Below are 215,994 nucleotides of genomic sequence, written 5' to 3' on the forward strand. Positions count from 1 at the left end.
CGGTATAGCATAACATGGTTAAAAATGTTATATCATGGATGGTCAGTCCCTGCATCCATAGCTGTCTATTTATCTGAGAGTGGTTACATTTCTCCAGGCCCATCACTCAGCTTTTTACCAAAAGAGGCAGGGAAACCATTTTATGGTTTCATCTGTTGATTTGCCCTTTGATATCTTGATAATAGGCAGCTGTTTAAAGTGCCACCAACAAACAAGCCTTTAGCTAACGTAGCATATGACATTCACTTTTCAAACGTAAATAGCACTTTTCAGTAGTGCTCAAAGTATGCCATTCCATGAGCGCAGCATTTATTTTTCAACTGGAATCAATGAGCCCAATCAGTCCTCCATGACAACAAAATCATAAACAGAGTAGGCTGGCTAATAAGCCCTTAGTTTTGAGGTTATGCTCAGGTAAAACAATTTGGCTAATCTATACATCCATATTTCCAAGTCCTATTCTTTAAGATCAAGGGGTATAACATTTATTGGAATGCCAGAAATTCTGATAGATTTTGTCTTTTAATGTTAAGATGATTTATTATATGTAGTAGAAAGCGATGGGTTAGAAGAAGCCTACATAACCAACCCATAAAGAAAGATTTGACATCCATATATGGCCAACTATGTAAACTTGAACATTGATTGATGCTTCAATATATGTCATTCAATTGGTAGCATACATTTTTGTCTTCTTCTATTGCCTTTTAAGGGGAAAGTAATCTAAAAGTAACAGAAGGTAATCAATTACATTACTGATTACGATTTGGGACAGGAAACTAGTAACTAAGGGATTACATTTAGAAAGTAACCTACCCAACCCTGGGCGTACCATAATGATGTTTTATGTTTCCAATGTCTGTATACAAGGTCTGAGAAATAACAGAGAAAATGTTGTGGTCACTGAAATTTATTTGAACTCTACTTTAGCAACAACAGATAAAGGACAACCATTTTTTTTGTATTAATTTTCACTAACACAGAATAACATTGAGCATAGTAAAGTCAGTGAACAAATGAGTTTTTTTTTTTAAAAAGATCAACAATTCCAAGGTTATGTTCATGAGTATCTATATCCACATCTTCTTTTCTGGAGGGTGCTGTAAAGAGTGACAGATATTACATGGTGTAATTGTCAAAGAAAGCCATGTTCAGATATCTTTTGGTCCATGCTGCACTACCTTACCAAATTCTGTTTTCTTCTTAAACGTGAGTTCTTGTTCCTGTATTAAAATACCTTTCAATCATTTAAAGAGAAAATAACACATTTCTTAAGAGTCTGAAGGTGGATATACCAAAAACCATAGTAATCAATAAGCATGGTACAGTACATTACCTTTTAAGAAGTAAAGAAAGGTTTTGCTGAACGAAGAAGTAAAATTCTCAAGACAAAAGGCTTGCAGAACAAGCTTCTAAAGTTCTGAAGAATCATCACTTAATATGAAAGTCAAGTCTTTTAGTGGAAGTTTCACTCCATTCAAATTCGAGCTGCCTGCTACGGCCATCAAGTTAACAGGGCTTAGTTTCCGAATCAGCAGTATTTGTGTGGGTTACTACTTGTTCCCGTCTAATCCCATCAACTACCTAAAAACACAAATTCCCAACGGCCTGCTGTCTAGTGGAGTCTGTTACTCAAGATTAAAATCAAAGAGGTCTAAGCCCAGCACTTCTGTTGGGAGATCCAGGGTCTCTGTTGAGATACCCAGAGAATCTGATGGGTTATCCAGTTGTACGGGGGCATCCTCGGGAGTCTCTTCCTTGGGCTGCGGGTCAGACCCACTCTCAGTCTCCATTGACTCCTGAGTGTTGGTTTCAATGGTGTTACTGTTGTCAAGAGCTGTGAACTCTGGTTGGGTTTGCTCTGTTTGTGGGGCCGTAGCTTCCAAGGCTTCGCTGTTATTTGAGTCATTCGGTGCAGCTTTGGACTCTGCCACTGCTTTAGTGGCCTGTGGGTCAAACCCACTCTCAGTCTCCATTGACTCCTGAGTGTCGGTTTCAACAGCGTTACGGTTGTCAAGATCTGGGAGCTCGGGTTGGGCTTGCTCTGTTTGTGGGGCCGTACCCTCCAAGGCTTCGCTGTTATTTGAGTTATTCAGTGCAGCTTTGGACTCTACAACTGCTTTAGTGGCCTGCGGGTCAAACCCACTGTCAGTCTCTGACTCCTGAGTTTCAGTTTCATGGGTGTTACTGTTATCAAGAGCTGCTAGCTCGGGTTGGGTTTGCTCCATTTGTGAGGCAGTAGTCGCCAAGGCTTCGCTGTTCTTTGAGTCATTTGTTTCACCTTTGGAGTCTACAACTACTTTCGTGGCTGTGCTGGTGATGGATGTGGTACTGGCTGTGGTAATGCTGCTATAGAATATGTCAAATAAATCTTGGGCTTTTGCGGCAGCTAGATTAGACTTTGGTTTTTCTGATTTGTTCATCACCTCACTTGGGGGTCTCTGCATGAAAGGAGGGGGTGTGACCATCACAGGGACATTCTGCTCACTCTCAGGGACTCCTGGTGCAGATACATCAAACTTCATGGTCATCATGGTCAGGGGAGGCAGGGGAGTCTTGAACTCGGGCATCACTGCTGAAGGAGTAGATGTGGAGGCTTGACTAAAAGACTCTGCTGTGGAAGCTTTCTTTTCGTCTGGTGAAGTGGGACCTGGCTTCCCAGTGCCCTCTGCTGACTTCTTCAAATCCACTTCCTCACCACAGAAAGCTTTGGAAATTATGTCTGCTGCCAGTACTGGGTCATTTTTAGGCTGGTTCTGTATGACAGGAAGAGGGGTCACGTCACTGTCACCGGGTGGTCTGATAGAGAGAAAGGTGTTGAGAGGGGCCGGTTTAGCATATACCCAGGGCCCAAGTCCAGAGGGTTTTCTCAGGACCGTGGAAGGAGCAGGAAGGTTTGGGCGTATTTTCCCAGAGTTGAAGGGTACCCATGCGCTAGTTGGGGAGATGACCGTCTTCCCTGACAGTTTGATAGCAATGCTCTTGGCTGCGGCCAAAGACTTTGAAAATGCATCTGGGTCGTCATCCTCTTCAACCTCCTCATCTTCCTTCAGGAACTCAACAGCCACTCTCTCAGCCTCCTTCGCAAGCTCATTTTCTAGTTTCTTTTTCCAGCTGAACTTACCGAAGGCAGATGGAGGCTTCGGTTCCACTTTGGCAGTTTCCTCACTTTTCTTGCGCAGCTTTGCTCTCAATGCTGGATTAGGACCACAGAACACTTTGGGAGGGTCACTGGGTTTCTCAGGCTCAGACTGCTTTCTAGATCCTGACGTCTCCTCCCTTTGACACCCACCCTTCTCTTTTCTTGATTGTCTTTCCTCCTTTTCATTCTTAGGTTTCCCTTCCTCCCTCTCTGATCTATACCTCTCCTCCTCTTTCTTGCTACATTTGGGATTGGGCTCTTTCCACTTCCCATATCTGGACCGGTCTTCCTCTTCCTCCTGCTCATTATCCCTCCAATTAAACTTGGGTCTCTCCTCTACCCTGCTAAACCTAGGCCTGTCTTCATCCTCTCTACGGTTTTTGAGCCGCTCTTCCTCTTCCCTGCGATTTTTGAACCACTCCTCCTCTTCCCTGCGATTTTTGAACCGCTCCTCCTCATTGCCATGCTTGTATCTCTCGTCGTCCTCCTTCTTACTGTACTTGGGCCTCTCTCCTCCCTCCTTACCATGTTTGTACCGCTCCTCCTCCTCTCTCTTGCGGTACAAATACCTCTCTTCTTCCTCATTTTTGCTGTACTTGACCCTCTCCACATCATCCTCCCTTTTGTGTTTAGACTTCTCCTCCTCCTTTTTACTGCGTTTAGGTTTCCCTTCCTCCTTCTCTTTGCTCTTTTTGGACTCTTCCTCTTCGTGTTTACGTTTAAGCTCAGAGTGCTTTTTGTCACTAACTTCCAACGTGAGTCCAGCTTGACGATCCAGGTTCCTTCTCTGTTCGTAGAGCGGATACTCATACATTCGTTTCTGGCAGAAGGACCAAAGAAATATTCAAGTCATTAGAGTGAAATGTAAACAAGCTGTCCCAAAATTTGACTTCAAGGGAACAGTCTACCCAAATTACAAAAACATGTTTGTTTCCTTACCTTGTAAGCAGTTTATGGACAAAGAGACTGCAATATACAATTTGAGTTTGTTTACCTAGCCATTGACACCAAACACTAACATTAGCATTTTCTAACCAAAAACTATTGTGAGCCAATGTACCCAATATTAGCATGTTTTAAAGGTCATGTCCAAATTCTCTTATAACTTCAAACCAAGTCATTGACAACACAATCTGGAGACTTTGGGATGGCTTGGACATGATATTTAAACATGCTAATATCGTTTTTGCGGCGGGGGGGTTAGAAAATGCTTAAGTTAACGGTTTGTGACAGTGGCTAGGTGAACAAAAAACTTGGTTTGCAGATTTGAGGAAATATGTATATAATTTTGTAATTTATGGCTGTGTTTGAACACCTATAGTAACATACTGCATACTACATATTTAATGAGTATATACTACATGTTCATTTTAGTATACTGTAAACTAACAGTACCCTTACTAACGCTTCACCTGTCTACCGGAAGTTGATGCTGCTATGCAACATCTTGCTAGCTTGTTAGAATAACTAACAAATGACTAGCTAGACTTCTTATGACTTCATTAACAATGTCCATTGCAAACGCTGAACGACTATACCACTTAGCTAAGAATGACGTAAATAATCAAGTCAATAAACGTGGGTAGTTCTTTAGATAGTTAATGTACTGGCAAGTTCGATGTATTAGTAGCCAACTAACGTTAGTTAGCCAACATACCGGTATATACAAGCAACTGCTGTAATGATATGCTATGCGGTTTGTAAGGCTAAAGTCATATTTCCGATACCATTTGATCATAGTAAAGCAGAGAATAAAAGACTACTGTGCGCACAAATAAATAAATTCAGTAGTAGTGTTCGGCATGGCCTGGCCGATTAATTAGGGCCGAATTCAATATTTCATCTCAATCGGGAATTGGGATTACATTGCAATCCACGAGGAGACTGTTGCAGGCAGACCACCTGTTACGCGAGTGCAGCAAGGAGCCAAGCTAAGTTGCTAGCTAGCGTTTACACTTATCTTATAAAAAAACAAATCCATCATCAAAAAGCACAATCGTTGCACCAATGTACCTAACCATAAAAATCAATGCCTTTCTTAAAATCAATACACAGAAGTATATATTTTTTAAACCTGCATATTTAGTCAAAATAAATTAATGTTAGCAGGGAGTATTAACTAGGGAAATTGTGTCACTTCTCTTGCGTTCGGTGCAAGCAAAGTCAGGGTATATGCAGCAGTTTGGGTCGCTTGGCTCGTTGCAAACTGTGTGAAGACCATTTCTTCCTAACAAAGACCATAATTAATTTGCCAGAATTTTACATAATAACATTGAAGGTTGTGCAATGTAACAGCAATATGTAGACTTATGGCCCGGCCCGTTCTATAAAATATGCAACAGTTCCGTATTTCACTGAAAGAATGTTTTGTTTTCGAAATGATAGTTTCCGGATTTTACCATATTAATGACCTAAGGCTCATATTTCTGTGTGTTTATTATATTATAATTAGGTCTATGATTTGATATTTGATAGAGCAGTCTGACTGAGCGGTGGTAGGCAGCAGCAGGCTCGTAAGCATTCCTTCAAACAGCACTTTCCTGCGTTTGCCAGCAGCACTTCGCAATGCTTGAAGCACAGCGCTGTTTATGACTTCAAGCCTATCAACCCCGAGATGAGGCTGGCAATACTATAGTGCCTATAAGAACTTCCAAAAATCAAAGTTATATGAAATACAAATGGTATAGAATGAAATAGTTATATAATTCCTATAATAACTAAAACCTAAAACTTCTTAACTGGGAATATTGAACCACCAGTTTTCATATGTTCTCATGTTCTGAGCAAGGAACTTAAACACTTTTAAGTGTTAATTCAGTATTGTTGTAATTGTCATTATTACAAATACATATATAAAAAATAAAATGAAAAAAATATTTAAAAAATAGGCAGATTAATCGGTATCGGATTTTTTTGGTCCTCCAATAATCGGTATCGGCGTTGAAAAATCAAATCGGTCGACCTCTTACTGTTCAACACTTAACTTGAGGACATTGCATGACAAAAGCATTTCCCAAACAAAGCCTTAGGTCACTTTTGATCAGGATCCTGGAGCGTTTGGTACCCTGATCTGCGCTATAAAGTATGTTTGAAACGCAAAAGAACCTTGGCTGAAATTAATCCTGGACCTGAGTAGCAGGTCCAAGATTCAGGACCAGAGTACCAGGTAATGTGACGCAGCAGCACAAGTTGCGTGGAACTTTTTACCCATTGTAAACAAGCTAGCTTGCTAACATCATGTTAAACGTGAGTCTTGCAAATCGCACCCTGAAACAGTTATTTTCAAGAATTCTACAAAACATTTTGTAGAATACTCCCAAAAGCTCCAGGAGTCCAAACCAGAGTGCCGAATTTCAGATTAAATGTACCTCACGGTGAAATAATGCCCTACTCCCAACTAGAAATGGCCTACCTTGTATTTCTCATTGTGAGGTTGACTCGTGGCATGATCTTCAGCGCAAATTGCATCCCCGCAAAACTCCTCGCAAAGCTGGCAATAATATCCCCTCACTGGCACCAAAAACTCAGATCCTATGAGAGAAAAAAGAGACGTTTTTAAAAACACCTAATGGTCACAGGGAACAATCACAGATTTGTACCTTTACTATGCTCCCCATGGAAGAAAACCTATTGTAAAAGTAGATTACTACATTTAGGTCTGTTCCGTAAGCATACATATACACATAACATCAACATTTGTATACATAGTGGATATCATAAGTACTCAACCCCCATGGAATTTTTCAAAATAAATGACATTACAAAGTGGGAATGAAACAGATTTAATTGTGATTTTTTTTGTAATTGACCTAGACAAAATACTCCTTAACGTCAAAGTGGAAAGAAAATTCTACAAATATTTACAAATTATATATATACAAAAAAAAATCTAAGTTCCCTCAGTCAAGAATTTAATTTCAAGCACAGATTTAACTACAAAGACCAGGGAGCTTTTCGAAAGCCTCATAAAGGGCAGTGATTGGTAGATGGGTAATAATAACAAATCAGACTTTGAATATCTCTTTAATAATTATACTGTGGATGATGTACTAAACCACCCAGACACAACAAAGATAGTCATCATCCTGAATTGGGCTGCAGGACAGGAAGGAAACTGCTCAGGGATGTCACCAAGAAACCACGGGTGATTTTAAAACAGCTACAGAGAGTTCAATGGCTGTGATGGGAGAAAACAGAGGACGGATCAACAACATTGTAGTGACTCCACAATAATGACCTAAATGACAGAGTGAAAAGAACAATATAAATATACAGAATAAAAGTATCCCAAAACATGCATCAAGGCACTATATAGTTATAGTGCAAGAAAACACAGCAAAGGAATACACTTTTTGGCCTAAATGGACAACGTTATGTTTTGGCTAAATCCAACACGTCACTGAGTAACGGCCTGGTTATTTTCAAGAATGGTGATGGCTGCATCATGGTATGGGTATGCTTGACATCAGCAAAGACGGGGAGTTTTTCCAGATAAAAATAAATGGGATGGTGCTAAGCACAGGCAAAATCCTAGAGGAAAATCTGCTTCAGGCTGCTTTACACCAGACACTGGGGAGGAATCACCTTTCAACAGGACAATAACCTACAACAAAAGGCCAAATCTACACTGGAGTCACTTACTAAGAGGACAGTGAATGTTCCTGAGAGGCCAAGTTAGTTGACTTAAATATGCTTTAAAATGTATGGCAAGACTTAAATTGCGGTACAGCCATGATCCCCAACACTAACAGAGCTTGAAGAATTTTGAAAATAATAAATTGGCGAATAATGCACAATCCAGGTATGCAAAGCTTTTAATAAAGACGTACCCAAGAAGACTGACAGCTGTAATACCTGCTAAAGGTGTTTCTAACATGTATTGACTCAAGGCGAATACTTATCCAATCAAGGTATATTAGAGTTTAACTTTTCATACATTTAAAATATAATTATTTGACAAATGTTATTTTTTGAAGATCGTTCACAAAATGTTGACAAATCCATTTCAATTCCACTGTGTAGTACAAAATGTAAAGAAATCCAAGGAGGTGAATACTTATGATACCCACTGTCGACATTGGTACTTGACTAAAGGTTGCCCAAAATAGGATCGGCTTTACATTGCATTTAGAAATCAATGCTTATTTCTTATGCATATTTTGAATTCAGTGTCTGCAAACTGTGGCAGTAAAAGATTGCTAACAACATTTAACAGTACATAATAAATATTTAGAAGGGAAAAATAAAAGATTTAAGTTTGTACCTTTAGCAGGTTTAGTCATTTTCTCTCCTGAAGAGTGAATCTTATTCTTCTCATTGTTGGAGGAACTTGACGCCCACGGTCGATTGTAAGGATCCTGAGTCTGCAAAGTGGCAAACAAAAAAGCATAACCAATCTGCTGTAAAAATACAAGGGACTGAACAGTTCAAATGAAAAGGTAAAAATAAATCAGGCCAGTGATGGGGGACAAAAAACAGGAACAGGAGACAGCACTCGTGATAGTAAACAAAAGCTCTTCAATTCACTGAGTATGATCGAATATCCAAGAAGGGTACAGCTCCAGCCGATCAGCCCCTCAGCTCTGTGCTCAAGAGATCCTTGCCGAGAACAGCCAATAGGCTTTCAGCATCATAATCAGGAGTCTGCTGCATTTCTTTTCAAGGTAGCTAGCTAGCTAGCTGACTTCATAGTTAACAAGGCCTGTAAAGAGATGAGTCCATCTGAGTGTTTATCAGAAAGCAATTTAAATATAAAGTTAAAATGTAAACTCGACTAGCTATCTATCATACCATCACCAAACCAGTCACACAATGCTAGCTAATAATGTATTATAAAGCAGTAGTTCTGGCCATGCAATCTAATTGTTTATCTTGCAGTTACCAACATGGCTGGAGCGCAAGTACAGCACAGCTTCCTAACCACTTGCAAAATATATTAATAAGACTACATTCAGCAACACTGTAGCTAGCTCAGTGTTTGTTTACTGCGTGGCTTAGCAAGGATAGTTTGGCTGTTCTCTGTAGTCTGTATGATATGTGACTGGTTCCACAGCAGAACTCCTGAGCACGGAACTGCTGAAGCTGGAGTCTTACTGGGACATTCTACAAATAGTACACAAACCTTTCGGTGCGATTTGCTGTGCAAGTGCGTGAAAAAATCGAACATGGAACCACAGGTGACATTGCAGCTTTTGCACCAGTGGTTCCCAGCGTCATAGTGTTCAAACAGGTCTGCTGGAGTCTCAGGAGGCTGGGTACTGGCAGGGGCTTTCTTCTTCGTTTTTTCAGGAGAGGCTCTTGAGGACGACGATGCTGCCTAATGAAGAACAGAAGTTACACAAGTCAGCAAAAGAGCGAAATAGGCCTGGAGGAAGCAGACAAAAAAATACATTTGAGTGTTAAAAATTAAAACAGATGTTCGATAAAGAGAATTTTACGATGATCCCCAAACACTGAAGTTTTCAAAATCTCTTACCTTGGCAACATAGGCGATCTGTGTTCCAGCCTTGAGGGAGTTACTCGTGAGTTATCAGAGAATCCTGTTTAAGACTAATATAGGACTCATATCGTCGTATCCTTGTACGCTAATCTCCACCAATTAATGGTCAAAAATCAAATTAAGTACTGATTTGTGAGCAGAGCAAAGCAGTCGAGAGAAATGGACTCAATGAGTGCTGTTCACAGACCATGAGTGTAGAGTGGAAAAACATCAAGTATGATATTTAAAGAGATTCACTCCTCTCAACCAAACAGCTAAAATTCAGAGTCGAGTTTCCAATAGCAGAGGTCATAAAGATTGCGGCACCCACGCACTTACAACCAATGCCTTGTTTACCAAGTTTGCCGTATTGTACGTTGCTCTCCGTTACTCTTCTTTGTATCGTCATAAGCCCAGTATACATGATCCAAGTTAAACGCCATGACGCAGGCAATTTGAAAAATCGGGAAAAGTATATTGTGCTGATTTATTGGGGCACTGAACCATGTTGCGCGCCGTAGTTTAAAAAACTCCATGGAATTAGTGGTAAAACCATGACGTCATATTTGAATTCCTACAAGTGTATGCACCCTCACCATTAAAATCCATTTGACTTTTAAGATGCCAAGCCGCTCTACTGTAAAGATAAAATGTTACATTTTGGTGTATTCTTGTCTTCAAACAATACACAGTTTCCATATTTAATAACTTAAATGATTTAAATTGAATACCTTATGATTACGTTTTTTGAATGAGAAATTAGAGATGAGTGACCACCCTATTAACATTCTCTTTTTAAAACACAAATTTGAAAGAATTAGAGCCACTGAAAGGGATTAAAACAGGCCACATAATTAGGATCCCTCTCTGTATGCAAAGTATTCATCCCAACTAATCTCTTATCTTCTAGCTACACGTTGATAGCGAAAAATGCTTTCGATTAAATGAGAGTTAAATTACAAACTGGGGGAAAAGATGGCCGCCTTTCAATTTATGAATGTAAATACCCTATATCCAAGCTTCTAACGCAAACATCTTACTGAGTTTGGCATCTACAGAAACAATTTCAGAGAAAAAGTTTGTTATGGTTGTGGTCTTTCATAAACAAATACAGTGAGCTCCAAAAAATATTGTAAAATGTAGGAAGAGCTTAAGCTTAATCACAACTGTTGGCCATATGAAAGTGAACAGGTTCCACCTATGTTGCAGGTATAAAACACATTCATTTGTAAACATGCATGTATTTGCAGACCAGTTATGAGATCAGTTGGGTCAGACATAGGCATACAAAGAGGGAACTTTTCAATCAAGATCGTGATCCAACTCTGCCTCTTGGGCAACACCAACATATGAGCACACGGAATGTCCAGGTTAGACTGAGTAGTTGCACCAACATTGATTAACCCCATATCTGATGTATAAGCAGAAGGCTAAATGCCAGGTATTCAAAGTAAATACTGCTTACTGGTATTTAATGGATCAGACAAGGGCAAGTAGACATTTGCATCCAAACCAGCCCTTTTGAATAGTTATTCAAGAAGTCATTTAGACTGATATTCTAAAATAAAACGAAGGCTACATGTCAATTTCAGCATAAAAAATATGTTTCTGCAGCAATGAAGGTTTTAAGGTTCTACCAGTACTTCAGCTCTCTGGCTTGTGCCTGGAGCAGCTTACGGAATTCTACCTTAGCAGAGGCATGGGCCACAGGTGATCTCTCTCGGATGTGAGCACGCTCCTGTTTCTTCTCTTTCTCTGGAGGTGGTGGGTGTGTTGGCTGCTCAAGGTCCGCAGAACCCCTACCCTCTCGCCGGGGCTTGTCATTTGGTTGTAGACCGAGAATGAGAGCCACCTTGTCAAGCTCCGATCGTTTCTTCTCTGCTACCTCGTGCTCTTTGCGGAGCTCAGCAATCTGAGTCATGACCTCTTCCTGCAGCCGACTGATCTCAGACAGTAACGGGTCCTTATGGCCATCCTTTTCACGCCGCTTTTTGCGCAGAAGCTCCCCTACCAAGACAATACAATTTTTATCCAACTGTACAAAACCTAATGAACATGTATGACTTAAAATACAAAGAAATATAGGAAAGGAATGAGATGATTGAAGTACCTTGCTGTTTCCTCAATCTCTCTAGTTCCTTCATGAGATAATCTTTCTTTTTCATGCGGATCTCTCTGTCTCGTCTCAGTTTTTCCCGTTCTTCAAGAACCTACAGAATGGAGAATCATTAGAGAACGAGTGTATGGAAAGAAAACAAAACCAGCCAAAACAGTGTCAAATGGCATTTGAATTGAAGTGGATAGCTGAATACTCCACCTTTTGTTTTTGGCTTTCATTATTTCGCTCCTCTAAAACCCTCCTGTCCTTGCCATTATCTTGAGGGGCCATATTGGATGATGCTATACAGGAAAAATGTACAAAATTAGACAGGAGTTATGTGCTGCAGTTTCATTGATCAAAAAATATATATACTCTACCAGTCAAAGGTTTGGACATACCTACTCATTCCAGGGATTCTCTTAATTTTTACTATTTTCTACAATGTAGAATAATAGTGAAGACATCAAAACTATGAAATAACACATATGGAATCACGTAGTAACCAAGAAAGTGTTAAACAAATCCCAATATATTTTATATTTAAGATTCTTCAAAGTAGCCACCCATGGCCTTGATGACAGCTTTGCACACTCTTGGAAATCTCTCGACCAGCTTCATGAGGTCGTCACCTGGAATCCAGATCAATTAACATGTGTGCCTTGTTAAAAGTTAATTTGTGAAATTTCTTTCCTTCTTAATGCATTTGAGCCAATCAGTTGTATTGTGACACAGTAGGGGTGTTATACAGAAGATAGCCCTAATTGGTAAAAAAACCCAAGTCCATATTATGGCAAGAACAGCTCAAATAAGCAAAGAGAAACAACGGTCCATCATTACTTTAAGACATGAAAGTCAGTCAAACCGGAAAATTACAAGAACGTTGAAAGTTTCTTCAAATGCAGTTGCAAAAATCATCAAGAGCTATGATGAAACTGGCTCTCATGAGGACCGCCAGAGGAAAGGAAGACCCAGAGTTATGGCTGCTGCAGAGGATAAGTTCATTAGAGTAACAAGCCTCAGAAATTGCAGCCCAAATAAATGTTTCAGAGTTCAAGTAACAGACATCTCAACATCAACTGTACAGAAGAGACTGTGTGAATCAGGCCTTTATGGTCTTTTTGCTGCAAAGAAACCACTACTAAAAGGACAACAATAATAAGAAGAGACTTTCTTGGGCCAAGAAACACGAGCAACGGACATTAGACCGGTGGAAATCTATCCTTTGGTCTGATGAGTCCAAATTTGAGATGTTTGGTTCCAACCGCCATATCTTTGTGAGATACAGAGTAGGTCAACGGATGGTCACGCTCCACAAGTGTGGTTCCCACCGTGAAGCATGGAGGAGGTGTGGGGATGTTTGCTGGTGACACTGTCAGTGGCTTATTTAGAATTCAAGGCACACTAAACCAGCATGGCTATCACAGCATTCTGCAGCAATACACCATCCCATCTGATTTAGTGGGAGTATCATTTTGTTTTTCAACTGGACAATGACCAAACACACCTACAGGCTGTGTAAGGGCTATTTGACCAAGAAGGAGAGTGACGGAGTGCTGCATCATATGACCTGGCCTCCACAATCACCCAACCTCAACCCAATTGAGATGGTGTGGGATGAGTTAGACCGCAGAGTGAAGGAAAAGCAGCCAAAAAGTGCTCAGCATATGTTGGAACTCCTTCAAGACTGTTGGAAAAGCCTTCTCCATGAAAGTGGTTGAGAGAAAGCATTACACACTCTTGGCAATCATCAAGTGGCGCAGCGGACTAAGGCACTGCATCTCAGTGCTAGAGGCTTCACTACAGACACCCTGGTTCGAATCCAGGCTTTATCACAACCGGCCATGATTGGGAGTCCCATAGGGTGGCGCACAATTGGCCCAGCATCGTCCGGCTTTGGCCATTGTATGCCGTCATTGTAAATAAGAAAAATTTGAAGAATTGTTCTGAACTGACTTGCCTAGTTAAATAAAGGTTAAAGTCAAAGGGTGGCTACTCCTTCAAGAGCGTTGGAAAAGCATTCCAGGTGAAGCTGGTTGAGAGAATGCCAAGAGCGCAAAGCTGTCATCAAGGCAAAGGGTGGCTATCTAAAAATGTGTTTAACACTTTCTTGGTTACTACATGATTCCATATGTGTTAATTCATAGTTTTGATGTCTTCACTATTATTCTACAATGTAGAAATATAGTAAAAATTAAGAAAAACCCTGGAATGAATAGGTATGTCCAAACTTTTGTCTGGTACAGTATATATTGATAGGGAATGAACAAGTCATTAAACATCCACTTATTCAATGCCATCAGTTTATTCTCACCCTTTCTATCACCCCCCTGGTGCAACTCTGGCTGGATAACTTTAAGGTATGGTCTGTCAAAAGGCGGAGCATTCGGAAAATCTTCAATGGGAGATTGAGGTGGCATGCCCATAGATGGAGGTGGGTACATGGGCCACTGTTGGGGCATGTAAGGCCAGTTCCCATATTGCCCATAGCCAGGAGGTGGATAGTTGGGTGGTACCAGACCATGCGCCTGGGCTTGGGCATAGGCAGGCATGGAGAGAGATGGGTGGGTGGGTGGCACTGGAGTAGTTTCAGGGGCTTGTGAAGCCTTCTGCCCCCAGCTACTGTCCTCAGTCCTCACCTCTCTGCCGCCTCGAGTCTTCCCATGGTTGCTGTGCCTGTCAGATGGGGGTGACTTCTTCCGGTTCCTGCTGTTATCACGGCTGCTACTACGGCTCGGGCTGTGGCTGTCGCTACGACTGCTAGAGCTGCTCCCACTGCAGCTCCTACGCCTGCCCCTGCTCCTGTCTGAGCTTCCTGAAGAGTCACGGCGATCCCGCCTCTTGCCAGGTCGACGGGAGGGAGTTTTCGGAGGGGGCTTCTTTCCATGCAGACGCTCCTGAGTCCTGGCAGCCATCTTGCTGATCTCTGTCACCCCCAGGTCCAGCCCGATGGTTTTGAGGAGGTCCTGGATCTTCTCGTACTCTTCCACGTCTTGCTTCTCCTTCCCTTCCAGTGGCCCTGTTCCTGGTGGGTAGTCATTAGGCTCTTCAACCTTGATATTATGGTCAGGGATGGCAGAGGACCTGCTTTGATGCCGATACCTGATGTCCATTTGTTGCTGACGAGAGCTTCTCGGATCTACAATACCAGGATGGCCCTCTAGGTGCGGTGAGGTGCCATAGCGTGCCGGGTCACTCATAATATCACCATATAGCTCTGACAGACTGTGCTGACGGGGAGCTTCTGCTGGAGCCCTGCCCCGCTCTACATCATCTTCATCGCCATAAAGGAACTTCTCCTCATCGTCAATGTCTGGTACCCTCTTCCTTTTCTCCTCCTGCGGTACAGGTGCACCTCCCAACAGGTCAAGGATCCCTGCAATCCCACTGTGGTCCAGCCTACTCTGGGCCATGTGTGGGTCATCCCTCAGCTCCCCCAGCATGGTGGCCAACATGATAGGGTCCATGCCTTTCATAGCTGAGAGAAGACGCTCTGCCTCAGCCTCACCAGCAGGGTCAACTCTTGGAGAATCACTGTTCTGCAAAACAAAAACAAAATAATAATCTATGATAACCAAATTTATCATGAATAGTAATTTGGATGAAGAAAAAAACGCCTTGTGGGATGACAGGGTTAGAGTGAGTATAGAGATGGGTAACACAATACACAGCTATAGGCAACATAATTAATTTAACATAGTAAGAAAATGACATGTCCACTACCTGCACATATGACGGGGAGTCAGTCTCAGAGTCCATGCGCCTCTTCAGGATGGACTTTGTGGGAATATTCAGCATGTCTTCCATCTCTTTGCGGCGACGGGCCAACTCCAGCTCCTTGAACCCACTTGTCTTCTTTAAGTTATTATCACCTCCCCTGCTGCTCCTGCAACTGCTGCTAGTACTGACACTGCGGCTCCTGCGTGGACCAGCAGTCTTTGCTCTGCTCATACCGCGGGCCCGTCCATAGCTCTGGCCATGACTCCCACTCCTGCTTCGGGACCTGCTTGGCGGACGGCTCTTGCTCCTTCCACGACTCTTGCTCCGTCCCCCCATTTCAGGGCTTTTGCTTCGGGCCCGGCTTTTGCTTCGTCCCCCCATTTCAGGACTGCGGCTTCGGGCCCGGCTTTTGCTCCGTCCCTTCATTTCAGGGCTGCGACTTCTGACGCGGCTTTTGCTCCGTCCCCCCATTTCAGGACTGGGGCTTCGAGCGCGGCTTTTGCGCCGTACCCCCATTGCAGGGCTGCGACTTCGGACACAGCTTTTACTCCGTCCCCCGATTCCCGGGCTGCGGCTACGAGGACGGCTCTTGCTCCGTCCCCCGATTCCCGGGCTGCGGCTACGAGGACGGCTCTTGCTCCGCCCCCCGATTCCCGGGCTGCGGCTACGAGGACGGCTCTTGCTCCGTCCCCCGAATCCCGGGCTGCGGCTACGAGGACGACTCTTGCTCCGTCCCCCGAATCCCGGGCTGCGGCTACGAGGACGGCTCTTGCTCCGTCCCCCGAATCCCGGGCTGCGGCTACGAGGACGGCTTCTCCCCCTGCTTGGACTCTGCCTCCTGGGGCCACGGTCATCAGGGCCGTCATAACTGGACCTCTTTGGCAGGTAAGGAGGGTAGTCTCTTGAGGGTAGCCCTACCCCAGGTGGTCCAGTCAACTCATTGCCCACAGTGATGACCAGACTGTGGTCAGGGGGGATGCCACCACGGGGAGATGGAGATCTCTAATGACAGAAATAGATATGTAATCAGTTTCATAACACTGGGATTTTGAAATGATAAGACAGCATTTTGTGCAATTGATGCATTGCTCCAGTAAAAAAGGCAATATGAGCCCGTGCAAGGACTAACTTCCAGTTCTAGCTAACAATTTAACCAGTATCAGGGAAGAAGAGGAGACAATGAATGCCGAGTCTTCTCTCTAGCCCAGGTAGATACCATTCATTTTCCCATTAGACAGCTCTGCAAACATTGTCAAAATACATTCGGTACTCACAAAATATGGAGTTTGTGAGCAACCGATACATCGATACATACTTTCCTAAACATTTATAAGCAACCCCAAAAAATTGTCTGTAAATAATCTATATATTGTTTTTTTATCACGTGCCAAATCCACCTCTTCAGCACCAATAAAATCACTCATTACTGCCACGCACAGGTTGGTACAGTATCCCGAAAGGTTATTTATTTCATTACCTACAACCAGGGCCGCCGGAAAACGTGTGGCGAGGCAGCATTTGCCACAGCACGTTTTAATCAGGTGGCTGCGCCACACCACTTTATACTAAACAGAAATATAAACGCAACATGTAAAGTGTTGGTCCCATGTTTCATGAGCTGAAATAAAAGATCCCAGAAATGTTCCATATGCACAAAAAGCTAATTTCTCAAATGTTGTGCATAAATTTGTTTATCCCTGTTAACAAGCATTTCTCCTTTGCTATGATATTCCATACACCTGACAGGTATGGCATAGCAAGAAGCTGATTAAACGGCACAATCATTAAACATTGTGCTGGGAACATTAAAAGGACAATAAAAGGTGCAGTTGTGACAACACAATGCCACAGATGTTTAAAGTTGAGGGGCCATGCAATTGGCATGCTGGCTACAGGAGTGTCCACCAGAGCTGTTAACAGATAATTTCATGTTAATTTCTCTAACATAAGCTAACGTCGCTTTAACGGTGATGCACCGATATGACATTTTTGGCCGATACCCATATCTGATATTTCCCTTGACAAAAAAAAAACGGGACGGATATTTTCAATTTTAGCAGTCTTTTAAGCATTCCAGTACAGTTAAATAGTTCACACACATTCCCTGGTTCAAATCCAGGCTGTGGCCGTGATTGGGAGTCCCATAGTGCGGCTCACAATTGGCCCGGCGTCATCTGGGCCGTCATTGTAAATAATAATTTGTTCTTAACTGGCTTGCCTAGATGAAGGTTACACACACCAAAAAGTTGGTGTTGGCATTTATTTATGTCCCCATTACCAGTAAAACATAATCAAAACCTATTTCTTTCACTTGCTGTGCTGTTTCGTTGTTCATTTGTTCAGTCGTTTCATTCTCAACCAGGATCTCTATGAAAGCCATTTGGGTCTTTGCATGTCAAAAAAACACGTCAAATACCACTACCACCATCTGTTTCAATAGCTATAGTTAGCTAGCAAATTAACTACAGTTGAAGTTGGAAGTTTACATACACCTTAGCCAAATACATTTAAACTCAGTTATTCACAATTCCTGACATTTAATCCTAGTAAAAATTCAATCTAAGGTCAGTTAGGATCACCTCTTTATTTTTTAAGGATGTGAAATGTCAGAATAGAGAGAGATTTATTTCAGCTTTTATTTCTTTCATCACATTCCCAGTGGGTCATACGTTTACATGTACTTAATTAGTATTTGGTAGCATTGCCTTTAAATTGTTTAACTTGGGTCAAACATTTCAGGTAGCCTTGCACAAGCTTCCCACAATAAGTTGGGTGAATTTTAGCTCATTCCCCCTGACAGAGCTGGTGTAACCGAGTCAGGTTTGTAAGCCTCCTTGCTCGCACACGCCTTTTCAGTTCTGCCCACAAATGTTCTATAGGTGTGAGGTCCGGGCTTTGTGATGGCCACTCCAATACCTTGACTTTGTTGTCCTTGAGCCATTTTGCCACAACTTTGGAAGTATGCTTGGGTTCATTGTCCATTTGGAAGACCAATTTGTGACCAAGCTTTAACTTCCTGACTGATCTCTTGATGTTGCTTCAATATATCCACATAATTATCCTGCTTCATGATGCCTTCTAGTTTGTGAAGTGCACCAGTCCTGCAGCAAAGCACCCCCACAACATGATGCTGCCACCCCCATGCTTCACAGTTGGGATGGTGTTCTTCAGCTTGCAAACCACCCCCTTTTTCCTCCAAACATAACAATGGTCATTATGGCCAAACAGTTCTATTTTTGTTTCATCAGAACAGAGGACATTTCTCCAAAAAGTACAATCTTTGTCCCCATGTGCAGTTGCAAACTGTAGTCTGGCTTTTTTATGGCAGTTTTGGAGCAGTGGCTTCTTCCTTGCTGAGCGGCCTTTCAGGTTAGGTCGATATAGGACACGTTTTACTGTGGATATAGATACTTTTGTACCTGTTTCCTCCAGCATCTTCACAAGGTATTTTGCTGTTGTTCTGGGATTGATTTGCACTTTTCAAACCAAAGTAATTTCATCTCTAGGAGACAGAGCGCGTCTCCTTCCTGAGCGGTATGACGGCTGCGTGGTCCCATGGTGTTCATACTTGCGTACTATTGTTTGTCCAGATGAATGCCTTCAGGCGTTTGGAAATTGCTCCCAAGGATGAACCAGATTTGTGGAGGTCCACAATTTTTTTCCTGAGGTCTTGGAAGATTTCTTTGGATTTCCACATGATGTCAAGCAAAGAGGCACTGAGTTTGAAGGTAGGCCTTGAAATACATCCACAGGTACACCTCCAATTGACTCAAATTATGTCAATTAGCCTCTCAGAAGCTTCTAACGCCATGCCATCATTTTTGGGAATTTTCCAAGCTGTTTAAAGGCACAGTCAACTTAGTGTATGTAAACTTTTGACCCACTAGAATTGTGATACAGTAAATTATAAGTGAAATAATCTGTCTGTAAACAATTGTTGGAAAAATGACTTGTGTCATGCACAAAGTAATGTCCTAACCGACTTGCCACAACTATAGTTTGATAACAAGAAATTTGTGGAGTGGTTGAAAAAAAAAAAAAAAAAGAGTTTATGACTCCAACCTAAGTGTATGTAAACGTTTGACTTCAACTGTATATAGCTAGGTGTCATCATCTAAAATAACCCTAATTTATGAGACAGTTCTTATTTGATTTATGGTGTCGGACCCATCTATGTAAAGCTAGCCACAATAAGGATTTTCCACAATAGTGGACTTTGCGGTTAGCCTACAAAATAAAAGTAAGCCATAATTCTACTATTTGTATTACTGTCTATAACATACTTTTATTTTGAAGGCAAACTGCAAATTTCATTGTTGTGCCTAATACTTATTGTGGCTAGCTTCACGACATAACCCAGTGTGGTCAAGCCTCACTAGCCAGATGAAGCTAGCTGGCTGCTTATAACATTAGCTTTGGGCAACAGGGTTAAGTTGCTGACTAGCCATTTATTTTAATGAACTGAAGCTCAATTTCAACAACAAGTGGCAACCTAGCTAATACCCACTCACAAGGATTCCTAAATCATTGCTAAGAATAATAAATTACTGCAGGTTCTACTGGTCATTGTTTTCAGGCTGCTTGTATTGGTGCTAGCTCAGTACCAAGCTAAAGCTAGCTACCCCAGAATTTGCGGTCAAACAAATTATGCTTTATTACCAACGCGGTATAAACACATCGTTCGTGGCCGGTGTTTGCACAGCTTTAACAGTGCTACTGTATCTTTTTTGACACTCAAAGTCCCAATCGGCATTCCATAATATGCATGTCGTGAAGCTAATAGCAGTGACGCTATTACTGTAACTCCTGTAGCGCAACATCTGAAAAATAGCGCACTTGGTAGTGTGGACCGGTGCTCGACCAGTCGGCGAAAGCAAACATCACCCACGACAGAGAACGGTCGATTGTCAAGGGCAATGAATTCCATTATCTTGACTTTAATAGATTTCACCTTTGAGTTGTCTCGCTGAAATTTTGTTATGCTTTCAAATGACTGCTCGACTTGTTGACTGTCGATCCACACAGCAGACATTGTGGGCTAGTTTAGGAATGCTGTGTTGCACGTGTAGTGCAAAATTTAACGTGGCGTCTTATAGTCATGTACCTACGTTATATAGGTATGCACGTCAGCTTTGACATCGGTTTTGCACATTGGGTCATTGAAATAGACATGCACGATATATCTGTGAACATATCAGAATCGGCCGATATTAGCTAAAAATGCAAATATCGGTATCGGACGATTCTGATATGTTCACAGATATATCGTGCATCCTTATTTTAAAGAATTTGTCAGTACGCCCAAATCGGCCTCACAAGCGCAGACCATGTGTAACCACACCAGCAAGACCTCCACATCCAGCTTCTTAATCTGCGGGATCGTCAGAGACCAGCCACCCGGACAGTTGATGAAACTGAGGAGTATTTCTGTCTGTAATGAAGTCCTATGAAATGCTTAAAGAGTTGCATTCTGTCTTGGAATGGGTGGCCAGTAATAAACTGGTCCAGAACATCTCTAAAACTAAAAGCTTTGTATTTGGTACAAATAATTCCCTAAGTTCTAGACCTCATCTGAATCTGGTAATGAATGGTGTGGCTGAACAATTTGAAGAGACTAAATTACTCGACTTACCTTAGATTGTCAAAACATGTAGATTCAATGATTGTCCATAATAAACAGATGCTCTGCTTTTTGGACACCACACTCCAAAAAGCAAGTCCTGCAGGCTCTAGTTTTGTCTTATTGTGATTATTGTTCAGTCGTGTGGTCAAGTGCTGCAATGAAAGACCTAGTGAAGCTACAGCTGGCCAAGAACAGAGTGGCACGTCTTGCTCTTCATTGTAATCAGAGAGCTGATATAAATACTGTGTGCCAGTCTCTCTTGGCTAAGAGTTGAGGATAGAAAAATAAGTTGCGTAGTTAGGCTAAGAAACATTAATGTGTTGAAATTCCCAAATTGTTTGCATACACTACTTACACACAGCTCTGACACAGACTTACCCCATTTTGGGGAATTTTCAGAGGTGGAAACTTTGTGGGAATTAACAGGAATATGCTAATTAATATTAATACCATTTAAAAGTAGATTATTTTTGCATTGGATATATTTACCATATCATATGGAGACAGAAACATAAACCTGTTACCTTATTATTTACAATTGTCTACTTATGTTTAATTCCTTCTAATAGAAATAAAAACAACTATTTAGTTACAAATTGAACTTTAATTAAATGAGTTGACTCTTCACATAGGATGATTTCACTGAACAACAAAAGGGAATATTGAATGATCCATCTCCCAAAAACATTTTCAATATACATCTGTAAAATGAGTCTAGAAACTAAAGCTTTGGTTGTCTTCCTCCCAGGCTTTCATGTCTTCTCCCTGGACCTCCTCTTTAACACCAGGCTCTGAGGACTCATCTTCACTGTCACTCTCAAATCCTGTTGAGGATGGCTCATTGTCAGGCTCAAAAAGCCTCAAATTTGCTAGGACAGCCACCAATTTTTCAACCCTTGTATTGGTCAGCCTGTTGCGTGCTTTGGTGTGTGTTCCCAAACAAGGACCAGTGGCTGATGTTGGTGGAATTTGGAGGATGATGAGGCAACAGGGGAAAGAGCCTCAGATCCACAAAGTCCACTTCCAACAGGTGGCTGATGAGATATGTTGGCACGACTGCCAAATTGCATCTCCATCCCAAAGCCCTTGCTTGGAAGTGTACATCGCCAGACTGCCAAGAACCTTGCCCTCATCTAAGCCAAGGTGGCGAGAGACAGTAGATGACACCATAGGCCTTGTTGATCTCTGCACCAGACAGGATGCTCTTGCCAGCATACCTGGGGTCCAACATGTACGCTGCGGCATGTATGGGCTTCAGGCAATAGTCTTCATGCTTTTTGATGCATTTCAGAACTGCAGTTTCCTCTGCTTGGAACAACAGTGAAGTGGGCAGGGCAGTATGGATTTCTTCTCTTACATCTGCAAGCAGAGTCTGAACATCAGACAGGACGGCATTGTCTCCCTCAATCCATGCAATGGCTACTGCTATAGGTTTCAGGCTGCTTACCTCTCTCCCCAAATACATCATCAGCATAAACCCAACCAGTCATGTTTTCATTTGATTGTCAAACAATCACTTCAAAAGGGCTCTTTTACTAGGTTACCCACACATGTTCATCCACAAGCAACATATTTCCAACCTCCAAACAGTGGTGAATGGAAAAAGACATCTGTTACACAAAACACCAAAAATGTAATGACATTTGGTGATGGTCAGTAGTCCAGAATGAATGCCTCCACTGCTGTCTGTGCGCGTCTCGTGTCAGTCATTCATCTCTGCCTTGGTAAAATTTCTGTTTTCTTGTCGAACCACATTGCATTTTGGAGCGTAGGCTGTCCACCCGTTTCCATTTGCAAATTTGTCCTGCCTCTGACACTTATGGTAATTATAAATAATGGAGTAATAGCCTACAGTTTTCTTGACATTTGTTTTTATGTATTTTATTTAACCAGGTAAGTTGACTGAAAACACATTCTCATTTACAGCAACGACCTGGGGAATAGTTACAGAGGAGAGAAGGGGGGATGAATGAGCAATTGTTTTCATTATTGTGATAGGCTAAGGTTTTACAGGTATTGCGTACCCCCACTATTGATTTTGCCTGGACACTGTACCAGACCTCCTTACTTTCACCCCAGTATTTAAATAGATTAAGTAGACAATGTTTTTATAGTAATCTTTCTGAAGAGATTTGGTCAAAAACAATACTTTTTTTGGGGTGCTAGTAAATTTAATTTTTTTTGGAAGCACATACCAGGCATGATGTCAGTAAAAGATTAAAGTTGCTCAGCGAAACTCCATATTTGGGGAGTACCAAACGTACTTTGCCTTGCAGAACTGTCTAATGGAAAAATGAATGGTTGCTAACTGGGTTAGAGGAGACTTGTCATACTCATTGTCTCCTCCCCTGCACAGAAGTATATTCCTTATGTCGATTCAGTTGCAAAACGTTTCGCCTGTTGCTTGATTTATTTCAAACAGAAACCGTTTAATCCAAGCGGAAAATGTTTTGTGACGAAAATGAGTTTCTATTGGACAAATTAAGGTCGATCCCACACAGTTACCCACCGATTGGTTCTTAATTAATAAACGGTTTCCGTTGCAAAACGTAATGTATACACACCAGATAACGTTACTGATTCAGCAAACAATAAACAGTGATCAAATGGTTACGCTAATTAGCATAGTAAAGCAAAAAAAATGTATAGCTACGTTTACCAATGTAATTAACTAGTGGTAGGCTGGTCAGGTAGCAGCAGTAACATGCAAATAATGATTGTACTTACTTCTCTTTGGGGAGGGCCGCTGCCCCAGTATTCACCACCTGGTCCTCTGCGACTTCCTGAACCAGCTGAAGTATACCTCCTGCGCGGTGGAGAACGTCTGTACTGGTCTGGAGGTGGCCCGTCATGGTAACCCTCAAACGGCGGTCTGGGCCTGCCCCGTTCTTCTCTAAATGGAGGCCGAGGATACGGCCGGCCAGGCGTAAGACCACGGGGCGGTGGACCACGGCCCTCGTACGGCGGCGGATACCCTCGAGGTGGAGGCCGTCCACGATACATATTTTACTGTTAAATTTTACTTTTCCTATCAATTACAGCCACTTACTACCGAATAGATTTTATACACATTGCCGTTTTATATTACTTACTGTATGTCTGCAGCTAGTGATAATGACATTCTAACTACCATGCAGCTATTTCAGTTTGTTTGACGAACACAGCACTCACTGTGTTACGATTTCCGGCCTGATAAAACCGAAAAACCTTGTCTTCTTCTTTCATATATTAGCGGTCGGCCAACTAACGTGAACTGTGCATGCCGCCACCTACTGTGATGGAGTGTGTGGTCGATTACGGTTAGATTTAAACAAAATTCAACAAAAACCTAAATCGTCCGAGTCCTTCCCAATCCCATACTACTAAGAAAATAAAAGAGCCATGCTAATTCCGACCACAGCCCGTAAATTAACAGACCGTCCTCCCAATCCCCGAAATATATATATATATATATATACACACACACACACACACAGTTGAAGTCGGAAGTTTACATACGCCTTAGCCAAATACATTTAAACTCAGTTTCACAATTCCTGACATGTAAACCTAGTAAAAATTCCTTGTTTTAGGTCAGTTAGGATCACCACTGTATGTTAAGAATGTGAAATGTCAGAATAATAGTAGATATAATTATTTATTTCAGCATTTATTTATTTCATCACATTCTCAGTGAGTCAGAAGTTTACATACACTCAATTAATATTTGGTAGCATTTCAATACATTTTTTTTTAACTTGGGTCAAACGTTTTGGGTAGCCTTCCACAAGCCCCCCACAATAAGTTGGGTGAATTTTGGCCCATTCCTCCTGACAGAGCTGGTGTAACTGAGTCAGGTTTGTAGGCCTCCTTGCTCGCACACACTTTTTCAGTTCTGCATTTGGAAGACCCATTTGCGACCAAGCTTTAACTTCCTGACTGATGTCTTGAGATGTTGCTTCAATATATCCACATAATTTTCTTTCCTCATGATGCCATCTATTTTGTGAAGTGCACCAGTCCCTCCTGCAGCAAAGCACCCCCACAACATGATGCTGCTACCCCCATGTTTCACAGTTGGGATGTGTTCTTCGGCCTGAAAGTCTCCCCCTTTTTCCTCCAAACATAACGATGGTCATTATGGCAAAACAGTTCTATTTCTGTTTCATCAGACTAGAGGACATTTCTCAAAAAAGTATGATCTTTGTCCCCATGTGCAGTTGCAAACCGTAGCCTGGCTTTTTTATGGCTGTTTTGGAGCAGTGGCTTCTTCCTTGCTGAGCGGCCTTTCAGGTTATGTCAATATAGGACTCATTTTACTGTGGAAAAATATACTTTTGTACCGGTTTCCTCCAGCATCTTCACAAGGTCTTTTGCTGTTGTTTTGGGATTGATTTACACTTTTCGCACCAAAGTACGTTCATCTCTAGGAGACAGAACACGTCTCCTTCCTGAGCGGTATGACCGCTGCGTGGTTCCATGGTGTTTATACTTGCGTACTATTGTTAGTACAGATGAACGTGGTACCTTCAGGCATTTGGAAATTGCTCCCAAGGATAGAACAGACTTGTGGAAGTCTACAATTTTTTTTCTGAAATCTTGGCAGATTTCTTTGGAATATCCCATGATGTCAAGCAAAGAGGCACTGAGTTTGATGGTAGGCCTTGAAATACATCCACAGGTACACCTCCAATTGACTGAAATGATGTCAATTAGCCTATAAGAAAGTTCTAACGCCATGCCATCATTTTTGGGAATTTTCCAAGCTGTTTAAAGGCACAGTCAACTTAGTGTATGTAAACTTTTGACCCACTGGAATTGTGATACAGTAAATTATAAGTGAAATAATCTGTCTGTAAACAATTGTTGGAAAAATGACTTGTGTCATGCACAAAGTAGATGTCCTAACCAACTTGCCAAAACTATAGTTTGATAACAAGAAATTTGTGGAGTGGTTGAAAAATGAGTTTTAATGACTCCAACCAAAGTGTATGTAAACTATATATATATAAATACACACAGTACCAGTGTTAAGATATTTTATCTATGTTTAAGATAAATATTTAAATAATTCTACTCAGAAACTTAACCATTAGGGGATTAGAGGTTATGTAGCATGAACAAGGAGTAATTAAAAATAATAAACACAGCTCCAACTCGGTTGGAGGGGGGAAGAGAGGAATACATGTGTGTGTGTTTAACGAAAACAAAGAGGATCCTTAACCTATGTTTGAACCGACCCGGCTATAACTCTGTGGACATAAAATAAGACAGTGAGAGCCCCTCCAGGTTTTCCGTATCTGGGGGGGACTGGAACTGTCTGCTAAGTGGTAATACACTATGGTGGGACTTCAGGAGTTAAGCCAGATATAGTGTGTCATGTATGTGCGCTAGTGGGTTGGAATGAACTTTAGAAGTAGCTTTTTCCTTGTCGGAGAGTAGGAGGAGCCTTCAAGACGCTATGACGAAATGTGTGGTATATAAATCAATGTACATTGTATTATGACCAGCGCTCTCGAGAATAAATGCTATTGGCTAATTTTGGTAGATTGGTCTCTGTCCATTTTATGCAAATAAGAATCTTACAAATTCTTAGAAACAGACAGTGATTTAAATTGAATTGGTTAATGAACACATATAGGAATTGTTAAATTCCTTTAACAACCACTCAAAAGTTTACACACCTACTCATTCTTTATTTTTACTATTTTCTACATTGTAGAATAATAGTAAAGACAAAACTATGAAATAACACACAGGGAATCATGTAGTAACCAAGAAAGTGTTAAACCCTTCAAAGTAGCAACCCTTTGACTTTAACCTTTATCATACTCATTAACGAGGCAAGTCAGTTCAGAACAAATTCTTATTCACATTGATGACCCACACCGGCCAAACCCGGACGACGCTGCGCCAATTATTCGCCACCCTATGGGACTCCCAATCATGGCCGGTTGTGATACTGCCTGGATTCAAACCAGGGTGTCTGTAGTGAAGCCTCTAGCACTGAGATGCAGTGCCTTAGTCCGCTGCGCCACTTCATGATTGCCAAGGAGTTCTTGAAGGAGTTCCAACATATGCTGAGCACTTGTTGGCTGCTTTTCCTTCACTCTGTGGTCCAACTCATCCCAAACGATCTCAACTGGGTTGAGGTTGGGTGATTGTGGAGGCCAGGTCATATGATGCAGCACTCCATCACTCTCCTTCTTGGTCAAATAGTCCTTACACAGCCTGGAGGTGTGTTGGGTCATTGTCCTGTTGAAAAACAAATGATAGTCCCATTAAGTACAAACTAGATGGGATGGCGTATCACTGCAGAATGTGTGCCTTTAATTCTAAATAAATCACAGTGTCACCAGCAAAGCACCCCCACAACATCATCTCCTCATTGCTTCACAGTGAGAACCACATATGCGGAGATCATTCGTTCACCTACTCTGCGCCTCACAAAGACACAGTGGTTTAAGCAAAAATCTAAAATTTGGCCCAATCAAGTCTCTTATTATTATTGGTGTCCTTCAGTAGTTGTTTCTTTCACGCAGTCTCCTCTGAACAGTTGATGTTGAGATGTGTCTGTTACTGCATTTATTTGGGCTGCAATTTCTGAGGCTGGTTACTCTAATGAACTTATCCTCTGCAGCAGAGGTAACTCTGGGTATTTCTTTCCTGTGGCGGTCCTCATGACAGCCAGTTTCATCATAGCACTTGATGGTTTTTGCGACGACACTTGAAGAAACTTTCAAAGCTTGAAATTTTCCGGATTGACTGAACTTCATGTCTTAAAGTAATGATGGACTGTCGTTTCTCTTTGCTTATTTGAGCTGTTCTTGCCATATTATGGACATGTTTTTTTTTTAACCAAATAGGGATATCTTCTGTATACCACCCCTACCTTGTCACAACACAACTGATTGGCTCAAACGCATTAAGGAGGAAAGAAATTCCACAAATTAACTTTTAACAAGGCACACCTGTTAACTGAAATGGATTCCAGGTGACTACCCCTTGAAGCTGGTTGAGAGAATACCAAGTGTGCAAAGCTGTCATCAAAGCAAAGGGTGGCTACTTTGAAGAATCTCAAAAATAAAATATATTTGGCATCAAACTATGTGTTTGATACCATTCCACCGATTCCGCTACAGCCATTACCACAAGCCCGTCCTCCCCAATTAAGGTGCCACCAACCTCCTGTGATGTGAACGCAGCATAACATATGAGGCGAAGCAACGTAACAACCAATGGTTGCGTGCCACGTCATCGACTATCATCGACTGACAAATTGCTATATAACCCTGGTCCCCCAACAGTACACATCGTTATTGTAGCCCTGTACAAACACACCTCATTCAGCTCATCGAGGGCTTGATGATTAGTTGACCATTTTATATCAGGGGTCCTCGAGGTGTCTAGGGGTCCTCGAGGACCAAGATTAGGAAACACTGGTTTAGCTGGTACTTTAAATACCTATCCAGGTGTAGTAAGATGTGTCAGGCGTCAGCAACGTCTCAGCATAGGAACGCATCTCTGTGATTAGCTGATACAGAAAATACCCATCCAGGCTTTGTAATATCTGGCATGCTGCAGTAACAACTGGGTAGAGGAACGCGCCTCGAGTCTGTGAAGGCTTAACATTTCTGAAAGCACTGGTTTTGAGTTGTCTTTTGTGTAATCATCAGCTTACTTTTGTCTGCCTAGTTGAATTCAGACGAGCAGCTTTAGCCATGTCCATTTAAATTGCAATTCATTTGAGTTATGTTCAACAATTTATTAGCATGGCTATACTGAAAATGTGTGTTGCATCAAAAGCTTGGGTCTAAGTAGTGCATACCAATATGGTATACATTTTGGTAGCCTTTCAATCTAATGTAAAATTACCATAATAGGCTGGTGTTTGTCACAGCATAATGATATTTTAAGAGTGAAAAGATAGGAATACCAGTAAGTTTAGTAACAATCCTTATGGCAGCGGGGTACATTTATTTTTAAGAAACATTTCAAACAGAGACTATCCACAAAAAACACACCCCGGTCAAACTTTTTTTTTTTTACAGTTCTGAAAGACAAAGTGGATGCATTTTCATTATTCTTGATACTCTGTCCGCTACGTCTCTTTCCTCTCAACAAGCACACAATGTCATATGTCACAACATGCACACCCCAATGTCACCTATGGTACAGACTTTTATATTTTGATAAATTGAATACAAAAACACAATACACTAACAAAATAATGGTGACATAACTACAAAATATGATACTACAATATGGTACACTGTACATTAACACTTGATTTCACAGATCTTTTATTGATGATGCAGAATGCTGTATCATTTCCAAAGATGTCTCAAATGTAAAATGTACTTAATGTTTGCTCTTGTTGGATGTTCAAAACCTAGTCCTGAGGTCATCCTAGGAAAAGAGTAAAGCGACTCCTGGATAGATTGGAGGAAGAAGCATACCGCTGGTCAGCCACAGGCAACCTAACAGCTTGGAAGCAGTGGGGGGAAAAAACTCAAATGGACAAGTTAGAAATAAAAGGAATTCTAATACATAAGAGAACCTTGGAGTGGCCAATAATCTGCTAGCTAACTACTACACTAGAAAAGCTTTAGCAGGAGTGTACAAATAAACCTTGTTTACGTGTAGAATTTCTGTTGGACGTGTACACTTTGGACAATAACATTTTCTTCAGAAATGAACTTAGAAATCGAGTGAGTATATGTTTAGACAAGACAGAGACTATGTAAGAACTTCCACTAAACTGAAGACTTTTCGTTAGTTCTCTGGTATCCCTTTGGCACACTTTCACCACCATAATTTACAGGCACTACCTAGTAAGAGGCATTCAAGCAGCAGTTTCATATCTCAAAGGATTTGGAGCAGAATGAAAATGCCAGGAACACAATATTTCCCAATTGTCTAGTTTATTTTTTGGGGGGCCAACAAAATGTATACAATAAGTAAAAGCCTGACACTTAGTGGATAAACAGAACATGCTAATCATCAGTATGCTAAAACTAAAAAAAGTAAGATTACATACAGCATTTAATCAAACTGGATACACCGATAACAGAATGTATTATTTGCAATGAAGTTACATTACATCTAAATCAACCCTTAGGTTGGTATCCAGCACAGAGAGGAAACGATTACAATAGAGATATGAAAATACCCCCACCCTAAAAAAAAAACATTAATTGGTCATTTCTTAAGTAATTTCAGGAACATTGTTTGCCTCGGTCTCCCACTTCTCCAAAAAGTCCTGCAGGTTCAAGTTGAAAGTATCAATACCTTTACCAGACAGATGAACCCCATCTGGCCTGTACAGGCCTGCGTCTGAGCAACACGTGATGTTTTCATGGGTCAGAGCAGTGCCACCTAGCTCTGCGATGATGGCGTGAACTCTTCTGTTGATGACGGCCCTAAAATTGTCCACTGCTTCGCTGTCCTCCGTTTGCCTCCACGACATCCGGGGCAAGATGTCGGACCAGACCAACCGGCATTGTGGGAAAATGCTTCTCACGGAGGTCAGGTCCTTCTTCACAGATGACATAAGGGCCTCAGGGCTTTGGGTACCCAGATCGTTACCACCCAGGTGCAGGATGACCACGTCCGGTTTGGGCCACTTGATCTTCAGCTGGTCTAACTGGGGAAGCAGCTGGGCCCACGTCATGCCCTGTGTGCCCTTCCACCACACCCGCACACTGCTGGGGTCCATGCCCAACTGCATGCCAATCTCAGGCGACTTGGCCCTCATCTCTGCCCAATATACAAGCGAGTGTCCACAGATCCACACGTTCCTAGGCTCAGTGTTGGCATAGGTAACTTTGGGAACTTTTCCTGTAAAAATGCAATAATGAGACAGGGTAAATGTATGGGTTAGCTTCACAGGGGCTCTGCTAGGTTGACGTTACTGCGAGGATTGACCTGTGCTCCAGCTCTTGGGTCTCTGCAGGCTGGCTGTTTTTCTTCCACCTTTGGCCCAGAACTGACGGAGCTGACACTCAAGACTACGTCCTCCAGCAGTTAGTTAACTTAGTCTCGTGCTATAACAGAACTCTCCTAATGAACTGAGGTATGAGAAATATTTGACACTAAAGACACCTTACACACTAACTGACCTAGCTTGATCTTGTTTGTGTAGTACTACCAGACCACACCCTCATTGTGCAGGCCCTAGCTAGTCGTCAGATTGACAACGTTTATCCCTGTTTTGGAGTGAAAACAACACTAACAAGTCCCCTATTCAGGTAAAATTCTCCCTAGCAGTAGAGATTCCCTAATCAAGAAACTTACGGTAATTCTAAAAAAGTCCTAAAAGTATTGAAGTATTGTACTAAACAAACAAAAATACAATTCAACAGCTGAAGACCTATTGATGCAAAGTTTGCTAAAATACTTACCTTCAGCTGTTGGAGAAAACATTACATGTTAAAGCTAGCTAACATGAATATCTATATTGAGAGCAACTCCTGTCGAGATTAAAGGAACATGGGAGTCTATGTCAGTCTATTGTTTCTGTTATTATTAGTTTGTCTGTGCAAAAGCACTTGAAGACCACCATGTTCATAAATTGTATTGCACGCAGAGGGCAATACATGTTTTCATCAAAATATTGAATTGCATGCACAGTGGAAGATAAATATATATTTAAATGCTTCTATGTGAGCATAAACCAAGCATGGGCACTTTCTTACTAGGACATACTTGTCTTAAAATTGTGTAATGCAAGCACCAAACTGGTCAATTGTTACAAGGCCAGGGCTTTCAAAGCAAATAAACAGGCATTGATGTGGTCTTCCAAGACACAAGGCTATGCTTTGTGAAGCAACGTGGTAGACATTAAATAAAATGTTACCTAAACTTTCTGAGCGAGACCAAGCCCTAACACAATAATAAAAATGTCATATTTATGTTACAGAAAATATCATAGCTAAAGCAATCTAAGATATCACTTAAACCTGATTAACTATGGCTGTAATAAGTGCAAGTAAAACTGAAGTGAAGACTCAAACCTACCTATATTTCCTCCATATCAGTCTCTTGACACCTATGGTATCAACTCATCCTATACTTTAATTTGTGTTGAGTGCCAGGTATGTACAGCTCTTGACTTGTTCTGGCATCACCTAATCTTAACCTAAGCTACAATTTGTGGCTGGCCATATTGCTACGTTTCAACCTTACTCTAAGGGGTTATCTGGTACCTGTTGTGTTTATCCTAGTGTCACGAGTATCGTTCTTCCTCTCCTGATTCTTCTGTCTCATCCGCAGGTTAAACTGCTCCAGCTACAAAACAGTGACAAATTGAGACACACAAAGTCTATCCAATGTAAATACAGTCAACTCCTAAATTAAGCAGATTGGGACTGACTTGCCAGCGTGCACTAAAACCAGAACATATCAGAAGCAATTTAATAGATTTGGGACTACAAAAATTCTGTACACACTAAACTTTTCTCAAGAGTATTTATGTTGTGTGTAATGGTAAATTCCTGATAACTGCCCTATACTGTAGGCCTATACTGTAATTCAAATGTAAACAACACCAAGGACTGAAGGTGTGGCTTGTATATCATACACAAATGTAACACAATCAGACAGGTAAAATGTTTCCTAACTTCAACACACGGAATGAAAAAAAACACAACATACCCTTTTCTTCTGTTTGGCCTTGATATCGTCTTCTGTCACTGGTGGACCCCGAGTCTCTGGTGATTGAGGGGGAGGAGAGGGCTTTCCACCTATAGAATCAGGGCTTTGTGTTTTGATCTGGAGAGGTATGGTGATATTTTGTCTTGGTGAATCCTGCTGTGCACCAGACACACTTTTGACTGTTTCAATCACCTTGAGGCATCTAGACTGGTTGGTGACTTGGAGGATTTGACTCAAGACATCCCTTGTAGGATTTGATATAGTCACTTGATTCAATATATTTAATTGTTGTGTAAACTGAGTCTTTGCAAACGGTATCATGGGGGAACTAGGCTGCCCATAATAAGTGGAGGAGGGCAAGGCAGTGAGTAGGTCAAGGGATTGTCCCATAGGTGAAGTAAAAGTATACACCCCGGCTGCTTGTTGACCAACTGGAACATCAGGCGTGTTTGTCATGGATGACACTGGGGAAATCTGTTCGGGGGGACCTGAGGAACCGGGTGGCAGTGATGAGAGATAGTTGGTACTACAACCCTTGCTATGCCAACTCTTAGGCACGATGGGCTGGGTCTTCTCAGGACAGTTCCACAGTGTGGTGGAATAGGAGGTGCCAGGCTGTGAGGAGGGGGTGGGGGGCAAGACGCTCACTGTCCTGGTGAGGCTCTGCATCTGCCTGGCCCTCTCTAAGGCCGCCTCCTCTTCCGGGTCAAGGAAACCTCCATATTCCGAGGTGTCTTGGGGGCTGAGGTACACCTCCCGCTGGGAAGACCTGAATGGCGAGGCTGACCGGAAGTGTTTGGAATCAGAGTCGTCGGTGGTGCGGTGCCGATCTCCCCGCCTAGATGAGTGCTTCGTCTCTCTCTCTGAGGATGAGTGTTTGGATGACTTTGTCCCGTAGAGGCGCTCCTGGGTCCTGTCTGCCAGCTTGGTGACCTCTGAGGTGTCCAGATTCAAGCCGATGTCCTGGAGCAGGCTCCTGATCTTGCCGAAGTGCTGCTTCTTTTCCCGACTATCCTGCTCCCTGGTCTCCTCCACCGGGACTCTGGCTGAGCAGGACCTCTTGTTATCCCTGTACCTGTCTGACCGCCCAGGTATCTCACAGTGCTCTTTCTCAGTCGCTGCAGGGGCTTTACCCCCATAGAGGAAGTCCTCTTCTTCCACACGTTCAGATTCTCTCAATAGCTGGCTGTGGGACATCATTCCAAGAATTCCGGGAAAGCCACCACCTTCCTGGATTGCCCTCTCGTGAGGCAGCAGCCGGTCTTCATTTCTGGAGTTATCATAGTCGTCAGAGTTCTTCACTCGCTCCCCGATTATACCCCTGCGTGGGCACTCTGGCTCTTCCTCTGTACAGGGCTCATCTCTGTACTGATCTTCATCCCCACGGTCAAGCAACTCGCAATAAGGCTTTTGAAGTATGGAACTATCTTCCTGAATACCAGCAATCTCCTCTTGAGACTCCTTGACCATAGCTGACAGCAGACCGGCATCCACACCTTTGTTGAGGGTGTTGAGGAAACGGGCGAGCTGGGTGTTCAGGTTAGAGTTCTTTTCCTGAGACTCTCGAATGGGAGGTCGATTTGAAGAATAAGGGTCAAGAGGTGTTTGGCGAACTGGAGAAGGTTGCGACAGGTGCTCTCTAGAAGTCTGCTCATATGGATCATACTTGGCAGATAAGTCAGGAACAGGATGCCCAGCAAGTGAACGTTCATAATAGGACTTCTGACTGGATGTTTGGGTGTAGGGTGGTTGGGCAGAGTGTGGTTTATAGGGCGTCTCAACGTCATAACCGTATTGTTCCACAAGCCTTTGATCAAGAGGTTGAGCTTTAGGGAGTTCAGTCTGGAGAGAATAAACAAAACATTTATAATTGGACTCCCCCCCCCCCCCATTTCATAGAAATGATTTGATTTCACAAATTGCTCATCAGGCTGATGATTTAATGTTTCTTTTGCCAATATATGATAACTAAAAAAAGCACCGGCGCACAGTGGACTATTCTAATGAAATATAACCAGCTCTTAAAAATGATTGAGAGTGAACAAACGATTATCTACATGATTGAAACGTTTAAAAATGACAACTGACCTGCATTGGGAAAAGTGGACCTGCGACATGGTCTGAGCGTATCTTCAGAATGGACTTGGGTTTGATGTCAGTTGGTGGTTTAGGTTGTGTAGGAAGCTCTGCCATTCCATGATTGTAGTCAAAGCAGGTCTTCTCCATAGGCTTCACTTCTGAGAAGAAATTGGGAACTCCACCATGTTTCTCCATGGCAACTATGGCTCTCTTGCGGTATATCAACTCATTTAGCTCCTCTAGTTCCCTCTTCTTTCTTTCTAGCTCATCATTCATTCTATCTGGATATCTACTTACTGGGCTTGAACCATTCTTGGAGCTCCTCTGACTACTTCCATCTCGCTCCTTGCTGCAGCTCCTTTTCGAGGAAGTTCTCTTTTTGCTGCCGCTCCTTTGGTTGTAATCTTTTCTCTCCAGACTGTGGCTTCGTCTCCTGTTCCTCTCCCTGCCCCGGCTCCTGCTGCGACTGCGCCTGTACTTGCATCTACCACCCTGCTCTTTGCGCTCCCTGCTTGTGCTCCGCCTTTTCTTCACCCGGCCAAACTGGTCTAGGCTGGGGCTCCTGTGTCCGTATCTCCGCTGGCTGCTGTCGGAGTCTTTGCCACCAGATCCAGAGCCAGCAGGTTTTGACACCAGAATATTTATGACTGATTTCATCTTGATTGACTTCTCCGAGGCAGGTTTGTCGTTGCTGGTGCACAAAAGAATGAGGGAAATGACTTCGAGCACATCTCTTAACCCTCTGGAGTCTAAGCGGGTGGGGGTGTGGGAGGGGGTGTCCTACTATGCTAACATATGGAATTGTTTATTAAAGGTGGTCGAACCAAGGATAATTTAGCTATTTGATTTTGAGTTTTAGGACCCCTTAACGTATCAAAAAAATATATATTAAAAAAAATATGAAAAATTGAATTTGGCCTTACTTTATTAGCCCATGGAAAAACATTATAAGCATTATAAGCAAAGGAAGTTTGTTCTGAAGTGTCTATCCTATATCTGATATTGCTGATTCAAATAATTAAAGCTTAAAAAAAAAAGTGCACCCCACGGGGTCCTGAGGATTGAGTTTGGGAAACACTGATTTAACCCCTTATTTTAGGCACTAAACTAACTACATTTATACTTCTTAACTATATATATACTTCCATTATTTTTATAAAACTGGTACCTGGCTACCTTCAGACTAGTCTTGTGAGCATCCTAGAGCAAAACAAACGACATAAGTGTTCGTGAGAGACTCATCTTTCCACAGAGGGTTCATATTAGTGTGCAGCCCAAACGGTTCAGACAGAGTACCGTGACGCTTTTGGGGTCGTAGAGAAAAACAGAGAACACCATCGTGTTTGTGAGACCAAAAAGGAGTCATAATAGTTTGCGGGCCAAACTGTTCGGAACGCTACAGACGTTTGTGTGAGAAGACCGATTTTCGGGATGCCTCATGGTCTGACTATCATCGCTCCAGCACTGCCATCTTTCACTGCTGTTGCGGAAGGGCGACATCGGCGGATGCAGTGGATTGAGACGCATCCCATGCAAAAAACTTCAACTGTGTGGTGGAAACTTAAACTGACGGATTTTGATAGGGATTTTTTTAATTATTATGCTAATTCTATTTCCACAGTGGCGAGGACATCGACTCTAGGGGATACATTTTTAGATTTCAGGGTAGTTGTGGCTGTTCCAACAAATGACATCCAAAATCATCACACAATGATACTTTACCTTGACTTCATGTTGGAACCAATACTACTACTAATTACAATCAAACTCACGTGGGATCATCCTCTTTATTCTCTACTTTGACACCTGTGCCCTTGATGAGGTCATTTGGGTCTCTCATCAGTTTGATGGTCATCTTCTTCTGTAATAGACAATAATAGGAAATAGACAGTTAAAGACAACACAGACAGCCACATGTCTATCCCTTAAGTGAATATGACATCCCCCAAAGTCACTGGCCTTTGTTCCATCATAAACCAACCTTTTCCTTTGCCGCCACGCCCCTTAGCTTGGGCACAGCGGTAAGAACAGGGGTAAGAACACTGTCGGTAAGGCGTTTGATCCTAATCGCTTGGTTGCCTCCTTCAGCGGTTTCAAGCTAGGAGAAAATTGAAAGAGTTAAAAGAAAAACATAAAAATAACAAAAATATGAATAAAACAAAAATGTGAGCAAGACAAAGGAGCTGATCGTGGACTACAGGAAAAGGCAGGCCGAACAGGCCCCCATTAACATCAACGGGGCTGTAGTGGAGCAGGTCGAGAGTTTCAAGTTCATTGGTGTCAAAATCACCAACAGACTATCATGGTCCAAACACACCAAGACAGTCGTGAAGAGGGCAGGAGACTAAAAAGATTTGACATGGGTCCCCAGATCCTCAAAAAGTTCTACAGCTGCACCATCGAGAGCATCCTGACCGGTTGCATCACTGCCTGGTATGGCAACTGCTCGGCATTCGACTGTAAGGCGCTACACAGCAAGCGGTAGTGGAGTGCCAAGTCTAGGTCCAAAAGGCTCCTTAACAACTTCTACACCCAAACCATAAGACTGCTGAACAATTAATCAAATGGCCTCCCTGACTATTAACATTGACAACCCCCCCCCCCCCCCCCCACCCCCCTTTGTTTTTATACTGCTGCTACTCGCCGTTTATTATCTATGCATAGTCATCTTACCCGTACCTACATGTTCAAATTACATCGACTAACCTGTATCCTCCGTACATTGACTCGGTACCGGTACCCCCTGTATATAGCCTCGTTATTGTTATTTTGTGTTACTTTTATTTAGTAAATATTTTCTTAACTCTATTTCTTGAACTGCATTGTTGGTTAATGACTTGTAAGTAAGCATTTCACGGTAAGGTTGTATTCGGCACAAGTGACAAATAACATTTGATTTGAAATAGCTAGTTGGATGTACCATGCCTTCAGAAAGTATTCACACCCCTTGACATATTTCACATTTTGTTGTGCTACAAGGTGAGATTAAAATGGATTTTATTGTCTTATTTTTTTAATTTTTTTTTACAATCTACATAAAATACTCTAATGTCAGAATGGAAGAAAAAAATGTAACATTTGTATAAGACCAATGAAAATTAAAACACTAATATACATTATATATAAAAGTATGTGGAAACCCCTTCAAATTAGTGGATTCTGCTATTTCAGCCACGCCCATTGCTGACGGGTGTATAAAATTGAGCATTCAGCCATGCAATCTCCATAGACAAACACTGGCAGAAGAATGGCCTTACTGAAGAGCTCAGTGACTTTCAATGTGGCACTGTCATAAGATACCACCTTTCCAACAAGTCAGTTCGTCAAATGTATTCCCTGCTGGAGCTGCCCTGGTCAACTTTTAAGTTTTGTTATTGTGAATTGCAACACTCTCCACAGAGTTCCAAACTGCCTCTAGAAACAACGTCAGCACAACAACTGTTCGTCAGCGCTTCATGAAATGGGTTTCCATGGCCGAGGAGCCGCACACAAGCCTAAGCCGCACACAAGCGCAATGTCAAGCGTCGGCTGAAGTGGTGTAAAGCTCGCCACCATTGGACTCTGGAGCAGCCATTAAACTCTATAACTGTTTTAAAGTCACCATTGGCCTCATTGTGAAATCCCTGAGCGGTTTCCTTCCTCTCCATCAACTGAATTAGGAAGGACTCTGGACGCCTGTATCTTTGTAGTGACTGGGTGTATTGATACACCATCCAAAGTGTAATTAATAACTTCACCATGATCACCATCTACCAATAGGTGCCCTTCTCTGCAAGGTATTGGAAAACCTCCCTGGTCTTCGTGGTTGAATCGGTGTTTGAAATTCACTGCTTGACTGAAGGAACTTACAGATAATTTTATGTGTTTATTTTACCCTTATTTTACCAGGTAAGTTGACTGAGAACACGTTCTCATTTACAGAAACGACCTGGGGAGTAGTTACAGGGGAGAGGAGGGGGGTGAATCAGCCAATTGTAAGCTGGGGATGATTAGGTGGCCATGATGGTATAGTATGAAGACCAGATTGGGAATTTAGCCAGTACACCGGGGTTAACACCCCTACTCTTACGATAAGTGCCATGGGATCTTTAGTGACCACAGAGAGTCAGGACACCCGTTTAACTTCCCATCCGAAAGACAGCATCCTACACAGGGCAATGTCCCCAATCACTGCCCTGGGGCATTGGGATATTTTGTTTTTTTTAGACCAGAGGAAAGGGTGCCTCCTACTGGCCCTCCAACATCACTTTGAGCAGCATCTGGTCTCCCATCCAGCGGCTGACCAGGACCAACCCTGCTTAGCTTCAGAAGCAAGCCAGCAGTGGGATGCAGGGTGTTATGCAGGGTGGTATGCTGCTGGCAAATGGCACACAAATTAAATGTGTGGGGGACAGAGATGAGGTAGTAATTCAAAAATTATGTTAAACACTATTACTGCATACAGAATGAGTCCATGTAACTTATTATGAGCCTTTCTAAGCAAATGTTTACTCCTGAAATTATTTAGGCTTACCATAACAAAGGGGTTGAATACTTATTGACTCAAGACATTTCAGCTTTTCATTTATAATTCATTCGTAACATTTAAAAAAAAACATAATTCCACTTTGACATTATGGGGTATTGTGTGTAAGCCAGTGACAAAACATCTAAATTTAATCCATTTTAAATTCAGGCTTTAACACAACAAAATGTGGAATAAATCAAGGGGTGTGAACACTTACAGAGGGCACTGAATACCAATTGATATTAATTTTGACGTGCCAATCGGATCACAGCACCATGGAGACTCACCGAAATGACACTGAACTTCACCTTCTCCGAGATGTTCAATTTCTTCTCCTCCATGACCTCGGTCAAATGGAAGAACAGCAGCTGGGGGCTCTGATGGCACTTAATGGTCCCAGACAGATCCCCAGCTTGCACCACCTCACCCTAGAGGGGAAAACACTTCACTTAGACATGCTGTGCAAAGAATATTAGGCATTTTTTATAAAAATTCCATTACATGAAACATCCCACCTTTCTTCAGTGTGTAAAGTTGTCATACATCAAGTGGAAAAACCTAGCCAGACTCCGACTTAATGGCATCCTGTACCACATTCTAAAAGTGATCTTACGGTTCTGCGTTGCTCTGTTGACTCCTCAAACGTCTCTGAGAGAATCTCCACGTTGATGGCACGCTCCTCCTTAGTCTCACGGCTGGTGGAGATGTTAAAGTGAACCTTGTCTCCGTCACACATGGTGGCTTCAGTCAGAACGTCAGCTGCTCCAAACAATAGCTGCTTCTGTGTGCCACCCACCAATGCCTCCAAAAGGCCCTGCTCCTGGAAGGAAAATGAGAAAACACATTCTAAAATATATGATTTGACCACCCAAACTTTTCCCAACAAGAACACAACAATAATATTTGATTTGTACATTCTTTCAGTACCACACGTACCTGCTGCTTTTTGGAGACCTTAATGACCGTTCCTGCATGCTGCGCAGCGCTAATGTCCTCAAACACCACAGTCCTCTGGAGCAGCACCTCCTCCACTGGGGCCACTGGCTTCCACTGGAGACACAGTAATAAGGACATTACTGGGTATGTCACAGATGAGAGTACTCCACTCTGAATGACAGGAGATTTTTCACCAGTTGGCACCTATCATAATTTGCACTGAACTGTGCCCCACCTTCTCGTTTCCTGCAGGGTCTTCAACTATCTTCTCCATGGTTTCTTCCAGTGTCACTGAGCACTCTTTCAGTTTCCTTACTCTGATGGCCTTCTCCTTATTTTTGATCTAATGAAAACAAATGACATTATGTTAACGTCAAATGTATAAATCAATCAACAAATAATTTCAACAACATTGCTATACTTGGGACCAGAACCTGCACAGAGGGTCCTAACATCACTCCCAGGTACAAACTGATCATCATTCAGTGTCAACAAACTCAATTTGCCACTGAATTATGTGGATGGGAAAGACACTATACTCACTGTGACAACTGTAAAGTCCACCTCATCCATAATGGTGAACTCAGTTAGACTCATGTTCTCAGTGGTTTCAAAGGGCAGGTTGTTCTGGTTCGCTGCCATGATGGTACCAGAATCACACTTTACACTCTTTATAACACCCTGGTGGAGAGTACAAAAAATGTATCAACAACTAGCTACAGTGGGGATGGCCAACTCTGGTCCCATAGAGCCGCTATGTGTGCCGTATTTTGTTCCAGCCCAGCTCCAACACACTTGATTTAAAGGGATTCTCAGTTACTTTTGTATACTTTTCAGCCAGTAGCTCTGAAAGTAGCGTTTGAACCAAAAGTGGTCCCTGAAAATTGTCTACTACGTCACATATGTGCACCATGTCATTGCACTCGCGCTGCTGTGGGTGCATCACGTCCATCTTGCTAGCTGTCACTCATATGGTGAGAGGCTGAAGCTCATTAGTTGAACTCAAATTTCTAGGGGGCTGGCCCACGTGGGGGAAAATGGCACATAACAGCTTCCAACAAAACTGCTTCAAACTAGGGGTTTTGTGGCTAATTGAGGTGAGACAGTAATTCTGCTCATAGATTATGCATGTAAGAACTACACAATGACACATCCAACCCAATGTGGGAGGTTTAAAAATACTTAGTAGTCACCAAAGTACGGGAGCATGTCTTTAAAAAATGGTGGTCTCAATTGAAGATCTTGAATAGATTATTATTTGACTCAGGTGTGGTCATACTGAGCTGAATAAAATGGCGTAGAGCTCATCAGGACCAAAGTTTATGTCAGAATTTGTAACCAAAATGAAGATATGCCACTCAGACTTTAGACTCACCACCTCCCTCTTCTCTCCAGTGATCTTAAAAGTCTGTGGTGTCTTTGGCCGAATATTAGTGGCTCTAATTTTTTGGGTAACTATGTCGGTCAACAAGTTGAACATCACATGGTCCCCTTGAAACAGAGTGATGGTGTAGTCCTTCTCCGAGTAAAGCAGTGCTCTTGACATGCCGTCGATGTTGGCCTCAATTTGGCCAGGTTTCGGCTTTGCACCAGGCTGTGTGAGGGCACATAATTATGTTAATAGCAACAAGAACATATTTAAATGAGAAGCCAAATACTAGTCATAACAAGCCAAGCATATAATCAAGTTACCTTACAATAAACATCTAGTTATGGCAGTGATTAGAACTTTAATAAAGTTATGACTGAATACTTTTTCCCCCTGTGTGCTACAGAGTTCTATCACCTGCTGCTCCAGGATAACATTGCAGACAAAACCTTCAATAATGGTGGAATCAATCTCCTCAGTACCCCCTGGAGGTACAGACACACCAGTGGCATACTCCCCGGCCTGGGTTTATTATACAAAGAGGGGAAAAAAACAAGACGCATTATTTAAAATACAATGAAAACTAATGGTTCACAAACTCCTGAAAATGTCTGTATAACTATATATAGCAAAAAATGTCTAAAGTGACCCACCTTCTCCTTGTAAGCTGTAAAATGCACCCTGACCCCAGGTATCATGTTCTTGGGGACTCCGAGAAAAGCATCAAAAGTGAAGGAATATTTATTGAGATCGTCTCTTTCGATGTAGCCATAAGTTGGCTGTGGGGGGAGAGCAAAACTTGAGAATGCAATGTTTACTAGTGGAGATGAAGAACCTTCCCTTCAAGCAGGCTTCTCAGCTTTTGGACTTACCCCTATGAATGAGATGACCCCCTTGGATCTTCCAGGTGGAGGAGGCCTATGATTTATAAATGTTGAGAGGAAAAAACATATGCGTCATGTATAAGCAGAACTTATACATGAAAGCTAATCTCATGTATGGAAGAGCAAACTACTGTATGCAATCAAACACTAATCCAAAGTGATGATGACATCCAAATTGTTGACATAATGATCATTACTTGTCATTATAGCTCTTTTTCTGTCCTGCTTTTTTGTCCTTCTTTGAGTCTTTGGTCTTCTGTTCATCAGTCTGGGGTGGATCAAGCTGAAGAACCTCAGAGTCCCGGCAGTGTCCCCACACATAAGGAACTACAGTCGTCTCAGTCGGAGGGGAGGCGGTTGTCGGGACGGGCTGTTGTCGGGAAGAGAAACGGAGCCTGTGAGAAGTTGAGGCTCAGCAGAACATACATTTAATTAAAATTGTATCACAGAGATGACAGGACAGGACAGAACAGACACAGTGGCACTTACCCACAATGATGGAGGAACAGCGTAAGGGTTGGCCTAAAGGAGGCAGACTTGATGTTAGGAATTACTTTAAAACCATGTTAGGGCCATTTAAACCATGTCATGTTACTATAACACTAAATGAGTTTTTTACAAGTTTAAATTAAGAATTTACAATATGCACAAGGCACAACAAGTTGTCTTTATAAGATTACCTCGCTTTGCCAGGGTGAAGGAAAGACAGGGTTGTCCACCGGAGGCGGAACCATGGGCGGCATATCTAGGGGAGGAATACCAGGGGGCGGGATACCTGGGGGCATTGGTCTGGGTCCATTGCACATCATTGGATCATATGGTCCGGGCATACCTGGTCCATCCATCCGTGGCCCATCTAAACATCCATCCATGGGGCCACCTGGACCCATTGGTCCATAGCCTGGCTCATATCCGTGATAATCAGGTGGCATGGGGCCGTGCATCATTGGATCTCCCATAAAGTTAGGATGTGGACCTGGGCCACCGTGAAAAGGACCAAAAGATGCAGGCGGCCCACACCAACCTGGACCCATGTCAAATGGATCAGGCACCCTTGGGCCCATATCAAATGGAGGTCCATTGCCTTTTCCACGCTTCCGACCACCACCTCGTCCCATTTCGAAAAATTGAACGAAAGCTGCTCTCAAGCTTACGTTAGCAGTAACAACTCTTCAAATGGGGAAGCTAACGTTGAAATGCTGGCTAGATTACCATACTATATATATATATATATATATATATATATATATATGTGTGTGTGTGTGAAGGTACATGTATTCACTATTGCGTATTCACAGTTTGTGGTTTAATAAGTACGTCTGGTTATATCGCAACTATAACATAATACGTTAGCGAGCTAGCTAGCTTCATAACCTCATACTAGACATCAGCGAACTTGTTGCGGATATTATGACTATGGAGACGTGACATATATCCGGTGTAGATAGAGCCAAATCAGAGAGGCGAAAGTTTTCCACTAGATAACGCAGTCAAAATGGTTATATGGTAAACATTTATGAAAACAAAAACGTGCTTTTTGGTCTAAATGTTAGGTTAGGCATAAGGCTAACAGTATGGTTAAGGTTTGGTTTAAAATCAGATTATAATGAGGTAAATTGTAGAAATGGGCGTGGTGTATGGCTTTGTGAATTAGTGATGACCAAAGCGAAGCGAGATGATTTATACCATTGAGATCCTATTGAATTAATAGAGGGTGCTATGTCAAATAAAACCTCAAAGTTTCAAAATAGCGTGAAAATGGCAACCATAGTACGGAACAATATTCACGTAATAATAAGCAATTCAGCTTCAGTGTAAAAAAGCCAACTTCGTCAGATTCTTTGGAGTACAGAAATAACAAAAAATGCCGAAAAATTGCTGTGACATTCAATGAACGTGTAACCAGGTCAAAAGTTCCGACCTACGGTTCGCAATGCTCTCAAGTAGGGAAATTGAGCCTGCGAGAAGAGCCCCGTTGCTTCAGTCTATTCGGTGTGGGGCTCCCGGTGTCCAAGTACGCTACACGTAGCTGTTTGTGGAAAACATTTAATCACAACTAAGCTATTTACGTTATTTTGTATAGTTCGTTTGTAAACACCACTCACTATTGTAACCCATTAGTCTATTTTGTGTTGTTGGTCTTTTTTGGTTTACGTTGCGGTTGGGATGGTAGCTAGCTAGCATTCACTCATGTGGCTGCTAGCGCCATGAAAAGGTGCATGAGGGAAGCCCTATTACGTTTTTCTAAGTAGTGAGGACACGAGAGCAGGCAATGTTGACAAGTAATCTTTATACATGGTTTACTTTGCTTAAAATGTAATTTACTAAAATAAGCAGACAAAAATAATGTATTTGCTGTGAGCCAATGGGGTAACCTAGAAAACCACAGATTGCGTTACGCGGGCGGGGCCGCGACGTTCTATTTACGGAACGCCATTTGGGTGGGTGACTCACCTTGAGTGTCAAAAGCTACACGTCAAATAACATTATGGCCAATATTTGCAATCACAATCAAGGCGCGCGTGAAGCCAGCTATGGGTGCGTTCGTAAATTCGCTCTGGCTATCTACTCCGATTTCAGAGCACTTTAGCCTGAGTGTGCCAGAGCGCAGAATAACTGGATTCATTCACAACACCCGTTGAATATGGCCGGTGTCAGTAAAAAAAGCGTAATGAAATTGTTGTCAGCAGTACAATTAGTCACCAACGCTCTGGATAACATAAACAACCTAACTAGCAGTTAGGACGAGTAAAATGGTCAGAGTGAGGTGTTCTCTCATTTGTGTCTGGAAGAAACTGGCCAACCGTTAGCCAATTATATTGGGTAATTGACTGCTCGTTGTGAGGTCAGAACGCTCGGATTAACCCTACTATGGCAGGCCAAGAGTTTCAAATCGTCTTGATTTGGACGCGTTCATTACACCTGTTCAGTGTGCATTTACAGGTGATTAGAACGCCTGTGTAGTAACGGGCACATCCCATGTGTCTGAAAGTACCACATTGTAGCCCCTCCCACCATAATTTTTGTGAGTTTGACTTCCGGCCTGTTGCGATAAATCGCTTACTCAGGGAGGAGGAGAATATTCTAAATATAGCTCAAATTGTTATTACATTTACAGAATGTAAACGCTGCAGCAAGGCGTTGGTGAGAAAGAAATAGAAACGACTTTTTCCACATAACTACAAATCTGACGCTGGCTATCTATCTTATTTTCATTGAAATAGCATGGCGAGTTAGCTAGCTAGCAATAGTATTCTGTCAAGCCTGTAACTAACGTTAATGGTTGTTACGTTGTGGAACAGAGCAACATAGTTCTTTGTACTTGTCATTTGGTTGAGACACATTAGTTTAGAACATATAATTGTTTACTTTGTGTAGATTTGTGTAATTAGTTGGGTTTGCTAGTTAGCAAGCTGAGATGTATTTGCTCAAATTGGCTAATTTAGCTATTAGCTAATGTTTTAGGAGAACAGGTTAGCTCCCTGCATAATCTAGACCATAAAAGAATGGGGAATAAGGTCTGGCTGTTGCAGTGCCCAGACTAGGTGAGAGCAAACTGCTACAGAGATAAAGGTAAAATCTCTATCTTGACTAGCTATATTTCAAGGTTGAACCAATGCAATATGTATTTTATTGGCTTGCTACGTGAGCTGCTTTTTCTGAACATGTCTGATAAAGCTACACCCTTAGAAAAAAAGGTGCAATCTAGAATTTAAAGTTATTCAGCTGTCCCCATAGGATAACTTTTTGAAGAAAAAAACGACATTAAACAAGTAATATTGACTCAGTTGAATTGTCAACTGGTCTAAATTCGTGTTAGGGAGATGTTGCTGTTCAGAATAACATGTTTATGAATGTCGATGTTCACAGGAATCTACTAATTCTATGTTGAACCAGCAAGACAGATGGAGGGGGAGGAAAACAGACTGCTTCTTTCTACAACACCTTCACCAAATCATACAATGTTTGTTACATCTGAAATAAATACATAATTATTTTAGTTTATTCTGTTTAATGTTTTTTATGCAGGATGTAATTTAGCAGGTCTATAGTATAATGTATTGTTTTGAAACATTTTATTAAATATCTATTCATTCTACTCTATTTTATGTTTGCTAAAATAATGTATGTTTTGTACTGTTACTTTTTACATGCTGAAACAGTTCTGAGCTAGATTATGATTGGGGAAATGTCTACTACCCTTTTTAAAATGTTGATGAATGAAATTAGCACAGTTACTAATCGTTTGTTGCTACTGTCTGGTGAGGAAGTGGGCAATATGGAATACATTGGAGGAGGAAGGGAGAATTAATGAGATATCAGAACTTGGAGAATGTCAGGGAATAAGTAGATAAATGTACAGCCTATCAATGACAAACAGTGCAGAGGTAGCCTTAACATTAGATATGTGCATGTTATGTACTGGACAGACGGCTAGACAGCTTTTTTTCAAAACATTGGATTACCGACTTGAGTGGTGACATCTCAGTTTGCACCGCATTTTCACATGGATGTGTAAATATACACTGAACAAAAATATAAATGCAATATGTAAAGTGTCGGTTTCATGAGCTGAAATAAAAGATCCCAAACATTTTCCATAAGCACAAGAAGCTTATTTATTTCAAATGTTGTGCACCCTGGTCCTTCCTCTGCTGCCCCTGTAACAGTTTATAAATTCATTTTTAGAAAACATTTTAATTCAGCCTTTGTGGTTTGGAAAGTATAGTGACTATTATTGCTTTAATTTATTCATCAAACAAATGGGGTTTTGGGAAAATAGGTAATTTTTGAAAAACTATCCCATCTGGTGGATGGAAAGAGTCATAATTTATATATACACACACACACTTGATACTTGGCTTGATACATCAAACAAGCAAAAATTATGGATAGCTAATGAAATGAAGAAAAAAAAACCCTAATGAATTATGAAGCCTTTGTGCTTTTTTTCTTCAATACATAACAAATCAACGTGACGTCAGCTACCAAATAAGTTATTTTCGGCAATTATCCAAAAACTACAAATACGCCATTCCTTACCTGAACAGGTATAATGCACGCTTGTAAAAATGCCCATAAGCGTTCTAATCACCTGTAAATGCACTCTGAACAGGTGTAAAAATTCATATATATGTTCAAATCGCCTGTAAATAGACACTGGACAGATTTAAAAAATCACGCGTACAACAAAAAGAGACATTTCATACTTGAAAAAGGCAAGTGAAAAATGATAATTACGTGTTCCGGGTAAGACAATTTGAAACTTTTGGGCTTGCATATACTCCTGGGCCAGAGCGTCCAGTGTGCTCTCTGAATGCTCCGAGAGCCGAAACGCTCTGAATTTACAAACGCCCAGAGCGCACTCTGGCACTCCAGATTAAATTTACGAACACACCCATCATCACCAAGAAACTAATAAGTAATGTCAAAGTTTGAAAACATGAGACAGCGTTTTAAATTTTGCCAGCCTAAGTACAACCACCTTAGGAGGATCGGGTGGTTCAATGGTAGGATTCATTCTGGTAGGAGCCAGGTCCAGCCATTCAGAATGAGTTTTCCCCACAAAAGGGCTTTATTACAGACAGAATTACTCCTCAGTTTCATCAGCTGTTTATTATGTCATTAACACTTAGCTCTATAAGAGCTTGAGGTAGTCACCCCATACAAGTATTTGGGAGTATGGCTAGACGGTACACTTTCTTTCTCAGCACATATCTAAGCTGCAGGCTAAAGTTAAATGTAGACTTGGTTTCCTCTATCGTAATCTCTCCTCTTTCACCCCAGCTGCCAAACTAACCCTGATTCAGATGACCATCCTACCCATGCTAGATTACGGAGACGTATTTTATAGATCAGAAGGTAAGGGTGCTTTCGAGCGGCTAGATGTTCTTTACCATTCGGCCATCAGATTTGCCACCAATGCGCCTTATAGAAGAACACATCACTGCACTCTATACTCCTCTGTATATCTCTGTATATCCGTTTCAAGACCCACTGGTTGATGCTTATTTATAAAGCCCTCATAGGCCTCACTCCCCCCATCTGAGATATCTACTGCAGCCCTCATCCTCCACATTCAACACCCGTTCTGCCAGTCACATTCTGTTAAAGGTCCCCAAAGCACACACATCCCTGGGTCGCTCGTCTTTTCATGTTGCTGCTGCTAGCGACTGGAACAAGCTGCAACAAACACTCAAACTGGACAGTTTTCATCTCCATCACTTCATTCAAAGACTTAATCATGGACACTTACTGACAGTTGTGGCTGCTTCGTGTGATGTATTGTTGTCTACCGTGCTCATTGTGCTGTTGTCTGTGCCCAATAAAGTTTGTACTATGTTCGTGATGTGTGTTTTGTGCTATATTTTTTATATTATTATTATTTTTAAATCCCAGCCCCCATCCCCACAGGAGGAATTTTGGTAGGCCGTCATTGTAAATAAGAATTTGTTCTTAACTGACTTGCCTAGTTAAATAAAAGTATACAAAATAAGCAAACGAGATGCAACGGGCAGGGGCGATTTTATCATGTAAATCTTGGTGGGGCAAACTACAATTTTATTTTTTTAGATTCATCCCAGCAAACCCACAACACTAAACAATACACTAATTACGTTAACTAAATTCAGAACATCGCAGTTCTTACAGTATTCTCCCTGTACACCAAGTCAGAACGGTATGATAAATAAAAGGGGCATATAAGCAGACAATGAAAGCCCTGCTCTACCTGCCCTGAATGACGGGTCGTCACCAGGCACAACTATTATATCTCACACATTGAAAAGTACTGCTTTTATTTTTCTAATAAGTCCATTGTATAGTCAGTGCGTTAACTTTTCAACTGTGCTCCAAATCAGTTTGTAACCGGAGCATCTGTAATTTAACATCACGAGCGGAACCTCTATCATTGTCCAGTCTTGCCACATCATTGTGAACTGCGGCACATTGAACCATATGATTGGTGTAGTTATGTAAGGGATCAAGGGGATTGGATGCATGTTTAAAATAAACAGCCCTCAAGATTAGAGTGGAGCTGAATGCAGAGCGAGATTGTTCTCTGCTGAGTTTAGAAAACAGCATGGTAGCGCTAAAGTCTATTTAATCCACAGTTGTATTAGTCCCATCATTTGGTGATTGGGATTTAGGCAGTGACAACAAAAAGGCATCAGACAGACCTACAGTATGTTTTAGCAGAGAGGTTTGGTAGGGTGACCTTATTTGTAACTATGAAAATAATTTTGTCAAACAGATTGTGAACCTAAAAGTGTAAATTGGATTCAAGAGGGGAGACAATGAATATAACAATTAATTGGTTAGGGTGTAGGGGCAGTTTTATGTAATCTTGTCTAGAGTAGATTTCATCTATTCACTTTATTTAGTCTGATCAGTGGAACAATTGTCATTCTTAACAATGGGCTAAAACATAGGGTAATTGCTGTGCTTGTCAGCAAGAACACTACTGTTATTCCCCACACATATTTTACTATTCCACTTATTCCAAATTTTGCCAGTGTAATCATATATTTTAAATCTCATATTAGCCTACTTGTGTCTTTAAAAATGAATGATATGAGGCTATGTATTATTGCAGCCGTTACTGGACAGCATAGGATATTAAATGCTCCAGGAATCAAATATAATTTAACATTTTAGTATTGTGCACAAGCTAGGCAGAGATGGTAAGGGGACTCACAACTCATAAACACATATTTTGTCTATGTAGGCATAAGTAGTAAGTAGCCTTGGCTTATGCAAGCTGGAACGGCTCATAGGACATGAGCCAACCTCCTGTTTCCGTAGCGTGAGGCAGCTTGATGTAAAGTATACCCCCTAGACAGGACGCTAGTCTATCGCAGGACCTCACCCCCCAATCCATCTCTCTTTAGTAGACCTAAACTACCTGAATATTGATATTTATTAGATTTTTCACAAAGCTTGGGTGATTTTGAGAAATTATTGTTATAACAAGGACATTTTCAAACACCCAGCACTTGGGAAACATAAATCAGGGGTGGCTAACCCTTCTGGAGAGCAAGCAGAATTCTCTTCCAGCCCTATTTTGTCCGTGTCCCTATTTAACTTCATTACTGTCTGAATAAATTGTGAAACCACAATTTTTTTTTTGCATTCTTAACATTTCTTCCCCCCAAAGTAACAAAGTCGTCAACTTTTGAGTGTTCATTTAATATTCTAAGCATCATAAATATTGTAATGAAACAGCAGGGAGCAGGTCTCGAACCCTCGACCTTCGAGCCCGCGCGCGCTATCGACTGTGCCGCAAAAGCATGCTCATGCGGCAGGGTCGATTTCCGGGTTTATAAACACAGGGTCGTTAAAAATATGTAGAATTGCAGGAAATTAACTTTAAAACAGTAACATTTTCCTGGGAATCTAGAGGTTGTGCAAGGGGGCAATGAATTCACATAGCAAATCTCACTCCAAGCTTTCTTCAAAAGTTGGCAGCCCTGCATTGGATTTGACTGAACTTGCTAGCAACGATAGCAGCAGCCACGGTGGGGTGCGCGAGAATGGGCGGATTAGATTATGCGGAGTGTCATTATTGTAACTTTTATAACCTTTTGACCTGTCGGAAACATTCCCCCAGATGAATCCAAATGTAGAGGCATTTAAGACAGACAGGAGGAGGAGGTTGGTTCCCCTGCAGCTGGATGACATGTGTCCAGCTACACTCAAATCAGCTGAGCTAAGGAGGTCTGCCCTGTCTATATTTAAGATTTAAGGTATTTGATAGTTTGTGTGTTAGGGAGAGGGAGGTAGATTGAGCTTTATGTCATGTGATAAATGCCAGAGGTCATGAATGGATTGAAAAAGAAACAGGGTTTCCCTCTGTGTACAAAAGTAATGAAGTATTTCAGTAACTCGTGTTTTCTTGTATTTTTATGTTAAAGGAAAGTGTAAGGTAGGAGACAACCTCGGAGGCAGAGACTCTGCCCATGGATAGGCTTACCTGTTGCTTCACCACAAGCTTCAGTGATACTAGAGGTTTGGAATGTTAAATGACCTTTTCCACTTTTCTCATCAAATTGTAATCTGTCCACGAAAATAATTCCACCTTCACATGTCAGTTGAAACTCTGAAATTGCTGACCTGTAAACTGGTTGTAGTCAGACCATATCCTGTATTTAGAGAGTTGGGCCAACTTTTAGAATTTTGAATATTGTTCTAATTCTAGACATTAAATTACATAGCATTGTTTAAATATTTCCCATTTATATTCGTTCAAATAAGCCTCACGTACCACACATTGACCCCCCATATAAAAATTCCACACTTTCTACGGCAGCCATGTTAGTTCCTCTGCAACATTAAATGGGGAGTTAACATGGCTGTCGTAGAAAGTGTGGAATTTAGATTGTTATGAATGCACTGATATAAGTAGACGCACGTGGCATTTCCACAACTTTGAAAAAAATAACGACTTAAAGGTAGACTCAGCTAAAATACATTGCCACGAGCAGCGCCGCAGACATTGAGAAGGGGCACACATGCACATGGAATTTTAATGAGTTTTTATTTTCTGAGTTTGAATTAAACACGTTAATTATTTTGATAAAGGAATGTTCTGGGAACCTGGGATACAACATGTAGGAACTATTTGACTATTGTTTGCAATTTGTCTAATATAGTAAAAAAACACTTCTTTGAAGGGTTTTGTATGACCTATGACCTCAATGATGACCTTCCGTTGTGGCTTGATCAACCGCATTGGAAAGCCATTTGGATAATGAATTTATGGTCATTTGTAATATTGCTTTCAAGATAATTTGTGTAATTGATAAATATGTTTGAGTTTAGAGTTCTTAGCCATATTTGTAATTTGGACCACTGTGAAGAAGGAGAGGGCATTGCTTTTAACTAAGGGTTTGCTGCTTTAAGTCTATTTTCCTATGACTACATGGGTTGAATAATTTTTCTTTGTGGAGTTTTTTCAGTTTAGTGATTTTAATTTGATTAGGTTATTTGATTTTTTTTTTTCTTCCCAGTAGTAGTTTTGGTTTTTACATTACTCTCATGGAGAGATATGTGTAAAACATGGGGGAGGATTCAGTTTTTTGAGGTTTTGAATTGAAGTTTATACACCTTGAGTGATATGTGAAGGAGTGTATTGTATTGTTGTGTTTGTTTTGTTCTATTCCCGAGGGGTATAGGTCTAACGTCTTGATCCTTGGCTCTACGATGGAGTTGACAGTGAGATGGGGAGTATAAGCCAATTTGAAAGAATAGTTTCTTCAATACAATGTGTTGATATTTTCTTTAAAATATGCTTAGATATGTGTATTAAGAATAATTGGTAAAAATAATAATTTATCATGTAGTTAATGAACTGAACTAAACTGTTGTTCTGATCTGTTCTTTCAAGGTTACCATGAAACGTGACATCAGGCGGTATCTTAATAATGCATGGAAGAGATAATTGGACCGACTAGTGTGTGTACCTCAAAACCCCCTCTAACTGGCTGAAGAAGAGTGACAAAGGTGTTGAAGGCCTTCCGCACCACTTCTACCAAGAGAAAGGAACCAAGCCAGAAATCGGTGTACAGTATCCGATATAAGCTGTCAACTGGTTTTCTTTCATGTTTCTCTCGGGAGTGTGAGAGTCCACTTGGAGTGAGCATGGAGAGAGATCTGTTCTAACCTTTTCTTATGATGCTGGTATATTGGTTGACGAATGGACAACACATGAGTGGTAAAGATGAGACATTGAAATTGGGACATTATCATGGGCCATCCACTTTGAACTGTAAAGCTATCTGAAGAAGAACGAAAAAGACGCCAGAAGAATCAGTGCTTGAGAGGGGGGTCAACTGTGCCAATAAAATTGTTTAATACTTTTGTGGTATCAGGTTGATTGGAGAGGTCTACATCATGTAAAATTAGAGTAATTTAGATTACGAATGCATTGAGATACTGATCTGTATTATAATCATGATTAAAAAAGTTAATGGTAGAATTATGGGATAATTATACTGAATGAATGAAAAATCTGCTAATATTGATATTGAGGTTTTTACTTTGAGTGATAAGACCGATTTGAATCACTGAGGAATGTCATTCTAAATTTTGGTTGGATAAATAGTTGGGTTGTTAATTATGATTTGGAATATGAATGATTTCCCTGACCTATTCTCTATTCCTGACTACATCTCTGAGCATGAGGACTTAGAGGGATGTCTGTCCTATATGTTGTGATGAGGCCTGTGTTTAGATACTGGTTCTCATGTAACTTAGGGAGCATTTCTATGTTATGTTTTTATTTTCCTCAAATGGATTATTCTGTGTTATTAAACTTGTGCACGTTTGTCTTGTAGAATAAAGGTTGTAAACTTAGTTTCAGAAGGGAGAAAGCTTACATAAGTTAAGGTATTTGACATTGAGGGGATTTGATTTTTTAAATTTTCTTTTAAATATTGAGTATGTAATTAATGTTCTGATTCTTTAGAAGGGACAATGTCCCTGAGAGGGGAATGTGGTAGCAGAATCAGAATTCTTTAGGTAACATTGATAAGATGTTTTATTAATTTTTATAGTATGCTTATGTGGGAAAAGTTACTTGGGCCCAGAGAGGGGAGAGGTCGGGTTAGTCTAATCTGTGAATGTAACTATTCCTAAACCATGTGAAGGGATGGTGTGATTAATGGGGAACCAGTTAGGTGGCTCCACAATGTCTGTGTGCCAGTCACTTCTCTCTGTAAGCTTGTCCAGGAGGGGTTGTATTTTTTATGGGAGTATCTAGAAATGGACAATTGATATATACCATTGGATGAGGTAATGTCTTGGTACTATGTTGTACCAAGAACGAGACAAGAGCTTCGGTTTAGGAGACCAAACTGAACGATAATATATAGCTAATGCTATAAATTATGGGATACTCTTTTTTCTGGTAAAAGGTTATTTTAAAAATGTTCCTAAGATCTGTTATTCGTCATGTGAGTTTTGATGGGTGTGTCTTGGCTATAAATTATACTAAGGACTGTTTTGTAAGCACTCTCAGAGAATTCATTTAAAGACACTGAATTGATCTGAGAGTCACAGGGCTATGGTGAAGCTCATATAATTAAAGATGGACTTCATGATAACTCTGACTTGTGTGTGGTTTGCTCTCTCATGATTTGGTAATACAGGAAATTTCCACGACAGATGCCAGAAATGTCGCTCTCAGTCATCCACAGTATCGCTTCACGCTGTTCAAAGCGTGGTAGCCAGTGCACCAAAACTGTGGAGAAGTTAAGTCTCGGGCTTCAGTGCTCTAATTGGCCTACTCTGCTCTTTAGATCTACGTAATATCGCTGAGTCAACCTTTAATATTAGAGTTGTGCTTGTTGTTCACGTGTATCTGCAGGGGTGTAGTGCTGCCGGAGGAGAGGAGTGGCACCCCCTTAATTTTTTCAATTTGAGAATACACGGAGCTGGTAAAACTATTTCTGGAAAATTCATACTGATAAATTGTAAATAAATGATTTAATTACATGAATTAAATTTAAAAAACAATAGAATAACAAACCAAATAAACATGTATCGCAACCTAGAGGCCGGTAAATGGGGGTTTCTTCCCTGTCTTCTCTCTGGCGGTGGCGAGAATTATGAACTACAGGTTACGTGTGTGCGCTGCACAATAGTGCTCGTTTAATAAAGTTAGATAAAAGGTAAATAAATGTCTCGCAAGATCACAGTGATTCATTTGCATTTTACATAACATAACCGAATATAATACCATAGCAAAGTAGGCCAAAAACATCACACCAGAAATACCTCATTTCTAATTCGATTTTAGGATGGTTAGCTGAAGCGGAATAGTTTTAAAAAAGAAGCCCATGCGCCAAAAGTCAGAGCGTACCACTAGGCAGGACATATGCTTTGACTGAAACAAATTACAAGGCTAATAGCTTAACGCCATCTGATTTAATTTGCTCATGAAATAGTAATTCAGGAAGATTTAAATGCATATTCTCATGAAACTGGGATGGAGATGCAGTTTGGACATTTCACCAGTAAAACAAAGATTTATCATTCACGATTGATAGTGATTATGGCCTATTTTGAAATTGGGTTGCCTATGCCTAACTTGGTGTTTGAGGTTAAATAGATGTGTGTGGGCATAGGCAGATGTTGCAATTGGAGGATGCATTTTATACATATTCTATAAGGATAGGCTATTCAATTGGCTACATCTGTCGGTACACACAATTTTATTTAACCTTTATCTAACTAGGAAAGTCAGTTAAGAACAAATTCTTATTTACAATGACGGCCTACCAAAAGGCAAAAGGCCTTCTGCGGGGACAGGGCTGGGATTATTTTTTTTATAAAGACATAAATAGAGACCTAAGACGACAACATAGCAAGGCAGCAACACACGACAACACTCAGGAAATGTACTACGCCACTGGTATCTGCACTCTTATTGGCTAAAATGGCCCCACCTGTTCTCCTTCCACCTGCGTTCCATCTTTAAGGACATGTATTTCCATTGTCAATATAATCGATATTCTTTGGGAAAAGCCAGGGAATAACAATCTATTTCCCCCCTCACTACACAGAAGTATTCTCTAGCAGCCTATGATGATATTTATGACGTTAATAATGTCTTGTTTAAATCAGGTAATGTAGTTATGAAATAATACATATACAGTGAAATCACTCCAGCATGATAGCAGAAAGCGCATTTATTTAGTCTGCTGACATTGCACAAGTTCAACATTGAGATCAGAAATATACATTTTTTGAAGATGCACATGGTGAATATTAGTATCTCTCAACAGCAAAGTGGCATGTTGAGATATCAAATACCCCAACCCATATACAGATAAACATTGACAAAATTTCAACAACAATTTTTTTATTTATTTCAAAAGCATGATGTAGCCAAGGCTAGATTAAGCAAGTAGAGTAATGAGTAGGATTATGTTTTTATATGCAAAAGTTATTGCTTTTGATAAAAACGCTTTCTGTGACTTCCCAATGAAAACTAGTTTGAAAATTAAAACATTTAATGGAAAAGAGATGTAGGTTTTAGACTATGCACCATGCTGCCTTGTTGACATGAAAGCGGCGCAGATTACTGTTCCATTTGTGAGGGCGCTCCTCCCTCACCGCTTTTGCCAGTTCACATCGTGGACAATAGAACGGTGCACCACAGCTCAGGTTAATAGAACTCCCTCATTGCCTGACTACCCAGACTCCTTGCTCCGGCCAAATGCTACGCCCACGGACGTTAGTTTAATCTCCGCAATGAGTGGCTCTGTGCTTCTACATCTGCATTGCTTGCACATAGTTTTTTTTAGGATGGGTATCTGTGTAAGCATTTTGTGACAACTGCTGATGTAAAAAGGGATTTATAAAATACATTTGATTGACTGATTGGAGTACCTCCCTGACCCTTCACCGACTTGCGAACACATTCAAGGCCGTCTGATTGGTCCAGAAACCGATGGGTAAAGCAGCGGTTTGAAAATGTGTCACTGGTTTTGACACTGATTGGTCAGAGACGATCCAATCGCTGAATAAGTATGTAGCGAACTACAATGCAGCGCAAGAATGTTGCGAGTTGTCAGCTACTGTTGCCAGGCACACCCAATACCTTACATCCTTTTCCTCACAATCTTCTCCCCCTTGCAGCCCTTTAATAACCCATGAAAAGGTCGCACAAACATTGTATTAACCGCAGTCTTGAGCTTTTAATAGCCTTCTAAAATTAACATACAATATTTCAGTGTTTTAAGTTTCATTATGGAAATATACATTTTCTGAATGAGTACTTTATCGTTATGAATGAAGGCATATATCCATGTATTACAAAAATATATCAAGGCAAGCCATTCGGCAATGAACAACATTCTGCCAATTTAACAGCCTTCCTAGCGCTGGATTATAAAATCCCTTTTCAGTCACGCTGGTAAATGAAAAAGTAGCATTTGTATTACACAAAGTATGGGATTTTTCTCAAGTATATCGTCACACCTCAAATATTTTCTTTACAGGGATCCTTCATTATGTCTGACAGTCATGGTACCCTCATCGGCTTCAAAACAGCGTCATGTGAAAAAGAATGAGGCTCTAGGAATTCAAACCTATGTGATGAACAATAAGTGGAACATGTAAGTGTGCCCATCCAACAATTGCAGTTGTGGCATGGGACTGAAATTGTGAAGGCTAAGCGCAAAGAGGCTGACTGGAAAAATGAAGGATCACACCCAGCCTCACTTCAAACCAGACCATGGCTTTTCTCTGTCCCCATCGCTCTCTCTGATGGATTTTTGTTTGTTTATTAAGTACTGCTTTTTTCCAAAATATATTTTTATGGTGCTTGCAGTGCCTGCACAGATTGAGACTGACATTTTTTTCTTCCTATTTTCAGATGTTTAGTCAAAAGGACTGAAATCCCTCTCTAGGTTTTCGGACTCGTCATCATCAGAAAAGAAGTCATCCTCGTCATCTTCATGCCATTCGGGAACGTACTCATCGTCATACCATTCATCCTCCTCTGCCTCATCTCCACCCTCGTTGTTATGGTTGTCAGACTCAGAGCCCCCAGCCCTGTAGAGAGAGAAGACCCGTGAGCACAGCAAATCAGGAGGAACATTTTCTCAGTAATAAGCTACTAGATCCAGGAACCAATGTAGAGATCCACTTCCCAAATCTCCTGTACTCACACTTTGTTGGCGTCTGTGTTCTTAGAAAGATTTGAAGCTTGAGCAGATTCCAGTTCCTGTCCTGTTTTGGAGTTGTATCCCACTCGGAAGTCCTGTGTTTGGAGAGACCAGACAGGAGGAAACCCTCATGACTTGCTGTTGATTGGACCACAAAGCACCCAATAAGTATTACCGCCACACTTTGTGCTGTGGTCTTCAGTGTGTAAATCCCTCCCTAGTCCCTACCTGGGTCGAGTGTTGTAGAATGGCCACCAGACGCTCCTGAATGCGGCGGATGAGTTCCAGGCCAGTGTTGAGGTGCTCAGGCTTCAGTAGACGGATGCAGGACGCTAGATCCGTACACTGCAACAGGGTCTCCTCTGGAGGGGAAAGACGCAGACAATGAGAACTCATCCATGGTGTATGACACATCCTCAAAAAGTAGGGATGTTCGAATATCCAAAACAGACGTTAGTATTCGATTACTTGGGAGAGTATTTGAGGAATAAAAACATTTTTTTAAGGCTGTGTCTAAAATGACCCTATGTGACATTGCTACATAGCCTACAAGAATAGACCATTGCATACAAAGTTTTAATAAAACAAGAGTTTGAGTTATGAGTGTGCCCCATAAAAGACACACCGGTAGCCAAAACGCATTACACACGTGTAGCTTATTGTCGGTCAATCAAAGTGGCGCAACAGTTATTTTTTACAGAAACTTCCTGTTTCCATCATATCTGTCATTATTTTATATGGTTTGAATTTAGACCTATAAGAACTCTTCTACCCTTCTACTTAAACAAGCAGAGTGCATCGCACTGGCTATCCCTCGAGTCACGCGAGCAAGTCTCCATTGAAGTAAAAACCTCTCTCTAATAGTGAAATCCTTTCAAATGCCAATCTGTACGTAATAGAAATTTGCCTTGACAATCTTACAATGATCCTTTTATTCATACCCCTTGACTCATTCCAAATTTTGTTGTGTTACAGCCTGAATTCAAAATGGATTAAATAAAATAAAAAATCCTCACCCATCGACACACAATTCCCCATAATGACAAAGTGAAAATGTGTTTCACATGTAATGAAATACAGAAATCAAATGTACATAAATGTTAGAATCACCTTCGGCAGCCATTACAGCAGTCTTTCTGGGTGGGTCTAAGAGTTTTGCACAACTGGATTGTACAATATTTGCACATTATTCTTTTCTAAATTCTTCAAGCTCTGTCAAGTTGGTTGTTGATCATTGCTAGACAGCCAATTTCAAGACTATTTAAGTCAAAACTAACTAGGCCACTCAGGAACATTGTGGTAGCCTACAGGGAGGAGGTGAGAGCTCTCGGGATATGGTGTCAGGAAAATAACCTCTTACTCAATGTCAACAAAAACGAGATGATAGTGGACCTCAGGAAACAGCAGAGGGAGCACCCCCCCATCCACCGACAGAACAGCAGTGTAGATGGTGGAAAGTTAAGTACCTCAGCGTACACATCACTGACAAACTGAAATGGTTTGTCACCTAAAACCCTCACAAATTTGTACAGATGCACAATTGAGAGCATCCTGTCGAGCTGTATCATCGCCTGGTACGGCAACTGCACCGCCCACAATCGCAGGGCTCTCCAGAGGGTGTTGTGGTCTGCACATCACATCACTGGGGGCAAACTACCTGCCCTCTAGGACACCTACAGCACCTGATGTCACAGGAAGGTCAAAAAGATCAAGGACAACAACCACCCGAGCCACTGCCTTTTCAACCCGCTACCATCCAGAAGGCGAGATCAGTCTACAGATGCATCAAAGCTGGGACAGAGAGTCTGAAAAACAGCTTCTATCTCAAGACCAGACGACTGTTAAACAAACATCACTAGCACAGAGAGGTTGCTGCCTACATACAGACGTGAAATCATTGGCCACTTTAATAAATGGAACACTAGTCACAAATGCCACTTTAATAATGTTTACATATTTTTCATTACTCATCTCATATGTATATACTACATTCTATATTGCATCTTAGCCTATGCTGCTCTGTCATTGCTCATCCATATTCTTGTTACATTCCTTTACTTAGATGGTTGTGTAATAGGTATTTGTTGTGAAATTGTTAGATATTACTTGTTAGATATTGCTGCACTGTCGGGAACTAGAAGCACAAGCATTTTGCTACACTCACACATGGTTAGCAGATGTTATTGCATGTGACCAATACAAATTGATTTGGTAAGCATATTTGGCCTTGTGTTTTAAGTTATTGTCCTACTGAAAGGTGAATTTGTGTCTGTTGGAAAGTAGACAACCAAGTTTTCCTGTAGGATTATTTTTTATTCTAAACTACCTAGTCCTTGCCAATGACAAGCATTCCCATAACATGATGTAGCCACCACCATGCTTGAAAATATGAAGCGTGGTACTCAGTGATGTGTTGTGTTTGCCCCAAACATAACGCTTTGTATTTAGGTCATACATTTCTTTCCCACATTTTTTGCAGTTTTACTTTAATGCCTTATTGCAAACAAGATGCATGTTTTGTACAGGATTCCTACTTTTCACTGTCAATTAGGTTAGTATTGTGGAGTAACTAAAATGTTGTTTTCATCAAGGACCTCTGTTCTTTGCTCCATTCATCTTTCCCTCTATTCGGACTAGTCTTCCAGTCCCTGCTGCTGAAAAACACCCCACAGCATGATGCTGCCACCACCATGCTTCACCTTTGGGATGGTGCCAGGTTTCCTCCAGACGTGACGCTTGGCATTCAGGCCAAAGACTTCAATCTTGGTTTCATCAGAACAGAGAATCTTGTTTCTCATTATCTGAGAGTCCATAGGTGCCTTTTGGCAAATTCCAAGCGGGCTTGTCATCTGCCCTGAGGAGTGGCTTCCATCTGGCCACTACCTTAATAAAGGCCTGATTGGTAGAGTGCTGCAGAGATGTCCAATCAATTGAATTTACCATAGGTGGACTCCAATCAAGTTGTAGAAACATCTCAAGGATGATCAATGGAAACAGGATGCACCTGAGCATAATGTCTAGTCTAATAGAAAAAGGTCTGAATACTTAAGGTATCCGTTTTAGATTTTTGATACATTTGCAAAAAATATATATTAAAAACAGTTTTTGTTTTGTTATTATGGGGTACTGTGTGTAGATTGAAGATATTTATTTTTGTAATCAATTTTAGAATAACGCTATGACGTAACAAAAATAAAATGGAAGGGGTCTGAATACTTTCCGAATGCACTGTATTTAGGCTCGTCATAACAAAGGGGTTAAATACTTATTGACTTGAGACATCTCAGCTTTTCATTTTGTATTCATTTGTAAAAACATCATTCCACTTGGACATTATGGGGTATTGTGTGTAGGCCAGTGACACAAAATCTAAATTTAATCCATTTTAAATTCAGGCTGTAACAACAAAATGTGGATAGGTTAAGAAGGGGTGTGAATACTTTCTCTAGGCACTGTAATTCCTGCAGGTCTTACCCAGCAGGATCTGTAGAGTATTGGTGTGAAGCTCCAGGGCTTCCATTTGCTGCTCCATCACATCCATCTTCTCTGTGTCCTGGTTGTAGTAGCTGTACACACACGAGTAGGCCAGCACCTACATGGCAGAGTCAGGCAAGGGATCCATATTAGTCATATCTTTTAAATGCTGAAAAGGTAACATCATGAATAGGGCTCTTGAGGTGACCGTATTACCGCCACACTGGCAGTCATGACCGCAGTAAAACGCCATGTGACCGTTGAGTCAAATAATCTCTTATGCACTCTGGACATGCATCGGTAGTACCCAACAAACTAACAACCATAAGGTCACTAATGGCCTGGTACTCAGTGCTCAATTGTCCCTCTAACATCAATAAAAATGCCATCAAACACTCATCAAAACATTATTGTACTTTCTTTAAAAAAAAATTTTTTACACTTGGCTGATTGGCTGAAGCAGTGGAAAACATGGTCGTTGTGGATGTTGTTTCAAAGACTAACAACGAAATGGACAGCGCTTTCTAATGTGATGATTCATAAAAACAATTAAAACATATGCATACTCAAGCTTATCCATACACAGGCCTTTAATATGTGCACAAGCCTGAAAAAACATTGAATTAAAATAATGATTGTTCCATTACAATATATAGCGTACCGCATATTACACACGGCAGAAAAAGATTTTAAACTGACTTAAGATGTTTTTGGTTCAAAATTGGTCTGGCCTATACGCCAAAATTAAAATTCTAGCAATTGCCTTTGAGTATGGACTGTATTATTTTGCATACTGGATGGACTGGTTACCTTATTCTACACTCCAAACTTTCTATCCATGAGTCTGGGAGAGAACGTATAGGCCTAGGAGATGCTATTGATTCATCAATTGTGCAGGGCGACTTAAGAGTTAGCCCACAATTATAGTGAATTTGTATTTGAATAGCCTAGTAATAGGCTTTAGCTACAGAATCTCACCACCATCCATTTCCATCTCTCTGTATCATTCATTCCTTTCTCGAACATGCAGAGAGAGGGGCTGGCAACAGTTCAATGAAATAGCCTGTTTTTCGTTGTGATTTATTTCTTTTTTACTATCAATGTTCATGAAAAGATTTGACTTGGTTTCCCAAATGAAGCACTGGGAAGCTGCAAGAACAGGGTTTTAGAGCCCATGGTATACAGAGTTTGGGCAGAACATCACCTGTCGTGCAAGAGGCTGCATGCTCCACAAAAACAGTAGTTGATGCATGGAGTGTAATAACCCGTCATGATTGAAAAACGAACCGGTGGGAAAGCGGCCTCCATTCGCTATTCGAGTGCATACAGACTACATCTTACTTCCCCTGTCCATTAATGGGCCATTCTAAATCTAAACACATTTAGCATATTGGTAAAGATGGGATTAAATTGAGAACCACATGTGCAGCCTGAGGCAAGGAACAGAGCGCAAGCTTTTTTTGTGACTTTCCCAAAACATCAATAGCCTATAGTGTCACCATGCAGCCCATATACATTTTGATTTCTAAGACAGTCTAAGATTTATTCTCAACAAAAATATACATGCAACTTGTAAAGTGTTGGTCCCATGTTTCATGAGCTGAAATAAACAATCCCAGAAATGTTCCATATGCACAAAAATATTATTTATGTAAAATGTACACATATTTGTTTACATTCCCTGTTAGTGAGCATTTCTCCTTTGCCAAGATAATCCATCCATCTGACAGGTGTGGCATATCAAGAAGCTGATTCTCATCACAAAATTGTCCAAGTTCAACTTTTCCCCTGATGCCTTGAGATGGATGAAATCATACCTTGAAGGCAGAACTCAGTGTGTCAGAGTGAGCAATGAGCTGTCGCCCACTCGTAGCTATGATGTGGGCGTGCCCCAAGGGTCAATACTGGGGCCCCTCCTGTTCAGCCTGTACATTAATGATCTGCCTTCTGTCTGTACTGGGTCTGAAGTTCAAATGTATGCAGATGATACAGTGATATATGTGCATGCAAAGAGCAAACAACAAGCTGCACAAGAACTCACTACTGTAATGGTCCAGGTTACAAAGTGGCTCAGTGACTCGTGTTTGCATCTCAATGTGAAAAAAACTGTTTGCATGTTCTTCACAAAGAGGGCAACAGATGCTACTGAGCCAGATGTCTATGTGTCAGGGGAGAAGCTCCAGGTGGTATCCGATTTTAAGTACCTTGGCATCATACTTGATTCCAACCTCTCTTTTAAAAAGCATGTGAAAAAAGTAATTCAAATAACCAAATTCAACCTAGCTAATTTCCGATTTATACAAAATTGTTTGACTACAGAGGTAGCAAAACTGTACTTCGAAACTATGATACTCCCCCACTTAACATACTGCTTGACTAGTTGGGCCCAAGCTTGCTGTACAACATTAAAACCTATTCAGTCTGTCTACAAACAGGCTCAAAGTGCTTGATAGGAAGCCCAATAGCCATCATCATTGTCACATTCTTAGAAAGCATGAGCTCTTGAGTTGGGAAAATCTTGTGCAATACACCGACGCATGTCTTATATTCAAGATCCTTAATGGCCTGGCTCCCCCTCCACTCAATATTTTTGTTAAACAGAAAACCCAGACATATGGCAGCAGATCCACAAGGTCTGCCATGAGAGGTGACTGTATAGTTCCCCTAAGGAAAAGCACCTTTAGTAAATCTGCATTCTCTGTGAGAGCTTCCCATGTCTGGAATACACTGCCATCAGACACACATAACTGCACCACATATCACACTTTCACAAAATGCTTGAAGACATGGCTAAAGGTCAATCAGATTTGTGAACATGGTCCCTAGCTGTGTGTTGCCGCTTTCCATGTTGTCTGTTGTCTGTAGCTTGTGAGGTGTGGAAACACTTTGTTGCTTTTATGAATTTTGTCTTGCTGCTTTTTGTTTTATGTTACTCTGTCTGTATGCTATGTCTTGCTTGTTCTATGCTGCTATTGTCTATATTGTAATTTTTTTTAATAACCTGCCCAGGGACTGCGGTTGAAAATTAGCCGGCTGGCTAAAACCGGCACTTTTACTGAAACGTTGATTAATGTGCACTGTCCCTGTAAAAATAAAAATAAACTCAAACTCAAACAAGCATGATCATTACACAGTACGCACCTTGTGCTGGGGACAATAAAAGGCCACTCTAAAATGTACAGTTTTGTCACCCAACACAATGCCACAGATGTGTCAAGCTGAGGGAGCGTGCAATTGGCATGCTGACTACAGGAATATCCACCAGAGCTGTTGCCAGACAATTGAACGTTGATTTCTCTTCCATAATCCGACTCCAATGGTATTTTAGAAAATTTGGCAGTATGTCTAACCGGCATCACAACTGCAGACCACGTGTAACCACACCAGCCCAGGACCTCCACATCCGGCTTCATCACCTGCAGGGTCGTCTGAGACCGGCCACCCGGACAGCTGATGAAACTGTGGGTTTGCACAACCAAAGAATTTCCACACAACTGTCAGAAATCGTCTCATGGAAGCTCATCTGCGTGCTCATCGATCTTACCAGGGTCTTAACCTGACTGTAGTTTGGCGTCATAACCGACTTCAGTGGGCAAATGCTCACTGTCGATGGCCACTAGCACGCTGGAGAAGTGTGCTCTTCACAGATTAATCCCGGTTTCAACTGTACCAGGCAGATGGTAGACAGCACGCTTTGCTATCAACGAGTGCCCCATGGTGGCCAGCGGGTTTATGGTATGGGCAGGCATAAGCTACGGACAACAAACAATTGCATTTTATCGATGGCAATTTGAATTCACAGAGATACTGTGACAAGATCATGCTATTCATCCGCCGCCATCACCTCATGTTTCAGCATGATAATGCACAGCCCAATGTCGCAAGCATCTGTACACAATTGCTGGAAGCTGAAAATGTCCCAATTCTTCCATGGCCTGCATACTCACCACATGTCATCCATTGAGCCTGTTTGGGATGCTCTGGATCAACGTTTACGACAGCATGTGCTAGTTCCCGCCAATATCCAGCAACTTCACACAGCCATTGAAGAGGAGTGGGACAACATTCCACAGGCCACAATCAACAGCCTGAGCGAAGGAGATGTGTCGCACTGAATGAGGCAAATGGTGGTCATACCAGATACTGACTGGTTCTCTGATCCATGCACCTACATTTTTTGAAGTATCTGTGACCAACAGATGCATATCTATATTCCCAGTCATGTGAAATCCATAGATTAGGGCCTAATGAATTATCTAAATGACCTAATTATCTAAATCGACTGATTTCTTTGTATGAACTGTAACTCAGTAAAATCTTTGAAATTGTTGCATTTATATGTTTGTTCAGCAACTAAAGTGGCAAACTCAATCTAGTGTATAGGACCGGTTTCAAATGATCACTTTTATGCTCATATGTGCACTCACACCAGAATGGGACAAATACTGTTTATATTTTATTCAGATAAGTTCAATTATATCCTTCTTACTATAAAATCATAGAATATAAAACAACAGCATCCGACTTAAGCATATCTTGTCTGCTTAATGAACAAGCCTACATACAGCCTATGGCATGGTGCATAGATAACATATACTAGGCCAACTCCTATTCTGTTATTCTAAAATACATGTTCTTCATATCATAATGTTTCTTTACACCTGCCTAAAATAAAGGATATATTGTGATGGTGTATATTAAATTGATTTATTAGACTTTTTTAAATGTCAATGTTCCAAAAGCGTGCATGGTGATTGGTGATTGCGTGGTGATTGCTTAAATGTCTCTACCGATTGGACAGTTATTTTCAAATGAGTTTACTACCTCTTACCTTGCGCGCTTGAGCGAGGACTTTGCAGGCATCAATAACAAACGTCAACGTCTTCATTTGCAAGGCTTCATTGATGGAGGAGACTTTGCTCTCTAGACTGATGGCAAAGTCCTTGGCTTGGTTGTGGAAAGTGCATCTCTCGTTGTAGTCTTGGAACTTCTTTTCCTGCCTTGCTGCTTTACTCACCTGCAGTCAGAAAAAAAGTGGATCACTGCATTGGATCACCCCCCCCCCCCATGATTATCCACATAAATGTAGAAGTGTTGAGAAACATTCTATTCTTAGTCACAATAAAAGTGACTCCAAAATGAGAAAATACATTATTCACCATTCAGTTCCCATTGGGCAAAATATAATCAAAACGCAACCAAAAACTGCAAATGCATCCAACAAGTTTGTACAAGCTTGATGTAGTCATTGAGTGAAAAGACAAAATACTAAACCGTTGACTCCTTTAATACAGTAAGCAAATTTGTCCAAATACTTGACTTCCTCAAATGGGGGGACTAGATAGTGCCTTCGAAAAGTATTCAGTCCCCTTTTCCTCAATCTACACACAATACCCCATTATGACAAAGCAAAAACAGGTTGTTAGAAATGTTTGCTCATTTATAATAAAAAATGAAACACCACATTTACATAAGTATTCAGACCCTTTACTCAGTACTTTGTTGAAGCACATTGGCAGCGATTACAGCATCGAGTCTTCTTGGGTATGATGCTACAAGCTTGACACACCTGTATTTGGGGAGTTTCTCCCATTCTTCTCTGCAGATCCTCTCAAGCTCTGTCAGGTTGGATGGGGAGCGTCACTGCACAGCTATTTTCAGGTTTCTCCAGAGATGTTAGATCGGTTAAACTTCCGGGTCTGGCTGGGCCACTCAAGGACATTGAGACTTGTCCCGAAGCCACTCCTGCGCTGTCTTGGCTGTGTGCTTAGGGTCGCTGTCCTGTTGGAAGGTGAACGTTCGCCCCAGTCTGAGGCCCTGAGCACACTGGAGCAGGTTTTCATCAAGGATCTCTGTACTTTGCTCTGTTCATCTTTGCCTCGATCCTGACTAGTCTCCCAGTCCCTGCTGCTAAAAAACATCCCCACAGCATGATGCTTCCACCATCATGCTTCACTGTAGGGATGGTGCCAGATTTCCTCCAAACCTGACGCTTGGCATTCAGGCCAAAGATTCCAATCTTGGTTTCAACAGACCAGAGAATCTTTAGGGCTGTTGTGCCTTTTACTGATGAGTGGCTTACGTCAGGCCACTCTACCATAGAGGCCTGTTAGGTGGAGTACTGCAGAGATGGTTGTCCTTCTGGAAGTTTCTCTCATCTCCACAAAGGAACTCTAGAGCTCTGTCAAAGTGACCATTGGGTTCTTGGTCACTTCCCTGACCAAGGCCCTTCCCCCCTCATTGCTCAATTTGGCCGTGTGGCCAGCTCTAGGAAGAGTCTTGGTTGTTCCAAACGTATTCCATTTAAGAAGGATGGAGGCCACTGTGTTCTTGGGGACCTTCAATGCAGCAGAATTGTTTTTGTATCCTTCCCCTGATCTGTGCCTCAACACAATCCTGTCTTGGCGCTCTACGGACAATTCCTTCGACCTCAAGGCCTTGTTTTTGCTTTGACATGCACAGTCAACTGTGGGACCTTATATAGACAGGTGTGTGCCTTTCCAAATCATGTCCAATCAATTGAATTTACCACCAGGTGGACTCCAATCAAGTTGAAGAAACATCTCAAGGATGATCAATGGAAACAGGATGCCTCTGAGCTCCATTTTGAGTCTCATAGCAATGGGTCTGAATTCTTATGTAAATAAGGTATCTGTTTATTATTTTGTTTTACATTTCTAAAAACTAGTCGTGTCTATTGTGTATAGACTGCGAAGGATGTTTTATTTATTTAATCAATTTCAGAAAAAGGCTGTAACGTAACAAAATGTGGAAAAAGTCAAGGGGTCTGAATACTTTCCGAAGGCACTGTACATAAAGTGCTTTCATTTCTAAACGGTAAAACAGATATGTATGAAAATACCGTCAAATAAAAGGTGACATTCTGTAAAGTGGCCTCATGAAACATTTGCCCAAATCCAAAATGGTGGGGTACAGAGCCAAATAAAAAATTCACTGTCCAAATACATATGGAGGGGAAACCCAAATTCGTATGAAGCACAAACTTAACTTAATCAAGTCAATTGGAATTACCATAGCTGAGCAGTTGAAGTAATCTTTGTGGGTTGGTTTCCATGGCTTGAGACACCTCCAGCAAAATCCATGGTTACATTTGGCACAAGTCATACTGAAAAAAATGTTTTGACACTGAGTGGCAGTAACAGTGATGCCTAGAAATCCCTACAACATACTTCTGGTAAACCATGAAATGTTTTGATGGAAATCGACAGAGAACAAACTGGGCTGAGGATTGAAACGGGTCCAGTGGCTTTATACTTACTGTAGGCACCCTTCGTTCTTCTCTATCTGGGCCTGGCAGCTGGGGCAGCGTTTGGAGATGAGTTTGGCAAGGTGCTTACTCTGAGCTTCCATGGTCATACCCTCGTAGTAGCCACCATCGTCTATCCACTGGGACATGTGACTGCAGCTGGCTGGGTAGTGAGCCTGGGGAGATAGTGGAGGTTAAGAAATCAGCATAAATCTATACTCTATGCTTACTTGTCTCTATGAACAAAATACTGTATGTACTAGATAGATTTACACTACACCAAGTCTGATGGGTATCCGTACAAATATGGATTTCTAATTCAATGCCATTGAAGTAAAAAAAAAAGACAAATAAACCACATGAATGAGGACAGGAGACGTGTATAACAGCTCAGTGCTAACCTCTGGGAAGTTGCAGCTGAAGCAGGAGGACCAGCAGCACTTTGAGCAGGTTCCCATGCTGCCGATGTTCTCCCTGCACAGGATCTGGTCACAGCCCAAGGGGTTGGTGCACCAGGTCAGGTTGGAGCAGCACTCCACATAGCCCCGGAGGAGAGCGTTCTCATACTGGGGAGAAACAGAGGACAGGAGCCTTAGAGGATGGATAGGCGCTACTGTTTTAAACTCACGATCAGTAAACATGTACAACTGGACAGACATAACTTTATGGGTTTATATACAGTACATGAAGTATTTTTTGTTACGTTAGAGCCTTATTCTAAAATGGATTATATAAGTAAAAATGCTCAATCTACACACAATACCCCATAATGACAAAACAAAAACAGGTTTAGAAATGTTTGCAAATGTATAAAAATCAAAAACAGAAATACCTTATTTACATAAGTATTCAGACCTTCTGCTATGATACTCGAAATTGAGCTAAGCTGCATCCTGTTTCCATGGATCATCCAGTGCATGTCAGAGCAAAAACCAAGCCCTGAGGTCAAAGGAACTGTCCGCAGAGCTCCGAGACAGGATTGTGTCGAGACACAGATCTGGGGAAGGGTACCAAAAAAATTCTGCAGCATTGACGGTCCTCCGTCATTCTTAAATGGAAGTTTGCAACCACCAAGACTCTTCCTAGAGCTGGCCGCCCGGCCAAACTGAGCAATCGGGGATAAGGGCCTTGGTCAGGGAAGTGACCAAGAACCCAATGGTCACTCTGACAGCGCTCCAGAGTTCCTCTGTGGAGATGGAAGAACCTTCCAGAAGGACCAACATCTCTACAGCACTCCACCAATCAGGCCTTTATGGTAGAGTAGCCAGGCAAAAGCCACTCCTCAGTAAAGGCACGACAGCCGACTTGGAGTTTTCCAAAAGGCACCTAAAGACTTTCAGAACATGAGAAACAAGATTCTCTGGTCTGATGAAACCAATATGCAACTCTTTGGCCTGAACGCCAAGTGTCACATTTGGAAGAAACCTGGCACCATCCTTACGGTGAAGCATGGTGGTGGCAGCATCATGTTGTAGGGATGTTTTTCAGCGACAGGAAGACTTCTTAGGATCAAGGGAAAGATGAACAGAGTTAAGTATAGCAAGATCCTTGATGAAAACATGCTCCAGAGCGCTTAGGAAATCAGACTGTGGAAAAGGTTCACCTTCCAACAGGACAACGACCCTAAGCAAACAGCCAAGACAACACAGGAGTGACTTCGGGACAAGCCTCAATGTCCTTGAGTGGCCCAGCCAGGGCCCGAACCCAATCAAATATCTCTGGAGAAACCTGAAAATAGCTGTGCAAGATGCTCCCCATCCAACCTGACAGATCTTAAGAGGATTTGCAGATAAGAATGGGAGAAACTCCCTGAATACTTTCCAAATTCACTTTAAGTGTGATGCTCTCGTGTGTGTGTGTGTGTGTGTGGGGGGGGGGTGCAGACCTTGGCGATGGTGTCCTTGTTGGTCAGGATGTTGAAGAAGAACTGAGAAGTAGGTTGTGCTCGGCAGTCTGTTATTGGACAGTTGCAGTTCATCACCAGGTTCTGCTCAATTCTGGCCGTGAGGTACTCCTGCCAGCAAGACTAGGAAGAAAAAATAAATCATCATGAAATGGGAGTCCTGTGACAAACTGTTCACACATAAATTAGGAGCAGATGTTCAGACTCAACATGAACAGTCTAATTCATCCTTAAAGCAGCAATCAGCAGTTGAAATAATAACAAAGCTCCCTCAACCCGGTTTCAGGTAAAAAGCTGAGGGCTGGGGTTGGAGAAATCTAACCGCTCAAATTTATAGACCGAGCTATCCATGAAGGGACTGACCATCCATGATATCAAATTTGTAGTTTAAACCATGCTTTAAGGCTGTAGTGTTTGCTTACAAACATTGTAAAACAATCTTATACACTGCTCAAAAAATAAAGGGAACACTAAAATAACACATCCTAGATCTGAATGAATGAAATATTCTTATTAAATACTTTTTTCTTTACATAGTTGAATGTGCTGACAACAAAATCACACAAAAATGATCAATGGAAATCAAATTTATCAACCCATGGAGGTCTGGATTTGGAGTCACACTCAAAATTAAAGTGGAAAACCACACTACAGGCTGATCCAACTTTGATGTAATGTCCTTAAAACTAGTCAAAATGAGGCTCAGTAGTGTGTGTGGTCTCCACGTGCCTGTATGACCTCTCTACAACGCCTGGGCATGCTCCTGATGAGGTGGCGGATGGTCTCCTGAGGGATCTCCTCCCAGACCTGGACTAAAGCATCCGCCAACTCCTGGACAGTCTGTGGTGCAACGTGGCGTTGGTGGATGGAGCGAGACATGATGTCACAGACGTGCTCAATTGGATTCAGGTCTGGGGAACGGGTGTGCCAGTCCATAGCATCAATGCCTTCCTCTTGCAGGAACTGCTGACACACTCCAGCCACATGAGGTCTAGCATTGTCTTGCATTAGGAGGAACCCAGGGCCAACAGCACCAGCATATGGTCTCACAAGGGGTCTGAGGATCTCATCTCGGTAGCTAATGGCAGTCAGGCTACCTCTGGCGAGCACATGGAGGGCTGTGCGGTCCCCCAAAGAAATACCACCCCACACCATGACTGACCCACCGCCAATCCGGTCATGCTGGAGGATGTTTCAGGCAGCAGAACGTTCTCCACGGCGTCTCCAGACTATGTCACGTCTGTCACATGTGCTCAGTGTGAACCTGCTTTCATCTGAAGAGCACAGGGCGCCAGTGGCGAATTTGCCAATCTTGGTGTTCTCTGGCAAATGCCAAACGTCCTGCACGGTGTTGGGCTGTAAGCACAAACCCCACCTGTGGACGTCGGGCCCTCATACCACCCTCATGGAGTCTGTTTCTGACCGTTTGAGCAGACACATGCACATTTGTGGCCTGCTGGAGGTTATTTTGCAGGGCTTTGGCAGTGCTCCTCCTGATCCTCCTTGCACAAAGGCGGAGGTAGCGGTCCTGCTGCTGGGTTGTTGCCCTCCTACGGCCTCCTCCACGTCTCCTGATGTACTGGCCTGTCTCCTGGTAGCGTCTCCATGCTCTGGACACTACGCTGACAGACACAGCAAACCTTCTTGCCACAGCTCGCATTGATGTGCCATCCTGGATGAGCTGCACTACCTGAGCCACTTGTGTGGGTTGTAGACTCCGTCTCATGCTACCACTAGAGTGAAAGCACCGCCAGCATTCAAAAGTGACCAAAACATCAGCCAGGAAGCATAGGAACTGAGAAGTGGTCTGTGGTCACCACCTGCAGAACCACTCCTTTATCGGGGGTGTCTTGCTAATTGCCTATAATTTCCACCTGTTGTCTATTCCATTTGCACAACAGCATGTGAAATTTATTGTCAATCAGTGTTGCTTCCTAAGTGGACAGTTTGATTTCACAGAAGTGTGATTGACTTGGAGTTACATTGTGTTGTTTAAGTGTTCCCTTTATTTTTTTGAGCAGTGTATTTTGGGTTCTGATGGGGTAAAGACAGTTGAACTAAGCTCATGGGGCATTTAGAAAAGTTCCAGTGCCTTCAGAAAATATTCACATCCATTTACTTTTTCCACATTGTGTTGTGTTACAGCCTGAATTCAAAATGGATTACATTTAGATTGTTGTGTCATTGGCCTACACCCAGTAAATACCCCATAATGTCAAAATGGAATTATGTTTTTAAGAAATGTTTACAATGTAATAAAAAATGAAAAGCTGAAATGTCTTGAATCAATAACTATTTAACCCCTTTGTTATGGCAAGCCTAAATGCATTCAGGAGTAAAAATGTGCTTAACAAAGTCACATAAGTTGCATGGACAACATGATTTTTGAATGACTACCTCATCTCTGTACCCCACACATACAGATGTGGTCTCTCAGTTGAGCAGTGAATTTTAAACTAACCTAAATGAGTGAAAAGGAAACCTATTCCAAAACATGCAACGTTTGCAATAAGGCACTAAAGGAAAACGGCAAACAATGTAGCAAACAAATGTACTTCATTTCCTGAATACAAAGTGTTATGTTTGGAGCAAATCCAAAACACATCACCGAGTACCAATCTTCATATGGTGGTGGCTGCATCATGTTATGGATCATTTTTTTTAGGATAAAACTAAATGGAAGAGCGCGCTAAGCACAGACAAAATCCTAGAGGAAAATCTGGTTCAGTCTGCTTTCCAACAGACGGAGACAAATGTACCTTTCAGCAGGACAATAACCTTAAACACAAGGCCAAATATACACTGGAGTTGTTTACCAAGAAGACAGCGAATGTTCCTGAGCAGAGTTACAGTTTTAACCTAAATCGGCATGAAAATGATTATCTAGCAATGATCAATAACCATCTTGACAGAGCTTGAAGAATTTTTGAAAGAATAATGTGCAAACACTGTACAATAGCCAAATCCACTAATTTGAAGGGGTGTCTGTGGACACTCCCTCAAATGAGTGGATTCGGCTATTTCAGTCATACCCGTTGCTGACAGGTGTATCTAATCGAGCACACAGCCATGCAATCTCCATAGACAAACATAGGCAGTAGAATGGGCCGTACTGAATAGCTCAGTGACTTTCAACGTGGCACCTTCATGGGATGCCACCTTTCCAACAAGTCAGCTCGTCAAATTTCTGCCCTGCTAGAGCTGCCTCAGTCAACTGTAAGTGCCGTTATTGTGAAGTGGAAACGCCTAGGAGCAACAATGGCTCAGCCGCGAAGTGGTAGGCTACACAAGCTCACAGAACGGGAACTCCAAATGCTGAAGCATATAAACATTGTCTGTTCTCGGTTGCAACACTCCCTACCAAGTTCCAAACTGCCTCTGGAAGCAACGTCAGCACAATAACGGTTTGTCGGGAGTTTCATGAAATGGCTTTCCATGGCCGAGCAGCCACACACGCCTAAGATCAACATGCGCAATTCCAAGTGTTGGTTGGCGTGGTGTAACAATCGCCACCATTGGACTCTGGAGCAGTGGAAAGGCGTTCTCTGGAGTGATGAATCAAGCTTCACCATCTGTAGTCCGACCGACGCCAGGAGAACGCTACCTACCCCAATGCATAGTGCCAACTAAGTTTGGTGGAGGAGGAATAATGGTCTGGGGCTGTTTTTCATGGTTCGGGCTAGGCCTCTTAGTTCCAGTGAAAGTAGATCTTAATCCGACAGCATACAATGACATTCTATACGATTCAGTGCTTCCAACTTTGTGGCAACAGTTTGGGAAGGCCCTTTGCTGTTTCAGCATGACAATTGCCCCGTGCACATAGCGATGTCCATACAGAAATGGGTTTTCGAGATCAGTGTGGAAGAATTTGACTGGCCTGCACAGAGCCCTGACCTCAACCCCATTGAACACCTTTGGGATGAATTGGAACGCAGACTGCGAGCTAATATCGCCCAATATCAGTGCCCGACCTCACTAATGCTCTTGTGGCTGAATGGAAGCAAGTCCCCGCATCAATGTTCCAACATCTAGTGGAAATCCTTCCCAGAAGAGTGGAGGCTGATTTAGCAGCAAAAGGGGGAGAACAACTCCATATTAATAATCAGAATGAGATGTTTGACAATCAGGTGGCCACATACTTTGTTGTGTATTTCTCTATCTCACTTCAAATAACTTTGTCATTATGGGGTATTGTGTATAGATGGGATGGGAAAATATATACTAAATCCATTTTGATTTCAGGTTGTAACAAAATACATGAATACTTTGTGAAGGCAATAATCAATGGGTACATATCATTCATTTCTAAATAAATAAAAATATATGTTCCTTTAAAGCATCTATACAAGATTCAACTAGTTTAAAGTTAGAAAAGGATTAGAGAAATCGGTAAAGTGACAGACCCGGCAGCAGTAGTGCATGCAGCAGAGGGTAGGAACGGGCTCTGCCTCCCCTGTTTGAGAGATGAGGCACACAGGGCAGCTGGACACAGGGCTGTGGGGTGGCTGGGGGTTCCAGCCCCTCAGCCCAGCAGCCATGACCAGGGAGTCTGGGTCGTCTGTGTAGCGCTGGATTAGCACGTCCATGTTCCACTTGCAGTGGACCAGCAGGTGCTCAGCCCGGTCCAGGTCCAGAGTCAGGGTGCCAGAGACCTGCTGCACTGTGCGCTGCATCAGCTGCCGGACCTCCTCCTGGTTCATAGTCCGGCCCATGGACAACAGGACAGCCTCCAGGACCCCGTCTTCCACACTCTGAGGGGCTGCAAAGATGCCTTCCAGGCTGGAGGAGAAGACACAGCGGGTCACAAGAGGTAAGTTACATCTATGGAAATCTTAACCTCTAAACGTGAGGAGGGTCACAGTTTAGTATAATTACGTTGGAAATACTCTCATTTCAGAGAACAAGCATGTGTCATTAAAAACAGTGCGGCAGAATAACATCCTTATGGAAAGCAGAGCTTGTAATTATCAGGTTAGTAGTTCGTGTGATTTTAACTGCAAAAAGTTGTAGAGACAAATTGTGGTATCTTTATTAAAAAAAGATCACCCCACACAGCATTTCTAGACTACTGTATTATACCCACACAAAATAAGAAAGCAACACCTCCCGGGTGGCGCAGTGGTTAAGGGCGCTGTACTGCAGCGCCAGCTGCGCCACCAGAGACTCTGGGTTCGCGCCCAGGCTCTGTCGTAACCGGCCGTGACCGGGAGGTCCGTGGGGCGACGCCTAGCGTCATCCGGGTTAGGGAGGGTTTGGCCGGTAGGGAAATCCTTGTCATCGCGCACCAGCGACTCCTGTGGCGGGCCGGGCGCAGTGCGGGCTAACCAAGGTTGCCAGATGCACAGTGTTTCCTCCGACACATTGGTGCGGCTGGCTTCCGGGCTGTGTTAAGAAGCAGTACAGCTTGGTTGGGTTGTGTATTGGAGGACGCATGACTTTCAACCTTCGTCTCTCCCGAGCCCGTACGGGAGTTGTAGCGATGAGACAAGATAGTAGCCACTAAACAATTGGATACCACGAAATTGGGGAGAAAAAGGGGTACAAAAATAAAATAAATAAAAAAGATTTAAAAAATATAAAAAATAAGAAAGCAACAAACATGGTTCAAAGTTCAAATGTTCTTTATTATTTATATTAATAGAACATTCACTAGCATCTTTTGACTGTTTCTCAACATATGGCATAACAGCCTAGATATTTTTTGTGTTGAATGTATTAGACTATTAGAGCCATGGGTTTCTTTGAAGGTTATGGCTTAGATAAACAGCATCAGTAGTCAATGGTCATCCTGTATGTGAAATGACTGACATTGCCATGCAGCCACAGTTTAGGTCAATGTGTATTTAAAAGCTCAACTAGGACAGAGAACAAGTACATATGGCACAAATAAGTGCTGTAACGTCAGGGCTGAAGACCTCAACCCAATTGGTTAGCTATTAAAGCATTTATGCAATGGCTATAGCAGAAAGACATATACATGGAAAATAAGGCCTGTTAGTAATTATTATACTCTCCTTCCCTACAATTCAAAAACAAAGAACTTGCCCTGAGATACAGAATCAACTGAGAGGCCACACCAGCAATTTACATTAAAAACCCTTCCCCCACTAGGTCAAGGGTCATCCGCACACCTGATGTCAGCGTTGCTGCTGCTGGGGTTATTCTTCAGCTCTGCCTTGCTGAAGGAGAAATGCGCCTGGCCCTTCTGGGGAGTGGAGGGGTCTTCAGGCAGGAACTCCACGATGTGGGGGCTGTCCTCGTTGCGCCTGATGTAGCCCTTGCTGATGACGTGCATGACACAGGACAGCACGTCTGTAGTGCTGCAGCTGAAACGCACCGAGCCTGGGGAACGAGTCACCTCCCGCTTCTGACACGTCTCCAACACCTGAGGGAGGACAAGGGATAAAATAAGGGACATAAGACACCCACTGCTAGCTGTCGTTCTCCCCTGAACAAGAATTTGTTCTTAACTGACTTTCCTAGTTAAATAAAAGTTAAATAAAATAAAACATAGGATCAGTTGATCATCTCCATTGGTCACACATGAGGGAACAAGGCCTTACTCTGAACACCAGGTTGTCTATGTTCATCTCTTTCTCAGCCTTCATGATCTGGATGACGAGGCAGTAGATGAAGTTCCTCTTCCTCTCCAGCGAGCAGGCAGCGTCCTCGTCCACATTCAGGTAGGTCTGCTTGGGCAGCAGGTAGCAGTAACTGTGGTTTTCCAAACTCTGAGACAGAGCTTTTATGTTCAACCTCAGGACTCCTATGTGTAGAGCAGGACAAAACCTTACATTCAGTCCAACTCCACAAACGCCAACAGTAAATTCAAAGCTGTCATGAAAATAACATCTAACTGGGGAACAATTCAGGGGATGGAATCTTTTTTTTGTAAAAAATTGCTGGATTGGAAGGATCCACAGTAGCTCCATAGAATGCATTTGTGAAAGGCTCAGAGAAAGAGCTAGCCAGGGAAAGACAGAGCGGGAGCTCACCATTCACAAGATTGTTGTCAGGGCTGTCTGTGGTGAGAATGCCCTTCTCTGCAGTGAGGGGAGACAGTGCATGGGCCAGCACTGTCGGAGAAAGGCCTGTAGCCTGCTGAAGAGCCTCCACAGATACATCCTGAAAATAACAACAGGAGGTAGTTTAGTGTCAATTTAAAACATTTAATTATTAAACTAAATTTCCCCCATCTAGTTACCGGTTGGTGGTTGAACTGTAGGAGGATGTACATCTGCAGGGTGGAGACATAGAGAGTGCAGGAGCCATAGTGCAGCTCTGCATGGCCCAGCCAGGTCCACTGTAGACGCCGGGGCTTACTGTGGGTCAGATTGTACATGCACTGGCCTGCAGACAAAACACACACCACACACCAATCAGCCAATAGCACTTCGTTCTCATAGATGACATTATAACGGACTGGCTCTGATGGAACTTTGCGAGATTTTGGCTTATGAGAAAGATCTAAAATATACTAAAACAAATATTAAAACACAACATGCAATACTTTCAAAGATTTTACAGTTCATATAAGTAAATCAGTAAATAGAAATAAATTAATTAGGCCTTAATCTATGAATTTCACATGACTGGGCAGGGTGGGCAGGCTCAGCCAATCAAATAGATTTCCCCACAAAGGGCTTACATACAGAAATACTCAGTTTCATCAGCTGTTTGGGTGGCTGGTCTCAGACAATCCCGCAGGTGAAGAAGCCAGATGAGGTCTTGGGCTGGTGTGGTTACACGTGGTCTGCAGTTGTGAGGCCGGTTGCACATATTGCCAAATTCCCTAAAACGATGTTCGAGGCGGCTTATGGTATGAGAAATGAACATTCAATTCTCTGGCAACAGCTCTGGTGGATATTCCTGCAGTCAGCATGTCAATTGCACGCTCCTTCAAAACATCTGTGGCATTGTGTTGTGTGACAAAACTACACATTTTAGAGTGGCCTTTTGTTGACCCCAGCACAAGGTGGACCTGTATAATGATCATGCTGTTTAATCAGCTTATTGGAATGCCACACCTGTCAGATGGATGATTTTGACAAAGAAGAAATGCTCACCAACAGGGATGTACACATCAGGTTTTTTTGTGCATATGGAACATTTCTGGGAATATCTATTTCAGCTAAAGAAACATGGGACCAACACTTGACATGTTGCGTTTATATATTTGTTCAGTGTATAATCAATATGAGGAGAGAAACACACAGCCTAAACTTTGTGAAAAGACAGATGACAGAATGGGACTGACTGTTAGAGTAGAAATCTGTGAACTCGGCCAGGTAGGTGGAGAGCTGCTTGGGGAAGTATCTGCTGGAGTTGTCCAGGTAGCAGGGTGAGGAGACTGCCCAGCAGCGAGGAGACAGGACCAGCACCTTCACTTCACTCTCCTCATCAGGCTCGGACGACTGATCATCCATCATCTGCAGCACAGAAAAATACAACATTTTTGGGAGGTTATGGGTTGGATTCCCAATAGGACATATAACATAGTAATGTGTTGTCATGACTCTCCTGTGAGGATCCAAATGATCAGATTACAGTGGATCAGCTCTACAGCGCTCCGGGGAGAGGAATGATGTGGGGGTTTTATGACATGTCACGTAGATCGTTAACAATAGGCAGCAGACAATTCCTTTTGGGGCCTAATTTGGACAAATGGAATGCATCTGTGTTACAGAAGAGTTTGCCACCCAAGAACTTCAACATTAAACCATGGACAATATATTTCAATATCCGAATATTGGGAATGATGAGAGATGGAATATGGAAAATTACTGTCTATGTTGCGATGTCATTAAAAGTTGCATGAAGACGTTATAACGAAAACATTGTAACTTGAAGAGCTTTCATATGTGTATGTCATGTTTACAAACTTTACATTGTGTGGAAAATATCCAGGATAAAGAATGTTTTTATGACGATAAGATTGTGATTTTAGTTCTCTAACGAGATCATATTGTGATACCTTGACTCGTAACTAGCCACGCCCCAGGGAACCCAGAGAGCGTGCCAGCCTGATGTAAACACCTCAATTTTACAAAAAGGTATAAAGCATTTGAGTTAAGAATTAACATATCAGACTAGAAGGGCCACAAGCTGCAGCTGAGGTCTACGATTAGTCACGACCCCGAAACGCAACATTAGGTTGAAGACAAAGGAACCTCTTAATCATTGCTATGGTTAAGTACTGTATCTAAGAAAGTGAATTTAAGCAGGACCATCCGGTTATTCTCTTCAAATCATTGTTTGTCTACATTGCTCTTATCCCCACTCTGGGATCATCTACACGGCTCAGAAGACCCCTCTTCCAGAACGAGTACAAGTAAACAGACAACTAAGAGAAAGGACATTGTGACATCTCGTGGACAATCAGAGACTTACACCGAGGAACAGACCCCTTCTCACCGAGCAGAACTCTGCCCACAGAGGCCTGGGCCCAACAGAGACACCCGACGAAGACCTTCAACACGTAAATACATGCATTACTTCTTACCCATAAGAGCGGCAGTTCGGGGCAAGATATTAGGGCTATTATAAGTATAGTTTCCAAATGTATCCAAGTGTTGCTTCTCTTTGTCGCTTTCTCGCTCTTTAAATTTAAATCTCCATCTTGTGTAGCCAGTGTCATATTGTATTAGTCCGCGAGGGACTTGTCATCGCGTTAAGTTTCTTATCAATAACCTACACCGCGTCTATCATATCTTATCATTTAGCTTCTTAGTAAATAATCAAATCAATATATTGTATAGTACAGAATGATTAGTAAGACTCAGGTTTACGAAGTCAACAACGTTCAGAATGAAACTGATGAGGAAATTATTAATTGGTGACTGGTACGATGTCTATATACTCTGGAGTTAATTCGGGAGATTAAACATACATTTCCCGTGGTGCCCCAAATTCCTAATGAGTTACATACAATTTAAATTGAGAAATAACTATTTGATAAATAGCAGTCATCACAATGATAGTCACGTCACGACAATGTGTATGCAGCTTTGGAGTCGATCATATGTTATATACAGTGAGCTCCAAAAGTATTGTGACAGTGGCAGAGTACATTCTGTACTCCAACACTTTGAAATGATACAATGACCGTGAGGTTAAAGTTCAGACTGTCAGCTTTAAGTTGAAGGTATTTTCATCCATATTGGGTGAACCATTAAGAAATTGGTTTTTGTACATAGTCCACCCATTTTAAACAGATCGAAAGTATTGGGACAAAATCACTTACAGTTGAAGTCAGAAGTTTACATACACTTATGTTGGAGTCATTAAAACTTGTTTTTCAACCACTCCACAAATTTATTGTTAACAAACTGTAGTTTTGGCAAGTCAGTTAGGACATCTACTTTGTGCATGACAAGTAATTTTTCCAACAATTATTTACAGACAGATTATTTCACTAATTCCAGTGGGTTAGAAGATTATACACTATGTTGACTGTGCCTTTAAACAGCTTGGAAAATTCTAGAAAATTATGTCATGGCTTTAGAAGCTTATGATAGGCTAATTGACATCATTTGAGTCAATTGGAGGTGTACCTGTGGATGTATTTCAAGGCCTACCTTCAAACTCAGTGCCTCATTGCTTGACATCATGGGAAAATCAAAAGAAATCAGCCAAGACCTCAGAAGGAAAATTGTAGACCTCCACAAGTCTGGTTCTTCCTTGGGAGCAATTTCCAAACGCCTGAAGGTACCACGTTCATCTGTACAAACAATAGCACGCAAGTATAAATACCATGGGACCACGCAGTCGTACCGTACCGCTCAGGAAGGAGACGTGTTCGGTCTCCTAGAGATTGTCGTACCTTGGTGCAAAGAGTGCAATCAATCCCAGAACAACAGCAAAGGACCTTGTGAAGATGCTGGAGGAAACAGGTACAAAAGTATCTAAATCCACAGTAAAATGAGTCCTATATCGACATAACTTGAAAGGCCGTTCAGCAAGGAAGAAGCCACTGCTCCAAAACCGCCATAAAAAAGCAACTGCACATGGGGACAAAGATCATACTTTTTGGAGAAATGTCCTCTGGTCTGATGAAACAAAAATAGAACTGTTTGGCCATAATGACCATTATGTTTGGAGGAAAAAGGGGTATGCTTGCAAGCCGAAGAACACCATCCCAACCGTGAAGCACGGGGGTGGCAGCAGCATGTTGTACGTGTGCTTTGCTGCAGGAGGGACTGGTGCACTTCAAAAAATAGATGGCATCATGAGAAAGTAAAATGATGTGGATATATTGTGCAACATCTCAAGACATCAGTCAGGAAGTTAAAGCTTGGTTGCAAATGGGTCTTCCAAATGGACAGTGACCCCAAGCATACTTCCAAAGTTGTGGCAAAATGGCTTAAGGACAACAAAGTCAAGGTATTGGAGTGGCCATCACAAAGCCCTGACCTCAATCCTATAGAGGAATGTGTGGGCAGAACTGAAAAAGTGTGTGCGAAGCTTGTGGAAGGCTACCCAAAACGTTTGACCCAAGTTAAACAATTTAAAGGCAATGCTACCAAATACTAATTGAGTGTATGTAAACTTGTGACCCACTGGGAATGCGATGAAAGAAATAAAAGCTGAAATAAATAATTCTCTCCTATTATTCTGACATTTCACATTCTTAAAATAAAGTAGTGATCCTAACTGACCTAAAACAGGGCATTTTAATTAGGATTAAAATGTCAGGAATTGTGAAAAACTGAGTTTAAATGTATTTGGCTAAGGTGTATGTAAACTTCCAACTTCAACTGTATGTCTATTAAAGTAGTCAAATGTTTTTAGTATTAGTTCCCATATTCCTAGCAATCAATGACTACATCACGCTTGTGACTCTACAAAGTTGGAGTCATTTGCTGTTCGTTTTGGTTGTTTCAGATTATTTTGTGCCCAATAGAAATACATGGTAAACAATGTAGTATCGTTTGGAATTGCTTTTATTGTAAATAAGATTAGAAAATGGTTTCTAAACACTTCTATATTCATTTGAAAACTATCATGATTACAGATAATCCTGAATGAATCGTGAATAAGAATGAGTGAGAAAGTTAGACGCACAAATATCATACCCCCAAGACATGCTAACCTCTCACCATTACAATAGAAGGGGAGGTTAGCATTTTCTGAGGGGTATGATATTAATGTTGTCCTCCAGACATGACGTTTGGCATTCAGGCCAAAGAGTTCAATCTTGGTTTCATCGGACAGACTAAAGCCACTCCTCAGTAAAAGGCTAATTAAAGATCATCTGTCCGATGAAACCAAGATTGAACTCTTTGGCCTGAATGCCAAACGTCACGTCTGGAGGAAACCTGGCACCATCCCTACTGCCGTGACTCAGAGTATCATAACTCTGATGACTGCTATTTTACCAACTAACTCAGTATTTTACCAACTAACTAACTTAATTATTACTCAATTAAATGAATCGTGTAACAATTAACTCATTAGGAATTTGGGGAACCACGGGAAAAGTAGTTTAACGAATTACTTTCTCCCGACTTAAACTCTAAAGAAAGATATATATATATATATATATATAAATCTCTGTCATCAATAACAGTCAATTAATCATTACCTCCGTTTCATTCTGAACGTCGCATAATCCTTAGATCCGCAAGAACCCTAGACCTTCTGAATATTCAGTACAACACAAATTGATTTAATTTATTTACTAACTAAATAATAACACAGAATACTCATACATACTTACATGATATAAAAGTCCCTAGTGGACTGGCAAGATATGACGGCTTGTTACACATATGGAGAGGGAAGAGTGGTGCAGCGATCTAAGGCAATGCATCTCAGTGCTTGAGAGGTCACTCCAGACACCCTGGTTCGAATCCAGGTTGTATCACAACCGGCTGTGATTGTGCGCCACCCTATGGGACTCCCAATCGACCCAGCGTTGTCCGGGTTTGGCCAGTGTAGGCCATCATTGTAAATAAGAATTTGTTCTTAACTGACTTGTCTAGTTAAATAAAGATTAAAATAAAATAAAAAAATTAGAGAGAGAACACTTGGAAACATTTGGAATCTACGCTCATGGAAATATTAATACTTAGCACCCTAACCTCTCAAACGGATTAGAAATGCAATATATATTTGTGACCCGATTCAGGAAACTAGACGTATGTCGCAAGTCACAACTTCACAGGAGAGCCGATTGATCATAAAAAATATTTTTATCAAAATGCGTTTTTTGGCAGAAATGCCTTGAACTTGTATGCCATCTGTAAATACGAATAAAATGGTTTAATTACGAGCCTTGTTGGTTAAACCACAGAAAAAGCTGGAAACCTTCCCACAAGCCATGATCAGCTGAGATAATGAGTGGGCTGGACATGCAGAGAGGAGTTCAGATTTTTCTGCCATAGTCAAGGCTTCTGTCTATTTGAGCTCGTCAGTCTGTTGGTAATCCTGTGCGAAAGCGGCTTTTTGAAAAATGTATTGTGTAGTGGAGCTGCATAAGTGTTGCTCTCCACTTTCTGGAGGATCACTTTTTGAAACCAGTGGAATTAGTTTATATGAAACGCAATTACCTCATTTAGAAGGCTAAAATCACATTTCTATCTTCACCAAAGTATTTTCCTATTTATTAATATATTTTATACAACATTTAGATGTAAACTTGATACATAGAATGCGTACACTTTAAGAATTACATTTATTATACCATCCTTAATGACATCACAAAATAATAAAACCATATGACAGGATTATTCTTTAGATCCCCACACACCAACCTTTTTTTTTTTTAAATCTTTTTTTTGTTGTTGAATTTTTACCCCTTTTTCTCCCCAATTTCGTGGTATCCAATTGTTGTAGTAGCTACTATCTTGTCTTATCGCTACAACTCCTGTACGGGCTCGGGAGAGACGAAGGTTGAAAGCCATGCGTCCTCCGATACACAACCCAACCAAGCCGCACTGCGCACTGCTTCTTAACACAGCACGCATCCAACCCGGAAGCCAGCCGCACCAATGCGCCGGAGGAACACCGTGCACCTGGCCACCTTGGTTAGTGCACACTGCGCCCAGCCCGCCACGGGAGTCGCTGGTGCGCGATGAGACAAGGACACCCCTACCGACCAAGCCCTCCCTAACCTGGGCGACGCTAGGCCAATTGTGCGTCGCCCCACGGACCTCCCGGTCGCGGCCGGTTACGACAGAGCCTGGGCGCGAACCCAGGAACTCTGATGGCACAGCTGGCGCTGCAGTACAGCGCCCTTAACCACTGCGCCACCCGGGAGGCCCCGGAGTCGGGAGAGTCATGACACTATGGTGAAGCATGGTGGTGGCAGCATCCTGTTATTGGGATGTTTTTGAACACGGCAAGGACTGGGAGACTAGTCAGGATCAAGGGAAAGATAAACGGATACAGAGATTCTTGATGAAAACCTGCTCCAGAGAGTGCTCAGGACCTCAGACTGGGGCGAAGGTTCACCTTTCAACAGGACAATGACCCTAAGCACACAGCTAAGACAACCCAGGAGTGGCTTCGGGACAAGTCTCAATGTTCTTGAGTGGCCCAGCCAGAGCCCAGACTTGAACCCGATCTAACATCTCTGGAGATACCTGAAAATAGCTGTGCAGCGATGCTCCCCATCCAACCTGACAGAGCTTGAGAGGATGTGCAGAGAAGAATGGGAGAAACTCCCCAAATACAGGTGTGCCAAGCTTGTAGCGTCATACCCAAGAAGACTCGAGGTTGTAATCACTGCTAAAGGTGCCTCAACAAAGTACTGAGTAAATGGTAGGAATACTTACGTAAATGTGACATTTCAGATATTATTTTTGGTATTTTCTGCAAAAATGTCTAAAAACCTGTTTTTGCTTTGTCATTACAGGGTATATTGTGTGTAGCTTGATGAGGGTCTTTAAAATATTTTTTTTTTAGAATAATCCTGTAATGTAACAAAATGTGGAAAAATGTATGTATGCATGCATGTATGTATAGTATGTATTTATATAAAAACATTGCAGTGGTGGTTTTTATTCTCTGCTCACCTCTTCGTTGACATCCTGCAGGGTCTTGTCCAGCTGCTGGAGGCGGTAGAGGTGGAACTCCTGCTGCAGCTCCTCAGACTCACTGAGATTCTTCAGCATCTGCTGGGGGAAGCGGTTTGGGAAGCAGGTGCCTATCTGCATTATGACAGCAGTCTCCAGCCACACCTTGCTTTGGCCCAGCAGCCTGTCACCGAGGTAGTACCTGTGGAGGAGGGGGATGGGGAAAATAGATGGATTGAGACTCTAGACAATGCTATAATATGGTCCTTTTATGAATGATAAATGGTCTTAGGGTCGACTCACGGTACAGAACAATTATATTGCAGGTCGGTAACGTTTTAAATCGAGATAATATTATTTGAACAAATGAGCTTGTTATGTTGAATTGTGTTGCAAATTCTATTATGTGAGCAGTGAGACAGACATAGCCTAGGCTACTAACCACACAGGGAGAGAGTGGAGCAGGGAACTGTCCATTATGTGTGTGGTGTTGAAACATTCCTAAATTGTCCACGTGTAGAGCTTATGTTCCCTTCCACCTCTTGACAATACATTTCCAAGTTTATTTTCCCTGACTCCTTGCTCACATGAACATGGCTAACGTAACAGGAGAAATAAAAAGGTTATGATGGTGGAATACACCATCGTGGAAACAGGTGCTGCACAAATCATTTTTCCAGTCATTGTGGACGAGAACAACAACCCGGTAGATGGATACACAACTGGCAAAATTGCAAGTAGTTATTAGTTTACGATATTTTGGTTAATTATTACATGAATTCAAGTTTTTGTTCATTTAGACCAATACGCAGCCCATATAAAGTTTAAACCTATGAGGCTGGTAAAAGTTTGAGTAGCCAATAATCTACAGCATATTCAATTCTGGGAATTGTTTATTTAAATTAAACAGATTATTAAAAAAATACTAAATGTAAGGGTATTGTTATGTCGGCTATAAGCTTCAGCAGGGACGGAGGCGGCTAATAAGAAGGCTATTTTTTAAAAGCAATTTGAGTTGTGCAGCATTACATTGTGAAAATAACAAGACGGGCATTCCTTCTTAATTCATGACATGGTTTCCTTTTATCCAAATATTGAATAGACATGTAGACTAATTATAATAGTGTACTACTCTGGAGTCATAAAAATAATGAAATAAATGTATGTTATTTGGCGGGTCACAGATCAGCTCCAGGAACAATTCTAGGTAGATATCGGGTAGGGCTTGGAATTTATTTGGCCGGCAGGGGGCAGGTGCGGTTCCAAAAAACTGACCCGTGCAGGAATCTGCTAGAGATAAATAAATGTGGCCTTACCTGTAACAGTGCTCAAAGGTGTTGGCAAGCTCCAGGCCGGAGAGGAAGAGCATAGGTTCTAGAAACTGCTGCAACTGGTTAAGAGTCTCCACGTTTCCAGAGTCCACTCCACTCTCCTGGATCATCATGTCGATGTACTGGGCAAACCGCTCACTCATCTGCAAACACAGAGATAGCGAATGTAACCCACACAGACATGTTACAGGTACACTGTCAGGTCACGTTCATTTGGACTATTGCCGTATTCCGTTGCTTGCCCTAATGAACATGACCCAGGTAGTATTGAGTACAGGTCATTCAGTATAACTCACATGCATGGCGGTGAGGATGGAGAGCTGTAGGAGAGCAGCAGAGAAACCGTGGCGGAGAGCCAGCACAAATGCTGTCTGTTGGCCAAACAGCTCCTCCATGGAATTCTTCAGATGGAGGTACATGTTCCTGTAACGCTCCACAAAGTCTGGCAGACTGCACGTCGAGTCCAAGAACTTCTTCACCTGTTAAACATGGGTTGAGTAATCACTCTCAAGTAAAAAAAGTTTTTTTTAAGAAACTTAAATCCGGCCTGAGATTAATTTACTGATGCCATCTTGACTTAAACTTGAGATCCGAATGAATACGCCTACTTACTTCAAGGACATTAGAATGGAGTAGGTTAATAATGGGCCTCAATGTTTTTAGAGAAGTAAGAGTGGCTAACCTGTCTCTGTACCACGCCCTGCCAACATAGTGCTATCCCTGCAATACTGCTGATGTTCTTCCCCTTCGGCTTGACAAAGTTGGAGGACGAAGAGGACACAGCAGCTGCATCTTTGTTCTTTCCCTCTTTGCCATCTGAAAGAAAATGACAAAATCAGTTATCTTCTAAGCAAAAGGTTTGAGAAATTCAAGGTAAAAATAAATACACTGCATATATTAAAGTATGTGGACAAATGACTGGATTCATCTATTTCAGCCACACCCGTTGCTGTCAAGTATATTAAATTGAGCACACAGCCATGCAACCTCCATAGACAAACATAGGCAGTATAATGGCCTTACTGAGGAGCTCAGTGACTTTCAACATGGCACCATCATAGGATGCCACCTTTCCAACAAGTCAGATTGTAAAATTTCTGCCCTGTTAGAGCTGCCCCGGTCAACTGTAAGTGCTGTTATTATGAAGTGAAAACATCTAGGAGCAACAACGGCTCAGCCGCAAAGTAGTAGGCCACACAAGCTCACAAAATGGGAACGCCGAGTGCTGAAGCACGTAGGGCGTAAAAATGGTCTGTTCTCGGTTGCAACACTCATTACAAAGTTCCAAACTGCTACTGGAAGAAGGAGCTTCAATGAAATGGGTTTCCATGGCCGAGCAGCTGCACAAAAGCCTAAGATCACCATACGCAATGCCAAACGTCAGCTTGAGTGGTGTAAAGCTCACCGCCATTGGACTCTGGAGCAGCGGAAATGCATTCTCTGGAGTGATGAATCACGCTTCACCATCTGGCAGTCTGACGGACAAATCTGGGTTTAGAGGATGCCAGGAGAACGCCACCTGACCCAATGCATAGTGCCAACTGTAAAGTTTGGTGGAGGAGGAATAATAATCTCAGGCTGCTTTTCATGGTTCGGGCTAGGCCTCTTAGTTCCAGTGAAGGTAAATCTTAACGCCACAGCATACAATGACATTCTAGACAATTCTGTATTTCCAACTTTGTGGAAACAATTTGGGGAAGGGCCTTTCCTGTTCCACCATGACAATGCCCTGTGCACAAAGTGAGGTCCATACAAAAATTGCTTGTCGACATGGGCGACAAGTCTTCCACACCTAACATCAGTGCCCAACCTCACTAATGCTTGTGGCTGAATGGAAGCAAGTCCCCGCAGCAAAGTCCCTACATCTAGTGGAAAGCCTTCCCAGAAGAGTGGAGGCTGTTATAGCAGCAAAGGGGGGACCAACTCCATATTAATTCTCATGATTTTGGAATTAGATGTTTGACAAGCAGGAGTCCACATACTTTTGGTCATGTAGCGGATGAAACTGCAGCCAAAAACAACTGAAAGAAACAAAGGAGTAACACATCGTCCCGATCATTTTCAATTCAAACTGGAGGGTTGCGTGAGGGGGGAAAGTGGAACGTCTCAGTGATTAGTAATATAAAAATGGAGATGCTGGAAGAATAACTAAATGCAGTACATTAGCCTCTAAGCTCTTACTTACTCTTTAAAACTTTGCTTCGGTTGATACCTTCTGAAAACAAAAGAAATACGGAGGACGTGATGGGTTGTCGACCAAATATTATGAATAAAGTATCAATACCTTCGCATTTCCAAATATTATACTACCATGCAAAATCTAGTCTTTAGTCTACTGAGATTTATTTGCAGCTCATTTTGATTAGCAATTCCTGTAGGATTTCTGCACCCAATTTTAGGGGCAATAATTGCCAAAATACTATTCAAACAGGTTGAGAGGCCCACATTTTGTCCCACTATGCCTAATGAAATATCAGTCACAGCTGGACAGAGAAAAGACTTCAGTGTTTATCAGAAGTAAAGAAGTGGTAGGGTATAGGGTTACAGGATTACTCACTGCATTTGATGGGCGGCTTGAGCTCCTCTGTGTTCACTCGGCTGGTATCCACGTGGACCAGTAGGTGGGTGAGGCGACGGACGCGGGAGTTGAAGATGGCGGCCCGACTCTTGCAGCGCCTGGCTGACTCTGCGTTGTCCAGGTACTCAGTGAGTAACCAGGAGAGGGGACTGAGGACTTGGGTCTCTGTTAGGAGTGGAGGAGAAAAGCAAGGTTGGCATACTACAACTCTGACAGAAAATCATCTTAGTTGATGACAATGTATGGCTGACAGAACGTAGCTGAATTGCAGGAAGTGAGAGAGTGTGTTTCTCAAAATGCATACTAACGTGCTCTGAGCACGCAAATTGGTACATGGGATGGTCGGAGTATGATTCTAAATCAAAGTATGCGAAACGGAGCACGGAGGGCACTTGTCGAATGCTTACTCCATTTGCTTACTCCATTTGTTGCATAGCAACATCTCATACGTTGCCTGACTACAATATTGTATCTTAATACGTTAATAAATAGATGCTGTGTTAATTTTGGCATGTTTACCTGCCCACAAAACCCACTGTAGTGTGCGTAGATCTTAAGCCCATAAACAGTCAATGGGGCTAACTGGCAATCTACTACTGTTAGCTAGCTAGCCAGATCGCCATGAAGAATTGGTAGCTCGCTACCCACGAAAAGTGTACATCTACCTTGCATAACATTAGATTTAGGTCATTTTTGCCTGTTTGGCTAGCTAGCTAGATTATTATGATTTCCATACAGCTAGCTGATAATTATGAAGTAAAACGTTTGCTTTGTGTATATCTGGTTTCATCTCCATTGTTGCATTGTCCTGGCTGGAAGAAGGTTCAGTGAATGAGGAGGTGCAGTGTGAAGTAATACAGTAGCGGGAGTGCTTCTCAAATGTAATGTTTTATGCGTTCTCCACACTCTCATCCTCACAAAAACGTACTCAGGATAACGTCCTCGGAGAATAAACTTGGCGCATGAGTGTGGCGTACGGTAGTATGCATATTGAGAAACATCCAGAGACTCCGGAAGTTACCAGAGATGGTGATGCTCTGTACGATGGGGGTGATGAGGGCCTCCCAGCAAGTGCGTCCCAGAGCCTCCGCTGCCTCGGCATCGGGCAGGAAGCGGTCAGCAAACATCTGCTCGTGTCGCAGAGCGCTGTTCAGTCTGCAGACACAGACACCAGGCCAGGTTAGAGCAGTCTGGGGGTGAGTGCAGTTAGCACTAGTGTGTAGTAGAGAAAGGTTTACTTGTTGAAGAGCTGCAGCAGTTGGGCCTTGTCCTCAAGGATCTCCTGGCACCAGGTGTGGGCTTTGGTGGTATAGAAGAGGTAGGTGCGGCAGCAGAGCTGCTCCTTGAAAACAGGCCAGAAGGTGGGCTTGGGCCCCAACACCTCAAAACCGTGGACCCTCGTGTCGATGCCACCCTGGTGTGGAGAAAATGATGTTAATGCAGGTTCAACATTTTAAAGTAGACTCCCTGCTGACCAGGGTTGTGATCAATACCATTTCAATTCAGAACTCAATTGAAATTCCAATTTTCATGATGCCACAGCCCACCTGCTGACACCTCTTGATCCTGATCTGCACAATGGACCAGAAGCGGGTCATGTTCTCCAGTAACACAATGCGATTGGCTGACGGAGGCACATTGACCTGTAAATCACAGAGTTGGGGGAGAGGCTTAAACCTTAAAAAGACAAGATCATACATATAACCTACTTCCAAAGATTTTCCTACTCCTGCCTGCATATACAGCTACTTACTGTGTTCAGCTCTGTGTTGATATTTGTGGGGTCGTCTCCTCCAAGTACTACAATGCGGGCAGGCATATAGCTGGAGTCTTCACTGGCCACAAGAACTGACAATTGCCTTGGTTTAACAAGAAAATTAGAAAATGTGCTTACAGTAAGTGCCCAATTGTTACAGTAAGAAATAGAACAACTATGGATGCCATTGAAGTAAACGCAGCAGTTGTTTAAGATACAGCATGCAGTCTAGCATAATAATCCATAGCTGCAAGAACAAGGCAATAACACAAACATTTCGGTATCCAGGCAAGGGAACAGTGAGCAACACAGGTGTGCTTCAATTTCAATTGTCTTTACATATTGTGCATAGATATCAAGAGTAAACATTCCAACATTATAAACCCTCAGTATGGCCAAAGTGATGTGTGGACATACCTAATAGCCACCCCCTTGTGCATGTAGATGTTGATAAAATGGGAACCTGTGCAGCCATTGGACTCCCAGTAGGTTTTAGGGTTCTTGTCAGTGAGCTTGTTCGCTCGATGGTGATTAGAGGAAACCTCCACTTTCTCCCAGCACTTGTCCTCATTGAGTTCCAAACTAGATCCTGTTGTTAACGGTCACAAGATGAACAGGACAGTTTAAGACAAATTGTACTTTAACTTTCAGAAGCTAAATAAAATCTTACGGGCTGATTAGGTCAAGTAAATACTCTACCAGTACTAGTAATGTATTTCTTGATTTTATGAAAACAGAATATAAAAAAAAGGAATTATGATACATGATAATTTGATACATTTTGCAGGGCTCCAGACTGCAACCATTTTGTCACAACTGTATGGTCTGAATCAGACGGGCTATTCTAAAATGTTTCTCTAAATGTAATAGTGTACATAAAGATGAAGGCAACTTCATATCTATTGAACAAAAACAAAATCAGGATTCTGGAGCTCTATTTTGAAAGTAAAATAACAAATAGCCATATTGTCAACCTATGACTTCCATCTCCAGGCCATTAGACTGCTATGCAGTCACCACTAGCCGGCCCGCACAGTACCCTGCCCTGAACTTAGTCACTGTTACTAGCCGGCTACCACCCGGTAATGTACCCTGCACCTTAGACACTGCTGGCCTATGTACATAATATATTGAACACTGGTCACTTTAATAATCGTCACATACTGTATTATATAGTCTAGGATGATAATATCACTACTGCTGTACACATCTTTTCTATTTGGCATTTTATTAGGATCCCCATTAGATGTTGCAAAAGCAGCAGCTACCCTTCCTGGGTCCACACAAAACATGACATAATACAGAACATTAATAGACAAGAACAGCTCAAGGATAGAACTACATAACAAAAACATATTTTAAAAAAAGGCACATGTAGCCTACATATCAATACATACACAATCTATTTAGGTCAAATAGGGGAGAGGCGTTGTGCCGTGAGGTGTTCCTTTATCTGTTTTTTGAAACCAGGTTTGCTGTTTAATTGAGCAATATGAGATGGAACTTAGTTACACGCAATAACGGCTCTAAATAATACTGTATGCTTTCTTGAATTTGTTCTGGATTTGCGAAATGTGAAAAGACCCCTGGTGGCATGTCTGGTGGGGTTAGTGTGTGTGTCAGAGCTGTGTGTAAGTTGACTATGTAAACAATTTTGGCTTTTCAACACATTAAATGTTTCAACTATCAGATGCAGCTTAACTAGGTCTTTCCTTGCAGCACTCGACTTATCAAGATAAGACAAAACTAGAGCCTACAGGATTTACTGTTTGGTATGTGGTGTCAAAAAAGCAGAGCATCTCTTTATTACAGACCGACCTCTCCCAATCTTTACAATCATTGAATCTATGTGTTGACCATGACAGTTCACAATCTAAAACATAACACCAAGTAATTTAGTCTCCTCAACTTGTTCAGCCACACCATTCATTGCCAGATTCAGCTGAGGTCTAGAACTTAGGGAATGATTCGTACCAAATACAATGCTCTTCGCTTTAGAGATGTTTAGGATCAGTTTATTACTGGCCACCCATTCCAAAACAGACTGCAACTCTTCGTTAAGGGTTTCAGTGACTTCATTAGCTGTGGTTGCTGATCCGTACATGGTTGAATCATCAGCATACATGGACACACATGTTTTGTTTAATGCCAGTGGCAGGTGATCGGTAAAAATAGAAAAGGGTAGAGGGCCTAGAGAGCTGCCGCGATACACCACACGTTTCATGTTTGACATTAGAGAAGCATCCATTAAAGAAAATCCTTTGAGTTCTATTAGATAGATTATTCTGAATCCATGATATGGCAGAGGTTGAAAAGCCATGACAAGTTTTTTTCAACAGGTTATGGTCAATAATATCAAACGTCTGCACTGAAATCTAACAGTACAGCTCTTTCTTTCAACAAATCAGTCAATTGTGTCAGTGCAGTACATGTTGAGTGCCCTTCTCTATAAGCATGCTGAGTGTCTGTTGTTAATATGTTTACAGAGAAATAGCATTGTATTTGGTCAAACTAATTTTTTCCAACAGTTTGCTAAGAGCTGGCAGCAAGCTTATAGGTCTGCTGTTAGAATCACTAGGTATGAGGACAAATATTTTCCTCAAGGCTCAGATTAAAGATATAGGAGTGGCTATAGAGTCAGCTACCATCCTCAGTAGCTTTCCATCTAAGTTGTCAATGCCAGGTTTGTCATTATTGATCGATACATTTTTCCACTTTACAAAATTCAAACTTGCACCGCTTTTCTTTCATTATAGTTTTTTTTATGCATAAATAACTGTTCGTTGTTGGCATTTCCTGCCTAAGTTTGGCCACTTTGTCAATTAAGTAATCATAAAAATAATTGGCAAGATCAAATGGTTTTGTGATCGGATTCGATAAAAGATGGAGTTGAATTTGTCTTTCTGCCCATAACTTAATTTAAAGTACTTTTATCTCAATCATTCTTTATATCATTGATCTTGGCTTCATTAAAAAAAAAAAAAAAAAGATTGGAGTTTAGTCACATCATTTCTCAATTTTCAGAAAGCCAGACTTATTAGCCACACCTTCTGTTCCACGATCTCTTTCAACCATACAGTTTTTCAATTCCTCAATCATGGAGCCTTAACAGTTAACAGTCATAAAATAAACAGGTGCATGTTTATCAATAATTGAAAGATGCAATTTCATAAATTCATCAAATTCTTGATTCTCCTTATTAATCAAATTAGACCAACAAATATGTTTTACATCACCCACATAAAATATTAAGCCTTAGAAATGTTAATATGGGCTACTTTCTTTTAATATTTTATTACCCCTTTTTCGTGGTATCCAATTGTTTAGTAGCTACTATCTTGTCTCATCGCTTCAACTCCCGTACGGGCTCGGGTAGGAGACGAAGGTTGAAAGTCATGCGATACACAACCCAACCAAGCCGCACTGCTTCTTAACACAGCACGCATCCAACCCGGAAGCCAGCCGCACCAATGTGTCGGAGGAAACACCGTGCACCCGGCAACCTTGGTTAATGCGCACTGCGCCCGGCCCGCCACAGGAGTCGCCGGTGCGCGATGAGACAAGGATATCCCCTACCGGCCAAACCCTCCCTAACTCGGACGACGCTAGGCCAATTGTGCGTCGCCCCAGGGACCTCCCGGTCGCGGCCGGTTCCGACAGAGCCTGGGCGCGAACCCAGAATCTCTGGTGGCACAGCAGTACAGCGCCCTTAACCACTGCACCACCCGGGAGGCCAATATGGGCTATTTTCAGCCCTTTCCTGGGTAGCTTACCAGAGATCGACATAATATGGAAAAGAGCAAACAAAGCAAGAGAAAAAAGTATATACATTCAGCGCTCCATTAAATCAATTGGTGTGTGTGTTGCGGGGTTGAAGCCAAGCCTGTTGGTTTGTAGCTATCTCGTCCTTTCCAGGCTGGAGGAATGGGCCAAAATACCAGCAACTGTGTGTGAAAATCTTGTGAAGACTTAAAGAAAACATTTGACCTCTGTCATTGCCAACAAAGGGTATATAACAAAGTATTGAGAAACTTTTGTTATTAACCAAATACTTATTTTCCACCATAATTTGCAAATAAAATTCATAAAAAATCCTACAATGTGATTTTCTGGATTTTTTTCTTCTCATTTTGTCTGTCATAGTTGAAGTGTACCTATGATGAAAATTACAGGCCTCTCTCATCTTTTTAAGTGGGAGAACTTGCACAATTGGTGGCTGACTAAATACTTTTTTGCCCCACTGTATATTTATTTTAATATTATTAACCTTTATTTAACAAATTGTGCGCCCCCCTATGGGACTCCCAATCACGGCTGGATGTGATACAACCTGGTTTCGAACAAGGGAATGTAATGACGCCTCTTGCACTGAGATGCAGTGCCTTAGACCGCTGCGCGACTCAGGAGCCCGAATTTGTTTGAATTGTTCTGTCTTAGTAGCTAGAATCTTTGAAATTTTGATTTAATCTTTATTTAACTAGGCAAGTCAGTTAAGAATACATTCTTATTTACAATGACAGCTTAGGAACAGTGGGTTAGCTGACTTGTTCAGGGGCAGAATGACAGATTTTTACCTTGTCAACTCTGGGATTCAATCTAGCAACCTTTCAGTTACTGGCCCAACGCTCTAACCACTAGGCTAACTGCCGCCCCAAACATAAATAGAAACATAAGCATATTGCTGCACCTGCAATAACATCTGCAAAATGTGTAAGCAACCAATAAAATGATTCGATTTTGATTTGATAATCACTGGATTAACTTATTTATTGAATATCATCTCAGTGGTCTATTAATCAAATCAAATGTATTTATATAGCCCTTCTTACATCAGCTGATATATCAAAGTGCTGTACAGAAACCCAGCCTAAAACCCTAAACAGCAAGCAATGCAGGTGTATTACACTTCTTAATAAAGCATTGTGGATTACGTTAGAATTACTTTAAAATATAACTACTTTTTTTGTGGCACTGAAATTATACTATTTTTTGGGGGTGCAATCAAATCATGGGATGGTGCCACCAACTGAAAAAGTTAGGGGAAATGTTAGTTTGGAGCCCTGATTTTGGCACCATTTCTTTGCGTGTCTGGTATTAGCTGTGCTTTGAGTCAGCTAAAAGTAAATATACCTTGGCACAGATTGTGCAGAAAGACGTCAAAGAAGGGGATGTTGATTGGCTGGTGGCTTCGCCGATGCTCCTCTATTTGGCCCAACACCATCTGTATTTGGTTAGAAAGGACAGCACGGGTTACAAATGAGCTATTAGCAACAGAGTGGCATGACACTTGCAAGCCAAAATGTGACATCCCTATTGAAGTCACACTTCTAAAAACAACAAGTAAAAATATAGCAGCGAGCAGCAATGAACTGGGTTCACAGGATGACAAAGGACACAAGATAATTTGGATAACAAAGCAAGCACTATCATGTACGAACTAATATCCTTTATGTTCATTCATGAGTCTAAATACAACATCTGGAGTGAATCTGATATGGTTCATGAAGATGTTTGCAGATGATTGAGCATTAGTGTTACATACGCAAAGAATTAGTTAATAGTTTTCTTCCAGATTTAGTGTGGTTAATCTTAGAGATGTCCATGATAGCGATTGAAGTAAATCCACCGTGAAGTGGATTTACAGTGATTTAAATGTACAAGTAAAACCAGATTTTTGATTTGTCTATAATCTGCCAGCCATATTTTGACCAATCCATTAGCTTTTCTCAAACTAAGTTAAAACATACAGTTGAAGTCAGAAGGTTACATACACCTTAGTCAAATACATTTAAGCTCAGTTTTTCACAACTCGACATAGAGAGAATGATTTATTTCAGCGTTTATTTCTTTCATCACATTCCCAGTACACTCAATTAGTATTTGGTAGCATTGCCTTTAAAATTGTTTAACTTGGGTCAAACGTTTTGGGTAGCCTTCCACAAGCTTTCCACAATAAGTTGGGTGAATTTTAGCCCATTCCTCCTGACAGAACGTGTGTAACTGAGTCAGGTTTGTAGGCCTCCTTGCTCGCACACGCTTTTTCAGTTCTGCCCACAAATGTTCTATAGAATTGAGGTCAGAGCTTTGTGATGGCCACTCCAATACCTTGACTTTGTTGTCCTTAAGCCATTTTGCCACAACTTTGGAAGTATGCTTGGGGTCATTGTCCATTTGGAACACCCATTTGCGACTGAGCTTTAACTTCCTGACTGATGTCTTGAGATGTTGCTTCAATATATCCACATAATTTTACTTTCTCATTTTGCCATCTATTTTGTGAAGTGCACCAGTCCCTCTTGCAGCAAAGCACCCCACAACATGATGCTGCCACCCCCTTGCTTCAAGGTTGGGATGGCGTTCTTCGGCTTGCAAGCATCCCCCTTTTTACTCCAAACATAACGATGGTCATTATGGCCAAACAGTTCTATTTTTGTTTCATCAGACCAGAGGACATTTCTCCAAAAAGTACAATCTTTGTCCTCATGTGCAGTTGCAAACCCTAGTCTGGCTTTTTATGGCGGTTTTGGAGCAGTGGCTTCTTCCTTCTTCCTGCTCCGATCCCGGAGCAAACATCAATTATTCCGGAGCTAACCAGCTGAAGAGTTCCATCAGCCACTCCTGGACTACAATCACCTATCCGGACCGGTTTTACTGCCGATGCGGAGCCCCACCAGGCCTTCCCGACTGGACTACCGACGTTATCTGCCCGAGGGAGTTATCCAACTGGCCCCAACGTTACCTGAAAGCCCATCTGCGGCCCACTAATCGTTAGCCGTCTTATCGGCTGCTATCTGAATAGGTCTATCGGACAATTTTTCTTGGGTCACTATAACTATTTTGCCAATTGGATTGATCCCCTCTACCACACGGAACCCCACTAATCTACCGATGGAAACGCACAAGGTGGCTAAAAACAGACCTCCATCCTATGCCATCTTGCTACCGATGGCCTGGCTAGTTGTGTGAATCGCCGTTACCCTAACCAACCTCACTACTCACTGGACCCTTATGATCACTCGACTAAGTATGCCTCTCCTTAATGTTAATATGCCTTGTCCATTGCTGTTCTGGATAGTGTTTAGTGGCATATTTCACTGTAGAGCCACTATCCCTGCTCATTATACCTTATCCAACCTTTCAGTTCCACCACCCACACATGCGATGACATCACCTGGTTTCAATTATGTTTCTAGAGACAATATCTCTCTCATCACTCAATACCTAGGTTGACCTGCAGTGTATTCACCTCCTACCATACCTTTGTCTGTACATTATACCTTGAAGCTATTTTATCGCCCCCAGAATCTTCCTTTTACTCTCGGTTCCAGACGTTCTAGACGAACAATTCTCGTAGCTTTTAGCCGTACCCTTATCCTACTCTGTTCCTCTGGTGATGTAGAGGCCCTGCAATGCCTAGCTCCACTCCTATTCCCGCTCTCTTTTGATGACATCTGGAACCGTAATAGCCTTGGTTTCATGCATGTTAATATTAGAAGCCTCCTCCCTAAGTTTGTTTTATTCACTGCTTTAGCACACTGCCAACCCGGATGTTCTAGCAGTGTCTGAATCCTGGCTTAGGAAGACCACCAAAAACCCTGGAAGAGTTCTGTCCTACTATCCAGGTCTGTACCCAAACAATTTGAACTTCTACTTTTAAAAATCACCACTCTAAAAACAAGTCTCTCACCGTTGCCGCCTGCTATAGACCACTCTCTGCCCCCAGCTGTGCTCTGGACACCATATGTGAACTGATTGCCCCCCCATCAATCTTCAGAGCTCGTGCTGCTAGGTGACCTAAACTGGAACATGCTTAATTAACCTGTTAAGCCTATAGGGGCGCTATTTCATTATTGGATAAAAAAACGTGCCCGTTTTAAGCGCAATATTTTGTCACGAAAAGATGCTCGACTATGCATAGAATTGACAGCTTTGGAAAGAACACAGTCTAACGTTTCCAAAACTGCAAATATTTTATCTGTGAGTGCCACAGAACTCATTCTACAGGCGAAACCAAGATGAAACGTCTAACAGGAAATGAGCAGAATCTCTGAAGCTCTGTTTTCAAATGTCTCCTTATATGGCTGTGAATGCAGCAGGAACGACCATGTGCTTTCTGTGGTTTCTTCAAGATGTCTGCAGCATTGTGACGTATTTGTAGGCATATCATTGGAAGATTGGCCATAAGAGACTACATTTTCCAGGGGTCCGCCCGGTGGCCTTTATCTAAATTCGTGCGTAATCTCCAGTTGCGGTCATTTTGTCCTGGGATTCAGAACGAAACGCACACTTCCACGAAGGATATATCATCGAAGAGATATGTGAAAAACACCTTGAGGATTGGTTCTAAACAACGTTTGCCATGTTTCAGTCGATATTATGGAGTTAATTTGGAAAAAAGTTCGGCGTAATTGATGACTGGATTTTCTGTTTTTTTTGGTAGCCAAACGTGACGCACCAAACGGAGCGATTTCTCCTAAACAAATAATCTTTCAGGAAAAACTGAACATTTGCTATCTAACAGAGTCTCCTCATTGAAAACATCTGAAGTTCTTCAAAGGTAAATGATTATTTGAATGCTTTTCTGGTTTTTGTGAAAGTGTTGCCTGCTAAATGCTAACGATAATGCTAACGCTAAATGCTACGCTAGCTAGCTACTGTTACACAAATGATTGTGTTCCTATGGTTGAGAAGCATATTTTGAAAATCTGAGATGACAGTGTTGTTAACAAAAGGCTAAGCTTGAGACCTAGCATATTTATTTCATTTCATTTGCGATTTTCATGAATAGTTAACGTTGCGTTATGCTAATGAGCTTGCCGGGATAAATACACTCCTGGATACAGGTTTTTTTGGTAGCCAAACGTGACGCACCAAATGGAGCGATTTCTCCTAAACAAGTAATCTTTCAGGAAAAACTGAACATTTGCTATCTAACAGAGTCTCCTCATTGAAAACATCTGAAGTTCTTCAAAGGTAAATGATTTTATTTGAATGCTTTTCTGGTTTTTGTGAAAGTGTTGCCTGCTAAATGCTAACGCTAAATGCTACGCTAGCTAGCTACTGTTACACAAATTATTGTTTTCCTATGGTTGAGAAGCATATTTTGAAAATCTGAGATGACAGTGTTGTTAACAAAAGGCTAAGCTTGAGAGCTAGCATATTTATTTCATTTCATTTGCGATTTTCATGAATAGTTAACGTTGCGTAATGGTAATGAGCTTGAGTCTGTATTCACGATACCGGATCCGGGATGGGTAGATCAGAGAGGTTAACAACCCAGCCATCCTACAATCTAAGCTTGATGCCCTCAATCTCAAACAAATTATCAATGAACCTTCCAGGTACCACCCCAAAGCCGTAAACACTGGCACCCTCATAGATATCATCCTAACCAACTTGCCCTCTAAATACACCTCTGATGTTTTCAACCAAGATCTCAGCGTTCACTGCATCATTGCCTGCATCCGTAATGGGTCAGCGGCCAAAAGACCTCCACTCATCACTGTCAAATGCTCCCTGAAACACTTCAGCAAGCAGGCCTTTCTAATCGACCTGGCCGGGGTATCCTGGAAGGATATTGACCTCATCCCGTCAGTAGAGGATGCCTGTTTTTTGTTTTTTTAATGCCTTCCTCACCATCTTAAATAAGCATGCCCCATTCAAGAAATTTAGAACCAGGAACAGATATAGCCCTTGGTTCTCTCCAGACCTGAATGCCCTTAACCAACACAAAAACATCCTATGGCATTCTGCATTAGCATCAAACAGCCCCTATGATATGCAACTTTTCATGGAAGCTAGAAACCAATATACACAGGCAGTTAGAAAAGCCAAGACTAACTTTTTTAAGCAGAAATTTGCTTCCTGCAACACAAACTCAAAAAGGGAACTGGAACACTAAAGTCTATGGAGAATAAATACACCTCCTCCCAGCTGCCCACTGCACTGAGGATAGGAAACACTGTCACCAATGATAAATCCACTATATAATTGAGAATTTCAATAAGCATTTTTCTACAGCTGGCCATGCTTTCCACCTGGCTACCCCTACCCCGGTCAAAAGCACTGCACACCCCACAACAACTCGCACAAGCCTTCCCCATTTCTCCTTCTCCCAAATCCAGTCAGCTGATGTTCTGAAAGAGCTGCAAAATCTGGACCCCTACAAATCAGCCGGGCTAGACAATCTGGACCCTTTCTTTCTAAAAAATTATCTGCAGAAATTGTTGCCACCCCTATTACTAGCCTGTTCAACCTCTCGTGTCATCTGAGGTCCCAAAGATTGGAAAGCAGTTGCGGTCATACCCCTCTTCAAAGGGGGGGGGGGCACTCTACCTATATCTATCCTACCCTGCCCTTCTAAGGACCTCGAAAGCCAAGTCAACAAACAGATTAACGACCATTTCGAATCCCACCATACCTTCTCCGCTATGCAATCTGGTTTCAGAGCTGGTCATGGGTGCACCTCAGCCACGCTCAAGGTCCTAAATGATATCTTAACCGCCATCGATAAGAAACATTACTGTGCAGCCGTATTCATTGATCTGGCCAAGGCTTTCAACTCTGTCAATCTCCACATCGGCAGACTTGACAGCCTTGGTTTCTTAAATGATTGCCTCGCCTGGTTCACCAACTACTTCTCTGATTGATTTCAGTGTGTCAAATCGGAGGGCCTGTTGTCCGGGCCTCTGGCAGTCTCTATGGGGGTGCCACAGGGTTCAATTCTTGGACCGACTCTCTTCTCTGTATACATCAATGAAGTCGCTCTTGCTGCTGGTGAGTCTCTGATCCACCTCTACGCAGACGACACCATTTTGTATACTTCTGGCCCTTCTTTGGACACTTAACAACCCTCCAGACGAGCTTCAATGCCATACAACTCTCTTTCCGTGGCCTCCAATTGCTCTTAAATACAAGTAAAACTAAATGTATGCTCGTCAACCGATCGCTGCCTGCACCTGCCCGCCCGTCCAACATCACTACTCTGGACGGTTCTGACTTAGAATATGTAGACAACTACAAATACCTAGGTGTCTGGTTAGACTGTGAACTCTCCTTCCAGACTCATATCAAACATCTCCAATCCAAAGATAAATCTAGAATTGGCTTCCTATTTCGCAACAAAGCATCCTTCACTCATGCTGCCAAACATACCCTCGTAAAACTAACCATCCTACTGATCCTCGACTTCGGCGGTCATTTACAAAATAGCCTCCAATACCCTACTCAATAAATTGGATGCAATCTATCACAGTGCCATCCGTTTTGTCACCAAAGCCCCATATACTACCCACCACTGTGACCTGTATGCTCTCGTTGGCTGGCCCTCGCTTCATACTCGTCGCCAAACCCACTGGCTCCAGGTCATCTACAAGACCCTACTAGGTAAAGTCCCCCCTTATCTCAGCTCGCTGGTCACCATAACAGCACCCACCTGTAGCACGCGCTCCAGCAAGTATATCTCTCTGGTCACCCCCAAAACCAATTCTTCCTTTGGCCGCCTCTCCTTCCAGTTCTCTGCTGCCAATGACTGGAACGAACTACAAAAAATCTCAAACTGGAAACACTTATCCTCCTCACTAGCTTTAAGCACCAGCTGTCAGAGCAGCTCACAGATTACTGCACCGGTACATAGCACATCTATAATTTAAACCAAACAACTACCTCTCCCCCTACTGTATTTATTTATTTATTTTTCTCCTTTGCACCCCATTATTTCTATTTCTACTTTGCACATTCTTCTACTGCAAATCTACCATTCCAGTGTTTTACTAGCTATATTGCATTTACTTCGCCACCATGGTCTTTTTTTACCTCACCTCATTTGCTCACATTGTATATAGACTTATTTTTCTACTGTATTATTGACTGTTTGTTTTACTCCATGTGTAACTCTGTGTTGTTGTATGTGTCGAACTGCTTTGCTTTATCTTGGCCAGGTCGCAATTGTAAATGAGAACTTGTTCTCAACTTGCCTACCTGGTTAAATAAAGGTGAAATAAATAAAAATTAATTCCTTGCTGAGCGGCCTTTCAGGTTATGTCGATTTAGGACTCGTTTTACTGTGGATATAGATACTTTTGTACCTGTTTCCTCCAACATCTTCACACGGTCCTTTGCTGTTGTTCTGGGATTTTCGCACCAAAGTACATTCATCTCTAGGAGACAGAACACCTCTCCTTCCTGAGCGGTATGACAGCTACGTGGTCCCATTTTTTGTACAGATGAACGTGGTACCTTCAGGCGAAAGGAAACTACTCCCAAAGATGAAATTGACTTGCGGAGGTCTACAATTGTTTTTCTGAGGTCTTGGCTGATTTCTTTTGATTTTCCCATGATGTCAAGCAAAGAGGTGGTGAGTTTGAAGGTAGGCCTTGAAATACATCCACAGGTACACATCTAATTGACTCAAATTATGTCAGTTAGCCTATCAGAAGCTTCTAAAGCCATGACAATTTTATGACATTTTCCAAGCTGTTTAAAAAGGCACAGTCAATTAAGTGTATGTAAACTTCTGACCCACTGAAATTGTGATACAGTGAGTTATAAGTGAAATAACCTGTCTGTAAACAATTGTTGGAAAAATTACTTGTCATGCACAAAGTAAATGTCCTAACGACTTGCCAAAACTATAGTTTGTTAACAAGAAATTTGTGGAGTGGTTGAAAAACAAGTTTAATGACTCCAACCTAAGTGTATGTAAACTTCCGACATCAACTGTACCATGGGCCTACATCCCAAATTGTGTTTTTTGGTTATATGGTTCATAAGATTTTTAAAGTATTTTTTTGCACATTTTAGCATGCTATCACGTCTTGCAAATGTCAAAGATGGAGGGAAATCTATACTAATGGACCTTATGGGTCCTTGAGGCAAATTTGACAACTAAACACACCGTTTCAAGTTACTAGGTCAAACGGGGTGGCGGATATGATGATTTAAGTGAATGATCATGACAGCACCACCTATAGTGAATCGATGCCATTCTTTTTAACAAAGTTACTCAAAAGTTACCAATCTATGCTTGAGTTATTTGACCATGTCAAGGTAATTATTATTTTATTTTTAATTAAAGAACAATAGGTTTAGCTGTGGGGGAAAAAAAACTATGTGGAGTTAAAATATAACTGCTGAATAGTTAGATAGTAGCACTTGTACTAAACCTGTATGCAACCAGCCAGAACACTGGTGGTCATTTTCTTGTAGAGATTGGCGTACTTATCACAGTCTGTGATTAAGTCCCGCAGCTCTGTGACCATAAGCAGGTTGACACTGTGCTTGTCCAGCGCCTTGACCAGGGCTTCCTTTGTACCCAGACGACACATCACCACGGCATAGTCTTTGTTCAGAGAGGCCAGGCGATACAGGAAGCGGATGAGCTGCTGGACAACCTAGGGGAAAAAAAGAGAGAAAAAAACTTGTGTCATGACCATTAGCTAAAATAGAAACACAGGATTATAGCTATGCGTTTATAATCATGGAGGATCCACAGGAGGCTGGTGAGGGCAGGTCAAAATAATGGCTGGAATGGATTGAAATCAAACACATTGAAACCATATGTTTGATACCATTCCATTTGAGTCATTACCATGAGCCAGTCCTCCCCAATTAAGGTGCCATCAGCCACATGTGGGAAGATCTTTCTTACCTCACGGTCATTGATGAATGTGGTCATAGAAGACAAGCATGGTTCTATGCTCTCATGCCATGGAAGCAGATCCTCCTGGTAATTGTCCAAGACCTTGTTCAATATTCTACAGGAGATAATATAAAAACAGTCACAACTGTAACCACCTGACACAATACATGCATTGCATATATACAGTGCCATTCGGAAAGTATTTAGACCCCTTGAGTTTTTCCACATTTTGTTATGTTACAGCATTATTCTAAATTTGATTAAATAAAATAATTTCCTCAGCAATCTACACACAATAACAAAGCAAAAACAGGTTGACATTTTTGCAAATGTAATTTTTTGCTTATTTACATAAGTATTCAGCCCCTTTGCTATGAGACTTGAAATTGAGCTCAGGTGTATCCTGTTTCCATTGATCATCCTTCAGATGTTTCTACAACTAGATTGGAGTCCACCTGTGGTAAATTCAATTGACTTGACATGATTTGGAAAAGCACACACCGGTCTATAAAAATGTCCCACAGTTGACAGTGCATATTAGAGCAAAAACCAAGCCATGAGGTCGAAGGAATTGTCCATAGAGCTCCAAGACAGGATTTTGTCAGGGCACAGATCTGGGGAAGGGTACCAAAAACATGTCTACAGCATTGAAGGTCCCTAAAAAAAACAGTGGCCTCCATCATTCTTAAAATGGAAGTAGTTTGGAACCACCAAGCCACTTCCTAGAGCTAGATGCCCAGTCAAACTGAGCAATCGGGGGTTTAGGGCCTTTGGTCAGGGAGGTGACAAAAAAAACCTGATGGTCACTCTGACAGAGCTCTAGAATTCCTCTGTGGAGAGTGGATAACCTTCCTGAAGGACAACCATCTCTGCAGCACACCACCAATCAGGACTTTATGGTAGAGTGGCCAGCCAGAAGTGACTCCTCAGTGACATGACAACCCGCTTAGAGTTAAAGACTCGCAGACAATGACAAACAAGATTCTCTGGTCTGACGAAATCAAGATTGAACTCTTTGGCCTGAATGCCAAAGTCACGTCTGGAGGAAACCTGCCACCATCCTTACGGTGAAGCGTGGCGGCGGCAGCATCATGCTGTGGGGATGTTTTCAGAGGCAGGGACTAGGAGACTAGTCAGGATTGTGGCAAAGATGAACAGAGCAAAGTACAGAGAGATCCTTTATGAAAACCTGCTCCAGAGCCCTCAGGACCTCAGACTGAGGCGAAGGTTCACCTTTCAACAGGAAGACAACCCTAAGCACACAGCCAACAACGCAGGAATGGTTTCGGGACAAGCGTCCGAATGTCCTTGAGTGGCCCTGCCAGAGCCCGGACTTGAACCCGATCTAACATCTATGGAAAGACCGAGAAATAGCTGTGCAGTAATGCTCCCAATTCAACCTGACAGAGCTTGAGGATCTGCAGAGAAGAATTGGAGAAACTACCCAAATACAGGTGTGCCAAGCTTGTAGTGTCTTACCTAAGACTCGAGGCTGTAATCACTGCGTCAACAAAGTACTGAGTAAAGGGTCTGAATAGATTTTTGATTTACATTTGCAAACATTTCTGAAAACCTGTTTTTGCTTTGTCAGTGTGTGTAGATTGAGGATTCATTTTTTAAAATCCATTTTCGAATAAGGCTGTAAGGTAACAAAATGTGGAAAAGGGGTCTGAATACTTTCCATAGGCACTGTACATAACCTACGGCCCTTTGAGGTTCATTACACAGTATTGATGACAGGATCTAGGCACTGACATGGCATTCCAACAAGTAAACCCTGTAGTTAGTGTTGTCACGATACCAGATATTTTACATCGATACTCGATACCGAAACTATACTATGGAGAGAAAAAAAATAAGAAAGCGTTGTAGTTAGTCACAGAATAACCACTGGGCTTTAGTTTTTTTAAACATTGAACAATAGTTTGATTACTGGTAGAGCAAATAAAATATAATTTTTTATTCTATACTGAACAAAAATAAAACGCTACATGCAACAATTTCAAAGATTTGACTAAATTACAGTACATAAGTAAATCAGTAAATTGAAATAAATTCATTAGGCACTAATCTATGGATTTTACATGACTAGGCAGGGGCACAGCCAAGGGTAGGGATCCAGGCACAGCCAAGGGTAGGGATCCAGGCCCAGCCAATAAGAATGAGTTTGCCACAAAAGGGCTTTATTACAGACATTAATACTCCTCAGAACTCCGCCCCATCAGACAATCCCACAGGTGTAGAAGTTGGATGTCAAGGTCCTGGGCTGGCATGGGTACACGTGGTCTGTGGGTGAGAGGCCGGTTGGACGTACTGCCAAATTCTCTAAAGCAACGTTACGGTAGAGAAATCAATGTTCAATTCTCTGTCATCAGCTCTGGTGGACATTCCTGCAGTCTGCATGCCAATTGCACGCTTCCTCAAAACTTCTGTGACAAAACTGCACATTTTAAAGTGGCCTTTTATTGTCCCCAGTCATTATGTTCTGTGACAAAACTGCACATTTTAAAGTGGCCTTTTATTGTCCCCAGGACAAGGTGCACCTGTGTAATGATCATGCTTGTTTAATCAGCTTCTTGATATGCCACACCTGTAAAGTAGATGGATTATCTTAGCAAAGGGGAAATGATCACTAACAGGGAAATAAACACATTTGTGCTGGAAATTTGAAAGAAATAAGCTTTCTGTGCATAATAAAATGTACAGGACTTTTTTTCACCTCATGAAACCAACACTTTACAAGTTGCGATTATACTTTTGTCCCGTGTATACTCAATTTCTTTCAAAAATAAAACATCATATTAAAGAACAGAAGAATACCTTCAATTTCCTTACGCAAAACCATAGAGACTCAGAGCAGACAATACACAATTTTACAATTTCATCTAAACTTTTAAAAATGTAATTTGATACATGTGGACAAGAGGAATACCTATGTGAGAATGCTGTTCATCGACTACAGCTCGGCATTCAACACCATAGTACCCTCCAAGCTCGTCATCAAGCTCGAGACCCTGGGTCTCGACCCCGCCCTGTGCAACTGGGTACTGGACTTCCTGACGGGCCGCACCCAGGTGGTGAGGGTAGGCAACAACATCTCCACCCCGCTGATCCTCAACACTGGGGCCCCACAAGGGTGCGTTCTGAGCCCTCTCCTGTACTCCCTGTTCACCCACGACTGCGTGGCCACGCACGCCTCCAACTCAATCATCAAGTTTGCGGACGACACAACGGTGGTAGGCTTGATTACCAACAACGACGAGACGGTCTACAGGGAGGAGGTGAGGGCCCTCGGAGTGTGGTGTCAGGAAAATAACCTCACACTCAACGTCAACAAAACTAAGGAGATGATTGTGGACTTCAGGAAACAGCAGAGGGAACACCCCCCTATCCACATTGATGGAACAGTAGTGGAGAGGGTAGCAAGTTTTAAGTTCCTCGGCATACACATCACAGACAAACTGAATTGGTCCACTCACACAGACAGCATCGTGAAGAAGGCGCAGCAGCGCCTCTTCAACCTCAGGAGGCTGAAGAAATTCGGTTTGTCACCAAAAGCACTCACAAACTTCTACAGATGCACAATCGAGAGCATCCTGGCGGGCTGTATCACCGCGGGCTGTATCAACTCCAGCCACTTTAATAATGGGAATTGATGGGAAATGATGTAAATATATCACTAGCCACTTTAAACAATGCTACCTTATATAATGTTACTTACCCTACATTATTCATCTCATATGCATACGTATATACTGTACTCTATATCATCGACTGCATCCTTATGTAATACATGTATCACTAGCCACTAACTATGCCACTTTGTTTACTCCCCTCATGTATATACTGTACTCGATACCATCTACTGTATCCTGCCTATGCTGCTCTGTACCATCACTCATTCATATATCCTTATGTACATACTCTTTATCCCCTTACACTGTGTATAAGACAGTAGTTTTGGAATTGTTAGTTAGATTACTTGTTGGTTATTACTGCATTGTCGGAACTAGAAGCACAAGCATTTCGCTACACTCGCATTAACATCTGCTAACCATGTGTATGTGACAAATAAAATTTGATTTGATGTCAGGGTTAATTTTCTATCTATGGCCATAATATTGGGTCAAATGACAGACCTATGATTCATTATAGCTAAATAATTTAATAGTTAAGTTCCAAAATGACAAAAACACAAGCTAACTTCTGAAGCTTGTATATTGCAAGTCTATAGAAATACAATAGATTTCACACAGCATACTACAGTTCCCAGATTGCATTTCACTTCCCAGGGTGCAATGCACCCCCCAGGGCTGTTAGCTGGCTAGTGGCTAGTGGCTACTGCTAGTAACAAGCCCAGAAACTCTAAATAGTGTAAATATATTGCTGTCAAGCTATGAGCACATTTCACATTACTTTTGGGTTGTGTGATCATATTATAATGTTAACATGAATGCCTTGTTGAATACATGTTCATGTCATTGTCACTCCAAAAAAATCTAATTTTGTAGAATAAGGACAACATTACAATGCAAATGTTATCTGTAAAATAGTTTTTTTATGTCGTTTTGGAAATAAAGCTCCCTTGTACTGCACTGATTTGTAACACCTTTTGCTTAGGTGTTTTGGTGGGCTGTCTCATCTGCTCTGTAATCAAAGCATTTGAATAGTTACGTGCTGCAGCCAATTTTGTCAACAAGCTACAGGTGTGGAGGTACTATGTTTTCGTTTGAAGAAGCCATGCTGTCGGCATTCTCTCTCTCTCCTCGAAAGTCTCTCGCACCGAGTCTTCTGCATGCGCAAGCATCCTGGCTAGCTTATTCTGCTCCCTTAAGAAGATCCAGACAAATTACTAGATAGACTCAATCCGTATATGATGTGAGACACACTTTACAGAAGTACCGAAAGTAACAAATTCTAGTACCGAACCATTTTTCATGTTACAGTTCCGAAAAAGCGCCGTCTCACCTGAGGATGGAGAGCTGTGTGGCCCGGTCAGCCCGGTGCTGGTCCATGAGGCGCACCAGGTCCTGGTAGGTCTCTCGGCTACGGGTCACCTGGTTGCACTCCTCCTCTAGCTGGGAGGAGTTGTCACAGAGCAGCTGCTCCAGGGTCAGGATCACCTCCTTGTTGGCTGTCATCTCTTTCAGGCTCACCACCAGCATCTTTAGCTCCGCATCCTTGAAGTCCAACTCCTCCATCAACTCTGAGGGGACATATTCGGAACAGAACTTACTTAATCCTCTTTGTCCAGGGTTGTGCATAGAAAAGTACTGGGCGGCCCACCTAGGTGTTTTTATGGGCCACAAATAACTTTTGACAATTGAAAATAATGGAAAAACATTAATTGTAAACTTAAAGTAAGAATGACACAAATATTAATTTCCACAAAGTCTGCTGCCTCAGTTTGTATGATGGCAATTTGCATATATTCCAGAATGTTATGAAGAGTGATCAGATTAATTGAAATTAATTGCAAAGTCCCTCTTTGCCATGCAAATGAACTGAATCCCCAAAAAACAGTTCCACTGAATTTCAGCCCTGCCACAAAAGGACTAGCTGACATCATGTCAGTGATTCTCTCGTTAACACAGGTGTGAGTGTTGACGAGGACAAGGCTGGAGATCACTCTGTCACGCTGATTGAGTTTGAATAACAGACTGGAAGCTTCAAAAGTAGGGTGGTGCCTTTGGTCATTAATATGATCGAATCCGGAAACTATCATTTCGAAAACAAAACGTTTATTATTTCAGTGAAATATGGAACCGTTCGGTATTTTATCTAACGGGTGGCATCCCTAAGTCTAAATATTCTTGTTACATTGCACAACCTTCAATGTATGTCATAATTACGTAAAATTCTGGCAAATTAGTTCGCAATGAGCCAGGCAGCCCAAACTGTTGCATATACCCTGCCTCTGCGTGCAATGAACACAAGAGAAATGACACAATTTCACCTGGTTAATATTGCCTACTAAACTGGATTAGTAGTTATAACTAGGTATTATGATTTATTGTTTTTTATAATATAAGTTTAATGCTAGCTAGCTATTTACCTTGGCTTCTACTGCATTCGCGTAACAGGCAGGCTACTCGTGGAGTGCAATGGTTGGACTAGTTAACTGTGCGGTTGCAAGATTGGACCCCTGAGCTAACAAGGTGAAAATCTGTCGTTCTGCCCCTGAACAAGGCAGTTAACCCACAGTTCCTAGGCCGTCATTGAAAATAAGAATGTGTTCTTAACTGACTTGCCTAGTCAAATAAAAAGGTATACAAAAAAATCATAATCGGAGCCCAAAAATACCGATTTCCGATTCTCATGAGAACTTGAAATCGGCCCTAATTAATCGGCCATTCCGATTAATCGGTCGACCTCTAATCTGCACGCACAGTGAGGCAAAGACTTTTGGAGGATGGTCTGGTGTCAAGAAGGGAAGCAAAGAAGCCACTTCTCTCCAGGAAAATCACCAAAATAAAAGCAAGACAGTCAGGGAGAATCCCAAATTGTAGTATTTTTGTCATGGCATGGGGCCCCTTTGATTTTGCTTTAATGTTTGAGTCACTCTGATAGCCATGGCAAAAGGTGTAGAATTGCAGGAAATTTGCTTTAAAACTGCACATTTTCCTCTCAGCCTCATGGCAAGGTGTAGAATTGCATGAAATTGGCTTTAAAACAGCAAAATTGTATTACTGTGGCCAACAGGAGAGCCTCTAAAATGGCCATGCCCCCACCACAACCAACACCTAAACCCAATTTTGATCCCGAAAAAACCCTGTTGTCCACATTGGGACATAAGCCCATAAGAAAGGGATGTCATATTTTCTTTGTTATTTATTGTTAGAAGGAACTATCATAGTAATACAAGAGGCGTGGCAGAAAATGCTCATGTGCAACTAGCCAGCTAGGAACGCTGACTCAGCACTTATTGCTGAGTGTGTTCAGATGAGCAGTGAAATCGCACCTTTTTTCTCCAGCTTGTGGTCCATGGAGATGTGGTTGAGGGCGATGATGGCCAGCCATTTCTCTGGCCGCGACGCCGCGAGGCACTTCTTGAGCACGGTGCTGACATCACAGGCCACCAGCTGCTCCGCCAGGCTCTTACTACTAGAGATCAGCATGATGATCACCAACAGACCGTTCCTTACCGACAACATACACCTGGTAGGAGAGAGAGAGCAGATATCCCTTAGCCTCTACTGTAACAAAAGCAGTCTCATTATAGGAGTTGGGCATGTTAACATTCCCTTTGAGAGCCGGTCGAGGTGCAAATTACATACCCAGGTGTGTTGAGCATCAGTTCAATGGCAGCAGGGATGGCAGCCAGCAGTCCCTTGGAGCCCTCGGGGGTGGCAGAGCCAATACTGGCAAAGACTCCGAGCATCATGGGTGTGGCAGACTCAGAAAGAGGAAGACAGCAGCTGCTCATGCTGCTAAGGTTATACTTACTGGCGCCTGTGACGACCATCAGAGTCTAGAGCGGAGGGAAGAAATCAATCGTGGACAGAAACATGATAGAAAGCTTCTCCTTTACAGCTATATAGTTCTCATTACTTGTCATCCCCTAAAACTGCGTAAGAAATCTAGCTAGATTACATAACTGGCGGGAGTAAAAACAACTCACAACAAAGTGATTGGGAACTCACCGCCAGGGCAACTTGCTGGATCTGTGGAACAGTGGGGTATTCCTGCATACAAGAGAGGATGGCTTTGACGCCCCCCTCCGTGGCAAAGGAGACCCTCCACTCGTACTTGACCATGAGGGTGCGGGTGAGACGCAGGGTGCTGACCACATTCTCCTTGGGCTGCCCAGACAGCATGTCGACCACAAGCTTCAGGACTTTATCCCTGTGGGGAGGGAGGGGGGGCAGAGAAAAGTCAAAGATTGTGTTGGGAGGACACAAATGTCAAATGTGACCCTATAAGAGAGGAGGTGTGCAGGCAGCAGCCTTACCGGATGGTCTGGACAGCGTCTGTCCTGAGGGTGCTCCTTTCCTGAGGCCCCTCGTCCTCTAGGACCTTGGTGATAAACTTGATCCCAGCCAGCTGCTGGACTGGATCTGAGCCACTCTTCTTCATGATGTCCACCACCTCCCCAAGCTTCTCCAGGGCCGTCTTCTTGCCCTGCACCTTGGAGTTGTTGAACACTGGTGGGAAAAACACAAGGCAAAGCATGTTAGAGTAAGAATGGCTGTCATGAAGTAAATCATCCTGTATCCTGGGGTGTATTCACTAGGAACCAAACGGAAGCAAATGGACTGAAATTGGGAGGGATCTACCTGAATTTGTCAAATAAACACTTGTTTTCATTTTCATTTTCATTTGCTACAACAACAAAAATGGTTTCACTTGTCTTTCAATGGAAAAAAGGTGTTGGCTACAGCTAGAGGTAGTTTTCCAACTGAAAAAACAAACAAAGCTCAAACACACTGACTGCCACACCTTTCATCTTCTCCTCCAGGTCTTCTGAGTAGTTAGACTCTTCCATGGGCAATTCAGACTCGGTGTCAGAGATATAGTCTGTAGGACTCTCCTTCTTAGGCTTCTTAGAAAATGAGCCCATGACAGAGGAGGAGGAAGCAGTGCCAGCAGATGAAGAGGTGCCCTGTCCTCCTCCCAGGCCAGAAGAGCCCGGGCAGCCGTCGGGCAGCAGCTCGTCATCCTCCAGGCCTCCCCCACCGCGCCGCATGTAGTGTTTAGAGAAGGAGTGGGAGCAGAGCAGGTCCCACAGACTCGAGTTCTGCAGGGTCTGCTTCAGGTAGTGGAGCAACTTACGGGCCACCTCGCCTGGCACCGACAGCCGGATAAGAGTGGCCTCATCTGCGTCTGACATCTGACAAAGTAGAGAGAAGCAAGTCAAAAAACATTACATCTACGGTCAACTTGCATGGGGGCTGAGAGTCATGAAAAGAACAGGAAGAATGATTAGATTAGAGGGTGAGGGATTTGAAGCCAGAGGGGAGGATGGAGTGATGGACACTTGCCTGTTCATCGAGGCTCTGACGTAGGATGTTGTTGATCTCCTGCTGTTGCTTTGGTTCCAGCTTCTTGATGAAGAAGAGCACTTCCCACCACTCAGCCCGGCTCAGGGTGGCGCCATCAGCATGCAGCCCCTCAGCCAGGTAAGGCAACGAGTACAGCCCACCAGGAGGCTTGGAGAAGAATGTCTGACTCACTACATACAAGGGAGCACAACACCAACAATATTAGACAGTTACTAATAAAACAATATTTGGGCATTTTGTTGAGTTTACAGAATAACCTGCAAGTGCATTAGGGCTCAAAGTTCATGCACCTTGATGCTTTCGGAGCCACGCTATTGTTGAAAGTCACTTACTTAAGTGCGAGTCTGTGGGTGCAGGTGACCCCCTCTTACCAGCCGTTAGCTTGATGGTCTCAGTCAGGGAGGAGGCCTTCTCCTGGACGTCTTTCTCACCCTGTCCACTGGTGCCCGCGGCCATGATCTCAACCATGTGCCAGTGCACCCAGTAGGTCCGAGATAGGGAGTTCCAGTACACCTGTGCCCACAAAAAGAAGCAGACCGCAATAAGCCAATCACATTGAAGCAAATGTGAGCTTCTATTGTTAATAAAAGTTTTTGTAACTCCGTCATCACTCTAAACCCTTAATCAGATCTCAGGAGCCAGCTGTGTGCTGATACCAGGTGTGATGTTTTGTACCTGCACTGGTGGCGAGCCGTCGTTACTGTAGCGGAAGTCCCCCTCATCACCAGCGCTGACTTCCTCATAGTCCTCCAGCATACGGACCAACATGCCGCTCTTCAGGTTGTCCTGCACGTATTCCACGTAAGCAGAGCGGCTGGCAAAGTCTGTGCGTGTCCTGAAGCCGCTGCCGGTCTTCTTCTTGGGTGGTGTTGTGGCTGCCATGCTTGAGGTGGTAAAGACAGGAAAGGCAGAGGCAGAGAAGCGGGGCTGGAATATGGAGCGCAGCATGCGGCGGGGCGGCACGTCCTCCTGGTCCTCCCCGCAGGCCCTGCTCTGGGCCAGGCTGCTGGACTGTGGCGGTTGCCGGTTGTGGTCCCAGCCCATGACGTGAACCAGCTCAGAGATGAGGTTAGCCATGGCCATGGTGAACTCAAACTCTCGCTGGACACGTAGGTTCTCTGGCTGGTGGCCTGCCCCTGAGGAGGAGCCTGGTGCGTCTTGCCGCTCAGAGCTTGACTCCACCCCTGCCGTGTTGAGCTTGTCCATCAAGGACGTCACACACAGGTACCGCTTCACCAGGGAGAACAGTAGCTTCCCTGGGATCTGGAGCACACGGAAAAAGTCACATTCCATCTTAGCAATAGGTAATTTACTGGTTTGATCTAGGACAGGGTTCTCCAACCCAGTTCCTGGACAGCTACCCTCCAGTTGGTTTTCGCTCCAACTCCAGTTGTAAATAAGCTGATTCAGCTTATCAACCAGCTAATTATTCAAATCAAGTGTGTTAGATTCAGGTTGGAGCGAAAACCTACAGGGCAGTAGCTCTCCAGGAACATGGTTGGAGTGAAAACCTACAGGGCAGTAGCTCTCCAGGAACAGGGTTGGAGTGAAAACCTACAGGGCAGTAGCTCTCCAGGAACAGGGTTGGCGTGCCCTGATCTAGAGGTACATGTAGGAACACATTGGTGAGTAAAAGTACTGTACATAGACATAGAATGTGATTTGGTAGCTACCTGAGGGAGGTGGATTCCCTCAAAAGAGATGCCATGCTCCTCAGAGGAGGTGGTCTCTGCAAACAGCTCCAGGAGGGTGTAGCGATTGTCAAAGTCCATGTGCTGCTCAATACCGTCCTGCTGGCTGAGTGACAGGAGCACATAGGCACGGCTCCCTGGGGGAAGACAGAAGCACCATTGTTATTTTATGTGGACACACTCTCCCTCGTGCTCTCTCCCCCTCTGAGCTTTCACTGGTTGGTCTGTCATGACACCTAGTATTAGGGGTGCGAATGTTTAAATAAAATTGGGATCCTTAACGTTAAGAAAACATCACCCCCCCCCACACAATTTAAAATCACAGTGCAGCTGGCTCGCCTGCACTTTTTCGACGCTAATGATGCGAGATGTAGAATGTTGCATGTAGAATATCCTAGCCTATTCAATGATGATTGGCCCTGCTTTACTGAAGTTGTGTGACGGCCCTCCCACTTGGTCTGCCGTATTCTTTCTCTTTGCTCGTTTCCCTTATTAGGATGTTCGGCGGTTTGTTTGCTTTGGCACCTTTCAACACATTTATGCACGCAACCACTCACGTACACTACTGATTACACATACCATTGCTAATTGTATTTACATTACCTCAGTTAATAAATATATTTTTGTTATTCCTAATCTCCACGTTGTCTCCCTTTTTGTTACAGACTTCGAGCCGGTTTGGGACAGTTGCGAGACATTGCAAGCCAATTAATTGCAAAATACAGCATTCCATTGCGAGATACAGCGTTTGATTGCCGATAGACAGCCCTAGTGCACGGTTCTAACTGTCTGCCTGGTGGCCGGCCTGCTTCTACTGTGCCCCTCCCCTCTCCCTCAGTCCTTTGCTAACTTGCTATGAAAGATATGAGTGTTTGTGTTCTCAGAAGTACAGAACTAAATCAGTCTCCTCCATTCCAAAAATAGGGAATCGTAGGAGCCAGTTCCTAACAGAAGATGTGTTTTCTTTCAACTAAATATTATCTCACGACCTTCAAAGTACTTTTTTAGGTCTGGTCTGCAGGCAGGCGTAGGTAGCTCAAGATTATTTGATTGACAGTTCTGGCCACCTAGTGATGGACGTCGGCCCCGCTTCAGAAGCGGCCTTATTTTACAAACAAGTAAAATGCCCATTCAGTGGCGCTTCAAAACCATCTCCAGAGAAGGTTCCGTGTCGGCATTTAAAAAGCTGTAGTTTCCCCTAGACATAAAAAAACATGCCGTACCCGAGGCACTTTCAAGGGTATATGACTGCAGTAGATAAAACTTATTCACCCAGTTCTAGCGGTCATACATATGTCATAGAACCATTATTCTGCATTATTAATTGAAGTGGAATTTTATGATTTTTTTTATTTAAAAAAATGTGTGTTTAAACATTAAGCAAAATTGTCATCTAGTATCTAATGAGGTGGTTACCACTGTCCCAGGAGAGTTGAGATATACCAGAGCTTAATCATCTTAATCACCTGATTAACAATACATTTCAGTGTCACTCAATTTGCACTTACAAGACAACCTAAAATCCTGGCATGGTAATAGTACTTAAAATGATGTGCTTTGTTTTTGCACTCGCACCAAGAAATCCATGTGAACAAATATATTTAAGTGCAGACGTGTGTGACTAGGATTACAGGCAGCCCAATTATGTTTTCCACTAATTGGTATTTTACCCAATCACATCAGATCTTTTCACATCAAATATTTTTCAGAGCTGACCTTATTGGTCAAAAGACCAATTAGTGAAAACGCAACCTTTGTGACAAAGCAAAGGCCTTTACAACCATATCAGCTCCCATTCACCTCAGAATATGTCAAAAGTATAAACACAGACACAGGGTTCAAGAGATCTCCTGTGTACTCACGCATTTCCTCAACAGGGCTCAGCAATGAAAACAAACATCAGTCAGTGACAGACACTGACGGGAATGCAGAGCTGCCCTTAGCGTCATGTCAAAGGTCTCAGCCCTTCCTGATAGGAGTTACATCGAATAAAATTCCACAAGATTGTGAGCCTCATAGCCTAAGGAGAGGGAATTAAACATGTACAGAAACCAAGAGGCAATTCTATACAAGACAGCAGAGCACACACATTCAGATCTTCATATTTTTTTTATATTTTGGCCTCCCTAGTGGCACAGCGGTCTAAAGGCACTGCATCGCAGTGCTATAGTCGTTACTACAGACCTGGGTTCATTCCCAGGTTGTTCCACAACCTGCCATGGCCCCAAAGGATTGCGCACAATTGGCCCAGCATCGTCCGTGTTAGGGGAGGGTTTGGCAGATGGGGCTTTATTTAGCTAATTGCACTCTAGCGACTCCTTGTGGCGGGCCGGTGCCTGCAGCCTGCCTACGGCGCCAGTTGGACGGTGTTTCCTCCAACACATTGGTGCGGCTGGCTTCCGGGTTAAGCTAGCGAGTGTTAAGGAGCGCGGTTAGGCAGGTCATGTTTTGGAGGACGAATGGCTCCACCTTCTCCTCTCCCGAGCTCGTTGGGGAGTTGCAGCGATGAGTCAAGATCAAAAATTGCAGAGAAAAAAGGGGTTCAAATTGTTTTTTTTAAATAAAAACATTGTGAGTGGCTTAATAAAGAAAAAGTAGCCTACAATAGCCAAATTCAATGAATGTTCTACTGTTTTCATAAAGCATGTTAGAAAATATACATTTCAGGCCTCCGGAGTGCGCAGTGGTCTAAGGCACTGCATCGCAGTGCTAGCTGTGCCACTAGAGATTCTGGGTTCGAGTCCAGGCTCTATCGCAGCCGGCCGCGACCGGGAGACCTAAGGGACGGCATACAATTGGCCCAGCATCGTCCAGGTTAGGGGAGGGTTTGGTCAGCAGGGATGTCCTTGTCCCATCACGCACTAGCGATGCCTGTGGCATGCCAGGCGCAGTGCACGCTGACACGGTCGTAGGTGTACGGTGTTTCCTCTGACACATTGGTGGGCCTGGCTTCCGGGTTAAGTGGGCATTGTGTCAAGAAGCAGGGCGGCTTGGTTGGGTTTTGGAGGACGTACGGCTCTCGACCTTCACCTCTCCCGAGTCCGTATGGGAGTTGCAGCGATGAGACAAGACTAACTACCAAATGGATATATTTCTACATTTCCTCCCCAGCAGAAAGTTGCTAAGAAAGCTTAAAAGGTGGCAGTACAGTTAAAAAGATTATTTCTCTTTGTCAATATAATTCATCCACCTGACAGGTGTGGCATATCAAGAAGCTGATGAAACAGCATGATCATTACACAGGTGCACCTTGTGCTAGGGACAATAAAAGGACACTAAAATGTGCAGTTTTGTCACAACATAATGCCACAGATGTCTCAAGTTGAGGTAGTGTGCAATTGGCATGCTGACGTCAGGAATGTCCACCAGAGCTGTTGCCAGATAAATTAACATTAAAATTACCATAAGCCGCCTCCAACGTGTAACCACGCCAGCACACAACCTCCACATCCGGCTTCTTCACCTGCGGGATCGACTGAGAACAACCACCCAGACAACTGATGAAACTGAGGAGTATTTATCTATGTAATAAAGCCCTTGTGGGGAAAAACTCATTCCGGTCACAACTTGCAGACTTGTTTATGTGCTGCTGTGCGTTTTGTTGCTAACCTTACTTTGCTACCTGACGGTTTTTACTTTTTAATTATCGTTTATAATTTTTTGTTTTTCCCTTGCTCTACTTTTTTTCATTGAACTTCTTCACTCCAGACACTTTATCTGGACATGGTTTGACAGCATAGCAAAGGATTTTGTTGACCACATAGGAAATAGGATGATGTATGTTTAAATTAATGCTTCTTTTTTTGCAAAAATAAATATTTTTTTTGCTTAAATTCTTTCCATTTTTTTGTTAGCCAGCCTGCCAGCTTAGTTGCATCTGCCACTAGCAGTCAGTGTAGTCAGTTCAGCTATCCCTGACTATCCCCATTGAGACCGTGTCTGTGCCTCGACCTAGGATGGGCAAAACTAAACATGTCGGTGTTCGCCTTAGCAATCTCACTGGAATAAAGACTTCCTGCCATTATTGAAAGAGATTGTGATACCTTACATCTCAAAATAGGGCTACTTAATGCTAGATCCCTCACCTCCAAGGCAGTTATAGTCAATGAACTAATCACTGATCATAATCTTGATGTGATTGGCCTGACTGAAACATGGCTTAAGCCTGATGAATTTACTGTGTTAAATGAGGCCTCACCTCCTGGTTACACTAGTGACCATATCCGTTGCGTATCCCGCAAAGGCGGAGGTGTTGCTAACATTTATGATAGCAAATTTCAATTTACAAAAAAAAAACATTTTCGTATTTTGTTACTGTTACATAGGCACTTTAGTATTGCCAGTGTAACAGTATTGCTTCCGTCCCTCTCCTCGCCCCAACCTGGGCTCGAACCAGGAACACATCGACAACAGCCACCCTCGAAGCATCGTTACCCATCGCTCCACAAAATCCACAGCCCTCTGCAAGGGGAACAACTACTCCAAGTCTCAGAGCGAGAGACGTTTGAAACGCTATTAGCACGCACCCCGCTAACTAGCTAGCCATTTCACGTCGGTTTCACCAGCCTAATCTCGGGAGTTGATAAGCTTGAAGTCATAAACAGCTCAATGCTTGAAGCACAGTGAATAGCTGCTGGCAAAACGCACAAAAGTGCTGTTTGAATGAATACGTACGAGCCTGCTGCTGCATACCACCGCTCAGTCAGACTGCTCGATCAAATTTCAAATCATAGACTTAATTATAACATAATAACACAGAAATACGAGACTTAGGTCATTAATATGGTCGAATGCGGAAACTATCATTTCGAAAACAAAACGTTTATTCTTCCAGTAAAATACGGAACCTTTCCGTATTTTATCTAACGGGTGGCATCCCTAAGTCTAAATATTGCTGTTACATTGTACAACCTTCAATGTTATGTCATAATTAAGTCAAATTCTCGCGAATGCGCACCGCATCGATTATATGCAAAGCAGGACACGCTAGATAAACTAGTAATATCATCAGCCATGTGTAGTTAACTAGTGATTATGATTGATTGTTTTTTTTATAACTTACCTTGGCTTCTTACTGCATTCGCGTAACAGGCAGGCTTCTCGTGGAGTGCAATGAAAGGCAGGTGGTTCGAGCGTTGGACAAGTTAACTGTAAGGTTGCAAGATTGAATCCCCGAGCTGACAAGGTACAAATCTGTCATTCTGCCCCTGAACAAGGCAGTTAACCCACTGTTCCTAGGCTGTCATTGACAATAAGAATGTGTTCTTAACTGACTTGCCTAGTTAAATAAAAGTGTAAAAGAATATATATGCATGCTTTTTTTAAATTATTATTATTATTAATTTTTTTAATCGGCATCCAAAAATACAGATTTCCGATTGTTATGAAATTGGCCCTAATTAAGCCTCCCGGGTGGCGCAGTGGTTAAGGGCGCTGTACTGCAGCGTCAGCTGTGCCATCAGAGTCCTGAGTTCGCGCCCAGGCTCTGTCGTAACCGGCCGCGACCGGGAGGTCCGTGGGGCGACGCACAATTGGCCTAGCGTCGCCCGGGTTAGGGAGGGCTTGGTCGGTAGGGGTTTCCTTGTCTCATCGCGCACCAGCGACTCCTGTGGCGGGCTGGGCGCAGTGTACGCTAGCCAAGGTGGCCAGGTGCACGGTGTTTCCTCCGGCGCATTGGTGCGGCTGGCTTCCGGGTTGGATGTGCGCTGTGTTAAAGAAGCAGCGGCTTGGTTGGTTGTGTATCGGAGGACGCATGACTTTCAACCTTCGTCTCTCCCGAGCCCGTACGGGAGTTGTAGCGATGAGACAAGATAGTAGCTACTACAACAATTGGATACTACGAAATTGGGGAGAAAAAGGGGTAAAATTATAAAAAAATAAAATAAAATTTTTAAAAAAAGAAATTGGCCCTAATTAAATCGGTCATTCCGATTAATTGGTCAACTTCTACTCACTACACAGGTTCCCATTGTTAGGTGCAGGATGATGTGTGTTGTCATAAATCTTGCCCTTGGAGGCAGAACTGAGCAATTTCCGCTAGATGGGCAAGCTGCAGAGTCAAATTTGGCTATATTGTAAAAATTCAGGAAAACCAAACCAAGCTTTTTGGTCTGAATTTAAGGTTAGGCATTAGGGTTAGCAGTGTGGTTAGGGTTAAGTTAAAATAAGATTTTATGACATAGTGGCTGTGCCAGCTAGTGACTATCCTGCAGAGCTGCATCCAGGGCAAGATTCATGACAATAAATGCCAACCTGCTAATTAGGCTTACCATTGCCCACAGACTCTCAATTTCAAAATTAAAATGGGAAGTATTGTCAGTCAATGACAATAGAAAATGCTAGGGAAACTAAAGCTAAAGGAGAGATTAATCAGTGGCTAAATCAAGAATTTAAGCCTTTTTTGGGCAAATAAAGCTACGAGTCATGCAGAAATACCATTATTCAGGTCAATGATGCTTACAGACGAATATTACACATACGTAGTGACTGATTTACCTAATAGGGGTCTGTGTTTTACATTGCAGCACATGCTCAGTCATTCAATAAACAACCACACTCAACAAACTGCGTAACCGAAAACAAACTGTGTCCTGCACTATAAACGTGTTTTGTATAGTAAGGGGAGTGGAACTCCAGGCAGATGGGTCATGTTTCACACCAACACACCAAAAACATCAGGTATCATTGCCTAACTAATAAACAGACTACAGGACCAGTGTGCAGATGTAAAACAGACAGGGGCCAAGTCCTCACATATTAAGTAGACTACACAAAACATTTCCCCTTACTTTTCACAACTCATCAGTGATAAAGAAATATTAATAGTGGTAAAGGACAGTCTAGGTGAAAGCAAAAGGGCAGAAACACTGCCTAGCCTACTAGTAAGCCTGCTTGTCTTGTCAGTTAAGATCAGTGGTCTACATAGAAAGGAAGGTGATAAGTATAGAATGTATTACCACCATGCCTCAGTCTCTCTACTCTCATTTCCAATATGGCTGACACTGGGACAGTGTAAGAATGAAATTATCAAAGCCCCACCATACCTGCGTCATGAGAGGCCAGAGCCCGGAGCATCTTCCCAGCACTTCTGCGGGTTTGTTGCTCCTTGTTGCAGAGCAGCTCCATGAGCAGGTCCAGGGCACCCGTCTCCTTGAAGACACCCACCAGTGAGCCGATGCTGGCGTAGGCACTCAGCACATGGATGGTGTGTGTGATGCTGATGGCAAAGTCGCTCTTCTTGGTCATCTGCTTGCGGGCCCTCCTGACCAAGTTCTTGACATCGTCCTTCATGTCAGAGAGCTCCACCTCATCAAAGGTGACATCATTAGGGAAATCTCCACCGGGCCTCTCCTCTGCCTCCTGGAGGGGCCGCTGGGCATCTGCCTTGCGCTTGCCCAGCAGCGTGGGGCAGTTGGCGTAGACGTCCTCCATTGACATCCACATCAGGATGTTCTCCGTTTTGCTCTCGCCTGAGTTTGAACCGCCCACCCCTGAACTGCTTCCCACTTCTCCTCCTGTCTCATTGCTCCCTCCACCTGAGCCACTACCGTCGTCTATGGCCAGCAGGCACCAGCGGATCAGGTACTCTGTCTGGCCATCATGAGTCCGCCGCTGCCGGATCAACTCCTCTGGGTAGGCCTGTAGCTTCGGGCCCAGCTGGACAAGCAGGTTTCCATTGCGGCGTTCGCCTAACATGATCGCTGTAAGGAACAAAATTAAGAATGAATGACTAATATCAATACTTGTGGTGATACTTTGACCATAATAAGATCAAATTAAAATAACACTGTTGGACAACTTGTAGCCAGGCTGTATCTTGTTAGCTGTGCACCTCTATGGAAATTAAAGTGAGATACTGGATCAGTGAGGTATAACAAAAACTACTGGATGGGCAAATCAGCCAATGAATGAAGACTTGGCTGTTGACATATAATAAAGCTATTGGTGAATGGCAAATATAGCTAACGTTCGCTAGTTTGCAATACATATCCAGAAACTTTAGTTTCCTTTTCATTATGACCGATTTGAATATACATTTTTCGAGAAAAAAAAGGTACCTTATCAACACATATGTAGCTAGCTACTATAGTTAACTAAATAACGGCAGTCATTTGCATAAGAGATTGAGTAGCAGTTAGCTAAGCTATTATACAGCAGTTGCAAATTCTAACGACGGTCGGTAAACGCTGGCTGCTGCTATAGCGTTTGTTAGCTAGTAACGTTAACTTAATTACATTTTATCCATTTTGACTATCAAAGCCCTCTTCAAACATCTGATTGTATCAGCTGGGACGTTAACGTTAGTCAGCTCCACTTTTTAACACTAGCGAACGTTATCGTCCTATTTACTATGAAAAAGGTGTGGCTGCCAATGTCGCTGAATAACTCCAACAAGTTTACACTACAGACTGCCTCATCAGCAGGGGCCCTTTTTGACAAGGCAACACTGCCTCAAATTATTAAAGCTACATTACCTAGCTAGCTTGCTAACGCCTGACTCTGTTTCTAACGTTAGCAAGAAGATTTTACTAGCTACCAGTAACTAACATTAGCTACACTTTTTTGTATATGTAATTTGCGGGTAATAACTGAACTAGAGCGGCCTAATAACACCAACATAGCAGGGGATCGATAACTCGTTTACCTCCAGTGTTACAGGGTTTCCCCTTCACTTCTTCCCCGTTCTTCTGTCGATGGAGCTTTCTTCTCCGTTTTAATGTATCGTTTCCCAGCCTGGAAAAAGTTTGTAGGCAGCGTTTGATACTACGGGGCACACCTCACGGTGACAGCAACGTATGGTTTAGAAACTGAGGTGACGGGTAGGAATTTCCCTGTGAAACGAACGGGTGTTACTAGTTACCACAGCCACAAAGTAAAAATTGGCTATATCGTGAAAGAAAAAAAAAACTAAAAATAGCCTTTTGGTCTTAATTTAAGGTTATGGTTAGGCATAAGGTTAGTAGTGTGGTTAGGTTTAAAACCAGACTTTATTAAGACACATTTTAGAAATGGGCGGGGTTTATAACTTTGTGGCTGTAATAACTAGTGACGACCGAATGAAACCGCTTCACTTCCGCTTAACTTTCATATCATGTCCCCTAATGTCAAAGAGGAAGCGGCGAAGCGAGAGGTTTTACTCCAATCAAAATATGTCCACCAAAATAAGCCCACGAAGTGAGTCATTTTTATATGGAGGCCAATGAGAGAGTGTCGAATTTGGTCAACAAAAATGTAGTTGGTAATTTTCTATTATTTAATTGAATATAAATGTCGTAATGGCTAGGTTGTTACCAATACACTGATATAGTGGCCTGTCGGGTCATTTTGGTAACATTGAAAAAAAACGACTTTATATCAGAGTTTTGACTCTTTTCATAAACATAGAGGATTCATCATGGATATGACCCGTTTTAGCATGCCCATTGCCAGTGAGGGCTTCCACCATTTTTAAGTAGGCAACTGGGTGGGGATTCCTATGAGTTGGGAGCAATCAGAAAATTAATAAGAAGATAATTTACTAGTTTAGAATTGAGATAGCCTCAATGATGTTGTCCATGCGGTTACAGACGCTATAGTGGCACAGATACAAAGATGAGCCCTCTATCCATCTCTATGGACTATTGTTCAAACGTGTATGTGCCCTCTCATTGGCTAGATTCACAGATAGAACAATGAGACAGATATTTCACTGGATGTATAAATGTGAAGTATCCGGTTGGCGTTCCCACTCACTACTAAATATCATAGTGAGAGGAACCCCAGTGACCGGCAGTGGGAGAAGATGAAACGAGATGGATTCTGTTAATTTACTCATCAATGAGACATTTGATCTCAATACAGTTCTGTTCCAAACAGAGTGAACTAAGTTTTGTAGACTTGACCCTTTGCCAAAGTTTTAAGAAATTGTGTTGTTGGGCCTCCCGAGTGGCGCTGCGGACTAAGGTACTACATTGCAGTGCTAGAGGCGTCACTACAGACCCGGGCTCGATCCCAGGCTGTATCACAACCGGCCGTGATCGGGACTCCCATAAGGTGGCGCACAATTGGTCCAGTGTCGTCCGGGTTAGGGGAGGGTTTGGTGGGGGGGTTTACTTGGCTCATCGCGCTCTAGTGACTCCTTGTGGCGGGCCGAGTGCCTGGAGGCTGACCTCGGCAGTCAGGTGAGGGGTGTTTCCTCTGACACATTGGTGCCGGCTAGCTTCCAAGTTAAGCGGGCAGGTGTTAAAAAGCATGGTTTGGCGGGTCATGTTTTGGAGGATGCATGACTCGACCGGTTGGGGAGTTGCAGCGATGAGATGAGATCAAAATTGGGGAGGAAAAAGGGGGTTTACAATCAGATCACTGTCAGTTTGGTATTTTATTAGGATCCCCATTAGCTGTTGCAAAGGCACACGTAGCATATATATCAATAGATACACACAAACTTTCTAGGTCAAATAGGGGAGAGGCGTTGTGCCGTGAGGTGTTGCTTTATTTTTTTTTTTAAACCAGGTTTTCTGTTTATTTGAGCAATATGAGATGGAACGGCGTTCCATGCAATAATGGCTCTATATGAAACTGTACGCTTTCTTGAATTTGGGGACTGTGAAAAGACCCCTAGTGGCATGTCTGGTGGGGTAAGTGTGTGTGTCAGAGCTGTGTGTTCTTATAAAAAATAAGTGATGCAGTCAGTCTTTCCTCAACTCTTAGCCAAGAGAGAGACTGGCATGCATAGTATTTATATCATCCATCTGATTACAATGAACAGCAAGATCTGTTCTGGGCCAGCTGCAGCTTAACTAGGTCTTTCCTTGCAGCACTCGACCACACGATTGGACAATAATCAAGATTAGACCAAACTAGAGCCTGCAGAACTTTCTTTTTGGAGTGTGGTGTCTAAAAAGCAGACCATCTCTTTATATCAGACAGACCTCTCCCCATCTTTACAACCATTGAATCTATATGTGTTAACCATGACACCACTGCCCAGCTCCAGGTGTCCCTCACCTCTATGAACTGGGATGCACTCGTGTCTGGTTCCAACAACAATATTGATCAAATGGTTACCACAATAACGGACTATATCAAGTTCTGTATACACTGTGTGATCCCCACGAGAACAACCATGGATAAATGGCGAGATCAAAAACGCATTACGTATGAAGATTGCATTCTTCCATTGAGATATGCAGTCCCTACACCAACTGAACATGCCATTCAACAAGCCAAACTAAGGTACAAGGACAAGATGGAGGAGGAATTCAGTAACATGAATGCTAAGCATGCCTTTCAAAAAGTCAGGAAGTGTGCAGGCTACTCCGATAAACCATCTCCACAAGCTCATGATGACACAAAGCTAAGTGCAAGGCAGCGGGGCCACACGGGACACCGGGTCGAGTCCTAAAAGCCTGCACTGCTGAGCTCAGCCCCATCCTACACAGACTGTTTGACCTATCACTATCCATTAGCACAAAAACATCTACCATTGTCCCCATTCCCAAAAAGTCTCCTCAGACTGAGTTCAACCATTACCGACCTGTTGTCCTCGCTTCACTGATCATGAAATGCTTGGAAAGACTGGTTCTTAACATCCTACTGCCCACCATTCACTCCTCCCTTGATCCCTACCAGTTTGCTTACAAAGCAGGGGGAGGAACAGATGACGTGGTGGTCTGCATGCTGCACAGGCTCCTGGAACACTTGGAGGGAACAGGGAATTGCGCACACATCTTGTTCGTGGATTTCAGCTCTGTCTTCATCACCATCCAACGCCACACTATAATCCAGAAGCTCAATAACCTGGACATATCTCCCACCATCGACCTCAGGCCGTGAGGATAGATGACACCCTGTCCTCTGTGCGCATCACCAACACCGGCGAGCCACAGGGTTGGGTTCTTAGTCCGTTAATCTACACCCTGAATACCAATGACTGCCAAAGCATGGGCCACAATACACTCCTTTTCAAGTACCCTGATGACACAGACATCCTGTCCCTCCTAAACGTCACCCCCTCTCCTTCCAGCAATATCAATAATCCGTTACCCAATTCAGTGAATGGTGATGCAATAACTACCTGGATCTCAACATCTCCAAAACAAAAAATAAATACCAACCAACTTCCGCAAAAAAAACATGACAACCCTTTCCTCATCACCTGAGAGGCCATTGAAATGGTTCCTTCATTCAAATATCTCGGAATAACAATAGACCACAAACTCACCTTTGAATAACACACCACTGAAATAACTAAGAAATCACAGCAATGTCTGTCTGTCATCAGACGTATGTGCAACCTGTCCGTCAAACTCAAACTCCTTCTGCTACTAATACCGGAGCATAATTGAACCACTACTCAACTACGGCAGCATCTGTTATCACAATACGCTCATAGTCTTACAATCCAACAAACTGAAGAATTTAAACTGATTGGCCTCCCCAAGTCCTCAACTCTCCCTTCTGAATAATCGCCCTTTCCATCGCAAAAGCCCGCCACATAATCTCCAGCCCGGACCACCCACATCACCTTTGCTTTGATCATCACCTTTGCTTTGATCTCTTCCCCATTAGGTCAAAGAAACCGGTTGATTCTGTGGTGCACTGAACATTTCAGGAGGAGTTTAATTCCGGGGGCTATCACCATAGTGAACAATTCCATGTAATTTCTCCCAAGAAAGGGGGGGCACAATTTACGCCTGACTGTTTATTTTGTGTTATTACATGCCACCAGGTGGGTAGGGCTGCCACACTGCGTCCGAATCAGGTCACCTGAATATAACGAAAACTACCAAAACACAGCACACCCATTGCCACACAATAACATTAACCCTGGAGCAGTACTCATAGTTTTTAGTTCAATTTGCACTTAATGTCCAATAACTACTCACTATGTCATGTTGAAATGTTATGTTGCAGCTGTGACAGTCACACCAGGATCCATACAGTAAGCAGTCCTGCAGAAGGGAGAGGGACTGGGCTAAAGGGTAGAGCTGCCGCTTTCAAGGAGCGGGACGCTAACCCGGAATCTTATAAGAAATCCCGCTATGCCCTCCAACGAACCATCAAACAGGCAAAGCGTCAATATCATACTAAGATCAAATCGTATTACACCGGCTCCGACGCTCGTCGGATGTCGCAGGGTTTTCAAACTATTACAGACTACAAAGGGAGGCACAGCCGAGAGCTTCCCAGTGACACAAGCCTACCAGACAAGCTAAATTACTTATATGGTGGCTTCGAGGCAAGTAACACTGAAACATGCATGAGAGCATCAGCTGTTCCGGACAACTGTGTGATCACGCTTTCCACAGCCGATGTGAGTAAGTCCTTTAAACAGGTCAACATTCACAAGGCTGCAGGGCCAGACGGATTACCAGGACGTGTACTCCGAGCATGCGCTGACCAACTGGCAAGTGTCTTCACTGACATTTTCAACCTCTCCCTGTCTGAGTTTGGAATACCATCATGTTTCAAGCATACCACCATAGTCCCTGTGCCCAAGAACACTAAGGTAACCTGCCTAAATGACTATCGACCCGTAGCACGTAGTCTGTAGCCATGAAGTGTTTGAAAGGCTGGTCATGGCTCACATCAACACCATTATCCCCGAAACCCTATACACACTCCAATTTGCATACCGCCTCAACAGATCCACAGATGATGCAATCTCTATTGCACTCCACACTGACCTTTCACACATGGACAAAAGGAACACCTATGTGAGAGTACTATTCATTGACTACAGCTCAGCGTTCAACACCATAGTGTCCTCAAAGCTCATCACTAAGCTTTGGACCCTGGGACTAAACACCTCCCTCTGCAACTGGATCCTGGACTTCCTGACGGGCCGCCCCAGGTGGTACACGGGGGACCCTCAGGGGTGGGTGCTCAGTCCCCTCCTGTACTCCCTGTTCACTCCTGATTGCACAGCCAGGCATGACTCCAACACCATCATTAAGGTTGCCAATGACACAACAGTGGTAGGCCTGATCACCGATAATGACGAGACAGTCTATAGGGAGGGGGTCAAAGACCTGACCGTGTGGTGCAAGGAAAACAACCTCTCCCTCAACGTGATCAAGACAAAGGAGATGATTGTGGACTACAGGAAAAGGAGGACCGAGCCTGCCCCAATCTTATCGACGAGGCTGTAGTGGAGCAGGTTGAGCGCTTCAAGTTCCTTGGCGTCCACATCACCAACAAACTAACATGGTCCAAGCACAACAAGACAGTAGTGAAGAGGGCATGACAAAACCTATTCCCCCTCAGGAGACTGAAAAGATTTGGCATGGGCCTCAGATCCTCTAAAGCAGGGGTGTCAAAGTCAAATGGACGGAGGGCCAAATAAAAAAATCAGCTACAAGACGAGGGCCGGACTGTTCGAATGTTCATTGAAAATTTTTTAAATGACGCATATAGTCTAGTGAACCTAATTGAACCTACTGAAAACCTAACAAATATATTACAATATGATCAGATAAATAAAGCAATATTTTCTTATGGCTCTGTCAGTAATCTTTAATTTTCAACAGACACAAAAGACAAATTTCCTTTATATAAATATCCCCATAACATGAACATTAAATGAAAGAAACCGGTATTCAAGGCACCATCAGTAGACTATATTTTCTATTTTAGCAAAAGTGGGCTAAATTTACTTCAAAGAAAAAACAATAATAGCAATTTTCTATCATCCACTCAACTGAAATATTTGTAAAATATAATTGGATTGAAATACAAAAAAATAAAGTGCAAAAATCTATTAATCAAAAACAACACTTTGTTTAAGGAGAAGTAACATGCAGTGAAAACAAATATTAAATTTTAACTTTTAAACTTGAACTGAGTAAAAACTCTAAATATGTGATTGCACAGTAATGTTCACTTGTTTGAGGTTGAGGGTGATACTTGGTGGTGTCCCATCTTTTCCACAAGTTCATCAATGTTCGGGGTAAGGCTCTGAGCTGAAGAAATCCTCAGAATTGAGTGGAGGTGTTCAGCAGTAAGTCGACTTCTGTGTGATGTTTTGTTCAGGTTCATCAAAGAAAACAGTTGTTCACACAGGTATGTGCTGCCAAACATAGACAACGTTTGAGCAGCCTGGATGCGCAGCTGGGGCATTGTGCCGGGGAGGAAACGGGCGAACTCCGCAGCACCCACTGCCGCATATTTTGCCCTCAGTGCATCATTGCATTGGAGGTCAATCAACTCCATTTGGAGGTTTGGTGGTGAGCTTTCCACGTCAACAGCAAATGGGTTACCGAGCAGTTCCAACCTGCTTTTTTGTGCTTCAAAGTCAGCAAATCGGCGTCGAAAGTCAGCGGCAAGCATACCTATTTTATCAGCCAACTGTGTGCTCGGGAACGCACTGGTAGAGAGCTTCTCTTTCATGGTCTGGCAGCTGGGAAAGTGGCTCAAATTTTCTTTCCGCATCTGCGTCTCCCACAGAGTCAGTTTGGTTTTAAATGCCTTCACTGTACTGTACATATCAGAGATGACACGATCCCGACCCTGCAGCTGCAAGTTTATTGCATTCAGATGACTCGTAATGTCACACAGAAAAGCCATTTCACACAGAAACATTTCGTCTCGGAGTTGTGTTGTGTCTTTCCCTTTGCTGTCCAAGAACAGACAAATCTCCTCACGAAGCTCGAAACATCTTTGAAGCACCTTTCCCTGGCTTAGCCATCGCACCTCTGTGTGATAAGGCAAATCACCATGCTCCGTTTCTAACTCCGTCAGAAATGCCTTGAACTGGCGGTGATTCAAACCTTTGGCTCTGATAAAGTTAACTGTGCGCGTGATGATGCTCATTACATGCTCCATTTTCAAGGCTTTACCGCACAACGCTTCCTGGTGTATGATACAATGATAAGCTGTCAGCTCACCTGTCGCGTTTTCCTCTTGCATCTTTTCCCGTATCTTCGCCACCAGTCCGCTCCTGTGTCCACACATCGCAGGTGCTCCGTCGGTTGTCAAACCCACGAGTTTTTCCCAAGGCAGCTCCATCTCATTTACACATCTTGACACCTCTTCATACAAATCATGCCCCGTAGTTGTGCCATGCATAGGACGTAAAGCCAAAAACTCCTCTGTCACGCTTAGGTTGGAGTCCACTCCGCGGATGAAAATTGACAACTGGGCAATGTCAGAAATGTCGGTGCTCTCATCCACAGCCAAGGAATATGCAATAAAATCTTTTCCCTTTTTCACAAGCTGCTCTTTTAGATTGATGGACAACTGGTCTACTCTCTCGGCAATGGTGTTTCTGCTCAGACTCACATTTAAAAAGAGTTGCCTTTTTTCTGGGCAAACTTCGTCACAAACTTTAATCATGCAGTTTTTGATGAAATCCCCCTCCGTAAATGGCCGGGCTGATTTAGCGATCTCTTCTGCCAAAATAAAACTGGCCTTGACAGCAGCCTGGCCTTGTGATTTGGCTTTTTTGAACAGAGCCTGTCGAGATTTGAGGCCTCGTTTTAATTCCTCTGCCTTTTGTAGCCTTTGTTCCATGTCCATATTCTTGTTTTTGTCCGCGTGTTTCGTTTCATAATGTCGTCTCAGATTATACTCTTTCAGTACCGCCACACTTTCTCCACACAGAAGACACACAGGTTTTCCAGCTACCTTCGTGAACATATACTCCGACTCCCACCTTGTTTGAAACCCCCGGTTCTCAGTATCCACCTTCCGTTTTGCCATTTTTGATGGGTATCTGAAAGTTAATTTTACTGTGATGCTGACGACTGCTGTGCCAATAAATATTGAAATGAAGCAGCCTACTGCTCGGTGCGTCACCTTTGCATTGTGGGAAATGTAGTATTGGTGCGTGTAAAAGATCTGCGGGCTGCCGGCTTGCTGCGGGCCGGTTCTAATAATAAATCAAGATCATCCCAGGGGCCGTAAAAAACCTTCTTGCGGGCCGGATGTGGCCCGCGGGCCTTGACTCTGACATATGTGCTCTAAAGGGTCTACAGCTGCACAATCGAGAGCATCCTGATGGGTTGCATCACTGCCTGGTATAGCAACTGCTCGGCCTCTGACCGCAAGGCACTACAGAGGGTAGTGCGTACGGCCCAGTACATCAATGGGGTCAAGCTTCCTGCCATCCAGGACCTCTATACCAGGCAGTGTCAGAGGAAGGCCCCAAAAATTGTCAAAGGCTACAGCCACCCTAGTCATAGACTGTTCTCTCTGCTGCCTCACAGCAAACAGTACCGGAGTGCCAAGTCTAGGTCCAAGAGGCTTCTAAACAGCTTCTACCCCCAAGCCATAAGACTCCTGAACACCTAATCAAATGGCTACCCAGACTATTTGCATTGCTTCCCCCCCCCCCCCCCTTTTACGCTGCTGCTACTCTGTTATCTATGCATAGTCACTTTAATAACTCTATCTACATGTACATACAGCGCCTTGCAAAAGTATTCGGCCCCCTTGAACTTTGCGACCTTTTGCCACATTTCAGGCTTCAAACATAAAGATATAAAACTGTATTTTTTTGTGAAGAATCAACAACAAGTGGGACACAATCATGAAGTGGAACAACATTTATTGGATATTTCAAACTTTTTTAACAAATCAAAAACTGAAAAATTGGGCGTGCAAAATTATTCAGCCCCCTTAAGTTAATACTTTGTAGCGCCACCTTTTGCTGCGATTACAATTGTAAGTCGCTTGGGGTATGTCTCTATCAGTTTTGCACATCGAGAGACTGACATTTTTTCCCATTCCTCCTTGCAAAACAGCTCGAGCTCAGTGAGGTTGGATGGAGAGCATTTGTGAACAGCAGTTTTCAGTTCTTTCCACAGATTCTCGATTGGATTCAGGTCTGGACTTTGACTTGGCCATTCTAACACCTGGATATGTTTATTTTTGAACCATTCCATTGTAGATTTTGCTTTATGTTTTGGATCATTGTCTTGTTGGAAGACAAATCTCCGTCCCAGTCTCAGGTCTTTTGCAGACTCCATCAGGTTTTCTTCCAGAATGGTCCTGTATTTGGCTCCATCCATCTTCCCATCAATTTTAACCATTTTCCCTGTCCCTACTGAAGAAAAGCAGGCCCAAACCATGATGCTGCCACCACCATGTTTGACAGTGGGGATGGTGTGTTCAGCTGTGTTGCTTTTACGCCAAACATAACGTTTTGCATTGTTGCCAAAAAGTTCAATTTTGGTTTCATCTGACCAGAGCTCCTTCTTCCACATGTTTGGTGTGTCTCCCAGGTGGCTTGCGGCAAACTTTAAACAACACTTTTTATGGATATCTTTAAGAAATGGCTTTCTTCTTGCCACTCTTCCATAAAGGCCAGATTTGTGCAATATACGACTGATTGTTGTCCTATGGACAGTCTCCCACCTCAGCTGTAGATCTCTGCAGTTCATTCAGAGTGATCATGGGCCTCTTGGCTGCATCTCTGATCAGTCTTCTCCTTGTATGAGCTGAAAGTTTAGAGGGACGGCCAGGTCTTGGTAGATTTACAGTGGTCTGATACTCCTTCCATTTCAATATTATCGCTTGCACAGTGCTCCTTGGGATGTTTAAAGCTTGGGAAATCTTTTTGTATCCAAATCCGGCTTTAAACTTCGTCACAACAGTATCTCGGACCTGCCTGGTGTGTTCCTTGTTCTTCATGATGCTCTCTGCGCTTTTAACGGACCTCTGAGACTATCACAGTGCAGGTGCATTTATACGGAGACTTGATTACACACAGGTGGATTGTATTTATCATCATTAGTCATTTAGGTCAACATTGGATCATTCAGAGATCCTCACTGAACTTCTGGAGAGAGTTTGCTGCACTGAAAGTAAAGGGGCTGAATAATTTTGCACGCCCAATTTTTCAGTTTTTGATATGTTAAAAAAGTTTGAAATATCCAATAAATGTCGTTCCACTTCATGATTGTGTCCCACTTGTTGTTGATTCTTCACAAAAAAATACAGTTTTATATCTTTATGTTTGAAGCCTGAAATGTGGCAAAAGGTCGCAAAGTTCAAGTTGTATTTTTCTTAAAACTGCTTTGTTGGTTAAGGGCTTGTAAGTAAGCATTAAGGCTGGTAACTCTGGGAACAATTTACAGATTTCATTTATAAAAAAATACATACAGTATAAGTAGAAGCAGATCAGCCTATAGTTAACAGCAACATGAACATGACCATATCCCCAGCCAACTGCAGTAGGTCAGACAGCTACATCCCAACGCCGATGTCCATGTACCCCAGAACTCCCTCATCCCCATATCACTCCTCCTCCTGTATGAGAAGTCGCCCATCAGTAGGGCCCCCTAAAGCCCCCTTGTCTTCTCCTGCATCACCCCAGGGTGCCAGTGGAGGGCTGGAAGGCCAACCAAAATAGACAAAGCAAGGACATTTCTAAACAATGTGCTAAGAACATTTGGTTATGGGTTGGTGAAGGTACTGGGTAAGCCATCCTCACATAAAACATAATAGCCATGGCCTAATTCTGCGTGGCATTGTTTATTTCACCCCTTTGGGCAATTATATATTTTTTAGATGTCATCCTCCATAACCTTCAAGTTAATATATATAGAGAAGCACATCATAGACCAGGGCTATACACAGAGTATACAAAACATTAAGAACAACTGCTCTTTCAATGACAGACTGACCAGGTGAATCCAGGTGAACGCTATGATCCCTTATTAATGTAACTTGCTAAATCCACTTCAAATCTAATTTTATTGGTCACCTACACATGGTTAGCAGATGTTATTGCAAGTTTAGCTAAATGATTGTGCTTCTAGTTCCGAAAGTGCATCAATATCTAACAAGCAATGTCTAACAATTCCACAACAAGTACATCATATACACAAATCTAAGTAAAGTAATGAAATAAGAATATATAAATATAAATATATGGATGAGCAATGTCAGAGCGGCATAGGCTAAGATGCAATAGATAGTATAGAAGACAGCATATACATATGAGATGAGTAATGCAAGATATGTAAACATTATTGAAGTGGAATTATTAAAGTAACTAGCGTTAAATTTATTTCAAGTCTGTATGTAGGCTGCAGCCTCTCTGTGCTAGTGATGGTTGTTTAACAGTCTGATGGCCTTGAGATAGAAGCTGTTTTTCAGTCTCTCGGTCCCAGCTGCACCTGTACTGACCTCTCCTCCTGGATGGTAGCGGGGTGAACAGGCAGTGGCTCGGGTGGTTGTTGTCCTTGATTTTTCGGCCTTCCTGTGACATTGGATGCTGTAGGTGTCCCGGAGGGCAGGTAGTTTACCCCCGGTGATGCGTTGTGCAGACCGCACCACCCTCTGGAGAGCCCTGCGGGGGGGGGGGGGGGGGGGGGCAGTCGCCGTACCAGGCGGTGATATAGTCGGACAGGATGCTCTCAATTGTGCATCTGTACAAATATGTGAGGGTTTTAGGTGACAAGCCTTCTTCAACACACTGTCTGTGTGGGTGGACAATTTCAGTTTGAAAGTGATATGTATGACGAGGAACCTAACTTTCTACCTTCTCCACTGCTGTCCCGTCGATGTGGATAGGGGGGTGCTCCCTCTGCTATTTCCTGAAGTCCACGATCATCTCCTTTATTTTTATGAGTGAGAGGTTATTCTCCAGAGACCACACTCCGAGAGCCCTCACAGTCTACTACTGTCTGAAAACTTGATGATTGAGTTGGAGGCGTGCATGGCCACGCAGTCATGGGTGAACAGCGAGTACAGGAGGGGGCTGAGCACGCACCCTTGTGGGGTCCCAGGCTTGAGGATCAGCAAAGTGAAGATGTTGTTTCCTACCTTCATCACCTGGGGGCGGCCCGTCAGGAAGTCCAGGACCCAATTGCACAGGGCAGGTTTGAGACCCAGGGCCTCAAGCTTAATGATGAGCTTGGAGGGTACTATGGTGTTGAACGCTTAGCTATAGTCAATGAATAGCATTCTTACATAGGTATTCCTGTTGTCCAGATGGGATAGGGCAGTCTGCAGTGTGATGGAGAACGCATCGTCTGTGGACCTATTGGGGCGGTAAGCAAATTGAAGTGGGTTTAGGGTGACAGGTAAGGTGGAGGTGATAGGATCCATGACTAGTCTCTCAAAGCACTTCATGATGACAGCAGTGAATGCTACGGAGCGATAGTCATTTAGTTCAGTTACCTTTGCATTATTGGGTACAGGATCAATGGTGGCCATCTTGAAGCATGTGGGGACAGCAGACTGGGATAGGGAGAGATTGACTATGTCCGTCAACACACCAGCCAGCTGGTCTGCGCATGCTCTACAATCAGTGTAGATGAAGGGAGGAGACAGGTTAAAGAATGATTTTTAAGCCATGAGACAATTGAGACATGGATTGTGTATGTGCGCCATTCAGAGGGTGAGTGGGACAGACAAAAAAATGTAAGGGCCTTTGAACTGGGCATGGTAGTAAAAAATAAAAAATAATTCCTAATGTTTGGTATCCTCAGTGTATGTGTAGATTTTTTTTCTCTCCATTTAATAACATTTCTTGCTCTTCGTTATGTAAATATTATTTGAACCATTCTTACTTTGATTAAGCAATTGTGGGTTGTTTTGAATAGCAGGACATAAAGTACCTAACGCTGTACTTATGTTGAAGAGACAGGTTGAAGAGATCTGGCTGGGGTTATAGAGAATTGTCCCCATGTAGTCACAGAAAACCATACATCAGACATCGCTTCTATTATTGGTTTGACATCACACAAAATGTAAGTGGCTATACATGATTTTGTTGGTAGCGTCTTATAGAATCCTTGTGTCATTGATAAACTAATAGTACAAAACTTTTATCAAATACTGTCTATGTCTATTTTTTGGCTAATTTTGTTATACAAGGTGACTGTACTGATAGCTCGACTGATTAATTGGGACACAGCTCGAATTATAAGCTTGCTTTGTTAATAGGTATATCATAACTGCATACGTTTTTAGTAACATTTTCAACATTTTCATGTCTCTGTGTCCAGTATGAAGGAAGTTAGATGTAGTTTTTCGAGCCAATGCTAACTAGAGTTAGCACAATGACTGGAAGTCTATGGGTATCTACTAGCATGATCACAATGACTGGAAGTCTATGGGTATCTACTAGCATGCTAGCAGATAACCATAGACTTCCAGTCATTGTGCTAATGCTAGTTAGCATTGGCTCAAAAAACTACCTCTAACTTCCTTCATACAAGACAGAGAGATATGCCATCAAAATTAACATAAAATCGACATACCAATTAGGATCTGGCTGAAAATACTTTAATCAGTTGTAGAGCTCATTGTCCTTCATGGTTGTGAGGTCTGGGGTCCGCTCACCAAACAAGAATTCACAAAATAGAACAAACGGCAAATTGAGACTCTGCATGCAGAATTCTGCAAAAATATATTCTGTGTACAACGTAGAACACCAAATAATGCATGCAGAGCAGAATTAGGCCAATACCTGCTAATTATGAAAATCCAGAAAAGAGCCGTTAAATTCTACAACCACCTAAAAGGAAGTGATTCCCAAACCTTCCACAACAAAGCCATCACCTACAGAGAGATGGATATGGAGAAGAGTCCCCTAAGCAAGCTGGTCCTGGGGCTCTGTTCACAAACAAACACACCCCACAGAGCACCAGGACAGCAACACAATTAGACCCAACCAAATCATGAGAAAACAAAAAGATAATTACTTGACACATTGGAAAGAATTAACAAAAAAAACTGAACAAACTAGAATGCTATTTGGCCAGAATGGAATACCTGACCACTGTGACTGACCCAAACCGGAGGAAAGCTTTGACTATGTACAGACTCAGTGAGCATAGCCTTGCTATTGAGAAAGGCCGCCGTAGGCAGACCTGGCTCTCAAGAGAAGACAGGCTATGTGCACACTGCCCACAAGATGAGGTGGAAACTGAGCTGCACTTCCTAACCTCCTGCCCAATGTCTGACCATATTAGAGACACATATTTCCTTCAGATTACACAGATCCACAAAGAATTCAAAGACAAACCCGATTTTGATAAACTCCCATATCTACTGGGTAAAATGCCACAGTGTGCCATCACAGCAGCAAGATTTGTGACCTGTTGCCACAAGGTCAACCAGTGAAGAACAAACACCATTGTAAATACAACCCATATTTATGCTTATTTTATCTTCCCTTTTGTACTTTACCCATTTGTACATCGTTACAACACTGTATATATACATAATATGACATTTGTAATGTCTTTATTCTTTTGGAACTTCGGTGACTGTAATGTTTACTGCTCATTTTTATTGTTTGTTTCACTTTTGTATATTATCTACTTCACTTGCTTTGGCAATGTTAACATACAGTGGGGCAAAAAGTATTTAGTCAGCCACCAATTGTGCAAGTTCTCCCACTTAAAAAGATGAGAGAGGCCTGTAATTTACATCATAGGTACACTTCAACTATGACAGACAAAATGAGGAAAAAAATCCAGAAGAATCACATTGTAGGAATTTTAATGAATGTATTTGCAAATTATGGTGGAAAATAAGTATTTGGTCAATTTTAAATTTAAATTTTACCTTTATTTAACTAGGCAAGTCAGTTAAGAACAAATTCTCATTTTCCATGACGGCCTAGGAACAGTGGGTTAACTGCCTGTTCAGGGGCAGAACGACAGATTTGTACCTTGTCAGCTCGGGGATTTGAACTTGCAACCCACCGGTTACTAGTCCAACGCTCTAACCACTAGGCTACAGAAGTTTATCTCAATACTTTGTTATATACCCTTTGTTGGCAATGACAGAGGTCAAACGTTTTCTGTAAGTCTTCACAAGGTTTTCACACACTGTTGCTGGTATTTTGGCCCATTCCTCCATGCAGATCTCCTCTAGAGCAGTGATGTTTTGGGGTTGTTGCTGGGCAACACAGACTTTCAACTCCCTCCAAAGATTTTCTATGGGGTTGAGATCTGGAGACCGGCAAGGCCACTCCAGGACCTTGAAATGCTTCTTACGAAGCCACTCCTTCGTTGCCCGGGCGGTGTGTTTGGGATCATTGTCATGCTGAAAGATCCAGCCACGTTTCATCTTCAATGCCCTTGCTGATGGAAGGAGGTTTTCACTCAAAATCTCACAATACATGGCCCCATTCATTCTTTCCTTTACACGGATCAGTCGTCCTGGTCCCTTTGCAGAAAAACAGCCCCAAAGCATGATGTTTCCACCCCCATGCTTCACAGTAGGTATGGTGTTCTTTGGATGCAACTCAGCATTCTTTGTCCTCCAAACACGACGAGTTGAGTTTTTCCCAAAAAGTTATATCTTGGTTTCATCTGACCATATGACATTCTCCCAATCTTCTTCTGGATCATCCAAATTCTCTCTAGCAAACTTCAGACGGGCCAGGACATGTACTGGCTTAAGCAGGGGGACACGTCTGGCACTGCAGGATTTGAGTCCCTGGCGGCGTAGTGTGTTACTGATTGTAGGCTTTGTTACTTTGGTCCCAGCTCTCTGCAGGTCATTCACTAGGTCCCCCCGTGTGGTTCTGGGATTTTTTGCTCACCGTTCTTGTGATCATTTTGGTGAGCAAAAATCCCAGAACCACACGGGGGGACCTAGTGAATGACCTGCAGAGAGCTGGGACCAAAGTAACAAAGCCTACCAGATCGAGGGAGATTATCAGTGGTCTTGTATGTCTTCCATTTCCTAATAATTGCTCCCACAGTTGATTTCTTCAAACCAAGCTGCTTACCTATTGCAGATTCAGTCTTCCCAGCCTGGTGCAGGTCTACAATTTTGTTTCTGGTGTCCTTTGACAGGTCTTTGGTCTTGGCCATAGTGGAGTTTGGAGTGTGACAGTTTGAGGTTGTGGACAGGTGTCTTTTATACTGATAACAAGTTCAGGTGCCATTAATACAGGTAACGAGTGGAGGACAGAGGAGCCTCTTAAAGAAGAAGTTACAGGTCTGTGAAAGCCAGAAATCTTGCTTGTTTGTAGGTGACCAAATACTTATTTTCCACCATAATTTGCAAATGCATTCATTAAAAATCCTACAATGTGATTTTCTGGATTTTTATTCTAATTTTGTCTGTCATAGTTGAAGTGTACCTATGATGAAAATTACAGGCCTCTCTCATATTTTTAAGTGGGAGAACTTGCACAATTGGTGGCTGACTGAATACTGTTTTGCCCCACTGTATGTTCCCCATGCCAATAAAGCCACTTGAATTGAATTGACATACAAATGGTATCCACGATTTCATCTGACTCTGGGGAACTAGATAAAGGGCCTCATTGCCAAAATCCCAAAGTGTCCCTTTAAACAGAAAATATAATACAACTGTCTCCCATTCTTTTATTTTTAGATTTGTGTGTATTGTTGTGAATTGTTAGATACTACTGCATTGTTGGAGCAAGGAAATCAAGCATTTCGCTACACCCGTAATAACATCGGCTAAATATGTGTATGTGACCAATAAAATTTGATTTGATGTGCACAAATAGAGCAAGCGAAAGCACTGTCCTCATACACAAAATGTTCTTCATGTTTTCAGTGGTTATGTGGTGGTACTTCGTGCCTACAGACTTCTTCTCCCTCACTATGCTGCTGCACACACTGGGCTCCAGGCTGTGCTCCAGTGCTAGTGCACATGTATTAATGGGCTCCTGAAACCGGAAATAGCAAGATGTCAGCCCCCACAAATTGGTGTATGCAACCATGAGTAGATTAAATTGAAAACAATGGTCGGCCATCTTGGAGGCTGTCTCTAGTTCTCATTAAAGCTCAATGTTCCAAACCTGGGACCTGCAGTACATCAACCCTTATTATTTGTCGGAAGTGTAGCCTACACCTGGGGGCAGCATTGGATTATTTGATAGGACAAACAACAGCGAGGTAGAGACCGAGGTCAATCACTCTTCAACATTCACGACATTAAATTGTCATATTTGTGAGTCGATATACAATTCAGTATAGGATTTACCTATAGTACCAGATGGGTTACTAAACCATAGTTTATTGTAAACCTTTGATATTATAATCCCCTTGAAATATGGCATAAAATCCCTATTTCAGCACAAAAATATGTTGAAATAACAGGGATTCTTTAGGACCATGGGGTGAACTGTTCCATTTGATTGGTACCTTCACACTCACCCAGCACTAGATTGATAGCCGGTAAGGTCTGAAATGCTGCTATTTGACACTTTTACATACAAAGCACAGTGCAGCTGCCTTCACTTCACAAGTAAGAACTGTGGTAGCTATAGCCGGTGGTGTGTGTCTGTCTGTATGCTGCACGTGGTCCCCGCTGTATTTTTTCCCATCTGAGCAGAAGACAAAATGCAACTCCCCCATTGCAGGCACACAAAATACAAATGTCATTGATGTTTTTCTTCAGGTTGGACATCAGACTATTGAGGCTTTGGTTTAACACTTTTTGTTAGATTAGGTGGAGACTGAGTCCTGGATAGATTTATATGGGATAGCCTGTAGAGAATTCCTACTGAAAGGGAAGGATCGCTGACGGATTGTTAAACCCTCGGTCCACTTATGTTTCCGACCGGATCTAGTCTACTCGCCGCAGAACGCGCTTTCACGTTGGAAGGTAAGTTTGTGTGATTGCCTTGCCAGTCAGATCACGAACTTGCAGGTTACAGCAACAATAGAAGAGACTGCGGAGAACACAAGCAAGCTAATAAATGTTATTTTCATTGATTCGTTTTGGGTGATTCTGGTGAATTATAAAACGATAAAGGATATGCATGTAGACTACTAGTTTAAAAAAAAAATGTATATATGTGTCAATGTTTCACTTACAAACATAGCCGTTTCTCCGCGTGGGCCATTGGGCCATAGCCTATAAGGCTATTTTTTTTAAAATTATTTTTGGAGTGAGCTGTTTGGGAACCGTTCAGTGCTCATTACAAACACGGCAAATAAAGGACCTTGAATGACAGCTCCATGGACAACTCCTCCGTTCACCCGTAGACTTATTGCAACTATTTTGATCCGCCGCTGACCACGTTTTAGCCCACTTCTCTGTTTACATTGTGTGATAGCCTACACTTGGGCTCTTCGACCCTGTTCCCGGAGAGCTAGGTTTTGGCTCCAACCCGAATCTAGCACACTTGAATCAGGTTAGTTCAGCGTTTGTCCAAACTCTGTGCTGGAGACCCCAAGGGGGGCACGTTTGGGGTTTTGCCCAAGTACTACTCAGTTGATTCAAATAAAAGCTTGATTATTTGAATTAGCTTAGTAGTGCTACGGCAAAACAAAGTGCGCACCGAGTTTGGCAAACGTTGGGTTAGTTTAGTCTGGGGTTGGATTGAAAACCTACAGGTGGGTAACTCTTCAGGGACAGGGATGGAGAGCCCTGCCCTACACTGTAATTCATTCAACTGGATTCCTTTACTTTACCAGCATTGCAATCCAGTGCTTGCACGATTTTTGGAATTAAAATTCTAGGAAATTGGGCAACCCGTAGGCGTATTATGTTACCCATTGCACACAACCCACAAAGTTAGAGTGCATTCGGGAAGTGTTCAGACCGCATTCCTTTTATTTTTGTTTAACGTTACAGCCTTATTCTAAATCGATTCAATGATTTTCTTCCCTCAATCTCAAATCAAATCAATCTACACACAATACCCCATAACGACAGTGAATACAGTTTTTTTTGTTGTTGAAATTTTAGCAAATGTATTTGTTTTTATTTTGAATACCTTATTTACGTGAGTATTCAGACCATTGCAATGAGACTGGAAATTGAGCTCAGGTGCATCCTTTTTACACTGATAATCCTTTAAACGTGTCTACAACTTGATTGGAGTCCACCTGTGGCAATTTCAATTGATTGGACATGATTTGGAAAGGCACACACCTGTCTATATAAGGTCCCACTGTTGACAGTGCATGTCAGAGCAAAAACCAAGCCATGAGGTTGAATGAATTGTCCGTAGAGCTCCAAGACAGGATTGTGTCGAGGCACAGATCATGGGAAGGGTACCATTGAAAGTCCCCAAGAACACAGTATCCCCCATAATTCTTAAATGGAAGAAGTTTGGAACCACCAAGACTCTTCCTAGAGCTGGCCGCCGGGCCAAGCTGAGCAATCGAGGGAGAAGGGCCTTGGTCAGGGAGGTTACCAAGAATCCAATGGTGACTCATACAGAGCTCCAGAGTTCCTCTGTGGAGATGAGAACTTTCCAGACGGACAACCATCTCTGCAGCACTCCCAACAATCAGGCCTTTATGGTAGAGTGGCCAGCCAGCTTGGTGTTTGCCAAAAGGCATCTAATTCTCTGGTCTGATGAAACCAAGATGAAGCTATTAGGCCTGAATGTCAGGTGTCACGTCTGGAGGAAACCTGGCACGGATTTGAACCCAATCAAACATCTCTAGAGAGACCTGAAAATAGCTGTGCAGCGACGCTCCCCATCCAACCTGACAGAGCTTGAGTGGATCTGCAGAGTAGAATGGGAGAAACTTCCCTAATATGGGTGTGCAAAGCTTGTAGTGTCATACCCAAGAAGACTCAAGGCTGTAATCATTGCAAAAGGTGCTTCAATAAAGTTCTGAGTAAAGGGTCTGAATACTTACACTACCGTTCAAAAGTTTGGGGTCACTTAGATATTTCCTTGTTTTTGAAAGAAAACACACTTTTTTTTTGTCCATTATAATAACATCAAATTGATAAATACAGTGTAGACATTATTAATAATGTAAATGATTATTGTGGCTGGACACTGCAGATTTTTTTATGGAATATCTACATAGGTGTACAGAGGCCCATTATCAGCAACCATCACTCCTGTGTTCCAATGGCACGTTGTGTTAGCTGATCCCAAGTTTATAATTTTAAAAGGCTAAATGATCATTAGAAAACCCTTTTGCAATTATGTTAGCACAACTGAAAACTGTTGTGCTCATTAAAGAAGAAATAATACTGGCCTTAAAACTAGTTGAGTATCTGGAGCATCAGCGTTTGTGGGTTCGATTACAGGCCCAAAATGTCCAGAAACAAAGATCTTTCTTCTGAAACTCATCAGTCTATTCTTGTTCTGAAAAATTAAGGCTTTTCCATGTGAGAAATTGCTAAGAAACTGAAGGTCTCGTACAACTCTGTGTACTACTCCCTTCACAGTACAGCACAAACTGTCTCTAACCAGAATAGAAAAAGGAGTGGGAGGCCCCGGTGCACAACTGAGCAAGTGGACAACAAGTACATTGAAGTGTCTAGTTTGAGAAACAGAAGCCTCAAGTCCTCAACTGGCAGCTTCATTATATCATGCCTGCAATTCCCATCCAACCTGACAGCTTGAGAGGATCAGCAGATACAGGTGTGCCAAGCTTGTAGCGTCGTACCCAAGAAGACTCGATGCTGTAATCGCTGCAAAAGGGGCTTCAACAAAGTACTGAGTAAAGGGTCTGAATAATTATGTAAATGTAATTTCATTTTTGTGTTTTATAATTTAGCAAACATTTCTAAACCTGTTATTGTGTGTCGATTTATTGTGGGGACAATTTAATACATTTTAGAATAAGGCTGTAACTTAACAAAATGTGGAAAAAGTCCAGGGGTCTGAATACTTTCCCGAATGCACTGTATATTGCTTTCATGGGAAGTTAGGATAGCCTACCAGTCGATAACTTAACACTAATTTTAAAATGTAAACGTTATATGGCCTGATTGATTACTTCCTTCCCATTGTCATCGCTTGTAACCAATATGTGATACCGTTGTGTAAGGTGACGTTGTAATTGTTCAGATTTATAGGCTATAGTCCCCAGTTCCCATTGCATTTTTTTCCCATTGTTCCCCTTTAATCAAGGACTGAAAAGTGCAGTAAGCGCTGGCAGACACAACACCTGTGAAAAAGCCATGTGAAAATGTGATTAGCATTACATGGCAGGACTATAGCCTAACAACTGACAATAATGATTTCTATCAAACCTACTGAAATTCATATTTTACAACTTCATCTTCTTTACATGGAATCCGACCTCCAACAAAACTGTCATTGGACTTTAGGGGAAAATAATCTTTTAAAAAAATAACCGTTTACATTGTATTTTAGTGTTGAGAGGTGGGACATCACATTGTAGGATTTTTAATGAATTTATTTGCAAATTATGGTGGAAAATAAGTATTTGGTCACCTACAAACAAGCAAGATTTCTGGCTCTCACAGACCTGTAACTTCTTCTTTAAGAGGCTCCTCTGTCCTCCACTCGTTACCTGTATTAATGGCACCTATTTGAACTTGTTATCAGTATAAAAGACACCTGTCCACAACCTCAAACAGTCACACTCCAAACTCCACTATGGCCAAGACCAAAGAGCTGTCAAAGGACACCAGAAACAAAATTGTAGACCTGCACCAGGCTGGGAAGACTGAATCTGCAATAGGTAAGCAGCTTGGTTTGAAGAAATCAACTGTGGGAGCAATTATTAGGAAATGGAAGACATACAAGACCACTGATAATCTCCCTCGATCTGGGGCTCCCCGCAAGATCTCACCCCATGGGGTCAAAATGATCACAAACACACCGCCCGGGCAACGAAGGAGTGGCTTCGTAAGAAGCATTTCAAGGTCCTGGAGTGGCCTAGCCAGTCTCCAGATCTCAACCCCATAGAAAATCTTTGGAGGGAGTTGAAAATCCGTGTTGCCCAGCAACAGCCCCAAAACATTACTGCTCTATAGGAGATCTGCATGGAGGAATGGGCCAAAATACCAGCAACAGTGTGTGAAAACCTTGTGAAGACTTACAGAAAACGTTTGACCCTGTCATTGCCAACAAAGGGTATATAACAAAGTATTGAGATAAACTTTTGTTATTGACCAAATACTTATTTTCCACAATAATTTGCAAATAAATTCATTAAAAATCCTACAATGTGATTTTCTGGATTTTTTTTCTTCTCATTTTGTCTGTCATAGTTGAAGTGTACCTATGATGACAATTACAGGCCTCTCATCTTTTTAACTGGGAGAACTTGCACAATTGGTGGCTGACTAAATACTTTTTTGCCCCACTGTATATGCATATGTTGGTCACAGATGCCTTTAAAAAACAGAAAGGTGTGGATCAGAAAACCAGTCAGTATCTGGTATGATATGACCACCATTTGCCTCATGCAGCGCGATACATCTCCATTGCATAGAGTTGATTGTGGAATGTTGTCCCACTCTTCTTCAATGGCTGTGTGAAGTTGCTGGATATTGGCGGAAACTGGAACACACTGTCGTACACGTCAGTCAAGAGCATCCCATACATGCTCAATGGGTGACATGTCTGGTGAGTATGCAGGCCAGAAGAACTGCGACATTTTCAGCTTCCAGGAAATGTGTACAGATCCTTTCGGGAATGAGGGGCCGTGCATTATCATGCCGTAACATGAGGTGATGAGGTCTTGTAACATGAGGTCTTGTCACGGTATCTCCGTGCGTTCAAATTGTGACGACCCTCCCACTCTGTCTGCTGTATTCTTTCTCTTTGCTCTTGTTTTACTTATTAGCATGTTCGGCAGGAGTTGCTGGGTGGGTCGTCAGCGACATGGGGACACACCTGGTCCCGTGATAAATACACCTCTTCCCCATTCATTGAGGAGACTCTCTCCATGCAGACACACTGTTAGATTTTGGTTATGGCATTTTTGTGGCTGTTTTGTTTGTTTACTTTGGCACCTTTCAACACCCATCATAATCACATTTTTATATACACAACCACTCACTTACACTACTGATTACAGACTACACACACCGTTGTTAATTGTATTTACGTTACCGCTGATAATAAATATATTTTTGTTATTCCTAATCTCCACGTTGTCTCCCTTTTTTTGTTACGGACTTCGAGCCTGTTCGTGACAAGTGGGGGCTCATCCGGGATCTTGAAGGTATTGTGTTTGGGAGAAAACGTGGCGTTAATGTTTGAGAACTCTGTAGGTGCTTTGTTTGCATCTTTTGTTACAGCTTGTTTGAGTTGTAATGTTTGATGCCCAGTATTGGTTGCCTTTGTTTGTTTGGTAAACTTGCCATTGTGGTGGATAGTTGGTTGTGTGCTGCATTGAAGAGAGTACACTGGTTAGTTTCCAGGCCCCTGCCCAGGCTGGAGACTCTTGCTTTACTCACTGTTGGGACAGCGGTCTGAGGAAGTTAGTACAATTGGCTGTGTACCTCAGTGGGAGATTTGAGTAGGGTAGTGACACTTGCTACCTGGAGCTTTAGCTTTTCTTTTTCTCCTGTTAGGCTTAGCGACGTGTTTCACTTTGGAATATGTTGGGCGTGGTTATTTTTGTGTGGTGTCCGTGGACTGAGCAGTTGTCTCGGGGGCACATCTGTGGCTTGGAGGGAATCAGCCAGCATGCTGTGTGTTTTTTTTATTTTTTAAATATATTTTTTTACCTTGCCAGCGGGCTACAGTGCATAATTACCCACCGCAAATCCGCACGAAGACTAGGGTTGAGTTATTGTGGGGTTTGGGGAATCTCCATATATATTTCATCTCTCTTCTGTGGTGCCCAGTGTGATTGTCATTTCTCTTGTTGTGGTCTGGTCTGGTGTGCTCAGCAGAGGGGAAGAGCGAGATGTTTTTTGTTGTTGTATTTACCTGTGACTGGCGTCTAATGTAGACGAGTTCATTCGCTTTCCATCAGAGGAACTGTTCGAATTATGTACTAAAGAACAGCTGTTGAAGATCGCTGAACACTACAAGATTGAATTTAGTGATAAATGTTGTTTTTTAAATTCTGTTATGTTGATATTGAAAGCCAATCTGATTGAGAGTGGTATTCTTGAAGTTTAACACTGGGGAAGCCTCTGCCGAGGACTCGCCGTCTCCCCGTTTCGCTACAATGGCCTAGTGGTCTGCCTTTTGAACAACAGAAGGAACTGCTGGTTGGTTGCTACAGTTGGTTAGGGAAGTAAAGCTCTCAGGGGAGAGTTTCCTCTGGGAAGGTGACCCAGATTTACCTAGGGGTCGCTCCTCTCTCGGTCATGCCCCTGACTCATTTGATATTGTTGGAAACCTAACGTTGTTGCCAAAATTTAATGAGAAGGACCCTGAGACGTTCTTTTCGTTGGAGCTTATTGCTTGTGCGCCCTCTTTCTGAACGTCTACGTGACTGACCATTGTTTATTTTGTTTGGTATTGTCCTGTTCTGTCGCTCCGCTCCTTCTGGTCTCATTTTCTTCTTTCCTCTTAAAGGTTGCTTCCTGTGCGCAAAGGTTGCTGAGGTCTGGGGAGGACGAGGTTGGCTGGGGCAAGTGGAAGTGTGAACACATGGCTTTGGGATGCTGGTTTGGTCAATTTGGGATGCAGGCTGGGTCTTCTGCTAGTATCCAGGGCAGTATTTTGTTTGTGTGACGGCCCTCCCACTCTGTCTGCCGTATTCTTTCTTTGCTCTTGTTTCCCTTATTAGGATGTTCGGCGGGAGGAGCTGGGAGGGTCGTCAACGACATGGGACACACCTCGCCCCGGGTGTGTCCCGGGATAAATACACCTCTTCCCCATTCATTGAGGAGACTCTCCATGCATGGCATTTTTGTGGCCATTTTGTTTGTTTGCTTTTGCACCTTTTCAACACCCATCATTATCATATTTGTGCACGCAACCACTCACTTACACCTACAGATTACTGACTACACACACCATTGTTAATTCTATTTACGTTACCTCAGGTAATAAATATATTTTTGTTAATCCTAATCTCCACGTTGTCTCCCTTTTTGTTACGGACTTTGAGCCGGTTTGTGACAAAATGGCCATATGTAAAATGCAATTGTGCTCGTTCTCCATAGCTGATGCCTGCCCACACCATAACCCCACCGCCACCATGGGGCACTCTGTTCTCAATGTTAACATCAGTAAACCGCTCGCCCGACACAATGCCATACACGCTGTCTACCAGCTGCCCGGTGAAGTCAACCGGGATTCATCTGTGAAGAGCACTTATCCAGTGTGCCAGTGGCCATCGAAGTTGAGCATTTGTCCACTGAAGTCGGCTATGACGCCAAACTGCAGTCAGGTCAAGACCCTGGTGAGGACGACGAGCACGCAGATGAGCTTTCCTGAGACTGTTTCTGACAGTTTGTGTTAATTCCTTTGTTGTGCAAACCCAGTTTCATCAACTGTCCAGATGGCTGGTCTCAGACAATCCCGCAGGTGAAGAAGACTGATGTGGAGGTCCTAGGCTGGCGTGGATAGGGCTGGGCGATATGATGATATACAGTTGGAGTCATTAAAATTATTTGTTTTTCAACACCTCCACAAATTTCTTGTTAACAAACTATAGTTTTGGCAAGTCTGTTAGGACATCTACTTTGCATGACACAAGTAATTTTTCCAACAATTGTTTAGACAGATTATTTTACTTATAATTCACTGTATCACAATTCCAGTGGGTCAGACGTTTACATACTGTTGACTGTGCCTTTTAAACAGCTTGGAAAATTCCCCAAAATGATGTCATGGCTTCAGAAGTTTCTGTTAGGCTAATTGACATAATTTGAGTCAATTGGAGGTGTACCTGTGGATGTATTTTAAGGCCTACCTTCCAACTCAGTGCCTCTTTGCTTAACATCATGGGAAAATCCAAAGAAATCAGCAAAGACACAATTGTAGACATCCATAAGTCTGGTCCATCCTTGGGAGCAATTTCCAAATGCCTGAAGGTACCACGTTCATCTGTACAAACAATAGTACGCAAGTATAACACCATGGGACCGCGCAGCCGTCATACCGCTCAGGAAGGAGATGCATTCTGTATCCTAGAGATGAATGCACTTTGGTGCGAAAAGTGCAAATCAATCTCAGAACAACAGCAAAGGACCTTGTGAGGATGCTGGAGGAAACGGGTACAAAAGTATCTATGTCCACAGTAAAACAAGTCCTATGTCGACATAACCTGAAAGGCCGCTCAGCAAGGAAGACGCCACTGCTCCAAAACCGCCATAAAAAGCCAGACTATGGTTTGCAACTGCACATGGGGAGGAAGATTGTACTTTTTGGAGATATGTCCTCTGGTCTGATGAAAAAACTGTTTGGCCATAATGACCATTGTTATGTTTGGAGGAAAAGGGGAGATGCTTGCAAGCTGAAGAATACCATCCCAACCATGAAGCACGGGGGTGGTAGCATCATGTTGTGGGGGTGCATTGCTGCAGGAGGGACTGGTGCACTTCACAAAATAGATGGCATCATGAGCATTTACATGTGGTCATTTAATATAAATTATTTTTTCATTGAAGTTACTGAAAATGTGCTATATCGGGATATGAGATTTTGTCCATATCGCCCAGCCCTACTTGTGGTCTGTGGTTGTTAGGCCGGTTGGACGTACTGACGAGTTCTCTAAAATGACTTAGGAGGTAGCTTGTGGTATGAGAAATTAACATTCAGTTCTCTAGCAACAGCTCTGGTGGACATTCCGGCGCCAGCATACCAATTGCTACTTCCGGCGCCGACAGAGATGGCCGCCTCGCTTCGCGTTCCTAGGAAACTATGCAGTTTTTTGTTTTTTTACGTGTTATTTCTTACATTAGTACCCCAGATCATCTTAGGTTTCATTACATACAGTCGAGAAGAACTACTGAATATAAGATCAGCGTCAACTCACCATCAGTACGACCAAGAATATGTTTTTTGCGACGCGGATCCTGTGTTCTGCCTTACAAACAGGACAACGGAATGGACTCCATGCAGCGACCCAAAAAAACGACTCCAAAAAAGAGGGAAACGAGGCGGTCTTCTGGTCAGACTCCGGAGACGGGCACACCGTGCACCACTCCCTAGCATTCTTCTTGCCAATGTCCAGTCTCTTGACAACAAGGTTGATGAAATCCGAGCAAGGGTAGCATTCCAGAGGGACATCAGAGACTGTAACGTTCTTTGCTTCACGGAAACATGGCTCACTGGAGAGACGCTATCCGAGGCGGTGCAGCCAACGGGTTTCTCCACGCATTGCGCCGACAGAAACAAACATCTTTCTGGTAAGAAGAGTGGCGGGGGCGTATGCCTCATGACTAACGAGACATGGTGTGATGAAAGAAACATACAGGAACTCAAATCCTTCTGTTCACCTGATTTAGAATTCCTCACAATCAAATGTAGACCGCATTATCTACCAAGAGAATTCTCTTCCATTATAATCACAGCCGTATATATCCCCCCCCAAGCAGACACATCGATGGCTCTGAACGAACTTTATTTAACTCTTTGCAAACTGGAAACAATTTATCCGGAGGCTGCATTCATTGTAGCTGGGGATTTTAACAAGGCTAATCTGAAAACAAGACTCCCTAAATTTTATCAGCATATCGATTGCGCAACCAGGGGTGGTAAAACCTTGGATCATTGTTACTCTAACTTCCGCGACGCATATAAGGCCCTGCCCCGCCCCCCTTTCGGAAAAGCTGACCACGACTCCATTTTGTTGATCCATGCCTACAGACAGAAACTAAAACAAGAGGCTCCCACGCTGAGGTCTGTCCAACGCTGGTCCGACCAAGCTGACTCCACACTCCAAGACTGCTTCCATCACGTGGACTGGGATATGTTTCGTATTGCGTCAGATAAAAATATTAACGAATACGCTGATTCGGTGTGCGAGTTCATTAGAACGTGCGTTGAAGATGTCGTTCCCATAGCAATGATTAAAACATTCCCTAACCAGAAACCGTGGATTGATGGCAGCATTCGCATGAAACTGAAAGCGCGAACCACTGCTTTTAATCAGGGCAAGGTGTCTGGTAACATGACCGAATACAAACAGTGCAGCTATTCCCTCCGCAAGGCTATCAAACAAGCTAAGCGTCAGTACAGAGACAAAGTAGAATCTCAATTCAACGGCTCAGACACAAGAGGCATGTGGCAGGGTCTACAGTCAATCACGGACTACAAGAAGAAATCCAGCCCAGTCACGGACCAGAATGTCTTGCTCCCAGGCAGACTAAATAACTTTTTTGCCCGCTTTGAGGACAATACAGTGCCACTGACACGGCCTGCAACGAAAACATGCGGTCTCTCCTTCACTGCAGTCGAGGTGAGTAAGACATTTAAACGTGTTAATCCTCGCAAGGCTGCACGCCCAGACGGCATCCCCAGCCGCGCCCTCAGAGCATGCGCAGACCAGCTGGCCGGTGTGTTTACGGACATATTCAATCAATCCCTATACCAGTCTGCTGTTCCCACATGCTTCAAGAGGGCCACCATTGTTCCTGTTCCCAAGAAAGCTAAGGTAACTGAGCTAAACGACTACCGCCCCGTAGCACTCACTTCCGTCATCATGAAGTGCTTTGAGAGACTAGTCAAGGACCATATCACCTCCACCCTACCTGACACCCTAGACCCACTCCAATTTGCTTACTGCCCAAATAGGTCCACAGACGATGCAATCTCAACCACACTGCACACTGCCCTAACCAATCTGGACAAGAGGAATACCTATGTGAGAATGCTGTTCATCGACTACAGCTCGGCATTCAACACCATAGTACCCTCCAAGCTCGTCATCAAGCTCGAGACCCTGGGTCTCGACCCCGCCCTGTGCAACTGGGTACTGGACTTCCTGACGGGCCGCCCCCAGGTGGTGAGGGTAGGCAACAACATCTCCTCCCCGCTGATCCTCAACACTGGGGCCCCACAAGGGTGCGTTCTGAGCCCTCTACTGTACTCCCTGTTCACCCACGACTGCGTGGCCACGCACGCCTCCAACTCAATCATCAAGTTTGCGGACGACACAACAGTGGTAGGCTTGATTACCAACAACGACGAGACGGCCAACAGGGAGGAGGTGAGGGCCCTCGGAGTGTGGTGTCAGGAAAATAACCTCACACTCAACGTCAACAAAACTAAGGAGATGATTGTGGACTTCAGGAAACAGCAGAGGGAACACCCCCCTATCCACATCGATGGAACAGTAGTGGAGAGGGTAGCAAGTTTTAAGTTCCTCGGCATACACATCACAGACAAACTGAATTGGTCCACTCACACAGACAGCATCGTGAAGAAGGCGCAGCAGCGCCTCTTCAACCTCAGGAGGCTGAAGAAATTTGGCTTGTCACCAAAAGCACTCACAAACTTCTACAGATGCACAATCGAGAGCATCCTGGCGGGCTGTATCACCGCCTGGTACGGCAACTGCTCCGCCCTCAACCGTAAGGCTCTCCAGAGGGTAGTGAGGTCTGCACAACGCATCACCGGGGGCAAACTACCTGCCCTCCAGGACACCTACACCACCCGATGTTACAGGAAGGCCATAAAGATCATCAAGGACATCAACCACCCGAGCCACTGCCTGTTCACCCCGCTATCATCCAGAAGGCGAGGTCAGTACAGGTGCATCAAAGCTGGGACCGAGAGACTGAAAAACAGCTTCTATCTCAAGGCCATCAGACTGTTAAACAGCCACCACTAACATTGAGTGGCTGCTGCCAACACATTGACACTGACTCAACTCCAGCCACTTTAATAATGGGAATTGATGGGAAATTATGTAAATATATCACTAGCCACTTTAAACAATGCTACCTTATATAATGTTACTTACCCTACATTATTCATCTCATATGCATACGTATATACTGTACTCTATATCATCGACTGCATCCTTATGTAATACATTTATCACTAGCCACTTTAACTATGCCACTTTGTTTGCATACTCATCTCATATGTATATACTGTACTCGATACCATCTACTGTATCTTGCCTATGCTGCCCTGTACCATCACTCATTCATATATCCTTATGTACATATTCTTTATCCCCTTACACTGTGTATAAGACAGTAGTTTTGGAATTGTTAGTTAGATTACTTGTTGGTTATTACTGCATTGTCGGAACTAGAAGCACAAGCATTTCGCTACACTCGCATTAACATCTGCTAACCATGTGTATGTGACAAATAAAATTTGATTTGATTTGAATTGCACGCTCAACTTGAGACATCTGTGGCATTGTGTTGAGTGACAAGCATTCTAGTGGCCTTCTACTGTCCCCAGCACAAGGTGCACCTGTAATGATCATGTTGTTTAATTAGCTTGTTGCTATGCCACACCTGTAAGGTGGATTGATTATCTTGGGAACTGAGAAATGCTCACTAGCAGGGATGTAAACAAATTTGTGCACTAAATTTGAGAGAAGTTTTTTGTGCGTATGGGACATTTCTGGGATCTTTTATTTCGGCTCATTAATAACATGTGACCAACAGTTTACATGTTGCATTTTATATTTTTGTTCAGTGTAATATATCTTCAGGAAAAGGACTGTGCCATTATTGTCCTTATTGCAATTAGGCTCCGTTAATCCTGTAAAAGCTTGTTCTTGTAATGGCCACTTATGTTCATATGCTCAGAAATAGCACTATGTCATTGAGCCAAAATGTGACCAGCTAGATATTCTCATAATGTAAATAGAGATTTTGTCATGTTGAACAGTTGTCCCTTCTATAGGCTTTAGCTTTGACCTTAGCTTTGATTTTTGAAGGGGATAGAAATGGAATAGTGGCAGTCCATTTTAATTCCACTGGAGCCTTAATTTGCTAATGAACCATTCATTTACTAATGTTTTGATATGTGCTTAAAGGCTGTTGGTTTACTGTCCCTGAGGCATTGAATACAAAGCAGCACGTTGAACTCTTTTGCAAAATACATAAAAAGCAAACAAATAAAGGATTGAACTCGAGCCAAGGGAGTCCCAATACCTCCCACATTCAGCGAGGTGTCTAATTAGTCACAGGATGCTGCACAAGAAGCTGCTCTCACACACTGTGGCAATACAGTTAAAAGCTGACTTGGACATGGCATCCATTAAAGCCTCATCCTGCACACACAGTTTACTGCTGAACCTAGCAAAAATAGTATTACTGTTCCAGGCCTTGGCAAGGTATAGCATGCAGATAGATAATGCAATGGTGGAAACTATGGCTCTGACATGCAACGTTACTGCTTACGCAGGGACTATTTTGGCATGGTTGAGGACCAAAAGCTTGCAGGGCTGAGAGGGAATGAGGGGGGTGAGGTGTGTGCATGTGCACATGCAGTCATGTATGTGTTTGCCAACAAAATGCATTTGTTGGTACACACCCCACCAGATGAAATGCAAAGTGATGTAGGCCTGGGAGTTAAAGTGCCTTAGGCAGCACCAAACCTCTCAGGATTTAATGCTTGGCAGGGTTGATGTTTTGTAACTGGCAGCTGTGCAATTAAATCTTCATAGAGATGGTGGATGTTAATTGATAAAACACTCTTCACTTTTTGATAACCCCTTTACCTGAACATGTTTCTGACTGAGCTGGATTTACCAAAATAACTCTGCACAATTAAATACATTTACAACTGAGTGCAAGATTACACGAAAATAGGCAGAAAGCCAATCACTGATTAAACCCCCTCAAAAAACTCTGTTTTTCTCATCTGAATTACCAATTCAGTAACATGAATAGAGGAAGCATGTACAGGCTTTAAGCTCTGTCTGTGTTTTATACTGCTTTTGATGGAGGAAAAAACAACAATGTAAATCGAATACAAAAGCCCTTTTTTATCTGATAAGCCATTTTAATCTGACCTCCCACAGGAGAGTGCAGCCTACCATCCCATGCCTTCCCCAACCCAAGGCCCCTATGAGAGAGGCCTTTAAAGAGGAGGGGATTTGACCAAACAATCCAGCTCTGTAAGTCGGGATGGAGGGTGGACAGGGAGCAGGGTCGTGCTCCAGCCAGGCTGTGGAGGCTGAGTACCCCGCCCAGGGGACAACTTCTCCAGCCAGGGGAGGAGGGGATGCAGGGCTAGGCTCTTGCAAACACAATGGACTGATCAATACCCACAGCTTGGTGGTGGAGACTAAGGAAGGGCTGGTGTCAGTGTACTCGGGGTCACAATACCAGGGTCACATGGTGGTCAACCTATCCCCCCAGCAGGAGCAGAATGGCCAGGGAGTGGGCGGAGGAGGGGGACACCCACAGCTGCTCAACCCCAGCGCTCTGCCCCAGGGCATGGACCCATGCTTCAGGCCCGACCTGATCCTGTACTCTGAGAACACGCTGCGGGCCTGGGGGGATGGAGGAGTCGGGGATTGCTGTGAGACCACCTTCATAGAGGACTTGGCATCCGGTTCCTCTGCCGCCTCCAAGGATACGCTGATGTTTGCCGATGGCAAGTTCCTGGACATGTCTGTGGAGGATGCAAAGATCCAGACCCTGTCCTATGACGATGATGAGTTCCAGGACCTAGAGGTAAGGCTTGGAGCTCTGTCTTTTATCATAACACATTACGCTGTAAGAAATGTAAGAAACGCATGAATATATTGCTGTATGGTTAGACGTTTGTGTTATTGCATTCAGGGACAAATAATAATGGACCAGATGGATTTCTGAGGTTTTTGTTTGAAGGAGAAGGATCTCTTGGGTTCTTTAAGATGTTTCACCACCTCTGATTCAGCAGGCATTTCCCTGCTCAATAGGCCTCAGGACAGACCAGGCAGGAAAAAACATGTACATTATGTGGGCTCAGGTGGCTGTCTTGGGGATATATTGTTTCCCTATCCCTGGGTCTATGTGACCTTCAAAGACTAGTTATTTTAATACTAAATGTTTGCAGGAAACATTTGAGTCCACACTAAATTGTTGGTTTCTGGTGTTGCCATGGTTTCTGGTGGTTGTCACTGGAGCAGTCAAGGTATGCAACATTTCTATAGCTCATTCTTAATTAATATGATCTTTGTTACAGTATGTTGTAAAATTCTAGAGAAAGCAAAAAATACCTCCCCTGCTTTATTTGTTCTTTTATTCACTACAAAAGTAGCTCGTTGGATTCTCAACGTGGGTTGTTTGAAATACACAGAAATTTAATCATATGTGAGGTTCCCACAGAATATTTGTAGATGACGACCATCCTTAAAATGTATTGCACATACTGTACCTCATACTTAGAGATTCTCTGGTAGTTTTCTATACTTAGCCAGTAGCCGGCCTTCACAAGCCAAAAGTGGTCCTCGAAAATGGCATACTACGTCACGTGTAGATATGTGCACACCGTTATTGCTCTGTCTTTCACTCTGCTGTGTGTGCATCTTGCTAGCTGTGCGCTCAAATAGCAAGGGGCTAAAGCTCATTGGCTGGAACTCAAATTGCTTGGGGGCTGGCCCACTTGGGGGAAATTTTTGGGAAAATGGTGCTGCACAGCCTCCAGTAAACAGTCACTTTCCAACTAGGGATTTTGTGGCTAATTGAGGTAAGACAGGAATTCTGCTTATAGATTATGTTCTTACAGTACTTTCGGAGTAAAACATGTCTAAACCTTCCAACTTTACATAGGCTGTCTAGGTTACTATTTAAGTCCTTTCAATATCTTATAATTTACTGTGCCCTCTGACCTTTTTATTAGCGTCAGATTTAGGCACTGTGTGTGGAATGAGATTAGTGAATTATACATTTTTGGCGTCTTGTTCAGTACCCATCTGAAGTTAATCAGCAAGTCTGAGGAGGTGCAATGATTTGTAGTGTCTTACTAATCCACCCTCCAGGGCAAGAATGACCTCATAATTAGGGCCAAGCTTTTTTGGGGGCATTTTGCTTTTACAGGCATTTCAAGCATGATCCACTAGGTTTGCTCAAGCTGATTGTAGCTAAAAAAAATAGGTCAATTTAGGAGCAATTTGGGAGAGTCAATGAAACCAACCATGGAAGTATAATGTTGTGAATTCGGGGGTAGCCCAGACCGGTTTGAGATACCCTGTATTGGCTTGGCAGTCGTTGGACCCGGGTTTGAGTTTTCCCATCATTGTCCAATTGGCATGACTGGTCGTGCCCCAGTCTGGTTGAACATACGTACAGTGCCCTCTCGGTGCAAATCGACTGCTAGAGAGCACAGCGGTGCAAGCTCAGTGCCTGAACAAATGTGTTGAGGTGAGGAAAACCAGAGCCATCTGAAGTAAAAGAGAATGAACATTTATTTCAACAACACATCAGCAAGACCACCATATGCTGCGATATAGTGCAGTCTTCTGTAAACCTCTAACCTTTTCTTGACCTGCATCTAAAGTAGTCACTCTTTGTGCTTTCACAGAGCGAGTACTCGAGCGACTCAGAGAGTGAAGACAACTTTCTCATGATGCCACCGAGGGACCACTTGGGCCTGAGCGTCTTCTCCATGCTGTGTTGCTTCTGGCCCTTGGGGATCGCTGCCTTCTACTTGTCCCATGAGGTAAGGACTACTACACTGTCAATGACACTACACACACCACGGTTGCGTCACCACTAGTAGTTACAGTAAATATCAAGGCAGTCTTAGGAGAATGTGCATACTCTCACACAATAAATAACCTAAAGACGTAAATCATTTATAGATTTAGGTCATCATTGTATTAGGTGCAAGGCTCAAAAGTACAGTGCCTAGTGAAAGTCTACACAACCTTGGCACACATCTTCATATTTTGCTGCCTTAAAATTTAATCTAAAAAGGATTACATTTTTATTTTATTTTTTATCTACACATTTTCAAAGTGTCGTGATTAATTAATGTCTTGATTGTGTATGTCCTCACACCCCTGACTTAATACTTGGTGGAAGCACCTTTTGGCAGCCATTACAACAGACAGTGCCTGCAGAAAGTTTTCATACATTTAGTTGTTACAGCCTGAATATATATATATATTTTGTTTGCAGATTTATTGAAAATAAAATCAAAGAAATATCTAATTTATATCTAATTTAACACAACTGAGTTATTACTTTGTAGAAGCACGGTGATTACAGCTTTGACTCATCTTGGGTATGTCTATATCAGCTTTGCACCTTTAGATTTGGGGATTTTCTCCCATTCTTCCTTGCAGATTTTCTCAACTCATAATTATCAGCTTCCATTCAGTCAGCGCATAAAACCGCCTCGCCAGGCCAAATGTATACAATATTAACAGCCTTTATATCTATTATAGACATAGGCTTTCAGTGTGTGACAGGTTGGTGATTCTGAAAGGACAGCAACCGTAATACCAGCCGACTCATGTAGGAGAGTGCACTTTCTGTTAAACACCAAGGGCCAGTGGAGGGTATACGCAGGTATAAGCCGTATACCCACTTTTTCAGTGGGCATTGCTTATACTCACTCCGTATTCCCTACTGATGCATATCAAAATAGTGAAGTGGAGGTATACGATTTATCAATTATGTAGAACAACAGGGAAATCATGCACAAAGTAACCTACACAATCGCAAAGCATGTGAAATATATTCACATAGCCTAGTTTCAGCGGAATATCATCTGCAGGCAGCAAGAGTGTGCATCTCTCAACTGGTTTTGGCATAGAGCAGCTCACCGAAGAATGACATCGGTAGCTGGTACGGTAGCAAAGATGTTTGAACTCATATCTACCAGTAAATGCTAACTAAGGCAACAATGGGAATGCAAACCAGGTATGGAAAAAGTTAAGTCCGAAGTGTTGGTTAGTAGGCTATTTGTGATGTGTAACTGTCATGTGCTGTTTGCGTCAGGGGCCTAGTTATGGATCGGGCCTAGGTGGCTTGGGGAGCCAGGCCCTGACAGCCCCCCCCCAATCAGATTGATGTGGTTTAAGGGGGGGACGGGGGACTTTTGGGCAAAATTAGAGTATACCCACTTCTCCAGGCACCACTGCATAGGGCCGATGGAAAGACAGCAGTCACACACATAATAAGCCAGTAGGTCCCAATTAAAAGAATACAAAAACACAACTTAACCAGCTCGGCTACAGCGGGTGAAAAGGTCAGACTGAGATGTTCTCTCATTTGTGTCTGTAAGTAACTAGCTAGCCAACTTTAGCCAGTCAGCTTGAGTGATTTGGTTGGGACAAGCATGCTTTGGCTGAAAAGCTGCAGAAGGACGAGTAGGCTATAATTCCCCATCGTTTATCAGTGCAATTGTGATGGCCAATTAGCTGAAATTTCAGAGTGTTTGTTCCTTTGTTAGATTTGAGCTCATCTTGCTCTGGCTAGCATTAGTAGTTGATCTTGTTGATATGCATAACTGAGGGAGAGCGAGAGTCTACCTTTTCATGGTTGTTTGTTCAATAGGACTGTAAAGTTCCCAAATTTAAGAGGACTCCCGTGGTGTTTACATTTTTGTAGAAATCCATTCAGGTGTATTTTGTTGCTTTTGGCAAATGCGTTCTAATGATCTAATGTCGTGCTGTTGCAACTGCCTGTAAACGCAGTCTAGTTCAAAGTGAATGATGGCAGGCCCATGTTGCAAATGACTTATTTGTATAAAGGTCTATTGTAGATCTGATTGGCTATAGGACTCTGTGTAGACTCCGGTACTGGACGAGACATATGTTTTTATTTGATTTCTGAGGTTGTATATGAACATATTTCAATAAGATTTTATGTTGATAAAATGCTGTCAGGTCCACTTTAAATGCAACAGTGTTTCACACACACAAGTTATTTTCAAAGAAATGGCTAACAGCAAGGGCGTTGCAATAAAACAAAGTTCCACTCACCAGGTGATGATCATTTGAAACTTAACTTCTTGTTGAAAGTTCTTCTTGAAAAGAGAGAAGATAACAAATTAGCAACAACATCCTCTTTGATAACACCTGCTACAGCCGCTGCAAACTAGCCGACAACAAAAGCTAGCTAGCTGGACCGTGGGAAAACTACTGCTCGCTATTGCACAGTGACTTGTTGGCCTTTAAGAAGGCAGAAGTTTCCATAGGTTTTAGTAAAAACTTGAGATTAAATCAGAACAGCATTGAAAATAATATAATTATCATTATTATAATCCTTATTTTATAAATCCTTCGCCCTTCTCTGAAGGCGTAGAAAGCCCATTGTTCCCCACTGTGTTTGGGGTTAGCAATAATTTGTAGAGTGGCTCTTTTCCCTCAGCATGCATTTTTTTCACTCTTCCGAATTTCTAAAGAATACATATGTTCTGAAATATGAATATAGAAATCCTGGACATTTTGAACTTGATTTGACACAATTACAATCATGGTCTTGAATTGGGCTCGCATTCTTCTGGTCTCAGTCTCGCCCCTCCTCCGGTCTTGGTCTTGACTTGGATTCGATTTGCCCCGGCCTTGGTCTTGAATCTGTCTCACTTTAGGTGGTCTCGAACACAACACTGTTTCATGGTAGTGATGGTGTTGGACGGTTGATGAACTGTGATTGGTTTTCTCCAGACATAGCGCTTTGCATTCAAGCAAAATAATCATATTTTCGTCTCATCAGACCACAGAATCTTTTTCCTTATTAGCTCAGTCTTTCACAATCCTTTTTTGCAAACTTCAAGTTTGCTGTCGTGCTTTTTTCTCAGGTGTGGCTTCCGTCTGGCCACTCTCCCATAAAGTTCAAATTGGTGAAGTGCTGTAGTGACTGTTGTCCTTCTGGCAGGTTCTACCATCTCAAACAAGGAACTCTATAGTTCTGTCAGAGTGGTCATTGGGTTCTTAGTCACCTCCTTGACCAAGGTCCTTCCTGCCCTGTTGCTCAGTTTGGGCGGATGGCCAGCTCTAGGCAGTCTGGGTAGTTCCGTATTCTTTTCAGTTTCCCCTTTGATGGAGACCACTGTGCTCTTGGAAACTTTCAACACTTTTAGAAATTGTTTTATACCTTGTATGCCTCATCACAATTCAATCTCCGAGATCTACAGACAGTTCCTTGGACATTATGGTATAGGTTCTGCTTTGACATGTACTGTCAACTATGGGACTTTATATAGGCAGTGTTTCCAAACTATCATGTACAAACAATTAAATTGGCCACAGGTGGACTCCAATCAAGTTGTAGTGACGGATGATCAAAGGAAATTGGATGCACCTGAGCTCAATTTAAAGTGTAATAGCAAATTACATATTTCTGTATTTAATATTCAATAAATGTGCAAATATTTCTAAAAATATTTTTTCACTTTGTCATTATGGGGTATTGTGTGTGTAGATGGGTGATAAATTAATAATATTTTTAAAATAAATAATTTGGCCATAACACAACAAAATGTAGAATAAGTCAAGGGGTATGAATACTTTCTGAAGGCACAGTGCCTTGCTCAAGCTCAGTAAATTTGGTTGCGAAGCAATGATGGACAGCAATGTTCAAACATCTCAGATTTTATAGGACATTTTAGTCAGGACTGAAACTGAACACTCAACCCCTTGTAGAAAGCCATGCTGGTGTGTCTTTGGCATGAACATTTGTGTCATTTTCACAATGAAAAATTAAACTATCTGGGGGTAGAGTGAGGAGGGTTTTCCTCTAACCTTTTACCTGGGCTTTGCTCCCTATTTCTTTTGATCCTGACAAACTCCCCAGTCCTTGCCGGTTACAAGCATACCCTTAACATGATGCTGCTAACACAATATTTGAAAATACAGAGTTTTTTAAAAGTGTTTTATTTATTTCACCTTTATTTAGCCAGGTAGGCAAGTTGAGAACAAGTTCTCATTTACAACTGCGACCTGGCCAAGAATAAAGCAAAGCAGTTCGGCACATACAACACAGAGTTACACATGGAATAAACAAAAACATACAGTCAATAATACAGTTGAAGAAAATCTATATACAGTGTGTGCAAATGAGGTAAGAACAGGGAGGTAAGGCAGTAAATAGGCCATGGTGACGAAGTAATTACAATTTACCAATTAGACACTAGAGTGATTGATGTGCAGAAAATGAATGTGCAATTAGAGATACAGGGTTGCAAAGGAGCAAGATAAATAAATAAATACAGTATGGAGATGAGGTAGTTGGATGGGCTATTTACAGATGTGCTATGTTTAGGTGCAGTGATCTGTGAGCTGCTCAGAAAGCTGGTGCTTAAAGCTAGTGAGGGAGGTAAGAGTCTCCAGCTTCAGTGATTTTTGCAATTCATTCCAGTCATTGGCAGCAGAGAACTGGAAGGAAAGGCGGCCAAGGAGGAATTGGCTTTGGGGGTGGCTAGAGAGATATACCTGCTGGAGCACGTGCTACGGGTGGGTGCCGCTATGGTGACCAGTGAGCTGAGATCAAATCAAATGTATTTATATAGCCCTTCGTACTTCAGCTGATATCTCAAAGTGCTGTACAGAAACCCAGCCTAAAACCCCAAACAGCAAGCAATGCAGGTGTAGAAGCACGGTGGCTAGGAAAAACTCCCTAGAAAGGCCAAAACCTAGGAAGAAACCTAGAGAGGAACCAGGCTATGTGGGGTGGCCAGTCCTCTTCTGGCTGTGCCGGGTGGAGATTATAACAGAACATGGCCAAGATGTTCAAATGTTCATAAATGACCAGCATGGTCGAATAATAATAAGGCAGAACAGTTGAAACTGGAGCAGCAGCACGGCCAGGTGGACTGGGGACAGCAAGGAGTCATCATGTCAGGTAGTCCTGGGGCATGGTCCTGGGGCTCAGGTCCTCCGAGAGAGAGAAAGAAAGAGAGAAAGAGAGAATTAGAGAAAGCACACTTAAATTCACACAGGACACCGAATAGGACAGGAGAAGTACTCCAGATATAACAAACTGACCCTAGCCCCCCGACACATAAACTACTGCAGCATAAATACTGGAGGCTGAGACAGGAGGGGTCAGGAGACACTGTGGTCCCATCCGAGGACACCCCCGGACAGGGCCAAACAGGAAGGATATAACCCCACCCACTTTGCCAAAGCACAGGCCCCACACCACTAGAGGGATATCTTCAACCACCAACTTACCATCCTGAGACAAGGCTGAGTATAGCCCACAAAGATCTCCGCCATGGCACAACCCAAGAGGGGGCTCGAACCCAGACAGGATGACCACATTAGTGAATCAACCCACTCAGGTGACGCACCCCTTCCAGGGACGGCATGAGAGAGCACCAGTAACCAGTGACTCAGCCCCTGTAATAGGGTTAGAGGCAGAGAATCCCAGTGGAAAAAGGGGAACCGGCCAGGCAGAGACAGCAAGGGCGGTTCGTTGCTCCAGAGCCTTTCCGTTCACCTTCCCACTCCTGGGCCAGACTACACTCAATCATATGACCCACTGAAGAGATAAGTCTTCAGTAAAGACTTAAAGGTTGAGACCGAGTTTGCGTCTCTGACATGGGTAGGCAGACCGTTCCATAAAAATGGAGCTCTATAGGAGAAAGCCCTGCCTCCAGCTGTTTGCTTAGAAATTCTAGGGACAATTAGGAGGCCTGCATCTTGTGACCGTAGCGTACGTGTAGGTATGTACGGCAGGACCAAATCAGAGAGATAGGTAGGAGCAAGCCCATGTAATGCTTTGTAGGTTAGCAGTAAAACCTTGAAATCAGCCCTTACTTTGACAGGAAGCCAGTGTAGGGAGGCTAGCACTGGAGTAATATGATACATTTTTTTGGTTCTAGTCAGGATTCTAGCAGCCGTATTTAGCACTAACTGAAGTTTATTTAGTGCTTTATCCGGGTAGCCGGAAAGTAGAGCATTGCAGTAGTCTAACCTAGAAGTGACAAAAGCATGGATTAATTTTTCTGCATCATTTTTGGACAGAAAGTTTCTGATTTTTGCAATGTTACGTAGATGGAAAAAAGCTGTCCTTGAAATGGTCTTGATATGTTCTTCAAAAGAGAGATCAGGGTCCAGAGTAACGCCGAGGTCCTTCACAGTTTTATTTGATACGACTGTACAACCATTAAGATTAATTGTCAGATTCAACAGAAGATCTCTTTGTTTCTTGGGACCTAGAACAAGCATCTCTGTTTTGTCCGAATTTAAAAGTAGAAAGTTTGAAGCCATCCACTTCCTTATGTCTGAAACACATGCTTCTAGCAAGGGCAATTTTGGGGCTTCACCATGTTTCATTGAAATGTACAGCTGTGTGTCATCCGCATAGCAAGGCGGGGCCTTACCTATCAGAGACTTGTAGATGACCTGAAGCCAGTGGGTTTGGCGACAAGTATGAAGTGAGGGCCAGCCAATGAGGCTGTACAGGTCGCAGTGGTGGGTAGTATATGGGGCTTTGGTGACAAAACGAATGGCACTGTGATAGACTGCATCCAATTTGTTGAGTGTTGGGGGCTATTTTGTAAATGACATCACCAAAGTTGAGGATCTGTTTCAATCTGTGTTGTATTAGATTTGACCCAAACGTGTGTGTGTGTTTGAATTTAGGCCAAAAAGTACATTTCTTTGCCATATTGTAGGGCTGGGCAGTATACTGTATTTTACGAAATACTGGTATTGAGGCACGGACCAGTTTTGGTTTTTATGTTACCTTCTATAACAGTGTTTGAATGTTTGGTTTGTTAAACGTGATACACCATGTGTAACATCCATTTTTTCCCCCAAGCGTTCTATAATTACACTTAGTTTGTGTTTCTTACATCTGCAAACAGCTAGTTTGTCTTTTCTTAGCAAGTTGGGCCTAAATCGTGTTAGCCGCTAATGCTAATCGCTAGTTAACCTGCTAGCTTGCTAATTAATGTACTGAGACAGAACAAGCGTAACTGGCTATACAGCCTGATAATACCAATGATGGAATAGACCTAAATCAGTATGTTGTTTGTGCGACAGTATCTTCTAAATCGAAGAGGAATATGCGAAGCATGAATATGTTAGCTACATGAAGTATTATAGCCAAATATTATAGGGTCCCTTAGGAAACACTTATTAACACTTTTCTTCCTACCCTGTCACAATAACTCCTCCTGACATTTTCATTCGTTGTCATGTCAAACAACACTGTATTCAAAGTGCCCACTATTATATTCTAACTATAGAATTGGAACAATCATTCTATTTTCATGATTCCAACAGTTCACCAAATTGTTTTGCTCTAAATTGCAAGTCAAATCGCAATTTCAACATTTGGTTAAAAATAAGGCCTAGATTGTTTACCATTGTGCAGACCTATGTGGCAGTGTGGACATTACCTCAAATGAGTGTAGTAAATGCTGAAAATTATTTTTGGTTAAATTGAACAGTAAAAAAACAATCAGAATGGAGAAGAACACATTCTAAGTGATTTCAATGGATGTGTTGCCACCCTAGGGTCACTCACTACTCATAAAGCAAATGTAGAACTTTTATTATTCAAAAATATAAAATACAGTCAGTCATAACGTGATATAATCTCAGCAAAAAAAGAAACGTCCCTTTTTCAGGACCCTGTCTTTCAAAGATAATTCGTAAAAATCCAAATAATTTCACAGATCTTCATTGTAAAGGGTTTAAACACTGTTTCACATGCTTGTTCAATGAACCATATACAATTAATGAACATGCACCTGTGGAACGGTCGTTAAGACACTAACAGCTTACAGACGGTAGGCAATTTTTTTTATTTGACCTTTTTATTTAACTAGGCAAGTCAGTTGAGAACAAATTCTTATTTACAATGACGGCCTAGGAAGAGTGGGTTAACGGCCTTGTTCAGGGGCAGAACGACCTTGTCAGCTCGGGGGTTCGATCTAGCAACCTTTCAGTTACTTGTCCAATGCTCTAACCACTAGGCTACCTGCCGCAATTAAGGTCACAGTTATAAAAACTTAGGACACTAAAAAGGCCTTTCTACTGACGCTGAAAAACACCAAAAGAAAGATGCCCAGGGTCCCTGCTCATCTGCGTGAACGTGCCTTAGGCATGCTGCAAGGAGGCAGATGTGACCAGGGAAATAAATTGCAATGTCCGTACTGTGAGACACCTAAGACAGTGCTACAGGGAGACAGGAAGGACAGCTGATTGTCCTTGCAGTGGCAGACCATGTGTAACAACACCTGCACAGGATCGGTACATCTGAGCATCAGACCTGCGGGACAGGTACAGGATGGCAACAAAAACTGCCCGAGTTACACCAGGAATGCACAATCCCTCCATCAGTGCTCAGACTGTCCGCAATAGGCTGAGAGAGGCTGGACTGGGGTCTTCTAGGCCTGTTGTAAGGCAGGTCCTCACCAGACATCACCGGCAACAACGTCGCCTATGGGCACAAACCCACCGTCGCGGGACCAGACAGGACTGGCAAAAAGTGCTCTTCACTGACGAGTCGCGGTTTTGTCTCACCAGAGGTGATGGTTGGATTCGCGATTATCGTTGAAGGAATTAGCATTACACCGAGGCTTGTACTCTGGAGTAGAGATCGACCGATTAATCAGCAAGACCTATTAATTAGGGCCGATTTCAAGTTTTCATAACAATCGTAATCTGCCTTTTTGGATGCCGATTATGGCCAATTACATTGCAATCCACTAGGAAACTGCATGTCAGGCTGACCACCTGTTACGCGAGTGCAGCGTCAAAAGGACCCTGTGGCTGCAAGGAGCCAAGGTAAGTTGCTAGCTAGCATTTAAACTTATCTTTATAAAAATAAATAAATCGTCACATAATCACTAGTTAACTACACATGGTTGATGAGATTACTAGGTTAACTAGCTTGTCCTGCGTTGCATATAGTCAATGCAGTGCCTGTTAATTTATCATTGAATCACAGCCTACTTAAACTTCGCCAAACGGGTGATGATTTAACAAAAGCGCATTCGTGAAAAAAGCACAATCTTTGCACAAATGTACCAAACCATAAACATCAATGCCTTTCTTAAAATCAATACACAGAAGTATATATATTTTTAAACATGCATATTTAGTTAAAAGAAATTCATGTTTGCAGGCAATATTAACTAGGGAAATTGTGTCACTTCTCTTGCGTTCAGTGCAAGCAGAGTCAGGGTATATGCAACAGTTTGGGACGCCTGGCTCGTTGTGAACTGTGAACTAATTTGCCAGAATTTTACATAATTATGACAACATTTAAGGTTGTGCAATGTAACAGCAATATTTAGACTTAGGGTTGCCACCCGTTTGATAAAATACGGAACGGTTCCGTATTTCACTGAAAGAATAAAAGTTTTGTTTTTGAAATGATAGTTTCCGTATTGAACCATATGAATTACCAAAGGCTCCTATTTCTGTGTTTATTATATTATAGTTAAGTCTATGATTTGATAGAGCAGTCTGACTGAGCGGTGGTAGGCAGCAGAAGGGTCGTAAGCATTTATTCAAATAGCACTTTACTGCTTTTTCCAGCAGCTCTTAGGAATGGTTGATGCCCAGCGCTGTTTGAGTTACAGCCTTTCACCTCCCGAAATTAGACTGGCAATACTAAAGTGCCTATAAGAACATCCAATAGTCAAAGGTATATGAAATACAAATGGTATAGAGAGAAATAGTCGACGCGTCATAATTCCTATAATAACTACAACCTAAAACGTCTTAACTGGGAATATTGAAGAACTGGGAATATTGAACCACCAGCTTTCATATGTTCTCATGTTCTGAGCAAGGAACTTAAACATTAGCTTTTCTACATGGCACATATTGCACTTTTACTTTCTTCTCCAACACTGTGTTTTTGCATTATTTAAACCAAACTGAACATGTTTCATTATTTATTTGAGACTAAATAGATTTGATGTATTATATTAATTTAAAAGTGTTCATTGTTCATTTAGTATTGTTGTAATTGTCATTATTACAAACATATAAAAATCGGCCGATTAATCTGTATTGGCTTTTTTTGGTCCTCCAATAATCGGTATCGGCGTTGACAAATCATAATCGGTCGACCTCTACTCTGGAGCGGGATCGATTTGGAGGTGGAGGGTCTGTCATGGTCTGGGGTGGTGTGTCACAGCATCATCGGACTGAGCTTGTTGTCCTTGCAGGCAATCTCAATGCTGTGCGTTACAGGGAAGACATCCTCCTCCCTCATGTGGTACCCTTTCTGCAGGCTCATCCTGACATGACCCTCCAGCATGACAATGCCACCTGCCATACTGCTCGTTATGTGCATGATTTCCTGCAAGACAGGAATGTCAGCGTTCTGCCATGGCCAGCAAAGAGCCCGGATCTCAATCCCATTGAACACGTCTGGGACCTGTTGGATCGGATGGGTGAGGGCTAGGGCCATTCCCCCCAGAAATGTCTGAGAACTTGCAGGTGTCTTGATGGAAGAGTGGGGTAACATCTCACAGCAAGAACTGGTAAATCTGGTGCAGTCCATGAGGAGGAGATGCACTGCAGCACTTAATGCAGCTGGTGGCCACACCAGATACTGATTGTTACTTTTGATTTTGACCCCCCCCCCCTTTGTTCAGGGTCACATTATTCAATTTCTATTAGTAACATGTCTGTGGAACTTGTTCAGTTTATGTCTCAGTTGTTGAATCTTGTTATGTTCATACAAATATTTACACATGCTAAGTTTGCTGAAAATAAACGCAGTTGACAGTGAGAGGACATTTTCTTTTTTTGCTGAGTTTATTTGGCCATATTCCCCTACCATGTTTGTTGCCCTAAGAGTAGTGTAAAGTTGATAGACTCTTAATTCAAAAATTTTCACAGCTGTAATGGCTGCCAAATGTGCTTCCACCAAGTATTAACCCAGGGGTGTGAAGACGTACACAATCAAGAAATCTTTTTTTTTTATGTATTTGAAGGTGCAATATGCAGAAAACGCTCCGCCATTTCCTGGTTACTAGAATTCAAATAGTTTTCCTAATTTCAGTTTGTGACAAAACAAGCAATGCGTAGTGTAGAGAATCATTGTACAATTTTAAACAGCGGTGAAGTTCCTTTTCAATAACCACAAATATAATATTTTCAGCTGTTTGAAGCTAGTGTACAAAACTGAAAGTAAAAGATGCAAAAATAGAACTGAAAAACGCAAGCATAGAAATAGTGCACATAGAACAGATCTACCGCTTCTTGGACTTGCTTTCAATAAAACTGATAAAAACTCTACATTTTATGTGAATTTGGTTGGGTTGCCCAAAAAGTGACATATTGCTGCTTTGATTTGGAACATTCAAAAAATATTTCACTTTGAAAATGTGGAGTATGATGTGAATATCAGTAGGGGGGGAAAAACACATTTTCATAAATGTTTAGATTTTTTTTTTTAAAGCAGCAGAATGTGACGACTGCAGGGGGTGTGTGGACATTCACTAGGCACTTTTTTGTCAAGATCTACTGGCAGGAAGGTTCATTGTTAAAATGGAAATAAAGTAGCTCAATATGATTTATTCCTTTCCAATGTGCCAGACAGTGGATCTGCTGCCTGTGTGCCTGTTTTTTAGTTGGATGCATCATGTATTCAATATCAGTATTCAATATTCCTGTGTGTTTCAGTATAACATTTTGTAATATAGGACAGCAGAGCTACGGTCCCAGGAGGCTGCCTAGTAGGTAGAGAGCGTGATGAAATCTCTGCATTAGCTGTTGCTTTTTTTCAACTCACAGGTCACCAATGGCAGTTAGAAGAACAGATGAAGATGCTTTGTTTTCATATAAAATAAATCAGGGACCTGATTTTAAGCTTTTTTTCAGTCCATCTAATGTTGGAAAAATAGGACAATTTGTTTACAGCCAAAGCATGCGCCTAGACAATGTTATTTTCTCTGTAATGTAAACCATGGGTTTGTTATGGCACCATGGGGACCACTAAGGACACCATGAGATTGAATCCTTGCTATTTGCAGGAAGGGCTTAGCTGTAATAACAGTATAACACAAAAAAACATGCCTTTAGTGAAAAGTCCCTGTTGTTTCAGACCATGTACAACATAAATCCTCTATAAAAACATGTAACCTTGTACTTTGTATAGTGTCACCATCTTGATTGCGTCTTAGAACCAGGAAAATGAGCAAAAGGACATTGATTCAGTTGATAGATGAGAGTGGGCTTGATGAAGATGTTAGACAGTTGTTTTCCGTATGTGTGTAATGATCTCATATCTCTGTGAGCTGCTCGAAGCCTCTGGCAGCAGCCTGCAACCCACACTGAATCACTCTGGTCTGACTGCACGTCACGACTCAAACACCTACATCTCTCTCTTATGCTCCAGGTTTTTATAAAATCTGCTCGGTTGGCATGGGCAACACAGCCCACGCTAAAATCAATTTCCTAAAATTCAACTACAAAGCCTTGTAGGCACAGGATACAAAATGTTGCAGGCTGAAATTAAAACAGAAAGCCACATCGCCATGGTGGTAGGTTTTAAAGAGCTTTAGGGCACGTTTCAAACTCAATCCACGGAGGGATTGTCTGCTGGCTTTTGCTCCTCACTTGTACTTGATTGATTAATTAAGGTCACTAATTAGTAAAGAACTCTCCCCATCTGGTTGTCTTAGTTGACAGGAAAACCCCACAGACACTAGGCCTTCCATGGAATGAAATTGACACCCCTGGTTTAGGGTATCATCAAAGATAAGCTATTCAAAGCAACCATTATAAGTTCCTGAAAGGAACAGGAAAACGTTTTGAGTCTCAGTGAATTGAAAACCCATCCACAAGCATGTTAGACATGCTCCAGAACTTTGGCAACTAGTAAGTATTTTTTGAAACCTCCCACTTTGGGCTGGATGTGTCGATTCTATAGTTCATATTTTATTTATTTAACTTGTATTTAACTAGGCAAGTCAGTTAAGAACAATTTCTTATTTACAATGACTGCCTAGGAACAGCCTTGTTCAGGGGCAGAAAGACCATTTTTTTACCTTGTCAGCTCAGGGATTCGATCTAGCAACCTTTCAGTTACTGGCCCAATGCTCTAACCACTAGGCTACCTGCCGCCCCGTATCTGCATAATCAATGAGTAGAATGACTGTCTTTCCTCAATTAGCCACGAAGTGACTGTTTTCTGGAAGCGGTGCAGCGCCATTTTCCCAAAATTTTCCCACACTTGGGCCCGCCCCCCCTAGCAATTCGAGTTTCAGCCAATGAGTTTCAGCCCCTCGCCATTTGAGTTCCAGTTAGCAAGATGCACACAGAGCAGAGGGAAAGAGAGCGCAATGCACATACGTAGTACGTCATTTTCTGGGTCCACTTTTGGCTCGTGATCGACTACTTTCAGAACTATTGTCTAAAAGGTATACAAAATGACCGGAGGAATCTCATGAATTAAATATCTGCGGATCATCTTCTTCCTATGAGTTGTCCACGTTGGCGTTTTAGGAAAATCGAAGGTGGTCTGCAAAACATAATGAAATCAAGGAAAATGCAGTCTTGAGAAAGCCACCTACCTACACACAAAAGCTGTTGAAATCATCTCTTCAAAAAATGTATAGACCCAACTTCCTGTTTGTGCAGAATGGATCGGCACTGACATGTTTTTATTGGATCAAGAGGTAGAAGCCAGAACATAATTAAGAACATTATTTGTATTTACATTTATATAAATTGGGTAATGTGACAATGTGATAATTGGATGGAAAACCATGCATAGATTGACAAAGGAACTGCTTCAGTAAGGCTCAACAATTTTCTTCTCCAGCCTGTATTTGTGTAATATAAAGATAATCCATGTTGTCTACAGCCCACACATACAGAGTGTGAGCCATAGCATAGATTTCCTTTCAACACCTCCCTCGGGAGTTTGTTTCAAATATCAATCACCTTGAGTGCACTTTAATCAAGATCAGGTTATTGCTTATGGGCTCTCTCTGTGAAGATGTGCCTCAGTCTCACGCTCAAAGCAGAGCGGAAAGCAGCTTCTGTGTCGATTGGTAGAACGTTAATAAGAGCTGTGTTTTGAGTGGTGCACTTGGTTTCTGCATCTCAAGAGCAACTAAAGGCCGTTGCCCCATTTTAATTGGTTCCCGTTACCTTTTGTTCAGCTCAACACTCCAATTAATTTCCTCCTTTTGAGGAGGAACGAAGCAATCAATACACAGCTCTTTGGGGCGACGTGGTGTAGGGGGAAAAAAGCTTTAATCACAACCAATCTAGATTTCATGGGTGAGATTGCAGGGGACCCACCCCCCTCCCCCACCCCCTCCCCCACCCTCTCTATTAGATAGGTAACTGTATAGCTACTGGGTTGTTTGTTAAAAGGTACATTAATCTGTCAGAATGACTTGGATTTCTGCACAGTATTAGCTGCAGTTTTTGCTCATTAGTATTTTTCTTCCTCCTATTCTGTTGTGACGACGTATCAATGTGATAAACTGACTGGCTTTCCAAAAAGTAATCAATGTAAGAGAATTTTGTCTTTTGTTCACCCAACTTTGAACATAAATCCAATGCCATAGTGACATTTTTTTTTTTATTTCATGTTAGTTGACAAGTCAACCAAATGTCATTAAAAAAAATAGACGTTTAACTGACGTCTGTGCCCAGGGGATCCTTACTCTCTACTGTTACTGTCTCAAACTCAAAGGAGAAGCATGAATTGGCTTTCATCAACGCGAAACTCCCAGACTGACTCTGACAGAATTGATGGCAATTAGGCTGAAACTTAAGCCTGTTTTGTATAATAATAATACATTTGAATTTGTATAGCGCTTTATATTAGTTATCTCAAAGCTCTACTGAGGAGTTTTATATATATATAACATCATACATTTAGAATGAAAGCAGGTAAAATGGCAATAGTATGCTAGGTGCTAAATACATTTTAGATTGTGACTAGGACTCAGAAATATATTGTCTGTGGTAGTGGATTTTAAGGCCAGTTTTAAAAGTTCAGAGTGATGGAGTGGCTCTCAGATGGTCAGGGAGACCATTCCATGGGCAAGGGAGCAGAAGGCTCGGTCCCCCATAGACGTGTCTTGGGGACATGAAGCAGTAGGGAGTGGCTGGAGCGGAGAATGCGAGGTGGCTTGCTGATTGAGATGAGGTCGCTGATGTAGGTGGGACTCCGTCCATTCAATGCTTTAAATACAAGCATGAGACTTTTGAAGTTGATCCGGTGGTTGACCTGTAGCCAGTGGATTTGGGCCAGGATTGGGGTGATGCGGTCTGACTTCTTGGTCCTGGTCAGGACACTGACAGCACTGTTCTGGATTGGTTGGAGCCTCTGGGGGTCTCCCAGCCAAATCACTACAAACAGTGCTTTGTCGTAGTCGATCCGAGAAAAGATGAAGGCGTGGATGAGTTTCTCTGCGTATGTCCTGTCAATAAATACTCAGATCATTGCAGACACAGTTTCTGTTTTTCTTTTCCTGGAAGTTTCCTGGGGTAAGGAATGTTTTGGGGATTTTCAAGTCCCTCAGTTGCCTGATTCTCTTTTTTTTTTGTTCAAGCTGGACTGAAAAGTGTTTGGGTCCAGTTTCTTTCCAGTTTCATTACTGTTACCTGCAGTGAAACAGTTGAGGATGACTATGTCCCTCTGACTCATCTGGCAGAGTGGAGAGCTCCGTTGATCATGCATATTGCAACCACCACCACACTACTTCCCATCTCTTCTGGGACTTAGAGGGAACTATCAGAGCGAGTAAATTGTGAAATACATATTCAAGCAGGGGTTGATCTCATCTCTAGTTAGGCACCAACCCAAGGGAAACCTGGAGGAGAACGGGCCGGTTTGGAATGAAATCCTTCCATTTATCTCTGGGGATGCTATTTGGGGAACATGCATAACTCTTTCGACATTTTAAAGTGCATTTCTATGGGGGTATTTCCCTGGTTTGAATATGCCATTTAGTATTTCATTTTAGTGCTGGGCTATATATCGAATTAATTAGAGTTTATGTTTTAGGCCGATATTCCAAATGCCTGTATTGTAAGAATCAAGTTTATTTATGTTATCTTTTAGTTTTTATGAACCCTTGTGTCTGCTTGTTCTCATGTTGTCTTTTTGGTCTTGTCTCCTTCGCTCCTTCTGCTGTGACTGTGCACCTATGCTGTGCACCTTCCCATTTACACACACACACACACACACACACACACACACACACACACACACACACACACACACCAAGCCCCTCCCCCTGCCACTCATAACAACAAAGATGAAAGATCACCTCTTCCTCTCTTAACAACAAGCGGATTCCACTCGCTATTTGCATTTGGGTTGGTCCAACAGAATTGGTTATATGGACACCGAAACACATTGAGCCAATATTTTACTGTAGTAGACGACAACGTAACCTTTCTAACAAATACTCTTTTTCTGTTTCAACTCCTTAAATGTTGCAAAGAGCACACCCTACTAAAACGGTAGTATCAATGAACATTGATTCTGGAAATGAATGAATACACAGTTTATATCTGCACGTGTGTACTGCTGGTAGCATTTTAGCCACATACTATTATACTGTCTAGTTAGTTTTTTATAAACGTGCATAAGCATAAAATACTATTATATAAGGAATTGGGAACTTGTTCTCATTCTGAAAAACAAGGTAGGCCACATGATTTCAACATCCTGAACAAAGTAGACAGGCTAGCATGCTGTTCAAACAGTTGGAGACGGACAGAAGGATGTGTTCAGGGTTGCCGGGTCTAGCTAAAATTGAGCCCAAGGACCACTCAACCTGGCCAAAAGGCCTGAAAACTAGCCCCATTCTTTTTCACAGCAAGAGAGGAGTTGATGTGTTTATATAATAAATCATTTTTTCCCCATAACGTTATCGAGCCAATTAAGAAGGAATATCGTAGTAACTTGTAATGTAATTAAGAGTAAAAAGTATTATTTTTCAGAACTGTGATATATGGTCTGATATACCAGGGCTTCCAACCAATTAGCATTCAGGGCTCGATCCAGTTTTATAATTGTAAATAAATCCCCTCTGCGGATGTGCATAACTATAGAGAAATCGGACAGGAGAGTTTGAGTGATGAAAGTTGGACAGACGATCTGAAAATCTCTGATCAAGAAACAGAGGAAGAACATAAAAAATCTGTTTGGCTATTTTCTGACAATTGGGATGTTATTATGTGCCAGATGTTAAGACTTTACATCGTTATAAATGGCCTATTTGTGAGATTGACATTTCAATAGGCATAGGCTACAAACTAAAATCTGGCTTTAGGATTGTAATTGAATTTTGACATGGGTTTGCTAAGATAAAGGCAGGTAGTTTATAGCCCCTGATAGGCCTACATCTTTATCCAATGTTTATTTTTTAGATTTATTTTACCTGTAGTCTAATCTGTTACCATCAATCTAATTCTTTCTAACAACTGATCTGCAATTGCGATAGAGTTTGATAACTTCCAATTGAATGAACGAAACATGTCCATTAATAATTGCATAACAGTAATTGCATAACATAAGGCTACAACAACAATAAACGGAAGTTATAGGCGATTTATTCAATTGGTTTGCCTGCTCCAGGTAGGCTACACAAGTGGCCCAAATTTATTTGAAATGACTCCAGTGATATCGCCATGTCAACATTTATCGTATCAAATGGTAGCCTACAATGGCATATACATTAATAGGCTACTTGATGGCCAACAGAGGCAAATGTAACATTCTCCACATGTAATGTCAGTTTCATTGAGGACCCCCACCCATAAAAAGAACCACGCAAGGGTGTTCCATAAATTCAATTTCAAATTTCCACTCGGGCAGCCTAGAGATCCAAGAACTGAGCATGCATTAAACACTTTGCTAGATACAGTTTTCCTTATCCTCTAATGATATATGACATTCCTGGGAGTGTGTAAATGTGCTTTTTTTTATCATAGCATTTTTGTATGCTCCCTATAGTTATGTACTTGAATATGTATAAATTGTGCACATTATTTAGGCAGACTGTTGTCTAGTAATGTAATTCTTCACAGGAACTTTGCACACACACTGCTGCCATCTTGTGAACAACATCTAAATTACACCTAGAATCCTATCTAATGTATAGCTTTTCGCTTACATTTCAAAGATGATTAAAAAAAACGTGTTTAATTCTTATTTTTTTTGTATTATCTTTTACCAGATCTAATGTGTTATATTCTCCTTCATTCATTTCACGTTTCCTTTCAAATGGTATCAAGAATATGCATATCTTTGCTTCAGGTCCTGAGCTACAGGCAGTTAGATGGGTTGGGTATGTAATTTTAGGTGGAAATTGAAAAAAAGGGTCCGATCTTTAGGAGGTTTTGGAATGCAGTTTAGACTCCCTCCGAGCGAATGTATGTAATGCGCTCTAGTGTGCCCGAAGTCATTATTTCCATTATTTTATGATGCGCATCAGTTCTTGTTAATTAATATGTTTTACTGAAAAGGTATTGGAAATAGGTGCCTACGTAATAACAATCTAAATACCACGTTTGCGCATGCTGTTCCCTCTCCTCTCACTCACGTGACTCAATAGCTGTAGTGCTCTCTCAACACACACACACCCCCCTCCGGCCCTCCCCACCACTCACTCAGCAACAGCCTGACTCACTGCCTAACAGTCAGCAGCAGATCACAGTGAAATATGTGTTTTTAAGAGAGATGCCATAGCGGCCGCGGTGCAACTTAGAAATAGCCCAAAAACCCGCCACGTGCGACAAATACATTTTCACCCGCGACATAGTTTTCAAAGTAGCCCAAATGTGGGAAAACAGCGAACATGGCAACACTGGGTGTGTTCATAACAATTCAACTGTTCTATCTTGTTAGCTGGCAAATAGATCCAAGTTAGCTAGACTTGAAATATAAACAATTGTTGGCTACTCACTAGCAGGTGGGCTTGTGCTTGAGTGATTGTTTATGAGACCTATAATACCTGCTACAGGAAGTTTGTTATTATTAGTGAATGTGCATTATGCATGGTTCTGGCTAAATCTGTAACAAAATGGGCATTTTCATAGACGGACAGTGATTATTGCAACAACAACAAAAAGCAGTTTCAACTATTGGTAGTACACACGTTGTACAAGATCTTCAGTTTCTTGGCAATTTCTCGCATGAAATAGCCTTCATTTCTCAGAACAAGAATAAACTGACAAGTTTCAGAAGAAAGGTCTTTGTTTCTGGGCATTTTGAGCCTGTAATCAACCCCACAAATGTCCCGATACTCAACTAGTCTAAGAAGGCCAGTTTTATTGCTTCTTTAATCAAAACAACAGTTTTCAGCTGTGCTAACATAATTGCAAAAGGGTTTTCTAATGATCAATTAGCCTTTTGAAATGACAAACTTGGATTAGCTAACACAACGTGCCATTGGAACACAGTGATGGTTGCTGATAATGGTCCTCTGTACACTATGTAGATATTCCATTAAATATCAGCAGTTTAGAGCTACAATAGTCATTTTCCACATTAACCATGTCTACACTGTATTTCTGATCAATTTGATGTTATTTTAATGGACAAAAAATTGGTTTTTCTTTCAAAAACAAGGACATTTCTAAGTGACCCCAAACTTTTGAACGGTAGTGTATATGTGAACAGTTTAGAAATTACAGCACTTTTTGTATGTAGTTCCCCTATTTAGGGGGGATATGTGTGTCTAAATTTCAAAAGCATTATTCACGATTCATTCAGGATTATCCGTAATCATGGTAGCATCCACATGTAATGTAGAAGTGCAGAAGTGCATGGGTCCATTTACTGGCCCAAAGATTGATTAAACTGGGAGCGCACCGTCCAAACAAATTGAACAGCCTAAACACGGGATCTGCTGGAGATTAAACTGGTCATTTAACTGCTGTGTAAGAATACTGTAGGTAACACCTCATTTAGTTTAGGTCGAGACTAGTGTAGTGTGTCTCCACAGGATTTCCATTATCAAAGCCACAGATGCATGGATAAACAAGAATAGTCATCTAGGATTCCGTTTCAGTATTTAATAGTCACATGTACAGGGTTGCAGGTGTGATTGCAGGGTACAGTGAACATCTTAGGCTTTGAGCTCCAACATGCAGGACCAGGCTAAATAAAGAACATGGTAATAAAAAACAACAATGGAAATATAACTATATACACAATAACAACTGTGGCAGTGATGAATAAATAAATGTCCATTGAGGTAGAGGCAGAGTAAAGACTGTTTAGGGGGTGTGGGAGAATGACCGTAAGGGGAGAAGCCTGACCATTGAGGGGGTGTGGGGATCAAGTGAAAAAAAATCAATAACTATTTTAAATTAAAAAAGTTATAATATACATATTAACAACCGCAACAGTGACTGTCGTTGGGGTGGGGGCAAAAGTCTGTGGGGTTGGACTGTCCATCGGGAGAGACATATGTAGCAGGGGGAAGAGCTGCATGAGAAAGACTGTTCATAGGTGGAGCAGCAGGTAAGGTAAGTGACCGTTGAGGGTGTGAGGGGAAATGTCCATAGGGGGAGTAACAGGAGCAGGTGGTGCTCCTGTAGAACACTGTGCGGGCCCTCTGGGACAGGCCAAATTTCTTCAGCCTCCTGAGGTTGGAGAGTCGCTGTCGTGACATCACTACGTTGTCCGTGTGGTTAGACCATTTCATCTTCTCTGAGATGTGTATGGCGGCCCTGTTGATGGGGGCGTGTCCAGCCGTGTTCCTCCTGAAGTCCACAATCGGCTCCTTTGTTTTGCTGTTAATGTTGAGGGAGAGGTTGTTTACCTGGCATGTTTACTATCACCTGTAACACTCAACCGTTTCTTCTGTCATTGGCTGATTTTGTGGATTCATTGGTGTCGTCAAGGAGGATTGTATTGGGATTTTTATAACTACTCTCCTGAGCATAATTTTTTGCCATGTAGTTGTTATTCTTTAAATAAGGTGGTGGTGTATACAGATGGTGAGATGGAAAAACACAGGATTATATGTGCAGCTTAATAATGACCTTTTTTTTGTCACAAGATGATTATTATTACTGTAGATCTTACTTAAATCAATCTCCGTCATCTCACATGGGCAAAGTTGCATAGGTCCCGACACCCTAAAGAGAGGTCTCAATGTTACGTTACCAAACTGCAACAATCTGTTTTTGCTACGCCAGTGTGTATAATCTGATTCAATGCTTTTAGAACATGCCCCACACAAATTGGCTAAGCTTTTTACATAATATTTTGGCACGATTGTGTGAGAGTGGGCCTTGTATGGAATAAGCCAGGAACGAAAATCCTCCTTGAGCGATGGCGGACATATTCCACAAAGCAAAGGTTTTTTTACCATGTATAAAAATGTTTCACTCATAGATACAGTGGCAAGAAAAAGTATGTGAAGCCTTCTGCATAAATTGGTCATCAAATTTGATCTGATCTTCATCTAAGTCACAACAATAGACAAACACAGCGTGCTTAAACTAATAACACACAACTTGTTGTATTTTTCTTGTCTATATTGAGTACATAATTTAAACATTCACAGTGTAGGTTGGAAAAAGTATGTGAACCCCTAATGCCTAAGGCTAATGACTTCTCCAAAAGCCAATTGGAGTCAGGAGTCAACTAACCTGGAGTCCAATCAATGAGACAAGATTGGAGATGTTGGTTAGAGCTGCCTTGCCCTATAAAAAACACTCACAAAAATTGAGTTTGCTATTCACAAGAAGCATTGCCTGATGTGAACCATGCCTCGGACAAAAGAGATCTCAGAAGACCTAAGATTAAGAATTGTTGACTTACATAAAGCTAGAAAGGGTTACAAAAGTATCTCTTAAAGCCTTGATGTTCATCAGTCCACTGTAAGACAAATTGTCTTTTAATGGAGAAAGTTCGGCACTGTTGCTACTCTCCCTAGGAGTGGCTGTCCTGCAAAGATGTCTGCAAGAGCACAGTGCAGAATGCTCAATGAGGTTAAGAAGAATCCTAGAGTGTCAGCTAAAGACATACAGAAATCTCTGGAACATGCTAACATCTCTGTTGACGAGTCTACAATACGTAAAACACTAAACAAGAATGGTGTTCATGGGAGGACACCACGGAAGAAGCCACTGCTGTCCAAAAAAAAAACATTTCTGCACATCTGAAGTTTGCAAAGGTGCACCTGGATATTCCACAGCGCTACTGTCAAAATATTCTGTAGACAGATGAAACTACAGTTGAGTTGTTTGGAAGGAACAGACAACACTGTGTGGAGAAAAAAAGGCACAGCACACCAACATCAAAACCTCATCCCAACTGTAAAGTGTGGTGGAGGGACCAACATGGTTCTAGGCTGCTTTGCTTCCTCAGGGCCTGGACAGCTTGCTATCATCAACGGAAAAATGAATTCCCAAGTTTATCAAGACATTTTGCAAGAGAATGTTAGGCCATCTGTCCGCCAATTGAAGCTCAACAGAAGGTGGGTGATGCAACAGGACAACGACCCAAAACATAGAAGTAAATCAACAACCGAATGGCTTCAACAGAAGAAAAAACGCCTTCTGGAGTGGCCCAGTCAGAGTTCTGACCTCAACCTGATTGGGATGCTGTGGCATAGACCTCTGCGCCACCCAGGAGGCCCTAAGGCGCTGCATCGCAGTGCTAGCTGTGCCACCAGAGACTCTGGGTTAGGGAGGGCTTGACCGGCAGGGATATCCTTGTCTCATCGCGCACTAGCCGACTCCTGTGGCGGGCCCGGGCGCAGTGCACGCTGACCAGGTCCCCAGGTGTACGGTGTTTCCTCCGACACATTGGTGCGGCTGGCTTCCGGGTTGGATGAGCGTTGTGTCAAGAAGCATTGCGGCCTCGGAGGACGCATGGCTCTCGACCTTCACCTCTCCCGAGTCCGTACGGGAGTTGCAGAGATGAGACAAGACCGTAACTACTACCAATTGGAAACCACGAAATTGGGGAGAAAAAAGGGGGTAAAAAAAAAGAGATGCTGTGGCATGACCTCGACAGCAGTTCACACCAGACATCCCAAGAATATTGCTGAACTGAAACAGTTTTGTAAAAGGGAATGGCCCAAAATTCCTCCTGACCGTGGTGCATGTCTGATCCGCAACTACAGAACATTTTTGGTTGTTATTGCTGCCAAAGGAGGGTCAACCAGTTATTAAATCCAAGCGTTCACATACTTTTTCCATCCTGCACGGTGAATGTTTACACGGTGTGTTCAATAAAGACATGAAAACCTATAATCGTTTGAGTTATTAGTTTAAGCAGACTGTGTTTGTCTATTGTTGTGACTTAGATGAAGATCAGATCACATTTTATGGTATTTCCAAAGGGTTCACATACATACTTTTTCTTGTCACTGTATATCCACAATGACCTATACTTTCATGTAGTGTATACAGTACATGTATGTCCCTGTGGATGATAGTGTAGGAGCACTAAGTGTTTTGTTGAAATGTGAAAGATTATTTTCAGTCAACGCCCCCAGATCTCAAGGGTAGAAGATAATTGTCTAATGTGTTTGTAAAACACGTTTTTCATTCTGAAAATGGTTGTTTTCTCTTTCTCCTTACTGCATCTGAGGAACTGCGGTTGCTCCGTGGTTAATTCGTTTTGGTTTTGATTTGAGTGTAATTTCATTAAGCCAACTTAAATTGAACCAGTAATTACAAAGAACTGTTTCTCGCCTGTGCAGAACAATAGGGTTGTTAATCATATTTACATACTTAGTATGCTCATTAACTGCTGGGGAGGGCTAGGTGGAAAATGGTAGTGTCTGTAAGACTCAACAACACCCTATGTGGCATCCTGTAGTTAAAACTGAGATAGTTAGAATAACGAGACACAGACTGGGAGCAATGTGGCATTTTGTTACATTTGTCCGTCATCTGAAACAAACAGTCTGTATTTTTGAAGGGCTCATGAGAGTTACTAATACATCTTGATCTCAGTATGTTATCCTCCTCTTATCCTTTACATAATAACATCGAAGCCATTCTATAGAGATATCTCTCATACACTGAGTGCACAAAACATTAGGAACACCTGCTCTTTCCATGACACAGACTGACCAGGTGAAAGCTATGATCCTTTTTGATGTCACAATCAGTGTAGATGAGGGGAGGAGACAGGTTAAAGAAGGATTTTTAAGCATTGAGACAATTGAGGCATGGATTGTGTTTACCATTCAGAGGCTGAATAGGCAAGACAATAGATTTAAGGGTTCCCAAGTGGCGCAGCAGTCTAAGGCACTGCACCTCAGTACAAGAGGCGTCACTACAGTCCCTGGTTCGAATCCGGCTGTGATTGGGAGTCACACAGGCCCGGTGCACAATTGGCCCAGCGTCGTCCGGGAATGGCCGGGGTAGACCGTCATTGTAAATTAGAATTTGTTCTTAACTGACTTAAATAAAGGTTAAATAAAAACGAAGTACCTTTTTGAATGGGGTATGGTAGTAGATGCCAGGCGCACCAGTTTGAGTGTGTCAAGAACTGCAACACTGCTGGGTTTTTCACACTCAACAGTTTCCTGTGTGTGTCAAGAATGGGCCACCACCCAAAGGACATCCAGCCAACTTGACACAACTGTGGGAAGCAGTGGAGTCAACAGGGGCCAGCATTCCTGTGGAATGCTTTCGACAACTTGTAGAGTCCATGCCCCAAGAAATTGAGGCTGTTTTGAGGACAAAATATTAGGAAGGTGTTCCTAATGTTTTGTACACATTCATCAACAGTCATTTTCATATCCACCTGCATGTTTCATTGTCGTCATTTACAATTCTGCTGGCAGCCTAAACAACCATGTCCGCTGACCTTTTCAAGTATGCAGAAATTACTCATATACTGTTTTGTACACTGTATGTAATGTGATAGACAACACAGATCTATTATGGTTCATTGTCATGTTAACAAAGGCCTATATTACCTTCGCATAACTCTGTGAATGATTATACTGTGCATGTGTACTTACAACTTGGAGATAGTGAAGGTCATTGTTTGTGCCATGCCCGACTCCCCCTACTCCCTGCGTAAATGTGTGTTACATCAAACACAGAGACTAGAGTAATAAAAAAAGCTTCAGATTTGAGTTCTTTAGTTCAGTTTTCTGCGTTCGACAGCGTTCAACAACAGCAAACATACGTTGTGCTCCGGTGACGTAGTGAAATCTTTCTCAGACTTCCACTATAACTATGTTGTTTTTCGGGTTTGGTTTATTTTTTGGTTTATTAGAATCCCCATGAGCTTTTTCCGAAGCAGCAGCTATTCTTCCTGGGGACCACAAAAAAACACTAAACATGGCAAGCAACAAAACTCTGATACAGTGACAGACAAGGAAAGTCACACAGATGTAAAATACAACGATATACAAAAATGATGGTACAAACGATACAACTAAAATGTGTGTTTGTGTGTCCCCACAGTCCCAGCCGTTCCATAAAATTTTGTTTTGTCTTTTTTTCAAAGGTAATTTTGCTGTTTGCTTGAGTAATTGGAGATGGGAGTTCCGTGCAGTCATGGCTCTGTATGTTGGAGGCAGTGGGTGGGAGTTTGATCTCTTCAAATGAAATAATACAATCAAGCCCAGATTAACCATGGATCAGGGATCCCCACGCAGGGGATGATAATCAGCCTTTGGTCCTCATGGTAGCATTGTTTGGAGTTGGGCAGTGTGTGCAGATTTGTGTGTGTGTGTTAGGGGTGGGTTGTAAAGATGATTACCTTGTTTTGTATATATCCTTATCTCTTATCTCTAATGAGTACTAGGTTTAAGTGTATATTACCAATTTTCAAGTAGGAGGATTTTTAGTCGATCTGAAAATGAAGAGATTATTGCGTAATATATTATTGGCCTTCTTCTCTCTTGTAAATACGTCTTTAGTATATTTGTCATTGAGGGACGTAGGCAAGAGGGTGAAATCACATCTTCAATAAAAAACTTTTTACAGTTTGGAGTACCATTAAGTTCTTCAGAGCTAGGGTTAGTCTTGTTGACATAGTAAGTCATTAGGTAATGTCCTCATTGATTCAAGCACATTTTATCCGCGGTGAGTCAAATGAAAAACAAGATAATAGCCTTCCATGAAAGCTTCTAACTGAGGCTGCAGACAGGACTGAATCCAAAAACCGAATTCTCTGTTCCTCAGGCCTAGACATACGCCAGTAATATAAATAGAGCACAGAACTCCCTGTGCTCAAGGACTGAAATGTATGTCCTGACAGGAACCATTACATACATCTATTTGACTTGAGTTTGCATTGCAGGGCCACAGGGGTAAGTGTACAGAGGAACCTTATGTAGACTAAGGAGGCATCAGCACACACCGTGGACGTGTTTGCTTTGTTAACAATGGCACTCCACGATCATGTGTCAGTGGAAAGATATTCGATCACATTGACTGAATTCGATTTTTCTGTATTACAGAAAGCAGTGGACTGAATGACAGCTGTGTCTCTCCTCCAGACTACATTAAAACTGCTATTGTATTGATCATTGTAAAGGAAAACATTTGTCCTCGTGACAATATTTATGTTTTGGCATGGCGTGTGCATATTTAATCATTCTAGGCATCATGAGAACTATGAGAGAAAATGCATGTTCACTTAACCTATTAGGTTTATCTAGTTTATATGATGGAGCAAGAGAAGAATCCTGGTTCTTTTAAACATAAAAGCCTGGAATTTATGAACGATCTCACAACTTGGGTCACAAGTTACACAGATCCTAACACAAAGGTGGTGTTATCCCTCCCTGTGATTCCACATGATTGGTTATGGTCTTTTCACACACTGGTAACACATTTGAATTGAACTATGTGTCAATTATTCCAACACCTCTGTTCTTTGGCACTGTTTGGTGTGAAAATGAAATTGTCATGACAGGACGGACCGGTTCCACTGAATGACATCTCCGCTGCCAGCCTGGTGTTCACAATGATCAATTAGCCCCAACTCTGTAACCTTGAACAGCATAGGCTGTTACACAGGCAGCCCAATTCTGATCTTTTTACCAATTATTGACAAAAGAGCTGATATGATATGAAAAAATAGCAATTAGTGAAAAAAATATCAGAATTGGGCTGACTTGAAAAACACAGCCTTAAATCAAATCAAATTGTATTTGTCACATGCGCCGAATACAACATGAAATGCTTACTTACAAGCCCTTAACCAACAACGCAATTCAAGAAAGAGTTAAGAAAATATTTACTAAATAAAATAAAAAGTAACACAATAAAATAACAATACCGAAGCTATATACAGGGGGTACCAAAACCGAGTCAATGTGCGGGGGTACAGGTTAGTTGAGGTAATGTGTACATGTAGTTAGAGGTAAAGTGACTATGCATAGATAATAAACAGTGAGTAGCAGCAGTGTAAAAACAAAGGGGGGGGGGGGTTGTCAATGTAAATAGTCAGGGTGGCCTTTGATTAATTGTTCAGCAATCTTATGGCTTCGGGGTAGAATCTGTTACCTCTTAAGTATTTGCCCCTTTTTTTCAATTTTCCCCTAAAATGACATACCCCAATCTAACTGCATGTAGTTCAGGCCCTGAAGCAAGGGTATGCATATTCTTGGTACCATTTGAAAGGAAACACTTTGAAGTTTGTGGAAATATGAAAGGAATGTAGTAGACTATAACACAATAGATCTGGTAAAAGATGATACAACAAAAAAAACTGTACTTTTGTGTTTTTGTACCATCTTTGAAATGCAAGAGAAAGGCCAGCCCAGGTGCAATTTAGATTCTGGCCACTAGATGGCATCGGTGCATGTGCAAAGTTTTAGACTTGAACCATTGCATTTCCAATGAACCATTGCATTTCTGTTCAAAATTTTGTATCAAGACTGCCCAAGTGTGCCTAATTTGTTTATTAATAACTTTTCATGTTCAAAATTATGCACTCTCCTCAAACAATAGCATGGTATTATTTCACTGTAATAGCTACTGTAAATTGGACAGTGCAGTTAGATTAACAAGAATTTAAGCTTTCTGCCATATCAGATATGTTCTGGGAAATGTTCTTGTTACTTACAACCTCATGCTAATCGCATTAGCCCACGTTAGCTCAACCGACCCGTGGAAGGGACACCGATCCCAAAGAAGTTTTTTAAGGAGCCTTTTGGCGCTCCGGTACCGCTTGCCTTATGGTAGTAGAGAGGACAGTCTATGACTTGAATGACTAGAGTCTTTGACAATTTTTTGGGGCCTTCGTCTGACACCGCCTAGTTTATAGGTTCTGGATGGCAGGAAGCTTGGCGCCAGTGATGTACTGGGCTGTTCTCACTACCCTCTGTAGCGCCTTATGGTCGGATGCCGAGCAGTTGCCATACCAGGCGGTGATGCAACCGGTCAGGATACTCTCGATGTTGCAGCTTTAGAACTTTTTGAGGATCTGGGGACCCATACCAAATCTTTTCAGTCTCCTGAGGAGGGAAAGGTGTTGTCTTGCCCTCTTCATGGTGTGTTTTGGACCATGTTAGTTTGTTGGTGATGTGGACACCAAGAAACTTGAAATTCTCGACCCGCTCCACTACAGCCTCGTCCATATGAATGGGGGTTGTTTGGCCCTTTTTTTCCTGTAGTCCACGATCAGCTCCTTTGTCTTGCTCACATTGAGAGAGAGGTTGTTGTCCTGGCACCACACTGCCAGGTCTCTGACCTCCTCCCTATAGGCTGTCTAATCATTGTCGCTGATCAAGCCTACCACTGTTGTGTCGTCAGCAAACTTAATGATGGTGTTGGAGTCATGGTTGGCCATGCAGTTGTGGGTAAACAAGGAATACAAGAAGGGCCTAAGCATGCACCCCTGTGGGCCCCCCATGTTGAGGATCATCGTGACAGATATGGTGTTGCAGAGGGAGGTGGGTGGGGGTGGGGGGTGGGGGGGTGGGGGGGGTGTAGAACGCTGAGATGTTTGCACATGTGACATGCTGGTAGAAATTAGGTAAAATTGATTTACGTTTGCCTGCATTAAAGTCCCCAGCCACTAGGAGCCCTGCTTCTGGATGAGCATTTTCTTGTTTACTTATGGCTTTATACAGATCATTGAGTGCGGTCTTAGTGCCAGCGTTGATTAGTGTTGGTAAATAGATGGCCACGAAAAATATATAGATGAAAACTCTTGGTAGATAGTGTGGTCTACAGCTTATCATGAGGTACTCTACCTCAGGCGAGCAATACCTCGAGACTTCCTTAATATTAGACATTGCGCACCAGCTGTTATTGACAAATGGACACACAGCACCACCCCTCGTCTTACCATACATAGCTGTTCTGTCCTGCCGAAGCACGGAAAACCCCAGCCAACTGTATATTATCCGTGTCTTCATTCAAAAGTAATCATCCCCCTTGGCGTTTTTCCTATTTTGTTGCATTACAACCTGTAATTTAAAATGAATTTTTATTTGGATTTCATGTAATGGACATACACAAAATAGTCCAAATTGGTGAAGTGAAATGAAAAAAATTACTTGTTTCAAAAAATAAAAAAATATGGAAAAGTGGTGCGTGCGTATGTATTCACCCCCTTTGCTATGAAGCCACCAAATAAGATCTGGTGCAACCATTTACCTTCAGAAGTGACATAATTTGTTAAATAAAGTCCATCTGTGTGTCACATGATCTGTCACATGATCTCAGTATATATACACCTGTTCTGAAAGGCCCCAGAGTCTGAAACACCACTAAGCAAGGGGCACCACCAAGCAAGCGACACCATGAATACCAAGAAGCTCTCTAAACAGGTCAGTGACAAAGTTGTGGAGAAGTACAGATCAGGGTTGGATTATAAAAAAATATCAAAAACTTTGAACATCCCACGGAGCACCATTAAATTCATTATTAAAAATGTTTAAGTATATGGCACCACAACAAACCTGCCAAGAGAGGGCCGCCCACCAAAACTCACGGACAAGGCAAGGAGGCCATTCATCAAAAAGGCAACAAAGTGACCAAAGATAAATCCTGATGGGGCTGCAAAGCTCCACAGCGGAGATTGGAGTATCTGTCCAAAGGACCACTTTAAGCCGTATACTCCACAGAGCTGGGCTTTGAAGAGTGGCCAGAAAAAAGCCATTTGCGTAAGAAAAAAAAATTAACAAACACGTTTGGTATTTGCCAAAAGGCATGTGGGAGTCTCCCCAAACATATGGAAGAAGGTACACTGGTCAGATGAGACTAAAATTGAGCCTTTTGTCCATCAAGGAAAACTCTGTCTGGCGCAAACCCAACACCTCTCACACCCATGGTGGTGACAGCATCATGCTGTGGGATGTTTTTCATCTGCAGGGTCTGGGAATCTGGTTGGAATTGAAGGAATGATGGATGGTGCTAACTACAGGGAAATTCTTGAGGGAAACCTGTTTCAGTCTTCCAGAGATTTGAGACTGGGACGGAGGTTCACCTTCCAGCAGGACAATGACCCTAAGCTTACTGCTAAATCAACACGTGAGTGGTTTAAGGGGAAACATTTAAATGTCTTGGAATGGCCTAGTCAACGCCCAGACCTCAATCCAATTGAGAATCTGTGGTATGACTTAAAAATTGCTGTACACCAGCAGAACCCATCCAACTTGAAAGAGCTGGAGCAGTTTTGCATTGAAGAATGGGCAAAAATCCCAGTGGCTAATTGTGCCAAGCTTATAGAGACATACCCCAAGAGATATGCTGTCATGGCTGTTGAAGGATGAGGAGCAAGGTGCAGCGTACATTTTACTTTATTTAAGAAATGACGCTGACAAAACAATAAACCAAACAAACCGTGAAGCTTAAGGCTATGTGCCATCAAACAAAGTTAACTTCCCACAAACACAGGTGGGAAAAGGGTACCTAAGTATGGTTCCCAATCAGAGACAACAATAGACAGCTGTTCCTGATTGAGAAACACAAAACATAGAATGCCCACCCCAACTCACACCCTGACCAAACCAAAATAGAAACATAAAAAGGATCTCTAAGGTCAGGGCATGACACTTGCAGCTGTAATTTCTGCAAAAGGTGATATTGACTTTGGGGGGCTGAGTAGTTATGCACACTCAAGTTTTCTGTTTTTTTTTCTTATTTCTTGTTTGTTTCACAATTTTAAAAAATTGCATCTTCAAAGTGGTAGGCATGTTGTGTAAATCAAATGATACAAACCCCCCACAAATCTATGTTAATTCCAGGGTGTAAGGCAACAAAATAGGAAAAATGCCAAGGGGGATGAATACTTTTGCAAGCCACTGTACTCGTGATACGTTAGATATTACACTTGTTAATGTCACGTCGGTGAGATAGTCTCGAACGGTGCTCATCCATTTTATTCTCCAGTGATTACACGTTGGCCAATAGAACTGATGGTAGAGGCGGGTTACCCACTCGCTGCCGAATTTTCACAAGGCACACCGTCCAGCGCCATTCTTGGTCGTACGGTTACAACTCTATTATGTGTGGCCTGCAGTAGTACTGCATGGCCGTGAGGCATAACCTTCACAATTGCAATTTGCATATTAAGTAATCATAGGTTCCTCTAAATGAAAACACATTCGTAGCTACCTTGAGAAGAACGTGAGCTAAAACGAACAGACCATGAGTACCTCTTGTATGCTATAAGTACTATGGTTTAATTGACTACCACAGCACCACTTTAGTCATTCCTTGTTACGACTACCCTTTCATCACTCTCCCTCTTTCTTTGTCCTCTCTATCACTGACGTACTGTGTCTGAGTGATGGTGTAAAGCTAACGTCTCAGCGGGGCTCCCGTGGGACTCTGGGGTCGGCTACATGCATTAATATTTCAGCTACCCTGTCACTGGCCACATTCACACAGAAAAAAACATGGCATCAAATTCCAATCATTTTAGAAGAAAAAAAAATCATAATGGAGCTTTCAATAGCCCGCAGGACTCCATCTCCTCTGACGCCCTTCCTCCCTCTGCATCAGTTGTTTCGCTGTAACATTGTGTTCACTCTACATTAAAATGTGAAATAAAGTTTTCTTGCCCCAGGGAGCCCTCCACATGAGTCCATGTTATGCTCCTGTCTGAACATAGAAAATAACAAGATAAAAACATCACAATCCCTTAATCTCCTGTCTTCACCCTCCATTTACCCAAAGGACAGTTTTTTTTCAACCTTGGGCCAAGCACCAGTAAGGTTATCAGCTTTCAGCCGCTACCCACCTCGTGATGAACTTTGTCTGGAATCTTTAAATGAGGATTGGGTTCATTAATACATGTTTTGGTATTCAAACTTGCACAATTAACAATGTTAGAGGGGGCCTGTCTACAGGCGGCCTTTTGATTGCTACCCCATAATGCTGAAGATAAAAGGACTGCTTGCTAACAAACCAAGAATGGTCCTCAGCAAGGTAATAGGGGAGGTCAGGGCGGTATATAGATGATATAATAAGGAATACTTCTAGGGTATTGAGCTATATTAATCAGAATATCCCTCTTTAGTCTTGATAATGTCTCGTGGACTTCAGAATTATACAGGCCCAGTTGGAGAGTTGAGTCACAGCGGATTTAGTTTTTTATCCATATTTATCCATTTCACTAGAAAGGGCCAATTTACTGTTTCATTTCCTCCTATTAATTGGGTAATTCTGTCTCTCTCTCCCCTTTGCCCTCGGTCTCTCTCTCTCTCTCAGACGAACAAGGCGGTGTCTAAGGGGGACTTACACTTGGCCAGCTCCAGCTCCAGACGTGCCCTCTTCCTGGCTGTGCTGTCAATCACCATCGGCACAGGCATATATGTGGGCGTGGCTGTAGCGCTCATTGCATACCTCTCCAAGAACCACCACTTGTAGCCTTGCCCTGCCCCCACTGCACCGTACTGACTGCGCTGGGGGTATGGTTCACTTGGGGGCAATTGAACAATGGAATATGGGCCTGCAAACTATGGGACTATCAGGATGGACAGAACCTGGCCATATGGTTGACACAATTCGTGAGCTCTAACATGAGGTTCTTGATATGGATAATGGTATTTTAACGGTCAAGTTATTCTCTCATTTTCACCAAGAAAAAACGGAGACTGTTAGTCGTTCCATACACGACTGATTTTCTTTTCTAGATGTTTAAAATTGGTTTGAGTTTTACCAAGGCATAACACAGCCTGTGAGAGGTCAAACCAACATGCACTAAATATTACCAGTACCAAGAGCATATTGTACGTTTACGGGGCATGTTCAATGCTCAGTTAACGGTGAGTTGTGGATGTCCAGCTACATTTACCACACTAACAGTCACATTTGGCAGCTCCTGTCGTGGATCAAAGGGCTGCTAAAGATGTCACTCATCCAAACATTCAACCTGTATACATTTATTCTACGTCACATTGAATTGATCCGTGGATGTCACATAGTGCAGCTCAAGTGGATCATTTCTCGGTTGAATATGACAAATTCTATAAAGTAATGGGATGGTTAATATACAGTGCCTACAGAAAGTATTCACACCGCTTGATTACAGCCTGAATTTAAAATGCATTCAATTGAGGTTTTCATTGTCACTGGACTACACACAATAACCCATAATGTCAAAGTGGAATTATGTTTTTCGAAATTAACAAATAATAATAAAAAAATTAAAAGCTGAAATGTCTTCAGTCAATAAGCATTCTACCCCTTCTGTTATGGCAAGCCTAAATAAGTAGAGTAAAAAATATGCTCCCATAATAAGTTTCATGGACTCTGTGTGCAATAATAGTGTTTAGCATGATTTTTGAATGACTACCTCATCTCTGTACACCACACGTAAAAGTATCTGTTGAGGGGGAGGGGGGAGGGGGGGGGGCAGACATTGAATATCCCTTTGAGCATGCTGAAGTTATTAATTACACTCTGGATGGTGTGTCAATACACCCAGTCACTACAAATATACAGGCCTCCTTCCTAACTCAGTTGACAGAGAGGAAGAAAACCTCTCAGGGATTTCACCATGAGGCCAATGGTGACTTCAAAACAGTTATAGAGTTTAATGGCTGCGATAGGAGAACTGAGGATGGATCAACAACATTATAGTTACTCCACAATACTAACCTGAGTGAAAAGAAGGACGCTTGTGGGGTATTGTAGGTAAATGTGTGAGAAAGAAAATCTATTGAATCCATTTTGATTTCAGGCTGTGTAGCAACAAAATGTGGAATAAGCCGAGGGGTATAAATACTTTCTGAAGGCACTGTACATTAAAGTGCCACCACAATCCAATACAGTATCTTGGTGGCCCTATTATCTCAAGGGAGAACTGATGTTTCCTCGCAGCACAATATTTTTTAACACGTTTCACACCTGAAACGTGGAGCTTTTGTTGTAGCCCTACGACGACATGCCTTTGTGTTCCGTCAGGGATAGGAAGTGCACAGGCTGCAGCTCCCCAACAGAACCAGCATACACAGAGATACAGTACCTCAATGTTGATAGGCACAAATAAGGGGGGAGGGAAAGCAGACGGGTCCTTGGAGGCAGAAGCCATGCTGTAAATACCTCTATGCTTTTTGTTTATAAACATACTGGAATAGATGTGATACATCATTTATTTTTGCAATATTTTTTTTTCTTCTCCTGCTGTATACTGCTACTATGTCGACTGTCAATGTTTTGGAGACTCATTGGAGAGTCAGTGTTTGACATAAAAGTGCTTGCAAATTAAATGTAGTGTTATGTCTGACGTGCCTGTGGTTTCACAATCTGACTTTGGTTGGTTCAGCTGCAACTTTCTTAAAATGATTGTATGTTTTCTTCATGGCACAATAGCTTTGCTTATTAAAACATTTACAGTATTACCACATGAAATAATCTGGTTAAAATGTTTTACAGGTTAGGCTATTTTGTTGCATATGCTGTCCATTATAAAATATGTAAAAATAAAATAAATGATAATATGCACAACATAAAGGCTTCTAAAAAAACAAATATTATTAGACACACAAAAAATTATTGAGTGTTTATTGAAGTCCGCACAGATCTAAATTATGGACACTGCTCAAGCATCAGGTTTCCCCACTCACTCCCCTAATTCCCTCAGCTCACCTCCACTGCACATACTAGTACAACTACATTCAGCCTTTCCCCAAGAATGACTAATGACCTGCACGCACTGCATATTTCATGGCAGCAGAAACCTCTCGCTGCCTGTCAAATATTAGCTTGCCAGACGATTCATCCATTTTACATGACATTGAGGGCGCCGTAGTAGTTAGCGCGGCTCTAAGTGCATGCCAAGACTTCCATGTCAGAGAGGTGGGTTGGGAGAGGGTGGGATTTAGTTGTATCATATCTATATGTGACATGAGAGAGACTCAGTGATAAAGGCCTATTGTACTGTAGGCTTTTAAGTACTGAATGACTTTCATGCCTTTTCTATGAATCCTCAGTGGGTCTGATCCAGGTGCTTTACACTGTGTGTCCTGGGCTAACCACTGGGAGAATAGACACACCTGCTCAGTGAATCCCGGGGGCCAGGCTGATTCATACCAATAGGCTATAAGACTCTGAGTCACAGGGTCTGGAAACCCAGCAGAGGCAAAAACAACAGCTAGGCTGTAAATGCAAGGATTTTGATGGTAAAGAAGATATCTACCACTTAACATTTATGGCTATAGACAGGGTTGGGGAGTAACTATTTACATGTAATCTGATTACAAAAAAAAAAACGAATTCACATTAGCAGCACATTTTTTAGTCTAGACCTCCAAGGTGTTATAATACAATAAAGAAGCAGAGACAGTCTTTTGCATTTGGCCGTTAACAATGAATTAGAGCTCTCACTGTTAAGCAGAAGACACGTTATCACCAGAAACCTCAAACTAGCAACTCCCAGGCAAAGAGCTGCCATTAGCGACAAAGCAAACCTAGCCTGCTGTAAACAGCTGTGTGCTAGGAGCAGGCCAGTGAGCCCACAACTCTATCTAATAAGGATTTGGAGAGCGGGGGACTGACGGAGTGGGGGAAGATGGGTTATTAGCTTAATGCACGTGGCTTCCACCATGTTTATGTTAACTGGTAGGACATCTGATCTGAAAAGCAGGGATGATGATAGTGCAGTCTATTCATATGCATTGCTGTCGTCGGTATCCTCCTAAACAAGTGAAGGGCATTGATTATGGTTGTGTAAGACTGCACTTTGAGGCCGCATCGACTTCCCCAAATTTGTAATGCTGTCATTTGTAGCCGAGTATCACATCATTGTCGTTTAGCTTATCAGTTGGCAGGGTAAGATATAAAAGGCGATACATTGTAATTCAAATGTCGATTAGCACAACACCCCCCATTTGACACTTAACTCTCAATGTCAATCATTGAGTCAAATAGAGCGTGTTCGGCTCCAGAGTTTTGATAGGTCAGACAAATTACATAGCACAAGCAAAAATCATTGCTGGTCTGAACCAGCAACACAAAGTGAATGACATGGGAAGATGCTACCATTCATGTGGGTGTGGTTCTTGTGCAGTGGCATAGAGAAGTTAGAGCAGTAAATATTAGCTTGAGCATAGAGCAGTAAATATTAGTTACAACATAGAGCAGTACATATTAGTTACAACATAGAGCAGTAAAAATTAGTTACAACATAGAGCAGTAAAAATTAGTTACAACATAGAGCAGTAAATATTAGTTAGAACATAGAGCAGTGAATATTAGTTAGAACATAGAGCAGTAAATATTAGTTAGAACATAGAGCAGTAAATATCAATTACAACATAGAGCAGTAAAAATTAGTTACAACATAGAGCAGTAAATATTAGTTACAACATAGAGCAGTAAATATTAGTTAGAACATAGAGCAGTGAATATTAGTTAGAACATAGAGCAGTAAATATTAGTTACAACATAGAGCAGTAAATATTAGTTACAACATAGAGCAGTAAATATTAGTTACAACATAGAGCAGTAAATATTAGTTACAACATAGAGCAGTAAATATTAGTTACAACATAGAGCAGTAAATATTAGCTAGAGCATAGAGCAGTAAATATTATTTAAACTCACAGAGGCTATTGCAAAAAACTACATAAAATATTTTTTCAGTTAATATAAATGATTGCCCGTTTTTAGAATGTTTTTTGGAGAGTTTGAAATTGGGATCTTTTGCTACAGACAAAGGCATTTCCAGGCATAGAGCCGGCATGGAAATGAATAATATTGAAAGCTCGTGGGCCCCCCTGCTCAACACTGCTACGTCAGTGTTCTTGTGGCGAGGAGGAATCTAGTCGATGAATCGCAGCAGCCGTTTTTCCTCCAAGGCCCATTAATCAGAAATTAACAGTGATTGAGTTTTCTTCCACAGAAACACTGGGCCTGGCTGAACTGGGCTATGATGAGGAGGAGACACAGAGGGACAGACAAGCTTACTGAGATTTTGCAGCAGTGAGACATTTACACCTGTTATGTTCAAGCAGGAATAATGCAGGAAAGCAATATATACAGTATATAGATTTATTTTTATGTATTATACATTATGATATTTGGTCATGCAAAATGTATGCAAACAAGAAAACCAATTGCTGTGGGTAACTGAAAATATACAGTGTTTATATCGTTGCCCTTAATAAAGTACATTACGGGAGGTATGAGATCTTCTTTAATGATCTTTTCTATTGATGCACCACTGCGGTTTGGGCTGCAGGTAAATAAGAAGAAACGTCAACCGAGATCTGTAGAGTGTTACATCCTCTCCCCTGAGCCAAAAGGTTAATTGTGTCGAAATACTGTAGACATCTTGTCCCTAAGATCCATGTTAGAGTCACATCGCAGAATATCTGCCACGTGAATAAGGTATGAATAATGGCCACGCATGTACACACGTGAACACACGCACGCAGGCACGCACACACACACTGTGACATGCTATGCACTACCTGCATAGGACAGCACATAAATCATTTCACAGAAGAAATAGATTGTCTGTATAATACTGAGCCAGGTTTGCATCTCAACCCTCTACTCAGATGTTTCACCAAAAATTCAATATGATCATCATATGGGTAAATTGAAGATTGCTGAGATTAAGCTGGTCATAATACAGCACAAAAAGGAATGAAAAAGGCCCTGGTCTTACCCTATTCGATTAACTCTAAAGGGTTCGCTCTCGGGTTTCCATGAAAGCTGAAAATGTTAATTAATGTGCAAGTTAATTTAGAGCCCACCTTCTGTGACACGTAGCAGTGATGACTCAACCCACTCTCATCTCTGAATGATTTATTCATCCAGCCTTCTCCGAGGCCAACAGCTCTCTCGACGGGCCAGTAGTGGGGAGAAGTGGTTGGGGAGCAAGGCAGGTCAACAGGAGGTTGTTGCGTACTCTGATACAGAATCGGACTCTTGTGTTCCAACTGGGACATCATGGATAGTGTCATATTATCTAATAAAGAATACAGGGACTGTGGCTAATCAGATCCTGTAATGAACAATCAGAGTTGGGTCACCTCACATAGACAGAGTGTTACTGTCTCTCCTCCACTGTTGTGTTCGCCCGGCTTATGCCATAGAGAGTTCTTGTGCGATCACACAGACTCCAAGCTGTTCCGTCATACAGTAGAGAAAAATAAAGGAAGAAGGCAATCACGGCCTGGTCTCACAGGATCGGCGCAGCAGACCCAAACACTTTTGACTGTGAGATGGTGTTCCTATCAAGCCCTGCCTCTGGGGGGGGGGGGGGGGGGGGGGGGGGGGTCGAATCAAGCGTGTCTGCACATTGAAGATCATGCTTGAGCCACTCAGCATACCGCACCATCGTTGTAGCTACATATTTAACAAATTCTACATTGACCCTTCAGTGAGCGGAAGTCTACTTCCGAACAACTGAGAAATTTAACACATCTTTGGTGGTAATGCAGTTATTTGTGTGTAATGAGGTAATCATTTCACGTGGGTGTTTGAATTCAATTATAATGTACTGATTACTAAGTTAATTAGCAATATGAATGCAATTGACCACAGGTTAGATGGAGACTTCAGAGACAATAATGAGGATTTATTTTCAGTGATGCAGAAAATGCCACCTGGTTAAGAAGGAGACCACAGCAGTGCTCTGCTAGTTACCCACTGCCATTAGAAACTGGAGCCTGAGGAGAGACCAGACAGGAGCAACCGCAAACCAAAATGGACTTCAGATCGAGAAGTGGCGCAGAAAACAGAACGATAGTTTTGAGAAGTTGAGAAGGAAAGAGGCGGGATGATGAAGGCTCAATAAAGCAGACAGTACTGTAGAATAAATCAACCTTTAAAAAAGGACATTTAATGCAGTCAAAAGAAAATCACCTAGAAATGGAGTTTTAATTGCTATGCAAATGCTGGCTACGCCTCCTGAGGCTCCATATGTGGGCCCTGGTTCCCACTGCTGCAATCCCACCACACCAGAGCAGACACCCTCTCCCTCCTTTAACAACTGTGTACTATTACTGGTGTCTCTGACACATTGGCTTCATCATTTCCACTGTTCCCGTCATTACCAATCTGTCGCTCCTATCATGGCCACCTAATCATCCCCTGATTAATTGGTATGCATCACTCCTCACCTCCCCACTGTGATAGCTAATGTGTGTTGATAAACTCTGGCACAAAAATGTCTGCCGTGGCACCACTCTGGTGGGTGCTACACATTGATAGTGGATGATGTGAGTTTCCCCATACAATGTAAAACCTTTTGAGCAGCTGGTGGAAAAGCTATTTACGGTGATATAAATTGCTAATATTTATGACTCTATGCCAACAACACGGTCAGATATCCTTTCATTCCTTGCCCATAGAAGACACTGTACAATACAGCGACAAATTCCTCTTTAAGAGCATTTTAAAACAATGAAAAAGGCCAATAAAAGGCCATATAACTTTATTGAGCAGTGGTAATGCAGTTAGTAGATCTCGTATCTATTGGTTTTTGAGGAAGTAGTTACCATTTTGTGCATGTATTGGCAGCCATCCATCAAGTAAGCAGCAATAAGCAGTCAAGACCAGGAAGTGATGTTCTGTATCAGTGAGGTCAGCTGACAGAAAATCCATCTCCCAGGTTATAGCTGCCCTACACGGGACCTTAATAGAGAAGAGGAAGAAGTAGAAAAGGCACACAGAAAAGGGTAGGAAAATTAAATGCAATCACATAATTAAATCCAAATGTGCAAGTTCAATCCCTAGCATTTCTAATGTCAAGCTTGTTACCAAATGTGTTTGCTGGACATTGTTTTAGCCATTTACTCAAGTAAACAAGCATCCATGCCAAAGGCAGAGCCAGGGGTTACAGACAAGCAACGAGTAACTCTTACATTGTGGTGGACATATTTTGATACGGGAGTTTTTGTGTGTATTTTTTTTACAGCTTTTAAATGCTAATTTCTAGTGACTTTTGAGAAAAGGATACAGACAAATCTTAACTCCCATGCTTCTGACATTAATCAAGGTATAAAATATCATGGCTGCATCTCTCCTGCATGAAGTTAACACATGCAATACACCCTCTAGACTTAAGCTGCTATTATTTCATCAGAGATCAGATATGATAATTCAGATAGATTCACACTAGGTCCGACTCCAGGATGCTGGCCTTCTAGGCAGAGTCCCTCTGTCCAGTGTCTGTGTTCTTTTGCCCATCTTAATCTTTCATTTTTATTGGCCAGTCTGAGATATGGCTTTTTCTTTGCAACTCTGCCTAGAAGGCCAGCATCCAAAGTCGCCTCTTCACTGTTGACGTTGAGACTGGTGTTTTGCGGGTACTGTTTACTGAAGCTGCCAGTTGAGGACTTGTGAGGTGTCTGTTTCTCAAATTAGACACTCTAATGTACTTGTCCTCTTGCTCAGTTGTGCACCGGGGCTTCCAACTCCTCTTTCTATTCTGGTTAGAGACAGTTTGTGCTGTTCTGTGAAGGGAGTAGTACACAGTGTTGTACGAGATCTTCAGTTTCTTGGCAATTTCTTGCTTGGAATAGCCTTCATTTCTCAGAACAAGAATAGACTGACGAGTTTCTGAAGTTCTTTGTTTCTGGCCATTTTGAGCCTGTAATCGAACCCACAAATGCTGATGCTCCAGATACTCAACTCGTCTAAAGAAGGCCAGTTGTATTGCTTCTTTAATCAGAACAATAGTTTTCAGCTGTGATAACATAATTTCAAAGGGGTTTTTAAATTATCAATTAGCTTTTTAAAATGATAAACTTGGATTAGCTAACACAAAGTGCCATTGGAACACAGGAGTGGTGGTTGCTGATAATGGGCCTTTGTAGATATTCCATAAAAAATCTGCCGTTTCCAGCTACAATAGTCATTGACAACATTAACAATCTAAACTGTACTTCTGATCAATTTGATGTTATTTTAATGGACAATTTTTTTTTGATTTTCTTTCAAAAACAAGGACATTTCTAAGTGACCCCAAACTTTTGAACGGTAGTATATGTTTCCCATGCCAATAAAGCCCTTAAGTTGAATTGAAATTGAATGGTGATGGGAGGGCCAGAGGGGTGTGTGCACTGAGAGCATTGGTTGAGAGAGTGCTGCAGCAGAGGCAGCTGAGACACGGAGACAGAGCAGCATTGGAAAAGGACTTTAAACGCACTAGAGCTCTTTAGATAACTCCTAGGTGGTTTAAAGTAAACTGCATTCTAATGTCGACATTTCTTATGGATAACCGTATCAAGCGAAGGGATTTAATCATGCTAATTTCTAGGGTCTGGAGCACTGAGCGAGTGGAAATTTGAAATGGAAGTTATTTAACTCCCTCCCATTCTTCTGACATTAAATGTGGAAAATGAAAGGCTACATTTAAATCTGTTGGCCATCACGTAGGCTATTCATTTCTAAGCCATTGTAAGTTACTGTAGCCCTACCAGGAACAACAAACGCAATTGCATTTTATCAATGGCATTTTGAATGCACCAGATACTGACTGGTTCTCTGATCCATGCCCCTTACCTTTTTTGAAGTATCTGTGACCAACAGATGCATATTGTTTCCAGTCATGTGAAATCCATAGACTAGAGCCTAATGAATTTATTTCAATTGACTGATTTCCTTATATGACCTGTAACTCAGTCAAATCGTTGAAATTGTTGCGTTTTGCGTTTCTATTTTTGTTCAGTATAATTACTTGTCAGCCAGCAGCGTTCGTCTGTAAAACAAAAAGCAGACAGCCAGCTCTAGCAAACACCATAAAACGAATCCACTAATTGCAGGCAGGAGCCAATATTTAGGTTATTAAGCCCAAGGACACACACAGACACACAGCACATGGGGATTTTTAATTATATCAAGACACAAATGGGAGAATCTGCTACCTGCTACTGTTCATAGAGAGTAGAACATAATCAGTTCCAAATAAACTGTCATATGATAAACCAGCTAAACTCAGGTTAACATGTCAGAAACAGCTTTATTCACCAAAGATATTTGCATGTACAGGAATGTAACTCTGTGAAATGGTGCTGCCACAATAAACAGACTATACAGACAAAAAATATATATATAGATGCAGAATTTCCACAGATCCACATACTGTATGTACACTATATGAACACTATAAGCTAAATGATGCATGTAAGAGATGTGCAAAGAGACATTGTGCAGTTCTGGGATTAGTAGTGCAGAGTGCAAAGTCCATGGATGAGAGGATCATCGTGGACCAGGTGGCCAGTTGGTGAGGAGCGTGCAGGGCCTCGATGGAGGGCAGGTGGCAGCCAATGATCCTCTCAGCAGACCTGCACAATCCATTGCAGTGATCGAGGAGGTGAGGATGGATTTTATAGTAATTGTCTCATTGGGAACTACCATTGTCTATTAATTACACAATCTCAAATGATTTCAATTTGGCACTGGAGGTTTTATTGTATACAGTCAGTAATACAGGAGTCAAATCGCAATCGGGAGTATAATCGGATCAGGTGTTATCAGCAAGCCAGAGCCATCTGTGGAAAGAGCACAAGTAGAACAAAGACATAAGTGCAAACAGATAATAAATGTATCATTTAACATAGAATCCACCTAAAACAATGGCCTGAGCTCTGTCCCAATTAATTTCTGTTCAACTCCTCACTTCCTCTCTACACGCACCCTTCTCAAAACCCATTGGAGGAGGTCTGAGGCGAGGAACCTTGGGTCATCTCCTTCAATGGGGTCTTGGAAGGAGGCGCGATGGTCAGTCCTTGCATCAATAGCTCTGTGTATGAATTTGAGAGTGGTTACATTTCTCTGGCCCCATCCCTCAGCGTTTTACCAAAACGGCGGCTGCTGATTGCCACTTTAAGAAACACATACATGAGCATACATCTATGTTTAATTACACATTAACTAATAGGAGTGCGGTGCCATACCTTTAGCTCCCAGGTGCAGCAGAGCTGACACACTGAAGATGAAGTTGCAGAAGATGTCTTGACCACCCTCTGGCTGTTCTCCAGTGTCCCAAGCACAGTGGAATTGCCCTGTTCCAATCCATGCCATATGTAATTCAGAATGACTTAGTATTGAACAGCCTGCTGTCATTTTATGCCCAACCCACCTCGTGGAGAGCTATCTTCCTATAGGTTTTCACTTCATGCCTTACCTACACTACTCATATTGTTTGGCAATGACTATCACATACAGTACATTCAGTATAGAACCATCCTCTGTATAGAACCATCTTTTTAACCAATAGACAGCAGCTGGTCATTATCCTCTCTACGTGAAAAATGTCCTATGCACACTGCCTCCATACAGTGTCCAAGAAATTAGAGGAACTCTCAGTACCACTCATGATTAAGTTACGGGGGTGATTGGTGGATGTCACGGTTACCTGCAAGAAGTCCCCAGACTGCTGTGCATAGAGGAGAGCCAAGGTAACCGACTTGGAACAGCATGGACTCCTCTATCTCCTGTTTCTGTCATCTGAGCAGAGAACAACTTCACTGCCACATATTAGTGACAGTGGACCTGCATGGAAACAGGGATGGAGATAGAATTGGTTTGATGTCATTCTTATTTATTGTAACTGCACAACAACTGATAAAGTAAAAGTGATCAAATCTTTATTTCAGTCAGATTCTATCTCAAAGTATGTGGTTCACGGTTTACAATATTGGCTATTATTTGGTTCAGAAGCTGACTGGCTCCCCCTCCTCAATCACTGACCTCTTCCCCAGTGAGGGTCTGCCCTAGCTGTTCTCACCCTGCCTCCTCCCTCTTCTGCCACCCAGTCATGTTGGTCTTCCAAGTCCTCCTCCTCTATTAAACCCCTCCTAGACTTACATTGGGGCAAAAAAGTATTTAGTCAGCCACCAATTGTGCAAGTTCTCCCACTTAAAAAGATGAGAGAGGCCTGTAATTTTCATCATAGGTACACTTCAACTATGACAGACAATGAGAAATAAAATCCAGAAAATCACATTGTAGGATTTTTAATGAATTTATTTGCAAATTATGGTGGAAAATAAGTATTTGGTCAATAACAAAAGTTTATCTCAATTATTTGTTATATACCCTTTGTTGGCAATGACAGAGGTCAAACGTTTTCTGTCTTCACAAGGTTTTCACACACTGTTGCTAGTATTTTGACCCATTCCTCCATGCAGATCTCCTCTAGAGCAGTGATGTTTTGGGGCTGTTGCTGGGCAACACGGACTTTCAACTCCCTCCAAAGATTTTCTATGGGGTTGAGATCTGGAGACTGGCTAGGCCACTCCAGGACCTTGAAATGCTTCTTACGAAGCCACTCCTTCGTTGCCCGGGCGGTGTGTTTGGGATCATCGTCATGCTGAAAGACCCAGCCACGTTTCATCTTCAATGCCCTTGCTGATGGAAGGAGGTTTTCACTCAAAATCTCACGATACATGGCCCCATTCATTCTTTCCTTTACACGGATCAGTCGTCCTGGTCCCTTTGCAGAAAAACAGCCCCAAAGCATGATGTTTCCACCCCCATGCTTCACAGTAGGTATGGTGTTCTTTGGATGCAACTCAGCATTCTTTGTCCTCCAAACACGACGAGTTGAGTTTTTACCAAAAAGTTATATTTTGGTTTCATCTGACCATTTGACATTCTCACAATCTTCTTCTGGATCATCCAAATGCTCTCTAGCAAACTTCAGACGGGCCTGGACATGTACTGGCTTAAGCAGGGGGACACATCTGGCACTGCAGGATTTGAGTCCCTGGCGGCGTAGTGTGTTACTGATGGTAGGCTTTGTTACTTTGGTCCCAGCTCTCTGCAGGTCATTCACTAGGTCCCCCCGTGGGGTTCTGGGATTTTTGCTCACCGTTCTTGTGATCATTTTGACCCCACGGGGTGAGATCTTGCGTGGAGCCCCAGATTGAGGGAGATTATCAGTGGTCTTGTATGTCTTCCATTTCCTAATAATTGCTCCCACTGTTGATTTCTTCAAACCAAACTGCGTACCTATTGCAGATTCAGTCTTCCCAGCCTGGTGCAGGTCTACAATTTTGTTTCTGGTGTCCTTTGACAGCTCTTTGGCCATAGTGGAGTTTGCAGTGTGACTGTTTGAGGTTGTGGACAGGTGTCTTTTATACTGATAACAAGTTCAAACAGGTGCCATTAATACAGGTAACGAGTGGAGGACAGAGGAGCCTCTTAAAGAAGAAGTTACAGGTCTGCGAGAGCCAGAAATCTTGCTTGTTTGTAGGTGACCAAATACTTATTTTCCACCATAATTTGCAAATAAATTCATTAAAAATCCTACAATGTGATTTTCTGGATTTTTTTTCTAATTTTGTCTGTCATAGTTGAAGTGTACCTATGATGAAAATTACAGGCCTCTCTCATCTTTTTAAGTAGGAGAACTTGCACAATTGGTGGCTGGCTAAATACTTTTTTGCCCCACTGTAGGTACAATGCTCGTAGTGTCACATTCGTCGTAACAAGGAGACCAAGGGGCAGCGTGATTGGAATACATTCTTCTTTTATTAAAACGAAGAACACTTAAACAAACGTGACACTATAAACAACTAGTGCTGACATGCAACTACACATAGACAATAACCCACCAAACCAAAATGGAAAATGGCAACCTAAATAGGATCCCCAATCAGAGACAACGATAAACAGCTGCCTCTGATTGGGAACCAATTCAGGTCACCATAGACCTACATATACCTAGACATACAAAAACCCCATAGACAAGACGAAACACACATACCACCCTCTTCACACCCTGGTCAGGGAGTGACACTTAGTTAAACCACATTGGCTTTGATTAAACCACATGGTTAAATGTTAGCTAGCTAACGTTAGCTAGTTAGCTTTCTAGCCTGCTTTAATAAAATAAGACCAAATAACTACCTACTTCCATTTCAATAGTATATATCATAGTTGATAAGCTAGCTAGATGGTTAGCTAGTTTCTTTACTGAAAAACAATCGAACTTACCTCTTTATAATTTTCAGTCATCATTCACCTTTAATCGTTCCCTTTCATCTCTATTGTAAAAAAATCAAGTTATAGAGAGCAGTCAAGACTTGATTGGTACCAACTGCATTTTAGAAGACTGCTAGCTACAGGCTATGTTCATTGGCTTGAATTTCTCCCCATTATAAAATTATATATTTTCAGGATATCTTCCCTTTGATAGCAGCAGGGTACAAAGTCCAAGCTGATGCCCATTAGGTCCAAATAATTGATGTTAGGGTCACGTCAGGATCAAGTCACACACATTTCTTGTGTTCCTACTCCTAGAGGGATAACCTGTGATGTTATCAAATGTCAACCTCAACGAAAGATAGGTTTCTGCTTTGCAAAACATGCAATGTGATCACAGATCTATAATGAAAACCATCACAGAATGACATTTGCTGATTTTATCACCAGCTTGACAAGCCACAAAGCTCCCGCTCAGTCATTTTAACCAACCAGGTCTGTTGTTCCACAGTAACAGGGGGCTTTGGATGCAATTCTCTCTACAGGTACAGTATTTTCTAAGCAAAGAGAAAACAATGCATGGTTGGTTGGCTTTTTCCTCCTACCTCCCGCAATGCACTCACAACCTACTGTAATTTACTGCAATCGTTTTGATTTTTTCTGCATCAAAAGCAGCTTGAAGCAAGTTGTGGAGTTGTGTGTGGCAGGGGGCTCATTTATATGTATGGTGCAGCAGCCTATCTGTGTTCTCAAATGGGGAAGGCAAGGGACAGGGGAGGGAGGGTGACTGCACCACTCCATGCCTGGGAGTTATCAATCACAAACCGTAGTCAACTGGATGAGCAACACAGGGATTCCATTCTCAATCAGTTTGCCCCAATGCCTCTCTACCTTACTCTCTACCTTACTTATATATATATATATATATGCTCATACTGAACTAAATCTGATTCAATTAGTATACAATTAACAATCACACAGACAAAATAGTAATGTAAAAAAAAGCACTGCTATTGTTGATGGTGTGGTGATGAACAGGTTGGAGTTTAGGGGACCTAGACCCGGGGAATAAAAATGAATCCACTTTGGGAGCCGTTGCTAGGTTACATTCAGTTTAACAGAATAATGATCCGTCCTGGTTTAAACTGTTGAGAAATATGCCTCTACTATTTCTATTTTAAAAAGTTTTTGAAGATGTGGCATATGCCAATGATGTAACAGATAGGTATCCACAAAAGACTGCACAAAAGACAGGAATTTGTATGTTTTCCTTGCCTCCTCCAAGCTGTCGCATTGCAAGGCAAAACAAAGACCGACCATGGACAGGACAAAGTGTGACAGATACTATACGTTTTAATGGGTATAAGCATAACATTAGTTAGGCTAAAGCCTGGTTTTGATTCGTGGCTGCATGGGTATCTGCCATCAAGCACATCGGATGATGGGAGATGACACCATAAACGTTACTTAATTACTGCATTGTCGGAACTAGAAGCACAAGCATTTCGCTACACTCGCATTAACATCCGCTAACCATGTGTATGTGACCAATACAATTTGATTTGATTTGATTTAAAGAGCATCCCTTTATCTCTGAACATCACATTACACCTTTGGACAGATGACCTTGGAAAAGAAGGATAGAGGCGAGAGTAAATAAATAACAAAATGTTGGTCTATCTTACGCCTCCGGACTGCATGACTAGCTGTATTGTGTAATGCTCATTTGTAGTTGGAAAAGCACACTTTATTACTCTTAAAATAGTCAACCAGATAGTTGCTGTTTAGCACAAGCCTTTTGTGAGTCATCATACAACACACTGCACCACAGAAGGGTTAAACAAGTCCTCTTAAAAATGTTAGTAATTAGGCTATTTTAGTCACTGTAAGTCAAACATTTGTAAAATAACTTGAGACATTCACGCCATGACTGAATAAATAGGCAAATGAACCTACATTACATCCCATCCACTTGATACACTAAAGAGAAGCACTTTCACTGCTGATGTCTACGAGGTGAACAAATGTTTCATGTTGACACTTCAGATGTGGAAAAACTGTCAGGTCTCAATACACGGAAAGAAATTGAGAAGAAACTAATAATCTGTCTATTGCCATACTTTTAGGAATAGAAATCATGATATTTGATATTAGACTTATATGAGGGAGAAAATCTATTATCTCAATTTGAGATCAGTTAAGTTATTTCATGTTGTCTACAGCTCTCAGTAAAGTAATCCTATTTTCTATCCTGTGTATTGAAAAGGGTATTAGGCTATGCATAGCCTATATTACATAATCCACTCACTAGGGAGTCAGGCTTTGATCTGAATGCCAACCCATCCCTAAATTCTCATCTACTGTAGCATTGTGATGTTCCTCACATTGCACACTGTGGTCACATGGTTAGGGCCATGATTTGAAACAAAAACTATTGATGTCCCTGACTGATGTACAAATAAAGCAGTCTAAATGGAAATGGTTCTTCTTCAACTGGCAGGGAGGTGAAGACATATCTTCAAATGTCTAGGGTGGAAATAGCATTGAAATCTTTCTATTGCATGCAATCGTCTGGCAGCTTTAATAGAGAAATGTTTGGGACAGACAGTTCAAACATTTGGAATTTACAAAATCTTTCATATCTACTTTATGAACTGACTGATCATCTATTTACCTGGAGATATTCCCACGGGACTCAACCATGACACAGCTGATAGAACATCTGATTAATCCAATTATCCAATCTGATTCATCCAATCGTCCGATCTGATTAATCCATCTGATTAAGTCAGTTGACATGTGTTCATCAATGGATTTTGCACACCCTGTCTCCACACATTGCATTGAGGTGTGTGTTATTTATACACAACTCAATATTGTACACATGGCCTATAATACTGCTGTCGCTGTCTCCTGGGAGGGCTTAGAGGCTGCCTATGCTGGAGTTAAAGCATGGTATTAATATTGCAATGTGGGAGGATCATTGCAGGAAGACTCAGCTCTATTTTAACCTCAACTGTACTTTATTATTTACTCATTTCTGCAATGTGAACAAATTATTACTATGTTTAAAAGATGAGCTGAACAGAAGTGAAAGCAATATAATAAGCTATGCTTCTGTGGTTGGAAGTACAACCGCTACAAAAATTGGGACAGTACTGACTGAGTCATTGGGCTTTATCTTGCAATCGATAAATAAACACAGAGAAATTAAGTGACAGAGATTTCCATCCGCCTATTGACAGCAGCAATTATAGAATGTATCCTCCTGGAAGGGTCAGCGACGGTGTGAGATAGAAGGAGCTGGCTGATGATTGGCACAATGCACTTCGGCACACATTGTCAATGGTGATGTGAAGGACGAACCGTTTGACATTGATGCTGGGCTGGGGGGATAGGGGAGGGGGCAGAGGCGGTGCTGTCCCTAGACAGCACAGGTATTCTGTATGAGACATACAGAATCATACAGTCATACAGATTTAACAATGAATAGACCCCAGATGTCAAATTCATAATCTGCGGTCCTGTTTCCATCTACAACAATGAACATAATATGGCATTCTAACTATTCAAGAGTGTGGACAGCAAGTCTCAAAAAGTGTGTACAAAATTAAAGAGCTGCAGGATATAACAACATAGAACACCTTATCACTTCCTCTAAAGCGAAAAACATTCATTTATAATGACTTTTCATGTCGACAGGCAGTGTGGTTTGCAAAACCCCCGAAGACAGAGTTTAGAAAATGCCAAAGCCTTAATTTCCTGAGTAATTTGATTCACCACATGCACATTGTGCACATTAATATAAAAAATGCTCTCCAAAAGGGCTGAAAGGAGTCCATTAATTGTAGACAAGGGAGTGGGGGTTGCATGGTTCAATACCTCTGGCTTATTAAAAAGGCGTCTTACCAGGAATCTAAATGTCAAAAGCCCTACAGGGAGGATCATGAGGATCCACAAGGAAAACAGGTGAGGAAACAAAGATGAGGGAAATGCAGCAGGAAAATAATATTAATGTTGTCTGATGTTTGTTTACAGGATATGAGGCAGACGCTCTGTGACTGGAGGCGTTAACTAACCAGTGTCTGGATGAACAAACACAAGGTGGTTTGTGAATGCAATCTGAATAGTGCTCTGTATTACACATCACTAATGCAGTATGCTTGTGTGTTAATTGTGTTTATTGTTTCAAGCTTTTCACATCTACTTGATGGATTAAATACAAGAGGAGGCATTATGTTGCATCTAATTGAGGGTAACCAAGGAAACTAAAACAGACCCATCCTCTGAATGTTTCCACCCAGTTCTGAAAGCACTAAAGTTGATTATCAACAACATGCTCAAATAGATACTGATAAAAGCCACATTTCTAGAGGAGAGAAATATATCCTAGATCTAGACCAAATACAACTTTCCAGGGAGTTCAAGAGTTCATAAGAAGTTGGCAAAATATGAGGATGCATTCCGTATCAGTGTGCTGCTCAATTTGAACTTTGACCATTCCGACTGATAGCTTTTGGTGGTACAGTATTATGACAGGTCTTCAGGCCTATGACCTTGGCACTAAACAACCATATTTTCTTACTGCGTATTGCTCTGCTGCCTCTCTCGTCATCTGGCAGCCACTGGCAGGGTCACATTCAGAACTCAAATCCACTGATGACAACATGCACACACAGAGCAACGCCTGCAGTATATCAGCTGTATGTGCACAGTATAAAACTTTGCACCCCCAAGCTGCACATGGCTCCCCGGCTGCCAAATCAAGTCATATTTACACAACAGCCATTTTGTGATATAAAAACAACATCTCCTTTTCAAACTGAATCCTCCTGCAAAAGCAACATGAGCTCAGAACGAACGCTCACATTGTTGGGCTGAGACCAATTTAGAGAACTCCATCAAAATGGCGGGAACCACTCAGTCTATTTGATCGTTTACCTCTTCCAACAAGGTTGGCCTGCAAAAGGTCCACAAATCAATACAGTATTTTTTGACAAACCCATTTGCATCACGTTACTGTAGCAGTTTTGGCTACACAGAGTGTTCATAAACGCTGATTTTGATCTGATGGGCATTTTGTTTATCCAGAAATAAAGATTCTGGACCATGTGAGTATGTCTCTTTGTAATGCAGGAGAAGTCCCACATCAAAGTCAATGTATATTCAATTACACATCAAAGTCAATATTTCAAATCTATCATGGTTTCTCACCTTGACCTAGAGCAATAAGATTATTATTATTTTTTTTACAGATCAGTATGGCAAAAAGCTATTTCATGTTGAAGACAAATCTCATCTCACATAACAAGTAGTTAGAATACATGCATTTTTGATCTTGGGAACAAATTAAAGGGTATGAAGAATGAGTTTTTACTCTCAAATGTAACAACACAGTGTAGTCAAAGACTTAGTAACTTAGTTGTCCTGATCTGGTTACAAACATAGTTATGTTTTTGGGTTATTACCACTGGGTTATTACATATTTATTCACACATTTTCGGATATCTTCTAAACTACCCACAATGCACTATTTGTGTCAACGTCATATGGAGGATCTACTCAGTGCTACCAGATATTTGGATATAATGACGAGAAACTTGTCTCCACCCTAACAATGGGATGAGTTGTCCACAGAGGGGACCGGTGGGTTGTCAAGCTCCCGCCTATTCCTCTCTTTGGATTGGTGGATATTTTAATACTTTTTTGAATATTCGATGAGGGGTGTTGACATCAGCCGCCTGTATTCAATTGATAGAGATACTATGCTACTAAAAAATAAAGATACTATGCTACTAGCCATCTCGGATATAAAGTGTTTTTTCTCAAAGTTGCCGGAATGTCACATTTCCTACTTATATCAGCAGCTCGTAACAACCTAGCCATTACGAAACCACTGATAAAATAACCCATTCATTTTTTTTGTGGATCGAATTCGACACGCTCATTGACATCCATGCAACAAGCAACAACCACCTGATGGAAAAGACAGATTTTTGGCCCAGTTGTCCCTCGCTTCACCTTTATCTCTCTGGTGCTACCGAGTTCTTATCAGTGATTTGTATACTAGTTCGGTAGCTAGCTCAAGCTGGCTAACGTTAGCCACTAGCCATACTAGCATGTAATTATATTTCAGACCAAATGTTTGAGGTGGTGAGCTACAATTCACCAATCACAGGAAGTGTGATCTGAACAAGAAGCAGACGTGGCAGGGGCGGCCATTCAGTGTGCTTGTCATTGACTTTGTAGCTGTGTTATCTAGTTAGCGCTGCAGGCTATGGTGCCTTCTCGTGGGCTCAAAACGAAAGAGAAAATCGTATCTTCTGCCTCTAATTTTCTAGTACCTCGTCTGTTCTCCTTTAAGTTTTGTCAACTCTCCGGCATGTTCGATGTGAAGTAGGCTACGGGAGTTTTGTAACATTTCCACATTATGCAACCCAAGGTCACTATTGCAGGGAATTTCTGACAAAATGTTACCCTATTCTAGGACAGGGAAGTGAGATTGCAGTCAGTGCACATCAGACATCCATACTAGCAGAACGGACCTGATTTCTGGTCATGCGACTTGTCTAAACGGTCAAATCTGATTTACTTTCCCTCAAGGTGTTTTAGGCAATTATTTGTCTTGTTGCTTGCTATCTACTCAATTTGACACAAACATGTGGTAGCTTGTTAATTGTTTACAAACAAATTAGTAAATGTACTAGAAAGGTATCAGCTACCTAGCTAGTTGACTGCTGTGGCTTGCCAAAAAGGACTACTTTGAAAGTTGGATTGTCTTATCCTTTGAGGTTTTAAATGTTCTTACACTATGATTTTGAACATTCAAAGGGGAAACGTTCATTGCAGGCATTGCCACCGTAGCTTGCTGCATAACTGAGTGATAAGACATACGAGCACCACCAATCAGCCTACACTGCTGAGCACACACCCTCGTTTATATGACAACTAGCGTAGACACGTCAGTGTCGTCACGTCACGTCACTGTTGTCTGAACCAATGATTAATATATACACTAAATGACTGGGAGGGACGCTGTGTTGAAGCCACCGTGCCTCCATATTTTCACTCCTCCACCATTGTAAAAATTAGTTTGGAAGCTATAGAAATGCATCTATTAATGTCTACATTCGTTTTTTGACGTATGTATTCTATTACAGACACCTTAATACATGCAGACAAAGCGCCTGGAAAAGCAAGCTACATGTACCACCTGCTGGTGGTATTTATACTACAGTATACAGTGCATTCGGAAAGTATTCAGACCCCTTCTCTTTTTCCACATTGTGTTACTTTACAGCCATATTCTAAAATGGATGAAATACAACATTTTACTCATCAATCTACACACAATACCCCATAATGACAAAGCAACAGCAGATCCTATCAAGCTCTGTCAGGTTGGATGGATAGCGTTGCTGCACAACTATTATAAGGTCTCTCCAGAGATGTTTGATCGGGTTCAAGTCTGGGCTCTGGCTGGGCCACTCAAGGACATTCAGAGACTTGTCCCGAAGCCACTCCTACGTTGTCTTGGCTGTGTGCTTAGGGTCGTTGTCCTGTTGGAAGGTGAGCCTTCGCCCCTAGTCTGACGTCCTGAGCGCTCCCAGTCCCCACAGCATAATGCTGCCACCACCATGCATCACCGCATGGATGGTTCCAGGTTTCCTCCAGATGTGACGCTTGGCATTCAGGCCAAAGAGTTCAATCTTGGTTTCATCGGACCAGAGAATGTTTGTCATGGTCTGAGATTCTTTAGGTGTCCCAAGTGGGCTGTCATGTTCCTTTTACTGAGGAGTGGCTTCCGTCTGGCCACTCTACCATAAAGGCCTGATTGGTGGAGTGCTGCAGAGATGGTTGTCCTTCTGGAAGGTTCTCCCATCTCCACAGAGGAAATCTGGAGCTCTGTCAGAGTGACCATCAGGTTCTTGGTCACCTCCCTGACCAAGGCCCTTCTCCCCCGATTGCTCAGTTTGGCCGGGCGGCCAGCACTAGGATGAGTCTTGGTGGTTCCAAAATTACATTTACAGTGCCTTGCGAAAGTATTCGGCCCCCTTGAACTTTGCGACCTTTTGCCACATTTCAGGCTTCAAACATAAAGATATAAAACTGTATTTTTTTGTGAAGAATCAACAACAAGTGGGACACAATCATGAAGTGGAACGACATTTATTGGATATTTCAAACTTTTTTAACAAATCAAAAACTGAAAAATTGGGCGTGCAAAATTATTCAGCCCCCTTAAGTTAATACTTTGTAGCGCCACCTTTTGCTGCGATTACAGCTGTAAGTCGCTTGGGGTATGTCTCTATCAGTTTTGCACATCGAGAGACTGAAATGTTTTCCCATTCCTCCTTGCAAAACAGCTCGAGCTCAGTGAGGTTGGATGGAGAGCATTTGTGAACAGCAGTTTTCAGTTTTTTCCACAGATTCTCGATTGGATTCAGGTCTGGACTTTGACTTGGCCATTCTAACACCTGGACATGTTTATTTTTGAACCATTGCATTGTAGATTTTGCTTTATGTTTTGGATCATTGTCTTGTTGGAAGACAAATCTCCGTCCCAGTCTCAGGTCTTTTGCAGACTCCATCAGGTTTTCTTCCAGAATGGTCCTGTATTTGGCTCCATCCATCTTCCCATCAATTTTAACCATCTTCCCTGTCCCTGCTGAAGAAAAGCAGGCCCAAACCATGATGCTGCCACCACCATGTTTGACAGTGGGGATGGTGTGCTCAGGGTGATGAGCTGTGTTGCTTTTACGCCAAACATAACGTCTTGCATTGTTGCCAAAAAGTTCAATTTTGGTTTCATCTGACCAGAGCACCTTCTTCCACATGTTTGGTGTGTCTCCCAGGTGGCTTGTGGCAAACTTTAAACAACACTTTTTATGGATATCTTTAAGAAATGGCTTTCTTCTTGCCACTCTTCCATAAAGGCCAGATTTGTGCAATATACGACTGATAGTTGCCCTATGGACAGAGTCTCCCACCTCAGCTGTAGATCTCTGCAGTTCATCCAGAGTGATCATGGGCCTCTTGGCTGCATCTCTGATCAGTCTTCTCCTTGTATGAGCTGAAAGTTTAGAGGGACGGCCAGGTCTTGGTAGATTTGCAGTGGTCTGATACTCCTTCCATTTCAATATGATCGCTTGCACAGTGCTCCTTGGGATGTTTAAAGCTTGGGAAATCTTTTTGTCTCCAAATCCGGCTTTAAACTTCTTCACAACAGTATCTCGGACCTGCCTGGTGTGTTCCTTGTTCTTCATGATGCTCTCTGCGCTTTTAACGGACCTCTGAGACTATCACAGTGCAGGTGCATTTATACGGAGACTTGATTACACACAGGTGGATTGTATTTATCATCATTAGTCATTTAGGTCAACATTGGATCATTCAGAGATCCTCACTGAACTTCTGGAGAGAGTTTGCTGCACTGAAAGTAAAGGGGCTGAATAATTTTGCACGCCCAATTTTTCAGTTTTTGATTTGTTAAATAAGTTTGAAATATCCAATAAATGTTGTTCCACTTCATGATTGTGTCCCACTTGTTGTTGATTCTTCACAAAAAAATACAGTTTTATATCTTTATGTTTGAAGCCTGAAATGTGGCAAAAGGTCGCAAAGTTCAAGGGGGCCGAATACTTTCGCAAGGCACTGTAAGAATGGTGGAAGCCACTGTGTTCTTGGGGACCTTCAATGCTGCATACATCTTTGGGTACCCTTTCCCAGATCTGTGCCTCGACACAATCCTGTCTCGGGGCTCTACGGAAAATGCATTTCACCTCATGGCTTGATTTTTGCTCTGGCATGCACTGTCAACTGAATTTACCACAGGTGGACCCCAATCAAGTTGTAGAAACGTCTCAAGGATGATCAATGGAAACAGGATGCACCTGAGCTCAATTTCGAGTCTCATTGCAAAGGGACTGAATACTTATGTAAATAAGATATTCCTGTTTTTTTGTTTTTTTATACATTTGCAAAATTTTCTAAAAACCTGTTTTTGCTTTGTGATTATGGGGTATTATGTGTAGATTGCTGAGGATTTTTTTGTGTTTAATCCATTTTAGAATAAGGCTGTAACGTAACAAAATGTGGAACAAGTCAAGGGGTCTGAATACTTTCTAAATGCACTGTTCATCAATTGGCGCACTAGCGCGCATTACATAAATTCGCTCGGAGGTGGTTTAAACTGCATTCTAATGTTGACTTCGCTTAAAGAAAACGATATCAAGCGAAGCGTTTTATGCATAAAGAAAACAGTATCAAGCGTTTTATGCATAAAGAAAACAGTATCAAGCGTTTTATGCATAAGGAAAACAGTATCAAGCGTTTTATGCATAAGGAAAACAGTATCAAGCGTTTAATGCATAAAGAAAACAGTATCAAACCTTTTATGCATAAAGAAAACAATAGCAAGCGTTTTATGCATAAGGAAAACAGTATCAAGCGTTGTATGCATAAAGAATACAGTATCAAGCGTTTTATGCATAAAGAATACAGTATCAAGCAAAGTGTTTCATGCATGC

The 215,994-nt window shown here is 42.3% G+C and overlaps 4 protein-coding genes across 13 annotated transcripts; 1 reads left to right on the forward strand and 3 right to left on the reverse strand.

Annotated features, from left to right (window-relative positions):
• Window positions 1-894: 894 nt before the first annotated feature.
• On the reverse strand, window positions 895-24,261 carry LOC139410893 (zinc finger protein 318-like). 3 transcript variants are annotated; one of them, XR_011634547.1, is made up of 11 exons: window positions 23,789-24,261; window positions 15,442-16,440; window positions 14,033-15,257; window positions 11,938-12,020; window positions 11,731-11,830; window positions 11,308-11,627; window positions 9,264-9,458; window positions 8,406-8,505; window positions 6,555-6,673; window positions 1,337-3,962; window positions 897-1,223 (listed from the first exon to the last, which is right to left on the reverse strand). XR_011634547.1 is itself a non-coding variant. In XM_071156544.1 (10 exons), the coding sequence occupies exons 1-10, from the start codon at window positions 24,062-24,064 to the stop codon at window positions 1,629-1,631; spliced, it is 5,751 nt and encodes a 1,916-aa protein (XP_071012645.1). In that variant the 5' UTR covers window positions 24,065-24,261; the 3' UTR covers window positions 895-1,628. The 3 variants fall into 3 exon arrangements, 1 of the variants encoding a protein (XP_071012645.1); XR_011634545.1 differs by having other exon boundaries at window positions 898-1,100; window positions 1,187-3,962; XM_071156544.1 differs by having other exon boundaries at window positions 895-3,962.
• A 2,387-nt stretch (window positions 24,262-26,648) lies between these two features.
• Window positions 26,649-43,868, reverse strand: LOC139410904 (uncharacterized). Of its 2 annotated transcripts, none has more exons than XM_071156573.1 (18): window positions 43,151-43,748; window positions 42,960-42,992; window positions 42,668-42,840; window positions 42,459-42,504; window positions 42,240-42,365; window positions 42,004-42,108; window positions 41,593-41,811; window positions 40,761-40,898; window positions 40,453-40,560; window positions 40,218-40,331; window positions 39,895-40,101; window positions 39,569-39,709; window positions 36,756-36,872; window positions 36,547-36,635; window positions 34,784-35,465; window positions 32,696-34,537; window positions 32,248-32,329; window positions 26,649-27,295 (listed from the first exon to the last, which is right to left on the reverse strand). In XM_071156573.1, exons 1-18 carry the CDS (start codon window positions 43,586-43,588, stop codon window positions 27,288-27,290), a joined length of 4,668 nt encoding a protein of 1,555 aa, XP_071012674.1. In that variant the 5' UTR covers window positions 43,589-43,748; the 3' UTR covers window positions 26,649-27,287. The 2 variants fall into 2 exon arrangements, with proteins under 2 accessions (XP_071012674.1, XP_071012665.1); XM_071156564.1 differs by lacking the exon at window positions 26,649-27,295 and adding an exon at window positions 28,971-30,880 and having other exon boundaries at window positions 43,151-43,868.
• Window positions 43,869-56,119: 12,251 nt separating this feature from the next.
• LOC139410869 (cullin-9-like) lies at window positions 56,120-124,634 on the reverse strand. Of its 7 annotated transcripts, none has more exons than XM_071156494.1 (41): window positions 124,444-124,610; window positions 122,843-123,499; window positions 115,782-115,936; window positions 114,784-115,371; window positions 114,480-114,621; window positions 114,088-114,278; window positions 113,546-113,936; window positions 113,058-113,250; window positions 112,750-112,951; window positions 112,384-112,577; window positions 112,068-112,264; window positions 110,075-110,312; window positions 105,116-105,221; window positions 104,631-104,858; window positions 96,598-96,688; window positions 91,885-92,056; window positions 91,465-91,570; window positions 91,259-91,354; window positions 90,950-91,125; window positions 90,733-90,866; window positions 89,691-89,876; window positions 89,319-89,348; window positions 87,816-87,949; window positions 87,430-87,612; window positions 87,119-87,276; window positions 85,803-86,004; window positions 79,043-79,214; window positions 77,990-78,135; window positions 77,781-77,910; window positions 77,349-77,551; window positions 76,917-77,170; window positions 75,189-75,564; window positions 70,768-70,908; window positions 69,284-69,448; window positions 68,895-69,058; window positions 68,648-68,741; window positions 66,447-66,632; window positions 61,616-61,733; window positions 58,370-58,503; window positions 58,145-58,236; window positions 56,120-58,028 (listed from the first exon to the last, which is right to left on the reverse strand). In XM_071156494.1, exons 2-41 carry the CDS (start codon window positions 123,492-123,494, stop codon window positions 57,854-57,856), a joined length of 7,695 nt encoding a protein of 2,564 aa, XP_071012595.1. In that variant the 5' UTR covers window positions 123,495-123,499; window positions 124,444-124,610; the 3' UTR covers window positions 56,120-57,853. The 7 variants fall into 7 exon arrangements, with proteins under 7 accessions (XP_071012595.1, XP_071012602.1, XP_071012575.1 ...); XM_071156501.1 differs by having other exon boundaries at window positions 112,068-112,210; window positions 114,441-114,621; XM_071156474.1 differs by having other exon boundaries at window positions 114,441-114,621.
• A 17,336-nt stretch (window positions 124,635-141,970) lies between these two features.
• LOC139411002 (synapse differentiation-inducing gene protein 1-like) lies at window positions 141,971-193,930 on the forward strand. Its single transcript, XM_071156772.1, has 4 exons — window positions 141,971-142,334; window positions 156,308-156,965; window positions 158,797-158,934; window positions 191,786-193,930. Exons 2-4 carry the CDS (start codon window positions 156,414-156,416, stop codon window positions 191,942-191,944), a joined length of 849 nt encoding a protein of 282 aa, XP_071012873.1. The 5' UTR covers window positions 141,971-142,334; window positions 156,308-156,413; the 3' UTR covers window positions 191,945-193,930.
• Window positions 193,931-215,994: the final 22,064 nt, after the last annotated feature.

Source organism: Oncorhynchus clarkii, chromosome 1, assembly GCF_045791955.1.
Source record: "Oncorhynchus clarkii lewisi isolate Uvic-CL-2024 chromosome 1, UVic_Ocla_1.0, whole genome shotgun sequence".
NCBI lineage: Eukaryota > Metazoa > Chordata > Actinopteri > Salmoniformes > Salmonidae > Oncorhynchus > Oncorhynchus clarkii.

Coding starts and splice junctions, on each gene's coding strand:
- LOC139410893 (XM_071156544.1), bottom strand. CDS start 24,064: ATGTATCGTGGACGGCCTCCACCTCGAGGGTATCCGCCGCCGTACGAG. Junction 12,021..14,032: donor CCAGGGGGGTGATAGAAAGG/GTGAGAATAAAC, acceptor TTTCCTGTATAG/CATCATCCAATATGGCCCCT. Junction 11,831..11,937: donor ATGAAAGCCAAAAACAAAAG/GTGGAGTATTCA, acceptor TCCATTCTGTAG/GTTCTTGAAGAACGGGAAAA.
- LOC139410904 (XM_071156564.1), bottom strand. CDS start 43,588: ATGGGACGAGGTGGTGGTCGGAAGCGTGGAAAAGGCAATGGACCTCCA. Junction 42,109..42,239: donor TTACAGCTTACAAGGAGAAG/GTGGGTCACTTT, acceptor TAATAAACCCAG/GCCGGGGAGTATGCCACTGG. Junction 30,881..32,247: donor CACTAGGATAAACACAACAG/GTACCAGATAAC, acceptor GCATTTTTACAG/GAAAAGTTCCCAAAGTTACC.
- LOC139410869 (XM_071156474.1), bottom strand. CDS start 123,494: ATGTTAGGCGAACGCCGCAATGGAAACCTGCTTGTCCAGCTGGGCCCG. Junction 114,622..114,783: donor ACGGCTCGCCACCAGTGCAG/GTACAAAACATC, acceptor TTGTGGGCACAG/GTGTACTGGAACTCCCTATC. Junction 79,215..85,802: donor TGCAGGATGTCAACGAAGAG/GTGAGCAGAGAA, acceptor TCTGTGCTGCAG/ATGATGGATGATCAGTCGTC.
- LOC139411002 (XM_071156772.1), top strand. CDS start 156,414: ATGGAGGGTGGACAGGGAGCAGGGTCGTGCTCCAGCCAGGCTGTGGAG. Junction 156,966..158,796: donor ATGAGTTCCAGGACCTAGAG/GTAAGGCTTGGA, acceptor GTGCTTTCACAG/AGCGAGTACTCGAGCGACTC. Junction 158,935..191,785: donor CCTTCTACTTGTCCCATGAG/GTAAGGACTACT, acceptor TCTCTCTCTCAG/ACGAACAAGGCGGTGTCTAA.